Source organism: Panthera leo, chromosome B1 (assembly GCF_018350215.1).
Source record: "Panthera leo isolate Ple1 chromosome B1, P.leo_Ple1_pat1.1, whole genome shotgun sequence".
NCBI classification, from domain to species: Eukaryota; Metazoa; Chordata; class Mammalia; order Carnivora; family Felidae; genus Panthera; species Panthera leo.
This window is the reverse complement of record NC_056682.1, coordinates 48,542,300-48,751,015: the sequence shown is the minus strand read 5'-3', so window position 1 is coordinate 48,751,015 and position 208,716 is coordinate 48,542,300. Positions and strand designations below refer to the sequence as shown.

Sequence of the window (208,716 nt, the reverse complement as noted above, 5' to 3'; positions counted from 1 at the left end):
AGTAATTTCTGCCATCTGGTGCAGTACCATTTAGGAATACATATACATATATGTTTGTAAATGTAGCAAAGCAAAGAGGAAGGACACCCTGACAGAACTGGATTTTGTAAATCCCCCTTCTGAGAAGGAAAGTAAGAAACACAGAATCTGAGACTTCCTTTTAAGATGGGAATAATTGCTTGTTAATAGGAAGTTATGAAGCTATCACGGGCACCCTTGTTTATTCAGGGGCAGTAAAGTAGTAAATTGACGTGGTGTGGAATATTCTATAATACCTTGTGAGTTACAGAACGCCCTGGCTGAATTGCTTAGGCAAGGTTTAATGGCATTTTGGGTCTCTTGGGTAATACTTCCCCCATGTTTTCTGCTACCCACGGTGTAGGAAGGTAAGAGCTCACTCAGCTGGGCTATGGAAATCTTTACTGAAATGTAAATCCTACCCCTTATGTCTGCTAATTTTAATATTTATAAGGGGCGCCTGGGTAGCTCAGTCGGTTAAGTGTCCCACTTCTACTTCGGCTCAGGCCATGATCTTGTGGTCTGTGAGTTCGAGCTCTGCATTGGGCTCTGTGCTGACAGCTCAGAGCCTGGAGCTTGCTTGGGATTCTGTGTCTCCCTCTCTCTCTCTCTCTGCCCCTCCCCCTCTCGTGCTCTGCCTCTCTTGCTCTCAAAAATAAATAAAGCATAAAACCATGAGATCATGACCTGAGCCGAAACCCAGAGTCAGACACTTAACCAACTGAGCCACCCAGGCACCACAAGTTCTCTAAACCCACATTCCACCTGAAGCTTTGTCTTTCTTTAGTGCAGCAAATGAATTTCTTTAATTCATTAACAAATAATATATTAAGCACTTTTTGGCACTTGGGTTTCATTGGTAAATAAAACAGACAAAAATAGGGACTAAGAAGCTTCTATTGTAGTGGGATGATGAGTTCAAGGAATTTCTAGTTGCTTCTGGAGCCATGAATGAGGACATTAGAAATATTTATGGTGGCTACTTGTCATTTTTCTTAGTTATTATTATTATTATTTTTTTACTTCCCAACATCTATAACCTCTTCCTACTTTTGAAGAATTCTACCCTGCAGTGGACATCTGTCATTTAGAGATGCACAGTGTCCTTTGAACATCATCTCTCTACTGTGATAGCTCTCGCGTTTTGAGTTCTTCCTTCTCAAGATAGACTCCACGAACACCCTGTTTCCTAGGCTCCCGTAATGTTGTTCATGTGACATGGGCTCTGCCCTTCATCCTTCTTGCCTGTGATTTGTGTATGAGAACAAGCAACTTGAAGCAACAGATATGTGAGCTGGAACTTTCTTCCAGCAATAGCAGTGGCAGAAGCATCTAGTGTTTCTGGGGAGGATAGTATAGAACTTCCCCAGTCTAATCCTATATACTTGGTGTGGATGAAGAGACACAAGGGTGGCTTCCTAAAAATTGTACCATGGTGTGGTTTGCTGTCTCTACATTGTTCTTAGTTGTGCAGTTTCCTAGCCTGCTTCTCTTTTCCTCCCTCAGATTCTGTGAGCACGCCTTGAACTAGGGTGAAGGTCTGTGAGTCAGGCTCAGCAGATTAGATGCACCCAGCCCAGGCTTTATAGCAGGAGGGAAGAGGGACAGAGAGGAGGGTTTTGGTTGGCAATTTTGGGGCAGCAGCAATATCCAAGTCCTCAGCCATCAGGGACGATGCAGGCCATGTGACCCTCAGCATTCAGCAACAGAAGCAGCACTGTGTTTCCAAGTCTGGTCTGGGGTGATTTTGATGGTTGGCCTTCTCTACTACTAGTTTTCCAGGTTTGGTTCTCTAAGCTTCCAAAGGGCCTCACCAATAGCCTGTCATTAAATATATTCTCTGCCTAGATCAGCCAGTGTAGGCACCTCTTACTCCTCACCAATTCTCAAAACCCCTCTACTGTGCCTTCTGGAACCTTCTGGAACTCACCATGCCCTCTGGAACTTCAGGGTCATCATCAGCAAGATTCACTCCTTCCCCTAATCTCTCTTCTATTGTCTTGCTCTTCTTGCTCTGTCTCAAATGTGGCTCTCCTCTGAGGCACCTGCTTCCACTGTTCTCCCCCCTCCCCTTGTGTCACTGGGAAGGGGGAGGGGGAGAAGACCTTTCAGTCCTCATCGCTGCACCCTGATCCCCTCCGAAGACCCACAATATTAATCTCAACTCAGCTGACTGTTCTACACTACACCCAACTACTCCACTACTCTTCCCTTGTCTGGTCTCTCACGTGATCTCCCGGGAGACTGAGTGACACATTCCTTTCTCCCCTCAGTCTCCAATGCTTTCCCCCATCCTCGCTCTCAGCCAGTGTCTTTGCTTCCCACTGCACTGAGAAAATTGGAGCAATCAGAAAACTTCCACAAACTCCCACCTGTCTGTTGACTCACCCTGGACCTGTGGCTGCTTCAACTCCATCTCCTTTCCAGCCACACTGAGCAGCTGCCTCTGCTCCTGGCTAAGGCTGACGCTTCCTATGAGACACTGAATTTGGTACTCTTGTAGGCACAAGGACAACTCCTCGCCCCATCACCAGTTATCTCCTCTCCTGGATCATCCCATTCACATGCCGACCGTTATGGACGGAATGAATGTATGTGTCCCCTCCCCCCCAATCTGTATGTTGAAGCCCCAGTGTGATGGTATTTGGAGGCAGGGCCTTTGGGAGGAAATTAGGGTTAGTTGAGGTCATGTGGGTAGGTCCCATGATGGGATTAGTGTCCTTATTTATTTTATTTTTAATTTTTTTAATGTTTTATTTATTTCTGAGAGAGAGAGCAAGACAGAGTACAAGTGGGGGAGGGGCAGAGAGAGAGAGGGAGACAGAATCCACGAAACAGGCTCCAGGCTCTGAGCTGTCAGTACAGAGCCTGATGTGGGGCTCGAACCTGTGAACCGCGAGATCATGACCTGAGCCGAAGTCAGATGCTTAACCAACTGAGCCATCCAGGTGCCCCTAGTGTCCTTCTTTAAAAAGGCACCAGAGGGGCACCTGGGTGGCTCAGTTGGTTAAGCGTCCAACTTCGGCTCAGGTCACGATCTTGCGGCTTGTGAGTTCGAGCCCCACGTCAGGCTCTGTGCTGACAGCTCAGCGCCTGGAGCCTGTTTCAGATTCTGTGTCTCCCTCTCTCTCTGACCCTCCCCTGTTCATGTTCTGACTCTCTCTGTCTCAAAAATAAATAAACGTTAAAAAAAAATTTAAAAATAAAAAATAAAAAGGCACCAGAGAGCTTGCTCTCTTGCTCTGTATGGACACAAAGGAGAGGTCATGTGAGCACAAAGTGAGATGGTGGCTGCCTACATGCCAAGAGACCTCAGAATGAAACCCTCCCTGCCGGCACCTTGACCTTGGACTTCCAGCCTGCAGAACTGTGAACAGGAAATTTCTGTACCTTAAATCACTCAATCTGTGGTGTTTTGTTATGGCATCTCAAGCAGACTAAGACACCAATAGTCTATAACTTCATTTATTAAATAAATGAATAGGGGCACCTGGGTGACTTAGTTGGTTAAGTGTTCAACTCTTGGTTTCAGCTCGGGTCATGATCTCAGGGTGGTGAGTTCAAGCCTCACATTGGGCTCTGTGCTGACAGTGTGGAGCCTGCTTGCCATTCTCTCTCTCTCTCTCTCTCTCTCTCTCTCTCTCTCCTTTCTCTGCCCTCCCCCCTCCCCCACTCACATGTATGTGCTCTCTGTCTCCCTCAAAATAAATAAATAAACCTTAAAAAAATGAATAAGTCTATGGAGAGCCCACATTTCTCTCCCACTACTATTCGTTTTCTTCTTTTATAGCAAAAGTCTGTAAGAGTTGTTGAGGCTCATCGACTCTACACCTACTTGGCCCATTCTCCTTTGAACTCATCTGATTCATGCTTTTGTCTTTATCCTCTCGGTGAAAATCCTCTTCCCAATGTCACAGAAAACCTCTGTGTTGCTAAATCCATAGATCATTCTACACCCTCACCATGCCCGACTTAGCAGCAACTGGCCCGGTGGCCCTTCCTGATGACACTCTCTGTCCTTGGCCTCTCGTACCCTCTCTTGCCTGGATGGTCTCACCTGCTATGCATATGGCTCCTGCTTGGTTTCCTCTGCAGGCTCCTCCTCATTTTCCTCATCTCTAAAGTCAGTCCCTAGGCCTCTGCTATTCTTCATGTAAAACCACTCTCTTGCTTATCTCAACTGGTCTTCTCTTCCCTAAATTATTTCTCCTGCAATCTTCCTCATGAGTGACCCTCTGGCCACAGTCAGCCATATACAGCCCTTAGAGGGGCTCACCGAGGGAATCTGGGCAGGTGGCTGTGTGCAGGCTACCTGGGGCTCTGGTTTCCATGTCGACGGAATGGTTACAGAGAGGCAATTGCCAGGCTGAGGCTGAAAGGTGCCCCCACCTGTGCTAGAAATTACAGGAAACCTCTCTCTCATACTCCTGCAATGTCCCTCCAGGGCTCTTCACTGAGACAGCTTAGTATTGGGTATACTTTAAAGAAGAAATCCTCAAAGAAACAAAAATTGAAAGTACATTCAGCGATGACAGGCAATAAATGGATAAGTGACCAGATGGTGAAATTCCAAACTCAAATTCTGATCCTGTGATGTGCTTCATTATTGCATCAGTTCAATTCACAGCACTAATGGGGAAGAAGTAAGACTCTAAGAACTGGGAATAGTCCCAAGATAGGAACGATTCCTTGTCAGGGAAAGACGTTTCTCTTCCTGCAAGCTGATGAACTTGTTGTTACCTTAGCGGAAAGCCCCACAACAACCTCACCTGAAAGATTTATCATGAGCCAGGTAAGCCAACTTCCTTCATGCCCCATCTTAAGTCCCCTCACTGCCTCTGGACTTGAACAAGGGCTAGGTCCCCACCATGCCCCAGCAGGCAGGTTCCAGGGACAAACCTGGGAGGAGACACAAACACACACCAAACCTACAAGATTCTGCTCATTGATGTCCACAATCTGGTGATCATGCATAGAAATGGATTATCAGGGTACTAGACAAAGGACAGAAAGTTAAAATAAGATTTGGTGGACTGATGGGGGATACTTCCTAGAGATTTTGGTTTAGTCTACAAATTTGAATAGCTGGGGTGTGTATGAGTCAGGGTTCTCCCAAGAAACAGAAAAAATACTACACACACACACATATATATATATTCCATATATATGTTATTCATATATATATATATATATATATATATATATATATACATACATAAAATGAGACTTATTATAGATATTGGTTCATATGGTTATGGAGGCTGAGAAGTCCCAGTCTGCTGTCTGCAAGCTGGGAAACCAGAAAGTAGGTGGTGTTACACACTGACAGTCTGGAGTCCAAAGGTCTGAGAATGAGAGGTAGGAACCAATGGTTTAAGTCCTGGTCTGAGTCTGAAGGCTGAAGAATCAGGTGTACTGGTGACCAAAAGCAGGAGAAAATAGAGGTCATAGCTCAAGCAGAGAAAGTGAATCATGCTTCCATCACCTTTTTGTTCTACCCAGGCCCTCTACAGATTAGACGGTGCCCACCTGCATTGGGGAGAGTGATCCTCTTGCCTTCGTCTACTGATTTAAATGCATATCTCCTCCAGAGACATCCTACAGACACACTCAGAAAGAATGTTTTAGCAGCTATCTGGGCCTCCCTTAGCCCAGTCGTGTTGACACATAAGATTAACCATCACAGGGTGGTATTCACAGTTTGTTCAATGGTAGTCCATGCAAAGTTACTGTGAGATATCACAAATTAGTATAGTGGAAGGAAAGACTTGGAAAAATAGAAATGTTGGAATGGATTTTTTTATGTACAACCTTCCACCTTCTTCCTCGTATGAGAAAGCTCATGAGACACTCCCTTCTCCAAGGCCTTGAGAAATAGGTTGGTGTGAGAGGGCTACCATCTTGATTACAGGAGCTGTGGGAAGTGGTTTGCAGCTCGGGTGCTGAAGTCTTGAGTTAAGGGAACTTCTCAGTATGTGACATCATCATCATCAGTCTTGACAGGAGGAACCAAGGAGAAGCCTCTATAACAAAGTAATAAAATCTATAGCATGTCTCGGTGTGGTGGGGGCGGTCATGGCATTAGAACCACCATCAAAGACCAGAATGATGCAGGGAAGGTAATTTTGATGACCACCAAACTCTATCTAAGACGGATGGGTCTCGCAGAGTGTCAATGCATCGTTGTAAACTTAATTAGGTGATTCTAATTACAGATGTTATTCCTGATGGGATCCCTACTGCTGTCATTGCCAAATGCCCAGCTCTCTAGCAGCAATGACAAACCCCGAGCTCTAGATAGGGTGCCCGAGCCCAGAGGCTCAAATCATTCACCTGGTGGCAAGCTGATTACATTGAACTCCTTCCATAATGGAGGGGGTAGCAATTTGTCCTTCATGGAATAGATGCTTCTTCTGGAGGATGGGTGAAGGGGAAAGCTGTAAATACCAACTCTAACCTAACAATCTTTTATAGCAATGAGGAATGTACCAGCCTATATTTTCTTCCTTACTTGGTTAATTTATTTTATTTTCTGCAAACCCCATTACTTTATATGCAGTGTGCTTTTGATGAACTTTATGATTTACTCCATGGGAAACAGAATTTCAAGATGACGTTGTGTCAGGATAAGAGCAAGGATGGGCATTGCCCAGAGAGGCTAGATATGGAGCTGGACAGAGTAACTGATGACTCCTAGGGATACGGGAGTAGAATGAGCACTTTTATTTCTGTGTGGAATGACTGCCTCACATTAGTGTTCAAAATGTGTTTTCTTAGATTCTCTGTTTGTCCACTTGGCCACCATTACTCACAGGGCCAAACTAATGGGCAAAGTTGTTTACATCATCCTTGTGATCCAGTTTTCATGGAAGTACAAAAATCATATTACAAACCCTCCAGTCAGTCCCGAGTCGACATCCCCAGCCACTTTCCTTTTTCTCTCGCATACAAAGCCAACACTCCCCCTGCACAAAGCACCCCACAGCCGGGTACCAGACAATTAGACGCTGTCCCTATGCCCACAGCCTGCCCAAATTACTCAGACTATCCGATCCTAAACTTCTTATCCTGGCCTGCCTTGTCTCTTCTGCAGAAATTCCGATAAATACCCTGAGCCATGCTCTCTCCTTTGCCTTTTCTGTCCCCTGGCTGGCACTGGTGCTTCCCCATGTGGCTCCGCATGGCAACTGTGGTTTTTATTTCTAGGGATCTGTGGGTATAAACTTCTTCCTTCACGACAATCATTCTCATGTCTGCATGTCTTGCCATACCCAATTAAAACACATTCTGGGTACAACTTTTAGAACAGTTAGATGTAAGCATTTTTTTTCCCCAAAGTGTAATTATGGAAAGCTGGGTGTGCATCGATGTTAGGAGCCAGAAAGCTAGATTTTGGGGAGCTTCCCAGCATTTAAACTCCTTTCAAATATTTTGGGAATGTTCCCACCTTGAAGGTGGCGGAACCCACTTTCCACAAGGATCCCAAAATGCCAGATTCCTGCGTCCTCAACCTTCCTTGCCCCTAGTTCATGGGCACATGCTTAGTCACATGCATCTGTGCTGACCTTTGTGCTGGGAGCCAGTGCCACAAAGGAGCAGGGATAGAGGAGAACTAATTCTGGCAGCAGCAGGAGTGCCTGGCTTCCAGGGACAGCAGCGACAGCGGTACCAGTGACAGACGTTGAAAGGTTTTGCATCCGGTTCTACAGCAGCAGGGCCACCATGCAGGTAATGGCTTGTGATTCGGGCTCTGGTCTGGCTGATGTTTCCCTTGTTCTCACCTGTGCCCTAAGCGGGTTCTCCGGCTTCCTAAGTGCTTCTGTGAACTCCCCATTGTCCTTTAATAAAACTGTTTTCTGCTTAAATCATTCATAGGTTTTTACTGCTTGTCACCAAGAACCCTAGTTGGTACAAGCTATGATTACACACACACACACACCTCAATATGAAAGTACATATGGCGAAATATTAAGATTTGTCAATTATAGATAGTGAGAATAATGAGTTTAATGAATTTATGAACTTGTATTTTGATAATGAATTATCAATAATGAATTAATGACTTTGTATTTTATGCCTTAATTTTCCTCAAAAGATAACACTAGCAATCATATGCATATGTGTAAACATATATATTTGTATACATACATATCACATATATATCATATATTATTTCACAAGTCTAAGCCCTTTATTTATACTAACTCGTTTACTCCTCACAATAGGCCTGTGAGGTAGGTACCAGTATTCACATCCTTTTTTTACATACAAAGAAATCGAGGCACAGAAAGCTCTAGAGACCTATCTAAAACTACACAGCTTTTTTAAAAGTATAGTTGACATAGAATATTATATTTGACTCTGGGTTTACAGCGTAATGATTTGACAATCACATATATTACAAAATCCTCACCACGATAGGTGTCGTTACCATCTGTCACCGTACAAAGTTGTTATGAAATTATTGACTATATGGCCCTGTGCTGTACTTTTCATCCCTCTGACTTACTTATTTTATGACTAGAAGTTCGTACCTCTTAATCCCCTTCATCTATTTTGCCTATCTCCCACCCTCACCCCTCTGTCAACCACCAATTTGTTCTCTGTATGTATGAGTCTGTTTCTCTTTGTTTTCTGTTTGTTTGTTCATCTGTCTTGCGTTTTAGATTCCACATATAAGTGAAATCATACGGTGTCTGGCTTTCTCTGTCTGGCTTGTTTCACCTAGCATAATACCCTCTAGGTCTATCCCTGTTGTCACAGATGGCAAGATTTCATTCTTTTTTATGGCTGCATGATATTCCATTGTATGTGTATATCACATCTTCTTTATCCATTTATCCATTGATGGACACTTGGGTTATTTCCATAATTTGGTTATTGTAAATAATGCTCCTATAAACTTAAGAGTGCATGTATCTTCTTAAATTATGTTTTCACTTTCTTCCAGTAAACACAAAGAAGTAGAATTGCTGGGTTGTCAGGTATTTCTAGGTTTAATTTTGTGAGGAAACTCTATACTGTTTCCCACAGTGGCTACACCAATTTACATTTCAACCAACAGCGCAAGAGAGTTCCTTTTTTTTTTCACATTCTCATCAACACTTGCTATTTCTTATCTTTTTTATTTTGGCCACACTGACTGATATCTCATTGTTGTTTTGATTTGTGTTTCCCTGATGGTTAGTGATGCTGAGCATCTTTTCGTGTGTCTATTAGCCATCTGTATGTCTTCTTTGAAAATGTTCCTATTCAGTTCCTCTGCATGTTTTTTTTTAATGTTTATTTATTTTTGAGACAGAGAGAGACAGAGCATGAACGGGGGAGGGTCAGAGAGAGAGGGAGACACAGAATCTGAAGCAGGCTCCAGGCTCTGAGCTGTCAGCACAGAGCCCAATGCAGGGTTCGAACTCACAGACCGTGAGATCATGACCTGAGCCAAAGTCAGACGCTCAACCGACTGAGCCACCCAGGTGCCCTGCATGTTTTTTAATCAGGTTTGGTTTTTTTTTTGGTTTATTTATTTTTTGAGAGAGAGAGAGAGAGAGAGGGCAGGGGAGGGGCAGAGAGAGAGGGAGAGAGAAAATCCCAAGCAGGCTCCACACTGTCAGCACAGAGCCCAATGTGGGGCTCAATCTCATGAACCATGAGATCATGACCTGAGCCAAAGTCAAGAGTTGGATGCTTAACTGACTGAGCCACCCAGGCACCCCAGGTTTTTTATGTTATTTTATTTTGCCATTAAGTTGTATGAGTTCCACGTATATCTTGGATCCTCTTATCAGATATATCATTTGCAAATATCTTCCTCATTCAGCAGGTTGCCTTTTCATTTTGTTGATGGTTTCCTTCACCGTTCAAAAAACCACACAGCTTTTAGAGAGCAAAGCCAGAAATCAAACCTTGGCGGTCGTGCTCAGGGCCCTTTGCTTTTAACAAAATAAAGGAGACAAGGTAACAAGCAGCTTGAGGGGGAAACAGACCTCCAAGAGTGATGTTGGGGTCCAGGATGAGCTTACTTATGGGCTGAGGGGAAGGATCAGGCCAGAGGAGAGGTGAAAGTATGAGGAAGCCTGGGGTATTTAATAGACGAGGATCCTATCAAGACCACCGTGCAGGGAGGAGGGACAACACTCACGGTGCGAGAAGGAGGCAAGGGGTCTACAGTTTGGAGGATGACTTTGCTTCTCTGGGAAACTGAAGGCAAGGTCACCAGCAAGGAGGCTGAGGAGGTGACAGGCAAGCTGCAGCCAGACCAGGTGGCAGCATGGGTGACCTGTGGTCCTGCAGACAGCTACCTGAGGGGAGAGGGGTTTTCCTCCAGGGGAGAAGGGGAAGGAGAGACCCATAGGCCAGCTGACTGAGGGCTCTGTTTTCAGTCTTATTCTACTTGAAATTCTACGGCTCTCTTGACACACAGACCCAGGACCCTGGAGATTCCCCACCTGTGGGTGACTTCAGGGGGTCCAGGCAGTGATCCCGGAGCACGGGGTCCTTCAGAGCAAAGAAAGAAGCATCTTAATAACTGGACAGAGGGAAAGCAAATCTGTTGTCTGTCCCCACTGGACACAGACTGAATAGTCACAGGCTCCTCCTCCCCTCGAGAGAGGGTGTGTGTGTGTGTGTGTGTGTGTGTGTGAGAGAGAGAGAGAGAGAGAGAAAGAGAGGAGAATGAGAGCACGAGTCTGTTTGCTTGCCAAGCCAGCCGTCCCTCCTGTGGACTGGCTTGGCTTTTACCTGCAGAAGCCCTTGTGCTGGGATCTCCGTGTCGCCTTCTCCTATAGCACCTGAGAAGCCTCTCGGGCTGCCTGAGCTGGGAGCCCCAGGCAATGACCTGCCTGCAGAACTTGTCCAGCCCTCCCTAGAAAGCCCCCTTGACTCTCAGAATCAGGTCGCCCTCCGCCAAGGGATGTCCAGCCCCAGCATCTGTTTGCCCACGAGATGAAACCACCCAGCTCTGCTCTGCACCCGCCTTTCCGTTTTGGGGGGACTTTTGACCAGGACGACTTCCAAGCAAGGCTGGTTCTGCATTCTTTCGAAGGACTTTCTTCCTCTGTGGCCACGGGTAAGGAGGGTGCCCCCCAAAGCACCTCTGGGGGTGGTAGGTCTGGGGACATTGTCGGGGTGGGGTCGAGGGGATTCTAGCAGATTCGCTGCTTCTGGGTACTTTAGGAGGAGAGTATGTCCGACCACTAGAAGCCGCCTGCCCCTAGAAAAATGTTGGTCTTCTGGCTGTCTCTGCTAGAGCTGCTCAGAGCCCAGTGATGGTCAACCCCTTCCTCGGAGGGTAGCTGTGTCTCGGGAGTTAGTGGCTGTACTATATAATATCTGCTTCTGTGTCTTGATGACTACTGCTCCTTCGTTTGTCACTTATTTATTCGTGAAGTAAATATTCTATATCTTTTAGTGAAGGCTAATAGACATCGATGGTATTCACTGACTTGGAAGGTAGCAAGTTCTTCATTGCTGAGGTTTTACAGAGGCTGGAATTTGTGAGAGAAGCTTCCCACATCAGCTGATGTGCTAATCCAGATGACCTTTAAGATTCCACCTGACCTTGAGATGCGAAGCTTCTGTGGTTGATCAATTTATTGAGCAGAGCAGATATACAAGCTAGAAATATGCTCTCTCTCCCCTAAGTGACTGGAAGGAAATTACTTGGAAGAAGAAACAGTATCATTTCCTCTAAGCGAGGGGCTTTCTTTGGGGGTAGTGACAGTTGGGAGAGAGCTGGGATTCTTGTGGTGGGGGAGGTGAGGGGATGCTGGATGGCAGAGAGGGGCTGTCGGGATCTAAGCAGGCTTTCTGGAGAAGGTGATACTTGCGAAAGGAATAGAATACAGCCTGGTGGGTGGGAAGCTGAAAATCAGCTGCAGTAGGAAGATGGACAAAGAGGCGAGCCCAAATCACCTTGACTTCATGGGACCAGGACTCAGGAGGTGGGCATGGGCATAGGGGGTGGTCTGGACACCCTCATGTGTCAGCAACAGTAATGTGGATGTTGGTGTCCAAGCCCTTTCCATACACAATTTCTTTTGTGTAGATTTCCCCGTGCACCTTTTACCCAGACCCACCCTATAAACAGGGACATCACCCCACAGCCACCCCCTCCTTCCCCAAACCTGCCAATCCAGCCTGTTAAAGGATCAAAGAATCCAGGGCTCTTTCTCTTTTAATATCTTTCTTAGGTGGAAGGTAACTCTAATTACTGTCAATTACTTGGGATAATTTCCCCTTTGGTTTCCAGTGACAAATTAATGAGATAATTTTGGGGGCCAATTACAAAGGACGCAAATGTGAGACATCTTGTAGGAATATATCCTCTATAATCGATTGACTTCTTTTTTTTTTTTTTTTTTTTTTTTTTTTTTTTTTTTAGAATCGATTGACTTCTATTTGCACATCTTCCATAGGGTCCAGCACATCTCTGGTTGGTTCCTTATATGATTGCAATTTCAGCATGCCTGGATTTCCATTTCTTTTTCTCCTACTGTCAGAAAAATCTTTTATTTAGTGCACTGGATTGAAAGGTGAAACGGGTCATAGCTTTGGGATTTTTGGCCATGATATGGGTTGGAAGGGGGAATGAGTGAGTCTGCATATAGAGGAAACTCCTAGAACCCTGGATCCAGGTGAACCAGAATTTGAGGTGGGACATCTTTCCTTCTCACCACCCATCTGCCACTGACATTTACCACATTATGGTTTAGAAGTTGGAGACTCGAGGGGCTCTGGGGTGGCTCACTGGGTTAAACGCCTGACTCTTAGTCTTGGCTCAGGTCATTATCTTACAGATGAACCATGAGAGTTCATTGGGGATTTGAGCCCCATGTTGGGCTCCATGCTGATGGTGTGGAGCCTGCTTGGGACTCTCTCCCTTCCTCACCCTCTCTCTGCCCCTCCCTTGCTCATTCTCTCTCTCTTTCAAAATAAATAAATAAACTTAAAAAAAATAGAAGCTGAAGACCCGAGTTTGAGTCCTGACCATATTGATTTTGAACTATACATCCTTGAGAAAATCTTTTCTGAATATCATTATTCTTTTAGTTCCATAAAAAAAGATAATAAAATCTCTTCCCCTTACCCTCCGAGGCCCAAATGAAGGAAAAGTGTGAAAGTGCCTCGTAAACCTTAAAACTACACAAGCTTTGTAGATTGTTCTTAGAAAGATCTAGGCATTAACATCAAAGGGGACCCTGACATCCTCTTTCCCTGTTGCCTTTCCCCTTTGCCCTGCCCTGTTTTCTCATAGCTAACTGAAAACAAAGCAGTGAATCTTCATGGCTATGTCCTGGTGGAGAAAAACAATTTAATTTTATAGCTCCTCTGCATTTTAAAACAAGCAAATAAAACTTCTAGATGGTGGAGATGGTGTCAGGTAATAATTTGTCGCTGATATTCCAGGTCCATTAGGGAGGCATGGGATACGTAAGAATCTGAAGACATCTGGGGTGGAAGAGGAAAGAGAGAAAAGGAACCAGAAAAGGAGTGCTGTGATTGTCAGGTTTTGAATGAGCATAGATAGACCGAAAAACTCACCTGTTCTGCAGTTCCCCCGGATGTTCATGACATCTGTCTTAGTTGGGCAATACCAGGCTCTCTAAAATCAACTCAACTCAACTCAACTCAAGCATCTCTAGTCTCTCAGATGCTTACCTGACATCAGACTCAGGGAAGAACTTCCCAGTGTGAGGAGTTGTAAAAAGCTCAGAAGGAACACTCTGGGGACTTGGGACCTCTCTGCATGGCTTTGAAGCCAATGGGACTAAATGAACAAAGTCATGCCTCACAGCAGGGGTGGATGAGCAGAGGAGAGTCTACAACTTTTCTTCCATCCTTTCTTCTCTAATATGTCCTCCTCAGGGCTATACGTTCTCAATTCTTTGCCCCTACTGCCTGGCACACTGTTGGCCCCATAATGGAAGAGGAAGTGGAAAGGTGAATGGGTAAAGAAAAGACTAAAGAATCAGATTATGGGAACAAGTGTCCTATGTCATCTTGCTCCCTAAACTAAGCCATAAGCCTGGGTCTCCCTCACAGATTCTTCCCGAGCTCTCTTCCACTCCTGGGCACGATTCATGGTGACCCTATATACCTGGAACCCACAGGCAAACCCCTGTTACAAGGGCTGTGCTTGGGGCTGAGATAACAGGCAAATGAGACACAGTCCCCATCCACAAGGAGCTCATGGTAGTGACTTTTGCTTCTATTCCAAAGCCCCTGACAACTTTTTTTTTTAATGTTTATTTTATTTTTGAGAGAGAGAGAGAGAGAATGAGCGGGGCAGGGTCAGGGAGAGAAGGAAACACAGAATGTGAAGCAGGCTCCAGGCTCTGAGCTGTCAGCACAGAGCCCGATGTGGGGCTCCAACTCACAAACCGTGAGATCATGACATGAGCCGAAGTCGGACGATTAACCGACTGAGCCACCCAGGCGCCCTGCCACTGTCTACTTTTGTCTCAACTTTGGAGCCCATGCGAGGAGTTCAGTGCTACGATTTATTTCCTGTTCTCTCTTTTATCTCAGCCCTAAGGTGATTCCCATGAACATGGCTGATTTTGGGGGGATGAGTTTTGAGTATTTATTACCAGTTTTTTCCCAAGTATTTCTTTTTTAATTGTTGCAAAATATACATAATTTACTGTTTTAACCATTTTTAAGTGTATAGATCAGTGGCATCAAGTACATTCACAGTGCTGTGCAGCCATCACCACGGTCCATCTCCAGAACTTTGCGTCTTCCCCAACTGAAAGTCTGTCCCCATTAAACACTAACTCTCCCCTCCCCCCTTTTCCCAGCCCCTGGTGGCAGTCCCCATTCTGACTCTATGAATTTGATTACTCTAGGTAGTCAGATCATTGCATTATACAATATTTGTCCTAAGGCTGTTTGGCTTATGTCACTTAGCACACTGTCTTCAGGGTTCTTCTCTGTCCATAGACGTGTCAGATTTTTTTTTTTTCCTTTTTAAGGTTAAGTAATACGGCACTGTATGTGCACACCACACTTGTTTATCTATTTGTCCACATTTTGGATTGCTTCCAGCTTTTTTCACAGTTGACTTTGACAACTTGTGCTCCATTCAGATGGAAGAATGGAGTCTTTATTTATTTATTTTTTAAAGTTTTTATTTATTTTTGAGACAGAGAGAGACAGAGCATGAGCAGGGAAGGGGCAGAGAGAGAGGGAGACACAGAATTGGAAGCAGGGTCCAGGCTACGAGCCATCAGCACAGAGCCTGATGCGGGGCTTGAACTCACAGACTGTGAGATCATGACCCGAGCCGAAGTCGGACGCTCAACCGACTGAGCCACCCAGGTGCCCCAAGAATGGAGTCTTTAATCGACACCTACTTGGGGGATGAAAGCAGCTCCCCCTACACCCGGCCACGAGTTGTGGGGGAGGGCATGTAAAACACCCAGCAGATGTCACTACCCAATTAAAAATACTTTATAATATTTAGTAGCTAATACATCCTTATGGTAGGAAATTTGGAAAATATAGCAACGTGTCAAAAAGAAGTAAAAATTGCCTCTAATTTCTGCACCCAGAGATAACACAGATGATGTGTATGTACAGAGAAAAAAAAGACTAGAAAAGAGCAATTCGGTTGTCTGAGTCCCCTGGAGCTTCTATAACAAAAATCCCACAGACTGGGTGGCATAAATAAACAAGGGACATTTATCTCTCGGAGTTCTGGAGGCTGGAAAGTCCAAGATCAAGGTGCTGGCAGATTTGGTGGCTGATAGGAGCCTGCTTCCTGGTTCAGAGATGATGCCTTCTCACTGAGTCCTCTCATGGCCAAGGGGAGAGGGAGCACTCTTCGATCTCTTTGCTAAGAACACTGATTCTATTCATGAGGGCTCCACCCTCGTGACCTAATCACCTCTCAAAGATCCCCCCCCCCCACCTCCTAACACCATCACCCTGGGGGTCAGGGCTTCAAGCTATGAATATAGTGGGGGAAGGGGACACAAACATTCAGTCTATAGTATTGGTAACAATAACTTTCTCCGGAAATTAATTAGCTGTGCTTTCTTCTGCCTGGGTCTGCTGTAGGGAAGCCTCCAGGAGGCTGACCTCTGTACCTGCAAGGGCCTGAGCCCCCAGACCCAGCCGCTGCAGTTCATCTGTGCCTCAGGAGCTATATATAGACGCACAGGCTGGGGCAGGCATCACGCAAACATTATGCATGATGTGTAGTGAGATGTTAGTTCATGTATATATAAAGCTGCGCTCCCATTACAGAACTCCTAATAATTAGGCTCCAGAATTTGTGGTTTGGACAGAAGCGGCTCCAGAAGGAGTCTGTGTTGGGGGAGCTATCTATGGAAGAAGCTTCCCATTTTCCCATTGACAGGATCCCTTGCTTCACCCTACTTGGATCATGGAGCCCCCCACCCCTCCCCCTGTCCCACCAGGAGAGCTGTGCGCTGTTCTCTTGATACTCATTAGATGTTTCAGAGAAGCCACCTTCTGGGGGTTTCCAGCTTTTTCCACCTGCCCTCTGGGGTTTTGGCGGGGGGCAGGAAGGATCCAAGAACTGAGCGGGGTAGGACTGCTCAGTGAGGAAACCTGGGGCAAGGGTGAGTTGCAGTGTGGCATGAGGGTAAGGGTGGCTGGTGGTCAGGGGCCATATTCTCCTGAGGGAACAGGAGATAAATGTCATTGTCAATTTCTAATAATTCTTTGAATTGAAACCCAAGAAAATCAATACAGGAGCACCTTCTCTGCCCAAACACATTCTGGAAAAGCAGATTATAATACATATATTTCAGAACTGCCAGCACACTGAAATTCACATGAAACCCCTCCCACACGCGCTCTCCCTCCAAGCTGACACAAGCCATCAACGCGGGAGGCTGTGGGCTCTTTGTGTCCCCATGACCCCATGCCTCCACTTCTCCTACCCAGCCCCCTGCACTTCTCAGGCACTGTGGTGGTCATGATCCCTCGTGCTCCCTCCCTGCACCCGTCCTGAGGGGTAGGCAGGCAGAGACTGTGCTATCCTTGCACCAGATAATCCCAGAAGGCTTGAGTGCCCTGCCCAAGTCCTGAGTCAGGAGTGTGGTGGCCAGGATTCAGAGCCACATTCGTGAACTCCAGGAGAGCAGGCAGGGTGGGGGGACAGGCTTGAGGAGAGGTGGGACATCAATGATGGAAGCGCTGCTCCAAGAGTAGGGGCAGAGTCACCTGGCAGATGAGAATGGAACACACAGGAGAGGATGAACCCGGGGGCTGCATTTTAAAATCCCTTTCACTCATGTTCTTTTTTCTTTTTAAATTGCAGTAAAATATACATGACACAAAATTTACCATTAGTGCCATTTAAAATGTTGTGTAGACATCACCGGTATCGACTTCTAGAACATTCTCATCATCCCAAAGGGAAACCCCATGCCTGTTATCTGCACTGTGTCCCAAGGACACAGCTGGTGCCGGACAGAGTTGGCATTTGACACAAGCAGACTGTGCCTGAACAGTAGACATCCTTATTCTGCCAATAAGAAGCGTGGTTGAAGAAGAAGAAGAAGAAGAAGAAGAAGAAGAAGAAGAAGAAGAAGAAGAAAGTGCTAATTTGAATATGTAAACTTTTTAGGGTAATATTGAATTTTTCCAGTAACAAACGTTTTAAGTCACATACTATATATATTAACACATTAACTTAAAAATACAGCTTTTCCCCAACTCCCTCTGTTGTGAAATATTTAACACTTCACTCACATCTTTGACATCAGTGTCCTTGTCACCACTGGAATCATTTTTTTAACATTTATTTATTTATTTTGAGAGAGAGACAGAAAGAGAGAGAGAGGGAATTCCAAACAGGCTCCACACTGTCAGCTCAGAGACTGACTTAGGGCTCGATCTTACAAACCTTGAGATCATGACCTGAGCCGAAATCAAGAGTCAGACGCTTAACCAACTGAGCCACTCAGGTGCCCCTGAACCATGTTGTGAATCAGAGATCCACATTCTAGCCTATATTATTGTCCCTACAGTCTAAAGAGACTTGGCTATTTTTTATTAATACAGAAAATGTTTATTTCTTTAATAACAGCTTTTTGACATATAATTAACATATCATAAAATTCATCCTTTTAAAATGTACAGTTTGGGGGTGCCTAGGTGGCTCAGTGGGTTAAGTATCCCATCTTGATATTGGCTCAGGTCATGATTTCACGGTTGGTAAATTGAGCCCCATGTCGGACTCTGGGCTGACAGCCCGGAGCCTGCTTGGGATTCTCTCTCTATTCTCTTTCTGCCCCTCCCCTGCTCACACGTGCATGCTTGCACACGTGCTCTCTCAAAAATAAATAAATATTTAAAATATGCATTTTGGTGAATTGTAGTACATTCGCAGAGCGGAACAACAGACACCGCTAAGTACTTGTAGAACATTTTGACCATCCCCCAAAGAAACCCTGTACCCTTAGCGGTCACTCCCTCTTCTCCTTTCCCCTCAAAGCAGCTAATCTGCTTTCCCCACCAAAGCAGCTAATCTGCTCTCTGTGTCCACAGATGTACCCATTCTGGATATTTCATATATGTAGGGTCACATCACACGTAGTTTTGTGTGTCTGGCATCTTTTACTTCGCATGTTTCCAAGGTCCATCCATGCTGTAGAAGGTCAGCACACCCTTCCATGGTACCAACATTCCACCCCTCGTGTATTTCTTTATCAGCTCATCGGCATTTGGGTGCTTCCATTTTGGCTATGGTGAACAGCACCCAAGTTCTTCCACTGACCACCTCTTGTGGCGTGATTATCTCCATTTTACAGGTGCAACACTGAGGCCAGAGCAGTGGGGACTCCAATCCCATCTTGTACCCACCCCCCCTCCGTCCAGCGCGTCAGGGTTTCTCTCAGGCCAGAGTCGCTGGTTGATGCCAGAGAGAGAAGAAGGTGTTAGATCCTCACTTAAGCCAGGGAGAGCCCGAGAGCCCTCTACTCGTGGGGAGGCCTGCGTGCTCACCTTTTACAGCTCTGTGAAGTGTGAGGAACCCAGGTACACACACCCGTGTCAGGGATGCACAGCCCTAAGCCCCCTTCTGTGGCCTGCTCAGGTTCTATAGCGAGAAGGGCTGTGTGGCATCCAGCAGAAGCTCTGCCGTGCCAGCAACTGGACCTTGTACTGGGGAAGCAGTTCTGAGCCTCAGCCCACAGCAAAGCCCTGGCCTGCCCTCCTTCTGATGTCCAGGGAAACCAGACCACATCCTCTGAAGCCATGGGCCCTTCCCACTCTGCAGTCCTGTCCGCGATGAGGCTCGGTCTGTGGTGGCTCCTTCTGAGCCCAGCAGGTGAGTGGGTGTAATCACTAGGACATCATGTCACACCTGTAGGCTCCCGTGCCGCATGGAGGAGACTCCTGCAGGTGGGCTCCCGGTGGCTGCCAGCGCTGCAGGGGACTTGAGTAGCTCATCCCACAGCGGGAAGGTGGCGGGGCACTCGCGGCTTTCATGCTGGGAGCTGTGGCACCTCGAGTGTCCTGAAGGTCAGCGTTCCTCATCTGCAAAATGCCCCTCGTTCTGCGAACTGTCCCAGGCTGTCATGAGGACCACGTGAGATGCAAGTCTGGGACGAGCCCCTGGGATACAGTGGGCACTCAGTACACGGCAACTGCTGTTACTGATGTGCTTTTCTGGATTTCAGCGCAGCATTCTTGGCTTGCTCGGGCGGCGGAACCTTGAAGAGTGAGGCTGTGTGCAGAGCGCGGTGAAAACAAACACGAGCGATTCCATCCACAATTTTGGGACACTTTGCCTGGCTGATAAGAAGGAGCAAATGCCAGTGGTTGGAGCAAAAATGGGGGAGATGCCTGAAGTAGCAGAGGATTTTGTGATTAGCATTAGCGGTTCGTTGACTGGTGCGTGGGAATGAAAGGCTCACTGTGATGGGTGAAGCCCTTCTCCCTGCAGCTCACGCCGTGCCAACCAGGTGTCTCCCCCATATCGCTGTCCCTGGGGGCTCCTCAGTTCTAGGCTGCATGTTGTCTGTAGGTCTGACTTCTTCTCCATTCCTCTGTCTCTGCCTCCCTGTCCAGCACTTATTTCCATGCCTTCTTATCTAATAGTCACAGAGTAACTGACATTTCTTTAAGTTTATTTGTTTATCTTGAGGAGGCAGGGCAGAGAAGGAGAGAGAGAGACAGACAGACAGAGAGAGAGAATCCCAAGCGGGCTCTGTGCTCTCAGTGCAAAGCCCAACGTGGAGCTCACTCCCGCAAAGTGGGAGATCATGACCTGAGCTGAAATCAAGAGTCAGAGGTTTAACCATCTGAGCCACCTGGGTGCCCCTTTGGGCTCCCAGCCATGTGCTGGTTGCTTTGTTAAGTTCTACTTTACACTATTATGTTGAATCCTCAAAACAATGTTTTGAGCCCAGCTCTGGATAGAGTCCCCATTTTGCAGATGAGGAAACTGAGGTTCAGTGGTTCTGATTTGATGGGGGAGGGACCCAAGCACCCACCACCATGGACTCCTGGAGACCCCACTCTTCCTTCCTGTCCACAGGGTCAGCACAGCAAACCTCTCATACCCAAGCCGAGGACCGACTCTTCAAACACCTCTTTAGGGGCTACAACCGCTGGGCACGGCCAGTACCCAACACCTCAGACGTGGTGATCGTGCGCTTTGGGCTGTCCATTGCCCAGCTCATCGATGTGGTGCGCCTGTCCCCCATACTTCTCCCTCTCGGGATCAGCCCCCAGACCACAAGTCCCTTTCCCGGGGTCCTTCCTCCCTACCTCCCACTCTCCCAGCCCTGCACCCCCTCCTGAGAGGGCAGTGATTGGCAGCAGTGGGTTTTCTAGGTGCCCTGCTTGTTCCACTGGACACAAAGTCAGAGGACCCAAGTGGCCCGTGTGATCTTGAAGAATCTGAGTAAGGGTGGCAGTATCGGGAGGGAATGGTAAATTGGGCTGGGCTTGGGGTTGTCACATAAGAGGTTCCTCTGGTGAGTAGGGGGCCTGCATCATCCCACCCCGCTCTACCCTGTTTTGGGGGGCTGGTTCCATCACTGCCTGTTCTTATTCTCTCTACCGGTCAGGATGAGAAGAACCAAATGATGACCACCAATGTCTGGCTAAAGCAGGTGAGATTCTCTCCACTGGTTGGGGTGAGAATAAGGGAGGGAGGCCACGGACCCCAGACCCACCCAGGACTCTCTCACTCTCAGCGGGATTCTGAATTCATGTTTCACCCAAGAGTTACCACTTGGGACATTCCCAAAGCCAGCCGATTGCAGAATACTCCTCGTAGGGGCTGTGCTCTGAGACTCCAAGTCCAGTACCTGAGAATGTCACCTACAAGAACCCAGTCACCCCCTTTCTGGGAATGGGCATTTCCTACGTCCCGCCTATTGTTTGGAGATCAGTTTATTGAGTTGTCACTGAAAACCCAAAGGAGGTTTCATTCTGCCCCTTTTACAGCTGAGGAAAGCCTGAAGCTGAGTGCAACTCAGCTAGAAAAGGGGGGCCCAGGTGTGCTCAATTCGGAACCGCAGGCTCCTTCTGCGGGATAATGCTGGGTGTTCCACGTCTATGCTGCCTAACAAACTACCCCGAAACTTAATGGCTCAAAGTAACAGTTGTCATATCTCATAGCTTTATGGCCAGGAGTTTGGGTGATGTCTTCTGCTTTGCGTGGCAACTACTGGTGATACTTGGTGCTGTTTAACCTGTGGTCTGCTCTGGAGGGTCTAAGAGCGCTTGACTCATGTCAATTCCTTAGGAGGAGTGTCTGGAAGGCTCGGGAAGGTTCTGGAAGCTGGGTCCACAGGGCCCTTCTTTCTCTTCAGGCATAGTTAGGTTCTCTCCATGAGTTCTCTCCCGCAGGGGAGTTGGACGCCTCACCTGGTGGTTCAGACACCCCAGAGCCAGGGTCCCCAGAGTCAGGAGATGAAGCTGCTGGCTTCTTATGGTCTGAAAACTGGCCTGCATCCATCCTGGAAAAGAATGTGTGACCCTTTTTGATGTACCGTCCTTGGGGGCAGAACTTGGGGGGCACAGGCTTTATTAGAGCCTGAATATATTCCTTTCCTCTTCACCCCCTCGCGCTCTGCCTGGCCCCTCCCCAGGCCCCGAAGTGGAGATGGTGAGAGCACATGAGAAAGAGGACCTAGCCTTCTGTCTACTTTCCCCCCATACTCCATCTTTCTGCCCCATTGGTAACTTAACCATCTCCTATCTCAGAGGCTCGAACCCAGAAAACCACAACAATCAGAATTTTGATTGGCATTTCCATTTTGAGTCTTTTGAATGACTGCCTTACTTTCTGTAAGTGGCTAGTGGTGTCCTTCCTGTCTCCATAGGCCCTGGGGTGGTATGCTGGCCACTTAATTTATAGTTGAATGCTTAGGTTGGAGGTGTGGAGCAGGCCCCTCTGACAATGTTCACCTTGTGGCTGTCAGGGGCCACACAGCTCATCTTTACAGATGTGCACACTGAGGCCCAGAATAGTAAGAGACTTGGGAAGCCACATAGTCCTGAAGTTCAGGGGGAGACCTAGAACCTGGGCTGCCGTAATTGTCCCCATGAGCCCGTCACCTTGGCTTCGGGAGCTGGGGTGGGAAGCAGAGGGAGGAGCACTGGAGCAGAAGTCAGGCCAACCAGCACCACCTCTGACCAGCCTCAGAACCTCACTTTCCTCATCTGTGAAATGGGGATAGTTTATATAAACCGTTGCCTGCATCGGCAACCAATTGCCAATTAATATAACCCATTGGTGTAGATGCCCTCCACGTGTTGGTTGAACCCAAAAGCTAGACAGATGATGGTCTAGGGACAAGGGGATAGGTTTCTGAAGATCGGTCCCTTTCAAAATTATTCAATGTCCTGAGAAATCCTGACAATTTTACGAACGTTTCAACCTTTCTTATTTTGCAAGTCTGGCTCCTCTGAGCACCTCAGCCTTCCCCTACAGGTGAGCGGTCAATACCACAGCTAGGTCAGTGTCTTCCCAAGCGTGGTTTGGGTACCAACGGCAGTGTTTTGTGAGATGATTTTACTTGCCTCGCTAATCTTTTGGTAATAGTCGTGTATTTATATTCTAGTGGATGTTTTCAAATGCTCTTGGTTTTCTAGTTACGTCAGTGACATAAAATTTCAATATTTATGTAAGTTTAAAAACGGCGAACCAATTTAAAGGGAAATACTAAGCACATGATGAGACAGGTGGTGCACATATATTGGAAAAAATTATGAAAATGGGGCTTGGAAGTTTGAGGTTGGGGAACCACTGAGCTAGACCAGTGCTTTTCCGCTCATGCTCCTGCTTCCTGGAAATGCTTGTCTTTCCCTTCTCTCCTTCCTGGATTTCTACCCAGGTGGATGCTTTGTGTAAACGTCACATGACTATCCTTAGAGGGGAAAAGGCATCATTCATGAGACCCTTTGCAAGGGTGCATCACAGCGCTATTTTAGTGCAGATGTACAGAAGCAAAATGGTCCCTGGAATGAGGGCAGGCTTGGAGGCCAGGGGAGGCCAGGATTCAAGCACCCTCCATACTTCCCTTTCCTCACCCTAACCCACAGGATTACTTGTGAAGATTAGAAAGAACCATCTAGAGGGCCTGTGACAAAAGTGGGTTTCTAAATGGTAGTAGTCATTATTTTAATTATGATAAGCCCTTGGAGGCAAAGGACAGCCTTGTGTGTCGACCCCAGTCATCATCTGTTGGGGGTGGTTGTTTCCTTCAGGTCCAGAAGAGATCTGGGAAGCCCTCCCAGAGATAGGACCAGACAGCTTTAGAGGGAGGAGGCATTGTTTTCATTGCTCAGAGACACGTTTACTGAGCATTCACCAGGGGTGTGGTGCTAGGGAGCCAGAGTGAGAAACAGATGTCCCTGGCTTCATAGAACTCACAGAGGCATTCAATAAACCCATACGCAAATCCGCATTGCTCACCACTATGATCATGCCAAAGAGGGAAATTTCAGAGAGCGGGTAATGCTAACCCGGTTTGGGGGGGAAAGATTCACTTGGATCAGCTGCTGGGAGCAAGGCTGGGGGCCCCCCCACATCCCCTTGCTGCTGGGACTCCCAGGGGGCGCTCTGAAGCACAGTCAGGAAGTCACTGCAAAACCCTGGCAGGATGTGTTCACCTCTCTGGTCCTCAGTTTCCTTACCTATTAAAATGGGGAAATACTGCCACGTGCTCAGCATTCCCTGCCCGGCTATCTGGCTAAGGGTCTTCCCAGACAGAGGGTGTAAAAATACGTAAACTGTGGGGCGCTAATAAATGTTCTTATAAGTGAGTGAGGTGGCTCTCCAGGGTCTTCCTGCTAGGGAGGCAAAATGAGGACTAAAAGCGGGACTAGGGTGACCTATGGTCTTGGTGTGCTCGTACTAGAGTTGGGGCAAAGCTGGGGGATGCTGATCTTAGGCTGGACTTCCGATCCCCAGCTCAGAGCCCTGGCCCAGCCTCCCAGACTTTTCCCTTCTGTGGGGCTAGGAGAGGCACTTGGGACGTTCCAGCCAGCTGCTGGGGCATCCCCAGGCTGCCCTAGGTGTGCCCAGGTGGCTCCCTGGGCGGTGCTGGTGATGTAACTCCCTCCCCCCCTCCCATGCACAGGAGTGGAATGATTACAAGCTGCACTGGAACCCGGCCGATTTCGGCAACATCACATCCCTCCGGGTCCCTTCCGAGATGATCTGGATCCCTGACATTGTCCTCTACAACAAGTAGGAAGCCAGGGATCCTGGAGGCCCCTGGGAGGCCCCTGGGGTGGGGGGCGGGTAAAGTGAGGCTCGGCTGGGTTGGACGTGGGCGGTACCTTCTTGTGTCCCTGCTTCCTTGCTTTCCTCTCAACTCCTGCTTTGCTCATCCTTACCCCCTTCCCCTTCCTCTTGGTTCCATTATTTCTTTCCTTGTGTTCTCGCACTCAGACACCCAAACTTACTGAGTGAGCATCCACTCTAAATCGGTGCACGGTGCTGTGCTGGGTGGTGGTGGGGGACACAGATTTGCCAACATTGAGTAGTATTTGCAACATGTGGCTGGTGCAGGCTCTGAAAACAGTGGCTAGGAGTTGGCAGTTTGCAGGCTGACAGTACTGAATAGGCTGACAGTATGGAACAGGTAAGCAGCATCCCCCGGGGGGTGGGGGGTGGGGAACACCTTCCAGAGAGCAAACTCACTTGGTATGGGTATTTTTTAAAACTCGTATTATTGACAGTTGTCTTGTATTCAAGACCAAAAGGGAGCCGTCTTTGAGCATAATGACGAGAAGCTAATAAAAGCCAAGGAGAGTCTAAAGACGGCACCAAGAACACCAACACAATTTTTTTTTTAGTGTTTTTAATTTTTATTTATTTCAAGAGATACAGAGAGAGGGAGCAGGGGAGGGGCAGAGAGAGAGAGAGGGAGAGAGAGAGAATCCCAAGCATGTTCCGCGCTGTCAGCGCAGAGCCCGATGCGGGGCTCGAACTCACCAAGGGTGAGATCATGACCCGAGCCAAAGTCAGATGCTCAGCTGACTGAGCCACCCAGGCGTCTCCACAATTTTTTTTTAAAGAAGGTATAGAGATCTATACTTCCATTTGTGTGTTTGCTGTCAGGTAATTCTTGATTTAGAAATCAAAACTTAAGGGGCACCTAGGTGGCTCAGTTGGTTGAGCGTCCGACTGGGCTCAGGTCATGATTTCACAGTTCATGGGTTCGAGACCCCCGTCAGGCTCTGTGCTGACAGGTCAGAGCCTGCAGCCTGCTTTGGATTCTGTGTCTCCCTCTCTCTCTGCCCCTCCCCCACTTGTGCTCTGTCTCTCTCTCTTTCAGAAATGAATACACGTTAAAAAAAATTAAACAAAAACTGTTCTATAGAAATCAAAACGTAAAAGCTGTTTGGCATTATGCTTGTCTAACAGTGTTTTCTAAAGTGGGGCTCTAAAGGGTGCTAGTTCTCAGAGATATAAATAGGTATGAAAAGTAGTCCTGTGGTCAAATAATTTTGGATAACATTGTATATCGTTAAGTCTCCTGTCCTGGCCCCAGTCTTTTGGAAAATGTTAGGACAAGACAGCATTTTAAATGTTAGAAGTTGCACAGCCAAGAAACCCCATGTAGCCTAGGATTTCCCTGTTCATTTGGCCTGAATTTGGAAAAGCTATTTTTAAACAATAAAACAAAGTGAGACAGATCCACTTTTGGAGTCTTGGTGTCTTCAGATAGGTCAAAGGGGAACGACAATGATTCCTTTACACCACCCATCCCTGGTCAGACCCAAAGCCCTGAACGTCTGGAAACACACATTCAGCACGGATTTCTGGAAGGTCTAACACTGCAGGTGCCTAGTGTTTGCTGTCACTGGACTCACGGACCCCTTTGTGCCCCAGAGCCGCCCCCTCCCGCGTCCCCTCGCACCCACCGAGCCAGCACCCAGGATCCTTCGTGTCGCTGTTTCTGGCAGAAGTCAGGAGCAAAATCCTACACCTGATGTTTGGGATTGCCAATAAAGCTTTGGCCAGTGTTACTTGATTATAACAGGAAAGTCTTTTGATAGGATGAAAGTTCAAACCAAATTCTTGCAGACATTCAAAGAAAGGTCTCCTCCATGGAGGCATTCCACTCCAGGCGAAATCCTTCAGATCAAGGAAATTGCACTTTTCCTTCCTCAGAATGGGGCACATGTTGCCATCTAGTGGTAATTCTGCGTGGTGACAAAAAAATGCCTTAAAAAAAATTAAAGTTTGCCCTGATATTTGTTACTATCGAAGTTCCCGTTTCCAATCCCGTTTTTCCAATCTGTGGTCTGGAATTTCCCCATGGGAAAGAAGGTTGTCTTCCCGTGTGTTCTTCTGGTTCCCTTGCCTTATAGGGAATTGGAGGGAGAAGGAAGGCTCCTTAAATGCTGGGGTGTGGAGCCCACCGCACCGCCTGCCCCCTCTACCCCCAGGGAATCAGGGACTCAGGCTATCAGGAAGCCCCCAGCGAACGGTCACTGTTCTTCCAGTGTTCCCTGAGCCTTTGTGGGTCCTTGGATGCTTAGCCCCATGACACCACAAACATCATCTCCCACCACCCCTTCTTTAAAAAAATATTTTTTTAATGTTTATTTATTTTTGAGAGAAAGAGAGAGAGAGAGCACCAGCAGGGGAGGGGCAGAGAGAGAGGGAGACACAGAATCCAGGCTCCAGGCTCTGAGCTGCCAGCACAGAGCCCGACATGGGTGGGTGCGGGGGTGGGGCTCGAACCCACGGACCGTGAGATCATGAAAATCAGAAACGCAACCGACTACGCCACCCAGGCGCCCCTTCTACCACCCCTTCTTATGCCCTGCCCCCCAAACCTGAGCACACACTGAGTTCTGTCTTTCCCCTCTTCTTCCTCTGTTCCCAGCCCAGGCTCTGCTGGTAGGCTCTTCACCCCATCTCTCTGCCAATCCCACTACTTTCAGAGTGACCCTGCTCACTTGGGGAGGTCTTCCCACCCCTGCCCCCAATGTGTCTTGGGGAGCACTTGGACTGCCCTTGGAGTGCTGCTGCCAAACTGCCTCCTTTGTGGTGTAGGTGTGCAGGGCTGCCTCTCGTTTCCTCGAGGTTCCTGAAGGGCAGGCCCGTGTCCCACATCCCATCCCCCCACAGCTCCCGTGTGGCCCCTAGTGGATGAGGCCCAGGCAGAAACGCACTCCTTGATGGAGTCAAGGAGGTATCTTTCTACACCAGCAGAGGTGCTGGGTCTCTTCTGAGCAAGGAGCTAAGGATCCCAGGTGGAGAAGGCAATACACCAGATGGCTTTGCTGACCATCTGCTGGGGGAGGAAATATACATAATCACTCTAACATACTAAATGAATACCAGCAGGCAATGAGACTATATGCCCCATGGGTTTATAAACATGTAAAAAATTACATACACGATCTGTATGTCAGTCAAACATATATGATGTACATAGCATCAGAATGTTAATGTGGTTATTTAAAAAATTCTCTTTTTAGATGTTTACTTATCTCGAGAAAGAGAGAGAGTGCACGCATGTGTGCGTGTGCTCTTGCACACTTGCAGGGGAGAGGCAGAGAGAGGGAAAGAGAGGGAGAGAGAGAATCCCACGAAGGCTCCATGCTGTCAGCTCAGAGCCCAACACGGGGCTCGATCTCAGGAACCGTGAGATCGTGACCTGAGCCAAGATCGAGAGTGGGACGCTTAACCGACTGAGCCACCCAGGCATCCCTAAAATTCTTGGTATTTTCCTATATTCCTCAAAATTCCTACTTTTGTAATTAAAAAGATAGCGTTTGAAAGACACTCCTTCAGGTCGCTCTGAATATGCGCGGGAAGAGTCTCACACGCTTGCGTAAATCCCCACAACTTGGCCAGGTCCGGCTTTGTTCTCGGGGTCCCCTGCTGTTGGCTGTCTGGAGCAGCCTGGCTTGGGCAGGCAGGCTGTGCCGGGTCCTCCAGCTCCTCTCCTGTCTCCAGTGCAGATGGGGAGTTTACGGTGACCCACATGACCAAGGCTCACCTCTTCTCCACGGGCACTGTGCACTGGGTGCCCCCCGCCATCTACAAGAGCTCCTGCAGCATCGACGTCACCTTCTTCCCCTTCGACCAGCAGAACTGCAAGATGAAGTTTGGCTCCTGGACGTACGACAAGGCCAAGATCGACCTGGAGCAGACAGAGCAGACGGTGGACCTGAAGGACTACTGGGAGAGCGGCGAGTGGGCCATCATCAATGCCACGGGCACCTACAACACCAAGAAGTACGACTGCTGTGCCGAGATCTACCCCGACGTCACCTACTACTTCGTCATCCGGCGCCTGCCCCTCTTCTACACCATCAACCTCATCATCCCCTGCCTGCTCATCTCCTGCCTCACGGTGCTTGTCTTCTACCTGCCCTCCGACTGTGGCGAGAAGATCACTCTCTGCATCTCCGTGCTGCTCTCGCTCACTGTCTTCCTCCTGCTCATCACGGACATCATCCCCTCCACCTCCCTGGTCATCCCGCTCATCGGCGAGTACCTGCTCTTCACCATGATCTTCGTCACGCTCTCCATCGTCATCACGGTCTTTGTACTAAATGTCCACCACCGCTCCCCCCGCACCCACACTATGCCCCACTGGGTGCGGGTGGCCTTTCTGGGCTGTGTGCCCCGGTGGCTTCTGATGAACCGGCCTGTGCCCCCCCTGGAGCCCTGTGACCCCCCAGATCTGAAGCCCAGCTCCTCTCATTACTGGCTGGAGACCAACGTGGATGCGGAGGAGGAAAAGGAGGAGGAAGACAGATGGGGGTGGGCAGCTCACTTATCCCCCTCCATGGGTGTCCTCCGTGGCCACGGTGGTCTACATCAGGGGGCCTCAGGGCCCAGGGTGGAGGTCCAGTTGCAGGAGGGCGGGCTTCTGCTGTCACCTCGCATACAGAAGGCACTTGAAGGTGTGCACTATATTGCTGATCACCTGCGATCTGAGGATGCTGACTCTTCGGTGAGTGGGGGCCGGGAGAGGGGCTCTTCCCCTCGGTGATTCCACCAGCCTGGTAGGGAACCACCTCACCCCAAGGTGTTAGTTTGGGCCACCTGGTCTCCTTCATGAGGACCCACTTCCCTCAGTGTGGCCCTTGGGAGTCTGGACTAAACTGATAAAGAACTTCTAGCTAGCAGCTCTTAAGACACTAATTGGCAGGTGGCAGAACAGCAGCCAAGGATGCTCTGGTTAAGGCTCACTGGGGGACAGCAGGCCAGAGAAGGAGGGTCCTCAGATGCTGAAATTCCCGGTGCCATCCTCACGCCAGCCTTTATCACCATTACCCTATAGGTGGTGAGGCAAGGGGGCAGAGGGAGGTGGAGGGACTATCATCAGGAGATGATAAATCAGATAAATCAGGCTGCTGCTTTGTCAGCCTTCTTCCTCTGTCCTGATGGGTTTCCCCCCAGTTCTCTTTGTGGGCTCTGGGCATTTTGTGGAATTCACTATTCACCCACAAACCCTGAGGAACCTGGGTTGTACCAGGCAGGTTCCCCGTCTCGGTCCCTGCTGTGCCCAGTATTATTAGGTCAGCAGGCCACTGCTCAGAATCACAGATTTCTTATCAACCTAGGGAAGGATGAAAGGCCGGGAGGTTATTAGTGGGTGGCCTTGTTGAGTAGATAAGGAAAATTAATCATTACCTAATCTAGGAGCAGGTAGAAATCCAGAACTGTTTGCTTGGTCTTTGAGCACAAATTCCACATAGCCCCGCCCCCCCATGGCCCCACCCCTTTCCCTGGGCCACACTTACCCTCGCTTACCTCCTCCTCTCCAACTCCTGCAGTGGATGGGGGAATTGGGTGGGAGGTGATGTCGGGGCAGCAATGTCTTCACCATTTTGTAACTGCTGAGTGTTGACTTTAAATCACTGTAGGCCCCTGAGAAGACCCATGCCCCTTGGTGGTTGTAGAACCTCTAGCCTCCCTTAGCTGGAACTTGAGAGTCTATGGGAAGGCTCTGGGGTGAGGTCACAGGGGTGGGATAGGACAGGGATCACTAGGAGAGGCTTGTTTGAGTCTTGAGACAACATTAGCTCCCCAAGGTCTCAGTGGGGCCCCTGTTGCCCCCAGTGTCATCGCTACAGGGCTGTGAATGGGTGGGACACTTCCCCTCTCCCGAGGCCTGACCTCTGTCACAGTGATTCCTTTTCTACCTGCAGGTGAAGGAAGACTGGAAGTATGTGGCCATGGTCATTGATAGGATATTCCTCTGGTTGTTTATCATCGTCTGCTTCCTGGGGACCATTGGACTCTTTCTCCCTCCATTCCTGGCTGGAATGATCTGATTTCCTGTTCCTTGTTTTGGCCCAAAGGCGGCACTGCTTGACCATCTTTAACCGCTGTCCCCTCTAGAGAACACCTTTGGGGTCAACACCATCTGCCTGCAGGTGCCTCTCTGTGGAGTCCCTACACTGGCCTAATCATCAAAGACTCCTTGGGTCAATTCACTTGACGTTACTGTATTATGTGCTGAGAATCTGCTGGGCACAGAGCCCTGCTTTGGATGCTGACGAGCTAGGAAATAAGGAACTTGCTTTGAAGAAGATTACAATATGGTGGTGACTGTGTGAAGCCACATAAGATTCTCTGGCAGGGGCCAGGAAGACACTAACAGGAGGTCCAAGCGGAGTGATCCAGCGGGGAGAGGCACAGACCTCAAAGGATGGGTGCATGGGGAAGAGGGGAGAGGGTGCTTCTGGGGGTGGAAAGGCTGTGAACAGCACTTTGGATTCAGGAATGAGCACGAAGTGTCTAGGAGAACGGGCAGGCTGAGATGAGGCTCCGGAGTGGGAGCAGTGGGAGGAGGTTGGAAAGGCAGGTTAGGGTGTCTTTGAACCATGTAGAAAAACAAGTTCACAGTCTGATCCTGCAGGTCTAACAGTAGGATGGTAAAGACTCTTCTGGAAGGAGAGAAAGGGGGAAGTGGGGCCACAGGTGGCGGTATAGGTTAGGGCCTCTAGGTGGTGGAGGGATGTGTGGTTGGATGCAGGTAGCTGGGCCATCCCATCTTCCTGGAAGCTCATTGGAACCCCTGGCTTCTCCTCACCTTTAGCCACACCCCCTGCTACAAACTGGCTCAGCACCAGCAGCCCCAAGACGTTTGGCAGTGCTGAGAGTCCCTGTCTTTGGGGGTGCCATCTGGCCTTGAATGCATGTTAACAAACCAGGAAGCTATCCTGAGACATTCTTGACTAACTCAAGCTCGCAGCTTGCTCCCCCCACCCCTCTACAGGGCACGTGGTGCTCGGCGCTCGGGACCTTTGCTCCCAGTGACTGACGGGAAGGAGCTGGATCGCTTTGCACCTCGAGACTGCTGTGTAAAGGCAGAAGCTGCAGGCCTGCTTCCCTTTCCCAGCCTGGCCTTCTGGTCCTTCCCGAAGCCCTGCAGTGGCTTCTGAGCTGCTCTGTGCAGCCATGGAACCCTCACACCTTGGGGATCCGGCAATCTGCACTCCTCGGCCACATGCTGGAACCTGGAAGAGCTCCTGCCCCAGGATCAGGCCTCACCCCTGCCTGTCCAGCCCCTGGAGGGCAGAACCTCAGCTGCTGACAGATGCAGACGGACACTGGGCTCTCCAGACAGCCTGGGGACCCCGGAGAGGAGGCCGAGCAGGGCGAACTTCCAGCTTCCCTTTGGGCTCTGGGGTACCCTCCTTCCAAACCCCCACTCACCTCTCCCTGACAGACACAGAGGAAATCTGCAATGCCTCGGCCCAGCCCCCCACTCCTCAGTTCTTCCCAAGACTTGGTGACGCATCTGGTTTCTGGCTCCTCTTAGCTCCCGTGGGGGCAGCCTCCCAGCCTCCATTCTCCCTCCTGGCTCTCCCAGACCCGATCTCCTGTGCAGTGATGTACCCTCATGCTAGCCCATCTCCCATCCAACTTGCATGTGAGTAAAGAGATGAAATATGAGGCTGAGGCCACTGCTCTTTCAGCTGTGGGACCCCCTCCTCAGCATCCGCAGGACAACCCATGCCCTGCTGGAGCCCCAGCTGGGAGACGGTCATCGGTGGTCCTCGTGTGGCCCTGGAGGGGGCTGCCCTGGGTTCCCACTGGAAAGTCACCCTTCGGTCAGGTGCAGGGGTGAAGGGGCTGGAGCACGCACCTGACCCCATGCCCTGGCGTCACCATGCACCCCTCCGTGCTGCAGCCCAGTATTGGCTCTGGAGCTGCGCCCAACAAAGCACCGTTGATTTCTTCCAGGGTTGTGGCCTGAGGCCAGTGTCCCCCTCCCCACAAAGAGCAGGTCAAGCAAACAAAACAATCAAACCACAAAGCAAATGGTACAATTTTAATTCATCCACAAGTCAACTAGAAAGAAGGTAAAAGAGTATTCTGCACCAACACAAGGGAGGGGTGGGGCAGCTGGGAAGGCGGTGGGGGAGGGGAAGAAAAGGAGAAGTAAGAAAAGAGGGAGAGAAGGAAGGGGCAGAGTCAGGGAAGGGAGAGAAAGGGCACAGGGAAGAGAGGCACAATCTTGTGGTCCAAGTCCTGTTTTGGCCTCATCTCTCCCCCTCTCCTTGACGCTTGGCGTGTCGTCAACACAGCGTCTTGTGCCCGGACTCCCAATAGCTTGTTCCTGGACTGTGTCCCAGGTCCCCCCTCAGGGGGGCACACGGCTGTCAGTCCAGACCACACTCACATTAAATAAATTCCAATATACACTGTACAAGGAAGCCAGGCCCGTCCCTCATCTCGCCAGCCGCCCACCCCCAAAGGAAAGCCCCTCCCCAGTCCCTCTGCATCAGGGGACCCCCGTGAGCGGAAGAAGAAGGAATAGCTTGGTTCCACTGGTCCTGCCGTGTCCATGCATAAAGCCATCGTGGCCACTAGGGGCACCAGTGTGACCCCTCTCCCCACCAAAGTGGGGCCGGCGGGTGTGCGGAGGGAGTGGCCAGTGGCAGCAGGGCTCCCTCTGAGCCCTCTTTGTCACCCCCTGGCATCTGTAGCCCTGAGTCCCCTCTTTCCAGCTGCAGCCTGAGCAGCACAGTCTGGGGGTTGGGGTGGGGAGAGGGGGTCGTGCAAAGTGGCAAGGGGAGGACTCCCCTCAGCCTTCCCCCTGAGAAGACCCATGTGACCGAAGGCAAGGCAGGGGCCGGGGGGTGGGGGCGGGGGAGGTACACTACAGGCAGGGGCAGAAGACGCAGGCAGGTGGTGCCAACCCTCCATCACTCTGCAGGCGGGTGGGCCAGATTGGCCAGAACCTTGGCCTGGTCTACGGCATCGAGCAGGTTCTTGGCGTCCACGGCCAGGGTGTGGGAGGCTGTGAGCATCTGCCGCTTGCACTCCTCACTCAGGGAGGTCACGGCGTTTTGCTGGGCCAGGCGCATCTTATTGATGAGCTCTGCCAGGTCCTTGTTGAGCAGCTTCTGGGTCCCCTCAATCTGTAAGAAAAGCGCACAGAGAGGCTGGGAGCCTGAGGGGCCACAAAGGTTAAGCCATGCACGCATCCCCTTTGGTGTTGGCTGAAGCAGTCCGAAGTTCGCTGGGGGGCAGGTCTGGCCCAGGCGTGGGCTGAGTCCAAGGTTGGCGTGGACGGACATTACAGATGCCCCAGCCCCCAGCCCACCTCGTGCTGGGTCTGTATGATGCAGCCCTGCAGACCCTCCCTTCGCTTCAGCGTCCCCCATGCTGGCCCAAGGTTAGAGTGAATGGTCAGGGGACAAGGGCACTTAGTCATTTGTTAGCTGTCTACCGTCAAACCAAGAGACCGGGGATCGTGCTTTGAACCGTAGGGTTTTGTTTTCACCGCCATATCCCCAGAGCCTAGCACACTGCTGAGCACTACTCCACACTCAAGAGATATTTACCAAGTGAAATGAATGACCTGAGCCATCAGAGGGAAGGTAAGGAGCTCTCACATCAGAAGGGACAGCTCCAGCGGGGCTCCTCTATGGGCTGCTGCCGCCACCCAGAGGGAGGCCGGGAAATGACCAAACTCTCCTGTGTTGTCTTGTCTTGAACAGTCACAGGTAGTGGAGGCTGTGTTGCTGACCAATGCGAGATGGGGAATCAAACTACAGCCTGGCAGGGGGCCCGGGGTGCTCCTGAGCTCCGTGCTGGTTTCCAGACAGACAACCAACACATGTTGAGAGGCGGTATTGTTCGGCGTTCAACTACGTTCAGAGTTTCCTATGGCTGTGGTCCTAACCCAAGACAAACGGGGTGGCTTAAAACAGCACAGATTAGTTTCTTACGCTTCTGGAGGTCAGAAGGCTGAAATGTGCCCTACGGGGCCAAAGTCAAGGGGACAGCTGGGCTATGCCCCTTCTACGGGCTCTAGGGGAGAATCTGTTCCCTGCCTTTTCCAGCTTCTAAAGGCTGTTTCCCGCCTTGGCTTATGGATCTTTCCAGCAATGGCAATATTCCAATCTCTGCTTCTGTCATCCCATCTCCTTCTCTGACTCTCATAGGATGTCTGCATCTGCCAAACCTGTTACAAGGACTTACACTGCACCCACTTGGGTAATGCAGCATAATCTCCCCATGTCGAGACCCTTAAATTTAAAAAAAAAAAATGTTTTTATTTATTTATTTTTGAGAGAAAGAGAGCGGGGGAGGGGCAGAGAGAGAGAAGGAGACACAGAATCCCAAGCAGGCTCTGCACTGTCAGCACAGAGCCCAATGCAAGGGCTCGAACACATGAACTGTGAGATCATGACCTGAGCTGAAATCAAGAGTCGGACGCTTAACCAACTGAGCCACCCAGGCGCCCCTCAGGATCCTTAACTTACACCTACAAAATCCCTCTTGCCAGGTAAGGTGACATAGTCACAGTTCTGACGATTAGGCTGGGGACAACTTTAGGGGGCCATTATTCTGGCCACCCCAGGCACAGTCTAAGAATAGAACACCAAGCTTTTCATTTTGGTTTTCAGTAATTGTTTCTCACTTACAAAAAAAAAAAAAAAAAAAAAGGAAATTATTTAAATGATCAACTGAAGAAACCTTAACTATTTTGCTATTTTGATGATACATTCACTTCAGCCTTAGTGTGGTGGGTGATTAGATAAAGGATCACCAGAAGGGAAAAGGGAAAGGGAAGGTCTGTCCACCTGTGCACGCCCTCATGCAAAATTACCGCAACTCTGTAAGACTTAAACTAGGAGACTCCCCCTGGGAGCCTGGTCATGTCCCTGGGTGCAAACACAGCCCCCTAGTGGTCCTGCTCAGATTTGCTGTGTGGAGCCACATGTCCTGTGCGGAAGGCCCTGCAGATGGAAACGAGGCTGCCCACATGGTCCTTCTGAGTCTCCTCCGTGAAGCACAGCAGAGGACACAGTCTGGGATGAGGACACCCACCTCGGTCCGGGAGGATGATGGCAAGGAGGGCAGGAGATCATCCACACTCCCAATAAGCTTCCGCAGGGTCAAGCCCACGTTCTGCAAGAGAGAGGGAGGAGGGGGACTATCACTTCTTGCTTTTTGAGAAAGCTGTATTTCCCTGGGGAAGAGTCCTCCCGGGCTGGTATGTGCCCTCCGTGTCTACGGGGCACTAAATTCCCTCTGACCGCTCTGAGCTAAAGGGAGTCTTTCTGAGAAAGTCGCCTACTGGGCAGACGAGGGAGCTCGACGCCACCGCCCTTCCGCCCAGGGCCAGAATGAGCAGCCTCCACCTGCCCCGTCCACAGCTCTCACCTTCACCACCACCACATAGCCCTCGGGAGGCAGCTGACAGAGCTCGTTCTTGAGATCCAGCACAGCCCGCACGAGCTCCATGACATTGAGGTACACCAGATCGTCGGTCCGGTCCAGGTTGGCTGTGGGCTGGATGGACTGGGGGCGGGGGGAAGTAAGTGGCCAGAGGGGAGGGTCATGAGTCTGGAGGACACTGCTCTTCTTTCTTGCGCAGACGCTATTGATGCCAACGTGGCCGCCAGCCCAGTTTGAAAAGATTCTTCTCTGACATAACAGTGCCCTGTCCTGGGGATGCATCCCCTCCCTTCTGCTTTTAGGGGTTCTCAGATTAGAGTCTGCTAGGGAGTCTTAAAGCAAAAAAATACCGCTGGCTGGCCTCACACCGGACCAACGAAACCATCACCCAGGTTTGGGGGCCAGGTGGCTCTCAAAGCTCCTTGGATGATTCTAATGGGCAGCCAAGGCTCACACCCACTGTTCTAGAAAGAGGAACATCAGCTACAGTAAGAACCATGTGGGTGCGGGAAGCCAAGGGGGCAGCTTGAGAGAGGAAGGGGGTCCACACGTCCTGCTCTTAGGGCTGGGCCAGTGAGCCTTCCCGCACATCAGGGAGCGAGCACGGGAGGCAAGGAGACTGGGTTTCCCCTTGCTTTTTCATGAGTTAGCTGTGTGGCCTTAGACAAGACACTTCTTCGCTCTGGGCCTCAGCTATGTGAGGATACAGGACTGGATTATTTCTGAAGTCTTCATAGCCTTGCGTCTCGTGGAACCCTGATTCAAACTCATCACCAGCTTCGGCAAAGCCAACACGTACCTGAGCACCCAGCCGCGGTGGCTTCTGTGGGGGGCCCGTGAACTCCGCTGCAAGGAGGAGGGAGAGTGAGTGGGGGGGGGGCGGGGAGGGTCTCGGCACCCTGGCCCTTCCCTTCATACCTGCTGCCAACCAAGCCAACCTCCTCTCTTCTGCTACCGGGAGCCCCAGGGAAACTAAGCCCAAAGGTGTTTCCAGGAGGGTGCCTGGGTAAATGGGCTCTGGTCCCCCTGGTCCTCCCATAGTCAAACACCACTGTCCATTTTATAGAAAGCAAAAGCCAAAGTTGCAGCGGAGGTGGAGTCCTCGCACAGACGTCCCAGCGCCTGCTGGACACACACTGGCCCCTGAGGAACAGCACACATGCTGGCCTTGATGGTCACGGGGAAGAAACTTCACTCTGTGAAGTAACAGGTGGCTGTGGAGCCCCTGATCTGGTGCCAGAGCAGCTCCTGGGGTAGACTTGTGAGGATTCCCTAATGGTCTGCTTTGAGTGTTTGGGGTTCAAGGAAGTGAAACAGTAGAAGACCCACACTATTCGAAGTTACTTGACCTTCCTATGCCTCGGTTTCCTGTCCTTTGTAAAATGGGCGTAAGGACCTTTTTTTTTTTTAATGTTTATTTATTTATGTTTCTTGAGAGTGAGAGAGAGTGTGAGCAGGGGAGGGGCAGAGAGAGAGGGAGAGAATCCCAAGCAGGCCCTGTGCTGCCTGAGCAGAGCCGGATGCGGGGCTGGATCTCACAAACTGTGAGATCAAGATCTGAGATGAAACGGAGAGTTGGACGCTTGGGGCGCCTGGGTGGCTCAGCTGGTTAAGCATCTGATTTTTGGTTTCAACTCTGGTCAGGGTCTCACAGTTTATGAGTTTGATCCCTGTGTCGGGCTCTGTGCTGACAGTGCAGAGTCTGCTTGGGATTCTCTCTCCCTGTCTCTGTCCCTCCCCTGCTTTCTCTCTCTCTCTCTCTCACTCAAGATAAATAAATAAATATTAAAAAGTCAGCCACTTAACCGACTGAGCCAGCCTGGCGCCCTGCGTAACGATGAATCACGCCTATCTGATAGAGTTGCTGTGGGGTCAGAGCTAACATTTGCAAGCAACTTGGGCCTGCGCTTGGCTAGTGGTGAGTTTCCTGTGACTGTTGTCATTGTCACTGGTTGCTCATCACCATCACCATGATCATCAGCCTCACCCTCCCTAGGATGACAAAGATGAGCCTGGCTCACTGCTGACTCTTCCTGACCCCCCTTCAGCAGCAGCTTCTGGAAAGGCCCTGTGGGCTTAGCTGCCCCTGTCCCCTCTCTTCCATCCCTGGGGCCCTCTCTCTCTTTCATCCTAGGGGCCTAGGGAAGAGAGGCATCCGCTGGGAGAGGCGGGCAGAGCAACTTTACTATCCCTGCAGGCAGCCTCCAACACAGTGAGGGGGAGATAGGAAGAACCACTAACATCTCCAAATAAATGCAGAAGGAGATACACTGAAATGAGGGCTGAGGACCCCGGCAACAGAGGGAGACAAGAAGAGGCCTGGGCAGGGAGACAGTGGGGGCGGTAGATGGAGCTGAGACTAAATACCAAATCCCAGACGGGCCCTCTCTGCGCACTCTGAACTGAAACAGGCAGAGTTTCTTAAAATGGCAAGCAGATTCTGCTGCTGTCTGCAGTGGGCAGCGAGTGCGGATGGGGGCTCCACGCAAGATGTCAAGCAGAAGTTCCTGCCAAAAGGAAGGGCGCAGACACTTACTATAGCCGGCCTCCTTCTCTGGGGTCTGGAAGGGAGGAGAGAGAACGTGTCACCAATGAAGTTCGTGGGACACCTCCCCCCCCACCTTGACCTGTTCCCCACGCCCTCAACTGTGTTCTTGGAGGTCATAGCTGCAGGGGGACACCGGCGAGCTCTTGTCCCAGGGGCCGGGAGGGCCCTATGGCAGAGGAAGGATGCACTGTGGGTGTCAATCAAGAGGGAGCTCAGGAATGGAGGTTCGTGGAGATCCAAGTAATGGGAGAAGTCAGGCTCCCCGAGGTGAGAGGCAAAAAGGGAACGGATGGGCAGGCAGGGGGCCTGGGGCTGGGGGTCCTGCTGTCTCCCATGCCTTCCCAGGCCTTCGCTTTAAGGCAGAACCCTCTCCCGGTGACTTACCAGCGGGGACTTATCGTTCATGTACACCATGGGGTCCTGCAGAGGAGGAAACCAAAGCAAACGACTTCTTAGGATTCTAGAACTGAAAACCCCAAGGATGCATGGAGGGCATTCACTCTCATCATCCGGGGTGGCAAGAGGACACAGATGGACATGGTGGTGTGAACACGGCTCCCATTCAAGTGCCTTTATCAAATTGTGCTCAGCAGTGCTGCCGGTGGGGGCGGGAGGGGGGTGGGGGGAGGGGCTGGGGGGAGGGGGGAAGTTGGGGGGCCGAGGGGGCTGGAGGGCGGGGGGGGGGGGGGGGAGGGGGCGGGGAGAAAGTAGGGGGCCGAGGGGGCGGGGAGGGGGGGCCGAGGGGGCGGGGGGTCTCTCCCCCCCACGACTCAGTGGCTTCTCACCAAGGATTTCTCCTCCTGCCTCAGCCACTGGTAATCTTCCACCATCTCCTTCTGCTGTTTGTCCAGGATCTGCCGCATCTTGAGCCTCTCGGCCTCCCATAGCTGCTGGGCCTCTTCTCGACTGCTGGGTCGGATGAAGTCCTCCTCCTGAGAGGTCAGTGGGGAGAGAGGAGAGGACCCGGTGAGCCCGTGCCCAGGCCCAGGAAGGGCAATCCTCAGAAGAGCCTGTGGGAGCCACGAGCCTTGGCCTCGCCAGCTGCTTTCTCATTGGACAGTTCTTAAATCCGCAGCCGTATATGTACACAGTTATTGGATCCGTCAGCCCCGAGCACGTGCCCCTGCTGCAGTGTAACTTGGAGGCCGAGAGCACAGCACTGAACATGCATTGTATTTAAACAATGGCTCGATCTGCTAATACAATTTTATTTTCAAATTACCGCCTTAATGGTATTTTCTCAGTTGGCACTTGTCGTGGCTGCTGTCACTTAATAAATTAAAAAATGCAAAGCCAGTCTTATGGAAAGCCTTGGGTGCTTATCGTCACCCGAACACCGTGGCAGTGGGTCTGGAAGCCCTGAGGAGCTGTGGTGTGGCTGCAAAGCTACACCATACAGGGTACCATACAGGGTACAGGCTGAGGGAAGGGGCAACGGCCCGCGCCCGTGTGACCGCGTCTTTTTATGAAAACATACTCTTTACTATTTTTTAAACATTTATGTATTTACTTACTCATCTACTTATTTATTTATTTTGAGAGAGAAGGAGACACAGAGTGGGGGAGGGGCAGAGAGAGAGAATCCCAAGCAGGCTCCATGCTATCAGTGCAGAGCCCTACTCGGAGCTTGATCTCATGAACCGTGAGATTATGACCCGAGGCCAAAATCAAGAGTTGGACACTCAACTGACTGAGCCACCCAGGCGCCCCCAAAATGTACTCTTTTTTTAAGCTAGTAGCTTGGGTTATTTAGCCAAAGGCTAAAAGAAATGTATGAACTAAAAAAAAGTGGAGAACAAAATTTAAAGAAATATGGATCTATAGATATGCAATAAATGCTTCCTTTCCATGGCTTCATCAATCTAATCTCCGTCTTAACTTGTTTAAAGGGCTTCGGAGCAATAGTTTTACCTGCTATTTCTTAAACAGAAGGTATTACAAGGGCACCTGGGGAGCTCAGCTGGTTAAGCTACTGACTCTGGGTTTTGGTTTGGGTCATGATCTCAAGGGTTGTGAGTTCTCTCTCTCTCTCTCTCTCACTTGAGATTCTCTGTCCCCCTCTCTCTGCCCCTCCTCTGCTCATGCTGTCTCGGTCTGTCTCAAAACAAATAAGTAAACTTAAAAAAAAACCCATTTTAAACAGGAGGTGTTACATGTTTTCTTAGTACTTCTTTTCCCTTAATCTTCCCCAGGGTTCATTTACATCTTTTGCTTTTTTCTGCTGTACATGATTACCTTGGCCTCTTGGACTCATGAGTGCTATATGTCATTTTTTCGATTGCATAAAGCCCAGGGTGTGCTTTGTCAGGGGCAGGACCTTTCTATGGCATTCAGACCAGCAGCCTCCTCAGATCCTTGCTTTTAAAGTGGCCATTTTACATACAAGTCACTTGCATAAATTGCTAAAAATTATTCTCTATCTACTTTAGCAAGCCATAATCTCTGCCAAGCCTCTAAAAAAGATTTTTCCAACCAAACCCTCTAAAATGCACTTGAATATAACAACACAGTTTCAAATTAGTTATATTTCCTAGTGCTCACTGAGTTTCAATCACGGCTCTCAATTTCTAACAATACTTCTCCCCCACCCCCACCCCCACTCCGCTGCAAGTTACATTTCTTGCTGAAATATTCTTTGTTTGTTAATCCATTCAACAACTACTTATTAAGCAACTACTATGTGGCAGGCATAGGGCTGGGTGCTGGGAGGGCAGTGGTAGTAGAATATGCAATGTCCCTGTTCACATAGGGAGAACTAAGGAATAGTTAGCCAGGACTTTCTCAACCTCAGTACCATTAACATTTGGGACCAGATAATTTTTTTTTCTTGTAGGGGGGCATAGAGAGGCAGACAGAGAGACAGAGGTGAGAGAGAGAGAGAGAGACAGAGAGAGAGAGAGAGAGAGAGAGAGAGAGAGGCGGTGGGGGGGGGGGAGAGGGGCAGAGAGAGAGAGAGAGATCTCTCTTAAGAAGGCTTCACAATCAGCCGGAGCCTGATGTGAAGCTCGATCCCATGACCTTTGGGATCATGACCTGAGCCAAAATCAAGAGTCGGATGCTCAACTGACTGAGCCATCTAGGCGCCCCAAGATAATTATTTATTGAGGAAGATTTCCTGTAAATTGTAGGTTGCTCACCAGCAATTCCACCCACTAGATACCTTTGGCATCTCCCCAGTTGTAACAAAAATGCCTCCAGACATCTCCAAATGTCCCCTCTGAGGTAAGATCACCTCAGCTGGAGGCTATTGAGTTAGACTTTATTTTAAGACAAGTTTCAGGACATAAGAGTATTTTATAATCATAGAATTGATAAAACAAGTAAGATTTATTTCAGAGGCTGATGCTCCAGAATGAGGGTATTTGAAGGTTATAAATACCCATGGTTAAATGTCAACACCTGCGAACACAATTGTATGGCTGCCCCAGGCTATTGGCAAATAGTAACACAGGAGCTAAGTGTAAAATATTGTGACTGTCAAGCTAGGAATCTCAAGGTAAGACGAGGCTAGACTGAGAGAGACTAAATGCTGGTAGAAGAAGTTAGTAGTCAGGAAAGCACTGTGTAGTTTTGTAAGCATTAAAAGAAAATTCCCAATACTCAAATACCTAGGGTGCCCCAAGTCTGATCACCATCTCATCAGATATTTTAACATGTATTGGAAATTTTTTTTCCTATGACTTAAAATTGCATAATAAAACTCAAGGTGAACATTAGATTTTTAACAATCACGTTAGGGCTTACTTGCCTACACGGTACCTCAGATATTCCTATCAGGTAATGGATACTTACATTGCTGGTCACTTTTAAAAGGAATCGGGTTCTGGTGGTACCTTAAAGTGTCTCTCGCAAAGCTGTGAGTCCTTCCATATTTTGGCTACCTGCCTCCCATCTTGCCAGTCTTATTTCCATATCCAAATGCATCCTTCTATGTTCTAGCCAAACAGCTCCCGCACTTGCCCTGTGGCTTCACATCACTCAGTCTTGGCTCCTACTGATTGATGACTCTTTCATCCCCCATATCCCAGTTTCTTCCTGTCCAAATCTTCCCCATCCTTCAAGGCCCACCTGAAAAAAAAGAAGCTGGAAGCTGTTCTTCTCTTTGATCTCCCACTGCACCTTTGCGTTACCTCTGTGCGCCACTCCCAGCTTTATGGCTTGCATCACAGGTAAGTGTGCATGCACCCGCCCTATTCCTTCTGGCCGCCTGGAAGCTCACTGAGGGCTGAAGTCTCTCGTTCTCCCTTCAGCACCTAGGACAGTGCCTGGCTAACCGGTCCTGCACAAAGTAGTAGTTTATTGAATTTTATTATTAATTTAAACCTCAATTGTGGTTTAATCCTTCAAGAGAAGGATTGCTGCCATCCTGACCCTGGTGTGGAATTCTAGATTCCCAGATGAGTAAGGCAATAGAGTCAGCCAGGACAAAAAATAGTTTTTGTGGGAAAACTGTCTCTGATTTTTGTTAAATGCTTTCAAATGCTTGATGGGAAGCCTGTTATACCTTTCCAGCATTTTACCTGAAAGAGGTTTTCTCAGTCTTTTAGATGTATACCATAAAATGGATTTTGTATTTTTTAGTTTTTTTGTTGTTGTTTACTGAAAGAAATGTTCATTATATTCTTTTAGGCAGACATTCCTTATGGCAAATACTTCCAAATCCCTGACACAAAGGCCTTTTTTTTTTCCTGCTGCACGGTCTGTCTTTATGGAACTGAACAAAGTTCTTATGGTGAAGCAGGGATTAGATAAAGGCAGTGCCACCCTGGAAACGTGCAAAGTAGTTTTTTCTAAAAGGACACACTTTAAAGCAAAATTCGCTAAAACTCAACTACAAATAGAGTCAAGGACAGGAAGGTGGAGGAACTGAACATTCTAAATTATAGTGCATGCTTAAAACTTCAGTTTTATTATTGTTAAGTATATGTTAAGATATAAATTGGTTAAATTAACATAAAAGGGGAAAGTGAGCGAGGTCAGGGGAAATTTTAGTCCACAATAGATCTTGCTGCCTAGAATTCTAAGTTATCTTATGCATTTAAAAATTTCCCTAATTTGAGAATAATAGTACAGAACATGTCAACATACTTTCCTCTATTTTTCAAATCTATTGGAATAAACATGTAGTTTTCCCAAAAAACTTTCAGAGTCAAGTATACTGAGCCTGAAGTATCACTCTTGCATACAGAGATAGAACTAAAATAATGCATTTGGTTTGTTTTGTCACATATCAAGACCCAGTTTAGTAAAGTATATCAAATATTCATGCCAGCTGACCATGGCTCCATTGAAGGAGAAGATGGGTGCTGAGAAGGGGCAAGTGGGTGTCACTTTTATATGCAAAGCTGCTTTTTTTTTTTTTTTTTTTTTTTTTTTGCGAGACTTGGCAATCAGAAGCCAGTCCACAAGACCTCACTGGCAGTTATAACAAAGACATGACTGGGAAGGGTGGCTTAGCCCCACACTAACCCTCAAGCTCCTTCCCACACAACAGCAACTTTTACAGAAGCAGCAGAAGTAGAGCCACAAGGAAGCCTTTCCATTGACTGAGGAGAGATTTAGCAACCTAAGCAATCATGTAGGAAGGGCAGAACTGGGTAGAGCCTCCTGGATCTCCGGCACCATCAGGTTTGGTTGCCATCTGCCCACAAACCTCCACACCACCCCAGGGCTCAGGAAAGGGGAGATTTGACACGATTGCCACAGCACCAGAGTATGGACAGGGGCAGGTCCAGGCCAGCTGGGTGTCCTTGAGAGCAGAGCCGGGTTTGGCCCCCAGCTTCCAGTGTGTTTGCAAAAGAGAGGGCATCACAGAGCCCCTTGGTGGGCTGGCTGGTGCATTAAAGCATGGAGGGCACCTCCTGACCCTGAGGATGTAGGGTTTCTGGTGGCCCAGACGCCTCCCTCTAGCAGCCTCCTCAGTTCGGGTTAGGACCCAGCATGCAGAGCCCTCTTACCCGCATGCTGTGGCGCTTGAAGACATTGTGCCGATGGAGAGGTGGGGTGTGCAGCGAGTTTACAGGAGATGGATACTCCATAGGGCTGGTGAGCGTAGGTGAGCTGGCACACAGACCCTCAGGGACCTATTCAGGAGAAGCAAAGAAGCACCAGGCACAAGGACAAGGCAAGAAGGTGGACGATTAGCTGCTACAAACATGAGCACAGAGAAACATTAATGGACACCATTGGAGAAATAGGACTTGCTATTCAGGAGCTAATAAAGAATGTGGTGTAGGCACTTCGTTGGTCTTGTGATAGGGCAACACACGTGGCTCTTGCCTAGCGTCTGCACCACCGCTGTGGCCTCTTTTTCATCTAGCATCCAACCACCATGATGCTCTGCATACCATGGGGTCCACCTATGTTACTGACCTACTGAGTCCATGTCTCTGCCTTTAGGACTCTTCAGAAAAGAGCTCTGTTTCATAGTCATGTTGCAAACTGAGAGATATGATTAGCCCACAGAAATGTGTGTGTGTGTGTGTGTGTGTGTGTGTGTGTGTGTGTGTTTAATCATTATTTTAAACATCACACAAAAAGGTATGATGCTTTTTAGGAATATTGCTTCTGTCTTCTGCATCAAGATTTTTTTTCTTTACAGGACAAAAATGTATCTGCTAGTTCTTGGTTAGCCTTGTTTTGGTACTGGACCATTTCCTTGAGAAATATAGGACCATGGGGCAGCACATTTCTGTAAGGAGTACCAGGTAAATAGATATTGTTTCCATTGGTTGAGATGCTCCATTGTTGAGCAGTGACTCTGAGCTGAGGGATGTAAGAGAAGAAAAGAGATGGGCCTTGGCTCCCTATGACTGAGATGCAGGACTGAGACACAAGACAGACATTCTCAGACAGGGACCAACAGCTTGGGAAGATCCCATGTTTGGTGATGGTGGAGGTGTGAGGAAAGCTCAGATGGAGACTGATTCTGCCCACCTGGGTTCTGCTCAGGGCCTCTGAGGGGAGCCCCAGGGAACAACTCCATTCCCTGGGGAATACCAACTGTCCCCAACTGCCTGAAATTCCTTCTCAGAAAGCTTTATTCAGGGTAGGGGGCCGAAGAGGCCTTCAGCATAGAGAGGTAGCTGTAGGCAGGCACACAGAGCAACAAACACTATGGACAGAGGTAAGTCTTAGCTGAGGACAGCCTGGTAGAATTGCATTTTGATATCTGGCACTCTGAGTTCAAATTCTCTTGTGGGTACCAAAGAAGAGTCAGTGCAGGCCATCTCCTAATAACCCAAGCAGGTAACAGCTACTCCTCAAAGGCACAAGAATGGAATTTCAGGATGGCTTGAGATAAGAAATGGCCCCAAACTTTCCCGGCCCTCTGGTTACATGTTTACCTGGAACTGCAGCTTGGGAGCCAGAAGGTTGGTTTGTGGAGGGGGTCTATACTTGGGCCGGCTGGGCTGGAGAGAAATCACAAAGATGAGTCAGTCCATGGCTCTCTCCCTGAGTGACCATGCTCATCAAAGGGAATACTAGATTGGACACAGGTCAGGCTTATTCAGAATGAAGGAGACATGAGGGGCAAAATTATCATTAAAACCATTTGCATTCACTTATTGAGCACACACTATATGCTGAGTGATAAGAAGGTACAAAGAAACCAGTCTTCCTGTCCTCCTGGGGGCCATCACTAATTGAAGGGTTTACCAATCTCTGTTGTGTAGCTTCTTTAGATATGGGAATACCTGTCAAATCAGCTATCAAAAGCCACATACTTTGAGAGGTAACAAGTCAGCGAGGCCTCAGGCACTTGCAGCGGCTTCATGGAAGAAATGAATACTGAGCTGGGCCCTGACTGAGGGAAGGGGCAGGGCATGCCAGGCAAGGGGGACAGTGAGAAAAGGTCCTGGACCAGATAGGACTTTGTTATGGACTGAATGTTTGTGTCCCCCACCCCCAGATTCATATATTGAAGCCCCAACTCTTAGTGTGATGGCATTTGGAGGTAGGACCTTTGCAACATAATTAGGGTTAGATGAGGTCATAAGAGTTGGGGCTCTTGGTCCCTCTGCTGTGTGAAGGCACAGTGAGAAGGTGGCCATCTGTAAGTCAAGAAGAGAGTGCTCACCACACAATGAATCTGCCATCACCTTGATCTTGGACTTCCCAGCCTCCATACTCAGTCTACTGTATTTTGTTATGGAAACTCGAGCTGACTAATATAGGCATGGTCCCTCAAAACCCACCCACCTAATGGCATGGCAAGCAGGGCACTGGATTCTGAGCCTAGAGATACCATGTAGGGCATGTACATGGAAACTGAACATAAGGAATTAAGGGACACTCCCCATTCATGTGCCCTCAGGGACATCTAATTTGTCCCTGAAAAACACCAGAAAGAAAAGTGCTCCAGCCCTGCAAGGGCAGAGTTTACAGGGTGGTTCCCTGTCCTAGCTTCTCTCTGAGAGGTCTGCTGTCTTGGGTCTCAGATCAAACCAGCCAGGGGACCCATGTGATGGGTGCTGAGTTCAGTGCTGATGGACAGTTGAGTTGAGGGCCAAGAGGACTATTGGAGTACATCCTGCTTATGCTGGAGGAAAAGGGAGGATGGTACATAGGTCAAGATGGGCTAGATGGGGACCCAGTTCTGCTTGATTTACAGGATCCATGAGACCAGGGCTTTGTTTACCTTGGGTGGGGGTTCCTGGTAGGCTGTGGGCTCCAAGATTTTGGGAGGTCGGTAACGAGCATTCCTTTCCTGCTCTATAGCGATGTCCTTCTCCATCTGATAAATGTCACTGCCAAGGAATCAGGTCAGATAAAGAAAGAGGAATAAAGTTAAAGATGCTCCTGGGACCTCTTCTCTGCCTTCCTTAGAAGCCCGGAGAGGCCCAAAGAAGGACCACTGGATCCCATTTCTGTTTCCTCTGCAGAGTGGCCAGGGAAGACCCCTCTGAGAAGGCTGGAAGATGGATCCTGAGGCTGCTCCCCCAACAGTGAAGTTGGGAAAATCACGTGAATGGATCTATGGTGGGGAAAAAGTCCTTGGAGAGCCAGTCCAACAGGGTAGTGCAAGCATGTCTCCCACCCACCTCCCCCTGCATCTTGCCTTCCTGTGCTTATTATTGGCACCAACCCGCTATGTAGATTTCTGATATCCCAGCCAACTTCATAACCAAGGCCTGTGTTCTATATCTCCTATATCTCCTATTTTTCATTAAATCACCCATCAACACATTCCTGGTATATATTAATGAGAAATGGCTATGGATTCATTCCTGGGTTAGCTATGCGCATGCTTCTTGCCTTTCTTACTCAATCTGGTGGTTCCCAACTTGAGAGTCACAGACCCTAGAGGACTCTGGAGTGATTACAGGGAGTCCATGAATCCACATGTTCATATGTATACCAAGTATTATGTGCTACTGAATATACACTATTTGGTTTTGTATTTTCAAGTGTACAAGCATTATGTTATATATTATATTAAAAATTCATTATATAGCTTAATACATTTTGCCAATCAATAAATTCTGAAAATATAACTATTGTTACAGGAAGGAATTTTCAAAGTTTGACATTAAATGGGCTCTTCTTTCCGCCCCCCCTCCCCCAATTAGGAAACACTCATCAAATCCTTTCTTAACTCTAATGGAGGACTGCCAGGCTATAGCTTGAGCAGGGGCGGTTAGGGGGGGGGGGATATCCTGGGGTCCTTGGGGTCTTCAGATATCCTTCCAATTATACCAGAAAGCCTGCTTCTAACTCCATCCATGGAAGAGGCTGGCCTTGTTCCTCTAATAGGGCATGCCTCTCAGCCCATGGAGAAGCACCTGTCGTAGCTTCCCGTGGTTCTCAAGCCCCCAGGGTGAATTAAGACACCCCCCCCCCCCACCCTCATCACCCCAGAGCTTTGGCCCTTTCAAATTACATCTTTCAAATACTTTTCCTGGAACACTTTGGCTTCTCTAATTTGACCAAAGAGATGAATCTAAAATTAATCAGGAGTGTCAACGAAGGGAAAGACAGGTACAGAGAGGTCTTTTAAGCTGAAGGCCTTGCAGACTGTGTTGGAATGCCCTGCAGACAAATTCAGTGTCATTCCCACTGCCTTAGCTTGGGCAGTTCCAGCATGCCCCTTGGGGTAACTCCCTAAAAAGTAGTTGCCAGGAACTATTTTCTTTCTCTAAAAAATGCCAATGTGTTGACTGCAGTGTTTCAAGCCATGGTGTTTTTAATGTTAATGAAACACAGATTCCCTAATGCAGGGGCCAGGAAGCTATTGCCCACAGGCCAAATCCAGCCCCCTCACCTATTTTTGAACGCCCCAAACTAAGAATGGCTTTTACATTTTTAAACGATTGAAAAAAACAAAAAGAAGAAATTTCATGACATGTGAAAATTATATAAAAATTCAAATTTTAGTTCCCCCAAATAGTCTTACTGAAATCCAGATACACTCATTTATTTATGTATTGTCTATGGCTGCTTTTGAGCTATAATGGCAGAGTTGAGTAGTTGTAACAGAGACCATATGGCTTGCAAAGCCCACAATATTTACTATCTGGCTGTTTACAGAAAAAGTTTGCTGACCCCTGCCCTAAAGAATGCCAAAAAAAAGTCAGACCACCCAGGGAGGAGTTGTCGGCAGGGAGGCCACCAAGAAAACAGGGAGACCCTCTAAAATGTATTCTGACAGCACCCTTCACCAGGGACCTCCCAGTACCCAGAGAATAATGGCTCTTGGGTGAGAGATCAGACCTCCAGGCTGCCAGTGCTCCGTTTAGAAGGGAGAGGCGACCCATGGGTCACTGTCTTAACAGTCAAAAATCAATCACTGCCTTCTCTACTATCTGGGAGGAACAATCAAATGCAGAGGAGAGGCACAGGGTGCTGCTGGGGGTGTGGGTCGCATGCCTGAGCTAGGCCTCCTGTAGGGCACACCCCATGTCTTTGTAAAGAGCACAGGTATGTCAGTGAAAGTCTGGTTCAGACTTTGGGTTCTAACCTAAAAAATATTTTTGGAGCACTTACTAGGAGCTTGAGGTTGAGACATATCGAGATGGTGAGGCTTACCCAGGCTCACTGTGTCTGATGGTGAACTCAGTTTCCCTCCCCTGGCCTCTGGCAAGCTGCTGAGTCTCTGTAACATGTACTGCACCATGCTTCTGCTGGGAGCACCAGTCATTTCCACTTGGATGCGTGACTCCGTGTTGGTCAGAGGGGAGGTCCTGGTGGCAAGTCCCAGCCCCACCCGCCACTGCCACTGAACCTGAATTCTCTCATCCATAAGGTGGCCAACTGCATGTTGTTTAAGGAAATACATTGTAAGAAGGGCTCTAGAGGAGACTGGCTCTCTGGGGGCCCTGTGCCTGCAGCCCCCCACCCCTGCTCCATGGTCACCTGAGGTTGCACACGAGCTCAGTGAAGCGGGGCCGCTCACTGGGGTCGTAGTCCCAGCAGCGAGTCATGAGGGTGTAGAGAACAGGTGGGCAGAGGTCGGGCTTGGGTAGCCGGTCCCCCTTCTCGAGCACCCCGATGACGTCCTTGTTCTCCAGCCAGAAGAAGGGCTGCTTGCCAAAGCTCAGGATCTCCCACATGCATACAGCTGAGGGCAGGAGGAGAGGGCTCAGGACCTGCTCTGGGGAGGACTCATGCGTGGAGAGGCCAGTGCACCCTCCTCAGGGAAAACTGTGGCAATCAGACCTCCCGTGTTCCCTAGCTTCCCCCTCTAGCATCCCTGGGGGCTCACCGTGGTGGTCCATGGAGGGACCAATCACCTGCATCTGCAAGTGAACTAGGGCTCGCCTCCCTACACCCCGTTCTCATGAAGCTATTAGGTTTTGTGGGGCCAGGAGGAGGGGGTAGTCAAAGGCATGTCATTGGGACTCCACCAGTCCTTCTCATAGGAGGGAGTGAAGCCTCTATGTGAAAGCTGGTGTTTGAAGCCTAGCACCAACACTTGCTGCCTACACGATCATGGGCAACCCCTGGCCTGCTGAGCCTCAGTTTCCTTATCTGGAAAATGGGAATAATAATAATGAGATTTATTGGGCTGGCTGTGGAGAACTGAGAGGGAAAATCTATGTGGCTGTGTGCTCTGTAAGGGTCTGTCTATCTATCACCTGGTCTTGTTCTTACCTCTCCCTTTTCCTCCTTCTCAGAACAAACCTCAGAGTTTGGCTTTGAGGATGCCCTCCAGAGCGTCCCCACATCAGTCCCCGGGGCTGGTTTGTGGAGTGCATGCTCCCCTCGAGACTTTTTCGGGAAGATGAACCAATACTGCCCAGGCAGGCCCTTAGCCCATGTTGCCTCCAACCCACCACTAGTGGTGGGACTTCTGAGACTTCTCAGGGGCCACAGCAACAGAGAACCCTTGCAACCCAGGGGTGGGGGTCCCGACCCCTGCCCCCAGCACCCCCTCATAGCCTGGTCATGGAGGGGAGAATCAGAACCCTTTCCCACACTCTGCTGAAACTCCACTCACCAAACATCCAGACGTCACTGGCTGTCGTAAAGCGGCGGAAATTGATGGACTCAGGGGACATCCACTTGATCGGGAGACGAGTCACAGAGGCTTTGGGTGGGCAAAGAGGTTTAACAGGGATTATTTAGGGAAGAAAGAGCCAGAATTATCCGGAAATACAGCCTATTCTCCAGAGACCCTTGGCCTGCCTGGGCTTGACCAACTGTAGTCTCTTTCTTTCTTTCTTTCTCTTTTTTTTTTCTTTTTTCTTTTTCTTCTCTTCCCTTTCCTTTCCTTTTTTTCCCCTTTCCTTTCCTTTTTTACCCTTTTCTTTCTTTCTTTCTTTCTTTCTTTCTTTCTTTCTTTCTTTCTCTCTTTCTTGCCTGTCTTTTTCTTTTCTTTTCTTTTCTTTTCTTTTTTCTTTTCTCTTCTTTTATTTTGGCTGCAGAGACCTCTCCAGGGACAAAGCAGAGGCCAAACTCCCCTCACCTTTGTAATATTCCTCATCCTCAATGTACCGGGAAAGGCCAAAGTCCCCCAGCTTCACACACTCAGGGGAGGCCACCAGGATGTTTCGCACGGCGATGTCCCTGGGAGAGAAGTGTAAAGGTTCAGAATGTTTCAGAGAGACAGAGACAGACAGATGGACAGACAGAGAGATAAAGGGGAAGAGTGCTGGCCACAGTCCCAGCCTCCGGAGCAGAACAGGGCCACTTCTATGGGTCAGCCCTTCCCTGACCCACTGAGTTGACTTGCTGAAGCCCTGCTCGGGCAGGAGGCTAGACTGGCCCTCAGGTCCCGCCACACACAAAGCCCTCCACCATCTCCCTGTTGAGCTTTCTCTCCTATCACCCCTTCTCACGTGGCTCCAGTGTGAAGCTTATTTCAGGTCCCAGGACTTGCTCCACACACTTGCCCTGTTGGCTATATCCTGCCCCCTGCCAGGGAGGAAGTCGCCCTGCTGGTTCTTCAAGCAACTTTCCTGATCACAATTATTCTCCCATTTCTGCAACTCCATAGGACTGTTGGCTTTTGTCATGGCAGAAAGCAACAGCTTGCAAATACCCTTCACGGAGCACGAGGACAGCCAAGACCACCCAAATGCTTTACACATTTACACAACACTCTGTGTTGTGACATGAAGACCCGCAGGCCTCCCTGGCACAGAGGGGGAGACAGGGGCACAGAGAGTGGAAGGAGCTGGCCCAGTAGGTTCCTTGTGCGAAAAGGGGTCAGCCCAGGCAGCCTAACCCCAGAGCTGAGCTCTCACTCCTCCCCAGGGAGAACCCACTGACTCAGTTTACCTCATGTTCCTGGCATCATTTCTAACCCCAAATCGGCTTGTCTGCTTGCTCCTCACAGGCAGGCTCTGTTCCCTACCATTTGTCTTTATTACCGTAAAGCTGATTCCAAAGCATGATGACTTCACCCAAACAAACAAAGGAAACAAATCATTACCCCACCACCTGCACCCCATGACTATTTACATCTCGAATTTTCCCCTCATGCTATGAGGTAAGCTCCACAAGGAAAGGGATTTTTGTCGGTTTTAATTACGACTTCATCCCAGAGCCGAGGACGGCGCCTGCAAGCACAGGGTAGAAGTTCCACATGTGTTGAATGAGTGAATGGAATGAATGAATGAATGAACGTTTATATCCCCACACATTGCTTTGCACAGTAACACCCACAGGGCCACGTATCCCACGTTCATGGTGTGGGATTGAAGAATTCACCTGCTCGCCCCAATGCTTTGAGAGCACCCCCCTTTGTCTCCTCCAGGGGATCATATCCCTCCTGGCTGGGACCTTCTTTTCAGGGAATAGGAACAAAGCTGGGTGGAGAAGGGGCCACTTCACAGCCAGAGGGAGACTAGGACTTGGCAGCTCAGGGGTTCTGGGGACCAGTGCGGGGCCAGCTGCTTGGGCTGGGGAGGGCCCAGACCTCAGGATCTTCCAGACACTGCCCAAGTCCTGTCCCCTGCCCGGGCCATGTGTCACCAAGCAGGTGAGCCTGAGGAAAGCAAGCTCCATGCAAGTGGGGAAGTGATTTCTTAGAACCCACAGGGAAGTGGGCTAGATGCCCTGAGTTACAATCAGATGCCCAGCACTTTAGACTACTCTTAATAGCAACGCTGTGAGACACATATCGCCATTTCACTTTGCAGATGAGGCAATGGGTTCCCAGAAGATGCTCATGTTGTCCCATTGAGCAGGACCAAAGCTGGGCTTTCAATCTCTGTCTCTGTGACTCCGAAGTCCTGCATTACCCCAGCCTCCCTGGGTCATACGAAAGAGACCAGCTTCCTCCCCAAGCCCACCTGTGGACACAGTTGATGCTCTCCAGATAGGCCATGGCCTTGCAAATCTGCAGGGAGTACAAGACGAGAGTGAGCACCTTCAGGGAGTTCTTGTTTCGCTCTAGGTAGTGGCCCAGCTGTAGGAAGAGGGAAAGTGCTGTCAAGACCTCGGCAGGTAGCCTCCAAGCTCTTCCCAGGCAAACCTAGGTTGCTAAGATGTTCCAGAAACTTCCTCTACAAACGATCTCTGGGTTGTTTCAGCTGAATACAGAGGGCAGCAGCTGGGAGCTTAGGGCCCGTGTTCTAAATGCATCCCACCCACAGGCCCTGCTCAACTGTGGCCCAGCTGTCACCACAGGGTTCCACTTCCCCCACCTGCAGCTTACCTCACCATAGGGATACAATTCCATGATAATCCAGGTGGGTTCCTCTTCAATGATACCGATCAGCTTCACAATATGAGGGTGGTCAAGATTCTTCATGATCACTGAAATTGGGGGCGAGAGGGAGGGGCCAGAGGTGTGCTAAGGTCCAATATGAGAAACACACTGTGCTGTCCCAACTGGGAGAAACAGGGAGTGAGACCCCTCCTCCCAATGGAGGTCCCTGCACTGTTCATACCCTCCCCATCCCAGCTTCCAGGCCCCTCTCCCATCCTGCAGGTCTGTGTGGTCCCAGGGGTCTTTTCTCATGCACAGGGCTGGGTCACTCTCGAGGGCATACCTACCTGCCTCACTCAAGAACTTCTCCTTGTTGTCCAGAGTGCAGTCTTTCTTGCAGGTTTTTACAGCTACGTTGATTTTCTCCCCTTTCTGCAATGAAATTCTGTTCAGAGTTGCCCCTGCCCCCCTACTTCTGGGCCGTCCCAGTGCCCAGAAGAAAGTGTCCCCTTCCTGGCATTGCCATGGTCGTCCCGCAAGCTTGATTGACAGCCGAGGGAAGACAGACAGCATCTGGGCCTCTGGGGCTCTGCAAGGCGCAGTCCTCCCCTTCCTCCTTCTCCCCCCACCCCCACTCCTCTCTCCACTCCTCTCTCCACTCCTGACTTCCTCGCTTCTTGACCAGGGTATGTCAGGACCAGAGAGAACCTTTGAGACCCGAGCCTCTGGCTGTCTAGATGAGGACACTGAGGCTAAGGTCCTGTGCTCTGCTCCATGTCAGTAGTGGTCGCGTGTAGATCGCATGCAAAGCCTCTTTCTCTCTCTTTGTTGTTGGCTTTTACATTTCTGCTTCCTCTTTTCCTTGGCCCCACTCTCTTCAGGGCTCCGCCCCACTGGCAGCCTCAAGACTAGCCCCTCCCTCAGCTCCTGCTCTTTCTCTTCTCAGAGCTGAGTTTTCTCACGCCTCCCCATGTTCTTGCTTGCCAAGGTTCGCCCAACCCTTCACCAGGTCCTGCCTCCATTTTGCTCTCTGGGATTGCTATCCTTCTGGGAAATGACTCTGCATCTAGCACTCCTTGGGGATTTCAGGAATACTGCAAATGCCAAGTGAATGCAGAGCCACACATCATGGTGGCCGATCCAACCTCACAATACGTGACCTCCCCTTTGTCCTATGGAAAAGTGGGAAGGGAATGTCAGTGAAGAGTCTGGAACTTACATGATTTGTGTAGACACCTTCGTAGACCTCCCCAAAAAAGCCTTCACCAAGAATCCGATTCAGGACTACATCATCCCGTGTGACGCCATACTGTGGGCCTGGGCAGATGGAAAGAACAGATGGTCTCAGGGCACAGAAACCGCTGGTGCCCCTGGGAATCTGAATATTTGCAGGCCCCAAGGCCAGGCTCTGCTCCGTTTCCACCCAGGCATTGCCAGACCCCTCAACAACATCTCAGCTAAGATCCAGTGGTTGGCCTGGGTAAGGAGTTTTAGAAGGCTCCATCATCTCTGACCTGGGGAAAAGCCATCATCACCCTGTTCCCTCTGCAGGCCAGGTCCCATGTCCACACTCTTAGGATCCCCACACACATCACAGGCACGCAAAAGGTCAATAGTGTGGGAATAAAACAATAATCTCAGCTTTCAAATCCAAAGTGTTTCACTCAGGTTTGTCTCTGTCTGAAGCACACATGGGAGAAGATGCAGGAAGGAAAGAAAGTCCCCTGTGGTGTCCCCACAATGTCACTTCATAGGACCCTGGCTGTGGCCATTGTGGTAGGGTCAGAGATCTACCTCCGGGCCTTCGCAGGGTCTCATCGGGAATCTCTGCATAGATGTCTGATTCTGGAATGACAGAAAGAGAACATCCTACAGGTAAGATACCCTCAGCAGGCACCGCCAGGAATCAGGCACGTGGCTCCCACATGCAGGCCAGCAAAACCAAGGCTGACATCCCTGGGAGGGGAGGGGAGCCAGGCAAGAACTGGGGCTTCTGTCCCAGGTTTTGGCATGGCCACAGAACCTAGGGCACCTTGACTTGAATCCCTGTTCACTGCTGCCAGATTGCATCATTTAAAGCAAGTTAGTTAGTCTCCCTTAATCTCAGTTTTTCTTTCTGTGAAATGAATGTTTCTGGGGAATGCCATAAAGATCAATAAAATAATACTTATTATATATTTAACAAGGTTAGGGACTGGATGTTTGTATCCCCCCCACCCATTCCTATGTTGAAGTCCTGACCACCAGTGTGAAGGTATTTGGAGGTGGGGCTTATGGGGGTGACTAGGTTGAGATGAGGTCAGGAGTATGGCACCCCCATGGTGAGATTACTTCTCCGATAAGAAGAAGAGAGACTAGAGCTCTCCATTTATCCACCATATGGGGACACGGAGAAGGTGGCCGTCCACATGCCGGGAAGACAGTTCTCACCAGGACCTAGCCCTGCTATCACCTTGATCTTAGACTTCCAGTCTCCAGAACTGTGAGAAACACATGTCTGCTGGGAAGGCCCCCAGGCTGTGGTGTTTAGTATGACAGCCCAAGCCAAGACAAACACGGTGCCACACGTACTAACTGTTGAATACATGTTAGCTATTGGGATTCATGACATTTGAAGCCATCATTGAGAAGTCATAGGGGAAGTCTGCTTTCCTGGAGCTTGGAGGGAATCTTTGACCATGTCACAAGAGCAGGTGGAAGGGAGGCTCCGGCACAGGAGGACAATGGCAGACGGGCGGCTTACCTATGCTGCAGCTCTCTGAGAGATGGGGCTGCTGTGCCTCCAGGTTTCTGTAGGAGGTGATGAGAGGGCAGGAGCCTGGTGAACTCAGAGCCTGGCAACGAGCCCCCGGGAAGCCCACCCTCTCCTGCCCACCCCTCATAGAGGCCAGCCCCACTGTGCCCCCTGCCTGCCTGCAGGAGCAGGCTGTCCTGATGACACCAGGCTGGGAGCATGGCCCAGGCTGCCGGAGGACAGCAGCAATTCTCCCTAAGATGATGCCGGTAGCATTAGGACACCGGACTACCCCAGCAAGAACTTACAGGGTGAAGTTTACTGGCGAGAAATCGCCACTTGTGGTGTGCTGGGGTTCCAGTGTTCTCCCCTGGGTCCTGGAAACCAGAAACCATGGGTGGGGGCTCCCTATTTGTTCTGCCTTCTCCCAGGAAGACACAGGCTGAGTGCAAGGCTTGTTCGCTGCCTTTCTGTTATACTCACAGTACGGGGATCTGGGGCAGGCTGTTCCGCTTCTCACCATCTGAGGAAAGGGCAGAAAGAGGTGGCGCTGGAGCCAGGGACACAGGGTCCTAGATGGATGGCTGACCTCACTGCTCCTATGAGCCAACACAAGGGAGACCCCTTCCCGCCATTCTGTATCTTCTGAGAGTCAGAGCGGAAGCTAAGTAGGCCTTTGGCCTGAATTAGAACGCTCTTAGTAGAAGAAATTCTCAGCCTTCCTTCTGCCACCACCCACGTGTTCCAGCTCGGACCCCTGCTTCCGATCCCAAAATAGACACATCTTCACAGGAGGGACAAGTCATGTTCCAGCACTAGCTTTGATCTTCCTGGGGCCACAAACATCTCTGCTCCTGATGCCAGCTCCCCAAGCTGCTTTTGGCCAGGGCCTGCAGCTAAGGACCCAGGACGGTCCACAGGGGGTATCCAGGAGGGTTGGGTGAGCACCTCCTCACAGTTCCAAAGCCTGTTTGTTCATATACTGGTCAATGGCTTAGCTTCTCTCGCTCTGCCACTGGGGGCTTGTGCCACATCTGCCCATTGGGCCAGTTTGCCTTTAAATGGAAACTCACCTTTCTTGGGATGAATGATGAGAGAGCCTTTGTGCTCCCCTTGAAGCCGGCAGTAACCATCCACCAGGTCAGCCATGTTCTCGGCCTCTGCCAGAGAGGAGGTTTTGATGGACAAAGACTGCAGAGAAGAGACCAGCCAAGTATGAGACCTGAGACCCTTGGCTAGAGTCTGCCCCACAGGAATGGAGAAGAAACCGCACACTCAGAAGGAGCAGACAATGCCACCCTTCCTTCCCCTGCCGGGAGTCCCTCAGCACCTCTGCCAGGGATTTCATTCCCCACAGCCACCAGGGGGCGCTCCTGCCACCCCTCCCCACTGGCAACATTAAACCCTGGGAAGGCCAGTTTTGCTAGGACTTATTTTGGTCTCTAAGTGCGTAGCATAATGTCTTGTACCCAGTAGGTGCTCAATAGGTAAGAGCAGAAACTAGGAGAAGAGGGAGTGGGATAGGGGACAGTCAGATGAAAGGAGAGATAGACAATCTGTTTGCAGTTTGAGTTCTCTCTGATTATTCCACCCGCAAAAAGCCCAGGTTCCCAGAGGTACTGTTACTGAGTCATCATTCACTTGTTCAGAGTTAGATCTCTGATTTGTGACTTGATTTCCGGTCACTTCATCCACCCTAAAAACTCCTCCAACTTATTTCTTGACATTTTTAAACAGCTTTGCTTCCTGATACATCTCCCTTATAATTTTATTGTCAGCCTGGTATAACGTCTGAGCAATGGGTGCAGTTTTCTTAGTGAGATCCCAGAAACCAGGCTGGCCTGGGCAAGAAATCCCAACCTGTAGCTGCATCCCCTTGTTTTAGAGCTTCCAGGTGTCCAGAGACGCTCACCTGGGGGGCACCTTCAATGCCCAACTGTAGTACCGCCTGGCCTTCCTCCAGTGGGAGGCACCTGATGGACTTGATCTGCTTGAATTCAGCTAGGCAGGTGGGCTGTAAGAAAGCAGGGGTCCCTTCAGACCATCCCACTCCTGGGATCAAGCCTTGAAGATTGGTCAGTATGGGGGGGGGGGGAGGAGCTGCAAGGAGGTCCTGCATGGAGGAGAGACTTGCAAGGAGGTCTCTCCATGGTGTGAAGAGAGAATCAAAGACTATTAAGGCAGAAGGGATCATCTGGTCTAAGCTCCTCACTTTGCAGAAGAGAAGAGGAGTCTAGGGAGCCAGGAGTTGCTCACGGTCATATGCCAAATTGGTGATAGAGCCGGGACTGGACCCAGGTCTTCTGCCTCCCAGGGAATGATTGTCCCATCTTGCCATTGCAAGATCAACTTTTTTATCTAAGCCAGAAGAGCAGTGATAGTGCCCTTCCCTCCTCTCCTCCCCACCACACCACCCTGCCGCCCAGGGTGCAGGAGATAGTCATGGGGAAGTAAAGAACTGTCTGCTCCATGTCCCAAACACTCTCTCTACAGCTACTCAAACCAAGGGCCTCTCTGCTCTCAGCAAGGGGCAGGGACGACTGGTAATCAGGACAAGGTAGGAGGCAGCAGAGAGTGGGAGATCGCTCAGCCTAGGGGTGGGTGCAACGTGCCCCAGTCTCTCTCTACCTTTGCATCTTGACTTGTCAGCTGACGGATGCCCTTCGGGCCAATGACCAGGTCCACAGTAATGTTCCATCCTTGCTGGAATAAAAGAGGAGAGAGGACTATTGCTTCAGGTTTGTCTCCCTCATATTTCAGAAAGTTGAAAAACAAAAAGTTCACTAATTTAGACACAGGCCACTCTATCTCCTGTGCCCTCCAGCTCCTTCGATCTCATAACCCTACAGTACAGACTCCCCTCCTCCCTATACCCTGCCTACTCTGCCCACTTCCCAGATTTGTAGCCAAGATTTCAGTTCCCTTCCTCAGGCAAGCAGTTTAACATTAGTTGCATTTTAGGGCATGTCAGCGAGGCCCAGCTGCTCGAGGACCTTTGCTTGTGTGTGTTACTTCGAGCCAACACGCCTCTTCTTGCCCCCAAGTCGGCCTTGTGGGCCCCTTGGGGGCCCCTTTCCCGAGAGGCCTGGAATTTGGGTCAGGGAGAGAATAAAGAGGATGTGTCATTACAATGAGTTCACAGCGATAGGTCTCCTGGTCGATGTTGGCAAAGCCCGCGAGGGTGTTGAAGAACTTCATGACACACTCCTCCTCCCTGAGCGAGGCGTACTGCTGGAAGGTCTGCTGGATCATCTTCCGGAACTGCTTGGGCTGGGGGTGGAGATGGTCAGTGGTGAGCCGGCCCTGCTCCTCCAAGCTCTGATTCCTTCCCTGATCTCACCAAAAGCCTGTCTGCTACTGTAGGGTGGTCCTCAGGCCTTTGCCACGAGAGCAGCAGCCATCTGTTCACTAAACCACACACCTACTATCTCCAGCGAGGCTCACCAGAGCCCTGGGATGGAGGCATGGGAGGTAGCATCCCCAGGCCACAAAGATAATTGGCCTCTGATGTGGAACTGGAGCCAGGTTTCCTAATTCCCAGCCACAGAAAGGGCCCACTGGATATTTTTAGTGGCTCTATGTCCAGATGGCCCAAGACACTAGAGATACCCTGGTTTTCCTGAATATCCCCCACCCAATGCCATTGGGCTCTAGTCATAGAGACCAGCACAAAGGGGTTCTCTCTGGGCCCCTTGCCCAGTGGTTTCTTCACCTTTAAGTTCTCCTGCATCTGCTTTGGGAAAAACAGGTCCAGTCCTACTTCTTTCCTGAAAGAAGAGGAGAAAAAGTGGCATTTGACTCCCCCTCACCCCAACCCAGGACTTCAGACCAATCAGGAAGAGATATGATGGACTGAGGACCAGGAAGATGGGTCCTGCCTGGCTTTGGTACGGAGATGAACAAGGTAGGGAGCAAGTAGGAGAAGCAGGGCAGTGAGGAAGGAAGGGAGGAGAGGCAATGACCAGTTTCAGGACTTACTCCAGGAACTCGAAGTTGGACTTTTTGTCAAGTGCATTGTGGGGCATGTCCTTGAAGAACCGCCTGGAGAGAGAGAAGTCATGGAGAGGTTGATGGTTGGAGAACAAGGCCATCAGAGTTGGGTCACCCAAAGCCACACATTGGTCTAGAAGCTCCCTTTCCCCTGCCAAATGTAGTAACCAATTGAAGGGAGAATATTAGAGTGAAAAAATTTGATATTTACAAAACCACGAAGAAAAAGAAAACCCCCAAATTTCATTCCTAGGAAGGACTCCAGCCCTGTGCTTTGGGATGCCCAGCTCTGGGACCTCCCAGTTGTTGGGCAGAAGAGAAAAATGGTGGTTCTATCTTTGGCCTCTAAAAACAAATGACCCAATGCAGCCAACGCAGATTGTTGGAGGGCCTAGCATTTAGTGGCCGAGTGTATATATGACCCTCTAATGAATTAATTCAGTAGTTCTCAACCAGGGGCAATTTTACACCTCCCTCTCCAGCCTGGAAACATTTGGCAATGTCTGGAAATCTTTGGTTGTCACATCTGGTTGGGAGGAAGGTGGTCCCACCAGCATCTAGTGTGTAGAGGCCAGGAACGCTGTTAAGTATCTTGCCATTCACATGATGGCCCTCCAAACAAATTATCTAGCACCAAATGTCCCTATTGCTGAGATGGAGAAACCTGGGAGGTTGATACAAGGAGAGAACTCAGGAATCTAGGACAAATGTTCTTTCCTGACTCACTTCTCTCTATAGAGTATCTGACAGAGTGGGATAGCAGATCCTGGAGGAGTATGCCAGCTGATTAAGGTAGACCTGTACTTTGGAAACCAAACAACAGGTAAACAGCAATGATATTCAGTTGTAGGACGTGAAGAGCCTATCCAGGATTCTTCCCTGGACGCAAGGTCATTTTCCTCCTACTTCTACCTGAAGGTGCTGGTGATTAAGATCCCAAATTTCCACACAGCCAATCATGGCAGCTTTAGAAAGTTTTCTGAGTCAAGGGTGAGTGGATGGCTCAGCTGGTGCCGACTTTGCTCAGGTCATGATCTCAAGATTTGGTTTGTGAGTTCAAGCCCTGCATCTGACTTGCTGCTGTCGGCGCAGAGCCCGCTTCAGATCCTCTTTCCCCCTCACTCTCTGCCCCTCCCCCATCTGTGTTCGCTCTCTCTCAAAAATAAATTAAAAATAAATAAGTAAAATAAATAGAAGGTTTTCTGAGCCAGTGTTACGGGATTGACCCCCACATTCACAGAAAACCTCAGAGCAAGCCTGTGAAGTGAGGATTACAGGCAACACGGCCTCCAGCAATTCCCGTTGGCTTGAGGGAGCTGCAAAATGTACTCCTAGGGAGCTGAACAAACTGGCTTGCTGTACGCACCTATTTAATTGGCAAATGCCCATCAGAGAAGAGGATTTTAGATCTTTCAGGGCTGTCCATTCATTCAAATATGTACTGTGCTCTCATTCGGTGCCAGGCGAAGGCAGCACCAATGCTGATTTCAAGGATTTGACAGGATTTCACAATCTAGTGCATGTGAGCCATTCATTCCTAAGTACAGAGGATCCATACAGGGTAAGGTAGATGGGGTGGGCGTGAGGAAGAGGGGCCTTCAAGATGGAAAGGCCCTTGAGTTGGCTCAGTGGGAAGAACCTATGGCCACCATCCTGCTTGTTATGGACCTTTCACAGGCAAGTCCTGAGGTTTTCTGTGAATGTAGAAGGTGAACAGGCAACACTGGCCCAGTAAATTTTCTAAAGCTGCCAGAATAAAAAAGAGTTTACCAGGTTGAACAGAGAATGAGAAGAGTATGCCAGACAGCAGGCTCTGTGTCCCAGCTCCTACTGGAGCTGAAGACACAACAGTGAAGAACACAGTGGAAACCCAACATTCGAATATCTCCCAGGACTTTGCCTAGTGCTCAAAGAAACATTTACTGAATCACTTGAATGGCAGATAGGTGGAAGAAAAAGGCAGCCTGGAGGGAAGAGCAGCCAAAGGAGGCAGGGGACACTGACCAGAAATGGGGCTGGCTCTTTTTTCTAAGGACCAGACAGTGAGCGCCTTACCCTCTGTCAGCCACCACTTGTCCCCATGGCTCTCATGTGCCCACTCTTGCTTCCCACCCTGGAGGCAAGTCCAAGCTGGCTAAGAGCTCCAGTCCCTGGAGGGTCCTTGAGGCCACATACCTGAGCTCCAGGCAGCCCAGCTGCAGGGCCATGCCCTCGCTGACCTTGCTGGCATAGCGTTGCATGTAGTCATTCCGTAGCTGGTGGGGAGAAAGACCAAGGTTGAGAGTCATGCCCTCCTTCCCTGTTTCCCTGACCTTAGGCTCCAAGAGATGGTGGGTGCTTTGAACACAATCTTGCTGCCCTGAGCTATCTCTCTCACACAGCCCACCATGCACAAATGTGTAGCGGATGAAGAGCAGAGGGGGAGACTCTCCCTTTGCTCTGCCTCTTCCTCTAGAATTCTCTAGAATCATGCCTCCACAGGCCAAGGCCTTCAGGTTTTTTGAAGCACTTTCAGACACATTTTCTTATGGCTTTATGAGGCTGGGGTTCAGATTCCTCTTTCCACTCTTCATTTTAGAGGTAAAGAAATAGAATTTGGGGATGAGTCAATCATTTATTCAAAGTCTTTTTGGTACTTAGTGACAGATGTCATTCACTCCACAATAAAAGTCTGGCTTTGTCTTCAGAAAACCAAGAGGGAGACACAGGTGAGAGCTGAGACCAGACAGAAAATAATGATGGCCTCTCACACATCCTCAGCACTCTGTGTCAAGTCCTGTGCTAAGCACTTTACATTTATTACAGCCAGTGGTGTGTTGGAGCAGCTCCAAACAGCTCATGAAAGCCAGTTATTAAATTTTATGAAGTTTTGCAAGCTGTATGATATCATATTGGTAGCTTGAAAAATGCCATGATAGGGGAATATTTACACCATGGAAATTGGCAAGTGCAATAAATCAGAGATTTTTTTCTTCAGAGAGCTGGTTTACCAGCACCCTGCTAGTGATACCATTTGGTCCTCACAACAACCCTATAAAGTAAATATTATTATTATCATCTCCATCTTCTAGAAAAGGAAATAGCTTCAGGCAGTTACATTAAGCCCCAGGAGGATACTAGGTTAGTAGCTGGCAAACTGGCCAGAAGCCAGGCATGTCAGAGTCTGTGTGCTAAGACCACCAATTCTCTTTGTACCTGCTCTGCCTGCCCATCACCAGGTCTCCTGAGAAGTAAATAGCCACCAGCAAAGTCCAAAAGTAGCTATACATATGGGGCAGGGTAAGCCAGCACTTAATTAGCCATAAGAGAACCAAGATGGAACAGCTGCCTAGGGACAAAGGCATGTCCCCAAGAGAAGTTTCCTAGATTGGGACCTCCAAAATCTGGGCTTTGTCTCTCTATCTCCCCAGGAAAGGATGAGTAATAGGGCCCTGGGGACAGGAAGAAAAAAATACTTCTACCTGTTGGTAAAAATAAAGTAGCGTTGTCCTGTCTTCTTTTAGGCTTTCCATGAAGTCCTCTGGTAAGTAGCGGATTTGGAGGTCATACCTGCAACAGGAAATTCAGACTCTCTGGTTGACTTAGGGAAACTTGTCATTTAAGAGTCTTCCCATAAGGCTCATGGCCACCCATTCAGGAGTTGTTTCTTCTTTCCCTCCTCTGTGGTCAGGTGGAGGACTGTGGGGAGACCATGGAGGACAGAGGGGTGGCAAGCAAGTGGTGGTCTATACTAGTCCTGACTCTCCACCTTGTCCCCCTCATGGCAATTGTTTTCTTTAGGTTTGCAGATCAGCCCTTGACCTGGTTTTCTATTTTCCCTGCCCTACTGTTCCTCCTTCTCCGTAGCACCAAGAGCATCCTGTCTGGGGATGTTCCTGATATCTGCCCTGGGAGAGGGGGTGTACTGTGAGCTCATGTTAAGTCTTGGCCAATAGATGCATTGGATGCTGCAAGAGAACTAAGCCTAAAATGCCACTCAGATTTTCTAGAATATTCTCAGAGGTTGGGAAGTGCTCCCAGGAATTACTTCCCTGGGCCTCCCCACTCCACACTCCTCTCCCCCCATTTGAGAGCCCAGGGCTCTTCTCCTACCTCCATTCAGCCTCCATGTGCAGACACTCGTACTTTTCCTGAACCTCACCCACTGTCATCTGCGGGTGTAGCCAGTGGATCTCATCCGACTTCATGTGCTTCAGCCTCAGGCCATAGCACTCACCCAGCTGGATGTTGGGCCCTATCCGTCCGCTCAGCAGAATGGAGGCAATGACCTCCTGGGGAGGAGAATAGAGAGACACAATTCAGATATACCCCTTCTAGGCTCCCACAGTCCTCATGCATCCCCCAGAAGTGTGATTCTCCAGGGTGGGGTTCCATCTCAATGTTTCATTTATCTCTGATTCTCTAGCACTTAGTGCAAGTTTTGGTGTACAGTGGGCTCTATCCGATGAATGAATAATTTGGTAAAATGAGACAGAGATAGAGAAACTGAGAGGAGAGAGGAGAGGCAAAGGAGAAAATGCAATGAGGCAAAGAACACAGATTCTGTGCTTCTGCAGCACATTTCAACCAAATGGATTAATAATTACTGAGCATCCACCATGTAAAAGCACTCTCTGAATGGCTCCCAATTTAGCCAGCATTACTGAGCATCTATAGTAGGCACTCAAGGCACCTTGCATACATTATGTCATTGAATCCATACAACACAGGGAAGTAGGTGTTACATCTCCATTTGGCTGATGTAGGTTACACAGCTCATGGAATTAAGCTGGGGTTTTAAACCCTGGGCTAGTGGACTCTGTGGATTTCTACTGGGCCAAGCTGCTTCATGGGGTGCTGGGGCTGGGCAAGGCAGGATAGGATTCACATTAATGGATTAATTGGCACACTTTCCACATAAGAAGAATGGCCATAGGTAATAGAGTATTGACAAGAGATTAGGAACTCTCCTTATTCCTGCTTTCTTGTTGATCAGAAGTCAGCCTGCCTATAGCCTGATGCCATAGCTTCCTGGCCTCAAGCTAGAGCTGGATCAAGAAGAGGCCCACTGAGGGGCACCTGAGTGTCTCAGTTGGTTAAGCATCCAACTCTTGATTTTGGCTCAGGTCATGATCTCATAGTTGGTGAGATGGAGCCCTGCATCAGGCTCCACGCTGACAGCATGGAGCCTGCTTGGAATTCTCTCTCTCCCTGTCTTTCTGCCCCCACCCCCCACCCCTGCATGCATTCCCCTCTTCTCGCTCAAAATTAAAAAAAAAAAAAAAAAGAGGCCCACTGGGAAGCTTCCTGGAAGCCATCTATAAGGTTCTGCCTAGTTCGGAAATCCCATTATTTTCAGTTTAATTCATGTTTCTCGTATGGTTGCACACATAACGGGTAAATTGAGCCAACTCCCAGTGGAGCAGAAAGTACCATCAAAGGCAAATTTTAAAAACTCTTCTTATTTTCACTAATAAAATATTAAACCCATATTTAAATAGTACTGTTTTAAAGAAATACCAAATTATTGGTCTGCCTGGACACCTACATGTGTTGTCCAGCTCTGCCTCCTGCCAGCTGTCTTCAAGTCCATGGAGTGGTGAAGCTAAAAAACCTTAAGCCTGAAAAATCCTTTCCCCATTAGGGAAGCAGATCCCCATCAGAGCAGTCAACTCTTGCTCTGTGAGACAAATAGCAAAACTGAGGCATATAAAGTACCCATTAACAGTTGTCACAAATCAGTTCAGGAATCAGAATTACCATCCAGGGATGGGAAAGAAAGCTGTGATCAATGGTACTTATAGTGAAAGGGACTCAGACAAGAGGGAGAGCTCAAGGCTGTGAAGTTGACCATTTTGTCATTATTTCCACCCATTTCTCCTGCTACTGACCCTTGTACTGCTCTTTCCACTCATACAATGATATTATCCAGAGACCCCATGTCATCACTGAGCCCATCTGGAGTCCCAGCTATCAGGTATTTTTAAATATAGAGTCTTCCCTGACCCCAATGAAACTTATTTGGCCTATGTCTGATTTCTCCAGGGCTGGGACCCTTGTAATTATTGGAAATTTCAAACATACATGAAGTACACTGAAGTCAAAAAAACAGTATCATAAACACTGATACACACATCACCCAGCTTCGACAATTACCAAAACTCTGCCATTTTTGCTTCATCTATTATGCCATTGACCACCCAACCACCACTTTTGACAGTTTTTTTTTTTTTTTAGTTTATTTATCTTTTGAGAGAGAGAAAGAGAGAGTGAACAGAGGAGGGGGAAAGAGAGAGAGAGGGATAGAGAGAATCTCAAGCAGGCTTTGCACTCTCACTGCAGAGCCTGATGTGGGGCTCAAACTCACAAACTGTCAGACCAAGACCTGAGCCCTAATCAAGAGTTCGACACTTAACTGACTGAGCACCCCCCCACCCCCCCCACCCCCCGTGTGCCCCTACAGTTCTTTAAAGGTAAGATTTACAGACATTAAAATGCATACATTTTATGCATACAGTTTGTATGTAATCCACATGCCAATAATTAAGATACAGGATTTACAGACATTAAAATGCATACATTTTATACATACAGTTTGTATGTAATCCACATGCCAAAAATTAAGATACAGGACATTTTAAGACACCCAGAAAGTGCCCTCATGTCCATTCTCAGTCAACCACCAAGCCCATGCTCACCCCAACTCCAGGTAACCAGTTTTTCCTCCCATTTTTACTTAGTTTCACCTGTTCTAGAACTTCATATAAATTGAAACATTTAGTATATATAAATCATTCTCCTGTTTCTAGATACCTGAGCTGTTTCTTATTTTTTTGCTATTGTGAATAAAAGTACTATGAACATTAATATACAGGTCTTTTTATGTAAATATGTTGTCATTTCCTGTGGACAAATACTTAGGAGTGAAAATTACTTTGTCAAAGGTAAGATATATGTTTAACTTTATAAGAAGCTGCTAAGATTATTCTGCTTTATATTTCCACTGTGATGTATGAGATATTCATTACACTACATCCTCACCAACATTTGGTGTTATAAGTCTTTTTTTTTTACATTTTATTTATTTATTTATTTATTTTTTTAAAAATTTTTTTTTCAACGTTTTTTATTTATTTTTGGGACAGAGAGAGACAGAGCATGAACGGGGGAGGGGCAGAGAGAGAGGGAGACACAGAATCGGAAACAGGCTCCAGGCTCTGAGCCATCAGCCCAGAGCCCGACGCGGGGCTCGAACTCACGGACCGCGAGATCGTGACCTGGCTGAAGTCGGACGCTTAACCGACTACGCCACCCAGGCGCCCCCATTTTATTTATTTTTTGAGACAGAGAGAGACAGAACATGAGCGGGGGAGGGGCAGAGAGGGAGGGAGACATAGAATCCTTAGCAGGCTCCAGGCTCTGAGCTGTCAGCACAGAGCCCGATGTGGGGCTCCAACCCACAAACCATGAGATCATGACCTGAACCAAAGTCAGATGCTTAACCGATGGAGCCACCCAGGCATCCCCTAAGTCTTTTTAATATTAGTCAGTTTAATGGTTATATATAGTATCTCATTGTGTTTTTAATTTGCATCTCCCTGATGACTAATGATATTGAGCATATTTTTATCTGGCCATTCATGTAATTTCCTTTGTGAAATATTTGTTCCAATTTTTCCCATTTTTCTGTGTTGTCTTTTTATTATTGAGTTGTAGGCAATCCTTATACACTCTAGATAAAAGTACTATGTATATGTTTTATAAATACTTTCTCCAGGTCTGTACTATGTCTATTATTAATTGTCTTGTCAGTTTCTTTTGATAAAGTCTTCTTATTCAAAATTTTCTTTTATGGTTAGTGCTTTCTGCATTCTGTCTGAGAAATTTTTGCCTGCCACCAAATCATGAAGATACAATCCTGTTTTCTTTTATAAGCTTTATAGTTTTAACTTTTCCTTTTAGGGTCTGTAATCCATCTTGAATTAATTTTTGTGTATGGTGTGAGGTAGGGGTTAAAATGTACTTTTTTTTCTCATAAAGATCTATGGTTATTCAGCATTGGTTTTTGACTTTCATTTTCCAGTTGAATTGTTTTGCTGCCTTTGTCAAAATCAACTGGCGGTATAAGTTTAGATTTATTTCTGGACTCTCACTTTCTGATTTATTGATCTTTGTCTACACTCTGCCAGTACCACACTGTCTGCATTACTGTAGCTTTAGAGGAGATTTTGAAGTCAAATAGCATAAGCCTTTTACCATCTCCTTCCAAGATTGCTGTGTTATTCTAGGTCCTGCATTTCCATATACATTTTTTGAATTAGCTTGTTACTTTTCTATTTAAAATGCCTATTGACTCATGATTGAGACTGCGTTAAATCTATAGCTTAGTTGGGGGAGAATTGACGACATCTTATCAACATTGAATCTTCTAGTCTGCAAACATGGTATATCTCTCCACTTAATTTTATTTTTCTTTAATTTTTCTCAGCAATGTTTTGTACTTTCAGTGTCTAGTTTTGCAGGTCTTTTGTTAAATTTATTCCTAAATGGTTTACGTATATTGATGCTTCTGAAAATTAAAAACATTTAAAATTAATTTTCTATTTTGGGGTTCACTCCCTTGTGTGGCTCCCTCTTCCCCAGGATTTTTCTTAATCTTCTGGCTGCTCAAGTCAGCCCTAAATTCTATCCTCTGATGCCTCAAACCAGTAAGGCTGCAGCTTTCTGCCCCTCCCAGCCCTCCCAGATTGGAAAGTGCCCTCAGGCAAAAAACCAGAAATTTGCAAATCTCATTCCTTACAGTTCAACTCTCAAGAGCAGGTTTCCCTCTAGTTTCTGCTGGTTATGGTCACTCTCCAGGGCTTTCAAGACCATTTCCTTTTTATCTTGTCCAGATTTTGCCATTGTTATCAGCAGGAAGATCAGTCCAGGCCAGGGATTCCACCATTTTTGAAACCTCTGTACTATTTTAATGAATAAATCTGTACTTTCTGCAAATGGAAGAAGGTTGGGAGTCAGAGAGCTCCCTTTAGAGCTCCATCAGAGATTCTGATGCTTTTGTAAACACAAAGAAAGCCCTGAAAAACAAAATCAAATCCTGGTGTCCTCTTCTTCTACCTTTTTATCTCCCCCCCCTCCCCTGCCCCCTTGCAGCTCATGGTATGGCCAAGGTCAAAATCCTGAGGCTGAGGGGTTGGCAGTGGCTGCAAAGCCAGGAACAGAGTAAAGGAGGAGGTGGGGCCAGGGGCAGAGATGCTGTAGTGGTGAAGACAACATTTACCTACAGGGGGATCCAGCAAAGGAGTAAATGTATTAAAGATAATGGAAAATGGGTTTCTTAATGTTGGAGAAAGTACTCAAAATAAGGAAAGAAGGCTAGAGTGGACCCTTAGGTGAGGCATTGGAATTTGAAGTATTGGTGAGAACTCATAGTTTTAGAGGGCTGGAGAGAGGGAGACAGAGAGAGAGAGAGAGAGAGAGAGAGCACTCTTGCAAGCCATGTACCCATGAGGAGTGAGCATGTGCAACTGAGAGCACATTGAAAGAGCCTGAGGTCAATGACACCAAGATAGTTATTTGCGTACCAAACACTGAGTCTTAGTTTCCAAATACCCTCCTGCACTAAAAGGGTTCAGGGATCCTTGGAGAAATGCCTGATTACAGGTCTGGGGCAAAGAAAGTACAAAATAAGCCTGGAATATCTTTTTGTCCTAGAAAAAAAGGGAAGTATTTAGAGAATGTTGGGGATATATAACAAGGAAACAGTATTAGCTTAAAGGGGCTGGCATAGGACAGACACTTAAGTATAAAAATATATAATGACAGGAATGGGTTACATCCCACTGAATAAAACATAATCTGAGGCAGATAGATAAATAAATAAACTGGGGAGAAGGGAATATTCTTCCTTACAATAGAATGCCAACTAGCAAATATGGTAGAAGAAAGGATGGAAACAGGAAATCATCATTTGGCAACAAACTCAGTGTTGGTTGGTTCAGGCATGATTCATCAATGGATGATAAGGCTGGAGGGTGGAGATCTGATGATGAATAGGATATTGACATAGTTTCAGTGTATCTTCCCTCAGACTCTAGTCATACACACACACACACACACACACACACTAACCTGGCAGACACAAATGATCAGTTTATCAAGGTTAACATCATCAGTAGGAGAACAGGTAAACAAAGCATACCTCCCACCTTGATGTACTGAGAAGAGCACAGCATCTTTTCTGAGATATTCCTGCCAAGAGTTCGTGGTCAAGTCTAGTTATATAACCCAGTGAGGGGTCTCCTCACAGACCTATAGAATAAAAAGTCTGTACTTTTTTTTTTTTTTTAAGACCATTACCATTTTCTTAAATGTTTATTTATTTTTGAGAGAGACATCATATGTGCCAGTGGGGGAGAGGCAGAGAGAGAAGGAGAGAAAGAATCCCAAGCAGGCTCCATGTTGTCAGTGCACAGCTGGATGCAAGGCTCAAGCCCACAAACCAGGAGATCATGACTTGAGCCAAGATCAAAAGTTGGGTGCTTAACCAACTGAGCCACCCAGGAGCCCCTGTTACCATTTTTTTTAATTGAGGTATAATTAACACATAACATTATATTGTTCAGGCATACAACATGATTCAGTATTTGTGCACACTGAGAAATGATCACCACAACAGGCTCATTACCATCCATCACCACACATCATTACAAATTTTTTTTCTTGTAATAAGAACTTTTAAGAGAGGGAGAGCAAGCAGGGAAGGGAGAGAGAGAGAGAGAGAGAGAGAGAGAGAGAGAAAATCCCAAACAGGCTCTGTGCTGTCAGCACTTGAACTCACAAACCATGAGATCATGACCTGAGCTGAAATCAAGATTCAGAAGCTTGACCAACTGAGCCACCCAGGTGCCCCTCTTGTGATGAGAATTTTTAAGATTTCATTTCTTAACAACTTTCAAATATACAGCACAGTAGTATTGACTACAGTCACCATGCTATACCTACATCCCATAACTTATTTATTTTGTAACTAGAAGTTTGTACCTTTTGACCCCCTTCATCCATTTTGCCCATCTCCTCCTGTCACACCTCCCCTCTGGCAACCATCATTCTGTTCTCTATAAGCTTGGCTTTTTGTTTTGTTTTGATTTGTCTGTTTGTTTATTCATTAGATTCTACATATGAGTGAAACCATATAGTATTTGTCTCTCTCTGACTTATTTCACTTAGCATAATACTCTCAAGTCCTCTTCACGTTGTCGTGAATGGCAAGATTCCATTTTTTTTATGGTTGAGTAATATTCCACTGTGTATCTATACCACCCTTCTTTATCCATTTATCCATCTATCGACACTTGGGCTGCTTCCATATCTTGGGTCTTGTAAATAATGCTGCCATGAACATGGGGATGAATATATCTTTTTGTATTAGTGTTTTCATTTCCTTCTGATAAATACCCAGAGGTGGAAATTCTGGATCGTAGGGTAGTTCTATATTTAACTTTTTGAGGAACCTCCACACTGTTTTCCACAGTGACTGCACCAGTTTGCATTCCTGCCCACAGTTTACAGGATTCCCCTTTCTCCACCTCCTCGAAAAGGCCTTCGGTCTTGCAGACCAAGAACTTCTTCTATACTGGAGGACACCACAGAGACATGACAACTAAATGTAAATGTGTGTTCCTGGCCCAGATAGAATAAAATAGACACTGGAAGGACAGTTGGTGAAATTCAAATGGTTCAGAGGTAGTGTTACAGCAGTTTGGGCTTTCTCCTTTGGGTGGTTGCAGGCTAGCTCTGTAGGAGAGTGCCCTTGCAGGGGGAATAAACACTGGAGTATTTTGGGTGAGTGGTATTGCTGCAACTTGCTTTCAAAAGAAAGCAAGAAAAAGAATAATGACAGTGGACGTGTGTGTGTTTATGAAGAGACTGAGCTACTAAATATGGCACATGATAGATCTGAACTGAAAGAGGACTTAGCTACCTCCATTTTGATCTCAAACTTTCTTCCCCCCCCCCCACCAAGTTGATTTATTTTGAAAGAGAGCACAAGAGAGAGCAGGGGAGGAAGAGAGAAAGGGAGAGAGAGAATCCTAAGCAGGATCCGAGCCTCCAGAGCAGAGCCCAACTTGGGGCTCAAACTCATGAACCATGAGATCATGACCTGAGCCGAGATCAACAGTTGGCACTTAACCCACTGAGCCACTCAGGTGCCCATTGACCTCAAACTTTCTTATTAAGTCCTTCTTCCCAGCTTATCTTTTTCCTCCCAGCTTATCTCTTAACTCAGGCAAAAGACCCTGTGGGCAAAGCATCCCAGGATGGGAGTGGGAAACTACCCCTCAAGCAATAAGACCTTCCCTGAGCTAGCCAGACCCCATGTGACTGATCCTGAGGCAATGATCCATCTGACCTTCACTGCCACCAGTGAGGACCCACCGACACTTGTCCCACATTCTCCTTACATAAATCTGGAAGTGTTTTCAGCACTGTGGAGAGTCTTTGAGATGCTAGTCCCCTGCCTTCCCGTGTTGGTCTCACTGAAATCAATTCCTTTCTTGTTTTGCCACCACCCATCTCTCTGCCTTTGGATTTTGTCAGCAGTGAGTGGCTGAGCCTGCTCTGTTTGGGGCTCCCTGGAGCCAGATGCTCTTGCATCCCAGCTACAGGGCTACAGAACTATTGGGGAATCTGAGTATCTGAGTGAAAGTACTATGGGGGTGCTTTGTACCATTCTTTCAACATTTTTATATGTTTAAAGTAGTTTCAAAATCAAAAGAGAGGTTCTGGTGAGGGAGATTCCCAGGCACATGAGAAGTAAAGGTACCACATTGAATGAATAGGATTTCTTTCAGGCAAGACAAAGCCTCGCCCCTTCTCTTCCACTCAGTCTCTGAGAAGGGCCATACTGAATCCCCCTCTTTGCTCTGTGGGTGGTGAAACTCTCCAGGGCACAGCTTGTGGAAACATTTCCCTAGGTTTCTTTCTAAAAAGTAACCAATTTCTGTTGTATTGGTGGTAGGGTAAGACTCATTCCAGATCCTTGGAGTAGAAATTCACTGAGACTCTATCCAACAGATTTTCACAGGAATATAGATTTCATCTCCAGATAAGGAAGAAGTTTGTTGCTTTCTAAGTATAAAATGCATTACTTGGGAGGCTGCCTGGTGCTGGGAAGATTCTTACCTGGGGAGCATTCTTCCCAGAGGGGCAAACCTGAGAGAGAGGTTCCTGGAGACAGACATCTCCACCTACTACCACCATCACCTCACTGGTTACTGATGAAAGCATGTTGTATAATAAAGAATTTGGCTGGTCTTTGTCCTTGTTTCTGGGGTGGGAGCCTCTGAACCCTTGAGGTTTCTTAAGTGGTAGTGTCTTTGTTGTTGATGGTGTGCCTCTTGGACCACACTTGAATATATGCTCATGAGGTGAGTCATGGTGGGCCCCTAGATAGTGTCAGGATGAGACCAACCATGTGATTAGAAGTTCCGGAACTTTGAGCCATGTGATATCAGCCTGGCCTCCAGGGAGAGGAGGAGAGCTGGAGAGTTACACAGCCAACGAGTCAACCAATCAATCAATCAGCTGATCAATGATGCCTACATAATAAAACCCCAATAAAAACTCTAGTTCAGGTGAGTTTCCTGGTTTGTGATGTACATTGATGTGCCTGGAGGGTGATGTGTCCTAAGGATATGGAAACTTCGTGTTTGGGGACCTCTTCTACTTCATCCCATGCATCTCTTCATTTGGTGGGTCCTGATTTGCATCTTTTATAATAAAACTGTTATCATCTTCGGTTCTCTGAGTCATTCTAGCAAATTAACAAACCTGGGGGATGGGTGGCAGGAACTCCCAAATTTACAGCCAGGGGGTCAGAAGTGTGGGTGGTCTGGGAACCCTGGAGCCTGTGACTGGGTTTTGAGGAGAGGTGTCTTGCTGGGGACCGTGCCCTCAACCTGCAAAGTGTATGTGAGCTCCAGAAATGTGTTGTGTCAGAACTGCACTGCAAAGTGAATGAATCCCTCAGGCTCCTTGTGGGGGAAACAAGGCTGCCCACCAGGGGCGACACAGAGCACTAACTTTGGGGTCACATTAACCCAGTTCTGACATATACTTTAGTAGGCTGACAAGCTCCTAGAGCCAGTCTCCTTCCTGCTGTTCACTACCCTTGTCATATGAAGTCGCAGAAGTTCCTTCTCTCAAACCAGCTGCAACTTCCTCTGACGTACTCATGTTGCAAAGCACTGTTGGGAGCTCCAATGCACACACAGAGCCTCCACTCAAGGAGCATCTGTTCAGTGGGTAGGAGGAAACCAGAGGCTTATCGTGAGGGGGCCCACTGTGGGAAGGGGAATCAGTTTACAAGAAGAGGAACGTGGAGGTTCTCTCCGTGAAGAGTCAAGTTTGATCTCACCAAGGGGGCTTTGGTATCAGCCCTGCCCCTCTCACTTCACTGCCTCTTCTCTGATGTTCTCACAGCTTCTCAAGCAAATGGTGGGAGCAGCAAAACCAGCCCTCTGCCCACGATTCATAAATTGCCACTAGTGAGTCAATGTTTCTTTCTCTATTAATAAATCACTTTTTAAAAACAACAGTTTAAGACGTTTATCTATTCACTAAATTGCCATAAGTAACATGACAGAAAAAAACTGTCTTAATTTTATCACTTGTTATTTAGATAAGCCCAGGATGGTTTTTGTTGTTATCCTTCCTTCCTTCCTTCCTTCCTTCCTCCCTCCCTCTTTTTCTTTCTCTTTTTCTCTCTTTCTTTTCTTTCTTTTCTTTTCTTTTCTTTTCTTTTCTTTTCTTTTCTTTTCTTTTCTTTCTTTTCTTTTCTTTCTAGTAGGCTTCCCATCCAGCATGGAGCCCAATTCAGGGCTTGAACTCAGGACCCTGAGATCAAAAGCTGAGCTGAGATCAAGAGTCAGACACTTAGCTGACCGAGTCACCCAGGGACCCCCCCAGGATATGTTTTTTATTTTATTTCTTTTGCTAGAGGAAAACCTTTACTTCTGCCCTTGGGAGTGTTACTGAAAAGCAAACTCTCACACTGCCCCTGGCTCACACCTTCATGTATACAGGGGAATTTCTATGGCTTTTCTTCCTGTTTGGCTAACATTGATTTATTTGCTTTATCAAGTAGTGTAAAGACCTCAAACCACCTTTGCCTCTCTATTCTTGGGCATTTCCTCTTGTAAGCCAGAAACAAAGAAGAGATAGGACTGAAGGCTTGTCCACATCCAGGATAATTTATTTCCCGAAAGAAAATGTCACCCAAGCAATTAAGGACTCAGGCCACCTTCTCACTCCTTTATTGGTATTCGGGCACATTTTCTTTTTCTATATGAAATAGATTTTTGCATCTATTGTGAGGTATGGCCTAAAGTAAAGTTATTTTCACAAGGGTATCTAACAGTAAGTGATTATGTGTATTGGGCTGTTTTCTTCTCTCTTTTTCTGTTCCTTTGATCTAAAGGTCTATGTTTGTACCTCAGTCACATTTTATCACTTCTTTAGTAATCTCTGTAAGCTCACGATTTTGTCAGGTTCACCTTTTCTTTTTTTTAAACGAAACACCTAATCTTGTTGTCATTGTTTGAGCTTATTAAACACATTCATGTTAGTGGCTGAGTTTTTAGAAACAACTGAGATGACTTCATGGCCCTTCATTGAAATTGCCCACGCCTTACCTAAGGTCACAGCCTTTCCTGGGGGCAATCTGCATCAGGGCCCAGTCACTTCAGGCTTAAAGGCCTTGTCCTTTTGGGGGTAATTGCATGGCTCAGCTGGTTAAGTGTTCGACCCTTGATTTTGGCTCAGTTCATGATCTCACAGTTTGTGAGTTTGAGCCCTGCCTTGGGCTTATGCTGATAGTGCAGATCCTACCTGGGTTTCTCTCTCTCCCTCTTGCTCTCTGCCCCTCCCCCACAGTCTCTCTTTCTCTAAAATAAATAAATAAACTTAAAAAAAAAATAAAGGCCTTGTCTTTTCATCCCAACACAAGAGCTGTCTGTGGAGCTCTCTGTGGTAGGTCTATAACACACCCAACCTTCTCCCTCTGCCTGATCCAGCTTTGGTCACTGCCTCCAGGAGAGTTTCATGACAGGACCCACTGACGCAGCTCTTGGGTGCAAACCTGCAGGTCAGGGTCTGCTTCACAGGACTCCCACCTGTGGTACATTCACATTGTTTTCCTGGCTTGATCTCTCTCCTTACTCCTTGTTCTAGGAAGGCAAAATGCTCCTCTTTAAAGAAAAAATTTGTTTGAACATTTATTTATTTTTGAGAGAGAGACAGATGGAGTATGAGCAGGGAAGGGGCAGAAAGAGAGGGAGACACAGAATCCCAAGCAGGTTCCAGGCTCTGAGCTGTCAGCACAGAGCCCGATGTGGGGCTTAAACCCAAAAACCGCAACATCATGACCTGAGCCCAAGTCAGGTGCTTAACTGAATGAGCCACCCAGGTGCCCTCAAATGCTCCTCTTTTTAAAGATGACTGAATTTACACTTTTAATAAATTAAAGGTTTGGTTTGAAAATATCCTGTTTAAATTCTATTTATAAAGGCTCCACTTTGAGATTGAGGGCAAATTTAAACAGATGACTTTTGTTGAAACCCGCATTGGTTCTCATTTGCTACGTGCTAGGATAGGATGCAAAGTCTTTAGCCTGAAGCATAAAAGTCTCATCTCCCTCTCTCACCTCAATGTGCTGTCAGCTCCAGGCTCCCTGGCCAAGCAGACCATGCTCTCCCAGCCAGGAGGACCCCTTGCTCCTGTCTCTCTCCTCTCCTCCTGGTGAGCTGCTGGGCCCAGTCAGCACGGTGAGGTCTTCCCTGACCTACACTAATAGGGTCTGTTTCCTGCCCTGGGTCCCCAAAGAACTTTCCATACACATCTGGTAAGATACTGTTATGGGTGGAACTGTGTTCCCCCACAAAAGATATGCTGAAATCCTAATCGTCAGTACCTTAGAACGTGACCTTGTTTGGAAATAGGGTCTTTACAGACTAATCAAGTTAAATGAGGTCATTAGTGTGGGCCCTAATCAATATGACTGGTGTCGTTATAAGAAGGGGAAGTTTCTATGTAGAGGGAGGCATGCACGCAGGGAGAAGCTGTCACGTACGAAGGTAAAGGCTGTGGGTGACATGTCTATAAGCCAAGGAATGCCAAAAGATGGCAGGCAAACCACTAGAAACCAAAGAAAGGCAAGGAGGAATCTTTCTCCTTCAGGTTTCAGAGGGAACATGGTCCTGCCAACACCTTGATCTTGGACTCCTAGCCCCCAAAACTGTGAGACAATGCCTTTTTGTTGTTTAAAATTACCACACTTGTGGTATTTTGTTACAGCACTCTTAAGAAACCAATACAGACATTTACTAATTAGGACTAAGGCATTTGTCCACGTTGACCTTTCTAGCTTTTCAACTCTAAGGTCAGAAGCCAAATCTGACATATGATATCATCCCCTACCCCAAGCCCAGTTCTTGGCACAGATATTTGAAGAATGGATGAATGAATGACTGAATATGAGCCAGCTCTCTGGCTAACAAATAGGAGTTACAAAGGACAGAGACTCATGGTCAAAAATGTTCAAGAGATCAGGAGTGTGGTGATTAGTACCATAGGCTTTAGTGTCTACTGGATCTGGCCATGGCTGTGTGGTCTTGGCCCGGTCACCTAACTTTATTTCCTCATCTGTAAAATGGGAACATATCTCTTCCACTATGGGATTTTTGGTGGGACTAAATAAGGTAGTATAGGATGTAAATAAATAGAGCATATATTAAGTTATAAGCATGTTAACTGTCTTCTCCTTCATCTTCTAAGGGGGTTTATGTGCACCAACCAATTCTTGGACTTCTGTAGCATAAACTTGGTGATGGGAAGGGTAAAGTGGAGAGGTCTAAATCCAGTTGGGTTTGACTTACACTGAAAGAAGCAATGACTGAAGGGAGAAAAATAACAGATCTTGAAATAAACAATAGAGGGGAGAAAGAAAAGGGGCTGCCTGGGCCAGAATTCAGGAATCCAAAAGTACAAGTAAAGATGTTTCTGGATAGCAGCCAACCTAAATGGATATTAAGAAATGATTATGAGAATTTTAAGAAATTTTGCTATCTTGAAAGTGAAACCCCAATACTGTTTTTCTCCTGAAGAGGATAAAATTTTAAATTGATTTTCAATTCTTTTTAGATGATATACTAATTACATTTGTGACACTGTGACAATATGGCACTGTACTGAGAATAGCTTCAAGGGAAAAGGAGGCTGGTCAGCTTCATGCTGGTTACAGATACATAAGGAGCTTAGCACAGTGGTTGGCACAGAGTAGGTCTCAATAAATGGTGACCATTATCATAATGGGCAGGCAGAGGAGAAATAGGTATGGGATCAGAAGGGTCAAGACAACTTGGGGAGCTGGATTAATTAACTCAAGAAATCTATAACTGAGATATAGATTTTGAGATCCTGTAGGTCACGATCTTGTGGTTTGTGAGTTTGAGCCCCACATGTGCTGTCAGCACAGAGCCTGCTTTGAATCCGTGGTCTCCCTCTCTCTCTGCCCCTCTCCCACTTGTGCGTGCGTTCTCTCTCTCTCTCTCTCTCTCTGTCTCTCTGTCTGTCTCTCTCTCTGTCTCTCTTGCTGTCCGCTCCTCCCTCGCTTGTGTATGCGCTCTCTCAATAAATAAATAAATAAATAAATAAACTTTAAAAAAAAAAGAATTAAAAAAATTTTTTTTCAGAGCCTAAAATGGAGTCCAAGCATGCCTAGGCCAGAGGGTCTTGAGATTCTCCATACCTGAGAGGGAACTGGCACCTTCAGAGACCCACCCCATGGTAGTGGCTAAGGTAAGAAGAGGGAACCATGGTTGCCAGTATTCCAACAGCCATTTAGCTGTGTACAAGGAGCACAGGTGATTGAAGAAAATAGTTTCTGGCAAAGGGATCTGATGGTGTTTCCAAACCGAAGCCAGTACTAGCAGCAGCAGATGGCTAAAGTGTAGAATGAGCCTTGTAGGATGTCAGGTCATGGCCATGAAGAAGTTGGCTGGGAAGAAATAATGCAGAGAAAAGTGACTTCCTTCTGCTTGGAGCAAGCAAGCCATCAAAGGTTCTGTTCTCAGGGCAAAAGCTCACTATAGCAGGCTCCTTCCTTCCTCTTCCTGTCTGCCACACATAGAGCCAGGAAGTAAAACCCCGAGAAAGTACAAAAAATCAGGTCAAAAAGGCAACAAGAGACCTTCTCTTTAAACTGATAAGAACAGATACTACACTTATCTTAGCCAAAAGGCCGAGAAGCGATGAGAAAGGATTTCTCTTTAAGTGATTCAAATAGAACATAAGAGGTGTCTCTGAGAAATAAAAATATTCTGTTAAAATAAGACCATTCTGTCAAATGTTTGGATTTACTAATAAACCACAAGGAAGGGCTCTTGATGTCCAATTGAAATTTGGGAGGAGTGAAGACCACTACAGATCAGTCAGGAAAGTATCAGGTGGATTTCACATACTTTTTTGAAAAATCACCCTACTAAAATAAGTCTTCAAGGAATGATTTTTTTTTAAGTAGTCTTCATGCTCAGCACAGAGCCCTACCCGGGGCTTGAACTCACAACCCTAAGATCAAGACCTGAACTGAGATCAAGGGTTAGATGCTTAGCCAACTGAGCCACCCAGGGTGCTCTAAGGGATGATTTTTGTGATTCATTTGTAAGGATGTAGTGTGTGCCTCAACAGGAGGGGCTGGTCACACGGGTCACTTCAACACATTGGTGAAATTTTATTTCTTGCACAGGGTGATGGGTTCGGGGTGATCATTTCACCATAATGTTCCATAACTCACATCTGTGAGTCTCAATGGGTGCAGCTGGCATTTGGGGACAGACGATTCTTGGTTGTGTGGTACCATTCAACACCCATGGCTGCAGCCTGAAAAATACTTTGCCTCATGCCCCAGTGTCACAATGTGACAATCAAAAAAGGAGGCCCTTACATTGAAACACCTTCCAGGAAGCGTGGAACAACCCCCAGGGGGAACTGCTGACTCATCTCTTCAGTACCTGTTTTCTTCTGCACAGAGCAGTCATTACATAAGAGAGCCTCTCAATGATTCGTTTCCCTGCATTCAACAATTATGCATTGAGCCTGTGACACATATCGGCCCCATTCCAAGTGCTATGGATATATGTGGATATAGCAGTGACAAGACAAAGTCCTTGCCCAGAGGAGCTCTCATCCCAGTTTGATACCAAAGAGATATACATTCTATATCAAGAATTGGAAACATGTTCATATCTTTGAGTTCTATGCCTGGAAGCATGCTCTGGATTGAATGTCTGTGTCACCTCCAAATCCATATGTTGAAGCCCTAATCCTCAATGTGATGGTATCTGGAGGTGGAAACTTTGGGAGGTAATTAGGTCATGAAGGAGAAGCCCTCATGAATGAGTTTAGTGCCCTTGTAAGAGCAACAAGAGAAAGATGAGATCTCTTTCTGCCATGTAAAGACACAGCAAGAAAGTGGCCAGGTCTGGAAGGAGGCCTTCACAAGAACACAACTGCCATCTTGGATGTCCAGTCTCCAAAACTGTGATAAATAAATTTCCGTTGTTTAAGCCTCCCCAGTCTGTGGTATTTTGTTGTAACAGCCAGAGCAGACTAGGACAAAGCATAAACTGCGGAAATGACTCAAAATACAGAGGGGCGCCAGGGTGGCTTGAGCATCCAACTCAGGTCATGATCTTGCGGTTCATGAGTTCTAATCCCCTGTTGGGCTTGCTGCTTTCAGCACAGAGCCCACTTACGATCTTCTGTCCCCCTTTCCCTCTGCCCCTCCCCTTCTCACACACACACACACACACACACACACACTCTCCCTCTCAAAAATAAACTTTAAAAAAATGACTCAAAATACAGAAATACCCTGTGTAAAAAGAAACTCACTGTAGAAATTTCTTAAATAGCAAAGTCCTCACAGCAAGAAGCCAATCTAAATAGTTTGAAAAGGGCCATGAAAATAATGGGAGGGCAGCACAAGGTTTATATGCTAGTTTTAAAAATTATCTAAAGAGATTGGAAAACTTTTGGAAAATGGTTCTATTGTAATAAATGGGAGGTATAGGATATGAAATCATATACAAAGAATGATAGTGCTAGGAGCTGAAACAAACAAATCCAGAATGAAATATATCAAAATGTGAACAGTGCTGTTTCGGGGTGGTGCATAGCCACACATATGTTTTTATTCTTCCAGGTTTCCTGTGTTTGAACTTTTGTATACAATGTGGTAGTTCAGAGGATGACCTCAGGAGTAAGAAACTGTTTTATTTCTGATTTGCTTTATGAATTTGGACAAATTAACTTCTCTGCTCTGGATGCTTCATTTGTAAACTGTAAACATTTTCCTATATCATGGAGTTCTCTCGAGGAGTAAATGAGATGATGTAGGGAGAGAGAGAGCTTAGTGTAGTGCCTGTGCACAGTAGTGCTAAATAAAATGCTTTAGTAGTATTGGATGAACATGCATTCATTTTATAAATGTTGGATACCATTTGCTAACATCGTGCTGAAGATTTTTGCATCTATGTTCATGAGAGATATTGGTCTGTAGTTTCCCTTTCATGTATATCATTCATAAATTCATTTTATAATTGTAAAAAAAACTCTTCAAAAATTATTGTTTTAGTTCAGCTATTAAAACAGGCTTGGTTGTGCAGATTAGGCATTAAAAAAATCATATTCGAATGGTAGGAGCAGACATCATCTTTCAGCTTGAGACAAATGCCATAGTATATGCCTGTGTGTTTGGCTCATATGCTACCAAGTGGAGAACTCATACCCTATGTATAAGATCAACTTTTAAGAGACAAATAAACTCCTTGTAAAATATAAAACTCTAAAATTAAAATGCTGGCTAGCCAGTAAATTTCACAGAGCCAGAGAGAAGAAGGATGGCCAAAATTCACTGAAGACATGATGAAAATGAAGTTGAACAGATATTTTGCTTTCTAGATCCTAGAAAGCAGAGCTCACTGATGTAGCCACAAAAATATAATCTCTGATTCTACAGACACTCAAATATTCAAATGTTTGTTAAGCTTGTAAATCTTAGGCTGGAATTTTGGAGCCTTAAGTAAATTTAGAGATTCCTTAATGTGACTCTGTTTTTAAATGAAGAAAGTGAGGCCCAGGGAGGTCAAGTGACTTGTCCAAGAATATCCAGGGAATTCTACTTTGGGCCAGCTAAAATTCTATTACCCCTCTTACATGTTATTACTTATGAATGGCAATCTCCCTTCCAGTCAACTTCCTATTTGGTCTTTATATCAAGTGATCTGGAAGATTACTGATCTCATTTGAGTACTCTCTAGGCATCAGTCCATTCATTCATTCATTCATTCACAACATCTATTAATTGCCCACTCTGTGTTAGGCTCCACGTAGGCACTGGGGATATAATGGTGAGTAAGACACAGGCCTCCTATCTCCCAGAGGCCACCTCTGTTTCGAGATGGACAAGAGGCAGTTACTGTCAAATTTAGATAGGGACAATGGGAGATGGCCATCTCCAGCCACCTGATGCCCACCCACACACTTCCTCTTCTCCTCTGCCTCATCCAGCCTTCTCCTGTCACCCCTTCATAGATCTTTTAAAAGTATTTTGTGAATTCCTAGACCCTATAACATTACCTCATACCCCGGGGCTTCCCACCATCTAAGTGATTCTGATCATCCTTTTCCAGGGAATGTTGAGCCAGATGGGTATTCTGCAGGCAGAGGTTGAGTCCTTTGAGGCAGTGACCAGTCTCAGCCCCTGAGATTCTAATTCAATGAATTTGGGATGGGACTTGGAAACCTGGTATTTAAAAACTCCCTGGTGACTCATATCATCTGCCTCATCTAGGAAGATCATTGTAGCGGATATATAAACCAATCTGCCAGCCCTATTTACAGCACTTCTTGGACATTTACTGCCACAGACCCAAGACATTACCCCCTGTACACATCAGATCAATCAGAAGCTCTCTCTTCCCCACTAGAATTTGGAACTGAGACATGGAATTCTAGCCAGTAAATCTCTATTGGCTTTATAAATGGAATGTATCCATCTATCCATCATTAAACAACTACTCGTTAATTCATTCAGCAAATTGGGGAAACAAAAACAAGTCCCTCTCTCATGGAACTTATTTTGTACCGAGGGTGGTGTTAATACATATACTAATATCTCAGGTTCTGATAAGTACTAAGACAAACAAAGCAGATACAGTCATCAGAATGGGGATGGCCCAAAAGTCCTCTCTGATAAGGGGGAATTTGAATGATCCCCAAAGGAAGTAAGGGAGGGAGGAGTGGCTTTCTTTGTGGGGCTAGAACCTTCCAGGCAAAGAAACCGTATCATACAGAGTCCCAAAGTGTGCAGCCCCAGTGTGCTTGGTGCGTTTTTGCAACTGTGAAGAGGCCTGTGGGTTGAGGTAGAGAGGACTGAGTGAAGTGACAGGAGGAAAGGCAGAGAGGGCTAGGCCAGGGCTTGGCAAACCTTTTCTGTAAAGGTCCCGGTTATTAATATTTTAGGCTTGAGGGCTATGTGGTCTCTATTGCAACTACTCAACTCTGTTGTTGCAGCTCAAAGGCAGCTATAGACAATATGTAAACAAGTGAGTGTGACTGTGTCCCAATAAAACTTTATTTACAAAAATGGGTGGTGGGCCATATTTGGCCTGCAGGCCATGGCTTGCCAACATTGGTTGTCAGCCAAGGTAAGACCTTTGGATTTTATTTTCAGTGAGAAAAGTAGCTATTGGACAGTTTAAAGGAGAGTAGTGAAAATAAATAAATATAAACAAACAAAAAATAAATAACAGAGAGAAGTGAAATGTTCTAACCTATATCTGAAATACATCTCTACAGCTGACTGATATTTTAAAGATTCACCATAGTCGCTTCTTGAAGAATGGACCATAGTGGGCTATGGGCAGAAATAGTTAGCAGGCAAGCACATCATTCCAGGTGACAGGTCTTGAGAAGGAAGTGGTCAGAACTCGGGTGTTCTGATGGTAGGGTTGACAGGATTTCCGGAAAGACTAAATACAGTGTGTGAGAGGAAGAAAGAATTCACAAATGCCTCTGAGGTCTATAGCCTGAGACACGATCAACGGAGAGAGCAGAGCTGCAGTTACTGGAGCTAGGAAAGACCGGAAGAGAAGCAGAGTTTGAGGAGGGGATTTTGGGTATGATCCTTCACGCCGAAATCAGATGTCCAGTGGAGACAGCAAGGTGGACACCTGAGCTGGAGGCATGGGAGGAGATCATGGAGTCAGTGCTATAAATTTGGTCACCAATTTCAAGCTATATGGCTGGGTGAGATTCAGTCAAGGAACCAACCTATGGCATCCCATAGTGTGACAGTGTCATAAGAAACATCCTTCCAGGGCACAGGGTGGCCACAGGACATCCTGGACAGCAGTGGGGAAAGGTAGCATCAGTCCATGCTCTGTTGTCATTTCCCAACACCTAGGTTTCACTTCAGTGTGGGTGTGTAGATGTGTGCAAAGTGCTCACACTCACCTGTGTACTATATACATGAATCTGTGTACGCTGGAAGGGGGTACCACCAACAGACACTGTGATCCTAACTGATGGCTGCAATAGGTTGAATGATGACCCCAAAGAGATACGTCCAGTCCAGAATCTGTGAATATAACCTCATTTGGAAAAAGGGTCTTTGCAGATGTACTTAAGTTAAGGATCTCAAGCTGGGATCATTCTAGACTCCCTGGGTGGCACCTAAATTCAGTAACAAGTGTCCTTCCAAAAGACATACAGACAAGAGGTGCACAGAGGGGAGAAGAGGAGGGGATGTGAAGACAGAGGCAGAGATTGGAGTCCTGTAGTCCTAAGCCAAGGAAGCCTGGAGCCACAGAAGCTGGAAGAAGCCAGGGAAGGGTCTGCCTTTGAGTCCTGCCAGCCCTTTGATATGGGACTTCCAGCCTCCAGAATGGTGAGAGAGTACACATTTCTGTTTAATAAGCCCCTGGTTCTGTGGTAATTTGTTACCGCAGCCCTAGGAAACAAATACAACAGCTATACAAGTTCTGAGTTCTCAACACACCTAAGGGATAGTTTTTAAAAAGTGATCGAAGAACAAAATAATAAAAGTTAGCATAACTTATCACTCTGAGAGCATTCATTCTGATGTGACAAAAGCCTCTGTCTAACAGGGACGCTCGGCAATGCAACTGCCAGATTAAAAATAGAAACGTAAGCATAGGCACCTGACTGCTAATTTGTCGATATAATGAATGTAGGCATCCAGATAAATACAGAGAGGCTCAGAACTCTGCGTGCTTGCCTGGCGCTCGCCTCTGCAGGCGTCTGTGGGTGGGTGGGCTGGCCTGGTAAGCAAGTGCAGGAAATGGGGAGGGGATGCAGAAAGGAGGAGGTCCTTGTTCATGTGCCTTTTTTTATATCACTGTGAGAGTCTCTGTGGTAATGTTTTGTGGTCTCCTGGCTGAACCCTTTCCTCTCAGGTTTTCAGGGACTGTCCTTAAGTATGGTGCACTAGCCTTGCATGGCTTTGTGTATTCTCCTTAGGGCAACCTGTCTTAGAAACAGCAACTTTCTGGGACAAGGATTTCCTCTTGCACTTCAACCTTGTGGTCTCACCCCCAGGGACATCTGAAGGAGGGCGGCGGGGCTCGTTCTGGGAACAAAGAACCTGAGACCATGAACTTTGGGGCTGGAGACACCTCCTCTGACCACATGGGGTTGCTGACCCTGTGCCGTAGTCCATTCAGGTTGATGTAACCGAGTGCCGCAGACTGCAAATGTTTATATCTCATGGTTTGAGATGCTGGTAGTCCAAGATCAAGGTGCCAGCAGATTCGGTTTTTGGTGAGAGCTCCCTCTCTGGTTCACAGATGGCTGGTTTCTCTCTGGGTCCTCACATGGCAGACAGAGCTCTGGTGTCTCTCCCTCTTCTTGAAAGGACACTAATCTCATCATGGGGGTCCCACCCTCATGATTTCATCTAGTCCTAATCACCTCCCCAAGGCCTCACCTCCTAAAAGCATCACATTGGGGGTTAGGGCTTCAACACATGAATTTGTGGGGTTGTGGGGGACACAAACGTTCAGTCCATAGTACCCAGTGTCTGGTTAAGTGACAGGTTTAAACTTGAAACTAACATGTATAGGGCAGGGACACTGGGTCTCAATATCTGAAATGTATCCTTCTGGGAATATTCTTGAATGTATTGTATATACAATGACCACTGGATTTATAGGGGAGGTCAGTGAGTACAGAGCAGGTTACGTTGGGGCCAGATTCTGCCTTGCTCACACACCAGGCAAGACGTGCTGCAGGCCAACCCTGCAGCCTAGAAGTCTTGCTGTGAGGGATGGGATGCGGCTAGACCAGGCAGAAGGGCAAATGCTGGCTTAGTCTCTGTTCTCCCTAGGGATGTAAATGTGGATTATTAGTAGACTGAAGTTTCAGGACAAAACAAGGATGAATCTTGAACATGGCTTTTCAGCATGACAGAGGCTGGCCAAGGGAGAGAAGTTTAGAGGTGTGGGTCCCCCCAGCACTCTTGTGACCACACCATATTGCAGATAAGTACTTACTTTTCTGCTTGAGGCCCTCCTGTATGAGACACAGAAGTCCCATGATGAGCAGAAAAGCCTACGCAGAGAGTGGGTCAGCCGACATCAGCCAGAGAGAGAAAACACCATGAGCCAGCAAGTCAGTATGCCCGGCAAAGACAAGAGTGAATATGGCACTTATGAGTAGTGACCATATAATTTATCCTCCAAATCATGATGTTCTTGAGATTGGCAGGGGTACTGTTAATGATCATCCTTGGATAGTGTGTGTAAACCAGGACTATCTGACATAAATCAGGATGTAAGATCAATCTACGCAGAAGAAGATGGGGTGGGGGGAGGAGAAAGGGGAAGGGAGGGACAGAACAAGAGAGGGAGAGAGAGAGAGGAGAGGAGAGGAAGGGAGAATGGGAATAAAAGAGAAGCTAGTAAGAGTCAAAGAGAGACGCCCTGTGTGGGCACGCCTGGGTGGCACTCTGCTAGTTGTTTACAAAGTGTTATCTTAACCTCTTTCCCAGACAAGCAAATTAGCATGTTAGAGAAATATATAATGATATAAGCCTCCACTTGCAACAGAGAGTCAGAGCTTCCAAACAAACAGAATTTCTTATGAATACCAAACAGAAGGGAAACCAAAACTCAAGAAGAGCAAAATACATTTCTCATTTGGCACTCACTCCCTTCCCTTCAACACCTGTCTGCTTTCTGCTGGATCCTAGACTCAAGGGCCAGCACTTATTTACATAGCTTTTAACAGCCCAGAGAAAACATCAGGAGGCTATTGCATTCGCATAGAAAGATGTTGAGAACAAGAAGGAAAACATGAAATCAGCAAGTGCACATGGCGGTAACTGTTTTGGAAATGTGCTACCACATGGACCATGCCAGGGTGATGCTCTGTTGTTTCTACTGGATCAGACACAGCTATGTGGGGGTGTCAGTGTTTCAGATGTGTTCTTATGGAAGGACAAGTGCTTGGCTAACTGAGCATGGGGAGGATGGTGAAAGAAGACAGGAGCTGGAAGTAGAAAAACCCGTCAAAGCACAAAGCCCCACTAGGGAAGGAGAGTGCAGGAAGAAGTCGGGAGCAGAGGGTGGGGGGGGCACTCCCCAAGAGTCTCAGGCAGGAAAGCTGGGTCTGGATCTGTATGCAACTGTACACAGTGTCCACAAACGGGTTCTGAAGAGCAAAGCTGTTCCTTGATGTTTAGACCAAACTCTTTTGTATTTTAAAACGCTCTCACAGACCCTCTTTCTTCCTATCAGAGCACTTGCCTCCATTTGTCAAGGTTCGTTGACTAGTGTGAGTCGATGTCAGGCTCACCCTTGGCCTAAAAGCCCCATGAAAGCAGGGGGTGCATCTGTTTTGCAGTATGATGATACTCGCAGGCCGTAACTAGCATGGTGCCAGGTGCATGGGGTATTCCACAAATATTTGTGGGATGAACCAAGACATTATTTAAGACTCTTTCATTAATGATCTCGCCCATAGCCATGTCTCCAACCACCACCCAGAGGCTGACAACACTCAACTGTTCATCTTCAGCCCCATTCTCTCCTCCAGAATTGTGAATCAAAAAGTCTGCTCCACATTTTCATGTGAAAATGTTAGAGCATCTCAACTGCACTTCACAGGTCCCAAACTGAACTTGTGAGCTGCTTCCTCTCCAACCAGTTTTTCTTCAAATGTTTTTTATCTTAGGGAGTGGGACCCTCTTCACCTGAACCAGGGCTGCCACCTTCATCTTCTTCATTCCTGCATCTCCTGTCCATCCACAAAGCCTTTCATTCATATCTCCTAAATTCTCTAGATAGTAATAATTTATCTCCATAGATCATGATGGTTAACAGTGCAGGCTGAGGAGATGTGGTGACTGGGTTTGAAAACAGGCTCTGCTACTTGCTAGCAATTTGCTTAACTACTCGGCACCTTGTTTCGTTATATACAAAATGGAGATAATAATAGTATGTGCTTCATAGAGTTCCTTTGAGAAGTCAGTAAGATAATACATATGATGTCCTTTCAAAAGTGTTAGCTGGTATCATCACCACCACAATTATAATCATCACCACCATCATCACCATCATCATCAACACTATCATCATCACCACCATCACCTCAATATCATCACCGCAACCATCACCACCACCATCACCACCACCACCATTACCATCAACATATCGTCACCATGACTGTCATCATCGTTACCTTCATGGCAATACTCCTAATCTAAGTTATCATCATCTCTCCTATGGGTCACTTCAATAGCCACCTAACATCCCCCCACAACCATTCTTGCCTTCTTCCAACATATTTTCCACTATGTAACTCAAGTGATCTTTTAAAAATGCAATCTCATGCCATTCATATGTTTAAACTACTAAATCAGTGGCCTTACACAAAAGATGAGATGAAACCAAAAAATTTTAGCATAGTTTAAATAGCCAACCTTGGACATCTCTTAGCCTCAAACCTGCCATATACCTTCCTACTTCAGGACCTTCCAGGTCCTGTCTACCTGAATCAGAGATGGCGTTCTTGACACCTCCCTCTTCTTCATTCTTGCGTCTCCTATCCTCTGCTGATATATCTGTGCTGGAAATACGCTGTTCCTTCTGTCGACAACACTGTTCCTCTTGCCTTCTCCTCTTTCCTTCCCTCCACGGTCAAAACCCCTCTGAAATATTGGTTATACTCACTGTCTCCACTCTCCCATTAACTTCACAAAGGCTTCTGCCTCCATCTTTCCACTGAAATTGCCCAGCAAAAGAACATGGTCACTGTTACTGAAGCCAACAAACTTATTTTTAGCCTTATCTGACTTGACCTTTCTGAGTGTCTGAGATTGCTAACCACTCTTTCCTCAAAGTTTCCTCCACCTTTGTATCCCCTGCCTAATCTCTTGGTTCTCTTCATCTTTCTCTGGATAATTCTTCTTTTTCCTTCATCTAACCCTTTTTCTCTATCAGCCTCTTAGAAGTTGCTTTCCCAGGGTTTCCTGATTATAACTCTTCCTCATTTGCTCTACTCACTCTCTGTGGGTGATCCCATCCATTCACATCATACCTACCCATTGCATTATGACTCCAAAATCCTTCTCTCTGGGTCCTTCCTCCCTCCCCAGCTCCAGGCCCATGTTCCTCCATGGGGGCGTTTCATAAACACTTCAAACACAACACATATAAAGCTGAAATCTCAGAACATAACCTTCCTGTCTCCGTTGGTATCTCAATGAAGGGCTCTGACACCTATTCAGTTAACCAAGCAAACGCATGAGTCATTCTTGTCTCCTTCCTTTCTCTCCCTCCCTACATCCAGTTAATCATCAAATTCTCTTAACTCTGCCTCCTTAGATGTACTCAGATGTGTTGACTTGTCTTTGCTCCAATGCCACTCCCTTAGTTCAGGCCCTCATCATTTCCCACTTGCACTATGGCCACAGCTCCCTAATCCATGTCCCCAGCCTTTCCTCTCTCCTGCCCTTTTTGTGCTGCTATCAGAGTTGAGGGAAAACATATCCCCAAATTATTTTCCAGAGAACTAGTGGCCCACCTTTTAAAGGAAGGGTTTCTTAGGCAAATAAGAAATGACTTAGTTATGAAAACATCTCCTCTGTGGCCCTTTTTTAGTGATTTACCACACATATCAGCATATTTAAGGTTCTGGGAAGTCCTGTCACAAAGAATCTATTTGGAATTGTTTAACCAAGCATTTCCCAGACTTCTTTGACCATAAAACCCCTTCTCCTGGACATACTTCTTAACATCTTGCAGGATATTATATACTGTTCGAAAACACCAATCTGGCCATCTTACTTCTCTCTTTGAAAATAGGACAGGGAAGTGGATAAACATTAAAAGAAGACAATTTGAACTTTATTCTATGAGCAATTAAAAATCCTTGGACTTCTGAGTGGGGGAAATGACCTAATATTCACTTAATCAGTAGCTTCCAATGATTGAGCTCCTACTGTCTGATAGGTTTTTCTCATATACCACTTCAGTTCTTACAAGACTAAGGTGGGCATAATCCCCAAGTGAGGAGACTGAAGTCAGGTTGGTTAAGTATTGGGCCTAAGGTCATATAACCTATAAAGGTGGACTCGTATCTGGCTCAGGCTCTAGTTGGCTTAAAAAAAATTTTTTTTTTTAATGTTTTATTTATTTTTGAGACAGAGAGAGACAGAGCATGAGCAGGGGAGGGACAGAGAGAGACGGAGACACAGAATCCAAAGCAAGCTCCAGGCTCTGAGGCATCAGCACAGAGCTCAACGTGGGGCTCGACTCACAAACCACGAGATCATGACCTGAGCCAAAGTGGGATGCTCAACCGACTGAGCCTCCCAGGCGCCCCAAATTGGCTTTAAAGCCATGGCTGTTTGCAATAAGCAGGTGCCATTTTACCTGCAGGGCAGATTGGAAATAGGCAAATCTAAGGCTTGGACATAAATTCCTAGAAGGCCATCACTTCTTTCTTTGTTCTTCTTTACCTTTGCTCTCACACCCAGATAATGCCTTGAGTACTAGCCATTCTTCTTAGGCTTGGGTCCCATTTTCTTTTCTATAGTCCCACTATATATATATATATATATATATATATATATATATATATTTTTTTTTTTTTTTTTTTTTTTTTTTTTTTTTTTCCTTATGCACTCAGCACATCATCAGCTCCAGGATAGCTCCTCTCTTGCTTAAAAACTTTGTGTTTCTCCCTAGTGCCTGTCCAAGTCCAAATTTCTCAGCCTGACATTCTAAGCCCTCCCTTAACTGCCATCAACTTTCCTTTCTGATCTTAACTTTGACACTTTTCAAAATATTACACATATTACCCCAACTGAACTACTCACTATTTAGCAGCCTTCCTGCTTTTGTTCTTGCTCTTCCCTACTGTTGGAAAGTACCTATCTTTTGGTGTCCCTTTTCACTATAACTCCGTAGAACAAGTCCTAATCTAGACCAATCAGATGCTCTTAGGTTTTCAGCGTAAAGGGCAAGGAGGTGCCCCACCCCCTCCAAACTCAGAGGGCAGGTTAACTTCTGAAAATTAAACTAGTAAAACCCACAGTGGATGACATCAACCAACTGCAAAGATAATATACCCAAAGGAAGTCTCAAGAAGCAGGTAGTTAAGGAGATATGAAAACATCTCCCTGGAAGAAGGTACCCAGCGCTTATTCTGAGGACACAACACTACCTACATTTCTGGAACCATAAGATGAGCAAACAAGGCACTTTCAAATCAGTTACAGGGAGCACAGGGAATAACTGAACCGTGATCAACTGTGCTAACTGGCCAAGGCAGTGACTCAATCAATTACATTCTGCTCTGGTGTGTTGAAACATAGCTTGTGCTGTAATAGACAGAAGGCAGGTAAGGAGAAAAATGTGGAGTGGCTGCTTCCAGCACCAACTAGAAGAGACACTGAGTTTGGGGGATACTGACTTTTGGGACAGGGGAAGGATCGGGGATGAAGGGATTGGAAAGAGTTCATCCAGCTTTCTCAAAGCTGGTTAGTTTTCCCCAAAGTCCTGTGTTTCCTTTGTTCAAATAACAAACCCACCAAGGCACATTTTGAAAACCAATCTGGCTTTCTTTTGCATCATCAGAAAGGGATACACTGGGCAGTGAAAAGGGATATCCTCAGTGTATCTATCTCATGGGGTTCTTGGGAGGATTCAATGAGATAATGTGTGTTGAGGGATGGATATAGGCTGTACAAAGTAATTGTTCTATAAATGCATGTGTTTAAAATTAGTGTACTGTAGGTCTGCCTTTGACAACAAGTTCTTATACATCTGCTTAAGGTAAACTGGCTTCCTGGCATCTAGGTGCCTGGATGATGGTGGGCACCCACACCTGCAAAACAGGCTCCATGACCCTGGATGAGAATGAGCCAATTGAAGCCTTGTCTTAGAAAGGGCCTGACGACCATCCACCTGGTCTAGGGCGTCTGTAGTTCATTATCATCCTCCAACCTCCTTTCTCTAAACGCTAAGCATATGTCTTACACCATTTTTGTTCAATTTTCAATGTCATCACTTGCATGTATCTCTAACCCCAATTCTGTCAGAGTGTATACTCCTTGAGGGTGGAGGCTCTTATGTCCCTTGCAGGGCTTCAAATGTGATAAATCTTCAATAAGTTGAAATGAGATGAATTAAAGATAAGGCAAATGATCTTGGGTTCAAATGAAGACTATAAAATCTGTCCCCCCAGTGAACTTGGTTGCAGACCCCCAGGGAGGGGAGCTGGTGCTACAGGCTGAGAGTGTCTCTCCTGGTGTCCCCATCCCAGAGAGTGGACACAGGAGAGCCTGCTAGGCTGAAGGAGGGCTGTTCAGCTGCCCTGGAAGGGGACAGACAGACCAGAGGCAGACAATTGGATAGAGCCCGCCACACTTACCTGGATCTCTGTCTGCACAGTGCATTTAACCAACTTGAAGTTCTTCCCGGTGTTGAAGCTGTTACTATAGAAGCACACCTTGAGGATCCGCACGTCTTCCTTTTCCACATCTACTGGCACCACCACCATGGGCTCTGGGGGGCCTTCAGGCCGACGTAACGTGCCCACCTTCACTCGGCTCAGGGGCTCGGACACCCCAGACATTCTCTCAGGCGGCAGCTAGGACCGGCACATCTCAGTCCTGTGGAGACAGCAGAGGGACAGCCCCAAAATGAGTCCGAGTAGGCCCCCATGCCTCATGCCCCAGGGAGGGCACCCACCAAGCTCCAGGACCCAGCAAACCACACTTGCTCCCATTCTCAAAAACTCGCCTTAAAGGCATCCAGCTTTATTGACTGGGGGAAGCTGAAACACAAAGGAGCAGTTTGCATCAACATCCGGGTATAAAACCCCGGGACCTTGAGTTCCCGGGCTGAGAGCATTCTCTTCTAGAAGCCCCTCTCTCCATCACATTTCTCCTCCCACACTGACTCCAGGCAAGAGGCCCACATTTTGCAAGCACAGCTGCGGGAGGAGGCGGCCACAGCATGGTTCCAAGGCACAGCTGAGCAGAAAAAGCAAAGAGCGAGACAGTAGAAAATAGCAGGAGAGAAACAGGGACAAGAGAAGAAGCAGAATCGGAGAATGGGTGGCCCGGAGGGAGCCTCAATGGAGAAGGCAGGAAAGGGCCCAGGTGGGGGGCCCGTCCATGAGCTGATGGCATTGTCTGCCCCCACCCGCAGCTGCCAACCCGAACTTCCTGGGCAGGAGGCCTCAGTCCCACAGGAACTCATCATACAGCACATGGTTCATTGCACACAGGAGAATTCAAGAGGAATAGCACTCCCACAGCTCAATGTGGGAGGTCCTCTGCCAGGTGGGAGAGGGCTGGGCTGGGACCCTAGAAGATCCAGCCCAGTTTGGATGACAGTTTGGTCAACACTTCCATAGACTGTGAGAATCCTAGGAATCTTGAGCTCTCTCTGAGTCCCTGCAAAATAGTCCTGTCCTCTTGATCCAACACAACCCTATAGGGTTTACTTCTCATTGCTCTAAAGCACGAACACCCCAAGGAAACAATGCAAGTTTTATCTGCAGGCTGGTGGTGTCAACCTTGGCTCCGCATTAGCATCCCCTGGGAAGCTTTTAAGAAAGCCTAAATCCGGCTCTGTGCCCAGAGATGGCCACTGAGTTGGCCTGTGGGGAGACCTGGCATTTTTAAGTTTCCAAGGATTTTTCTAACATTTAGCCTGGGCCGGGAGCCACCTTTCTCGACTAACCTTAGCTCTCATTCTGAACTAATTCTTACAGAAAAATTATCTCCCCTCTAACAAGACACTGTAATTCTAGGGGGACGTTTTTAGACCAGCAGTTGGGGGCAAAAGAATGGAACTGGCAATGTGAAAACACAAATGTGGAGGCAAGATTTTAGAAGCGGAACCAAAGTCATGGTAATCCATTCACACAGTGCTGGACACTAGCAGGGAAGATGTTGACAGTCATTGGCTTCAAGGACTTGTCCCTTTTTTAAGTAGCCAGTGTGTATCATGAGGGCACAAAGGAGATGCTGTGAGGATGAGGGAAAAGCAGGGCATGTCCCTTCCATCAGGGGTGGCCAGACAATGGGCAGAACACCAGTCTCAGTCCTCAAGGGCAGCCAGAATTTGAGACAAGACAGAAGGAGAAAAGAATATCCAGTCTCCTTTATTTTAGAGGCTAGTATGTATATTCTAGAAGTATCCATGCCATTTTCCTTTTTTTAAATGTTTATTTATTTATAATTTTGAGAGAGAGGGAGAGAGAATGAGGGGGGTGGGCAGAGAGCCAGGGGATGGAGGATATGAAGCTGTGGGACAGAGCGCAAGGCTCAAACTCATGAACCATGAGATCATGACCTGAGCTGAAGTCAGATGCTTTACCGACTGAGCCACCGAGGTGTCCCTGTGCTATTTTTCAATAAATACCCACTGAACATGTCCTGTGTGCCAATACTCTGGTATGTGCTGTGCATGAACCTCCATTTCCCCCATACTCTCAACAAAGTGTCCATAGGAAATAGCTTGAGAGGCAACCCTGGGAAGCCCTTTGAGGGAGTGGGAAATGCATGGTAGGGAAGGGAAGACAGCCAAAGGAGGGTTTTCAATGGAGTTGTCACTAAGGCAGCTGCAGTGCAGTCCTGCTGGGGACTCTGGGAGCTGGGACATGCCATAGATGTGCTGTGGACCTGCTCCACCAACGGAGGGGCAGGGAGGAGGATTGGGGGTATTTATACACCTTTTCTTTCTTTTTTTTTAATATATGAAATTTATTGTCAAATTGGTTTCCATACAACACCCAGTGCTCATCCCAAAAGATGCCCTCTTCAATACTCATCATCCACCCTCCCCTCCCTCCCATCCCCCATCAACCCTCAGTTTGTTCTCAGTTTTTAAGAGTCTCTTATGGTTTGGTTCTCTCCCACTCTAACCTCTTTTTTTTTTTTTTTTTTTTATACACCTTTTCTTACAGACGTCATTCCTAGCATTGCCAGCCAGTTCTACACAAGGGCAGAGCAGACTCGGGAGCCAGAGAAAGTCGCAGGCAAAAAGATGCAAATGTTGGTAGGCAGAAGTAAGCAGGACAATACTGGAATGTCAAGGCCCAAGGGGCTATTAGATGGGACAATGACAGATCTGCTACAGGATATGAAGAGGAGGGAAGGTGTGCCCCTAAAGAGCATACACTCTAGTCATGGAGACACACACACACACAGCACTAGGCATACACATAACAGGTCCCAGATTCAGGAAATGCTGTGTCTATTGAGCCAGGGGCCCCATGACCACTGGGTATCTATTCGTATAGACTAGTGTTCAGGTAGGGGCTTCATGATGCAGTTTTGTAAAATAGGTGTTGGGGTAAGAAGGAAATGGAGTGGCACACGGCATCCATCCCCGTGGACTGGATGGAAGTCAAAGGGCCTGTATTCCAGAAGCCATTTGGAAACCAGGGGCACAATCAGTGCTGTCATGTTGCCTAGTGGGGACATGGATTCCGAGCTGGGGAGAAGGGCTATGCCCACATCTGTAGGTCACAACGCCTGGCTTCCGGGCGTCCACAATGAAGGGGGTGGGCTGCCTTTCAGGAGATGCCCCCTGGCCCAGACAGCACTCTCATCCAAAGGGTGCTGGTGCCAGTGAGCACACAGGGGATGCCCCAGGGACTCCCTGCAACATGGGGGAAGAATTGGAGAGAGGATAGCCAAGTAGAAATAGCATGTCAGTAAAATGCAAAAGATCTGGTGCAACCCGGGCACCCCCATTTTCACATATTCTGTGAGCCATTGGTTGAAGTTAAGAGTGAAGCAGAGGAGAGGTTCTGACAGGCAGAACAAGGGGCAGAGATAGAGCAGGTGAGTTAGAAATCTTTGCATGGGACAGAGGCCAGGGCAAGTCTGGCGGTGGGCGGTGGGGGGGAGGTGCTTGGTGAGGAAGGGATTAGACCGCCATGGCTCAGGTCATGGTCTCCTTGGTTGTGAGCTCGAGCCCCGCCTCGGGCTCTGTGTGACAGCTCAGAGTCTGGAGCCTGCTCCGCATTCTGTGTCTCCGGCTCCCTCTGCCCCTCCCCTGCTTGTGCTCTGTCTCTCTCTTTCTCAAAACTAATAAATAAACATAAAAAAAATCAAATGTATGCAGCTGCCATCAGTCAATGAAATGTGGTGCTTTTAAATTGGAGCAGCCAAGAGGCTGGAAGCATGTGATCAGGACACGGAGCAAAAGGAACTCTCGTTCATTGTTGGTGCAAACTTTGGAAGACAGTTGGATGGTTTCTTACAAAACTAAACATATTCTTACCATACGATCCAGCAATAGTGCTCCTTAGTATTTACCCAAAGGAGTTGAAAACTTATGTCCACACAAAAACCTACACATGGATGTTTATAGCAGCTTTATTCATAACACCAAAACTCAGAAGCAACCAAGATGGCCTTCAGTAGGTGAATGGGTAAATAATCTGTGGTACATCCAGACGATGGGATATTATTCAGTGCTAAAAAGATAGGCTCTATCAAGCCACAAGGAGACGGGGAGGAAACTTAAATGCATCTAACTGAAAGAAGCCCATCTGAAAAGGGTACACACTGTTTGATTTCCACTATATGCCATTCTGCAAAAGGCAAAACTACAGAGACAGTAGAAAGATCAGTGGCCGCCAGGGGCTGGGGGAAAGAAGAGATGTACAGGCGGAATACAGAGGATTTTTAAGGCACTGCAGATACTCTGTGTGATATTATAATGATGGATATCTACCATTATACATTTGTCCAAACTCATGGAGTGTATAACGTCAAGAGTGAACCCTAACGTAAATTATGGATGCTGGGGGTGGCGGTGATGTGAAGCCTGTCGTAGTAAACGTACCACTCTGGTGGGGGGACAGCCATAGTGGGGGAGGCTGTGCATGAGTGTGGGTGGGGGTATATGGGAAATCTCTGCCCCTTCCTCTCAGTTTTGCTATGAACATAAAACTGTGCCAAAAAAAAAAATAACAAAGTCTATTCAGAAAAAAATGGAATGATGAGAAACCACAGCTTGATAGTTGACCCCCATTACCCAGACTGACTGGGCAGTGACCAGCCCATTCAGGAGCCAGCCTCCACCTCTGCCCTGAGCAAAGAGAAACATTCATAGTCTACATCTGACTGAACACAGCCCACCCAGACTGATGCATTGGCCACCACCAACATGCCTCGAGGACCCTGGTTTCTTATCTTCATCAGTTTTTCCAGGCCTTTGGTTTAGGAGCCATCATTTCTAGTGGTCAACATGGCTCTTGTTGAAATGCTTCTGCAAAACCATTTCAGCCACTCAGGATCTACTTCTCCCTTCAGCTGGAGCTAAGTCCTGCAGGTCTGCCTTTAATCCTTTGCAGCAGTATCCTCCAGATATTTTTCCAAGAATGTAAGTGCTTTATACTTAAGCATCTCCTTGGAGATGGGCATGGATGAGTATGCCCATTTTAGAGATGAGAAAACATGAGAAATTTTTAAGCCATCTGGTCAAGGATTCCTGCTTGTTGAGTAGCAAACTTGGATCCCAGAGCAGATCTGAATTCAAGTACAAAGTTTTTCGCACTTTCCCATCTGCCTTTGAAAAAGGTAGTATCTCTTGATATTACTGACGTTGGCACAAACTCCATGTGAGGAGGAATGTGTCAACTTGGCATTGAATATCCTCAGTCTGTGAAGGATCCTGATGTCCTCCAGCTTAGGGAGCATCACCTCCCCAAGCTTGGTCTCAGTTGTGAGAGTCCCCGGAGGGGACTCACGTGTTTGGTCAAAAGACGCAGGCCCGGAAAGGTGGTACCACATCTCCACTGACACATGGAAACTTCCTCAAGGGCACCCCAAACTCCCATCTGTCAGTGCTGATCTGCAATGGACTGCCAAGGGATCCCCCCAAAACTCCCTGAAGCAGAGTAACTGAAAGGTGTGATGTAAGGAATCGTCAGCCACCTGCCTTCAGGGTCTTGGAGAACATAGCTCTCAACATCACGTGCGAGTTTCTCTTCTTGTCAGTTCCAGCTCATTTTCTGGCCAGTTCTAAAACCCTGGGCAAGCTCCTTAACCTCTCTTGGCCTCCTTTTCCTCACCTATAAAATGGGGGTAATGCTCCCTGCTCTGTTTGCCTTATAGAAAGTTTGTGAGGACAAAGTGCAAACATGTAAATGAAAATTCATCATAAGCAATAAAGCTGAGTGCAGATGAAAGGCTTTATCATCATGGTTATCACTTGCCTATTTCCCAAAACCTTGTCTGACTATCTGTAGTCCCCATATCTTGTTCCCCCTTCCAAAGGCTCTTGGGGAGAGGTGTGTGTGTGTGTGTGTGTGTGTGTGTGTGTGTGTGTGGAAATTCAGATTTGCAGCATTGGCCAATTTCCATGGTGTAAATATTCCCACTATGGCTGATTTCAAGTCACCAACATGTGTCACTGAACACAGAGTTGGGAGATATGAGAGTAACCCACTGACTGTAGCTCCCCTGTTTCTGACAACTGAACTTGTCTATTTCTCCAGCTCTTGCCTGATTACTTGAATTTCTCATCACTAGCTTGTCTCTGTGTTTTGATGATCCTTAAATCCTTTGACTCTCAACCTGTGAGCCAAAAGTGCCGTCCCTTCTTCCAGTCAAGACCTGGCCCCCTCCCCCCAGCCTGGTAATCCCTCCCTGCATCTCATCCCTGCCCCAGCCCCTGTGAGCAGTGTGAGAGGAGAGAAGGTCCTCTGGCACCCGCGGAAACTCTGGACCTGAGCCATCACGGCCTCCAGCGTGCCTCCCAACCCAGATCTGCCCAAATCCAAGTCAAAGAATAACAAACACAAGGAAATGCGCTCAAATTAAAACAGGAAAGGTTTTGATTGGCTAAAAGAATGCCTTGGCCCAAACCTGTAAAGGGTACTACGGGAACCTGCATAATCTCTGAGTCCCTGAAGTCGTCAGGAAGAAAATTAATGATACTCTTCCTGAATGGCAAAACATTCACCTGCTGAAAGGATGGGGTCCTGAAGCAGGGTTTAAATCCCTTCAGAGCCTCTGGGTTACCACTGTGCCCAGGGCTGTGTTCCTGGCAGGGGAAGCTGACAGGGTCACAGGCATCAGCATCACAGAAAAATACAACGTTGCCCTTGAAGACGTTGGAGTGGAACCGTACGTTTTATTGGACACATACTGTGTGCCAGGAATTTATGTAAGTGATCTCTGATTCTCCAGAAAATTCTGCAGGATGGGTAATGATAGCTTCATACCCCCCAAAAGGGAAACTGAGGCCTAGTGAGATGACCTTGTCCAGATCACACAGCTGGTAAGCGGCAAACACTTAAGGCCACCATGTTGCCTCACTCTGAAGTCCATTGTGAGTAATGCCCCAGACTTGCATGGCATGGCAGCTCCAAGCACATGAGTTTTTTTTTTTTTAATGTTTATTTAATTTTGAGACAGAGAGATACAGAGCATGAGTGGTGGAGGGGCAGAGAGAGAGGGAGACACAGAATCAGAAGCAGGGTCTAGACTCTGAGCTGTCAGCACAGAGCCCGACACGGGGCTCAAACTCACAAACTGTGAGATCATGACCTGAGCCGAAGTCGGTCGCTCAACCGACTGAGCCACCCAGGCGCCTCCAAGCACATGAGTTTTAAACCCAGGGTCAAATGAGTCAGATGTGTGCACCTTCTCTCTGACATCATGCCACTGTTCCGACTAACGGTCCCCACTCCATGCTCCCTCAGATCATGGGCAGGACTTCTAATCCTCGAGACTATGCATTTTACCCTCAGGACTCTCAGCATCCACTCTCACGTCTGGTTCTCTGAGAGGCCAAGCTTCAACGTCACCTGCCAAAGACTAGAGGGCTGGCGTCACGTCCTGCCACCACCATGCTTAGGGGGTAGTAGCCAGCTCTGCCACCAACTGGCTCTGAGGCCTAAAGACATCAGTCCAGAGGGGTTGGAGTTCCCAAGCAGGAGCAGGTAGGTGGATGATGGCCTTTGATGCCAGTGCCCATGGCAAAATGGGAAAAATTAGGACCCTCTAGAGAATCCATCATAAAGCCCAATGGATTATTTTTGAAGAGCTGTCTTTTATTCTAACATTATGCCTTTCTACCTTTGTTGGTTTTCCAATGCTCGTTTATTCATCAAGTGACAAGGATAGTCTTTGGCGAATGACATTGAGCTTGGCTTCTCAGAGAACCAGATGTCAGAGCGACTGCTGGGAGTCCTGAGGGTAAAATCCTTCTCTCAAGGATTGAAAGTTCTGCCCGTGATCTGAGGGAGCATGGAGAGAGACCATTGCATGATATCAGGGAGAAGGCACACTCACCTGACTCATCAGATCTAGGCTTAAAACTCATGTCCTTGAGGCTGTCATGCCATTTAAGTCTGGGGCATTACTCACAATGCACTTCAGAGTCGGGCAACATGGTGGCCTTAAGTCTCTGCCATTTACCAGCTGCATGATCTGAACAAGGTCACCTTGCTAAGCTTCAGTTTCCTCTCTTGTTTTATGAGGCTGACACTACCTATCCTGCAGAATTTTCTGGAGAATCAGAGGTTACCTCTGTAAACTCCCTGGCACATGTATTTTTTAAGTGCCTGTGACTTGGCAGAAGACAGGATCAGAAACCCAATACCAGTCTCTCCTTGTAAAACATTAGCCTGGCCTAGTGAGTCCAGGATCAGCCCCTTCTGTCTCCACTGCTCTGAGGCTGCCTTTTCGCCAACACCCACCTTCCTCCAGCCACCTGCCCACCTGAAGGGATCACCCCTACCTCCCACTCTTTGCACGCACGTAGGGCCATCGTCTGTCCTGACAACACCACAGAAGCATGGAAGGAAGCCTCATGGGAGACAGTCACAACATAAGCCCCTTGGATCTAGCAGAAGCCAGAATGTCATGAGACACACGCTTTATTTCCACTCTGTCTCTGAGTCACTTCCTCTTGCTGTTTCCACATCAACGGAATGGGGAACACATGCCTTTCCTCTGCAAAGGCCTGCGGAGAGCAGCCGCTTAACTAATTGGCAGTGACCTTGCAGTCTCAGGGAGCCAGGCCTGCATTTCTGGGCAAGTCGGGCCCCGCTGGTGCCACGCAGCACACTCCCCCCCTCCGAGCCTAGGCCCTTTCAGCCCCGGTTCCCAAGGGGCCAACGCCGTGCCCACTCTGGGACCGCCCAATCAGTTACTTGGTTAATCCCTTCCCCTCAGCTCCAAGCATCCCTCCCCATCACCTCTCTAAGGAAGGAACCAGAAAGGTTGTGATTATCCCCAACTATAATTCAATGTAATTCAAAAAGCATTTCTTGAGGCTCTACACATTTGCAGCTCGCCGTCCCCCCACACATCACCCACTCGGGATCATTCTGTTGCCAGCACCTGCCAGCACAGAGGCCCGCTGATATGGGGCTGGCTGTCAGCCGGGGGGATGGAGGGGTGCAACAGAGACTCATGACCCTGTCTCCCTTACTGTTCTTTTCACTAGTTCAAGGACTTTGATCCCTAGAGCTAGGCAGATTCTGCTTACCTCCTGTGTGGCCTCTGGGCTCCACTGCTTTCCCCAACCTTGCTCCTTGTAGGCCAGTTCATGAGTGGCTGGGGCTACTTTTGTCTCTCCTTCCTCCCTTCCCCTTCCCTCCTCCCCATCCTCCCTTCCCCCTCCCCCACCTTTCCTTCCTTCCTCCCTCCCCTCTCCTGGTCTTCCCGTCTGCTCCTCCCCCCATTTCTGCCTTCCTATGTTTTCGGGGCCATGCCAGGCTCCAGAAGAAGGAAGAGGGTCCCTGTCCAGCAGAGATTCATAATCTGGTCAAGAGGAAAGAGATAAACACAAACTAGGCACAGCGTGATATGGGATCTGACAGGGGTCCATGCTTGTCCGCTTGAGGAGCCCAGAAGACCACTTGCCTATGGGGGCCCCAGGATCTCAGGACGATCGGGAAACCACATTACATAACGCAGGGCTGGTGAGGAGGGTGGTGAGGGGTGTTGGGAAATGAGAGGAGATGGCGGCAACGTGCTAAGGAATTTGAACTTTGCCCTGTGGAGAAGCAGATTTTTATTTAAAATATATAATTCTGGGGGCGCCCGGGTGGCTCAGTCGGTTAGGCGTCTGACATCGGCTCAGGTCATGCTCTCATGGTTTGTCGGTTTGTGCCTTGCTTGCTGGTGGTGCAGAGCCTGCTTCGGGATCCTCTGCCCTCCTCTCTCTCCCCCCCCCCCCCCCCCAAATAAATACACGTTAAAATATGTATATTTATATGATGCTGCTCACAGGACGAAGCACAGGTGTGAGCTGGGAGGCAGCAGAGCAGTCTGGATGAGGCCCGGGTAAGCGTTTCAGAACTGGTAATGCAGCGAAAAGGTGACCTGATTGGTAGCATTTGCCAATTTCCCCGGTGTAAATGCTTCCATGGCTGATTGCCAGTTGCCCATGTGGCTTTGCTGAAAGTGGATTAGGGGAGGAATGGGTGCTGTCAGCTTGTGAGAGCTGGTTCCGGCACACCACTGCCCGGACAGTGGTTCGGACAGACGCGGCGGGGGTGAGGGGTGTGCAGATTTCAGAGTCAGACTTCACAGGACTTGCCTCCAGCTGCTTCTGACCCTCGACCCTCGGGGTCTGGCCCTGCAGCCTCACCACCGGCACCCGGAGATAGCAATATACAAGGTGCACAGAAGCACAGGGTTTTCAGATGCGTGTTTCCCTCCAAGGGGCTTCTGTTACTGTCCAACCTCTTAAAGGGTGTAGCTTTCAAAACCACATTCTTTGTCATCTCTAACCTGAAACTAAATTCTTCTCCAGCTTCTCCACTTTGAGGCATGATCTCAACTTTTTCCTTTTCTCCCAGCCTTCCACTCCAGCGAATCTCCTTTCCCTGTCTGTGTGTGTTACAGAGTTGGCTGTTGAGCAGGGAAATTTGGCACTGTGACCAGTCAGTGCTTCAGTTGGGTATTTGACTGGGTTTCCCCCATTTTCTTAAGAGGTTAATGAGGGGGCGCCTGGGTGGCTCGGTCGGTTAAACGTCCAACTTCAGCTCAGGTCACGATCTCGCGGTTCGTGAGTTTGAGCCCCACGTCGGGCTCTGTGCTGATGGCTCAGAGCCTGGAGCCTGTTTCAGATTCTGTGTCTCCCTCTCTCTGACCCTCCCCCGTTCATGCTCTGTCTCTCTCTGTCTCAAAAATAAATAAACGTTAAAAAAAAAAAAGAGGTTAATGAGGAGGGCAGATGACAAGCAGGTGAATTCATAACCTGTCAAATGGTTTCTCCACCAACCGAGGATCCAGTGTCTATATTCACTTGGGGACCGACTGCTATTTTAATTGGCCCTTGTTCACACCTTTTAATTTGACATTAAGGAGTTTGTGGTTATCAAACAAGAAGCTCCAAGTTAAGCACAGGAGTGGGAGACATTTGGACTTTAATTTCAGGCCACAAAGGACCCCTGAAATCTGCATATGTTGGTAAGACATGCCAAGTGTAATGAAACACAACTGGTGAAATGGGATAAATGTGAAGTTCTTCACGAAGATAAAAAAATAATCTTCCCCAAGCTGGGATGAGGAAGATGTAGTTTAGCAACAGCACGGGTTAAAAAAAATGGGGTTTAAGTTATCTGTGAGCTCACTGTTAGTCACTGTGACATGGCTGCCAAAAAGATCAATGCATTTTGGGGCTACTAGAAAATCCCTAAAACAAGAGTGGTGACTTTCCCCGGGGCTCTGCGTAGACATGACCACATCAACAGCACTGCTGGCCCAGGCAGCCGGGGGGTTTGAGGGGCTGCATTCTAGGGGGAGGATATGCAGAGCCCTGGGACCCTGGGGGCTCTGTCATATGATGCAGGAGAGAAGGGAGAGTGGAGTCCTGGGAAGTGAGGACAGCATTGCTGGTTTCAAATGGTTATAGGGCCGGTCATGCAACAGGCAGACCCTACTCGCTCATCTAAGTCAAGGATTGAAAAACTGCAACGGAGAGACAGGAGGGAAGAGGGTCTTTACATTTGCAGGACCACACACTTTCCAGAGTATCTGCACTCTTGCTATCTTGTTGATTATTTCCCAAAGCAGGTGTCCTTCCCATTTGGAGGAGGAGAAAAAGTGACTGAGCAGCTTGCCTTTGTTAAGTGGCACAGGCAGGACCAGAACTCAGATTTCCCATCTTTTTTAAAGTTTATTTATTTACTTAGAGAGAGAGAGGGGGGCAGGGTCAGAGAGAATGAGAGAATCCCAACCAGGCTCAGTGCTGTCAGCACAGGAACCAGGAGATCATGACCTGAGCTGAAACCAAGAGTTGGACGCTTAACCAACTGAGCCACCCAGGCGCCCCTCAGATTTCCCACTTTAACCCAACAAATTCAAGTTTGTGCTTACAGCTCAAATCCATTCAGCAAGCCCCCCACCCCATCCCCCCACCGGCCCACTCTGGGCTTTGTCTCCACACATGCAGAGAGGATAGCTCAGATGAACACTGCTTTTCTGTGTGGCCCCAGTATTCTGCTCAAACAAAAACTTCCATGTAAGCTCATTAGTTTCTAGCCAGGAACTAGAACACCAGCCAAGGAACAGCAGCCTTGGATATATTAACATGCATAATGATGATGGAGATGTAAACTTTTATTTCTTTGTCATCTCTTATGGTACATTTGATAAACAGGAAAAAAATCAATAATACAAAGAAAACGCCCCCACTTTTCTTCCCACAAGAAAGTACAAAGCCAGTTCCAACAGTTGTCCCCTCGTCTATGACCACCTTGAAAACAGCTAAAACATCTTCGTGAACAAGCCTCTCCACCTGCCAATCCCCAGTCTGCTCCTCTTCACAAATCCAGTATACAAATTTGCTTTATATAAACACAAATCAAAACCATTAAACATGACCATGGCCCCATCTGTACCCTGTAGCAATCAGCTTTCATTTTCCTGCGAATTGGATAGAAGAGCTATTTAGATGCCCCGTCAGGCAAGCAGGATGCCACCTGTGTGTGAAAATACTTGAGGAAATTAAAAATAGTTGGAGAAATCCTGGGCAGGTAAAAATGCTAATAAAAACAGCTTTGAGGTAGCACTACAAATCTATTAACTAAGTCAAGAAACCTGGAGAAAAATAATAAAGTCTTATGTTTATGGCCTTGAAATGAAACAGTCACAACTGGCAGAGTTGATTGAGAACTGGCTTTCTGAAGCCGAGCTGGTCAAATATAAAGCAACTCAGTGTACTGACCTGGTCACCCAACTTGGGGAAACGCATCCCATATATCTAAAAGGGGAGATCACAGAGCATTTGCACAAAGATGTTCATACCTGTGTGATTTATAACAGTGAGAGAGTAAAATCAGAACGAAATCCTCAGAGCAATGCTTAGGGGGGTTCTAGGCAATATCGATGATGACAAACTCTATGATTAAAGTATAAGCAGTGGTGATGCATGAAAATCTTAGTATAAAAATGTTAAGTGACAGGGAATGAAGCTTACATGCTGATTATAATGACGTAAAAATATATCTACATTTAGAATGACATATAGATAAAAGATATTAAGTTCTTTTACTGTTAAACTGGTTAAATATGTATAAAAAAAATCAGTGGCTTCCCTACAGATAGAAGGCAGCCCTCTTTCCATTGTCCATCTCTACCTCCCCCCGCAACACGGTCCTCCTTTCTGTGCTCTGTGCATAGCTCAGAGAGTGGCCAATCTCCCGGCCCCAAAGCTAGACTAGAGGGCAGACAGTCCCTGGAAATCCAGATTTCTGGATCCTCTCCACAATCAGGATTAGGGGTGAATAGGGTAGAGAGATAATATACCTGCCAAGAGAACCCCGGGACTACAGAATGTTACCTTCAACCGTAGACAGTCCTCTTAAGAGAGCAGAGCATTGGCAGCACCTGTGTACCTAAGACCCCGATTCCCTCTCCAGCCCTGAGACCCTGAGTATGTGTCCCCTTCCTCCCTCCCCCTGTGCATGCCCACCAAGGGCTCACTTCCGGGAACTAACAGCAGTTAACGCAGAGCACTTCCCTGGACCTTCCTGGGCCAGCACCTCATGTGCACACTGAGTCGGTTCAATCAACCCTAATAACACACCTAAAAGGTAGTAGGTACTGTTCTCATTCATCCTACAGATGAAGGAGGTGAGGCTGAGCAGAGTGACCTCCCGAAGGTCATACAGCAAGTAGAGAGCAGAGCTGTGGCTCAGGCAGAGCCCAGATGGGCGCCAGGTGAGGTCTCTTTACCCCTACACCCTGCAGTGATGTGGGGGCCAGGGCTGGCCGTGAAGGAGGCCTTGCTTGGCCCCCAGACACTTCCAGGGTACTGTGCTTTGAGATTCTGGATTCTAATTATTAAAAAAGTAGACTGTTGGATCTGAAACATGTCTCAAATAGCACCTGGTCCCATGGCTTCCTCACCCTGGCTGTCTACACATATGTCAGTATATATATTGACAAAGACTCTCTCCTTGATCAGATTTCAGTTGGGTTCCTTTGGGTCCACTGCTCGACTAGACCTGAGCTTCAGCTTCTACCTCTATCCTCAAGGAGTCCATCTTTAGCAAGAATACTGCTAGGTAGGCTTAGCCAGTATTCCCCACCTTCTATAGCTGATTACTCTTGATATCTGATCAAATCTCCTGCCCCCCACCCCATCCCCATCCACTAGGTAATATTTGATGGCTCTGGTCAGCCTTCAACAGGAATCCTGTTAGGTCCATTTACATAAAGAATCACCCTACCCCTGGGGCGCCTGGGTGGCTCAGTTGGTTAAGCGTCTGACTCTTGGTTTTGGCTCAGGTCATGATCTCACAGGTCATGAATTTGAGACCTGCTTGGGGCTCCACACTGACAGCACAGAGCCTACTTGAAATTCTCTCTCTCTGCCTCTCCTCTGCTCTCTCTCAAAATAAATAAATAAACTTAAAAAAAAATTACTCTGCCCTCTTCACAATTTTCCATCCACTGATCCCTACACTGCTCCTTAGCTATAAATGCCTATTTTTTCTTGCTTTATTTCAATTTCTTTCCCCTACTGCAAAACCCCATTGTTGTAGTGCTCCTGAATAAAGTCTGCCTTACCATCTGTAACAAGTGTCTGAATAATTTTTCTGTAACAATCTAGATCTAAGTATATGCATACAATGCAAAGCTCAGTCCCACCCTAGTGAGTGGAGACCTCTAGGGCTGGGTCCAGCCTTCTATATGTTTAACTGACATCCCTGGTGATTCTGATACAAGCCCAAGGGCAGTGGGGGGCGGGGGGGACAGCCGGTTTGGCCCCTGTCTCTCTGGTGAGAACTGAGCTTCAGAGAAACAACAGTGTGTGGGGATTCTTGGCTGGAACCCAGATCTCTCGATTCCCTGGCTGTAGGCCTCTCCCTACCAGGACGGGTTTGACAAATATTCAGTACAGCGATGGGTCTCACAGCATTGCAGTCAATTCTCACACGCAGGCTCTTTCTGGGTGACTCTGAGTATCTTATTTCAGAGCACAGTAGTGGTTTCTGTTTCAGTATTTTGTTACCCAAGCCCATTATTGGGAAATGGACAGAAAGAGAAGAAGCAGGTGGTTTCATTTATTCAGAGCTCAGAAAATTGGGGGGAACTCTTTTTAAAAACGCCAGCCACGGTGGTCTGAGGTCAGGCTCCTGAGCGCAGAGGTGAGAAACCCCCCAGCTTAGAGCCCTGTTTCCACAATCTTTCCAGCCCCTGCTCGAACTGGTGCAGGATCTTTTTCTTTCCTGGTTAGAACAACAAAACAAAACACAAAGGGAAAATCCAACCCCAAATTGTCTGAGCCTGAAGGGAGGCAAAGTTACTGTTCGACACTTTTAAAAGAGCTATGGAAGGGAAAGTTCTCATGGATCCAAAGTGGGGCATAGAAACTAAGCCAGGTGGCCAGACGAGGCCAGGAAAGAATGAACACGTAGGGTCTGCTGTGGGGCAATATTTGAGTAGGAGGCCCTGTGAATCGGAGTTTATGGGCTCAGCAATGAGTGATTCAAAAAAAAGGAAAAGAAATGTAGGGTGTTTTCCCATAGCTCTGTCCTTCTCACTGAGCTACAGAGCTGCACTCATACATTGGTTCCTGTCTGCCTGGAAAGGTCATTGCTAAGGAGACAACTTGGCATATATAATCAAATTTAATGTAAAAACTCCAAAGATCATATGCCTCCTCACTACACAAATACACTGCTGTGGTTGTAACTAGGTTGTACGCAGAAAAGGAGACACAGAGGAATTAAAACAGTCATAGTAGAGAGGTAATGAAGTTTTCCTTTCTGATGGGTTTGGCTTCAAGGATGAATAGTTCTCAAAAATCGCTTTGGCTACCTGTATAGATATATTTGACCCAAGCCTGAAAATAACGAGGTCCCCACTACCTACTTCAGCCCCAAGCGTGTTCTCTAGCAGCCCAGTAGGGAGTGGAGAAGTCACAATCCTGGGCTCTCATTAATAAAAGTCATGAATCCAGTTCCCCCCAAGGCGGGTATAAGTCTATGTTTGGCATAACGGTCCTCAACCCTTTCTGCGTTTTGTTCTTCTTTCATTGGTTTCTGAAGCACACAGGAAGTCAGAAAAAAAGAACAGCAACCCCCTTCTCCACAGCTTCACCACAGACTTGAGGCAGAAGGGAGAGAGTACAGCAGAACCCAGAAAGTGCTCTGTGGCCCAGAACAGGCTAGGTGAGGGGAGCGAGCCCTGAGGCCCTTCCCCTCCCACAGGGCTCAGGCAGGAGGGCAGTGTGGGCCTTATGTCCACCGCCAGGGCCTCGAGAGCCTCCAGAGGCACCCACTTCTACTCTTTCCTTCTGGCGACCCAGAATTTTCTCACTCCTTACATACACATACAAAATCTATAGCATGTAATTCTTTTGAATCACATTTAACTCAAAGGCCACAATGATCCTTCGATAACTTGGCCAAGTCACCTCACCTGTGGGGACCTCAGTTTTCTCATCCAAAAAAGTGAAGAGATTAGGGGATAGGAATGTGTTTCCAACAAAGTCTTGAGCATGAATATTTCAAACTGTTAAAAGTGATAGCCTGGTTTCAGGAGGAGGTTTATTTCTGCCTTGTTTGGCAGAAAATGCTTCGATGTTTACAGAACTCCCAAAACACTTTTCAGGGGCCCTGAATTCCAGGGTAAAGCTGCAGGACCAGATTAGATGCTTCCTGAAGTGCCCTCTTGGATCTAAAATTTTGGGAGGTAAAATCATTAGCCACAGGGAAGCCCCTGGGTTGTTGAGGGAGAACTGAGAGGCCGAGAAACAAAATGTGAGGGGCAGGAAAATAGTTGGGGGGGGGGGAATGACTTGAGATATTGGTATCAGGGAAAACAGAGCAGCTAAAATTATAAACTCATTGGTGGTGAGAATCACACTGAAGGGGGCTTACAAATGAACTGTTTGGTTTTTTACCTCCTTTGTTTTATAGATGAGGCCAGAGGTGTTAAGCGACCTTCCCAAACACACAGAGCTGAACTCTTGGTTGTGGGGAACAGAGCAGGGATCTTTTGAAGGGTATAACCACAGGACTGAAGGCTTTTTCAGGAGGCCCTTGTTACCCATGGTAAACCATCTTGTGGGTACAAGAGTCCAAGTGATCCCATAAAGACTGACCATGCAGGTAACACCAATCAGGTACAGAGTTAAACACAGGAGGAGGCCCCTGTCCTCTAGAACCTTCCACACCTGCATACAATCCCTCTCTGATCTTAACTTCACCCTGCCCACCATGGACTGTCCTCTTGGGAGAGGCTTCTTCCAACCTGAGCCTATGTTCTTATGTGCCCAGAATGTAGACAGGGCATCTACATTTTAATGGTGGCCTTAAGTAGAAATACTCATCCCTCACACATGAAGTAGCAAGTGACAGTTCACAAAGCACTTGCCCTGTCTCCTCCCTCTTCCCTCTTCCTTTCCAGGGGAGGGGATGCTAGCTCAGAAAAGGTAAAGGCCCACACTCAACAGGCTGCAGAAAAAGGATCAGAACTGAGGCCTCCCAACTAGCAGCCAAAGGAGGCTTCTAGGAGAGAAGAGTTGGTATCATAGTGGGTTTGGAAGAAGCACGTCTTCCGGGTCGATCCTGCCCACTCAACCCATCTAGGACAAATCCTGTTACTGACCTGAACCTCAATGAGCTCACTCACAAAAGTTGAATGTGCTCATACCATTCCCTAGAAGGGTTATGAAGATGAACAAAAATGATGTATATAATAACACTTGGTAAACTCCTTAATGTCAAGTGTTGGTCATGATCACAAATCGTCTGTGTTCCTCTGGCTCCATCAAGCATGTACACAAACATTTCAATGACAGGGACTCATTCTTGTCAAAGACAACCCATTCATTCCATGTTTTGGACCATTTTTAGCACTGGAGAGTCCCTCCCTATGATGTGTTAAAGGAGTTTTTCTACAACTGCTACTGGTGTGTACGGGCTCTGCCTTGGGAGTTGCCAGGCATGAACCACGCTCCCCTGCTTTGCCCAGCAAGTCCTGGTTCCAAACACAGGACTTCAGAGACACAAGACTATTTGGGGCAGGGTGTTCCTAGATCATTCCATACCAAGTCAACCTGTAGTTCAGACACATTTTTTTTTTATTTTTTTATTTTGAAAGAGAGAGAGAGTGTGTGCATGAGCAGGGGAGAGGCAGAAAGAGAGGGAGAGAGAGAATCCCAAGCAGGCTCTGCACTGTCAGCAACCATGAGATCACAACCTGAGCTGAAATCAAGAGTTGAGTGCTTAACCACATTTTAATGCCCACCTCAAGAAACCCATAGAAATCAGTCTGGATGAGCTTTGCTGACACCAGTGATGGCAACTGGATACTCCAGAGCCCACTCAGTCTTTCAGCAGGGGCCTTGGGTGGGGGTGGGGGTGGGGGGACAGTCAAGCCTTCCCAGGCCTGCCTAGACCTGACTAGCCTGAGTCCACCTGAAGCTGTCTGGGTCTAGTCTTAAGCTCTTAGGATTTTAGAGCTACATGTAGGCTTGGAAGGTACATGTCCCAAAATATTCTCCCATAGCTTTGCAATCACAGATGTGGCTTCTGCTGGACTCTCAGTCCACTCTGAACTCTGGTCTCTGCTCATCCCTGCACGGAGTTGGCAACCACATCCCCCTTCGTCCCCACAGCACTGGCTGAGCAGACTAACCTCCCACTCTCGGAATCTATTCTTGGCTGTCAGCATCGCCATCATTTGTCAAGTGTCTAATTGCCACGGCTGGGTGCCAGGTGAGGGGAAGAAAGAACCTAGAACAGAGGCTACCCTGCATGCTGCCACGGCCCATGACCCTGCTGGGAACAAACAGGTCATATGGGCAGAGCACTGAGCCAGATGTGGATGGACATGGTAAACTTGGTAGACACAGGACTCACCAAAAGTGAGAAGCAGCGCTGAGTGCATAACTTGGAGTGGGGAGAAGAGGCTCACCATGGGTGAGGCCTGTGGAACAAAGGAAAGAACACAGCCCCACGAGGCAGGTGTAAGGGCTTCCCATGTTCAAGTTCTAATCCTCAGGACATCAGAATTGACCATATTTGAACATAGGACCTTTAAAGAGGTGATTAAGGTAAAATGAGGCCATTAGGGTGGGCCCTAATCCAATGTGGTGTCCTTAAAAAGAGGAAATTTAGACCCACAAAGAAACACCAGCTGCGTACAGAGAAAAGACCGTGTAAGGACACAGCAAGAAGACTGTCATCTACAAGCCAAGGAGAGAGGCCCCAGAAGAAACCAAGCCTGCTGACACATTGATCTTGAATTTCCAGTTTCCAGAGCAGTGAGAACGAAATATCTGCTGTTTAAGTCACTGAGTCCATGGCATCCTGTTAAGGCAGCTTGAGCAGGACTAACACAGGAAAGGGATCTGAGTTCTGTCTCCCACCCCTTCTATACCTAGTGGCTGGAAACTTGAGAAGTCATTTCCACTCTCGTCCTCCATGGCCTCCATGTTTGGTGCTCAGAATTTACCCGCAGGGACCAGCCCAGATGATCAGAATGGTGTAGGATTTAGCATTGGAGGGGGGTCCAGGAGATCACCCAGTCTAGTGGCTTCCAAACTCTGAATGCTTCTCAGGTGTATGCAAATATAGGAAGCCTACTCTAGATCTACCCTTCAGAATAAATGGGTGGGGCGACAGTAGGAATTTTTATTTTAACAGGAATTAAGAATGAGAATGAACAGATCAAGTGGCTGAGGCTGATTCCAGGGAGGGAAATGAGCTGCCCACATCTGATGCTCGGAGCAGGGCAAAGCCGGAACCTGTGTGAGGTCTCCTCATCCTGGGCTGCATCTGGCTCTAGGCCTTCTTTGTGTGTCCAGAGCAGAGTAGGGGGAATCAGGACATCTGTCCTGGTAGGGACTGAGCTACAGCCCCTTTCCCACTGCCCTCGGGGCCCCTGGATGCTGCAGGCTAGAGGCATTTCCTCGTCCATGTCATCTTGTCCTGGACTCTCAGAATGGCCGTTCCTTCCAGCCCCTTCCACCCTCATGGGTACAACTAACCCTGGGACTGTGACCAAGTCAGTTCACCTCTTTGGGCCTAGGGTCCCCTCTGTACAGAGAGAGAGAAAGGCTGGACTCTCAGGTTGCTTCTGGCTTGGATGTGCTGTCTGATTATAGCACCTTGGGAATGGAAGGCCGTGAAGACATCTTCCTGGTGCACCTGGAGAAACGATCCCCTTGGATCATGTGGACAAGGCCTTGTCATAACCATGTTTCCTAGTTTCTGCATTTGGCGCTTTGGCCTGTAGGGCCTTGCTGACCCTGGAAGGACTAGTGTTAGCCAGTTTTTGAGAGTATGACTTTATACACAAACCAACCAATCTGGAGCCCCCCTACCACCCCTATTCCCCTTGTTTATTGGGCTCTCACCCTTCGAGCATGAGCCTCCTACTTTACTCCAGGGCCATGTGCCACACAGCTGGGGACAGCCTCTATGCCCCAGAAGCTGCTGGAATTATTCCAATTAGCTAATTCTAGACCTGCTGTCCCTGCTTCGTCCATCCTTCCCAAGGAAGCCACATTACAGGCTCTTGCCCACATTTTCCCCCTCTGTCTGTGTCTCCTGACCTGCTCTGTGCTGCTCTGTGTGGTCCCCCTGCACGGCACGCTCTGCCTCCTGTTTCTTGGGACTTGCGAGTGTAAACTTCCTTCGTGAATCATCTCTGTGTTTGCGTATCTTGGCAAACCAGCCTAAAACAAATCCTGAGTCTCCTCAGATCAGGCCTGCCATGGCCTGACCCTCTGGGCCTGTGTGTGACCCCTTTTGGGGTTCACATATCCTCCAGTCTATCTCCTGTATGATGTACAAACATTTTCATTGTCTCTGTGTACCACCCATGAAAAAGGTTTGCAAGCCCTGACCCAGTCAACTTCTAGTCCAGCAATGGAATGTCCCTCTTAGCCCCCATGGCCCCCTCAGCCATGGGGCCTTACTACCTTATGCACCAGGCTTTTCTACTTCTAAGGAGCTGGAAAAGTCTGCATGATGTTCACCACAAACTTGCCTCCTCCCAACTGTTGGTCCCTGGTTGGACTCCTGACCTCTGGGGACATTCAGGATTAGCTGAATTCCACTTCAGTAGGACAGCCCTTCTGCTATTTCAAATAAGTTCTTGGTTCCCTTGAGACATTTTTTCTCCTGTCTAAACATCCCCAAGTTCCTTCATTGTGCCCCAGAAGTTGAGAATCAGGCTTTTCATGATTCCATGGCTCTAAAAGATTGCATCTTAAGGCCCATCTCTGAGGGTTAAGTTTGAAGAAGACAGAACCCTGACCTACAAAGATGCCTGACCTCCATGTGACCAGCTCTAATTTTTCATGAGATTTCAAATGTGAAATCCCTAGTTTTTAAATGTTGGTGCAAACTTAAGAAATATGGTAGCTGCATGGAGCTGTGGGTCCTCTTCCAGCTCTTTGCCCAAGGCCAATTCCTCTGGATGGCTTGGCTACTCCCCAGTTGGAGGGGATAGAGTTTTCCCAACACTGCTTGCAGTGCCTCCACTGATGGTTGTCATGTGAGAGCAGATGCCTAATCTCCACATGCCCACTGCTATATTTTCATGGGAAGCTGGACATTCAGATTTTTAACATGAACTCTTTAATCTTTATTTTTTTTTAATTATTTTTTTTAATGTTTATTTATTTTTGAGACAGAGAGAGACAGAGCATGAATGGGGGAGGGTCAGAGAGAGGCAGACACAGCATCCGAAACAGGCTCCAGGCTCTGAGCTGTCAGCACAGAGCCCGACGCGGGGCTCGAACTCACGGACCGTGAGATCATGACCTGAGCCGAAGTTGGCCGCTTTACCGACTGAGCCACCCAGGCGCCCCAGAACTCTTTAATCTTTAAATGTTGGCATAAATTGACAAAATATAGTGTAAACCAACAAAAACACATCTTTGGATTGCATGGAGCCCCAGGACAACTAGTTTGCATCCTGTCCCAAGTCCCAGCCAGGGTTACCTTCCACTTCAGGACAGAGTGGTCACTCAGCTCTTCCCCAAGAGCTTTCTCAGCTATAGTATTCTCTGACCATAGCTCCCTGTGCTGGTTAATTTTATGTGTCAGCTAGACTTGGCTATGGGGTGCCCAGCTATTTGGTCAAAGATTATTCTGGGTGTTTCTGTAAAGTTTTTGGATTAGATTAACATTTGACTCAGTAGACTGAGTAAAGCAGATTGCTCTCTCTAATGTGGGTGGGCCTTGGCCAAGCAGATGAAGGCCTACTAGAACAAAAAGGCTCACCTTCTCCTGAACCTGAGAGAGTTCTTCCGGCCTGACATCATTTCAAGTGTAGCATTGGCAGTTTCCTGACTTTTGGACTCAAATTAAGACTTCAGCTCTTCCTTAGTGTTGGGCCTGCCAAGATTAGGGAACTATCCCATGTGCTCCCCTGGGTCTCCAGCTTGCTGTTGCTGATCTACATATACTAGATCCTGTTTCTTTGGGGGAGTAACACACTCTCCTTAACCAAAAGAGAGATATAAATATGAAGAAGAAATTAAACATTGTACCAAATGAAGATACCTTTTCTTATTCTCTGCCTGATCATTTATACCATATTTCCAGTATTTAATACAATAGAATAACAATAACAGCTACCATTTGTCAAGCACTTTTTGTGTGTTAAGTTTTACATATATATATATATATATAGGTTTTACATATGTGTTTTACATATATATAAGCATGGTGGTAAGTTTTACATATACATAAGAATTTATGTACATATATAATTATAAATTTACATATTTTATATAAATTTATATGTATTTATAAGAATATATATACATTCTTATTTGAGTCAATCAAATATATATATTCTTATTTGATCAACATAAAACCCTGTCCCCTTACCAGAACACATGAGTGTCATGAGGACAGGGGCCTTCTCACTACTGTATGCTTGTGCCAGGACCAGTGTTTATAAGGAGGAAGTACTCAATAAATTTTGCATTGAATTAAGGGATGAATTATTTTTTTAAATAGATACTATTACTATCCCTGTATCACACATGAGGAAATGGAATCGCAAAGGCACTAAATACCAGCCCAAGGTCACAGGACTAAGAAATGGTGGAGCTGAGACACAACCCCAAGTTCATTTCAGTTCAATACCCACACTCCTGATCCTGTGCTTGTTCCCACTGCACATGGAAGAGCCAGGCCCCTCCCCACTGCCTGACCTTGGCATTTACACCTACAGCTTTCTCAGCCAACAAGGATGCCCTGAGTGTAGCTCCTTCATGGCCCAGTGCCCCTCACTCACTCCCACACTGATAGGTCTGTGACCAAGCCATCCACTGAGGTTTCTAAAGACTAATTTGAGAGTCTAACCACAGTTTCATCTTTAAAAATAAAGACAAAAGCAAGAGAGGAAACCCACTGCAGGGTCTTGGTTCACCCCATTTTTCTCAGAGCTGTTTCAGGTAATAGGAGACACTGGCTGAGTCTCAGCTGAGAGGCCAGAGTCACAGAGGCTGACCTCTCTTGGCCCTTGCTAAGAACGTTCTGAGGAAACATGCACGATTTGCAAAAATTACCACCTCCTCACATTCTGTCTCTGTAACCCCATGTGGGTCAAACCACACAGCAGGCCAGCAACTGAAAACAGGTGGTAAGTAGAATTAGGTATGGCTCACAAAAGGGACAACACAGCAAGTATACGGAAGACGTGGGAGAGAGAAAAGGGTGAAGGTGATGAAGGAAGGGCTCCAGAAAGACCAAAACAAGGTGAGAACTTGCATGGTCATGGGGGCACAGTCAGACCCACGTAGGGTGGAAGGCACAACAAGGGATGATTTGTAACTTGATCTTGAATGGAGCCACCAACACAAGTTTCTTCATTTGCTCCTTAATAACCAGACCCTCCCACAACCAAGTATCTGGAAAACTTCCCTGACTGCTTTGCTCCCTCACAGAAGCCATTTCAGTCCAAAAACACATAGGGTCCCCACATCTGCTTTGCCCCAAACTACCAACAGTCTGATTGCTCTTTCTACCCCCAAAGCATCAATATCCCAGTTCAATGGTTTCAGGACAACACAACCATTCTGATAATTACATAGTAAGTTATGAGGAAAGCTTTGCAATCAGGGTGTTACAGCTCCTTCCTTAACCCCTAGGAGCTCTGAGACCACAAGCACAACACTTCCTCAGTGGGAACCTCAGTTACTCCATTGAAGCACTGGGGGCTGGATCGGCTCTTACATTCTTTGGCTGAATTCCTTCATATATGAACTCTGTGCTGCTTGACATTGAGTTCTTTGCAGGCCTTGGAGTCCCTGAGCCTAGCACAAGGACTTGCCAGAGTGGGGGCCCCTAAATGCTTCAGAGGGGATCCCATGATTACAGGATGGTATAAGGGGAGCTATAGGGCAGGTGGTGAGCGGGAAGGGGTCTTAGGTTAAGACCTTTAAGAAGAGGGAAGTGGAGGCTGGAAAACATTGGGAAGAGCGAGGGCATAAAGAGGAGATGATATTCCTTTCTTCTTTTATCCCAATATCACAGCTCTGTTTATTCTGAGAAGCAACCAGCTGCAGCTCCAAAATAGATATGCTGAGAACCGCCTCTAATGACAGAGAGTACTTCTGTGGGAGCCAAGGTTAGAACAGCCCTTTTCAAGGCATGGGAGCAGAGAAGAGCCTAGAAGGGAGACACTCCTGGGGGCCTTTCTACTCCCGCCTTGCTGGCTCCCCTCCTCCTTCCTCCCAGCCTGAGGCAGCAGTGGCTCTTTGCAGAGTCCCCAGGACATAACAACTAGCTGACCAGCTGCAGAGCAGAGCATGGCCCCTCAGTCACTGGCATCTCCAGTGACAGTATTTAGCTCTTCCCTGACAGATGGTCCCATGGCTGGGTGTGACAAATGGCTTTCCTCTCCCCAGACCTGAATATCCTTTCCCCGCAGCCTTTCTGAGCACAAGAGAGACAATGAGACAGCCCAACAGAACCAGACTTTGTTAGGCATGATGTGTTAAGAGTTCGTATACAGGCACAAATTAATAATGCACCAAATGGAGTTAAGCCAACAAGGAAGAATTTATTCAGTACTATTGCAATAGGGGAGAGAGATTAAACTCATCTCCAGCTATAGCAGAGCCAGCAGGGGTTTATAGCCAATGGGCAAGGTGAGGGAATGGTTGGAAAATCACTAAGAGGAACTTGGTTAGCTGTCAAGGATGGAGGACTCTTGCTGAACTGAGCATGGAAGGCCGAGGATAAAAGGCTAAGGGTGAAGCCCAGATGAGAAGAGGGTTCAGTGGAGAGGAAGCAGAGAGATCAGTAATTTGGGGAAAAAGCTGTTCCCCTCCCTTACCTCCCTTGGAAACAAGCCAACATGGGTATCAGCCCTCATAAGAACCAACAGAGTGGGGGCATCTGGGTGGCTCAGTCGGTTGAGCATCCAACTTTGGCTCAGGTCGTGATCTCATGGTTCATGAGTTCGAGCCCTGCATCGGGCTCTCAGCTGTCAACACAGAGCCTTCTTTGGATCCTCTGTCCTCTCTCTCTCTCCTCTCAAAAATAAATATAACATTAAAAAAAATTAAAAAAATAAAAGAACCACCTGAGTGAAATGATGGTCCCCAGCTACCTGGAACTAATAACAAGAACAGCATGGGTTTGGGCCCACAGAAGGGCCAATCCTACCCACAAAGTAGGCCCAGTCTGGTCCTGACTCTACCACATCCCATTTGGTAGGACCCTCTTTGTCCCCCAGCACCAGATGAGGTGTCAACAGGACCCTGACAAGAGATTCCCCATCAATGCCTACCGCACTTTCAGGGGCAAGTATCTCTGTCTAGCTGGATATTTGGCTGAGAAGGGACAGCTGGAGAAGCCATGGTCAGTTTGTTCAGCAATTCACCATCTCCCTCTTCCAGGACATATGCTCTGGACTTGTTGTTTAACTGCCCAGAATTACAGGCCCTCTGTCTGCCTCCCTATGCTCCCTGCAGGGTCTCTCAGAGATGCCTGGACTTCTCTCAAAGCCAAGAGGGCCTCTGGACTCAGGCCTCACAGGACAAAGGGCCCCTGATATTATTTCTAAATGAGTCATTCATGAAGTCACTCTGTGTATGTGTGTGTGTGTGTGTGTGTGTGTGTGTATTTAAAATTATTAATTAGTGAAAGTAAACATTTAAAATACATCATGATATTTGTTGCCTTATATTGATATTTCTTCTTGTTTAACCCAGAGAGCCTCGAAAAATGGAAAAGACTTTCCTAGAATTTTAGACTTTCCTAGAATTTTAGAGACCCCATTTTCAGACAACCTCTACCTCTTTGAACTGAGGACTCAAATTCCAGTAAGCCCGAGTCCAGCCTCCCCTTCCTTCTCCTGTGCACCTAGTGTTATTTCTTAGGTTGCCGCCCACTGGCCCCTCTGCACAGTCCCTGACCTCACTTTCTGACCAGCAGCACCCTCTCCTCTCCATACACACAGACCCACAAACCCAAACACCTCCTGACAAACTGGAACTGGAGCCTCTGAGCTGGCAGGATCCTCTCCCGGCCTGTGTTCTACAAGCTCAGAAGTTTCAAATGGGACTTCTTGCCTCCCTTGGGGATACGAGCTCAGCTCGGTCACAAGCTATTTGCATAAGCTATTTGCATATAGCGAAGCCTGGCCTGCATAGGAACTTTGTTCTGGACCTGCCTCCCCAGGAGCGAGATTAGGTGGGGGGAGAGGGGGATGCAGGGTAGAAGACTGCCTGCTCTGATCTTGGCCTAGAATGAACCAGGATTTCTGGCAGACCCTGGTCCAGCCAGCTGAAAGACTTCCTCAACTTAACTAGGCAAAGGCTGGCCTGCCACCTCAAGACCCTGGGCACCCAAATCTAGAAGCTGGTTGTTGCCTGTAGAGACTGTGCTGTTTACTTATGAACAAACTAGGTTAGCATAAAAAGAGCAGGGGTGGGAATTAGTCCAAAGCCCTGGCCGAAGTAGGCAGCCTCCCCCTAAGGGCAGGTGATGCTCACTGGAATACCTGGGATGGTGACTTAGTCTCTTAGGTCTGCTATAACAAAATTACATTGGCCGGGATGCTTAGAAAGAACAGACATTTCTTTCTCATCGTCTGAAGGCTGGAAGTCTGAGATGAGAATGCCAGTGTGGTCAGGTGAGGGCGCTCTTCCAGGGCACAGATTTTTCACTGTGTCCTACAGGATGGAAGGGAGCCCTGGGGGGGGGGTCTCTTTTATAAGAGCATGATCCCACTCACAAAGGCTTTGTTTTTATGACCTAATCCCCTCCCACCTCCTAACACCATCACCTGGGGGGTTCGGGTTTCAGCATATGAATTCATGGGGGGTATGCATTCAGATTCTGGCAGACTGAGAGACTGAGGAGGTGGGAAGTGCTGAGAGGGAGGTGTCCTCAGGGAGGATGAACTAATTCTAGGGTCAGGAATGGGCCAGACTACCTTGAAATTTTCTAGACTCTGATTTGGGTCATCTTAAGGCTCAAGTGCCTAGTCTTGACTTGCCTGGGTTTCCATTTTCTGTTCATCACAGGAAGAGTCTATCAGGTGGGTCTTTGTCTTAGGGGAGAAGAAGCTGAGAAGCTTCATTGGAATGTTTGGAACGTGGCAGTGTAAAGAGATGAGGGAGGCGTTTCCAGAACTGACCTTGAGAACTCTCGCATTACTGGGGCAGTATCAACGGGAAATACTATAAAAACATAAGGCATGTTTGGGGTGGTTGTTTGGAATTCTCTCCGGACTACTAAATCTATAGTCTCTCATTATCTTATCCTGTATCTCAACCCTCCAAGGGTCCATTTTGTGGCCTTTGGACAGGAAGGTGGGTTTCCAACCACTAGGCTCAACACCGTCCCCATCATGAGGGGCATCTCTGTCCTCTCTTGTGTTTAGATGTGTGGTTCTTGACTTCCAGGAGGCACAGACTATCAGTAATGATAACTTCAAGTTAATAGACATATATTAGGAACTTTTAATGTGCCAGCCACAAATATTAACTCAATTCTCAAAACAAAGCAAAAAGGTTGGTACTATTATTCTCCTGCCAAGCTACATGTGGGGGAACTGAAGCATACAGAGGTTAAAATAACCCTCTCAATGTCATGGAGCTTGGAAATGGCAGATCCTCCTACTTCCTTAACCAGCGCACCACCCCATCTTTCACGGAAATATATAGGACTTCATCACATTGTGGAGGAAAGCAGCCATGGCTTTGGCAGGTGCCTGTTCTTGCACAATGATTCCCTCCCCCACAGAAAGCATGTGCTTCACCATGCCAAGGTTAAGTTCTGTGTGCAGCCTTTTTCCCAGGGTCTCCTTCTGTCCTCCTTCAGCCTGGGGCTGGGCCACAGGGACTGTGATTATTATCAGTCAACAAGCATCATTGAGTACCCACTGAATGGGCAGACAGGACAGAGAATACAAAGGCAAGCAAAGTGTGAGGCAAAAACTCAACAACCAAGTTGGACAGGCAGAGGCTTCCACAGAATTCCACAGGGCAGAGTGTGGTGAGTGCTACAAGAGAGGCACAAATCAAATTACACATAGAAGCAGCAAAAGAGAAGGGAGTGCCCTCACCTGATGCAGAAGGGCAGCATGGGCATATGGATAGGTTTGTCAACAAAGGAGGTGGGTGGGGAGGTTGTCAGCAAAATTTAGAAGGAATGTGGGCAAAACAGCCAGAAAGTAAAGGCTTGGCACACTTGATTCAGTGTGCCAAGGCTTATAAAGGCAACTGCATAAGACAGATTTGCAAAGACCTAGGGACTGCAACTGGGAGGCCGATGCATTGATTAGGACAAGAAAAAGTAGAGTCTTGCCCAGGATGGGAGGTAACAATAAGGAGGAGATAAAGGGTAGAATGTTTGAGGTAGAATCCACAGGAATTGGTAGCCACTGGAGGGGAGCCCATGTCACCTACAACATTCTTCAATCAATAGGAGCCTGGTGAGGCTATTCATCAAGTCAGAGGATGAAAAGGTTGGGCTGGAAAGTTATGTTTGAGACTGGGGCCTTCTTGGATGGATAGAGAAAGTGGGAGGGCCAACCAAGCTTCCTTAACAATGGCTCAAGAATTTATTGGCCCCATTCTGTTTAATGCCTGTGGCATTGAACACAATGACCCTCATCTCTACAGTCCCCTGTGCCTGCCTATCTAGGTCTCCTTGGCAGAGCCTGCTTCCAGTTCTAGCTCTGTCATAAAGCCTTCCTCCCCACCCCTCAATAAGATGAGCTCTTCCTCCCTGTTAGGCACGTCTTATGGTGAACATGCTATGATCACTCTTTTGGACCACAGGTTTCTTGTAACCTGGGAATAGTACCATATACACTTTTTGCCCCCAGTTATATTTCACACAGGACTGGGATATATAGAGTAGGCCATCATTTAGTCAAGAGTATGGAATTGAATGGCCCAGCCCAATCCCCTGGGGTATGTGCTCTGCAGCTATGTGGGGCCCCTCCTTGCATGCCCATGGGATATCTCTTGCAACTCATGGTGGAGGAGCCCAGCTCTGTCCCTTACTAGCGTGTCACACACAGAGTTCTCAGATAGGGAAACCGAAGGACTCCATAAAAATCTGCTTTTTTGCTCCTTTTCCTGCTGCCGTTCTTGCTGGGACCTGCACCTCCACTTTATACACACCTCATAATGTAAAGGGGATAGGCCCTCTTGTAAGGGACAAGGAGTTAATGATTTCTTTAGGATAGACAACATCTAAGGAAGGACTAGGTGAGAATGACCAAGGAAGCCATCATCTGTGTATTCTAGACCACCAGCGTTAGACATCTCAAGTGATAACACCTGGGCCCTTGTCCTTGTTCTAACTGGTTCCTGGAGAGGACACGTATACCAGCCCATGATCCTCAATAAAAATCCCAGACCCCAAACAAAGACAAGGCTCCCTTCTTTCATTTCTGAGTCTCTCAGACACTCTCTACCTTCAATAAGCTCTGCTTTTACCGCCTACAGGCTCACATTTGATATCTGTCCTGTGCACAGCTGGGGACCCTCTTGGCTTTTTCTGTGGGAACCCCTGGGGGTCCTCAGACCCTGCCTGCTGGCACCAGTTCCAGCTATTCTGAAACTTGTCCTTTGTAAAATGAAACAATGATGGGCAGCTATTTGAGTTGACTTAAGGATTCAACTCGAGGTCGTATGTAAGATGTACAGACACAGGGGGACTGGCACAAGGCACTCCATGAATGGGAACAGGAAGGCAGGCTCCGGGTCTAATCTTAGCCCTGCAGTGGCCTGGGCATTTCCTTCGTTCCTCCTCTGCAGGACGAGGGAGAGTAATCTTGACCCGCAGGACTGGGGGTGGGTGAGATGACCAGTAAGAATCCACAGAAACATGTAACAGAGACACTTCCCCCAGGGGCTGTACCAGCTCAGCGCATGGCAGACTTTTCTGGGGCTTCTGCCAAGAGCCATCACACAGCCTTCTCCAGACACAGGCACAGGCCAGACCTCACCTCTGTCTTGCCCAGGGAAGGTCCATGATGAGAAAGATGAAGATGTGCTCCAGGAGCACCATGGAGATGGGAGAGAGGGCAGTGCTTGTCCTGAATTAGGCTTAGTTAGCGAGGGAAGAGTTGTCAGAGGCCAGGCAGTCCAGACTTCAGCACCATGCAGGAGGCCCTCCTGGCCACTTTCTGCCTCAATTCTTCTAGGGATAAGGCACTTAATTCCTCAAGATGTTAGCAGCCTGCTCCAATGCTCAGAGCTCCAATGATAAGAAAGTCTTTTTTTAAAAAATCCTTTTTTAAGTTTATTTATTTATTTTGAGAGAGAGAGAGAGAGAGAGAGAGAGAGAGAGAGAGAGAGGCAGAGGGAGAGAATCCCAAGCAGGCTCTGCACTGTCAGCACGGAGTCGGATGTGGGGCTTGAACTCACCAACCGTAAGATCATGACCCAAACCTAAGTTGGATGCTTAACTGACTGAGCCATCCAGGCGTCCCAAGAAAGACTTCTTTTATATTCAGCCCGAGTACACTTTTCTGTAACTTCCTGGGTCTGCCTTCTAGACACACATGTGTAATAAAACACATCTCTCCTTTGCTAAGGGCCCTTCAATGTTAGGAAACTGCTTATCAACTCCTCCAGGTTTTTCCACTTTAAACTGCTGCAGACCTTCACACAGTCCTCACAAGATGAGATCTTCAGATCCCTCGCCCCCCTGGGCATAACCAGCAAGCTCTGTCCCACTAGTTCCAGCAGGACCTCATAGTTGAGGGTCCAAGACCACAGAAGCACCATGGCCTGATGGAATGCGCTGGCCCTTATCCTTGTCCCTTCCCCAGTACGGAGATTTTCCCAGGGCCAGTAGGATACTCTGCAATTTTTCCCATTTTCTGCCCCGAGGGGACCAGGAGTGGCTGCTATCCTCCAGTGAACTGTGTTGGGGGCTGATATCATAAGGATTCCCAAACTCCAGCCATGTGAGCATCGTGGGTGTGCTCTGTCACTAAAGTGGGTCAGTGTTGGCACAGCAGTGACATGCCAGCACTTATTGAACCTCATTTCCACCTAGTGGTTCTAGATTTCACATGGGAATGGCTATGCCTGCCACTAACTCTCATCCTGGTCTGACAGAGAGGCACTGACCAGGATGACGGCGATGGCCTTAGGATGGGGTCCCTCCTGTCCAATCCCAGGCTTGGTGTCCTCCCACCAGTCTCCCCAGGGAAGGGCAGGCTGCTGCAAAGAGGTTACCTGTAAGGCTAGAGCACCCCCAAGGAAGCATCCATGGGGGGAAGGTGAGGGGAGAGCAGAACAGTTCTGGGGGACAGCAGCGGGGGTGGCAGAAAACAGGATGAGACAGACTGTACCAGTCCCCAGCTCCTCCTAAATCTCTCTGTGAAAATGCAGAAAGCCTTACACAGGTGATAAATTCACCCCAACAATAAACCCCCATTAGGATGCTGCTGTGGGCTTGAGGATCCAGCACTTTTAGTTCTTTTCAATCAGACTAGAGGAGTCACAGGGTGAGAAGAGGAGAGCACTGGATCTCACCAGCATAAGGAAATGACACATACCTGCCATGCTTGCCGACAGGGAGCCCCAGGGTGAATCACGCCCAGGAAGTAGAGAAGAGAGACCAGGTTGGCTCAGAGGAGGGTGAGAGAGGGGAGGAGGGATGAGCCCCTGGGCAGACCAGCTCCAGGCACAGCCACAGGCTCTAACTTTTCAAGTCCACTGGTCCCGCCTCCAGGATGATGAACTGGGTCAGCAAATTGATAGAAGCTCAGGGCTTGACCGGGATTAGAACAGGCTGCCAGGGATTGGACCACAATCTGTGTCCATAAGAGGAAGTTCCAAACAGAGAACAGGGCTTCCCCTTCTTACTACCCGGATCCAGGCAGTTAGTAAACACCAAATAGGCACACACTCAGCTCCTTGTTTTTGTGAGCAGAGACTGCATTTTCTTGGCACAACTGGGCAGAACTGGCTGCAGAGATGGATGTGAGGATGAGAGAAATTCCTGATGGAGGGCATTGGATCATGGGTGTTATCAGTGGCAGGAGGGTTGCTCCAAAGCCTGGGAAATCTGGGTATAGAGGCACAAGGGACTGTAGCTCATTGGGAACTCTGGAAATGCAGGGCAATGGGGGCCTCACGGGTACCCCATCTTTCCTAGGAAGTCCATCTGGGATGTCAGAGATGGAAGGGTCCTTCTAGTTCCCTTAGTGCAACCTCCTAATTTTACAGAGCAGGGGCCTGGCTTTCACCCGGCAGTCTGAGGGAAAGCTGGCCCCCTGGCTCCCCCAGCCCGGAGCTCTTTCCTTTCAAAAGCCAAATCCTCCACACCCTTCAACACTCCACTCACTATTTAAATGGCCAAAAGTTTTGCTTCAAGAATAATCTAGGGCCCCCCGTTTTTTTCCCTGATTATCATCTGGAAGAAGAAGAAATGCCCCAGAGGGCATTGTTTCTGACCTTGTTTTCTCCTTCCTGCTAGTCAAAATATACAAGGTAAAATGGCCTTCGCACAAGTTTCTCACATCCTTTTTTTTTTTTTTAATTTCATAGCATACATGGCATCATTTTTGAGGTGGTTCACAGCATTTTAGGGCATCCTGCCAGGGGAAATCCTGCCCCCTCCACCCACCCCCATATTTACCCCCCGCCTCTGTAGTCTGCAGGCTTTAATCATGCTGATCTCCTGCTACCTGGTCAGGGAGAAAGTTGGCTCCCAGATCACCAGGCTCACACGACCAAGGTCGGGGGTCAGGGAGGGCCCTGGTGACAAGCCTGCCCCTTGCAATCAACTCCTCTTTAGGCTGTCCTCTGGCCTTTGTGATATCTTGGCTTCTTCATTCCTTACTGCTAAGTCAGGCCCCATCTGGAACATCCACTGCCTTAGAACAATGTGCCCTTCCTTAGCAGCATTGGCCAGAGTTGCAAATGTACATTTATTCTTTAGACGACCTGATTCAAGTTGGCCTCTCTCTTTGGATGCTAAGTTCTAGGAGGGCGGGGAAGATGGAGTTTCTTTACTGAGCACTGTAGCCCTAGAATCTAGTTGACTTAATGACATTTACTGATTGATAAAATGAAAGTGACCTTCATTTCTTATTGTGTGTAAGAAGGTGTGAGTGTGTGGTTTATGGTAATGGTGAGAAATTGACCTAATGTGGCCTAGGTCCATCCTTCTCCAAACGTGTAGAAATGCTGTATAAAACATAACAAAAATAATCTTAATTCCACCCAAGCTGGAAAGAGTAAATTCTTGGGTCTCAGAAATAGAGGGGGCTCATGTACAGAACACGGAGTGGCAGCTAAAGTTGTGGACACCCCAGGAACTGGGGTTGGGGGTTAATGTTCGTGTGGGTGATGTCATCCAGCTTCAGATCCTTGAGAGGCAGGGGCTGAGCCCAGAGAATGAATAGCTGCCTTGATTATGTGATTATGAGAAGGGCACCAGAAATATCACTCACTGGCCCTCGGAGGTGAGAAAGTTTCACTTCCAGCAGGGCCCAGTTAAAAAAAGAAGGAAACTGAAAACCCAAACCTTTGCCATTGTACATATGTGGGATGTGAATTCCAATCCAAGTAATTCAAATAAAAACAAATCCAGAAATGGTAACAAATGATTCAGATTTTTCCTCTGAAAAAGCAAAACTCTGTAGGACACTTGCTTAATCAGAGATACATGGGATCCCTTGCCCCCTCACATACACATACATACAATTCAAAATTGCAAACTACGCAGGCAGATAACCAATGCTGAGGGAGGTTCAGCAGATGCAAATTATAGATTAGAAAATCAAGAACCAAAGCTAGTAGAATAATTCAGGACCATACAAAGTAAATTTGAAATACTTAAATAGAGAAAAAAAATAGCACAAGAAGTCCAAGATAATAATCCTAATGGCTAAGTTGGGGAGGGGGCTATTGAAAAGTTGTTAACACTAAAACACGAGTCGAAGGTAGTTTGGAAAATGGAAGGAAAAGGATTACAGTCAGAGTGTCATGAGGTCTTTCCACTTTGGGGAGAAGGGTAACAACAGTGATCAATGAGAAATTTTCAAGAATGTTAAAAATGAGTAAAACAATTAAAATAATAAAATTGTAATATATAACTTCTAAATCCAGAGGGTAAAAAAGAAGGACATAATCTCATGAGGGGCAAAAGGTAGGAAAAAGGCAACTATAAACAATATAGCAAAAATGTGCTAAACATTAGAGGCTTAATATATTTTAAAAAGTTTAAATTGACATATTAAAAGACAAACACCTTTAGGCTCATTTTTTTTTTATCCAGCTGTATGTAGTTTACAAAAAAACAAACCTAAAACATTAGGACATAGAAAAGTTGAAAATAAGTAGGTAGAAAAGTATAAACCAGACAATTACTAAATGAAAGAGAGTTGATATAGATACATAAGGTAACAGACTAAATTTGAAAAAAAGTTAAAAATATGATAATAAGGAAATGACTTTTAAAAGGGAAAAATTCACTGAGGAGGTATAATACTAAGTACACCCAAACACAAAGAATTCAAAACATAAAGCAAAAATTAACAGAACTATAAAAAGAATTCTTTCTTTCCCAACGTCACTTGAACTGAACACTACAGAACTATGCAGGTACCCCTACATTCAATTCAACAGAACCTACAAAACTCAGCCATGTCTACAGCCCGATGCTGCCTTGACAGGATCCAGATGGTTATAAGCATTCTACATAGATGGTGAGCAAAGAGAGAGGACAATAAGAACTAACGGAAAAACTGAGCATCCACTACATTTAAAACATCATGCTAGGCACTTATGCACCATCTTATGCAACCTCAGAAATCCAAAGAGGTTGGATTAGTAACTGCAATTCACAGAGAAGAAACCAAAATTCAAAGGTGTTTAGTAACTTTTCAGAGGTCACAAGACTAGTGAGCAATAGAGATTGAATTCAGACCTTCTAATATAATCTCCATAAATCCAGGGACTGTTTTTTTACCCTGTAACCCCAGTATGTAAAACTAGGCCTAGCAGAGATGAGGTACTTCATAAATACCTGCTGCTATAGACTGAATGTTTGAATTCCCCCAAAATTCATATGTTGAAGTCCTAACCCCCCAAGGGGGTTGGTATTATGAAGTGGGGCCTTTGGGAGTTGATCAGGTCATGAAGGTGGAGCCCTCATGAATAAAGTTAGTGTTCTCCTAAAGGAGACCCCAGACAGCTCCCTCACCCCTTCCACTGTGTAAGGACACAGTCAAAGAAGACCATCAATGAACCAGGAAGCGATCTCTCACCAGACAGAATCTGCTGGCACTTTGTTCTTGGACTTCCAGCCTCCAGAACTGTGAGAAATAAATGTCTGCTGTTTAAGCCATGTGTATGGTACTTTTGTTACAGCAGCCTGAAGAAACAAAGACACTTACTGACTAGGTGAATGAATTCAGATACTCCCAGCCTGGGCTTCCCCATTATGCCAGACCACCTAGTCTACCATCTCCCTCAATCTTGGCTATCTGTCTCCTAACTCCACCCAAAACTCCCCTCCTCCAACAAAGCCTTCTCCGTTCTCCAGCCTGTCCACTGGCCATTTCCCCTTCTTCATCCAGAGCTGGCAAAGGAGAAAGGAGAAAGCCAGGCTCTTACAACATATCCAGGATGTCCTGCAAACACAGACAATTTCCTCACAGGCTTGTGGTTGGGCAGTGATACTTCTGATAGCTGCTGATGGAGAAGGCAGGCACAGGGTGGTCCAATGCACTGGAGATTTGGGGGGACATCCTCTGTGGTCAGCAACTAGCATCGCCTCCCTACACCACGTGGCCATTAGCTAGCTGGTGTCTAGAATGCTGGAGGAAACTGAGGTATTTAAACACCATTTGAAACTGACCTGTAACCATTGAGTGGTAAGAAAATTCTTGGGGACAGCAAAAGTGTCACCAGGCAGAGGAATTTTTGTCTGTAGCTATTTTTAACTCTATTTTGAAATAATTATAAACTCACAGGAAGTTGTGAAAAATAGCACACAGAGTGCCCTGTACTCTTGACCCATCTTCCCATCGTGCTGCAGCAAAATATCAAAACCAGGAAATTGACATTGCTATAATACTGGGATGAGATGACAGACCTAATTCCATTTTCACCACGTTTGTGTGTGTGTGTGTGTGTGTGTGTGTGTGCATAGTTCTATGCCATCTTACTTCATGTATATGGCTGTGTAACTACCTCCACATTAAAGATACAGAATGTTTCAACCACCATGAAAGAATTCCCTTGATGGTCACACTTGCCCCCCTACCTCTGCAACTACTAATGTGTTCTTCATCTCTATAGTTTCATTTTAATAATGTTACATAAATGGAAGCCTTGGAAGCCTGACTTTTTTCACCACGCACAATGCCCTTGAGATCCATCCATCCATAGTCCATTCCTTTGTATTGCCGAGTAATATTTCATTGTATGGATATACCAGTTACCCACTGTAGAACATCTGAGTTGTTTCCAGTTTTTGACTGTTCATTGGAGCTCTTTCACAAAAGGGTGGCTAGTCCTATTTGAAGTAGTAGTGTCTTTAGAATTCCCAGGGAGCAGCCAGGATCTACCTCCACTTTCAGGGATGTGCATGCCCAGAATGTGGAAAGAACTGCAGTCCATGAATTGACTTTTTGGCTGTGGCTCATTCCTACTGATCCTTCAAGTTTTAAGCAGAATATCACCTTTTCTGAGAAGTGTTTGCATCGATAACCATCTCCTGGGCCAAGCCCCCGCAGCTCTCCATAATCCTTGTGTGTCTTTTGCTTCTATATCCTCAGCTCTGGCTCAGGACCAGTATGCTCAATAAACATCATTGAATCAGTAGATCAACAGCAAGGTTGTCACCATGGCATCTTTCTTTCTTTCTTTCTTTCTTCTTTCTTTCTTTCTTTCTTTCTTTCTCACAGTCATGGTCATTTTCTAACACAGGCCATCCCTTCCTGTGGTTACAACATGTTCCTATAACAATGTCATAAAGGAGGATGGCCATCATCCAGAGGGCTATATTTCTTACTCAAACACTGTTGTAACTCTAATAAAGATAAGGCCACCAGAAGGGCCCTCAGGTGGTTCCCAGATTTTGCTATCAGAGATAATACCATAAAGGACATCTTAATAAGTAAGGGCATTTCTGCATATCTGATTGTTTCAGAGGAGACAGCCCTAGAAGGAGAATGATGGAGTCAGAAGGCATATTTTTTATATGCAATCTTTTATATTTCCCAGGACATGTTGCCAAGTTGCTTTCCAGAAAGGTAGTTCTATTAGTCTCCTACTGCTCCTGTAACAAACTATCATAAGCTTAGTGGCTAAAAATAACACAAATTTATCATACAGTTCAGGAGGTCAGAGACCTAAAATTAAGGTACCAGCAGGGCTGTGTTCCTTCTGGAGGCTCTAGGGAAGAATCCTTTTCCTTGTCTTTTACAGCTTCTAGAGACTGTTTGCATTCACCAGCTCATGGCCCCTTCCTCCACCTTCAAATTCAACAGAAAATCACCTTCAACTCTCTCTCTGTGACTTCTGCTTCTCTTGTCACATTTCCTTCTGTGTCACATCACCTTCCCAGATAATCTCAGATATCTCCCTCTCTCAAGATCCTTACCTTCAATCACATCTGCAATGACTCTTTTGCCATGTAAGTTAACATATTCGCAGCCTTTTGGACTGGGACAGGTACATCTTTGGGGGGCCATTAGTATGCACCCACCTGCTGAGTATTAAAGCACTGAGACTCTTTTTGAACAAAAGTAGCATCTGAAGCGTTAAGAGGCAGAATAAAAAAATAGCCATTTACTCTAAGAACACCATTCACTCAAGACTGAACAGCAAGGCGAGTTTTCAATTTTAGGTATATGCAGTACAATAAAAATACCATTCTTGAAAATCAGGGATGATTCTGTGGGAAGACTGTCACTGATATTAACACTGCGCTCGAGCCCAAGAAAGAAAAACCAGTACCCACACAAATTCTCCTTTTGAATTCTACAAGCAGGACAGCATGGCCAGGAAGTCAAGCTCAGCTATCTCTTTCATATAATAACTATTGTCAAACAGTCCAGCAGTATGGAAATGATTTATTGACATGTAACTCATGACCTTGTTGCCTGTTCTCTCTGCAAAGTTTTATCTAGTTCCAGCCATAATATAATCATACCTTGTCAGTTCCCAAGCACTACAGATGTCACCATTTCCCTCCAATTCTCAAGTGTAACAGGGCTCCTAACAGGCACACCTGCTAGCCACGGAGCACAAGCTGCTACAGGACCAAAGCTCACAAATTGACGGCAGGTGTCCTTCACTGTCAGCCTGCAATGCCTCCTCCCCCTTTCTCAGAGAATTTCACTCACTGTCTTTGCAGGGAACTATTCCTTCTTCTACAGAAACCAAGTGATTTATTACAGGCTGCCCATCATGGTAGGCCATTTCTTTTATCTTTTCCCCCTGGTCTGGATCACAGCATGGGACACATTGCCCAAGCTGGGGCAAACATGGCACCCCACCCTCTTGGCATGGGTTGGGGAGATTGGTCCAGAAATGGACACAAGATCTTAGCCAGACTGATCCAAGTTCTTCTTTTGCATTTTTTAAAACATTAGCCTACGGAAACAGGCTTTCTCTGGTGCGTAAGAAGGCTGTAGGTGAGATCCTGGAAGCAATTAGCAGCTCTGCTTCCTGCCTTTTGCAGAAGTTGTTCTGAAAGATGAAGCCAACATGAGGCAAGGGCCAGAAAGGCAAAAGGGCAGACCTGGAGACACTTGGCCATGTCTAAATTCCCAGTTCCAGTTGTTCCTGAGTGCAGCTGCTTCCTTATTCTTCCCTTAGTATGGGGACATGAGCCAGTGTATCCCCTCTGGGTTTCTGTCATCTGCAACCACAAGACTATGCACTAGGACAATAACAGGTGGGTGACACTTCTCATTTCATTCTCACTAGCAGGCTCTTTCCTGTTGATATTGTTAACTAAGCCACTCTTAGATCTAAGTGGCTGATAAGGTTTAATGATCATTAAGCATCTGGATAGCAGGGAAATCATGCCCCTCAGAGTAGCCTTTCCTCCCCTCAGGCCCATCCTATCACTAAGGGGCCTCATTTGTCTCAGCATGGGTCTTGGTCTGAACTGCCATCATAGGGTAGATACAGGGATGTGTTGTGGTGACCAAAGTATGATCGTGTGTATATGTGTGTGTTGGGGCGGGGGGGGGGGGCGGTGAGGGAGAGAGAGCACTTGTGAGTGAATGAGTTAGGAGCTCTGCCTACCCGTATGCATAGGTCAACATGTACAACTAGACCAAACTGGGCCCTTCCTATCCCATGAGATGAAAAGACAAGGAGGGGGAAAAAAAATCCTACAGCAGATTGGCAAGCAACAGACACTGCTTCTAAGGAGTCCACTTTCCTGGACAGGGCACACCATCCTCCAAACTGAGGGTGACTCACCGGCTTTATGCAGTAGCTCTCCATCTGCCCCACTGCCTTTATCTTTGGCATCTTATAGCACACAACCTCCAACACCAACAACCCCATTGATGTGTAGGCCATGGCAACTCTGTGCTATAGACCTCTGGGCCTCTTCTGTAGTGGATGCTAAGTCAGTATTTGTGGAATTAAATCCCACTTAATCCTGAGACTAGATCAGTAATCCCACGAGCATGCGGTTCACTGCTTCTCTATCTCCTTGAGGTGACAGTGGCTCAACTGGCTTAGGAAAGGAGACCCCATGCTCCTTATTCAATGCTTTCTGTTGTTCTTGTTCTAGAAAATGCTGTGGCATTTTACCATCCCCTTGAATAACATGCATCAAAATAATGTGCATCCAAATAAATTAAAGCTCCTATCTTGATGCTTTACAGTCAAAACAAGTTCACAAGTGTGGGCTGGCCCAGATCCATCCCCTATACACATGAAGTATACAATATTCTTGCTCTAACAAGCATTTAGAAGAAGAGAGGCCTTTCCCGTCTTCCGATTTGTTGTTCACAGGAACACATTCTGACCTTTACTTGGCCTTCTGTGTATTATGCCTATGGTGGAGACTACGAATTCTATTGCTGAGTGGGTGCATGAAAAAGGCGCTTTGGCAATTTGTCAAGATAAGCGTAGGGCACTTTTTAAAAAGAATGGAGCAGTGGGAAGCCACAAGCCATATTAATTGGTGAGCACGTTGCAAGCTGGGAAGGGTGAGGAATCTCAGTGTTCAGAAGAGCAGAGGGAACGTGGTCAGCCGGGGGGGAAGTAGGTGGCTGGACCAGAGGGGCCTCAAGCAGGCCCCCTGAGTCACCCATGACAGGCACAGCAGAGCACTGCTGTCAGCTCCCTGCCCAGGGGAAGTGGGGCCCAAACAGCACACTGAGTCATATTTATTGAAGAGACCACAAGAACAAAAGCTGTACACAGGAGCCTCTGCGGGGGATGGCATTCACACTGCTTTTACCACTCCATTAACAGTGTTTCTCTTTCCTCCTGTGGATGGGCTACGTGGGATGTGGGTTAAGAAAATCAAACACAGGTTCCATTTTCACATTATCCTTTAGTGGGTGGTTTTAACTCTATAGAACCAGGTGTGTTTTGAGAGATTTGCTTACAACCAGCATTTAAAAAAAAAAAATTTAGAGAGAGTCAGGGAGAGGGACAGAGGGAGAGAGAGAGAACCTCTGACTCAGGGCTTGGTGTGGGGCTGGATCCCACGACCTGAGCCACAATCAAGAGTCGGATGCTCAGCCAACTGGGCCCCCTGGGCTCCCCTACAACCAACATTTTATTTTTAACTTTCCCCTAGAATAAGTCCAGGTTTGATTAAGAGAAAAATCTTTATGAAATTATCCTGGAAAGGTAAACTATTGGTAATTCAAAGTTAAGGTTTAAACTGTGAAGATGATAAGCAGCATGATTGTATTCTTATTGCCAAAGATCTTTTTGGAAACTTAGTCCTAGCCACAGATAGAATGCCCCAGGGACAATCAGAGGACAAAAAAAAATCAATGGTTTTGGGAGTGAAGCAAGTTCTGCCTCTACATGGCTACAGGACCTTAGACAAGTCACTTTCCTGTTTTCTTATGTCTATATTTTTATTCGAAAAGTAAAAAAAAAAAAAAAAAAAAAAAAAAAAGAACAATTGAGAAAATAACAATTACCCACATTTCCACAAACCCAAATTAACCACTATTAATATGTTGTGAACTATTTTCTCATTTGTTAACAAAACAGTTAGACTGTGTGATTGCCAAGGTCCCACTGGCTTAACATTCTCTGATTCTGTGACTAATTAGTCCATGGGTCCAGAAATAACATAGATCAAAACTGTCTCCCCAGTGCTTCCCCATCAAAGACTTATATTTTTAAGACGTTAGTGGTGATATGTTTAAACATTGTCTTGTATCTGACCTCTTGCAACTTCATTATGAAGCAGGAGTTCCAACTTTTTAACAGATAATAGAAGGCTCTAGTCATCTTTGCCTTGAACTTATGGGATTCGAGGGTGGGTAACAGTGAATTCCCTGAATGAAGGTGCACACCTCTCCCCAGAGGGTTTGGAAATAGATCTTCCAAGCAAAGCCAGAGCCTCGAGAGCTGCTGGCATCACCCATCTTTCCTGTTGACACCCCCTTTATAAGGAGACCCCTATGATGGCCTGGAAGAGCCTTACTGAAGAGAATGCCAATGTGCCTGAAATGCTTGTTCATCCTCAGTGAGACTCCCAGTCTTCAAGATTTCCATCATATCCAAATTCTACTTGTTGGTCACACTTTCATTTAACTTACTCGTAAATTACTGATGTTACACACTCTAATATTGCTTGCTTCAGCTATCCTGTTTGCAAAGTCAGCTCTTTTCCAGGCCACCTGTAAACACGTAACCACCATAGAAGTATCCATGACATAAACTTCGAACACTTACACCAGTGATTGCTTCCCCAGTACCTCTATCACGGCTTGGGCAAGTTCTGACTCATTTGTTTTCCTTATTGAAAGGACAGAGCTATATGCATTCCCAAGCCAGAACTAGAAGAAGCCTCTAGAACATTCCTGGGCTGAGGTTTTGACTAACAGATGATCAGCCATCTTGGTCATGGGGCTCCAGGGACAAGGTAGTAGAAGTATTATGGCAATGTATTCTTATAGTCATAAGACACGTATTCTCTTTGAAGAGGGCTTTAGTTCTGTCCACTGAGGTCTTTGGAGGGCAAGTGACTGTCATCTCTCAGTTTGCTACAATTTTAGGTCTTCAAGGGTGTTTTAGACATTTTGGAATCTAACTCCTCCATTTGACAGGGGAAGAAATGGGACCAGTTTTGTCCAAGATAATTCATTCCTATGTCTATAATGTGTAAAACACTTTGACATGTGTAAAAGATACTGACACATATTTTTAAGCCTTGGAGCTTTACTACAACTCTGTGCATTAGACAACTCTGTGCATTAGACAAGTTCTTTGCTCCATTTTACAGGGGAACAAAAGAAATTTCAAGGTTGTTGAGTGCAGGACCCAAGATCAGAGGTACTGAGTACCTAGCATTCTTGTTGTTGCATGGCACTGCCTCTTGAGAATCCAAAGCCAACTTGCTGGTTTTTACTTGAGAAAGAGGCAGGTCCCAGGGAAGAATGAAGAGTTCGACCATAGGCCTTCAGCACTCCAAATACACATTTCACATTTTTCTGGGTTCTTTCTATTGATTACTTCACGTAACTGTCATAATAGCTCAGTGAGGCAAATATTCTAGTCTTCATAGGAAAAAAACACTTGGGTTGAAGAAACTTGACCTGGATCACAGAATGAAAAAAAGATGGGATCTGGAATTGGGATATATGTCTACAGACTGCAGACTGTTTCATGTTATATGACACCCGGGGATGCCAAGCCACAACCATCCAGTTTCTGATCAGGACACCAATAAAGATCAAGAGATGGGCCTCAGTGCACTTATGTGGCATCTGGCCTAGCAGTTTATGGCTAGGGTGGAAGGAATGGAAAGGACAGAGGTGGGGCAGGGACATGGCTGATCGGAGGAGCTGGGCCATCCAGCAGCATGGAGGAGCATCTGAAAGGCAGAGGGGCCCAGGGACTGGAAGAACAAGAGGGCTAAGTAGGAAAGGGTGGGCAGGGCAGTGCCAGAACATTGAAGAACAACTTCCAAATGGAAGAGGCTGCAGGGAACGCGGCGGCTGGGAGAGGGGATGCAGGCTTGGTGCAGGGCAGGGCTGCGTGGGAGCCGAGAGGATTCTGCAAGCTGCCCTGCCTGCATCACAGGCATCCTGAGAACAAGTGCAAGCAGAGAGATCCGGCCCTTCAAGAACCACCTACCCAGCCGCCCCCACAAAGACATTACCCAATGCCAAGTAAAAGCTAAGCAGCAACCAATTTGGGCCCCCGGATGATGAGCCAATATCTCTGGAGCATAATGCTGGCCACCTCTGAAGTTACCTTCCTCAGTTGCAGAGAGAAGCCAGGGAACTGTTTGTATTGTCTGCAGTGCTCCATGGACAGTGCTGGGAGGTGTGATCACACTTCCCTTACTGGTTGCTAAGCAACAGCATTAAGCCATGTGCAAGGCTGAAGCTCTAGGAGGTGTGTGTGGCAGAGTGTGTGCATGCTGGGGAAGAGCTGCAGAGTGGAGTGGAAAAAAAGTAGGCTTGTTGATTTTGTTGTGACTGCAAGATCTTGGCAGGTGAGGTTAAGAAGAGCCCTATCCTGCAGAGGGAACAAGGAGGAAATTGCAATACTACTCAATTGTAGTATGAAGCAAATGAAGAAACATCTTGAGTATTCACAACATAGGAAGAGGACCAAGTTCTGTTGAAAACTGTTCCTAAGAACAGTACCTCAGAGTATGTAGGTTTCAGGCATCTAGTTTCACTTGTTTTCAACTTCCAGGATATTTCAGGGCTTTTTCCCCCATAAGCTACTCAGTGCTCATTTTATCTAGAGATAATTTTATTTATCTGGAGATGATTTTATATGAATTGGAAGGAGAAGCACCTTAGGTGTGTTTGAAATCTGAGGCCTTTTGAGGTCTGCATTGCTAGGGTAGAATGTTACTGAAGCAAGCTGAATGGGTTGGTTTGGGAGAAGGGAGATTCTCCATCTCTGTGGGTACCTAAGCAGTCTGGACAACCACTTGGCATGAGAGACTCTTGGAAGAATGACCTTGAAAGAGAAAGAGGAGAGACAAGGCAAGAGGCAGCAAGAACAAAGGCATGAGAGATGAAAATAAAGGGTATGTTCTGAGCAGATGAGGTAAAACCAGCTTAACTATACGAAGGTAAGATAGAATGTTACGGACTGATTTCTGTTGTGCCAAAATTCATACACAGTACAAGTCCTAACCCCCAGTACCTCAGAATGTGACTGTATTTGAAGATAGGTAAAATAAAGTTATTAGGGTGGACCCTAAGCCAGTATGACTGGTGCCCTTATAAGAAATTAGCAGAGACATGAATGAACAGATGATGTGAGGACACAGGAAGAAGACAGCCATCTACAAACCAAGGAGAGAGACCTTAGAAGAAACCCACCTTGTCAACACTTTGATCTTGGACTTCCAGCCTCTAGAACTGTGAGAAAATAAATGTCTGATGTTGAAGCCACCTAGTTGGTGGTATTTGTTATAACAGCCCAAGCTGACTAACACAAGAATGATGAGAAGCAAGGCTGAGAGTAGAGGAGGCCAGAGACAAAATGCAGAAGAATCTTGGGACCATGAAAGCCAGGCCAAGGAATTCAAACTTATTTGTAGATGGGTTCTATATAGTCAGTTTAATTAGCAAAATATTTCTAAACAAAAGGCCCATTTGGAGAGTGGAAAGATAGGAACCCACAGTGATGAAGAGGCTAGGAATTATAGCTAAGGGGTCTTGTTTCTTGTGGAATTGTTATGTCTACTGCTGACCATGACATTTTAAGATGGTGATAAAATCATTAATGCAGAAGTGGAGAGCCAGAGGGCAGGGCCTCTGAAACCCATGTCATTCAAGATAGAAGGAAATCTCACTCTTTATGTTGAGCCTGGATCAGAAAATAATGGGTAGGTGGTCCTTCTCTTTGAGGGCCATCATACTGGAAACCAGTCATTATTCTGGGATGTTGCAGAGGACAGTTCTAGCACCAGTGAGTGAGTTTTAGACAGAGATCATAGCTCAGCTCAGTGAAAGGAAGAGCCTTCTAGCAATCTGAGTTTTCTAACAACGATGAGTTCTCTGTGTGAGATATTGTCCACAGGTGCCCAAAGAAAAGAAGACCCTTCTCCATAAGGAATTTGGACTAGACCACTTCAGCTGTCCACTTGCTTCCCCAAATCATTGTCTATTCACTGTTTGTGGAGGCATGTCTGGTCCTTTGGGATGCTCCACTTTTCTGTGATCAAAGGAGACTCCCCATCACTCTTCCATTACACACAGCATCATGGTCAACAGAGAGCAAGTAGTTCTATGAGAACAAAGCAAAGATAAGGATCCACAGAACCTCTTTCTTGGGCTTTCTTCCCTCTATGTAAATGGGAAATGCAAACTACCTATAACACCTACCATGATCTTGAGTGACTAGACTTGTAGCTGAATCAGGTCCTCCAGCTTCCAGATCACAGTGAACTGCACTTAATGACATGCTTTATGGCTTAAATTTTTTTTTAATGTTTATTTATTTATTTTGAGAGGGGGGTGGGGTATAGAGAGAGGGAGAGAGAGAATCTCAAGCATGGTCCATGCTGTCAGTGCAGAGTCCGACGCGGGGCTTGATCTAACAGACCATGAGATCATGACCTGGGCTGAAATCAGTCGGACACTTAACCAACTGAGCCACCCAGGTGCCTTGACATGCTTAATGGATTTTTAAAGATATGTGGAGAACCTACTGGATGCCAGAGACTGCCCAAGCCACTGAGGGCTGAGAGTACACAGCTCTCCTGGCAAAGGTGTGAGAAGTGAACCTCAGTTTGGGGACCAAGTTTGGACACCTTTGGTGAGAGACAGATCAGTCATGCTACAGTCATTGGTATGAGCCTCTCTTGGTTCTCAAAGTTGGCCACCATAACCCGGAACTCTCAGTGTGCCCCCAGGCTCACAAGCTCCTGGGGAGCTGTGGATGTGTTTTCACGTGACTCATCTTCCCATGTACGCATCATAGGTTCTGCTTATTTTTCAAAGCTGATTCAACTGTGTGTAATAGAATTTATCCACCTCTCTTGGTTGGATCTGAAAGTCAGTGTAGTGCTGGCTACACCCCATTGTCAGGAGGTCAGGCCTGCAGTTTGGGGAGAGCAACGGCTTCCCTCACAAGCAGTTAAAACCCAGCCCTGAGCTAGTTTGTCTTTGCAGGGAAACAGGCATTTGTTTTGCAATCCTTATTCTTCATGCCATTAAAACCTTCATGCAGAATAGCCACACTGTCCCCTCAGTGGTAGGCAGCTCCCCATTTTCACCATGCTTACTCAGATATCAACATGGGCAGTCCTGTCCCAAGGATGTAGCATCTTTCTTTTAACCTGTGTCAAAGATGATGAAGTTTCTTTTCCCTTAGGAGAGAGTAACAGAATTCCTCCAGGAAGAAAACTGTATTTATTTAGGAATATGCCCACTATGGTCTGAATGTTTGTGCTCCCCCTAAATTCCTGTTAAAATTCTAACCCCTAAGGGGGTGGTATTAAGAGGTGGGGCCTTTAGAAGGTGATTAGGTCATGCCAGTGGAGCCCTTATGAATGGGGTTATCACCTTATAAAAGGGACCTCAGACAGCTCCCTCACTCCTTCTACCACGTGAGGACACAGCCAAAGAAGACTGTCTATGAACCAGGAAGTGAGCCCTCACCAGACACTGAACCTGTTGGTGCCTTGATCTTGGACTTTCAGCCTCTAGAACTGTAAGGAATAAATGTCTGTTGTTTATAAGTCACCCGGTCTGTGGTATTTTGTTATAGCAGCCCACATGAACCAGGATAGCACTCCACTAACTCACTGCAATTAGGGAATGAGGCTTAAGGAGTCTGGGCAGGTATTTTGTCATTGCTCCAGAAAAGGAGAGAAAAAGGACAGGAAGGAGGACTGGGAGGAGACCAGAGAAAGTGGAATGCTGCAGGATTGGACCCTCTTCAGAACACTGTTCCTCTCTTTCCAATTCTGCCAGTCCTGTGTGGTTAGACTTCTCAGGGTGATTGGTGAAGGCACTGAGTTCTGTGCCTTGGGGTGATGTGAGCAAATAAGATCTGGCAGCACAGAGGTGATGAGAAGCACAAGGCAGGGAGTCCAGAACTGGTCCGGCAGAGAGTTTGGGGCAGAACCTTGGGCCACCTGCCACGGGCTATGGAGCAGTGTCTCCGTCCTAAGCCTGACTGGAAGACAAGGGGCAGGGGCCCTGTATGAAACTGCAGTTACACATATTTCTGTCTTGATAATATCTGGTGAGTGTATTGATGCTTATTATGTGCCACACACAAATGCTGAGTGTTTTCTGTACATCAATACGTGATCTCCTTGTAATCGTTGCAGTATCTCTTTAAGGAAAGCACTATTATTATTGCCATTTGGCATGCAGGAAAGCTGAGGATTCGAGGGGTTAAGAATGTGCTTGTGCTCGAGGCCATGAGGCTGGGAAGTAAGGAGCCACACCTTGAGTTTGAGTGCTGGCTCCTAACCATTACACTGCCTGCTGATAGATTGTGAATTGTTTGTGTGTAAGCCGGATGTTCCTCTGCCTCCACTGGGAGACTGGATTGCTCCATATTCAAAGGAGCAATCATATCAGGCCCAAGCTTGTGGTGGTAGGAGAGGAGAGGGTGAGGGAAGAATAAGGAGTTGGGGAACCGCACACAAAATAGTAAGCTGAGGTGCTTGTCATTTTCCTGGAAAGTGAAAGGTGGGATCAAGAACTGAGTCCTGGAGTCCTCTCTCCAACCTTAGGACATTTTCCTTTCTGAGTCACAGGACTCAGAGCAACACACACACACACACACACACACACACACACACACACACACACAGAAGAAGGCCAGAAGGCAGGCAACAAGATTAATGGATATGGTAGAGGTTGGAGAGGGGGTTATCAAGAGCACCTTTGTGAAAATAAGCTATGAGCTGTTCAAGGCACATTCTGGGAGCTGTGGGTCTCCTCCAGGGTGACCTTGTCATTAAATAGCTATAGATAAATGGCAAAGGACCGGAGTTCCCAGAGATATACCTGAGTTCCTTGGAGCTTCTATGATTCTGTGAAGTCCTAAAGTCGGGGGACACAATTAGCCTGGTGGCTTCATTGGAGAGAAATGAGGTTAAAAGCAAGAACTAAAAGGCGGTCTTGGGAGAAAGAAACTATGCTTGGAGGTTATTTGAGTGTTGGAGAGGGCAGGGTAAGGGCTTGGCTGTGTATCAACTGAGAGATCTGGAAGGAAGAGAATCTGGAAGAAGTACAGGAAGGAGAAGAAAAAAGGGAGATCAATCATAGAATGAGATTCCTGAGCCTGACATGGATGCCAAAGGCAGCACATTTTTGCCTGAGGAAAACATTCTTAATACAGCTCTGGGGGTGGCAGTTCCCTGAGTGATACAGATTAGTAATCAAATTATTTTCAAGGCTGATGAGCCCACCGACAGCTCTGGCACCCAGCCATGTCATCCCATGGATGGGGTTCAGCAAATGCCTTCTCCTCTCCATCGTCTCAGCCTTTGTATACACATTTCAAGAACTACAGGCCAGTAAGGGCCAAAGCAACCACGTCTCGGTTTGTTTTTGTTTGTTTTTCAGACCTTCACTGCAATCCAGCACACACTGATTGAACACCTCCTCCACAATACCCACTGAGAGGGGCACTCAGGCGTCTTCCAAGATTCATAGTCTAATCAGGAAAGATGATGTTATGGACTGAATGTATGTATCAGCCACCCCCCCACCCACCCATATCCACATGTTGGAGCCCTAGCCTGTAACATGATGGTGTCTAGAGATAGGGTTTTTATGGAAGTAATTAAGGTTAAATGATGTTGTAACGGTGGACCCTAACCTGAGAGATTTAGTGTCCTTATGAGAAAAGGAAGAGCAACCAGAGTTCTTCTCTCCTTGCACACACACACACACACATACACACACACACACACACGCAGAAGAAGGGCCATGAGAGGACACAGCAAGATGGTGGCAGTCTGCAAGCCAGGAAGAGGGCGCTCACCAGAAATGGCACCGCGATCTCAGAATTCCAGGCTCCAAGACTTGTGAGAAAATAAATGTCTATTGTGTAAGCCACCCAGCGATGGCATTTTGTTGTGGCAGTTTGCACTGACAAAGGCAGAGGGCACACATAAAATCAATGGTAAAGCAAGATGGAAGGAAAGTCCTATCAGAGTCAGAAAGAGGGTTATGGGAACAGGGAAGATGGTAAGGTGATGCCAGACTGAGGGCTCTGGGGAGAAGGGCCTGGCAGAGGTGGTGCTCAGGTTAGAGCCTGAAGGGGTCTGCGAGATGGGAGTTTGGGAAGCCCAGGAGAGGCAATCCTGACAGAGAACACCATGGACAAAGGCCAGAGGCTAGAAAAGTCCACCAGGCCCCCCAGGCGTTCTTGGGCAGATAAAAGTTGGGGCTTCATGGCGGAGCCCATGGAGACATGGTAGGTATTTCCACCAGGGTGAGCATGAAAACATTTTTGTAGAGTTAAGAACAAAGCAAAGCAAAACTTAAAGAGGAAGAAACAGCTGCCTGACTCTGACTGCAGACAGAAGTTGGTTCTCATACACACCCCTAAGTAACAGAATTGGCTTCACATGAGTGGTTCTCAAAGTGTGCTCCCTGGGCCAGCAGCATTAACAGCACCTGTGAAACTGTCTGAAATGCAAATTCTTAGGGCCCAAGCCAGGCACGCTGCATCAACAACTGTAGAATTGGAATCTAGTAACCTGTGTTTTCAAAAGCCCCCTAGGTGATTCCGATGGTGCTGACACTTGAGAAGCGCTGTTCTGTGCAGCCCTGGACGAGCTAGGTTGCTTCCACTGGGAATGTTCCCCCAAGTGTGTTCATCCTGGGATCAGGAAGTCCTCTGCCCACTCATCTCTCCTTCATCATCCCTTAGCAGCTGATGAGATTTTGCACATTTTGTTTTTATGTGAATCCCTCTGATGCCCCTCATTCCCACAGGTTTTGGAGACCGTCTCTAAATTAGCACTTTCCCCCCTGAAAACCTCCTCAGATCTGAACAAATGTTTCCTGAGTACAGGTTTCACATCCTGACATTTGCTGGAATATGATTGGGAGACCGAGAGCCACGAGACAAGGCCTCTGCCTTCCACCGTTCCGTTAGCAAGGCATGTACTTGTGAAAAATAAGTTTATCTCAAGATAACATGGGCCTGGCAATAGATGGATGGCACAGCCAAGAGCTCTGGAGGAGGGGTGCTCGGGGATGGTGGAATGCGAGCTCCTGTCCAATGCCCAGTTCCTTTCCCTCCACCAGACTTTTCTAGTCCTAAATATCCTACATGTTCCATAATTCCTGTGAAATACCCTATTTGTACTATTGGGGCAAACCAGATGCCCGTGTGTCCCTTGCTTTCCAGGTGTGTGTTGTCTTCACAGATTCCCCATTCCTGAGCACTGCCTCATCCTCTGACCTTCCCCCCAACAGATGGCTGTTGCTCATCTGGCCAAGCCCCTCTCCATCCTCCCTGCCCTACTCCCCAGCCCACATAGATGTACAGGGAAAAGAGAAGGAAGTGGGCTCTTCCTGGGGGCCAGCCCTCACCACCACCCTCTCTGGGCAGTTTTACACCCCAGCCCTGCAGCAGGAGCTTCAGGCCATGGCAACATGGCAACAAATACCTTCACTGTGCCTTGCTTCCCGACCCCAAATCCAAGCACACACACTCCAGAGTAAACACCATGGGAACCTGCCCTTCTGTGGCTGCCATGAAGTTCTTTCTAAAGAGTAGTATTACTAAGGGTCACTTATTCCCCCTCCAGGGTCTGAGTCTTTAAAAGCCACCCTTCCTGCCTTCACCCATGTCTCTGTCACTTCTTCATAAGTCTGACTACATACTTCTATTCTTGTGCTCTCTTCTGCAATCCTTCCTCTTTCCTTGCCTCACTCTCACCCCAAACTCCACAGTACTCCTCTCCAGCTCATATTGTCTTCTCGAGACAGGACCAAAGATGAAGACTGGAAGGGGCAGTCTCTTTCTGTAGAACTGGCTGATGAATCACTGGTGAGTGTGGTTTGTGGGATAGAACAGTCTATTCTCCAGAGAAAGGAGAATGAAAAGCCTCAGGCCCATGCCTAAGACACCAGCAACCCTGAAGTCCTCATGCTGGCACGAAGGGTAGGGATGGGCTCCAGGCCTGAAGAAAATCCTGGTATAAAATCATATCCCTAGGGGTGCCTGGAGGGCTCAGTTGGTTAAGCATCTGACTTCAGCTCAGGTCATAATCTCATGGCTCATGAGTTTGAGCCCTGGGTCAGACTTTCTGTTGTCATTACAGAACCCACTTCGGACCCTCTGTCTCCCTCTCTCTGCCCCTCCCCCACTAGCTTGCTCTCTCTCTCTCTCTCTCTCTCTCCCTCAAAAATAAATAAATATTAAATAAAACAAAATCACATTCCTAAAGGTACTGTTCCAGTAGTACAACCCTGAGTCAAATCTTGCAATCATGTTACGGTATCTTTGGGTTTCTCCACCATGTCCAGTATATTGTCTCTCTGGGTCTCCCATTTTTTTTTAATTTTTAAAGTTTATTTATTTATTTTGAGAGACAGAGAGAGTGACGGGGGAAGGGCAGAGGTAGAGGGAGAGGGAGGGAGAGAGAGAATCCCTAGCAGGCTCCACATTGTGAGCACAGAACCCCATGTGGGGCTCAAACCCAGGAACCATGAGATCATGACCCAAACAGAAGCCAAGAGTCGGTTGTCTGACCGACTGAGCCACCAGACACCCCAGGTTCTCCCATTTTAAAGGAAGTTGATAACAATATTCCAGGCAACAGAAAATACAGTGTCGTATTTCCAACTTGTAACTGCAAACTTGTTTTTTAAATAATTTTCTATATGGTTATATGTAGTGTAAATTAAGACCAGTGCTGGTTTTCTCAGCAGGAATTAAGAGAGAATAAAGAGGGATAGATTGGTGTGGTTGCTTGATTGACTGACTCACTAGCTTACATTCCTTCTTCCTTCTTTAATTAATTAATTAATTCATTCATTCATTCTTAAAGTCATTTGTCCATCCATCCATCCATCCATCCATCCATCCATCCATCTGTTTTTATGTATCTATTTTTCTGTATCGTATATGCTTGAATATAAGGTAAAGCTCTTCCCTTTCCCAAATTAGCTGTCAGAAAAGAGGAAGTACATATTCTAGCCCTAACAGAATATTTCACAGTATGGGCTGCTCTCTCAGTTATTCTATTTTGAATAAAAATATACTCTTTGAGAAAAAGTATTAGCCTGATACCACTTCAATCAATGCCTCCCAAAGGAGGCTTACAAAGGTCACCTAACTGATTTTTTCTTTTTAAGGCAGCATGGTACTATAATATAAATTCAGTAACTTTTCTTGAGGGCATAGCCTCCCAATTATAAGTGTGAATTTTGTTATTAAAAAGAAAACATTTAAAAGATCATTTTTTTAAAAGCAATGCATGAAGTGGTTTTATTGTGAACAGCAAAAACAAACACAAAAAAAAACATCTAAAGGATTTGATTAAGCTTTTCTCCAAAGAAGGCATACAAAGGGCCAATAGTCCATGAAAAGATGCTCCACATCATTTGTCATTATAGGGAAATACATGTGAAAACCACATGATATACCACTTCATGCCCTCTAGAATAGCTAGAATCAAAATTACAGACAATAACCAGCATTGATGAGAATCAGGAAAATTAGAGCCGTGACACGTTGCTGATGGGAATGTAACATGTTACAGCTGCTGGGGAAAGCAGTTCGATTCTTCCTCAAAACGCTAAACACAGAGGTATCACACAACCCAGAAATTCCACGCCTATGTAGATAACTAAGAGAAATGCAAACGTACGTCCACATAAAAACTGATACGTGTATGTTCCATAGCAGCATTATTCAACGTGGTCAAAACAGTGGAAACGACTCAAATGTGTATCAGCTAACGAATGGGTAAACAAAATGTGGTATATCCATACACTGGAATATTATGTGGCAATAAAAAAGGAGTGAAGGCGGCACACATGCTGTGACCTGGATGAACCTTGAAAACGTGATGCCAGGCGAAAGAAGCCAGTCAAAAAAAAAAAAAAAAAATGTCACGTTAGTGCATGACTCCATTTATGTGAAATGTCCAGGATAGGCAAATCCATAAAAACAGAGAGTGGTTGCAGGGGCTGGCAGGGGGAGAGAAGATAGAAAATTAAGGAACAGCTGATTTTGGTATGCGGTTTCTTACGGGGTGATAAAAATGTTTTGCAATCAGACAGTGGTGTCCACTGCACAACTCTGGGAATACATCAAAATTCACCAAATGCACATTTTAAAAGGATGAATTTTATGGTGTGTGAATTAGGTCTCATAAAAGCTGCTCTTCAAAAATAAACAAACACAGTCTGGAACAAAAAGAGGTAACCAACTCTCTTTAGAATGTAGGGACAATGATACAGGCGAGAACGTGGATTGCTGACTCAAAAAATTGGTTCCAGTGGTGAGAAGGATACCGATGTCAAAGATGTGAGGGGAGTGTTAAAGGTTTTGTACCAGGGGGCATTGGAGAAAAGCCATATTTTAATTCAATGTATTATTTTACACAGTATGTGATTTTAAACCGGTCACTGAAACAATGTATCAAATATTACTCTAAAACATTTACATATTCACATCAGCTTTTTTTTTTTTTTTAACAACCTCCTTATTGGGAGGTACACAGATGGTCAGTTTCAGGCACACATTGTGCATATCAAACGCCAACTGACTGTCAAGCACCAGCTGCATCCTTAGGATATAACACGGACTCTCAGTGCATGGCTCTGACCTCGACAGAGCTTACAGCCTAGTTTGCTTGAATCGCAATGGAGCTCAATTTTGAAGTACTTTCTGTGAAGAGTTGGTAAAACACATCATAAAACCTTGTGGGTCATTCCTAATATTTGGGGGGTGCCGTAGGTTCCTGGGAGCTCAGACAAAATTCTGCGCTTTCTTCCCGTTATCATGTATGTGCATTGGCTCAGAGGGAGAAATTATACATCTGCTGTCAGGCAGTTCTGCATACAGTACCCTGCTACCCCAACACATACACATGCCCTACCCCAGGCTGGATTCCTTACTTTGAGATCATTATTTACAGAATCCACTTGAATCCAGACCCATTCTCCAGCCCCCACCACACACAAACAATAAGGATCTCCAGAACTGGAGGCCTGGAAAGGATCCAAGATGACCCAGGCCCCAAGAGATGCATGGAGGGCCCAGAGACCACCCAGGGACCACTGTGGAAGAGCTTAAGGTCCAGCAGGCACCTGCCTCCCTGCTCAACCCTGGGAGGGTCTGTTTTTACCTGGTTTACATACTGGGCTTTTGCCTAAGATCCGTTTTGAGGAAAACTGTCCACTTGTTAACAAGTCCCTAAACCTTATTGTATGTACAAATGAAAACCCTGAAACTTGAACAGGCTTACCCAGGTGACTCATCTAAGATCATGTGGAGGGACAGTGACAGAGCAGCCACTGACCAGACCCAGGGCTCCCATTCTCAGGGTGGGGTTCTCTCTGCCCCTCATGCCTTTCCCTGGGAGTGAACACAGGTTGGAGGCTAAGTGTTTAGCAAACGGGAGCAGGAAGAGTTTTTCTACATAGAGAGTCAGGAAGAGAAAGAGGGAGAGGGCTCAGAGGTACACTGGGGCCAACGGAGGGCCACTCTCTGGAGATAAAGGAGCCAATGTGTACTCAGGGTTTTCAAATCTTGGGACTGCAGGATCCAGAAAGCTCTGAGTGCAGTTACCATGGCAAACCCTATGCCTGTGCACATTCAGGCTTAAGTCCGGGTTACTAAAAACCGCCAGCCTCTGCCTTGCAAATCTCTCTTCCATATTCCCAAAGCAGTTTCCCCTCTACCAGGTTCCCTGCATTTTCTCCTATACCCTGTCTTTCTCCTGTCCTTCAGTCTGGTTCAAATGAGCTCAATAAGCAGGAGGATGAGTGAAAAGACAAAGGCAAGGATCCAGGGATTAGAGAGACACAGGAGTAGCTTATAAAGAGATTATGGAGCTTCTGCTCCAAATCTCTGACTTCCTGTCCCAGGGCTTGAGGAGACCTCCACAAATCCAAAGAGACAAAGAGCACAACCTGACACCTGGGGGGAATGAGGTTCCTGCTCTGTTGCCATTGGCAGCTGAGATGCCAGCACAGGGAATGAGGCAGATCTACATCTGGCCCAGTGAGCCAGGCATCAGTGTGTAGGGAAGAAGGGAAATGGAATCTCCACTCTTTGGGACTTGAGGCAATTAAGAAGGAGAACAAAATGAAAAGCACCCCCCTGCCCCCAAAGAATTTCACACTGGGATGGGCTAATAAATTCTGGCAGATCAGAGGAGGCAAAGAAGCTCTGTCAGAGTTGGGAAGGTGGGCAGGGCTTCGGGCAGGACCAGGACCTGAGCAAATGTTTGATGGGGACCAGTGAGCAGATCAGGCTAGTTAGGGTGAAGAGCTTAGCATGGAAAGTATGGGGGAGCTAGAAGGGTAGACAAAGGCCAGATAATTGATGGCACTGAAGACTAAATTTAAGGGATCTGGATTTGTCTAGGGTCATGGGAGCTTCTGAGGGAACTGGAAGAAGGAAAGAGAGAGGCTCCTAGATAATATTAGGGGATATTAGCTAATCAGCGTGGCCTGGACTAGAGCAGTGCTGCAGGGGGATGGGGGAAGAGAAGACAGAAATGAGAGTCATGAAGGAGGAATCTGCAGGATTAGGGATAGGTAAGATACGAGCAGAGAAAAGCAAAGAGGAGAAAGGGAAGAGAACTTCAAGGTTTCCGACTTGGGACTCTAGGAGAAAGACCACTACATGAACAGGAAAGACGCCTGGAGGAAGAGATGGTTTTGTTTGAGAAACTGATGAACTTGGTTTCCTACATGTAGCATTTAAGATGAATTACTCGGGGCGCCTGGGTGGCTCAGTCGGTTAAGCGTCCGACTTCGGCTCAGGTCATGATCTCGCGGTCCGTGAGTTCGAGCCCCACGTCAGGCTCTGTGCTGACCGCTCAGAGCCTGGAGCCTGTTTCCGATTCTGTGTCTCCCTCTTTCTCTGACCCTCCCCTGTTCATGCTCTCTCTCTCTGTGTGTCTCAAAAATAAATAAACGTTAAAAAAAAATTAAAAAAAAAATAAGATGAATTACTCAAGTGGAAATGTCTTATAGACTCTTGGAAGTGGGGGGCTGAAGGGAGGAGGGCCTGGCTGGAAGTAGAGCCCTGGAGTCACGTGAACTGATGAGGGTGGATGGAGGGGCAGCAGATCTAAGTGCAAGTTGCTCACTGACTCTCAAGGAGGTTGCCATTAAACCTGGAGACAAGCTGACACTTAGCGCATACCTAGCAAAAGATGAAGGCTGTGGGAAAGGGCTTATCTGTGAATCAAAAGTGTGGAAGAAGGAGGGGATTAAGGAGAATGGCAAATTCTGGGTATAACGTAAACAATTTGATGTTCCCATGAATGCTACAGCTTTCCCATTCAACTAAGGACCGATTTCAACTCGGAGAATGGAGAAGCCTCCAACTGACTAGCAGATATCTCCAGGACCCCCATATCATCCTGAATTTATCCAGACTCTTAAGACATGAATTATTGTAACATATCATAGCTGCTCCTCCTGAAATGTCAAGCTCTCTTTTCTCGGATCCTCTTTACCTGCTACTGCCCAAATTTGATCAGGGCCCCCTTCACCCAAGTTGACATCTCCACAGCTCTTTACAGCCTTCAGCATAAAGTCCAAAGACTCCCTGCAGCCTTCAGAGTAATCTTCAAACTTTTCAGCCACCAGGTTGAAGCCTTATCTTACTTTCCGCCCTTATCTTTATTGCCCTTTGACAGCCTCGGCTCCACCCAAAGTGAGTCATTCAGACTAGGCCTTCCCACTTCCCTGCTTTTATTTACTCTCTTCTTTATCCACAAGCACCATCCCAAGTTTCTGCGGCCAGACCCTACCCATCCTTTCAGAGCATTTCCAATTCCACTTCCTCCAGGAAGCATCCCTGGACTCCCCAGACAGAGTAATCTCTCCATCCTCTGACATCATCACACTTTATGGGTGTCTTTTATGGCACTGCAAGTCCCCATCTTGTCTTACAGTTACGTATCTTTATTTACCACCTCCTCCACCAGTCTGTAAACTCACTGAGAACAGACACAGTCCCTCACCTGTAAAGAAAGACTGACCGTGGGGCACCCGAGTGACTCAGTCAGTTCGGCTCAGGTCATGATCTTATGGTTCATGAGTATGAGCCCCGCATTGGGCTCACTGCTGTCAGCACAGAGCTTGCTTCGGATCCTCTGTCCCCCCTCTCTCTCTGTTCCTCCCCTGCTCATGCATTCTCTCTCTCTCTCTCTCTCTCTCTCAAAAATAAATAAACATTTAAAAAAGAAAAGGAAAGAAAGACTGGCCCTGAGAGTCGAGGAGGTGAAGAGGGTAGAAAAAGGAAACAGATATCTAGAACAAGTTGCAAATGAGAAAACTAAGTCTCTGTGTAGCAATGACACACAGGTAGAAAGTGACAGAGTCAAGGCTCTAACCCACAACTCTTCATCTTTCTAGGTAGAGTGCCTATGGTGCTTTCCAGGGCATTTTCACACAAGTCAAGGATTTCTCTCAAGGATCTAATCAAGGACGCTGTACTTCATCATTTTTAAGTGAGAAAAGGGAGGTCTGCAAGACTGAAGAGACCACCCTCCCCCTCCGAAGTTACATTGCTAGCAAATGGCAGGATCTAAACTGGAGCCATGTCTTGTTTTGACTCCTGATCAGCTGTCTGCTAACCCAGCCTCCCAACTTGCCTGCACCAGGGGCTTGGGAACTCAAGCCACTTATGACTGCCTAGGTTCATATCACTGTACATTGGTAGCCCGTGTTTGTGAAAATAGAGGAGGGAAGGTAACCGGCTGCTGATAAGGGCGCCTTCTGAGATGCTGGAGTGTCAGATCTCTGCTAACCTGCCTGGAGCAGGAACAGGTGTGGGAGAGTGTAAACCCACACCCCAAGAGAGGAGCTGGGTTCCCATTGCAAAAGCTCCTGGAGAACAGAGATGTGCTTGAGGCTAGGGAGGAAGTAGGGGGCGGGGCAAATTACATCATTTAGAAACCAGAAGATGTGATGTTCCAGTGGCCAGGACCAGAGCGGCTGTTCTCTCACTGGTGAGAAACAGATCCCTGCCCCTTCCCATCCCCCAAGAGCAAACAAAGCCCAAACTCTTGGAGGGGGTGGGGGAGAGAATTCCCAGAAGGCTTGCAAGGAACCTCCAGGGTCCTCAGTTGTCCCAGTGGGGATGCATCAGCTGGGAGAGTCTGAGAGATCCAGGCAGTGAGCAGACCCTCAGAGAAAGAAGGGGCACAGGAAAGGGGACCGGTGGTCCTGTGCCCTCAAAGGTGTTGGGAGAATTGGCCTAACTGAAAGGGAGACTGGCTCATGAGATAACAATTAAACCCAGTGTCAAGTTCTAAACACTGGGAGAGGTATGTTCCTGTGAGGCCCCAGCTAGTGAGTGATGTGGCCAGATTCTTTGTAGGTGGATTTAAAGACATAAAAGGCAAGAAGGGCACTGGAAGGAAGATGTTAGTGAACAGTCCCCAAGAGAGAAATGGGGATCACCCTTCCATGGATGTTGGCAGTAGTTGGTGTTAGTTCTTTTTTTTTTTTTTTTTTTTTTTTTTTTTAATTTTTATTTTTGGGACAGAGAGAGACAGAGCATGAACGGGGGAGGGGCAGAGAGAGAGGGAGACACAGAATCAGAAACAGGCTCCAGGCTCCGAGCCATCAGCCCAGAGCCTGACGCGGGGCTCGAACTCACGGACCGCGAGATCGTGACCTGGCTGAAGTCGGACGCTTAACCGACTGCGCCACCCAGGCACCCCAGTTGGTGTTAGTTCTAATCACGTTGACCAGGGGAGTGTCCTTTCTTGCCGCCCACCCATAGCCCACCTGGAACCACCCCTGTGTTCCCACCAATCTATCCGTTGTGTCTAGATAAAAAGGGCATCGGAATTTGCAGCCTCCAGCCTGCTCTCTTAATCAAACTGTCATCATGAGTAATAATTATACCTTGGGAAACAGCAGAGTGACTCAAAAAACGGTCCCCTCCCCCACAGCCATGCCTTCACACAGCTCAGAGCTTTGCACAGGACGCTGAGAACCCCAAGAGAGTGAAGCCACTAGCTCATGAAGCTTGTCAGCTTGTTCAACACCTCAAGTGACCATTCAGACTCCATTGTCTGACGGGCAGTAGTAGAAAGTCTCTTTAATGGTTAAATAGTTAAATAGGCCCAGGCTGTTCATCAAGCATGGGGAATTGGGTGTGCAGTGGGGGGCAAGACGCAAAAACTGTTGGAGATGTGATGCAGGTTGGTGAGACAGCACACGCAAGAAGCCATGGGTGCCAGCCCTCAGAAGATGGCCTTTTCCCTCAGGTGCTTCCCCACCAGCTCAGGTGAACCCTAAGTATAAAAGTAGAATGATAAGGAGAGCCATACTTATTCAATGCCTACTGCGTGCCTGTTGAAGGGCTGAATTTTATTTTTAAATTTATTTATTTTTATTTTGAGAGAGAGCAAGGAGGGGAGGGGCAGAGACAGAGACAGAGAATCCCAAGCAGGCTCCATGCTGTCAGCACAGAGCCCAATGCGGGGCTTGAACCCACGAACCGTGAGGTCACAACTTGAGCAGAAATCAAGAGTCGGATGCTTAACCGACTGAGACACTCAGGCGCCCCGAAGGACGGCATTTCTTTTATGTGCAGTTGAGGCAAAAGGGATGTTAAAATATTGAAATAGGCCATGTAAGTTGATAAATGCCTATTACCCCAGCCCCCCTCCTCCAACTGCCTGCCTCCTTTCTCACCTGTCTTATAGATGAGGAGGACAAGGCTACGTGACTTGCCTAATGTCAAGCGACAAGTCCAGGAACTGGAGCTGGAAGCTTGGCTGACTGACTCCAAGCTTTTGCACTTGACCATAGGACTACCAACCATGTTAGCATTGCGGAGGCCACTATTCTTGCTCCTCCCCCTCTACCCTAGAAATGGCCCAGAGTCTAGGAGAAACCCTCAGTCACTGAGCCAGCAAGGACTTCTCTTAATCACCACCCTTGCAGCCCTGAACATGCCAGCAGTTGGGTATTTCCAGCCACCCATGTGTGACCACCCGAGAGCCCCATTCCTCTGGGAGGCCAAGGCCACAAGGCCACTCCTGGGCAGGGGGAAATTTACAGGCTGGGAGACCTACCACTTGGGGTCTACCCAGGTATGCTCCCTTCCTTCCCTTCCCGCACCAACTGTGCCTGTCTTAGCCATATTCAGGGCACTGAGCTACTGCCATCAGAATGGAGGGCTACTTGCTAAGAGCCATACTTTCCCCAGGGTTCTCTGTGAACAATGGGAAATGGGGGTAAGTTGCAGTAAGATTTTGGTTGACACGAGTAGGGGTTTCTGTCCATGGGGGATATGTGGTACAGGGACAGCTCTACATAAGTGCTCAGTCCCTGAAGATCTTCTGTAAGTTGGACATCGCTGAGTCTACAATAAATTAGATCCCTCCCTGATAGAGTTATGGGATGAATAATGTCCTCTGAAAGACCTGCTTGGTCCCAGAACTGTACCCACATCAACTGTCACTAGATATGAAATGTTATTTCCTATGAAACAATAATAGGTTTCCCTACACCCCTGCCAGAGTTCTATAGTCAAATTTACAGAATGCTAGTAGGCCCAGTGATACAGGAGTCTTTTTCTGCAGGACTTATCATAACCTTGACTGTGTAAATTTGCATGACAAATCTGTGAGAGCCATCTCATTTGAACATTTCCCCAATGGAACACCCATAACTATCTCATGGCATAGAGTTTCTCTGAACACTGTTTGGCAAATGCTGCTCTAAAGAGCTGGGGACAAAAGGCCTATCACTGGGCATAGAGATGGGGAGGCTTAGCCATTGGAAAGAGGGGCCATTTTTCACTCAGCGGTTCCCACAAGGGGAACACAATTTCCATTTCCTCTTTCTCTTAACAAATTCTTAACTCCCTCCGGGTTCCCTTTTAGGAGGCCCCTAGTTTGCTTTCACAAATGCTCCTGTTAAAGTCCAAACATGGTTCACAAGGCGCCCTTTCTTCATCCACCCCTGAAAGCTATTTTTCTAATAAGCTACTTGTAAAAATGGGAATAAGGGCAGCCAAATTTTATAGCGCATTTGTTTGTGTCAGGCGCTGTGCTAGGTGTTTTATGTGGATTCTCTCTTTTAATTAATTCACATTTCCCTTCAGTTAATTCTGCCTCTCCCCCACCCACTTTCCTCCAAGAGGAGAGCTGGGGCTCTCCTCGAAGAGGAGGACTACTCGAAGGCAATGGCAAAGCTGGAAAAACAAAAGCCAATTCGGGCTCTCCCTCTCTGCCCAGGAGCTAACCCACTCTCTCACTAGAAACAGGACCCTACCACATTATTTCCCCTGGGATCTCGGAGTGCTCGGTAAATATAAACAGAAATCAATGAGCCCCAAGAACTTGGTGGATACCACTTTGGTCATCCCCATGGAGGTGTTACAAAAATTAGTATCTGCCACTTTTTCCTTAGCACTCACTAGGCAACTACATGCATTATCACTGATCCTCTCAACAGCCTGGACAACCAAGTATTCCTGTATTCTTTCAGAAAAGAGATACTGGGGCTAAGTGGTCTGTGCGGAGCCTCACAGTGGGCAAGCAGCCAAGTTTGGATTTGAATCCAGGTCCGTCAGGCTCCAAAGCCCAATTTCTTTCTGAGGCATCATTGTCCTTCAGCTGTGTAGATAAACACGTGGACCAAGTTGTTTTTGTTTTTGTTTTTGTTTTGAAGAAATAACATGGTCAGGGGCACCTGGGTGGCTCAATCGGTTAAGCTTCTGACTCCTGATTTCAGCTCAGGTCATGATCTCATGGTTCAAGCCCCGTGTCGGGCTCTGTGCTGACAGTGTGGAGCCTGCTTGGGATTCTCTCTCTCTCCCTCGCTCTCTGTCCCCCTCCCAAATAAATAAACATTTTAAAAAACAGAAAAAGAAATAACACAGTCAGTCAGTGAAGGAGTCTCAAACTGGAATCCAGGAGGATTGGTTACAAGATAAATATGCCCTGATAAATATGTTCTCCTGGCACCTGCCTATCCCCAGCATGGTAGCATCTTCAGCCTTCTTGTAGAGAAGTGTTGCCAGATAAAACACCAGATACCCAGTTACATTTGAATTTCAGAGAAACAATAAATAACGTCTGAGTATAAGTATGTCCCAATATTGCACGGGATATACTTATCCTAGAAAAAGATTAATTGCTTCTCTGAAATTCAAATCTGAGTGTCCTGTGTTTTTATTTGCTAAATCTAGCAACCCCACCCTAGAGTCAGAGGCATGCCGGGAAGTCTCCCGCCTGGCTCTAGGTCCCAAGCGTTGCTCCAACACGAGTTGCCATGGCAGCCTGAGCAGGCCCTTCTGGAGCTGTCTCTACTTACCTCTCCAGCTTCACCTCGCCCCTGCATTCTCCATGCTCAGAACACACTGCACTACTTTCAGTTTCCTGAATGTGTCATGCTGCTTCTGGCCTCAGGTCTTAGCCCTAACTGTGCTTTGTGCGGGTCTTTTTCCCTCTCTCCCGCTATCTGGCTGATTCCTATGGATCCTTAGCGTCTCCACCTAGAGTCACTTCTGCCGGGAAGTCTTCCCTGACTCCGTGACCACTGCCCCTTCCCATTGCAGCATGCCCCAGGGAGCAGGGGCGGGTCACATACACCGGTGTCTCCCCACCCCCAGCACCAGCATGTGACCTCAGGTGGGAAGTTCAGCAGATGCTTATTGAATGAACGAATGAATGAATGAAGAATGTTCAGGCAGAGCTGCATCTCTTGAATGTGACTGCTTCCTCCTTCCCTTCCATCTTTACTCACTTTTTCATCTCTGCCTCCTCTCCCTCCCTCAGAGTTGTGAAAAGCTGGGGCTTAGCTCCCCAACGGCATTTCCTGGCCGGGACTCAGGTGAGGAGAGAGCGCCTGCTCATGTCCCTTACCTGATCGTTCCAGACCAACTGTCCCTGTGGGCTCAGGTCTAGCTACAGGTCAGCAGAAACTTCCTCCTGGGCTCCCAAACCCTCCTGGCACATGCCCCCTCTGTGTCCAAACTCTGCTTCCCTTCTCCCCCTGGCCCCTTTAAAAGAGTCTAATTGGATTAAGCCCCACGTTTGGGGTGTGGGGAGATGCCAGTGTCAGATGGCTGAGGGTTAGGGCAGGTGGTGGGGCTCGGTGGGCTCAGAACATCACCCATATGTTCCTTGTTCACCCACCCAAGGCTTTGCCCACGCACAGCCTGACAGCAGGAGAAGGCAGCACAGAACTTAACCCTTTCATGGCCTTTAGAAGGTAGTTTCACAAAGAACCAGTGTGCAGGGAGTGCTAACTTTAGTACGCACACACACACACACACACACACACACCCTGGAGTTCTGCCTCTATTCCCCTCTCAGAGCCCTCCCAGCTTGCTTCCAGTCAGGGCTCGATTTAGCAGATGCCCTCTAGGGGGGCAGGAAGTCCATGCCAGAGCAGTGGGAAGGGCATGGGAATAGGACCAGGGTGGGGGTGCTGAAGGGCATGGGGAGAGGGGAGAGGGCAGGACGCAGGGAGGGGCTCTGAGGCAGCACCTGTGGCTGGATTCTGAAAGCCCTGGTCTGTTGCTCTCTGGTCTAACCTTTAGCGGCAGGTGGCCCTTTGGTGCCTTCTCATCATCTGCACACCGCCCCCCCCCCCACGCCTCCCCTCCACGAATACTTAACGAGGACAAAGAGGGAGAAACACCCTTCTGTCTCAAATTAACTCCAAAAATAGAATCCCTCTACCCCTGGGGAGGGCTAGTGAGCCTGGGCATGCGGTGCACCAGCAGCTCCGACTCCTGAGTTCCTTTTCCAGGAACTCTCAGGCCGGTCCAGGTACCCCCAGTCTCGGAATCACCCCCTGCCACCCCCTGCCACCCCGTCCAGCCTCCAACTTCTGGCTGGGCGCTCAGCCCGGATCGCGGGAGGGGACTCACACCGAGAGAAGCGCCGACTCCGACGGCTCCTCGGCTCCGCCAGGTGAGGCGCGGGTTGCGCGGCGGCAGGTACAGGTGGGTCCAGGGGCTGCGGCAGGTAAGGGATCCGCGGTGGCTCCGGAGGCCTCCGCTGAGTAACAGGGCTGACAGGTTTGTGTTTTCCCCTCTCCTCCTCCTAGTTAACCACACCCCTGCTGCTCTCCTCCTCACTTCCTTAAAGGGTGGGGTGTGTTGTCTGTGGTGCTGAGTGTGTGCCTGCTCCAGCCTCTTACCATAAACCCTGAAGTAGACGCCACCACCAATTCCCTGAGCTGCACGTGCCCACCTGGGCAGCCCTCTCCCAACCCCAGAAGGGGTCTTCTGCTGTTGCGTGCCCTTTGAGCGGCTGACCCCTCTGAATTTCAACCACCCCTCCCTCTTCCTACTCCACAGGCCGGCTTTTGGAGGCCACGTTTAGACGTTGGTGTTTCCTCTCTAGCCTCCTAGTGGGAGGCTGTTACCTGCCTACCATAATCTCAGCATCTGTGCCCCTCCGGGGCTTCCCCCTCTCCCCCCTACTTCTACAGTGGCCCCAGCCCCTTGATGGGACACTGGGATCAGGTGAATATTGCCAGGGGCTTTGGCAGAACTGACCCAGGTGCTTGTGCTGTGAGAGGGCAGGACCAGGGGCAGCACAAGAATTGTCACAGAAGCTGGGCAGCCTTTACCTGGCCCCATCTCCATATCAGCTAACTTGGCTGCCCAAACAAAGAAGCTGGTTCACCTCTTTACTCAGGCCAACAGGGCAGTGAAATTCAAGACAGTGACTCAAGGGCACTTAGAAACCCTTTTTCCCTATTGCTAGAAAAATTCCTGACTTCCCTTGAGTAGGAGGAGGTGAACTGGACTTAGCATAAGGTTGCAAAGCTGGTGTGTCCTCAATGTCCCCCACAACCTCAAAGCTCCTCTCCAGAGCCCCTGCCCCAAACTTCTTCATCCTGTGTCCTGTGAAGAATTAGGATCTCCCGGAGTTCTAGAAGATACTATTCACAGGGTCGTCTCTGAAGATGGTGGCCCCCAGAGTTGTGCAGCTATAGGTGACAGCCTGGCACACGTCATGACCCCCGATACTCCCTCACCCGTAACCCCAAACTCAATGGATTAGCCACCCCAGGAGAACAAAAGGAAAATCTAGCATTTGGTGAGCAAGTTTCAACACCAACCACTGTTGCTAAGAAAGCTTTCAGTTTACGTGATTTCATTTAATTTCCCCCACTTTCTGAAAAGAAAACCAAGGCTTAGATTCCTTAACTTGTCCAAGGCCACAAAGCCAGAATGTCAATGTCTCTCAAGGTGTGATCAGCTGACTCCTGGACGCCACTGCAGGTCTCAGAGGGCTTCGGAAAATGGGGGGCCCTTCTGTCTTCTTGTGCACAGGAATGAGGAGATGAATGTTGAATGATGTGAAGGTTAGATACTTGCATTAGCAGTTGAGGGTCTGTGTTGGGCTGGAGGCAATGGGAACGAAGGAACAAAACTAATCCAAATAGGTTTAAGAAAAAGTGAGTTTGTGTATGCTGCCATCATGTGGCCAAATCCATAATCTACAATCTGGCTGGGCTGTAATTTGAGAAATTTTCAGCCCAAAAATTGAGAAAATTTTTGGAGCATGTTGAATTCTTCAGAGGTTTTTTTGTTTTGTTTTTGTTTTTGTTTTTTTAAGCTCTGAAACCTAGCTCCTAGCACCGTACAATCATAGGTTTTATTTATTAAGAGGACCTTGGGAAGGGCGCCTGGGTGGCTCAGTCGGTTAAGCGTCCGACTTCGGCTCAGGTCAGTGATCTCACGGTCCGTGGGTTCGAGCCCCGCGTCGGGCTCTGTGCTGACAGCTCAGAGCCTGGAGCCTGTTTTGGATTGTGTGTCTCCCTCTTTCTCTGACCCTCCCCTGTTCATGCTCTCTCTCTGTCTCAAAAATAAATAAATGTTAAAAAAAAAATTAAAAAAAAAGAGGACCTTGGGAAACTCCCTGGGTTGGATACACTGCCTGTGTTGTATGCAGTATTAGTAAAAAACCTATCAGAAATGCTTCCCAGAGCCTAGAATTCTGTATAAGTGTTCTTAAAAGATTCTACCTATGTCTCATTGTGTGTTTTGTCATTTGTTTAAGATGGTAGCTAGTGGAACAGGTTAACCTGCACATGGGAAGGATCCAGTCAAGAGGAAAGGCGTGACTTTAGGCAAGCAGATCGATCTCTCTGAGCTTGTATTTCCTAATCTAGGAGAGTAGAGGAATAGGTACTCTCTTTTCTACCCATTTCACAGGGTATTGTGATGCCCCACTTAATTGATGGGTATGATAGGTATGAAATTGATTGGTATGAAAAAATACATCCTATGGTGATTAAAATGCTATTGTGCTATAACATACTATGATTTTATTTTTAGAAATAATAGGAATTAGGGGCTCCTGGCTGGCTGAGTCAGTAGAGCATGTGACTCTTGATCTCAGAGTTGTAAGTTTAAGCCCCACATTGGGCGTGGAGCTTACTTAAAAAAAAGGGGGAGGATGGGCTAAATGGGTAAGGGGCATTAAGGAATCTACTGAAATCATTGCTTCACTATACACTAATTTGGGTGTAAATTTTAAAAAATAAAAAATAAAGTTAAATAAGAAAAAGAATAGGAATTAAATAGGGTAGGTTCAGTGGGGAGAGATTACATATGTATCTGAACAGATACAATCTGTCAAGTGTTTGCTGTGTGACTAGAACTTTCATCCATCATCTAACTGATCTCCACAATTCATTGAGGTAAATAGTAGCATTCTTATTTGGTAGAAAGGAAAAGGAGGAAAAGGTAAATAATTTGTCCACAGCCACCCAGGTGGGAGAGAGCAGAACTGAATCTAAACCCGTCATTGGCATGTAATGGTAAGTAATTGGGGTCTCTCCATTATGGATAGTGGAATAAAATCAATACTATAATTTTATTATCAGAATAAATTTCATGTTAAAAGAATAGTCTGGTTATAAGTGCTCTGAACAAGAACAATAAAATGAGCAAAGAAAAAAAAAAAAAAACAACTCCTGGGCACAAGGATTAAATACTTGAAATCCTTCATCACCAAAGGACATCTACCTCTAATTAAACCAGGTACTGCTGGGTTTGCTAAATGGACCACCGCTGATACCAGAACAAAAACAAAACAAACAAACCTCAAAACCATGCCCTAGACTTCAAAAGGACCCTTTATTCCATCATAAAGACACTGCTGGTTGTCCTCCTTTCTTCCCTTGTAATAGAATCCCTGGTTTGTAGTCATAAGCTGTCCAAAATAAAGACTACATTTTCCAGTCTCCTTTGTAGGTATGGCCATTTGATGAAGGTCTGGGCCACGGCTGGTGAGTAGAGGTTGTGTGTGCAGCTTCAGGATTGTGCATTTCAAGGGAATGGGCACAGCCTCCACTACCTCCTTTTCCACCTGCACCTACTGATGGAAACTGGAGTGGCCATCTTGGTGTGGTGTGGAGAAACGAAGGCTGGGTCCATAATGCCATCAAGCAAGCCCTAGACATGGCCTGGGCCTACTTGAACTTTTTTAAGTTTATTCATTAATTTTGAAAGACAGAGGGGGGGGGGGGAGAGAGAGAGAGAGAGAGAGAATGCACGTGAGCAGGGGAGGGGCAGAGAGACAGGGAGAGAGAGAATCCCAAGCAGACTTTGTGCTATTAGTGTGGAGCCTGATGTGGGCTTGAACTCATGAACCATGAGATCATGACCTGAGCTGAAACCAAGAGTTGGACGCCTAACCACCTAAGCCACCCAGGTGCCCCTGGGCCTACTTGAACTTTTACATGAGAAGGAAAGAGACACTTAAATTGTGCAGGTTACTGCATTGGGGGCTTTTCTGTCACCATAGCTTAAAATGCATCCTAACTAAGGGGCACCTGAGTGGCTGAGTTGGTTGAGCGTCTGACTTCAACTCAGGTCATGATCTCATGGTTCATGGGTTAGAGCCCTGTGTCAGACTCTGTGCTCAAACCTGGAGTCTGCTTCAGATTCTGTGTCTCCCTCTCTCTCTGCCCCTCCCCTGCTAGTGTTCTCTCTCTCTAAAACAATAAATAAACATTAAAAAAAAGTTTTAAAAAAATGCATCCTAATATACTATCATTCAGCATATTTTTTTTATACAAATTAAGGCTGAACCTCAATTTCCTCATCTATAAAATGGGAATAATTTACTTGACCCAGTTGTCTAAGGACTAGAAATAATACATGTAAATTTCCCTGCTAGTGCTATGGCTCATAGCTACCAATAAATGGCAGGTATTATATACTGTTGTAACTTAAAAAAATGTGTTCCTGAAATAAAAATAATGGTTGCTTTAAAATATTCCACCACAGGGGCGCCTGGGTGGCTTGGTTGGTTAAGCGTCCGACTTCGGCTCAGGTCATGATCTCACGGTCTGTGAGTTCGAGGCCCGCGTCGGGCTCTGTGCTGACAGCTCAGAGCCTGGAGCCTGTTTCAGATTCTGTGTCTCCCTCTCTCTCTGCCCCTCCCCTGTTCATGCTCTGACTCTCTCTGTCTCAAAAATAAATAAACGTTAAAAAATTAAAAAAATAAATAAATAAAATAAAATAAAATATTCCACCACACCCATCCCCCTGAATGTGGAGGGGAGAAGTGAGACAAAAATAGCAAATTTGATAACTGACATAAACTGAATGATGGGTATGTGGGGTTAATTATACCATTCTCTCTAATAGTGTGTTTGGAAATGTTTATAGTGAAAAAGTTAAAATAAATAAAATCTTTCCATAGAGGGAAAAAAAACAGATTCCTGGGCATAAGCCAAAGTGAATCTCTTTGGGAAAAATAAAGCCACATTAAATCCACTGAGAAATTAATTTGGGTACCCAAGAGGGAGGGCAGTTGGAGAAGTCAGAAGCATGTTTTTATTTTCCCTTTAAAAGCAACAGGCAGAGCCTCAGTGCCACAGAGGCCAGGCAGTTTCCACAACTCTGGGCACTGCTGTCTGGCACTTTTGTGGCTCCCCAACGTGGCTGCAGGGCAGTGGGCTGGAGGGTGCTCCCATAGAGTTGCCGTGTGGAAACGCAGCCTTCCCTTCCACCCTGCCCACTTCGAGTCAGCTCCGTGACTTCTGTGACTTTGGCCTTCTCGGCCCTCAATCCTTTACTCCCACCTGTGAGTGAGCTCGCCAGGTCCCCACAACCTATGGATAAGCTCTGAAGCAAAGGCGTCACTGTATGAACCTTGTCTTGCCATTATCGACATCCGCAATTCTAACAAATGTGGCTGTCTGTTCCTAGCCCACACTAGGTTGGAAGCATTAACTAGGGATCGAGAGCAGGCTGTGACAGGCAGATTGGTGCTGGTAGCAAGAAGAACCTCTGAAAAAGAAAGAAAACTAAAGTGCCTAGCAACTCTAAGAACCCTTGAAACATAGGCATCTGTGGCCATTTACAGAATAGGGACAAACAACCCTACCTACTGCATTAACTCCTGAGGGCACCCCTTTATGACCCAGCATAGCACAGTAATTATTGTCTGTTTTGGTAAATCGTGAAGGAAAGTCCAAATGATGTTCTGCATGCTAGGTTTTAGAGAAAGAAAAATCATACAATATATTTCAAAAAATGTCTACTCAAAATATTTGCAGTAAAATAATTGGGTGCTTAAAGAGAAATTTCTGAAAAATGGAAAATCAGTTTAGACTTCATTTTGCCAAGTTACCAAGTTGCCTGTCTATACTAGAGTATTTTACTACCCTGCCTCCTTCACGATGACTAGCAGCCAGATGTAACCTTCACTGGGGAAATCCAGGCAAGGGATTGAAAGCTTGAGTGTCTACAGAGGCAAGGCAGGGAATGTGAGGGAAGCTAGCTGGATAGAGACTGTGGCAAACTGGAGAACAAATGTCCCTCCCACAGGGAGCAGCTGCTATTCAGCATGTCTACAGCCATGTATGCTTGCGTGGTTCAGTCGGTTAAGCATCCGACTTCGGCTGAGGTTATGATCTCGCCCTTCTTGGGTTCCAGCCCCACGTCAGGCTCCGTGTTGACAGCTCCGAGCCTGGACCCTGTTCCAGATTCTGTGTCTCCCTCCCTCTGACCCTCCCCCACTTGCATTCTGTTTCTCTCTCTCTCTCTCAAAAATAAACAAACATTTAAAAAAAAATAGGGGCGCCTGGGTGGCTCAGTCCGTTAGGCGTCTGACTTTGGCTCAGGTCATGATCTCGTGGTTTGCAAGTTCGAGCCCTGAGTCGGGTTCTGTGCTGAGAGCTCAGAGCTCAGAGCCTGGAGCCTGCTTTGGATTCTGTGTCTCCGTCTCTCTCTGCTCCTCTCCCACTCATGCTCTGTCTGTCTCTCAAACATAAATAAACATTTAAAAGATTCTAAAAATATAAAAGTTGAGGCTTACTAAATGCCCATCAGCTAATGAGTGGATAAAGAAGATGTGGTGTATATATATACAATAGAATATTACTCAGCCATTGAAAAGAATGAAATCTTGCCACTTGTAACAACATGGATGGATCTAGAGTGTATTAGGCTAAGTGAAATAACTTAGAGAAAGACAAATACAATATGATTTCACTCATATGTGGATTTAAGAAACAAAACAGATGAACATGGGGGGAAAAGAGAGGCAAACCAGAAAACAGATTCTCATTTTTTTATGTTTATTTATTTATTTTGAGAGAGAGAGCACAGAGGAGAGACAGAGAAAGAGAGGAAGAGAGAGAATCCCAAGCAGGCTCCATGCTATCAGCACAAAGCCTGATGCAGGGCTTAAAGTCATGAACTGTGGGATCATGACCTGAGCTGAAATCAGGAGTTGGATGCTTAACCGACTGAGTCACCCAGGTGCTCCAAAACAGATTCTTAACTATAGAGAACAAACTGAGGGTTACTGGAGGGATAACAGGGGAGGATCGGCTAGATGTGATGGGTATTAAGGAGGGCACTTGTGATGAGCACTGGGTGTTATATGTAAGTGATGAATCACGAAATTCTACTCTTGAAACTAATATTACCTTATGTGTTAACTAACTGGAATTTAAATCAACACTTGAAACAAACAAAAAAAAAAGTTGAGGCTTACAAGATCATATATGATAAATGGTACAGAGGGGGAAAAAAAACATGTGGATCAAATAAGTCTGCAACCCAATCTGACCCAGAGGCAGGCAATTTACTACCCTAAGTGTATTCCTAACTACTTGCATTAACGCTACTTCTTATGGAAGTTCTCCCTGCATTATTCAAGCCAAATAAGAGTTCCTACCTTCCTTTTTTCCATGGTTTAGGCCTAAGAGAAGGCCTAAGCCATCACTGTGTGCCACATCAAGCATCAGACTATAGTGATTTTCTCAAAGATTTCCTTGGTAATTCTGTTGAATAAGCTCAGTTATGTCTGCACGTCTGGTTGCCTATGTCTGGCAATGGTTCTTGCAATTGTCAGCTTTGCAACTATTGCATTCAGCAGCCATCCTATATATTATCCCTGTAATATTCTGTGAAATGAAATCTGCTTTTCGGATATTAACAGAGCCGCTCCAGCTTTCTTTGACTCCTATTAGCATGGTATACCTTTTTTTCTATTCTTTTAACTTCTTTGTATGCTCATATTTAAAGTGGGCTCCTTTTAGGCAGCGTAGAGTTGGGTTTTGCCTTTAAAAGAAAAAAAAATCTAATCTTGTTAATCTTCTTTGCCTTTTATTTGCAATAATCATTTTCAAGCCTACTGATTTAAAAAGGAAAAAAAAAAGAATACTTATCTTTCTGCACGTAGGATTTTTTTTCTCACACAACACTTAAAAGATAGTTGTCATTCCTTACATTAATTTTCATGGTTATAGCAAGGGCCTAGAATGTGGCAGTGCCTGGCAAGAATGTCTGGGATATGAGATGGGGCAAATTACTAACAGCGAGAACTGCCAGTGGGCTTTTCCATTAGTTTAGTAGGTACAAGGGAGGACCTGAACTTCAAAGTCCTAAGAAAAAGTTCCTTTCTACTGAAAGAAGGAACAGAAGCTGGTGACAGATTGGTTATAGTCACCAAGATTTCTTTTCTGGTCTCTGGGTAAGTATTAGTCACCCTCTTTACTGAAATTATGCAAAGTATAAAAAAGTTCAGAGTGTCTGCGCTGCTGAGAACTTAGGGGCATTTAGTTCCATCTTTCCTTTTATAGTCCAGGAAAAGGAAGCCAGAAAAGTGAAGTAATATGTCCTGGGTCATGCCTCTGGCTAGTAGTGGGGCTTGGAATAGAACCAAGTGTCTTCTTGATTTCCAGAAAACCTGGAGAACCTTACTGGTTGAATACTAACTTTTGAATTCCGCTTAGAGAAAATAAGATATATTCAATTTCTACTCTTCACCTGTTTTGATTTGTGGCCCCACTCAGAGAGTCTGAGAAAACCAATGACACAATAAACAGGGAAAAAAGCCCTGTAGGAACAAAGTGAAACACACAGATAGCAAAACACATAGATTGGCACAGTAACTGGGACACACAGATAAGAGAACACAGTGACAGAAAATGAAGTAGAAAACAAGATTTTCAGGGAGATGCCTGGAGGGTAGAGTTATTAGCTCCATCTTGTGGTCTTTCCAGAGATTGCCTCTAAGGTTAATTTTTGAATCCATAACTAAAACTCCAGATCTGACTCCTCAGGTGAGAAGCTCTGGAACAGTGGGCCTCAAGATTACTGTACCTGAGAATTAACTGGAGAGTATGTGAAAATGCAAATTCCTAGGCCTTTCTCTCAGAGAGGCAAGTAGACCAAAGTGGTACAGGGATCTGTGCTTTTAGAGAGCTCCCCAGGAAATGCAGGAGGACCAGGAACCATGTATAAGAAACCCTGCAGAAGGCAGTAATTAGTGGTATTCATCCCCTTGGCATCGTGGGAAAGTGGCGGGGCGGGTGGGGGGGGGGGTTGTTCTGAGGTAAAGCTTGGAAGACAATTGTCAAGAACTATAAAAGGACTGAGATTTTAGCCTTCTTGCAAATTAACAAGTTAGCCTGTCACAGAATCAAGAATGCTGGTAGATGAGACTCCTGGATCAGAGACAAAGAGCAGTGGGTTACTAACACTGGTAACTGTGAATAACTTACTGGGGATATAAGTTACTGGTAACTTACTGGGAATAAGCATTGGGGCCACTTTTCTGAGCCCCAGTTACCAGAAACCTAGGTGATGAGGGCCATGGTAGGCTTCATTATAGGAGAGGCACTAGAAGCTTAGGGAAAATGAATGTCGCATAAGGGACATTAAATCTGCTGGATCTTTGCCTGGAGGGGGACACTATCTTCCAAAGCTCTTCACCACAGAAGAATCCCTGAAAAGATTTTCCAAAAAAGGCCTCTGCTCAAATACAGAAAAATGACACACGTGAACTGTCTTCCAACACAAACCAAGAAAATGGAAATGTGTCAGGGGAAAGGGATCCTACATCTGAAGGCTGTAAAGTGATCAAACTGAGGCAGGAATGGGGTGTTGGAGAGATTCAGCCTGGATTCTAGTTCCCATAGCTAACTTTGCAGAAATCCTTAAATGTCTCTGGTTTAATGGGGGGGGGGGGGGGGGTCTGCCTAATGTCATAAGCACTTTCCATATTCATTTCACTTTAATGCTTATCTCATGCAGAAAAGAGCTGCAAATGGTGATCATTTTGCTCAAGACGAAATAAATCGTGAAAGATTGTGACATACCCACTTATGCAAGCACGGACCGGAAAAGTGTCTTTTTTAGAGGTCTTCCCACTACCCCCTTCTCTCACCTGTTTCCTCCTTATCCCAGGGAGCAGGAATAAGTCTCGCCAAAATAAGTAAACAACGAAAGCAAAAGTGGTAAACAGATGCTTAAGACTCAACCATTATTCCAGAACCAGGAAGTGGAGGGCTCGCTCTTCTCCAACCTCGCCGACCTGAGATTTCCAGAGATTCGGTGAGGAAGGATCTTAAATTTCATTCCCATTTCAAACCGTTAATAGGTTTCCAATGACACGGAAGCCCTACAGCACAACTGGGCAGCTTCTTTCTCCCTGAACCGGGCCAGACCGCAGAGGACAGGCGGAGGCCGACGAGGACAGGCGGCGGCCGACGAGCACCCGCGGGACCGGCGGGAACCGCGAAGTACAGGGTCCCGCCCCGCTCTTCCGGGGTTTCCCTGCGCCGACTGGAATTAGGGCGGAGCCTCCAGAGCGCGTCCCTCGCGATTGGCCGGCGCCTCTGTCGCTCAGCGCGCCGGACGGAAGGGGTCGGGAGCCGCCCCGCGCGGGTCCCGAATCCTCGAGGTGGGTGGGAGGGGTGGGAGTCAAAGTTACCGGCTTGGGAACCGGTGGCCACAGCTATGGAGCTGGGCCCCGCCGTGTCCCCCGGGCCTTCCCGCTCCTTCAAGGAGGAGCTGCTCTGTGCCGTCTGCTACGATCCCTTCCGCGATGCCGTGACTCTGCGCTGCGGCCACAACTTCTGCCGCGGGTGCGTGACCCGCTGCTGGGAGGTGCAGGTGACGCCCACCTGCCCGGTGTGCAAGGACCGCGCGGCCCTCGCCGACCTACGCACTAACCACACCCTCAACAACCTGGTAGAGAAACTGCTGCGCGAGGAGTCCGAGGACGCGCGCTGGGCGGGCCACCGATCCCCGCGCCTCTGCCGCCTGCACCGCGCCCAGTTCAGCCTCTTCTGCCTCGACGACAAGGAGCTGCTGTGCTGCTCGTGCCAGGCCGACTCCCGGCACCAGGGGCACCGCGTGCAGCCAGTGAAAGACACTGCCCACGACTTTCGGGTAAGAGCGGCAGTGTGCGGGAGGTGGCCGAGAGCGCACGTGGCGGCCGCGTCCCGACCGGACCTCGGCACCCCTGACCCCGCGGCTCCCGTCAGAGCTGTGTGCCCAGACCTCGCCCCCTCGGACTCCGCTAACCTACAGGGGGGTCGGGCCAGGAGGCCTGCGAGGGGAGAAGAGGGAAAGTAAACAGGAAGTGTGGGAACTGGGGTTACACGTTGTTCTCAGGACGGCCCCACCCACTTCTGAAGGGCCGAGCCCCTGCACCAGTTACCCCAGCAGGGTGTGGCTCAGGCCCATTTGAGAAGCACAGGAGTGGGTAAAGCCCAAGCATCTTGGAGCTTAGGGCAGTCAGGTTAGAGGTGCGGGAGCCCAGGACCTGGGGAGCCAGGGATAAGGTCTTCCGAAGTGGGTCACATACTTCCCGGAGCTGGCCCTATGTATCGAGGAGGAGTGGAGAGGCTTTTGGCCCTGGCCAACTGATTTATTCTGGATCACACTCCGCACCCCAATGCCTAGAGTTCCAGTGGCTGTAAATAAAGTGAGGAATGTACAGGGCAAAAGTAACATGGAGAATACTTTGGTATAGGAAGGGGAAATGATCAGAAAGTAAGGATTAGCCATCTCAGGAGTTTTCACAATTTTTGACCTTTAGCCCATGGTTTTTCCATTGTGATCCAGAGCACTCATATGTATGTGCCAATTGAAACAGAAGTTCTGTGAAAACGTCTATTGTACTCTGGCATTGGCTGTTATTTTATTTTTACTGATTGATTTAAAAATTGCACAGGGTGTGAAACACTATTTCCTTAGCTGTTAACACATGGGTCAGACCCACTGGTTAAGCTGGTAGGAAGCTGAATGTATTGAAAAGGAGGTGCGCTGGTCTCCAGACCCTGTTTTCTTTTCAATGCCTTTTTTTCTTTTCTTTGTTTTTTTTTTTTTTTTTTTAAGCTTATTTATTTTGAGAGAGATCTTGTGTGCATGAAGGAGGGATGGGCAGAGAGAGAGAGAGAGGGAGAATCCCAAGCAGGCTCCACACTGTCAGCGCAGAGCCCAATGCGGGGCTTGAACTCACACTGTGAGATCATAACCTGAGCCCAAATCAAAAGTCTGATGCTTAACAGACTGAGCCATCGGGGCACCCCTAATGCCTTTCTTAAGAAATATTGAAAGTTGGTTACAGTTCCATTGCACATTTTGACAGAGTTCAAGTAAAGGGGAATGTTAACAGAACGCATGTTTGAATACCACAGTAACTTGCCAGAGGGATAACCCTGTAACGCCTGTTGCCGTATTTAACAGGGTCCACAACAATGCTTTTTCCCATACTCTTCTGGCACAAGTGCCAGGTCCTGATTTGGTACAGCTAAAGTAAATACTGGGCATTCTGGGGGCTGGGGTTGAGGTGGGGGGGGCACCATGGATCAAGTCATGGCTCATCACCATGGGACTGGCACAGGTACAGAGCAGGAAGATGGGCAGGGGTCGAGGCCAAGAGCACTAAGGCAGAACCCCCAGGTCTGGGCTAAGCCGGGATTCACAGTTAGTGAGTCAGGTGCCAGGAAGCACATATGGTCTAATGACAACTTCCTGTTCATTCAGCAGATGCCTTGTACTGCTAGGTCCCAGGGATACTGCAAGACATGAGATAAACAACATGTCATACCTTCAGGGAGCTTGAAGCAGAGACCTGAGGGATGAGGAGGTGTTAGCCAGGTGAAGGGGGTGAGGGAGGGTATTTCAGGCAGAGGCAGCAGCATACATAAGGGTCCAGAAGCTGGGAGGCCTAACTCTTCAGGCAGTAAGAGGATTTCAGAGTGGTTCGAGTGAGAATGGAGCGCAGAAGAGGCCTTGAGGCCATGAGGCTTGGCCTTTATCTTAGAGACTTTAGGGAGCAGTAGGAGGGTTTTAAGCAGAGGGATGATGCTGTCAGACTGATGGGCACCTAGGGTGACCTATGAGGACAGAGGGAGTCTGGTCCTGAAAGATGTGAGGAGAATGCAAGCCATGTGTGCTCAGCCCTTCGCAGGGTGGGACTCAGTCGTGCGTTAGGCACCCGTGTCCCAAGGACCTGTTGTGTGGTGTTCGGGACCTTAGGGGTGCTGAAGCCACAGAGGTAAGACCGAGCCCTCGCCCTGTGGAACTCGCACTGTAGTAGGGGAAGTGCTGGGTGACTGGGCGGGGAGCAGCATGGGAAGGCTGGAGAGGGGAGAGCAGGCTGAGGGGCTTCTGTTGTGTGCAGTGGGCAGCCCTGAAAGCTTCTAAATAGGGACTTTGTGGTGAGCTGTGTGTTTAGAAAGATCACTTGGGCAGTCACCTGAGGAATTCGGTAAAAATAGTAATCGAACCAGCCGACATTATTTTTTTATAAATTTTTTTGGTTTATCTTTGAGAGACAGAGCACAAGTGGGGCAGGGGCAGAGAGAGGGAGACACAGAATCCAAAGCAGGCTCCATGCTCTGAGCTGTCAGCGCAGAGCCCGATGCGGGGCTCAAATTCACAAATGGTAAGATCGTGACCTGAGCCGAAGTCAGACGCTTAACCGACTGAGCCACCCAGGCGCCCCCAGCCGATGCTTTTTGAGCGCTTACTATGTGCCTGGTGCTCTTGAGTGTTTACATGTCAACCAATTTAATCCTCACAAAAACCCTATGAGGTTGCATATTGGTCTGCTATTGCTGTTGTAATAAATTGCCACAAACACGGCAGTTTAGCACAGCACAGAAGTATTTTCTTATGGTTCTGGAGGTCAGAAGTCTTGAAATCCAGGTGTTGGCAGCACTACGTGTCTTTTGGAGGCCAGGACAGAATTTATTTCCTTGCCCTGTCCAGCTTTTAGAGGCCCCTTTCTCCATCATTCCAACGTCTGCTTCTGTTGTCTCATTGTCTTCTCTGACTGACTCCCCCAACTTCCTTTTAAAAGGACCCTTCGATGACTTGGGCCCACCTGGACCATCCAGGATAATCGTCCATCTTAAAATCCATAATTTCATCCTACCTGCAAAGTCCTTTTTGTCATATAAATAATGTATTCACAAATTCTATGTTTTAGGATGTGGACGTCTTTATTCAACTTGCTACGCGTAGGTACTGTTCTCCCCATTTTACAGACAGCGACACTGAGTCTCAGGTGAAGTAACTTGTCTGAAGTCACAGGGCAAGTACTATATACAGTTCACCTGGGGCCTTGTTCAGCCCCTACTCTGGTCATGGACTTTGTGAGAAACTTCTCTGGTCCCTGGGGAAGACTTTCCCTGCCGGTTCTCTGTTCTAGGAGCTGTGAGGGCAGCCGATTATGTGTAGAAGTTTAAGAGGCTTGAGTGGGTAAGAACTGCCATCAGTGGGTGCCTACTGTGTGCCAGGCACAGTATGTCCAGCAGAGGACAGAGGAGTCCTAGCCCTTGGCTTCTTGGAGTCAGACATAACTGAATAACAATCACACTAATTAGGGGCATCTGGGTGGCTCAGTCGGTTGAGCGTCCGACCCTTGATTTCAGCTCAGATCATGATCTCATGGTCCGTGAATTCAAGTCGCGAGGAGCCTGCTTAGGATTCTTTGTCTCCCTCTCTCCCTGCCCCTCCCCTGCTCGCTCTCTCTATCTTTCTCAAAAATAAATAAATAAACTTAAAAAAGTATATGTATATATAATCACCCTCGTTGTAGTTTCAGGGTGACATTCCTGTGAAGGACAGTACAGGATGTGACCCACTGTGACAAGGCAGCCTGCTTTTGTCTGCTGGGGCATGGAAAGGAGTCTCTGGGGAAGTGATTTCAAGAGACCTGAAGGCTCAGGAGGAGTTAGCTAAGTGAGGGGCAGCAAGCCCCGGTGGTGGGGCAGGGGGCAGGGATGCAGAGTAACCCAGAGACGTCTGGACGGGGAATGAGGGCATCCAGTCCAGGACAGATCGCAAGGGGCACAAAGGGCATGTTAAAGATCTGAGATTTTGTCCTACCTACATACGTGGGGCATGAAGGAAGGAAGTGCTGAGATACCCAAACGTGGCATAAGTGTTTGATTTTTTTCTAATGTTTATTTATTTATTTATTTATTTTTTTTGAGAGAGAGAGAGATGGAGCGAGTGCGCACGAGCCGGGGAGGGGCAGAGAGAGAGACAGAAGATCTGAAGCAGGCTCCAGGCTCCGAGCTGTCAGCACAGAGCCCGACGCCAGGCTCAGACTCACAAACTGCGAGTTCATGACCTGAGCTGAAGTGGGTGCTTAACTGATGGGGCCACCCAGGTGCCCCACACATGACATAAGTGTTTCAACCAGATCACTAAAAGTACATGTTGGGGCTTGAAGGGACATCCACTGGCACGTGTTTCTCAAACCTGAACAACGTACCCGTTCTTCTTCGGGGAGAAACTGTTCTAACACTGTGAAATAAAATATATTCCTTACATACAAACACTAAACTAGTGTAAATTCCTCCTATTCCACACATAGCGAGTAAAACAGACACACAAAACTTACAAATTAAGCACAAACAAAACAAAAATCAATTCATTTCTAGTTCAGATATTCATTACAAGGCTTTATTTTGCTGAAACTCAAGCGCTGCTCCTTCGGTGGCTCTGAGGCTTGTCTGGCAATACTCGTGATACCACTTTACCCTTTTCTATGTGATGACTTGATTTGCCAGCCTCAGTTTCCCTCTTCGAAGAACCAAAACTTGGCTGTGATGTAATTGGCCTTCATCAGATCTAGCCTATCCTTTACCTATTAGGTGTATTTCTGTTCTTTCCCTATTAGGCCGAGACAATGAAAGTCGTATAGCTTGGACATTGTTAGCAAATACAGACTGGTCCTGAAGTTGTAGGAACTGAAAGCGTGTGTCGGCAGTGTTCATAAAGTGACTCAGAAAAGGTTTACCTTAGTTAGGTGTTTTGGTTTTGGTTTTGGTTTGTTTGTTTGTGTAGGTTATTGAATGAAAACACTAATTGAAAACTCTTCCTGGAAAACTTGCAGATCCCCAAATATACAGACTCGGAGTCATAGGGCACTGTGAGGAGATGATTCCATTTTACTAGTGAGAAAACAAACTTGGAGAGATACAGCAATTCGTGACAGTCGCAGGGAATGAAAAGGGTACACGCAGGATTAGAACTCAGATTTCCTGAGTCCCAGTCCAGTGTTTACTCTGCCTTGCAGAACCCCCACCAAGTCCCAGGCCTCGAACTGCCTTGTCCAGATCACTTTCTTATGCGTCACATGGGACTGACTTGAGAGCCATTCTCTGCCCTCCAGCTTCTTCTGCACCAGCCCCAGTCTGTTCCCCTTCTGGGATTACCTTCTTACAGTTAGTCTGGCTAAATCTTCATAAGCACACCGAGGGGAAAGGAAAAATGGGAGACTGGGTTGGAGTTGGATAGGAAAAGGATCTGGACGAGATCGAGTTGTCTTGGATGCATTTATCCTATGCATTTAAGAGGCCTGGGAAATAACCCGGAAGGAGAGTTAAGTCACCTGGTGCTAAGTGGCACTTAGTAGTGAGAGTTAACACATGCCTGGTGTGCTCTTTTAAGTACTTTACATGGATTGACTAGTGGGAACCTCACAGCAATCCTGTGAGCTAGGCAGTCTCATTCCTCTTACCCACATGAGAAAACCGTGGGGCAGAGAGAAGAAAATGAATGCTCCTAATGGGGGAGCTGGGATTTGAACTTGGGTGGCAGGGTGCCAGAGCTCTTAGCTGCTGTGTCAGTCTGCCTGGAAACAAACATTTGAAATAGGGAAAGTAACAGGAACCAGAGGCAGATGCCAGGACACTGGTAATGGGCTGGGTAAACATGGACCAAGAACTGTTCTTCATTTTTACAGTGAAATTTCAGAGACATGCCTTATTTCTTAATTAAAAAAATTTTTTTTGAGAGAGAGAGAGGGGAGGGGCAGAGAGAAAGGGAGAGAGAGAATCCTAAGCAGGCTCCACACCCAGCACTGAGCCCAACATGGGGCTCAGTCTCACGGCCACAGGATCATGACCTGAGCCGAAATTAAGAGTTGGATGCTTAACCGACTGAGCCACCCAGGTGCCCCTCTAAGGTATGGAGCCTGACGGCCAGTGAGAGAGCTTTGCCAAAGTTCTCGCCAGTGGTTAGTGACAAAGACACTATTTATAAATCAGGTCTCCTAACTTTCAGTCCAGGAGCCAGTGTGGAGTAGTGGAAAGACCACGGACGTTGGATGCACTCATTGACTGGGCAGGTAGGTAGTTACGCACATCCGCTTTGTGCTGAGACCTGGGGATATGCAGAGACAAGACAGTTTCTACCCTTGCAGGGCAAGCGTCCATTCCTTCTGCAAAGGTTTGTTTAGCACCATGTGTGGGGCGAGAGAACCTGGCCTTTCCTGGAAGCCTGCAGCCTTTCCAGGAAAGTGAGGTGATTATCCAGGGTAGTAAATGGGACCATAGGGTTGTACCTGAGAGCTGTGAGAGCCCAAGGGATGTACCTGAACTCTGCTGGGGAGATCAAGGCGGCTCCCTGAGGAAGTGAGGGGAACCTGAGCTGAGTTTTCAGCGCCACGTTGGGATTGTTGGACGGTGCAGACAGGAATCGGTCAGATGCAGCAGCATACATAGGGCCTCGGAGGACAGAAAATCTGGCTTGGGGCAGACATCCCTGGCTGCAGACATGACCCTAGCACTTTGATAAGTACTTGAGGGGCGCTGTGACCATCTTGGGAAATAGTATTTATTCTTTCTCTTACCTGCACCCTTCCCATTTTCTGTTATACCACATAGCACCTGTGTTAATGGATAATTTGGGCAAAATAACTTTGTAAAATCCTTAGAGTTAATTATTAAATATATTATTGAAACTTGCTGCTTAAAGAATCAAATTGTAATTTTTAAAATCAACGACGTAGACCTTATAATCACATTCTGAACCTTTTAGTGTAAATAAAAGCTTCCTGTTCTGCATGTTTATAACTAACCTTGAGTGTTGTAATTTGAAACTAAAATCAGAGCTCATTTGCTCCTTTGGGCTTGGGGCCTGGTCGATGCTCCACATGTGTCACAGGCCATTTAGCTCCATCCAGGGCAGTGATGACCCGTATGAGTCCCGACCAGGCTTCACACCAGAGCCCCCACTAGGAAGCCAGCAGCTTCTGCTCATTCAACACACTGTTTGGGCTATAATGCAGGTCCCTGAATGGTCAGTCCAGTTGGATACACGTATGTTGTGTGGTGTTAAAATCCGAATATCTAAAACAAATGTGAAAAGTGTATTGTTTAGATTCATTTGAATTCACTGTTTACATACAGTATTTCCTAGATGAACCACAGAGTGCACGGAAAGGGAAAAAGTGGAATAAAACGTGCACAGTAAGTCCCCAAATAGGAAGAAAAGGAAATACTGAACAAGTGGGAGAAATAGGTGGTAGGTTGGATGACAAACATATTGGGTTATGTTAAATATTTCAGTTAAATGACAGAAGTTGTCAGAGAAGAAAACAACCTAGTTTTGTGCCACTTAAATAGGATTATGACAATGGACGGAAAAAAAATACATTTGATAAAGTTCAGTATACTTTAGTACTTAAAAAAAAATTAGCAAACTAGGAACGGAAGGAACCTCATTAATCTGATGAAATATAACTCCTGAAAAGCTTAGAGCTAATACCATATTTAATGGTGAAACACTGAAAGTTTTCTCATTATGGCCAGTTCTATTCAATTTTGTATTGAAAATTGTAGCTAATAAAATAAGTCAGGAATCATAAATAAAAGGTATAAGGTTAGGAAAGAGGGAAACTACACTAGCATGATCTGTAGATGACATGATTACATGTATCTGTATAGAAATTTCTGTTGCATAGGAAATAAAAAGATGCTATGGATAAATTATGAATATAAATAAGTTTAGACAGAATGCCAGTTGCAAAAAGATTAAAATATTTCTGTATATCAGTAGCAAATATAAAATAAAAAATACAGTGGTATAGAAAATTGAGTTTATAACAATAAAGGTAACAAAGATGCAGATCTCTGGCCGGGTGGGGGGGGGGAGGGAGAAGTGGGGAACAATTTCATTGAGAGACATCAAAGACTAAATGGAGGATATACCATATTCATAGATGAGAAGACTCACTATTTACAGATGCCAGTTATCTCCAAACTGAGTGTAGAGTCAGTACTATCCTAATCAAAATCCCAATGCGATTATTTTGTGGAATTTGACAAGCTAATTCTAACATTCGTATGAAAACTTTAAGGGACAACGATTGCAAAAACATTCTTAGGAGATATTTATTAGGTCTAAGTTTATTTTACAGCTGTAGAAATTAAGGCTGTGTGATATTGGCAGAGGACAGACAGGTGGACCAGGGAAACAGACTAGAGAACTGGAAACATATCTGCGTTTCATGTATGGTAGAGGTGGCCTGTGTATCAGTGGGGCAGGCTAGTACTCTTAAATAATGGTTCTGAGGAAGCGAGCTCTCAGGTCATACCATTCACAGGATAAACTCCAGGTATCCACGTTGGACCCAAATGAGAAAGGAAAGCCCTAAAGCTTAAAAAATGATAATAATATAGCAAATTAACTTTGTGACCCTAGGGTATGGGAGTATTTTTAAAACTAATTCTAAAGGGTAAGACCGATACATTTGACCATACTGAAGTTAAGAAATACAAGCGATACAATAGAAGATACTTATTACACATCTAACCCATGAAAGACGTTGCACATTTACAATAAATCCCTACAAACCAGTCGGAAAATGGCAGGCAACTCCGTTAAAAAATGGTTGAAAGACGTGAACAGATATTAAAAAATAAATGCCCAATGGTTAATGAACACTTCATTAACATCGCTTGTGTGGTATTAACTGGTACAACTGCTTTGGAAAACGGTTTGGCGTTAATCTTCTAAAGCTGAAAATACACACACCAGTGTTTCTGCCTCCAGGAGTATTTTGCACAGAGACAAGTGTACGTGTGTATGTGATGTATGCAGGAAGATATGTGCTATTTGTATTACTTGGAGAGTGTCAATGACCCAACTGTCCATGAACACGGAATGGGTAAATGTGTATTCATACCCTGGAATACAGTGCAACAATGAATGAGTAAACTTACATACAGTAACAGATTTGAATCCTGTAAACCTTACATTAAGGTTAAGAAAACAAGACACAAAAGAATGCACACAGAATGGTTCCATTAATACAAAGTTCAGAACCGGGAAAAACTAAAGTATATTGTTTAGATTAAGGATGCATACATGGGTGGATAGAACTATGAAGAGAAGCAGGGAAATACATGCAAATAAGGACCCTTGTTTGCTGTGGCAGCAAGAAGGGGATACGATTCAGAAAGGACACATCCTGGGTGTGGTTACAGAGGTGTTCACTTTATAACTTTATAACCTTCTGTACTTAACCACATGTATGTGTATTTAAGGCACACATATGTTTTATGCCAAAGCAAATAAGTTGTCAACAACAGAGATTGAAAGGTAAAAAACAACTCTTTAAACCTGGGAGAAATTGCCGGGATTTCCTTTCATTGTGGGAGGAAAGCTCTCGGTAAGTGGCAAGAAATGTTTTCATTTTATAGGTTTTTAAATTTTCGAGGTAGACTTTATATACAACAAGATGCATAGATCTTGAATGTTGAATCTGAGGAGTTCTGACAATTATCCACACCCTATCCTTGCCACCCCGAACAAACTAGAACATTTCTGTCATCCTGGAGAGCCCTCTTCTTCCCAGTCGGAGGCAACCACCTTCTGATTTCTGCCACCTTCTATTAGTGCTGACCATTCTTGAGCTTCACATAAATTTTAACAACTTACTCAATAATTTTGACAACTTACTCAACTCCTCTGGGCCTTCTTTTCTCCTTTGTGTAAGTGGAGTGTAGTGCCTGCCTCACAGGAATGTAAGAATTAAGTAGCATGATATTTATAAAGTGCTTAATCTGATGCATGATGCACAGTCCATGTCAGTAGTAACTCTTGTTACAAATAGAACCATTGGTGGATCTCATCAACTCACACCTCAGAGAAGGGTCATTTTGGGGTTGTTCTTTGCTGTATTACAGCAGAACTCTCATAGTGGTTGAAGTTTGGGAAAGGACAAGGGACTTTTGCGCCCGGCCCCCTGCCATCTTTTTTAGCCCGTAATCGAAGGCAGAGGGCTGGGCTGTGTTGTTTTGGGACCAGCACACCCCTGGGTAACGTGTGGGCAGTTCCTTCACACCTGTCATCCACGCGTATTTGGCACATCACAGAACTATTACGTGACTTTGTGACAAGACCTCTTGTCCCACAAAATAAAACATTAGGGTGATATTTTACTGGTCTTGTGGGAGGTTCATACTGATTTTATTTTGCTACTGGGAGGCTCACCTTAGAGATGTTATTCTACAGAAAATAATTTTTAAAAATTTGTTATATATTCTCAAGGAGATCATAAAAATGACCAAAATGAATAGAAAAGAAAACAAAATCTGCAGAAAATGAAACGAGGTATCACTTTTGGACTACGGCAGTTAGAAGAATGGGCTATGGAGTAAGAGACTGCCCAGTTATTGCTGCATAACAAATTACCTCCAAAAAGAGTGGTTTAAAACAGAAAATGTTATCTCACGGTTTCTTTGGGTCTGTAATCTGGGCATGACTTAGCTGGGGGTGTCTGCCCTCAGTCTCTCATGATGCTGCAGTCTCATCTGAAGGCTCGAGTAGGCCAAGGTCACCATTCAAGCTTGCTTATTTGCCCGCTCGTGTGGTTGCTGGCAGGATTCCGGTCCTGTCGGGCTGTTGGGTGGACGCCATCCTCAGTTCCTAGCCCCATGGGCCACCCCGTAGACTAGATCACAACATGGCAGCTGGCTTCCATCCAAAGTGAGCAAGCAATGTAGGGTGAGAAGGGGTATGCACAGGCTGTTGGTCCCCTATCTTGGAAGTGATCTCCCTTTGCTTTTGCAACATTCTGCTGATCAGAAGCAAGTTGCTAGGTCCAGCCCACAGGGAGGAGATTCCACCATGGCATGAATGCCAGAAGTGGGGATTACTGGGACCATTTCATTCATTCATTCATTCGAAGTGTTTATTTTTGAGAGAGAGAGACACACAGTGCAAGTGGGGGAGGCACAGAGAGAGGGAGACACAGAATCGGAAGCAGGCTCCAGGCTCTGAGCCATCAGCCCAGAGCCCGACGCGGGGCTCAGACTCACGGACCGAGAGATCGTGACCTGAGCTGAAGTTGGACGCTTAACCGACTGAGCCACGCAGGCGCCCCTGCTGGGACCACTTTAGAGGCTGCCTCCTTCAATCTGCCCTCTGGTCCCCAATGATTCTTGTCGCCCCACCCCTGCCACATTCATAATATACTCACCCGCTCCCAAGATCCCCAAACATCTTGTTACAGCATCAGCTCCTGAATCTCATCATCCGAATCAGGTCCAGGTGGGGATGAGGCTTTTGAGGACAAATCTGTATCTTCTATTGCTGCATAGCAAATCACCCCCAAAACTGGAAGCTTAAAGCAACAAATTGCCCTATCTCACAGGAGGGAGGGATCACCAGGGGCCATCTTAGAAGCTGGCTATCACCACTGTCTAGATTCACATCCCTATTCTGCCATATACTAACTGTGTGCTCTTGGGCTAGTCACTTCCCTTTTGTGTGCTTTTGTTTTTGTTTTTTAATTTCTAAAATGAGGCTAATAATATTATTCACCTAACAGAGATAATGTTATGATTAAGTAACATAATCTATAACGTAATTAGCACCTTCCCTGGCAAATAGTAAATGCTGGCCATTTATAATTAATGCCATTAGAATTGTTACTATTTTTCTAAAGAAAAAAACCTGGTAAGCTTTCTCAGAATGATAAGTGAAAAGGTTAACGATGGAAAGAAATGGATAGGCCTTGAATACAAAAGGTAGGAATCCAACCTAAAACTGGTAGTGAAGTCCAAGGAGATCAGAGCAAGAATGGTTAAGTTTAAAAAAACAAAACTACTAAAACCAAAGTATTTGCTGAAAGCAGTGATGAAAGTATTTCACATGGCTCCTGTACCCGTAGAATATTGCCACAAGGTAGGGATGTGGGGAGATCTGTGTTTAGATCGGGCCCTATAGGAATAACTGGACCAACCTGCCATCAGATCTGTTCATTTCTAACTGCAGGCCAGTCCGGTTTAGAAAGTGGGAAAGGGAGCCTGTGAGCACATGGTCTATAGAACTGGCACACAGCTCAGGGGTTCTTGGCTTGCCTGGACCAGCTTTAGGCCTGAGCGGGATGCCCTTCTACGCTGTACTGTGGCCAACTTGCGAGGGAACAGGCCCTGTCTTCCCATCTGTACCAGGTATGAAACGAAGGGGCCGGTTAGAAGGGATCTGAGAGCACTTTATGCTAAAAATGCCGGATTGGAGGTCAGGGCTATAGGACTTCCCTTTCTGCTGTGCCCTGCAGCATGTGGACAGACTGGGTTGAGTAAACGGTTGAGTTGTGCCCACACTGACGTTGGACTCCAGTTGTAAATGGGGTGTGTCACCCCCTGCCTGGCCTCCAGCCCTAATGTACCTCCTTCTTGTATCTCACGTAGGCCAAGTGCAGGAACATGGAGCATGCGCTGCGGGAGAAAGCCAAGGCCTTCTGGGCTGTGCGGCGCTCCTATGAGGCCATCGCCAAGCATAATCAGGTGAGTGCACTGGCTGAGTGGGGAGATTAGGGACACCTGGGATATGGGGGGAGGGGAGAGGGGAGAGGTGAGGGTGGGCCCACCCTGGCTGTGGGTATGGACACAGAATCATCCTTCCCTAACTCTGAGGGTCTAGCACGGTCATGTCCTAGGTTGCTGATTATGGCTGCACCGCCATGGCCTCTCTAAATAGCTGGGCACAGGCCACGCCAGCAGCCACGGAAGTGGCTTGAAAAACTACCTGTGCCATCTGCACTGTGCTTTCAGTCTAACTTCAACACGTGCTGCACTTGACCATCCAACCCAGCTGCTCAAGCCAACGATGACCTAGGGCTCTTCAGCTCCTCCTCTTTCCCTGTTACTCCCCGGGTCCACTCCATAGCAGTCCTGTCTCCTCTAACTGCAAGATACATCATGTCCACCTGCCGTTCTGTTTCCAGCATCCTGGCCATATCTCCGTTGTTTCTCACCTGGCCGCGTACCAGGGCCCCAGCCTTCTGCCCTTCTGCCCTTCTGCAGTCCGTCTCCACGGAGTTGACTGATGTTTTAGAAAAATACGTTGATTGCGTCACTCCTCTGCTTAAAACTGTTGAGATCACACAGTCCAGACTCCTCACTGTGGCCTTCACGGCCTTCCCTGCTCCTCGGTTTCGTCTCCTCCCATGCTTGGCTCCAGCCACATTGGCCTGCCTTCTGACCCTCACGTGAGCTGTCTCCTCCCGGATCTCCCATAAGGTGCAGTTTGTCATTAGTATCTCAGCTCAGACGTCCCTTCGGAGAATCGTTCCCTGATTACCCTACCCAAGCAGCCTTCTCCTTTAGTTGCTCTCGTATGTCCCCATTTTGTGTTCTTTGGAACACTACGTTACCTGCAATTAACTTCCTATTTTTTTTTTTTTTTATTTATTCCCATTAGAATGTAACAAAAGGAAGCGCAGTAGTATCTGAGAGGATTCTTGGCACACAATAGGTGATCAATAAGGGGTTGTAAGTTGAATGAGTGAATGGTCTCCCCTCTCTCCCCACTGTCATTGTTTATGCCTGGGCACCCTCTCTTCCTCTGAGTCCTGTGCAGATTGGCAGCCGGGTTTCTGATGGGTTGTCCTGGCTTTGCTCTGTCACCCCCTGGGTGAGTACTTCTACTAAGTACAGCTCAGCTGAGGCCTACCTGGCTTGGGCTGCCTGGCACTCCCCTCCCATGCCCATGTGCCCACGGGAGGGGACTAGGCTTGAGAAAGAGCCTCCTTAACATCTGGCCAAGGAGTTTCCCTGAGCCGCAGAGCTGGTGGAATAAGGTAGAAGAAAGGATCGTGAAAGGTGGGTGGCCAGGGCAGTAACCGCAAAGCCGACCTACTCCCAAACCCAAGCCTTGTCCTCCAGGCACATCCCTCACCCCCTGCAAGCTAATTCCCTCATCTGCGAAAAGAGAGCGGCCTCGTCTTACTAGAATGTTGTTAAACGTTCACTTGAGAGGATGCATGTGAAGTGCCCAACAGAAAAGTCCTTCCAACAACTCTCGCGTCTTATAGACCATCCAGCTGGATTTGAGAGGTGTTTTCACTGTTGCAGTGAATCATTTTGTCATACCGTCAGAGCCAGAACACACGTTGAGCTTCCGATCCAGACAGGAAGTGACTGGAACCTCCCACCCTGTTCCGATCCAGACAGGAAGTGACTGGAACCTCCCACCCTGTGGTCAGAACACTCATAGTGAGTTGCTTTTCCTGTGGTCGCTGTGGAATCCTGGAGCTCTGCCTCTGTGGCTTGAGCTCCTTTGTGGCCAGCCCCATCCATTCACGTGGCTGGCCTCGTCGGGACTACAGTGGAGGTGCCTGGGGCATGTCCGTAGGTCCAGGTGCTAGCACCTGTCTGCCCGTCCCAGGCGCTGTGCAACTCTCGCGTGGCCAGGTGTGAGATTCCAGGACTCCTATGTGATTCATGCTTTCCCCCTGAGTCCAGTCTGTGCAGGCTGATGAGGGAAGTGAAGGCTTTGACGTTTACCCCTTCAAGGCTCCGGATTGCCAGCCGGCAGGGTAGCTAGACTTGACTCTGCACTGGCAGGGTTTTCCTGCCTGCTTTTTTATCTTTCTGTGGGACAGAAATCCTCCTGCATTTCACTGTCTCTCCCACCACGCACAACCCATCTTTTGGGCCTGGTATTTCAGCAGTACCCTCCCGTTTGCATGCCTTTGACAGTTAGTTTGTACACCGGCTCACGAGTATAAAGCCATTTGTGTTTCTTCTGTGAACACCAGTTCACATGCTTTTTTTTTTTCCCTTGGAATATTTGCCCTTTTCTCTAGTGGATTCATAGGAGTGCTCTGTATATTAAGAATAACAGTCTGTTATCCGTTGCAAATATTTTTCCTCACTTGTCATTTCTTTCTCAGTAAAACACTTTTACCTTTTCTGGGTCATTTTCACTTTTTCGGTGAATATTTTGTCACATATTGTCAGAGCCATGAGCATATTATTCATCATGTACTGAACTTTTCAATCTCAAGATGAGATAGTGACACACACACATTTCTACCATTGCTACCACACACATTTCGAGTTGTTTTTCCAGTGGTCATCTTGGAATTTTATTTTTGTACTTCACTTTATAAGTAGTCTCTTGCCATTTAGAACTTCTCATGTTTAGGGCGCCTGGGTGGCTCAGTGGTTAAGCATCTGACTCTTGATCTCAGCTCAGGTCTTGGTGTCAGGGTAATGACTTTAGGCCCCATGTTGGGCTCTGTGCTGGGCATGAAGCCTACTTTAAAAAAAAAAAAAAACAACTTCTTATTTTTATATCCATTCAACGATCTCCTTTGAGGCTTCTCAGTGTTTTACTGCTGTACAAAAGGTCTTTTTCATTCCAAGGTGAGAAATATTTCTCTGCTTTTTCTTTGAGTGCATTTATGGGTTTGTTTTAACTTTTAAAAAGCTTTTTGTAGTTACGATTAGGAGTGTGCGTATCGTTAATGATTTGGTGTTTTTTTTTTTAAATTTTTTTTTTAATGTTTATTTATTTTTGAGACAGAGAGAGACAGAGCATGAATGGGGGAGGGTCAGAGAGAGAGAGGGAGACACAGAATCTGAAACAGGCTCCAGGCTCTGAGCTGTCAGCACAGAGCCCGACGCGGGGCTCAAACTCACGAACCGCGAGATCATGACCTAAGCCGAAGTCGGATGCTTAACCGACTGAGCCACCCAGGCGCCCCAGTGATTTGGTTTTAAAGTAAATACTTCCTACTCTGTTGGGAAGCCTCTGGATCAGACAGATTTGAAGTCTTAAGATTGGAAGGCAAATAAGTTTTATTTATTTATTTTTTTTAACTTGTTTTATTTTTTAAAATCTACATCCAAATTAGTTAGCATATAGTGCAACAATGATATCAGGAGTAGATTCCTTAGTGCCCCTTACCCATTTAGCCCATCCCCCCTCCCACAGCCCCTCCCGAAACCCTCAGTTTGTTCTCCATATTTATGAGTCTCTTCTGTTTTGTCCCTTGCCTGTTTTTATATAATTTTTGTTTCCCTTCCATTATGTTCGTCTGTTTTAGTCTCTTAAAGTCCTCATATGAGTGAAGTCATATGATTTTTGTCTTTCTCTGACTAATTTCATTTAGCATAATACCCTCCAGTTCCATCCATGTAGTTGCAAATGGCAAGATTTCATTCTTTTTGCCAAGTAATACTTCATTGTATATATCTACCACATTTTCTTCATTCATCCATCGATGGACATTTGGGCTCTTTCCATACTTTGGCTATTGTCAATAGTGCTGCTATAAACATGGGGGTGCATGTGTCCCTTCGAAACAGCACACTTGTATCCTGTCGATAAATGCCTGGTAGTGCAATTGCTGGATCATAGGGTAGTTCTATTTTTAGTTTTTTGGGGAACCTCCATACTGTTTTCCAGAGTGGCTGCACCAGCTTGCATTCCCAACAAATAAGTTTTAAACATCGTTGTTATTTGCAAGGCACTTGGGTGGCTCAGTCGGTTAAGTGTGCAACTTCAGCTCAGGTCATGATCTCACGGTTGGTGAGTTCGAGCCCCACATCAGGCTCTGTGCTGACAGCTCAGAGCCTGGAGCCTGCTTCAGATTCTGTGTCTCCCTTTCTCTCTGCCCCTCCCTTGTTTATGCACTCTCTCTCTCTCAAAAATAAATTAACATGCAAAAAATTTTAAAAATACATTCAAAAAATAAAAAATGGTTCTTACAACAACAGTTCATTTCTGCGATTCAGTATTTCCCTTGCTGTTGTGCACCTAACCAAGATACAGATTAGTGTGTGTTGAGGAGGATCCAGACTATAGGCGTCATCTAGAAGCAGTGATTCGATTTGAGATTTCAGTTTATCAAGAAAATCTCATTATGCCGTGTGCTTTCAACTTACAACTCTGTGCTGATAAAATTGTACCTGCATTTTACCTGTCGGGGGGTCTGCTCATGGTTTCCTTTGAAAACAGAGCTCCTTTGCTAGAAACCTCCGAGTCACGCGGCCAGGCGCCGGCCGAGGGCTTCCATCCGAGGCTGACCCTCTGTGGCTCCGTCCTGCTCTCTGCCGCAGGTGGAGGCTGCCTGGCTGGAAGGGCGAATCCGACAGGAGTTCGACAAGCTTCGCGAGTTCCTGAGAGTGGAGGAGCAAGCCATCCTGGATGCCATGGCCGAGGAGGCGAGGGAGAAGCAGCGTCTGGCTGAAGGGAAGATGAAGCGGCTGGCAGAGGACACAGAGGCTCTGGCCCATGAGATTGAGCGGCTGCAGGTGGAAATGAAGGAGGATGACGTTTCCTTTCTCATGGTGAGGGGCTTGCCGCCTGGCTTCAGTGACAGGGACCAGGTGTTCAGGAGCCGGTGGGGAGCCACAGGCTCCCGGCCCTGGCCCACCCCATCTTCCCATAGTCTCGGGGTGCTGGGCCCTCAGAGCCCTCAAAGGAAGTTCTCTGACCGTCAGGAGGCCAAGAGGATTTTCATCAGAGTTCACTTCTCTCTGCCTCTGTCTCCTTTCCTTCTCCCTGGCCCTTCCTCTCTTGTACTCACTCTTGCTCTCTTTTCCTTTCTTCTCTCTCTGCTCCAAATGGAGTACTTGGTAAATAAGCTTTTTATTTTGGATTAATTTTAGATGTATGGAAAAGTTGCAGGGATAGCCCTGAGTGCCCCCATACGCCTCTCCTCGTTTGTCCCATTGTCGACACCTTACATCACCTTGTGGCACATTTGTCCACGGGAAGCTGACCTGGGTGCGTTGTAATTAACTAATGTCCAGACTTCTTTGGAGTCACCACTTTTTACATTACTATCCTCTCTCTGCTCTAGGGTCCCATCCAGGGGCCCACAGTGCATTTAGTTGTCCCCTCTCCCAGTCTCCCCTGGTCTGTGACAGCTTCTTATTTTCTCTGTTTTTCATGACCTTGGCAGTCCTGAGGAGTTCTGGCCAGATGGCCTGTTCTCCCACCTGGGTTTGTCTGATGTTTTTCTCATGATCAGACAGGGGTTATAGGATTTTACAAAGAAGACAAAATGGAATATTCTAGAGTTATACAATTATTTTAACTTTTTAATGTAAATATGACATTTTGATATTCTCTATTGTTTTAAGAAAAGGGTGACTTTGGGGCACCAGGGTTGGCTCAGGCAATTGGGTGTCAGACTTCAGCTCAGGTCATGATCTCACAGTTGTTGAGTTCGAGCTCCGTGTCAGGCTCTGTGCTGTGCTGACAGCTCGGAGCCTGGAGCCTGCTTTGAATTCTGTGTCTCCCTGTCTCTCTGCTCCTCCCCCACTCACGCTCTGTCTCTCTCGCAAAAAGAATACACATTAAAAAAAAATTTTTTTTTAAATAAAAGGGTGACCTCTTTCTCTCTTTAAAAAATATCTATTTAGTTGATTTTTTTTCTTTTTATTGCTTTCATCCCCTGCCTCCTGCCCCCCATGAGTCACTAGGTCTTTATAGAGATGTTTCTATAATGGAAAGCTAGTTTGGAAATCGATTAGGATGGTGAGGTATCTCCTCCACTTAGAGAACAGCCGAACCCTCTGGAAAGGGGACTCTTTGTAGAGTGGATTGAGAAGGGACAGGGACATCTTCCATTCAAGCTGGGTGGGTGTCACATCCCCACCAGGGACTGTTGGGGTTCTCTGCCTCATACAAAGCTTTGAATCCTGATGTCTCCTGTCTCCAAAATGCCCCTGATAATAAAATCATTTGGTGGATTCTAATAGTTAGATTCCTTGCTGTTTCGGTTTAGGAAATTGGGAGTGTCGTCTTGCCCAGTGACCAGTGTGCTTTCAGGGATGCTTTTATGACCCTTTTTTTTAAGCTTATGTATTTATTTTGAGAGAGACAGAGTGCAAGTGAGAAAGGACGAGAGAGAGAGGGAGAGAGAGAATCCCAAGCAGGCTCCGTGCTATCAGCATGGACCCCAAAACGGGGCTTGAACCCACAAAACTGTGAGATCGTGACCTGAGCCGAAATCAGGAGTCAGATGCCTAACTGACTGAGTCAGCCAGGTGCCCTGATTTTTTCTTTTTTAATGTAACAGTTTTATTGAGATAAAATTCACATATTGTATAATTCACTCATTTAAAATGTGTAGTTCAGTGGTTTTTACTGTAGTCACAGAGTTATACAGCCATCACCATAATCAGTCATAGAATTAGTTTTACCTCCCCAACAGAAACCCCGTACTCTTTAGCTGTCACCCTCCTATGCTCCCCCTCTCGCCCCACCATCAGCCCTCAGCAAATGCTAATCTACTTTCTATCTCTAAGGATTTGCCTAGTCTGGACATTTTCCATAAATGATTTCTATAAATGGAATCACATAACATGTAGCCTTTTGTGACCAGCTTCTTTCACTCTGCACATTTTGAAACTGTATCTGTTGCAGCATGTATCAGTACAGGACTGAATAATACTCGTTGTATGGATATGCTACATTTATTTACCCATTCATCAATTGGTGGACATTTGGGTTGCTTCCACTTTTTAGCGATTATGAATCATACTGCTATAAACATTCATGTGCAAGTTTTTGTGTAGACATATGTTTTTATTTCTCTTGAGTACGTGCCTAGGAATAGATTTACTGAATCATACGGTAACTTGTAAGTTTAACCGTTTGCCAGGTTGCTTTCTAAGCAACTGCACTGATTTTATATTCCCATCAGCAGTGTACGAGGGCTAACTTCTCCACTTGCTTGCCAACGCTAACTTTCTTTTAAAATGTCTTATTATTTTTAAATTTTTATTTTAGAGAGAGAGCGTGAGCAGGGGAGAGAGAGGGGCAAACGGAGAGAGAGGGAGAAAGAGAAAGAGAACCCTAAGCAGGCTCCGTGCTGAGCATGGAGCCCTGTGTGGGGCTCAATCCCGTGACCCTGGGATCACGACCTGAACCAAAATCAAAGTCGGACACTCAACCGACTGAACCACCTAGGCACCTCCTGACTGTTTTTTAAAATAGCCATTGCCGTGGGTGCAAAATGGTATCTCACTGTGGTTTTAATTTGCATTTCTTCAGTGGCTAATGATATTGAACATCTTTTCACGTACTTGTTGGTCATTTGTATATCTTTGGGGGAACTGCACATTCAAATCCTTTGTCCATTTTTTAAAGTGGGTTGCTTGTCTTTTTGTTGTTGAATTGTAACAGTTTTTAGGCATTATGCACACTTCGCAGGTATGTGATTTGTAAATATTTTCTCCCATTTTGTGGGTCATTTGTTCACTTTCTTGGTAACTTCCTTTGAAGTACAGAAGCTTTTCCTTTTGATGGAGTCCGGCTGGTCTGTGTTTTCTTTGCTGTTTATCCTTTTGGAGTCATATCTAAGAAACTATAATCCAGGGTCATGAGTTTTATAGGCTTAGCTCCACATTTAAGTTTTGAGTTAATTCAGAAAATTTTGGGTGTGGTGCAGGGTGGGAATCTGTCTTCAATCTGTTGCATGTGGACGTCCGGTTGTCCCACTGAAGACCATTTACCGAAGACCATTCTTTCCCCAATGAATGGCCTTGGCACCCTTGTAGAAAACCAACTGACAGTAAATATGAGGGTTTACTTCTCGACTTTCAGTGTCCGTTAGCTCTGTATGTCTGTCCTTATGTTAGTACCACGTTGTTTTCACTACTCTTGCTTTTAGTAAGTGTTGGAGTCGGGATGTGTGAGCCACCAACTTTGTTTTTGCCCAAGATTGTTTTGGCTCTTCTGGTTCCCTTGAATTTCCATATGAATTTTAGGATCAGCTTGTCAGTGTCTGTAAAGAAGCCAGCTAGAATTTTGATAGGAACTGTATTGAATCTGTAAATCAGTTGGGGGAACATTGCCATCTCAACAATGTGAAGTCTTCTGGTCCATGAACATGGGATGTAGGGCTACTTTTGAGATCAGAAACTTACTTTTTTTTTTTTTTTCCTGTGCTTATGGCTCTGTTTTTTGTTTGTTTGCTCGTTTGTTTGTTTTTTCTTTTAGAAACACAAAAGCCGAAAACGCCGGTAAGTTGCCAAAGCTGATGGAGGGGAGGGGAAGAGCAGGCAGAAATACCAGGGGTGCCAGCGCCAGTGGCTCCAGGGCCAGGCAGGTAATGAAGCCAGCTGGGTATGACCCAGAGGGAGTGGTGGGGACTGGCCAGGTGGACAGAGCCCTCCTTTGAGCCATTCCACTTCCGATTTATGCTGGTGAAGTGTTGTTTTTCTGAGTGTGGAAAATCACTGTCCGTTGTGTGGGGAGAGAATGTGTCATCTTGCACATGGCTTGTATTTCTCAGGAGGCCATCCCAACGTTTAAGCTTATTTCTTGGTTAGCCCCTCCCTCTGAGAGCCTCAGGGACACACTGGTTTGTGTTGATGTCTGTTGGGCTCACAGCGATGAACTGTATCCCAGTCACCGCTGTACAAAGATGAAAGAGAATGCTATGGAGAGTAGGGAGTTTCCCGGCACCGAAGGTGTTCAAAGCGAAGGCCAATGATACGTTCAGACATTGGGACTAGGGGACCCTTATGGTCTCTTCTGACTCAGACATCCCATGAGCAGATATGTAAGTATGCTTTGTGCCCTCAAGAAGGGGAACTGTGTCTGAGAACCTCCTATATATATTTATCCCAGCTGGGGCAGGTTGAGCCCAAATATTGAATCCTGCAGAGAGCTAGGAGCAGCCTAATTGGCTACTGGCTCGTCTCCCATCAGAGCCCAGCCCAGGTTTGTCATGGGTAGGATGGCCAGGGAATGAGTCCTGTTGCCCGTGGCCGGCTGACCCAGTTAGGCCCAGGATGCACGGCCCCAGCCCTGCCCACCAGGCCTTCCCTCCCTTCCCAGCCTCTTCTGCACCATGGAGCCAGAGCCCGTCCAGCCCGGGATGCTCATCGACGTCTGCAAGTACCTGGATTCCCTGCAGTACCGCGTCTGGAGGAAGATGGTCACGTCCGTTGAATCTGGTGAGTGGGGGTGCGGGCAGGGTTACAGGAAGGGGGGGGGGTACTTTACGTGAGGCACAGAGCCAGCTGCACTCCTCTCTTTTAGCTGCCCATCCTGTCGGACCTTCTCCAGCCTCTTTCAGACAGGTGCCTGGTGCCCTCTCCACCCCCAGCCCCACCACTCAAAACCCTCTGGCAGAGCTCCTGTCTTTGGGTCCTGACACTCGGCCACCTCTGCAGAAAGAGGAGCTGGCTGCCCTCTCTGTTCGGAACTGGACCGTGTAGGTAATGGAAGGTCTCCTCCTTTCAGGATCGCCTTTCCAAGGTGACACCAGGCCATGCGAGTCACTGTGTTGGGCGCTACAGACTGAGTGTTTGTGTCCCCTTACATTCGTAGGTTGAAGCCCCAACCTCCAATGTGATGGCATCTGAGGTGCGGCCTTTGGGAGGTGATTTGGGTTACATGAGGTCATGAGCATAGAGCCCCAGGATGGGGTTAGTGCCCTTACAAGGAGAGGCACCAGAGGGCCGGCTTCCTCTCAAGAGGCAGCCGTCTGTGAGCCACGAGGAGGGAGGGCCTCACCCAAACCGAACCACACTACAGCCCAGCCTTAGACTTCAGTCTCCAGAACCATGAGAGGGACATTTTGGTTGTTGAAGCCACGCAGCCCGGGGTATTTTTGTGTAGCAACCCAAGCTAAGACATGATTTTGTAGGGAGAAATGTAACCCAGAGGGATGTTACGTGCTTCTCCAAATCGTCATGGAGTTTTGTGAGCACCCGGGGCCCCTGCTCCTGTTGGTTTCCTGTGGCTGCTCTAACAAAGGACTGCACACTGGGTGCCGTAAAATGACAGATTTACTTGCTCTCGCAGTTCCAGGGGCCAGAAGTCCAGAGTGCTGGTGTCGGCAGGGCCGTACTCCCTCTGAAACCTATAGGGAGGGTCTTCCTTGCCTCTCGCTGGCTTCCGGTGTTGGCCAGCAATCCTCGGCTGGCAGCTGTAGCCCTTGGATCCCGGCCCTTGTCATCACCTGGCCTTGTCCCCTCCTGTGTCTGTGTCCCTTCTCCTTTCTTTGGCAAGAACAACAGTCATGTTGGGTTAAGGTCCCACTCGGCTCCTGTCTGATGTCATCTCAGTCACATCTGCCATGACCCCACTCCCAAATAAGGATGCCTTCTGAAATACTGGCGGTTAAGACATCCCCATCTTTTTCGGTGGGGTACAGTTCAGCCCATAACCCTGCCCCTCAGCCCTGGACAGCTCCCTCCACGCCCTGGGGCCAGTTGGGACACAGCGGGTCACTTTGGGGGGATGGAGGCATCAGCTGGCGTGGCAGGCAGGCAGCACCTAAGGTTTGCTGATTCGCCCCCGCTGTCCCCCTCTGTTCTCAGTGCCTTTCAGCTTCGATCCCAATACCGCGGCCGGCTGGCTCTCGGTGTCCAATGACCTCACCAGCGTCACCAACCACGGCTACCGCGTGCAGGTGGAGAACCCGGAGCGCTTCTCCTCAGCGCCGTGCCTGCTGGGCTCCCGCGTCTTCTCGCAGGGCTCCCACACCTGGGAGGTGGACCTGGGGGGGCTGCCCAGCTGGCGGGTGGGTGTGATGCGGCTGCAGCAGGACGCCGGCGCCGAAGGCCACTCGCACAGCTGCTACCACGACACCCGCTCGGGCTTCTGGTACGTGTGCCGCACGCAGGGCGTGGAGGGAGACCACTGCGTGACCTCGGACCCGGCCACGTCAGCCCTGGTCCCGGCCATCCCCCGCCGCCTGCGCGTAGAGCTGGAGTGTGAGGAGGGCGAGCTGTCTTTCTACGACGCGGAGAGCCACTGCCACCTCTACACCTTCCACGCCCGCTTCGGGGAGGTGCGGCCCTACTTCTACCTGGGGGGCATGCGGCGGGACGGGCCTGCCGAGCCTCTGCGCATCTGCCCCCTGCGGATCACTGTCAAGGAGGAGCTGGATGGCTGAGGTTGGCCCTGAGCCAGATGGATGCCGCCTGGGACCGGGTCCGTGGTCCTGCTGTCTTTCTGCCCTTCCTCAGTCCACGTTCACCTCAGTACCTCTGAACCGACTGCCTCTGCCAGCATCTTCCTGCTGACCTGTCTTGTCCTTTTCCTATGGCTCCAGGCCCCAGACCTTCTCCTTCATTTCTGGTCCCTTCTCTGCCCACGGTTAAAAGTCATCCAGGAGACCCCTCACTCCCCAGAGCCATGGCACCTTCAGGATGTGAATTTTCTAAACCCTAATGCCAGGATTTCTGGGGATGACATTTGCTTCTAGAATGGGCCTGTTTTTAAAAAAAATTTTTTTTAATGTTTATTTTTGAGACAGAGCGTGAGCGGGGGAGGGGCAGAGAGAGAGGGAGACACAGAATCCAAGCCGGCTCCAGGCTCTGAGCTGTCCGCACAGAGCCGGACGCAGGGCGGGCCCAAACCCACGCACCGAACCCGCAAGATCATGACCTGAGCTGAAGTCAAACGCTTAACCGACTGAGCCACCCAGGCGCCCCTAGAATGGGCCTGTTTTAAAACGTAGGTTTTATTATCCAGGTATGGCGAGGCCAGTGGACCTGGAGAGGGCCGCAGTTGAAAAGAGTTTGTTATTTACAGCTCCCAAGACAAGGGCCCCACCGCACCTTTGGGAGTAGCCACACAGGGCAGCGTCAGGGGAAGCATCAGGGTCTGTGAGGAGGCAGGGGGAGTTGAGGAAGCACAGGTTGGAGACTTTATTGTGGTTTCGGTGATAGGAACAGGTGGGGCAGGGCTCTGGGTAGACGGGTTTGAGATCTTCTAGTTTGAATCATTTTGGCAGGCTCTGGGACATAGGGGCTGTCCCCAGTTGTCAGGGATGATCCAGAGAGGAACCTTGGCCCCCAGTGTGAGAGCCAGGTAAAAGAAGTGGTTGGGGGTGTAGCTCAGGATGGGTTGGTTTGCATATGAAGGGCGTGCTCACCGGAGAGTTGATTGCTTTCTCCTGGGAGGAACAGGTTCCCCAGGCCTGTGAGGCCCCAGATGCCAGAGCCTCAAGAATACAGAAAATAAGAAAATATAGTTTATACAGGGCTGCTGCTGTGGCTTTGGGGCAGGACCTGGGCTCAACTTGTCTATCACTTTATACCAGTATTTTAAAACTGCTCCCCAGGATCCCCTGTGGTCCCCGGGGAATAGGCAAGGCTGCCCATCAGATTAACTCTGATTTATCTATTTGCACTTCTTGGACTATTTCACTTAAAAAACTTTTTTTTTTTTTTTTTTTTTTTTACATTTTAGCCTTAAAAGGTGACTTATACAATGCAAATGGAAAAAAAACCCACATTTTAAAAAGCACAGTTTAGACCCGTTCCTTCTCTGGGCTTCAGTTTCCTCATCTGGGGATGAGATAGGAGGACTGGGAAATTATGTCCTGTGATTGCTGTGGAAGAAACAGCTCTGATTCGTCCTCATAAAGTAATGAGGGACCCCTTTCATTCAGGTCTGGGGTGAGAAGGGCAGGAGATGGCCTCGCTTGGCCTTTGCTGCCCTCCCTGGCCTCAGCTGCTTGTCTTACACCCTGTCGCCTTTCATGTTGTCAGCCTGATTGCTTCTGCCCCCTTTCAATTCCTGTCGTGCCTACAAACTTGCACCTCCATCTTCTTCCTTGCTCATGCCTGCAGATAAATGTTGATTGTCTGCTTGCCCTGTCCCAGGAAACGGCGTGGTAGGAGGAAATACTGTCCCATGGGGGTGGTGGTCTAATCAGGGGGCACGTTCCCGACCGAGGACTCGAGTTCTTTCTTCCCCCTGTGCCCCCGCCTCACAGAAATGGGCTTTTAAAACAGAAATGATGACTCAGAACTGAAGCATTGTCAACGTGATGTGTACAATCGGTAGGGGCCATGGGGAGGGATGTGGTAGGAAATGCCACTGGGTGAAGGGGGCTGGGTTGGAATGTTGGCTGACTGGCGTGTGCAGGCAGGAAGGCACTTGGGCTCATTGACGCTCAAGGCACTTTGGTGACCAGCACCTGAGACCAGTGTGCATTCTCTTGGTGTTTAGCCCATCAAATAGAATCTGCAAAAATCTTGACCTGAAATTATTTTAAGTTATAATAAACTTTTAAAAATGTTTTTTTATTTCCAACGTAGATAGTGAAAGGGGTTTTTTAAAGAGTGCAATTTGGATAGCCTAGGCCTCTTTTTTAAAAAAATAAAAATGATATTTGAGCTAAAACCCACTTTTTCTTTTGACATTGTCCTTTTGTGTCCTTGGAAGCAAAAGTTCATCCATATTGTAGCATGTATTTGACTTTGTTCCCTTTCATGATCAAGTCACATTCTGTTGTGTGGATATACTGCATTTTATCTATTCTTCAGGTAGTGGACATTCAGATCGTTTTCATCTGTTGCCATTACAAAGAATGCTGCTGTGAACATGCCTTGTACATGGGTTGTACAAGTTTTTGTGTGGATGTAGGTTTTCTGTTCTCTTTGATGGATCATACATGAACTCTGTTTAACCCTTTGGGAAACTGCTAGGCTATTTTTTTTTTTTATGTTTATTTATTTTTGAGAGACAGAATGTGAGCAGGGGAGGGGCAGAGAGAGAGGGAGACACAGAATCAGAAGCAGGCTCCAGGCTCTAGGCTCTGAGCTCTCGGCACAGAGCCCAACGCAGGGCTCAAATCCACCAACTGTGAGATCACGACCTGAGCCGAAGACAGACGCTTAATCGACTGAGCCACCCAGGTGCCCCTAGGCTATTTTTCAATGTAGCTGCACCATTTTATATTATTAGAGGTGCACAAAGGTTCTGGTTGCTCCATATCCTTGTCAACACTTGTTATTGTCTTAGCCATCCTAATGGGGGTGAAGTGTTACCTCATTGTGGTTATTTATTTGGGGGAGAGAAGGTGAGTGGGAGGGGGGCAGAGAGAGAGGAAGAGAAAGAATCCCAAGCAGGCTCCACACTCAGCATGGAGCCCAACGCCGTGCTCGAACTCACCAGCCATGAGATCATGACTTGAGCCGAAACCAAGAGCTGGATGCTTCACCAACTGAGCCACGCGGGTGCCCCTGGGAGCTGCTTCCTGTTGCTTCCTTGGCCTGCAAGGCCTGTTGCCCTCCTTTATTTGCCTTCAGTCGTCTGGGCTCCATGGTGCCTCCTGAGACCTGCCCAGGGCTTGCCTGGCTGCCACCTCACGTTGTCCACTCTGCTGGAAGGGCGCCTGCGTGCAGAGTGCCTCTGCTGCCTTCTCTGCGTGGGGACTTTTGAGTGCAGGAACCACATCACCTTCACCTTTCTACTCCTGGGTCCTTGTTGCTGGGGCATAAGCAAGATCATTGGACGTGTGTGTTGGAGTTCAGGCAAGCTGTGCCTGAAAGCCTCACATGACTGGTGGCATCTTTGGTAAGGAGAAAGCAGCCTGGCACCTGAAATCCAGACTCCTGGGATCCTGATCCTAAGTATGATTTATGAGCTACCGGAGCCTTTGGAACCATGATGCTCTCATCTAAAATGAGGATTATAGTACCTACCTCAGATTGTCATGTGGATTGAGATAATTTTTTTTGGTACAAATGCCATGTATTCGAAACATAGTACAGCCTTAACACATGTTGGCCGGTTCTTCAGGAAATGAGAGATTCTGAATACTGACATGATTCACATTAATGAATCCCAAAGGAAATCGAGAAATTTAAAGTTATCTATCCTGGGAGTACTCCAATTTCTTGAGATTTTTAGCAAGGATATATACATACAGGATATAGGCTTATGAAAAATTTCCATACAGCGGGAAAATGGTTATGTTGTAGTGACCAAGAAAAATAGGGTTCAGAGTTACAGACATGCAACACACACAAAAAGACCAGTAGGATCTTGTCTGTAATTTGTGTGTGTTTGAGTAGATAATCCATTTACATGGCTGTACATTTTAAGGGTACAAAAGGTACTAAGAACAGTCTCCCACTTCTGACCACTCAGCTCCCCTCCTGTGAGCAATCCATATTACCATTTTTTAAAAAACTTCATTCCAGTGATATTTCATGCATAGCATGAGTATATTCTGGTTCCCCCAAATACACTGTCATGTAAGAGCACATACTCAGATCTGTATCCCTAAGCAACCCAACCAAGAAGAGAAAACTCAAAGGCTGTTTAATTTCCTGTCCTTAAGGGGAAGATTTGCCATGGATGTTTTCTTGCAGTCGGCTCAACTGGTGGATTTATTTAGCTTTCCATTCTTGTTTAAATATTTCACTCTAGGGTTTTTATTTTCATTTTTTTTAGGTTTACTTATTTTTGAGAGAGAGAGAGAATGTGAGCCAGGGAGGGGCAGAGACAGAGAGAGAGAATCCCAAGCAGGCTCCACACTGTTAGTATAGAGCCCGACATGGGACTTGATCTCAAGAAATGGGAGACTGTGACCTGAGCTGAAATCAAGAGTCGGATGCTTAACCAACAGAGCCACCCAGATGCTCCTCACCCAAGGGTTTTAAAGCAAAGGGAAAGCTATGGAATTTAGTTGTTCCTGACATCAGAAAATTAACCTGAGACCTCAACATGTTTTTAAAATTTCAATTCTCACAGGGCAAGGACCTGAATAGTCTAGTGGTCACAAGGTCTTGATGTGGGATTGGAGAGCTTGGGTTCAAAGTCTGACCCATCCACTGTGTGACTTGGGCACAGTTACTTGACCTTAGTGCCTTACCTTCATCATGTGAACAATGGAGATAAAGATACCTAAAGGGCTCCTGGCTGGCTCAGTGGAGCCTGTGACTCTTGATCCTGGGATTGTGAGTTCGAGCCCCATGTTGGGTGTAGTGATCGCTTAAAAAAAAAATTAGAAAAAACGTTTTTAAATTTAAGAGAGGCAGAGACAGTGTGAGCAGGGGAGGGGCAGAGAGAGAGGGAGAGAGAGAATCCCAAGCAGGCTCCACGTTGACAGCACAGAGCCCAATGTGGGACTTGAACTCATGAAACTATGAGATCATGCTCTGAGCCAAAACCAGGAGTCAGATGCTTAGCCAACTGAGCCCCCCCCAAACCCCCCCAAAATAAAATTTCTTTAAAAAACTAAGATATGTTAAGATGAATGGAGATAATAACCCACCTCGTAAGTGTGGTTGTGGGACTACACGAGCTAACCTTTAAAACACTTAGAACACGTCTGGCACATATTCTGTGGTTGAGAGTTTACTGTTATTTTACCTGGTTCTGCTACCAAATAACAGGCTTTAGAGAAAACCGTTGAACTTGTCTTCTGTAAAAAGGGAAACTGGGACACTTGCGTAATTGTTTTCAAGGTCTTTGCAATTCTAACATCCTGTGATTCACAATCTGTGTCACTAGCAGAAGCCCAGGGTCCTGCACGTGGTAGCAGCTGCTGCTGACCGGTATTTAAGAACCCGGGTGTGGCACCACCCAGAGCTTTGCCCATGTTTTGAGTCTAGACAAAGCGAAGGCTAGTGTCCTAATGTTTGAAGTGTAACAAAGCTTATTCTAGAGGGGAGCGGGTCTTGAAGAAATGTTGCTAAAAATAGTAAACAGCCACGCACAATGAAACCGTATGGTCACGTTCCAGAGATGGCTCGTATGCTTGGAGGGGCGAGATTAAAGATGGCGTCAAGTGCTGACCCACATCCACTGTGGGGATGATTTTGGTGGCAGCAGAGCTGTTTGGATCCGGCAAAGTTTGATGACTGTGGTGGAGATTGTAGCATCTGCCTTCAAGGTCTCAGAAAATGCAGCTTCTCACACTGGCCTGTGCCACCCTCTCCTTCCTCCGGCCCTGACTGGAGGCCCGTGCAAGATGGATTCAGTGATGGCTAAAGCCTGATGCCCCAGCAAAGGGAAGCTTCCCTGCTCTGGGTGCTCTTTGTCCTTGTTTGTGGGTGTCACTTGGGTGGGGGGGGGGGTAGTTTTGCTAGGGAACAGACTGAGGAAGATGGGAGATTCTGGTTTCTATGGATACTGGGCTAGCTGGGATTTGCATAATGCATTTCAGAGAACAGTCTGGGAACAATGTGGACCCAGGAGGAACATAAAGGCACATGGAAACGAGTTGGAGGGCCTAGAAAGTCAGGCTCCATTTCAGCCCTCATTTAGGAACAGGAGTCTGGGATCCAACCCCCTGCGCCCCTATCGGAGAGGAAGCAACAGGGAGCCCCGAGGATGCATGGAGGTTGTGCATACACAGCGCCCCTGCCACAGGCACGGTCTGTACTGTGAGCTCAAAAAATGTCCCTGCTCTTTGGCTCCCCCTTTATCTCAGCTACTGTCTGAAGGGGTCCTTAAATACCTCTACCCAGCATGGGAAGCTCCCAAGTGTGCTTCCAGAACATTTCACACAGGCCCGCTCATTTGAATCCTGACTCCCACATGAGACGTGCTCAAGAGCCATCAGGTCACGTGACGAGTCAATAACTGAGCCAGACCTCAATGCTGGTCTGGTTCCTGTCCTCAAATCCCCAAATATCTCAGGTTTGCAGCAGTAAGGGTGGCATAATTGAGCCCGTTGAGTTTGTGAGGGCCTGAACTAGAGGAGGAGCAGTGGGGATAAGGAGAAATGGGCATCAGGAATACCGGAGGAGGCAGATCGGCCAGGCAGCATCAGGCAAGTCAGGGGCAATGGCCACCAGTTTCTGGCTTGATGGAGTGTGGTCAGTGAGGCGTGGACGAGGGGAGCGCCCGGGTTCAGTGTTGTGTGGCGGGACAGCGGGATGGAAGTAGAGAGAGGGCCATCAGAGAGCACTCTAGATCGGGATGGGAGACACTGGAGTCAGGAGTCATCACGGAGTCACCTTGTGGAGGCCCGTGGAGGCTGCGGGAGTCTGACTTCCCGCGTGGGGAGAGTCTAGAAGGTGAGGAGGAGGCAGGCACAGAATCCTGGGGAGTACTGACACATTCGGAGGTGGGCTGAGGTCTCCGGGGAGAGACACAAGTGAATGCCCAAGCAGAACCAGGGGAAAGTGGTGTGACAGAAGAAAAAGAACGTGTTGAAGGGAGTGGGCAAGTGTGGAAAGACCCAGAGAGTCCGTAACATGAGCACAGAAAGTGATTGAACTCCAGTTTAATCGTGGTGCCTGGAGTAGCTTTTCCTGGTATCAGTGAAGACAGAAGAAAAGACGAAAACTCACACTATCAGGAAGTGATGGGTAGCCAACCTGTTGGCAGAACTTAGGAGGAATGCCCCCTAATTATGAAGCCGGGGGTGGTCGTGGCATTTTTAGCACCCACCCTGACTGCCTCTTGAAACACTCTCCCAAGAGATCTCAAAAGCTGCTGTGTCTCTCCTTGTGTCTCTCCCGGATCTGCACTGTGAGGACCAGACCCTACCAAGGTTCTCGTGTTAGACTCGGGTTCAAATGAGGTGGGCTTGTTGGTGCTACAAGGTCATGGCCCTGACTCCCTCCTTGCTTTATTCCCTTTTGCTCTCCATGAACCTGGTCTCAGCTGTGGGGATTAAAAGGGGAAAACCACACTGCAGGGCCATGGGTGACACCACAGCAGCAACTGGGGAGCTTATGGAGATCAATATTTGTTGAGTGGACGAATGCGTAAAGGAATGAATCAGTACCCCAAAGGGGAAAGTGCATTTCGTGAACAAAAGTTGAGGTGGTGAGACCCAGCCATTCCCCTCACCAGGAAGTGATGGCTTTCACTGTTGAGACTGAGGATCACAACATTTTTTTTAACTAAGGGACTTCCCTTACCTGTCCTAACCCTCTACCGTTCCCAAGCTGTTCTTTCAAGTGGCCAGGAATACTGGTTTCTTCTGTCCTTCACCCTGCCATACCCAATCGGTTGACCGCACATCCCAAAAAAGTACCAGGCAGAAGGGAGGGGGAAGTGATGGCAGCGTCGTGAGACCAGGGAGGTGTCCCTACAAAAGGGGGGAAGAGGTGGCCCTACCAGGGTGCACACGGGTTTGTAGTTTGTCGTTGCTGTGTTTCTGTTTGTATGAGTCCACTTTTTTGTAGTCTCAGGAGAGCTGTAAGCCTAGAAGATCCCACCTCCATACAACAGAACCCCCTCTGCTGGTACCTGCGGGAAGGTGGGAGGTGCTGGGAACCCGGGCACCAGAATGGCCCTCCGTTGTGCACACATTGTCACCTGACGACCTTGTGTGGGGTGGAGGGAATCCATGCGTCCAGTTAGAAACCATCTTCCTGAGGATGAGTTTATTGATCAGAAGCAACAGAGGACATGACAAAATACCACAGAACAAAGGAAAAGAATCATCCTGACTCAGTGGGAGTGCATGCCCCTTTAAAAGGCTATCTGCAACATCCGGAAGAAAACTGTCTTCCTCAACAAGGAGTCTTGTGTGCAATAGGAGCAGAGGGAGCAGGAGGGGAGCACGTTCCAGTGGAGACAGAGGGAGGGGAGGTGGGAGGGAGGGTAGAATCCCAGGAAAACTGAAAAGGTAACTGCAGACTTGAAGCCCATAGAAGAGACAGCAAAGACCCGAGGTGTAACTAAGGTGGGTATGATTGAGCAAGAAATGTGGAAATGGACTTGGAAACAATGCCAGAAGACAGAGGTGAGGGATTTTTTTTTTTTTTAAAGAAAAAGAAATCAAGATATGGAGGACAGAAAATAAAAATCCAGCTTAAGAAAGATAAAACTAAATTACTGGCATAACTGGAGGCTGAAAGTGTGTATCACATTCCGGACAAATTCATGACAAACGCTTTGAGTTGTAGAATATAAAATAAACTCTTCTAAATATCCATGAGTCCCAAGGAAAACAACACAACAATCACCCAGTGATGTACAAATCAAAACCAGCCCGTGCTACCAAAAGAAAAATAACGGGGGAGTATATATAGAATCTTGAGCAAATTCTGAATTGTTTGAGAATTTTATAGCCACACACGTTGCACGAAGGTAAAAAATGGCATTTTCCGAAATGTAAGGATTCAGAAAATATACGACCCATAAACCCTGCTTGCTTGATTGATTATGTAATTTTGTTGAAGATGGATTAGGTTGCAAATGTCAAAAATATTCCTGGAAGAGATAATATATAGTGCTAAATGAAATTTAACAACAATAATCTGATTATATGACTCCAGGTTCTATTAACCAAATCCAGAAAATTGGAGGCAAGAGAAGTAAAATTTCCTAAATCCCTCACTTGAGGAAAAGGAGTGGGAAAGAACAGAATTAAGATAATATATTGTTTTATTCTGCACTTTTGATATTGAAATAAGTATAGTGTATACTTCAAATATAGTATATTCGAAGATTGCTAAAACACTAGGAGACTTTTTTTTAATGTTTATTTATATTTGAGAGAGAGAGTGAGACATAGAATTCAAAGTAGGCTCTGTGCTGTCAGCACCAAGTCCAAGGTGGGGCTCTGTGTGGGGCTCCGTATGGAGCTTGAACCCATGAACCAAGAGATCATGCCCTGAGCTAAAGTTGGATGCTCAACCAAATGAGCCACCCAGGCACCCCAACCCTAGGAGACTTTTAAAACAGCATATATATTCCTTCCAACACACGAACAAACAGGAAAGAAAAAAAGATAGTGCACGCAGCAAAAATGCAAACAAAGCTAACAAGAACCATAAAATTCAATATAATAGTCACTAAGTCAACAAATATATTCCTATTAAAAAGTTAAGATTTGCAAATAAGATTGTAAAAACTGCAATCAACTGCTTGTTAAAAACACATCTCAGACAAAATGAGAAAATGAACCACAGTAGTAAGGGGTCTGGTTTCTAAGTAGATACCCAAACAGAAAGGAAACAAGACTGGCAACAATTAATTGCACACAGAGATTCAGAGGAAAAGGACAGAGTGAGATTTAAAGGGATATTTCGCACCAACAAAAGCATCAACATCTATTACAAGAGGTTGGACACACACTGCAAGTTTGCTGCTGTAATAATTACTTACAAACCCAAGAAAATCAACTAAAAGCAGTGAATCCAAATGACATTAGCTTATAAAAACCAACACTTTTTTCTTTGCCAGCAATATCTACCTAGGAAATATGATAGAAGTATGATTCCATTTCACAAAATTAACTACAGTATAAAACTACCTCTTGATTTAAATTTTAAAACAACTAGAAAACTACTTAATTTTTAAAATCAACAGGAATAAGCAATCATAAATAAAAGCACCTATGATTCCGTTTTGAAATTAAATAAAGTGATTTTTATTTTAATTTGGAATAACAAGCAAGGTTAATCAAAATATTTGGGGGCAAAAAAAATCTTTTTTCAAAAAAATTTTATTTATTTATTTTAAGAGAGAGAGAGAGAGAGAGCAAGCAGGGGAGGGGCAGAGAGAGAGAGAGGGAGAGAGAGAGAATCCCAAGCAGGCTTCACACAGTCAGCACAGAGCCTGCTGTGGCAGGGAGAGGCTCATGAACTGTGAGATAATGACCTCAGTCAAAATCAAGAGTCAGACACTTAACCCACTGATCTACCCAGGCATCCCAAGGGGGCAAAAAAAATCTTTAAAGTGATCACATCCCTAGGACTGCATCTTCAGGAAATACTCAGTTATTGGGACAAGAAATTATGTACAGAGTCTCCTTCTTCATCACAGAATTATTTTAAACAGGGGACAGTTGGAAATAAACCAAATATACAAAAGAAGGGGCATAAAAATAAATTAGTCCATATGCTAGAATACTATGAAGCCACTAAAAACCAAACCAACTAAAAAATTTATTCTCCCAACAATATTTAGATTTAGACCTGCAGAAATGCTACCTGACAAAAATCAAAGTTAAAAAAAGTAAACTATAATGAGTGCAAATCCAAATTTGTAAATATATCACATTTTTGATACGAATACCTGATATTGTGAACAATGGGTATCTTTGGATGATGTGTTTACATGTGACTTTTGTTTTCTTCCTCCTCCTCCCTCATTGTGCTTCCTCCCTTGTTTTCTAAAGAAAGAAAACATTGCACCTAAAATCGGAAAGGGGGACATTAAGGAAATAAGAATCGGTTAGAGGCGACTATTAGATGGTGACTGGCGCCCCTGACGCAGGGTTTTATTTGCAGGACTGTAAGGCTAGGCGGGAGCAGCCTGAACGGACGAGAGAGGGAGCACAAAGGCAGGACTGGGTCCCCAGAGAGAGGATGGGTGACACATCGGGACAAATGGAAGCAATCACATAGATTCATAATGAATCCAAGGGGCATAGGTGTCCAGGAAGAACAAAAACAAAAACAAAAAACAAAACACGTGAAGCCAGCGCACTCCAAAGAGCTGACCCGCAAGGGACAGAACCCGCGGACTTGGAGACCCCAGCGTGGCGCGAGCCCGCACACCAATCACCGCGGAGCAAGGCATGTTTTGCAGGGCGGGGCCACGGTGCCAGCCGCGCCGACCAGGGAAACGTCTGCCGAGCTGGCCCAGACGCCTCATTAAGGCATCCGGGTCTTGGAGAAACATCCTAAGCAGGGACGCTGCTATTGGCTCCTGCTACTGGCATGATGTCACCATCCGCCAATCTGAAGTCAGTTGAGCCTCCCAGGCTAAGGAGTTAATGAAAGAGATAATTAACTCTTCCTAAACCAAAGGAGCCTGCAAAAACAGTGCCACTCATGTCTTATGGCTATTCTTTACCAGGGTAGGGAAGGGTGAGGGTGAGGAAGTGGAATTGGAATTGGAAATGAACAGTAAAGACAGATAGTGAAACTCAAAAGTGTGAGATTTTTATGGAAATTAACTCATGCTATGTTTTGTAGCTTTTTAAATTCACTGGCTGTAAGACTTTTCCTTTGTTACTAAATAATCTCCCAATGCATAGTATTTAATAGCTGCAAAACTTTTCAACTTAATGGACATTCCATAAGTGCACCAGTATATAAATCTATGCTATCATTTTTACTGGCTGCAAGGAATCGTATTGTATGTATAAAGAATAATTTATTTTAAAAGTGCCCAGGCCACTATTGAAAATAATGCTGCAGTGAGCTATTGTATATACATTGCATTGTAGGACACTTGTCCAATGAATTAATTAGGATAAATTCCTAGAAGTGAAATTCCTAGAAGTGAAATTCCTGTGTCAACATTACAATACATGTTCTCAGATTGCTCTCTAGAAATGTAAACAGTCTACGGGAATGTCCAGTTGTTTAAACCCTAAACAAACTTGTATGTTTTCAATCTCTTACATCTTTGATAATGTAGTACAAAATGATAGCTCATGAATCTCTTAATTCATTTCTTTTGTTATTAATGATGTTGACCATGTTTTCATGTATTCAATGGCCTTTTATGTTTCTTTTCTGAATTATCTTCTTTGCCCATTTTTATATCAGGAGGTTTGTCTTTTTCTAATCCATTTGCAAGATCTCTAATTTCCACTTGACAATATTTTCTTGACTTTTTTTTCTTCAGGGCATAGCAGGTGTATAGTTTTCCTTTATTATGCTATTTTGTCAGTCTTTTGTTTCTGTGTTCAGGTACTTTTGTAGTGCATCTGGACAACTGTCCTGTTTTTTCTGTGCTGTGCAATAGTTTATGTAGTATGCTCCTGGAAAGTTTAAAGAACCAGAGACATTATTGGAGGTAATTCTTTGACTACTTAAAAACTATCTGACATAATTTTAGTCAATTCAATTCAATTATTCTGTTCTTTATTAAATTAAAATTTTTATTTTAGTTCAGTTAAACTTTTAAATAAAATGTCATTAAAATTTCTTTGTCAACGAGGCGCCTGGGTGGCTCAGTCGGTTAAGCGTCCGACTTCGGCTCAGGTCACGATCTCGCGGTCCGTGAGTTCGAGCCCCGCGTCGGGCTCTGGGCTGATGGCTCGGAACCTGGATCCTGTTTCCGATTCTGTGTCTCCCTCTCTCTCTGCCCCTCCCCCGTTCATGCTCTGTCTCTCTCTGTCTCAAAAATAAATAAACGTTAAAAAAAAAAATTTCTTTGTCAAAAAGGGCTAGTATCCAAAATCTATAAAGAGCTCACCAAACTCCACACCTGAAAAACAAATAATCCAGTGAAGAAATGGGCAGAAAACATGAATAGACACTTCTCTAAAGAAGACATCCAGATGGCCAATAGGCACATGAAAAGATGCTCAACGTTACTCCTCATCAGGGAAATACAAATGAAAACCACACTCAGATATCACCTCACGCCAGTCAGAGTGGCTGAAATGAACAAATCAGGAGACTATAGATGCTGGCGAGGATGTGGAGATATGGGAACCCTCTTGCACTGTTGATGGGAATGCAAATTGGTGCAGCCACTCTGGAAAACAGTGTGGAGGTTCCTCAAAAAATTAAAAGTAGGTCTACCCTATGACCCAGCAATAGCACTGCTAGGAATTTACCCAAGGGATACAGGAGTACTGATGCATAGGGGCACCTGTACCCCAATGTTTATAGCAGCACTTTCAACAATAGCCAAATTGTGGAAAGAGCCTAAATGTCCATCAACTGATGAATGGATAAAGAAATTGTGGTTTATATACACAATGGAATACTACTTGGCAATGAGAAAGAAAGAAATATGTCCTTTTGCAGCAACGTGGATGGAACTGGAGAGTGTTATGCTAAGTGAAGTAAGTCATACAGAGAAAGACAGATACCATATGTTTTCACTGTTATGTGGATCCTGAGAAACTTAACAGAAACCCATGGGGGAGGGGAAGGAAGGAAGAAAGAAAGAAAGAAAGAAAGAAAGAAAGAAAGAAAGAAAGAAAGAAAGAAAGGTAGGTAGGTAGGTTAGAGAGGGACGGAGGCAAACCATAAGAGACTTTTAAAAACTGAGAACAGTGGCGCCTGGGTGGCTCAGTCGGTTAAGCGGCGGACTTCGGCTCAGGTCATGATCTCGCGGTTCGTGAGTTTGAGCCCCGCGTCGGGCTCTGTGCTGACAGCTCAGAGCCTGGAGCCTGTTTCAGATTCTGTGTCTCCCTCTCTCTGACCCTCCCCTGTTCATGCTCTGTCTCTCTCTGTCTCAAAAATAAATAAACGTTAAAAAAAAATTAAAAAATTTAAAAAAAATAAAAACTGAGAACAAACTGAGGGTTGATGGAAGGTGGGAGGGAGGGGAGGGTGGGTGATGGGCATTGAGGAGGGCACCTGTTGGGATGAGCACTGGGTGTTGTATGGAAACCAATTTGACAATAAATTTCATATTTAAAATTAAAAAAATCTTGGAAATGAAAAAAAAATTTCTTTGTCAAACATTTGCAAATTAGTAGTATTCACTTGGGTACAAATGCAAAATTCAAAAGGAAGACAGTACAAGTTAAGTTCCTCTCTTTTCTCTGTCCCCAAACATCTATATCTTCTTCCCATAGGCAAGCACCATTACTGGTTTATTATGAATCTTTCCAGAGATATACTAAAATAACAAAAGCACATCCTTTCTTTTAAGTACAAAATAGTCACAGATTCTAAATATCTTCATTTTGCTTTCTAAAAACATATTTTGAAGATTTTATCTTATATAACACGCAAGAGTTACCTCATTCTTTTTAAGACTGTATATTGTCCCATTGTATGGAACTTATAATTTACTTATCTACATCATTTTTTTTTAATTAAGGTTTTTTTCTAATATTTGCTTTTATAAATGATGCTACAGTAACTATCCTTACATGTAACTATCAAATCTGTGAATTGCTTTCTTTTGTTTTTATTTTTAAAATTTTTTTCTTTAACACTTATTCATTTTTGAGAGACTGAGTACAAGTGGGGGGGGGCAGAGAGAGAGGGAGACACAGGACTGGAAGCAGGCTTCAGGCTCTGAGCTGTCAGCACAGAGCCCAATGCGTGGCTTGAACTCACAAACCGTGAGATCATGACCTAAGCCAAAATCAAGAGTTGGACACTTAACTGACTGAGCCACCCAGGCACCTAGAAAACACATGCTTAATGATGAAATGTTGAAAGCTTTTTTCCTGAAGTCAGGAGCAAGACAAAGATGTTCACAATCACTGCTTTTCTTCAGTATCTTTTTGGAGGCCCTGGGCAATGGGATAAGGCAAGATAAAGAAATAAACGGCATAAGGATTGAAAAGGAAAAAATAAAACTCAGTATTTGTAGGTGATACAATTATTTGTGTATGTAATCAAAACAATTTACATATAAATTATTAATAAATGACCTTGGCAAGAAACTAGAATTTGAAATTTAACAAAAGGCATTTCAACAAAAGACTTTTTCAGTAATACTGAAAAATTAAATATTTAGGAATAAATATAATTTATTTTGATTATATTTTGATGACTCTACACAAAATTATAAAAGGTTTTGAAACTTAAAAAAAATAAAAATCCCTCTGATTAAAAAAAGCTTTTGAAAAAATTGAAGAAGATCTAAATAAATGACAAATATACCATGTTCATGGATTGTAATATTCAATCAAAATTGATAAGATGTCAGTTCTACCCCAATTGGTCTATAGATGCAACACAATTCCAGTCAAAATTTCACATGATTTATAAAAATAATACTGGGTAGATTTTAGAGTCAAATGTAAAAAGCAAAAAGTCTTTCAAATGTGAAATAAAATAAGTGAGTATTTTTAAAACCTTGGTGGAGGGAAATAAACAAGGCACACACAAATATTTATAATGAAAAGACTGATGAACTTGACTACGTTAAGATTAAGACGTTTTGTTCACCAAA

General features: G+C 46.9%; 3 protein-coding genes and 1 pseudogene across 8 annotated transcripts; 2 read left to right on the top strand and 2 right to left on the bottom strand.

The window, feature by feature from the left end:
- The first annotated feature begins 19,224 nt into the window (after window positions 1–19,224).
- On the top strand, window positions 19,225–32,716 carry CHRNA2 (cholinergic receptor nicotinic alpha 2 subunit). Its single transcript, XM_042934923.1, has 6 exons — window positions 19,225–19,321; window positions 20,534–20,685; window positions 21,069–21,113; window positions 24,594–24,703; window positions 28,436–29,441; window positions 30,643–32,716. Exons 1-6 carry the CDS (start codon window positions 19,249–19,251, stop codon window positions 30,766–30,768), a joined length of 1,512 nt encoding a protein of 503 aa, XP_042790857.1. The 5' UTR covers window positions 19,225–19,248; the 3' UTR covers window positions 30,769–32,716.
- A 161-nt stretch (window positions 32,717–32,877) lies between these two features.
- On the bottom strand, window positions 32,878–158,437 carry PTK2B (protein tyrosine kinase 2 beta). Of its 6 annotated transcripts, none has more exons than XM_042934917.1 (32): window positions 158,262–158,437; window positions 93,503–93,743; window positions 64,598–64,776; window positions 63,967–64,054; window positions 62,681–62,760; window positions 60,494–60,556; window positions 60,228–60,282; window positions 59,645–59,785; window positions 59,144–59,218; window positions 58,428–58,529; window positions 57,589–57,706; window positions 56,999–57,038; window positions 56,824–56,892; window positions 56,525–56,571; window positions 55,576–55,626; window positions 55,001–55,098; window positions 54,129–54,213; window positions 53,788–53,888; window positions 53,423–53,538; window positions 51,592–51,692; window positions 51,124–51,213; window positions 50,040–50,244; window positions 47,326–47,434; window positions 46,031–46,096; window positions 44,642–44,767; window positions 39,470–39,616; window positions 39,069–39,104; window positions 38,673–38,697; window positions 36,936–36,982; window positions 36,122–36,259; window positions 35,786–35,866; window positions 32,878–33,867 (listed from the first exon to the last, which is right to left on the bottom strand). In XM_042934917.1, the coding sequence occupies exons 2-32, from the start codon at window positions 93,704–93,706 to the stop codon at window positions 33,652–33,654; spliced, it is 3,099 nt and encodes a 1,032-aa protein (XP_042790851.1). In that variant the 5' UTR covers window positions 93,707–93,743; window positions 158,262–158,437; the 3' UTR covers window positions 32,878–33,651. The 6 variants fall into 6 exon arrangements, with proteins under 6 accessions (XP_042790851.1, XP_042790852.1, XP_042790856.1 ...); XM_042934918.1 differs by lacking the exon at window positions 158,262–158,437 and adding an exon at window positions 102,601–102,685; XM_042934922.1 differs by lacking the exon at window positions 158,262–158,437 and adding an exon at window positions 69,285–69,474 and having other exon boundaries at window positions 93,503–93,569.
- Window positions 79,678–79,796, bottom strand: LOC122218868 (annotated as a pseudogene).
- Window positions 158,438–168,550: 10,113 nt separating the features above from the next.
- TRIM35 (tripartite motif containing 35) lies at window positions 168,551–195,315 on the top strand. Its single transcript, XM_042934916.1, has 6 exons — window positions 168,551–169,050; window positions 181,611–181,706; window positions 186,270–186,500; window positions 190,165–190,187; window positions 191,008–191,126; window positions 192,498–195,315. The coding sequence occupies exons 1-6, from the start codon at window positions 168,616–168,618 to the stop codon at window positions 193,073–193,075; spliced, it is 1,482 nt and encodes a 493-aa protein (XP_042790850.1). The 5' UTR covers window positions 168,551–168,615; the 3' UTR covers window positions 193,076–195,315.
- The last annotated feature ends 13,401 nt before the right edge of the window (window positions 195,316–208,716 follow it).

Bases quoted from the DNA above. Each gene is read 5' to 3' on its own strand.
- CHRNA2 (XM_042934923.1), top strand. From the start codon at position 19,249: ATGGGCCCTTCCCACTCTGCAGTCCTGTCCGCGATGAGGCTCGGTCTG. The intron at 19,322-20,533 runs GTGAGTGGGTGT...TCCTGTCCACAG, and splicing joins GCTCCTTCTGAGCCCAGCAG to GGTCAGCACAGCAAACCTCT. The intron at 21,114-24,593 runs GTGAGATTCTCT...TCCCATGCACAG, and splicing joins CCAATGTCTGGCTAAAGCAG to GAGTGGAATGATTACAAGCT.
- PTK2B (XM_042934917.1), bottom strand. From the start codon at position 93,706: ATGTCTGGGGTGTCCGAGCCCCTGAGCCGAGTGAAGGTGGGCACGTTA. The intron at 59,786-60,227 runs GTGAAGAAACCA...CTCCACCCCCAG, and splicing joins AGATGCAGGAGAACTTAAAG to CCCAAGCAGTTCCGGAAGAT. The intron at 57,707-58,427 runs GTGAGCGTCTCT...TCTTCTCTGCAG, and splicing joins GCATTGAAGGTGCCCCCCAG to TCTTTGTCCATCAAAACCTC.
- TRIM35 (XM_042934916.1), top strand. From the start codon at position 168,616: ATGGAGCTGGGCCCCGCCGTGTCCCCCGGGCCTTCCCGCTCCTTCAAG. The intron at 190,188-191,007 runs GTAAGTTGCCAA...CTCCCTTCCCAG, and splicing joins CACAAAAGCCGAAAACGCCG to CCTCTTCTGCACCATGGAGC. The intron at 191,127-192,497 runs GTGAGTGGGGGT...CTCTGTTCTCAG, and splicing joins GGTCACGTCCGTTGAATCTG to TGCCTTTCAGCTTCGATCCC.